This window comes from Panthera pardus, unplaced genomic scaffold (genome assembly GCF_024362965.1).
Source record: "Panthera pardus isolate Hobbes unplaced genomic scaffold, ASM2436296v1 HiC_scaffold_20, whole genome shotgun sequence".
NCBI lineage: Eukaryota > Metazoa > Chordata > Mammalia > Carnivora > Felidae > Panthera > Panthera pardus.
This window is the reverse complement of record NW_026526766.1, coordinates 47,845,892-48,134,249: the sequence shown is the minus strand read 5'-3', so window position 1 is coordinate 48,134,249 and position 288,358 is coordinate 47,845,892. Positions and strand designations below refer to the sequence as shown.

General features: G+C 35.9%; 1 protein-coding gene and 1 pseudogene across 1 annotated transcript; one reads left to right on the top strand and one right to left on the bottom strand.

Annotated features, from left to right (window-relative positions):
• Positions 1–48,918: 48,918 nt before the first annotated feature.
• Positions 48,919–179,542, bottom strand: LOC109255829 (heterogeneous nuclear ribonucleoprotein A3-like; annotated as a pseudogene).
• Positions 179,543–200,073: 20,531 nt separating this feature from the next.
• Positions 200,074–202,938, top strand: IZUMO3 (IZUMO family member 3). The gene is made up of 7 exons (XM_019430691.2): positions 200,074–200,517; positions 200,654–200,728; positions 200,878–200,967; positions 201,183–201,200; positions 201,667–201,747; positions 202,109–202,199; positions 202,525–202,938. The coding sequence occupies exons 1-7, from the start codon at positions 200,286–200,288 to the stop codon at positions 202,628–202,630; spliced, it is 693 nt and encodes a 230-aa protein (XP_019286236.1). The 5' UTR covers positions 200,074–200,285; the 3' UTR covers positions 202,631–202,938.
• Positions 202,939–288,358: the final 85,420 nt, after the last annotated feature.

Below are 288,358 nucleotides of genomic sequence, written 5' to 3'. Positions count from 1 at the left end.
TTACATTATGGCTGCTTTTTAAAATTTTTCTTCATGGGTGTGGAAACATCTAGATCTCTAATATCCCAATATTTTAATATTTAATATTCTAATTTTTTAATGTTTTATTTTTTTATATTTGAGAGAGAGAAAGACAGAGTGCAAGCAGGGGAGGGGCAAAGAGACAGACAGAATCCGAAGCAGGCTCCAGGCTCCGAGCTGTCAGCACAGAGCCTAATGCAGGGCTCAAACCCACAGACCGTAAGATCATGACGTGAGCTGAAGTTGGTGTTTAACCGACTGAGCCACCCAGGTGCCCCTTAATATTCAGTATTTTAATATTTTAAGCCCAAGCCCCTTGGACACTACAGCTCTCCTCAGTTTTTGCTTATACACAATTCATCTTTTACAACTAATTAAGCTGAAGAAGCCTGGGAGTAAAGTTTGGGACAATGTTAATAAGGTTATTTGCCTAGTAAACAAACAAAAAAATGAAACATTAAAATATAAAAAGGGAGAAAACAAAAATTATTCGGCCATTAGATTTGCATTCTGACTGGGAATGTCATAAAACAAATTTCATTGCATTTGAGAAAAGCGCTGTGCTGGGGAAGACCTTTTTGTTTTTGGAACACACTACTAGCATGGTGAGCCTCATGGAGTCTTTGCTTACGAACGTATAAATATGCTTATAGGTCAATGGCGTCATACCAGAATACACTGCAATAGAAGCACATCTTTCCTCGTATAAAAAGGATAGGTATCTGTGCATAGTTTTCTAATGTTCTGATATAACCAAGCTATGTCATCATGAAACTGATGGCTGGCACAACCTTCAGCCAATCATTCATGTTTCAGTCAGGATAGGTCAGATTATAATGCACTAACAAAGAATCTGTACATTACAATCACTGAAAATAACATTCATTCATTCATCTTACCCATGCTACGTATCAGACATGCCTGGTGTGGTATACACTACCATCTGGATGATCACCATGGCACGAAGAAGGGAGCATGGCAATACATATATTGACTCTTAAGCGCTGTTCCCTTGACATAATACATCTCACCCATTTCTTTGACCTAAGCAAGCAATAAGACTACAACTAAGTTGAAGATAATGATGCTCAAGAAGGTGCTGAGAGAAACTATAAGTGAGATAATATTTTCCAATGAAGAGTTGGAACACATTAGGGCCTGTGACTGAATACTTCCCGTAGATTTTAAGGAAAAAGTCAAAAAAAAAAAAAAATCAGTAATGATAGTAATAGAGGCCTCAAAGTTCTGAGCCAGATTGTATGGCTGCACTACTTTTGGCCTGTGACTTTTTGTTAGATAGGTGATAACAAAAGTCCACCTAATCTACAGAAAAGTCTCAATAAAGTACAGCAAAGGAACTCCCAGGATGCCTGTTTTAATAAATGAGTGACAAAACTTATGGCAAGATGACTAAATGAGGAATCTCATAGAATGGGCCTATTAGGTATAATTCTTTTAGAAGCTGTGTGATATATACGCAACATGATGATTTCAATATAAAAATTGATTTAAAGTCCTTTTTTTTCTGGTCGTAGTTAGACAGCATGGCCAGAATTACCTCATAATCAACACAAATGAGATTTAGTCAATAAGTCAATAATACTTCTATCACTGTGTTCATAAATTCAAGCACACATGTGTGCACAGGCGTTGAACACACAAACACACACACACATACACATTTCTCAAAGAGAATGCACTTTCTATAAAGGCATATTTTCATTGAGCACGTGCTAGATGCCAAATACTGGTTACCTGCACCTCATGTGGGAATATGATTCTCACTTTTGAGCAACCCAATGACTTACACAAGACTGAATATCACGAGGTCCAACCTGGGATTTCAATTTAAGCCTAACTTTAAAGCCTCCATTTATTTCTTCATACCTAGGTTAGATCTTGGCATATTACCTCAATAGAACAACTATTAGCAAATATACTAATTAAGGTCATGTTGACAACTACTTTCAACTAAAACATCTATTAATTTATACAGAGGTCTCCTTGGTTTAAACCAACTGGTCACTCCTGCCTCTCAATGAGGGATAATATGCTTGGGTTCTACAAGTACTCCAAGTATGAATTGAAAAGATTAACATTTCTTGCCAATGGGCACTCTCTGTCCATATTTTTACACAATAATTATCAGAAGGCACAGGGTCTTAAGATAATAAATGATCATTCCTTACAATGGATCTATAAACAGATCAGGATTAATGAACCTGCTGGCAGCTATTGGTTTTAATTAGCCCAAGTTCAACGGCACCAGAATCTTAACTGTCCAAAGATTTGGATTGTGTTAATACAGATCCCAAACAACTGCTTCTGTCAATTTAATAAAAGAAGTGGTTAGATTCTAATTTTAAAGCCAGCAGTACAAGTAACTTGGCAAAAAAGTAAATAAATAAAATAAAACCAACAACAAACTTTAATTTTTTTCTCTCTCTTCTCTTTACCTGGCTGCAGGTAATCAAATCTTTTCACCTTACATGCCTGCCTTTTTAACTACTTTCAGTGCTATCTCATCTATCTTGTCCCTTTATGCATCCCTTCTCTTGTATGTTTACTTTTTTAGACATGCCTGAAATTTCCTTCCTTTCTTTCTTATACTGCACAATTATAATCAATTCTCAGCTTGATTCCTGATCTTGGATGTCACCTCCTCTAGGAAACTCTCTTAAACTCACACTAGCTTCTAACCTCTAATAATATTTTCTGAGTATATTTTTAAAAACTTTCTCATACTGGGCTGGAGTTGTAAGCCTGTCCATTATTTTTCATAACTAGACTCTGAACCACCAGAAAAATGAATAGAACTTGCAATCAAAGTATGTCTGTTTAATAGCCCACACTTAATCAAGTATTAGCAGACTAGCACTCGGATTAAAAGTCCTCCTATCCTTCAGCAATCGTCTGTTCTTCAGCCGAGACACATAATACCTGCACCAATGAAAAAAGTTCCTCTGCTACTTGTGTACTATTTTCCAATAGCCAGTCTGTGCTGATCCCACGCACCCATAATAAATTCTCCTCAGTTCTCAAACTTGCCCCCCTAGGCTGAAGAATTAAACACCCAGATATTTAGCAGGAATCAAGAAGGGTTCCTGGAGAAGTATTTGCTCCCCTGGGGCAATTGTCCCCAAAATCACTAAATGAGGGGCTAGATTCCATGTATTCTGAGAAAGGGAGTTTTAAAAACCAGATCAGAGATGAGTTCCAGAGAACTGAGAAGTTCTGGGTAGGAGTTTAGTGTAACGAGCAAAGCTGCACCAGATGAAAATCTTTCACCAGTGCACAGTGAGAGCTTTTTTTCAGTTCTGGACTTGACAACATGTTATGAGTGGAAACCTTTCTTGTGTTAAGGTGAGAAGTCCCAGGGGTTAATGGAGGAAGGGTGGGAAAGGTGTGTTACATTTGGGCAACAACTGGATCCAATCGCTTAGAAAAGATGATTGGAAGTGGACCCTGAGATTCTGAGATCTGGCTCTCTTTGTGTTCCTCAAACCCCATGTCTAGCTCTTGCAATATATGGCCAACACTAAAGAAAAAGAGATTCCAGGGGCACCTGGGTGGCTCAGCCAGTTAAGCGTCTGACTTCAGCTCAGGTCATGAGCTCTCGGTCCGTGAGTTTGAGCCCCGGGTCAGGCTGTGTGCTGACAGCTCGGAGCCTGGAGCCTGCTTCAGATTTTGTGTCTCCCTCTCTTTCTGCCCCTCCCCCACTCATGCTCTGTCTCTCTCTCTCTCTCTCTCTGCCTCAAAAATAAACATTAAAAATTATTTAAAGAAGAAAAAGAAATACACTCTTTCCTGGATTGTTGGTCCCTAACCACATTACAGTCCTCATGCTAAGGAGCTCCAATCTGCTGAGTAGTTTATATTTTTACTAATGCTTTTTTGTCTGTTTTTGAATCAACATTGCCAATGCTTTGACACTTAGTCCTGCCATTTCATCTATGACCTTAATTCCCTTTCCTGGCCACAATTTGGATTTTCTAGCCTACTCTACTGCCTAACAACGGAACTCAGAACAATCCTTGTGGGAACTGGCTCAGCCCGAGAGACCCTGGTAAGGAAAGTCATAACTATGTTTCTTTATTGTTGTTCTTGCTGTTTTCTTTTGGTTTTGTATTTCCTCTTTAACAGATTGAAATGTTATTGAAATGCAAATGTTAGGTAAATTCAAGTCCATACTTATTAAAACCTATTGACTTCCTACCAGTTTTAGAATCTATAGTAGGCATGAAAACAAAAATAAGTTAATTTGTGACAGATCAAGGATACTAATGTGTATGTTTCTGACACCAAATCTTTTTCTCTGTCTTTCCCCAACCTTATTATACAAGATTACACCTTGAATTTCAATGGCCCCTCATATCTCAAATGTAATTTTTTGTTCACTTGTTATAGTCCTCAAATTAGTCTTTGTTATAGTTATTACTTAATATAATCGTATCTTTTTTTGTATTATTCATGTGTCTACCAGTTGCTTTGTGTATTAGTCTGTTTTCTTCTAGCATTTTCTAGTTCTTTTAAATGTGGGTCTGTGAAAGGTAATTTTGCTGAATATAGATATGTAAGTTGACAGTTATTTTTCACCATCATTTTGAGGCTATTTTTCTGAATTCTTCTAGCCTCCATTGTTGCCCTTGAGAAGTCATTTATTCTTGTGGGTAATGACTCATTTTATTCTGTTTATTTTCCACAGACCTTCTCTGTTCAGTTGCACTATGTGTGTCTAGATGTATATTGTTACCAACCCAATTCACATCTCATTTTGCTTCTTCAGTGTGAATACTCATATATTTCTATTATGAAAAATTCTCTGCCACAAATTTCATATATTGCCTCTCCCCAAATCAAAATATTCTCCATTGAAAATCCTATTCAACATTATGTTGGAACTTCTCGTTTGTCTTAGAAAATTCTCAATTTCTTAAATTTCTTAAACACTTTTCCATATATTTCCATACTTTATATGTATTTATAGACCTATAAATCTGTACACACATGGACACATTTTTATATTTATATTTCGCTGTATTCTGGGGAATTTTCCCCAAGTTGATTTTCTGAAACAATGGTTCTTGCTTCAGGGATAACGTGTGGCTTAGCATACTTATTATTATTTTAATCACTTTTTTTAATAGATTTTCTTTTGTTCTTATTTTTTAACTGTATTTTCCTTTTATCATAGTACCATTTTATTCCATTATGTATTTTATAACAGCTTAAGATATAATTCATATACCTTAAAATCTCATACCTTTTAAAGCATACAATTCAGTGTTTTTCAATATATTCATAGTGTGCAGCCATCGCCACTGAGTTTAGAATATCTTATCACTCCAAAAAGAAACCCAATACTCATTAGCAGTATCTTCCCATTTCATCCAACTCTCAGCCCCTAGCAACCCTTAATCTACTTTCTGTCCCCATAGATTTTCCTATTGTAGACATTTTATATAATCAGAATCACAAAATATGTGATCTTTTGTGACTGGCATCTTTCACTTACCATGCTTTCAAGGTCTGTCCATGTTGTAGTATGTGTCACTACTTTATTAACTTTTACTGACCAATAATATACTAGTGTAGAGAGACCACATTTTGTTTATTCACTTGTACTGATGGACATTTGAGTTGCTTCTACTTTTTGACTAGTATGAACAATGCTATTACGAATATGGATTTGCAAATTTTTGACTGGACAGTGTTTTCATTTCTTTTGGATATATATCTAGGAATGGAATTGCTGGGTCACATGGTAACTGTGTATCTATTTAACATTTTGAGAAACTACCAAACTGTGTGCCAAAGTAGTTGCACTATTTTTCATACCCATCAGGAGTGAATGAAGGTTAAATGCCTCCACGTCACTGTCTACACTTGTTATTGTCTTATTTATTAACGTGCATTCCAGTAGATGCAAAGCTGTATCTCATTGTAGTTTTGACTGAGTTCTCTTAAGACTAAGGATGTTGATCATCTTTCATGTGCTAATTGGTTATTTATATATTTTCATAGAAATACTTATTCAAATCCTTTGCCCCAATTTTAATTCGTCTTTTCATTGTTGAACTAATTATTTATATCTGGATACTAGTCCCTTATTGGATATATAATTTATAAATATTTATCTCATCTTTTGTGTTTGTTTTCTTTTGTTTCCTTCTATATGTTGCTCTTTGGTGCACAAATGCTTTGAACTTTGATCAAGTCTAATTTACCTATTGTTTTCTTTTGTCAGTGGTGCTTTGGGGTCATATCTAAGAATTAATCACTATGTGAAGATTTATCTTATGTTTTCTTCTTTTATTGGTTCAACTCTTACATTTAAATTATTGATATATTTGTGTTAACTTTTTTATATGTGAGATGGGGTCCACATTCATTCTTTTGTATGTGTGTATACGTTTGTTTAAACAATTGTATTCCCCACAATCGAATTGTCTTGATACCCTTATAAATTATCAATTCACCACAAATATAAGAGTTTATTTCTGGACTCTATTCCATGGATATATGGGATATCAAAACTTCATATGCTATGTCTGTGTGTTGTATCTGCTTACTCACTAATAGTTGATTGTTGCTCTATTTTTTTGTAGTTTCAGAATGGGTGTTCACCTCTTACCTGTGATAATTCTATGTGTTCTAGGTTGAGGTTTTTATACTTTTATTTTTTCTGTCTGCCAAGTTTTCATGGAATGTCATCAACTCATCATCAATTCCCATCTTTATTTCTCCATTTGAAGTGTACTGAGTATGCAAATCATATAAATTCAAAACTACAGAAATATGTGTGACGAGGACTACTGTTATAAATTCTCAGAAGAGTCATTTTCCTACCTAGAACCCGGTCAGGAAGACAGACTTCTATGGTGTTTTCTAGTCAGTGTAACTTTTCTAACTTTTAAATCCATTTCACACTGAGATTAATTCCTTTCAGTGCCCTAGCTGTAATTCAAGTTTTCCATTCCAGCACTCCTTGTGAGAGACTAAACCTCAATCTTCTACACCTACAATAGGACTTAAAAGCAAAGCCATTTCTTACTCAGATTGGAGATCTCCACACTTATACCATCCCAGAACAGCTAATTTATGTATTAAACATTCTTACTATTTTGGTTTCCAGATGTTTTCATGTTTATGGCATATGTAGATCTTCTTTGAGCTCAATATTTGTTATTTAGCCTATATTACTAGGTGTAAATAGTGAGAGAGTTTTCATGTTATTTAGTCCATTGCTTTTCAATAGAAACTTTGGAATGATAAAAATTTACTTCTACAATGAAAATATGTCAAATATGTTCACTGCTGGTCACATGAGGTTTCTGAGTACTTTAAATATGAATAGCATGTCTTAGGAACTGAGTTCTAAATGTTAATCAGTTTTAATAAATTTGAATTTATTTTTTTAATGTGTGTTTATTTACACAGGGAGAGAGAGCGTGAGCAGCCAAGGGGCAGAGAGAGAGAGGGAGAGATAGAGTACCAAGCAGGCTCTGTGCTATCACTGCAGAGCCCAACACAGGGCTTGAACTCACAAACTGTGAGATCATGACCTTAGGCAAAATCAAGAGTCAAAGGCTTAACCCACCTAGACACGCAGGCCCCCCCCCCCAATAAATTTTTTTTTAATTTAATGTTTATTTTTGAGAGAAAGAGCATGAGCAGGGGAGGGTAAGAGAACAAGGGAGACCCAGAATCCAAAGCAGGCTCCAGGCTCTGAGCTGTCAGCACAGAGCCCGAAGTAGGGCTGGAACCCACAGACCAAGATATATCATAGCCTGAGCCCAAAGTCAGATGCTTAACTGACTGAACCACCCAGATGCCCCTAAATTTAAATTTAAATTTAAATTTAAATAGCCATGAGTGGCTGGGAGCTACTGTACTGAATAGTTTTGAATACAACTGTTCTATTGAAAGGAATCAAGGCTTTACATTCACAAGTTTTAAGTGAAATCCTTAAAACTGCAAAATCATTAAGTTTTAGAATATTATCTGAAAAAAAAAGTCCAAAAGTGGTGTTTTTGTTTTTAGGGGAAGAATTTAGATTCTGAACTATACTTCACACTTAAGGTCACTGAAAAATAAGAGTGCCCTTGGTATTGACCAAATCTTAGCCTGTACCATTGAGCTATAATCCCAGGGGCTGGGACTTCTTGTGGGTTGTGCCCAAACATAAAAAAATAAAAGGACATGTATCTTGTATATACAAGAATCTCCCTCTCCCTCTCTATATAACTAATATAACAAATTGGAGAATGTGCCCTCTCCCCTGATTTCAGAATATATGGAATTCATTGCCTCAAGTAATCGGAAACATTCTCTGGGTTCTTATTGTCTCTTGTACTTCTTGCTGGCTAACATGCTCTGTGGTCTAGACTAATTTTTTCACATCTTTAAGTGTGAGTTAAGAGAGTAAAAATTTGAGGGAAACATCTAAGCTAAGAAAGGTCTATCTTAGGCAAAAGGAGTTCTCCTAGGGGTTAACTTCTGTTCACAGGATTTAATATCATTTTTTATACCTAAGTACAATAGTGGTAATGAAAGGTCATTTAACATCGTTTTCTCTGCAGGGTTCCCTGAGGGAAAGCGGTTATGACAGATTTGGATTTCTGATTCTTGTTATGTGTTTATTGTTATCTTACCTCTAAATATATTTCAACCTGTTTCAGAATGCCTGTAGTCAATATTTGTGTTTGGATATATAATATCCATCCTGCTATCTTTGATTGTCCATTGGACAATATCCCTTCCCCTACTTTTAGTCCAGGTTATTCAGTATAGCTGCTGAACCTAGTCCCGGAGAGTGCCTATAACATAGACCAGGATATCAAAACTCAATTTCCAATTTTAGTTGGAAACTCACATATATTAGATTTCTAGCTGTAAGTATTATGTTTTATGAATTTTTGAAGGACGTAGGTAAAAGAGAATAATGCCGAGTTGAGAAATGAGAGAAATGCTGAATATTTGGAGTCCCTTATCCTGCCATTCCTAAATCCAGCTACATCCATAGACTTTTCAGTTGTATAAGCAATAAATTCCCTTTTGTGGTTAGGAAAGTTGGGTTTCTAACACCGGGAAAAAAAAATTCCTGACAAACAGAATTGTATATATTCTCCATTGTATTGCCTTTGTTCCCTTGTCAAAGATCAGTTGACTGTATTTATGTGGGCCTATTTCTGGTCTCTCTATTTAGTTCCAATGATCTATTTATCTATTCTTTCAACAATCCCACACTATTTTTTCAACAAACTCTTGTTATTCATTTTGACTAGTCCCTCCAAAAATTACCATTTTTTCTCTTGAATTAATATTTGTCAACTTTGTAACTGAACTAGACCATAAATATGCATCCCATGAGCTCTTTCTACTTCTATAGAAAGATCAATTTGCATATATTACATATAAAAAGTCATTCTCTTATTCAGGGAGACAAACACAGAACAAAACATGTAGTCTACAGATCATTTCAACAGTCCTGAAATTCATTCTTCCTCATTGGTCTAATATACTTTTTATGAATTCTCTAAAGATGCTTCTTGTAAATTCCAAGGGCACAGAGACTCTTTAAAGTTCCGATTCACCAAGTACCAGTTAAGATTATAGGAAGCGTCATTTCATCTCACTACTCTCAAACTCTTCCTTCCTATTTTTAGTTTAAGATGTTAGAAACTGAACAAAGTAATTAATACTCTCAAAGTGTCAACTCATCCCTTTAAGAAGTATGTACTATCCTGTGTTTTAGTAACAAACTGTACAACAAATCATCTCAAAACATTAAACAACAGGTATTTATAACTGCTAATAATTCTTAGGTTGACTGGACAGGTTTTCTGATTTGGGCCAGCTTTGAGAGCATGGGACGTTTTAAGAGAACCTCACTTACATTTTTGGAAGTTGTCAGCTGGTTGGTAGGTTCATCTAGGATGGCTTATCTCTACTCTACATGATCTTTCATTCTCCAATAAGATGGTCTAGGCTTCTTTACTGTCTCAGGGTTCAATCAATGAACACAAGCTGTCTCAGGGTTCAATCAATGAATAGAGGCAGATGCCAACCTGTACACATCCCATTAACACAACAATTCACAGCCAACTTAAGTTTCAAGGGATGGAGAAAAAGATTCTGTATGTTGTTGGGAATAACAACACCACATCCCAATAGGGTGTGAATTCAGGAATGCAAGGCATTTGTGATTTTTTTTTTTTTTTTTTTTGCAGTTATACTTTAGCTTGACATATCACAATGCATAATAATTCACTAGTTTCTCTTTCTTATTTTCTGAACATTTATTTTTTGGACTCCTGGTAGTAATACAGTCTCAGGGAAGGTAAAACAAAGGATTTATGATAGGCATAGTAGAATGGATAAAATGTGGAAGAATGAAATGGTGAGTGGTAAAATCCCAGCTTACCAAATTTCTATGATATATTTGAAATCAAATACATAATAAAAATTCATAACTTGCACTTTAGTAGAAAATAACAATAATGGTGTGTATTTGTAAAGTCCTTTATAATTCCCACATTTTCACATCGGTCATATCTCATTGTACACAGAAAAATCTCATCGCCAAAACGTGGAAAAGGCGAAGGAAAAAATCAATCAATGACTGATTAGAAGAGCACATGCGTACACCCATCTATGGCAATATTTTGATTCATGGTAAGTAACTTAGAGATAACAATGTTTTTAATATAATAAACAAATCAATCATAAGGTATGAAATATATATCCATCATCAGGTTAGAATAGAGGGATTCTCACGTGTTATCAGTAGTTACATGAAAGGCTCAGATTAACCAATAGGTAACTAATTTTGGGACCAGAAGAATTACAAGATATGTTTTACTAGTGTTTTTACTGAAAATGTAATTATATTATGCCGTTCTTAGGAACTTGTCTGTGTTTCAAAATGGGAATTAAAGGTTTATCCCCAAAAAAGTTGAAAATGCATCTTACGCTTTCCTTCAATATGTAATATATTTCATATTATAAAGGCTGAGCTATAAAATTTTGTCTTCTATTATAAATTATATAAATAATTTGCACTCCACTTTACTCTCACCTTTGAGTCGTATGTTAAAGCACAAAACTAACATGTATGCAGAAATACAAGATGTCAGAAACACTTGTTTATGATGCTGTTCAGGCAATGGTATCACAGATCCCTCTCCACATCCCTTTTAATTCTAGGTAAGAAAATTAAGAATGAACCTAATTTCAAGATACTAATGGGGTTACTACAGCCTGAGCTAAGTAGTGTACAATGCAATCAGTAAAAATTCCAGGTTATCTTGATCTTGTACAGGACTTAAAAGTTGTGAGGACTTTTCACATGAACAGTTCCCTTTCAATCACTAACCTTTCTTTCAAAGGCTTCTTAAAGAAGCCAGATGAACTCCTAATAACAGAAGGGTCAATCACTTTGGTTTGGAAAAGTAATCCTGAAGACAATGAGGATCTTCTCAAACTCCCATCAGAATGCACCCGTTTCAGGGGTGCCTGGGTGGCTCAGTCAGTTAAGTGTCAGACTTATGATGTCATGAGCTTACAGTTGGTGAGATGGAGCCCTGCATGGAGCCCTGAATCAGCTTGGAGTTCACTTGGCATTGTCTGTCTCCTTTCTCTCTCTCTCTCTCTCTCTCTCTCTCTCTCCCTCCCTCCCTCTCTCCCCCTTCCCCTATGCTCATTTGATGTGTGCACGTGCGAACATGCTTGCTCTCTCTCTCTCTCAAAATAAATAGACACTAAAAAAAAAAAAAAACTTGTCATTTACAAGTCTGACTTTCCTATGTTCTTCTCTTGACTTCTTCTATAATCTATCCTAACACCTCATATTTGGTTCTGGCTTTACTCCTATATTGCAGACTGGTTTTCAGTTCTGATGGTTGTTACCTCAGCTACCCGAGCTCAGTCTAGTTTTATTTTTAGTTTACAACACATGAGCTATATTGAACTCTTTTATTCCTGCCAACTTTTCTTTGGTTATTCTTATGTTCAAATAAGATTTTTATCTTTCCTTGAAATATTGATTAACAGTTTCAAACATAGCTAACCCTGAATGAAAACATCTTTGGGAAATCTCTTAAGGGTTTTATTATAAGCTACAGAGAACATAAAAACAAAACAAGACCTCTATAGGCAAGTATCTACACCTATGACACAAGGCAAATATGGAAGAAGAGAAGGAACTAAAATGATAATTAATTGAATGTGTCAGTCAACTTAATTGGGCTAAAAGATGCCCAGAATCATCATTTCTGGGTGTCTGTGAGGGTGTTTCTGGAAGAGATGAGCATTTGAATTGGTAAGCTGAGTAAAAAAGATCTCCCTCACCAACGAGAGTGGGCATTATCCAGTCCCTTGTGGGTCTGAATGGGGAGAAAAATAAAGATGAAGGAAGGGCAAATTTACTCCTTTATTGAACCAGAATATGTATCTTCTCTATGTCATGTATCTTTGCCTTTGGAAATCAGTGCTCCTGGTTCTCAGAGTCAGACTAGAATTTACAACATTAACTGTCCTGCCCATGATTTTCAGGTCTTTAAACTAAGACTGGGACTTACACCACTAGTCTCCTGGATCTTAGGCTTTAGGACTGAATTACACCACTAGTTTTCCTAGTTTTCCAGCTTGCAGATAACAAACAGATCATGGAACTTCACGGCTTCCATAATAGCATAAGGCAGTTCCTGTAACTAATTAATATGTGTGTGTGTGTGTGTGTGTGTGTGTGTGTGTGTGTGTATAAATAGATTTGTATATTTGTATGTATTCTTATTTATATTTGTATTTATTTTGTATCTGTATTTATGTCTGTATATAAATACATTTATATTTTTATACAGACACATATATATCTATATATACAAATATATATGTGTGTGTGGTGTGGTGTGTGTATACCACACCACACCACACACACCACACACACACCCTCTTAGTGCTGTTTCTCTGGAGAGTCCTAACCAATATACCAAACTTCTCAGAATGCTTGAGTTGGATAGGTAGTATATTATCTCAGTTAATGCTTGTATTAGACTGATGGGTTTTATATTATTTGTATTTTAAAGATAAGAAAGCAGATTCAAGAAGGTTAAATATTCTTGCCCAGGATTGTGTTATTAGTAAATGGTGGCTCTGACTTTGAATTCAAGTTTTTTTGACCTCATGCCTATGTTTTTATCACTGAACCATGCCATATTTATTTTGTAAGAACACCTAGACTTGTAATGTCTTCTTAGACAATACATTATAGGAAAGAATCATTGAAGGATTATCTGGGCAGAAACATAGCAATAGTAAGGGGGTTGCAAAGCAGATAGGTTCCAAAGAATACTAGACCATCTCACATGAAAATCATGGAAGATCAAATGCCAACATTTATCACACAATATCTCTTCTAAAAATAATTGACTTTCATTTCTAAAAAGTCCTAGAGTTCTATATTACAATCATAGTCTATTAATTTTAAAAAGCTCATGAAAACCACATATTCTATAATCAGAAATTTTATTAAAATAGAATTTTGGTGAATTACAAAAATGCAAATATTTCAGAGAAAGTATTATAGCAAAAGATAGGATAAAATAGACAGAGGGAAAAGTTAGGACCTGAGATCCCTGGGTGGGGAAAACACAGATTTTAAAACAAAGCTGGGAGCATCTGACCACAGCAAACTCCCTCAGGCATAAGGTTCCTCTTAAGAATGTAACAGACACCACCTACTCCCCCTCACGTTCCCCTTAGGAATCTGACAATCAAAATACCTAACTAAAATAAGTCAACCATAAAACTTAAGTTCTATGAGGTACAGTGTGACCATAGTCTGACTCTTCACACAATGGAATCGAACCAGTCAGGAATGGATAACCCAACACCCAAAGCCAATAAGGGTAGAACCTGAGAAAGAACAAGGGGGGAAGGGAAGTGGGGGGGTGACCAAAATCTTAGAAAACAAGGTCCCTTGCCAACAGTCAGGAGTATTCACTTTTGAATGCCTCCTCTCTGTAAAGAGAGCTTTCATACTATTCTTTCTTTCTGATCTTACACTTACAAAACTTTTGCCTGCTGCTCATTTTATTTTGTGTCCACCTCTTCCTTCTTTGAAGCAGCAAGACACCAAATCCAGGGTACTGAGGTATAAAATACTCCAACAAAAGTGCCCTTCCTCTGTGAAGTAGACAATGGCTATTATGGGTAAGTGCTCTCACAAATTCCGTTTTATCTGAAATATGTTGATGAGAAGACCAAACCTTAAAATCAAAGTCAGCAATTTGAAGTTCTCTTAGAAGAAAAGAGTTCCCACTATAGACAATTGAAAACTAGTAATAGGCACTTTTACTATATGTATATCTTTTCTACAATGTAAAGCCTGAGACTTGGTTAACTAATGTATTTGTTCCTGAGTAAAAACCAGACTTGAACTTACATCTGTAACAGGGTAACAGCTATTAAATAGTAATTATGATCACTGTTTTATGATCAAATATGATCTTTTTTCAAGTAAGTTCTTTTTAGTTATGTCAATTATTCCTCTCAGTATCTTGTACTTATATTTCTGAAGTATGAAATGTTACATATCAGCTAATGCCACATTTTACAAAGAAAGGATCCGAAGGAGGTAATATTGTCATAAAATTGCATTTATCACCAAGGCAGAGGTCTTAAGTTTAGAAGTGATTTTTGTTTGCTATGAATTTGCAAATTTGTATTCCAATGAATAATTGTGCAAATAGCTATTAGCAAATGATTGGTACTTTGAAAGACAGATACTTAGTATATAATGGATCAATAGGCTTTGTGTATACTACCCTCAGATCTGAAAAGGAAATTTATGGAAAAAAATTATAAAGAAATACAAAGGCAAAGACATATTAAGACATTATATTTAATAAATTATCTTTGTGTCACTTTGGTGTATATTCACAGCCTTAATCAGAACCTAATTAAACATAACTACAATTTGTAAGAAATGGAGACTGTAAGAAAGCAGCTACATTTTTTTTAATGTTTATTTATCTTTTGAGAGAGAGAGAGAGAGAGAGAGAGAGACAGAGCATGGGGGGGGGGCAGATAGAGAGGGAGAAACAGAATCTTAAGCAGACTCTAGGCTCTGAGCTGTCAGCACAGAGCCCAACGTGGGTCTCAAACCCATGAACCATGAGATCATGACCTGAGCCAAAGTCAGATGCTTAACCAACTGAGCCACCCAAGTACCCCAGCAGCTACAATTTCTGGTAATCTCATATAGATGTCTCTTTTGAACGGCTACTCCCAAATCTTGTCATTATAACATATCTTGGTTTTTACTCATATTATTTGGAAAAAATACATGTTTCCTTGAAAAAAGCGTATGTCCCAATCTACAATTTGAAAATAAATGCATTTTGCAAATGGGTATGTAATATTTATAAATATCTTCCTGATGTATTTAATGCATGTGAATGCATTTGAGATCTCAGGGTTAAAAAAAGGAACCCTACCCAATTTGAATAAGAACCATTCTGCAGTAGAGGCAGAAATGTATTTCCTAATCCTGTTTAGGGCAGAAAATTCCATTCATATCTCACTTTAATAGATTTTGGACCTCTCAGAGGGAAATCCACCCAATACAATGCCATTTTAGGGAAGGTATGCTTTAATTTAAGAAGGTATAAAAAGAATTACAGTGTTTTCAGAACAAACAAACAGAACTTGGTTTCATGACTGCCCTTGAATAACTAAAAATGCAGGCGCAGACAAAAATCCCTTTGATAATACCCATGAAAATAGCAATGTAAACTCTGATTTTCATCAAAATCACAGATCAACTCTACATTGAGTATACTCTTGTTCCACTGACAATTCAAATAGAAAAATATACTTAACTTGTTGCTGAGTTGGAGAATTACAAATGTTATTGCAAAGGTACACATTTCTTATTTACTATAAATGTTATCAATTTTTGAGTATCTGCTTAAAAATATCAGATTAAAAGACATAGATATCCCAAGCCAATGGATAATCTTGCCAATAAATTATATTTATGAAATTCAATCTATGTTTATATTTGCAGCATATTTTCTTAATGTATTTTACTTAGACAACTATATATAGAGTCTAGGTTCTACCTCTAATTTTGTCACTAAGAAGCTGTATTGTACTTAACTCATATTGCCTTGCTTATAAACAATAAGATTTGTTCACACGAGATCAAATGAGTATTATACAAAACTGAAGTCAGGTATCTTAAGGAATTCCGAAAGGGTCTGTTGTACAAAACCACCTCAGGGACACTGAGACTGGGTTTGGGACCCACCAGCGTTCCCAGAATTTCCACTTATGTATTAACAGAACTCATAGAACCTCACAGATTCTATTTATTCACTTTTCTTCGTTCATGACGTTTTATTAAGCCTTTTTCATATTCCAGGAATTCTTCTAGGCATTTGAGTTCACAGTAATGAGCACTTAACAAAGCTTTACCTTCAAGTAACTTATATTATCGTGAATAGAGATATAATAGGTGTGTGCATGTGTTATGGTAAGTACTCTTTTAAAACAGAAATCTGAGGAGGGGGCTAGAGAGTAGTGCACTGGGGACAATGGTGATGCCAGTGGCTTCTTATTGAACATATGGTGATTAGGGACAGGCTATATGAAAATGTAGCATTTGAGCATAAACCTGAAAGAAGTGAGGGAATAAACCATGATGCTATTTGAAAAAGAGCATTCCTAGCAAAGGGAACAGCAAGAATAAAATCCTTTGCGTTGTGAGGCTCTTTGTTGTCTTTTTCTATCCCCACAATCGAGATCCCCGCTCTCTACGGGTAATCTCTATGTGATCTACTTACTTTAGTTATTGTTTCTCATTATTTTTACATGTTCATAATGAGATGCGACTTTTACTTTACTGCATTATCCCCTCTCAATGCATCCTTTGAGCTTCAACTCCCATTGTTAAACTATGTGACTGTTTTGTCCATACTCTTCAATTCATATTGTAAAAAGCAAAAATCTTGTTAGTATAGTTTCTCAGACACATATGATCCTTGGCCAATTTATAAAATGGGTAGGAGAATTGAGAGTTGGGTCATGTAATACCGAATAGCAAGGATATGTATATCAAGGATAAGCTTCATTAGGAGGTGTAGTTAAACATTTGTCCTTAAAAAGAGCTAAGATCATAGAATTCAAATATTCAATAAAGTTATCTATCTTTGCTTCATATTCAACATCTATCAAATAAGTAATTGAATTTTGAGGCTTAACAATTTCCTATTCTCAATGTATCTACAGCTCATTAAAAAGCAGATGTATTTCGATTTTGGACCAGTTTCCTCAGATGACAAAAATGCTAAGGTAGTCAATTGAATAGTGGCCCCCAAGTATATGCCCATGCAAAATCTTAGAATGTGACCTTATTTGGAATAACAGTATTTGCAGATATAAGTTAAAGATGAATGTTGTGATGAAATCAACTTGGATTTAGGGTCCACTCTAAGTCTCATGACTGGTGCCCTAATAAGAAAACAGAGGGAGATGTGAAACACAGACATGGAGAAACAGAAGGAAAATCATGTGAACACGGAGGTAGAGATTGGAGTGATGCATTTATAAGCCAAACACTATCAAGGATTGTTAAAACCATCAGAAGCTAGAAGAGGGGCATGGAAAGGCTCATCCCTCAGAGACTTGTGAAGAAACCAACCTACCAAACGCCTTAATTTCAGTCCTCTAGTCTTCTGAAATGTGAGGTAATAAATTGTGTTGTTTTAAGTCACTAAGTTTGTGTTAATTTGTTAAGGCAGAACTAGGAAGCAAATACATCTACAGATGTCCTTAGGATATCTAAATCAATGCAGATATCCAAATTAACATATTCATAAAATAAACAGAAAATTCAACACATAGCAAGAATAGATTTGTTTTCAGACTTTCATTGCACACATGGACTACTTCCAAGTAGCCATTCTTCATCTCTTTGGTTTATTTTGCTTGCTTAATTTTGGTTAAGCATAAGAGGCTACTCTCTTTTATAGTATATATAAGCACATATGCCTTATATTAAAACAGTGTCTTGTTTCTAAAAATAATTTCAAATAGCTGAGAGAAATATATATGAAATGTAACTATATCATAAAATAAAAATGGAGTTAAATTATAAGAACAAAGGAAAGAGAGTAGGGCACAGTAGAGATTAAAACGTATCTAATGATAAATATGAGGATTTATACACTTACATTGACAATTACCATCTATCTATTCTGCCATCCTGACCATTTTCATTATAAATATGATGCACACACATAAATGATTATTATCAGAAACAATTTTTTTAAATTTTTTAATGTTTTATTTATTTTTGAGAGAGAGAGAGACAAAGAGAATCTGAAGCAGGCACGGGACTCTGAGCTGTCAGCACAGAGCCCAAGGTGGGTCTCCAACTCAGGAACTGGGAGATCATGACCTGAGCTGAAGTCGGATGCTCAACCAACTGAGCCACCAAGGCTCCCCAGAAAGAATTTTTTTTAAGTTTGTTTATTTATTTTGAGAGAGGGGGTGAGGGAGGGAGGAAGGGAGGCAGGCAGAGACACTGAGACCAAGGAGGGGGAGGGACAAGGGCAGATAGAGAGAGAGAGAGAGAGAGAGAGAGAGAGAGAGAGAGAGAATAAATCCCCAAGCAGGTTCCACACTGTCAGCACCAGAGCCCTATGTGGGCCTAGTCTCACAAACTGTGAGATCATAACCTGAGCTGAAACCAAGGGCCAGATGCTTAAATGACTGAGCCACCCTGGCACTCCAAAAAGGAATTTTGTGGGGCGCTTGGGTGGCTCAGTTGGTTAAGCATCTGATTTTAGCTCAGGTCATGATCTCATGGTTTCTGAGTTCGAGCCGCATATCGGGTTCTGTGCTAACACCACAGAGCCCTCTGGGGATCCTCTCACCCTCTCTCTCTTCCCCTCCACCATACTCTCCCTCTCCCTCTCTCTCAACAAATAAACACTTAAAAAAAGAATTTTGGGGTGTATATACACAAAGACAAGTCTATGACAAAAGGGACTGCATAATTTTTAATACTGTTACAGTGGATTAAATAATAAGGTTTATGATTTTTTTGTAAAATCATAAAAATGGAAACCACAGCAAAGACTACTATTTAAAGGAGTACAAGATAGTCTAAGAGAAATACAAGATGGTTTAACAATCCCATTTTCTAAATGATCAGATTATATACATACTTAGAACAGATTAGAATTTTAATAAAAAAAAACTCAGAGCATTTTACAGCTCTGAGTTCTATTAACTCCAGCTGTAATGTAAGATATCTATCCTTTATTAAGTGAAAAACAATGTTATTAAGTGAGGTATATTGTTTTAGGAAATTGTTACTTTAAATGTCATTTAATAATGGGAGAAAGGTGGTGAGTCCACCAATCACAATCCCACTTTTAGGATGGCTTATATTTAGTTCTTCTTTATGGTTTTAGTTACCTTATACAGTCAACTGACTATTCAAATTATAAAAACATGTAAATGCACATAAATAATATTTCTTTTTCTAAACTAAATGGGAAGTATAAACTTATTTGTTTCTAAAATGTAGTATCAAGTCATTCAGAAAAATAGAATTTAAAAGAAGATTCCTGTAGCAGGCATTACAAGGGACCCACCCACATCTCTTCTGCATTCACCTGCACCCTCCAAAGGCTACTTACTGCGAATGCTTAAAACCCTCTGCATAAGGGATTTATGCTACTTCTGAGAGCAAGGCACAAAAAGCAATGTACCTGGAAGTATTCCTTGATAATGAGACCCCTGAACAAGATATATGCATAGGGAGAAAATGGTGAAAAAAGCAAAGTAACAATTAGTAGCCAGCATACTATTTTGAAAAGCATCCCCCTAAGATTCATATCTACATGGAATCTCAGAATGTGACCTTATTTGGAAATTGCAGATTCTGCAAATGTAATTTGCAGACGAGGTCATGCTGGATTAGAGTGGGTCCCAAATCTAATGACTGACTGCTTTATGAAAAGACACACAGGTGAAGACACAAAGTAAAGAAAGCCATGAAAAAAACAAAGGCCGTATGAGGAGTAGTGAAGCTATAGCCAAGGAACCACAGAATCCCTGGGAGTCACCAGATGTTAGAAAGTGAGGAAGAGGCAAGGAAGAACTCTTCCTTAGAAACTTTAGAAGAGGGATGGGCCTGACTATACCTTGATTTTGGACTTGGAGTCTCCAGAAGTGAGAAAATAAATTTCTGTTGTTTTAGGCCACCCAGTTTGTGGGACTTTGTTACAGCAGGTCCTAGAATATAAAACATCAGGTTAACCCAGAAAATCATGACTCAAGTCTCTAACTTCAGGCTGTAACTTAGAGTCTCCTCAACTGTCACCTCCATCAGCACATCTACTCTTACCCGCTTCCCTGCTCAAATCTGAATTCTGGCACCTTCCATAGCCCAGAAGTCTGCATGGAAGTAAGAGCAAAAGAGCAAGCTTTGGAAAAAGGTGGCCTACACCAGCCTATAAAGCAGATACTGGGGGGCGCCTGGGTGGCTCAGTCGGTTAAGCGTCCGACTTCAGCTCAGGTCACGATCTCGCAGTCCGTGAGTTCGAGCCCCGCGTCGGGCTCTGGGCTGATGGCTCAGAGCCTGGAGCCTGCTTCCGATTCTGTGTCTCCCTCTCTCTCTGCCCCTCCCCCGTTCATGCTCGGTCTCTCTCTGTCTCAAAAATAAACGTTAAAAAATAAAAAAAAAGAATAAAGCAGATACTGGATCTGTTAATTTGAATGGAAGAAAAAAGAAAAGCCACATCCAATTTTAGACTTTGCATGCACATTAATGTTTTTTACAGGTGAATTGTACTCATCAGTGTTTTGGGATTTTTAGCTGGTTAAATTGGTAACTTTTCCACTAAGGAGGGGCACAAAGAAAGAGCGAAGGGTAAGTATTTCCTTTGACAGTGCTGTCCAATCAGAAGCTAATTTTTACCTATTCTATTCTCTTTAATGTAGATGTTGAGCCTCCTATTCAAACCTTTGGTTAACCAGAGCATAACCACACTATACACGCCAATAGGAGAAACTTGAAATATTAGAACTGTCCTAATCTTGCTTTTCACTGCTTTCCACAGTGTCTATCTTTCACCAAATGACTAACCCTTTGAGGAGATCCTCTATCATGTTGCTCTCAAACTCTTTAAAAATTGGTCATGACAGTATATTATTTAATCGATACTTCAAATCATACTGTCAAAGAAATCACCCCTATTTAGCTCCCATAACAAAATATGTCCAACGGCTGTTAATGAGATCCAAACTAATCGTAGACTCTTGATTGATTCTGTGAGAGTCAAGATGCCCCCCACAAATTATGAAGATAATTTCATTCAGGGTCCTTCACAGTCCTGAGAAAAATATAGCCCATAGACAAAAAAAAAAAAAAAAAAAAAAAAAAAAAAAAAAAACAAACAGAAAAAACAAAAAACAATATCCAAATCTCCAAATTAAAAAAAATAACTATGACCAAGTTTTCTCTTTCTTCTTTGACATGTTCCTTATGAATGAATGCTATCTCTATTGCAATAGTTTGAATAAATGCATCTCTTGATTATAGGGGCCAATTTGTCTTTCACAGAATCCATCAAGAGGCCACATTGAATTTAAATCCCATTAACAGGGCTGCCTGGGTGGCTCAGTTGGTTAAGTGTCCAACTCTTCATTTTGGCTTAGGTCATGATCTCATGGTTACTGAGTTCAAGCCCCCCGTCAGGCTCCATGATAAGACTGTGGAACCTGCTTGGGATTCTCTCTCTCTCTCTGCCTCTCCCCCACCTTGTGCTCATGCTCTCTCTCAAACTAAATAATCTTTCAAAATAAATAAATAAAACCCATTAATAGGAGGGGTAACCTCAGACATCTCCACCAGATCTGCTGTTGCTGATTCAACACCTTGACTGTGGGATCAACCACCAGTGATTAATAAGTCTTCTCATGGGTTCCTATTTCTAATTTTTCAGTGGTCACTAGGATTTATAAGAATATCATGGAAACAGTTCCACTGACACAAAATGCAAGAAACACAGGCAAGTCCTCTGACACTAGAATAGTTTATATCCTAAGTATGAATTCCCTTAACAAACTCACCAAAAATCATGTTTTCTGAATTTAACAGGTATCTCAATCCCTACCCATCAAGTTACCAAATCTAGGATCCCAGTCTATTAATGGACTAGGAAAGTTAATAGTTTTGTTTCTTAACAAAATAGTTTTGTTTCTTAACCTTAAAATAGGTTTGTTTGTTTTTTTGTTTTTGTTTTTGTTTTGTTTTTTTTCTTTGATAGGGTTCAAAAAAAGGAGACTGATATAGGTCAACTAGAATTCAAGTCTGCACAACCTTTTTTAGTTATCCCCCCAGTGACTCATTCCTGTAATCTCTCCTCATTTCTATATTTAAAGATCAGTAGCAGTTTTCCCATGAAACTTTTATTTTAGCCAAGTCTTTTTCAAGGCAATAAAAGTTATCATTACCTTTGTATTTTGAGAAACCACTTTCAATCTTCATATGGAATAACTATAACCTCAGTAAACTTTTATTATTTATCTATTAATTTATTTGGCTATTTGATCATACTCATCAAATTTAGCATTAAAAATGTGAGAGCCACATTTCTTTTGACATTTTAGAGTTAAAGCTGGTTTAAGTTTAAGTTAACTAAAATCCCCAGGTATGGGAGGAAAAGAAAAACTCTGAGGCTCTTAGATAATAAGAAACAGACAAATACTGAAATCAAGTCAATTCATATTATTCTCTTTGCCCTTTGACTTTGCTATATAAATAATGTATGTAAGAAGTATCTGGGAGGGAGTTAAGACCTGATTGAAATGAGGGAAATGACACTCTATATGATTTTTAAAAAGATGATAAGCATAAACACATTAACAGAAATATAGTCTATAGTATTGGCTCCAAAGCACAGATGTGAATAAAATTTCCCCCATGTTTATCCCACATTATTAATAAACATCAAGTGCTTGAGTCCATAAATCCATTTCTAAAAAATCTTATTAGTAGATATATCTACCTCTAAAATTTTCCCTAGAGAAGATATCATACCATTTTCCATTAATTGTGACACCAACCTTTATATTCAAGACTATGTCAATAATTACATCCACTTTGGAATATTTAAAATAAAGTTTAAAATAGATTGTGATGATGGTTTCCCAGTATATTCTTATCTCTGAACTCTTCATGTTGTATACATTACATATGTACAGTATTTTGTATGTCAATCATACCTCAACAGACTGGTTTTAAAAAAAAACTTCAACACAAAAATATCCAAAAATTCCATGTATAGGTTGCTGTTATTCAACAGCTATTTAATTGGTAACTTTTTTTAAAAAGTTTATTTACTTATTTTGAGAGAGACAGAGACAGCATGAGTGGGGGAGAGGCAGAATCCCAAGCAGGCTCTGTGCTGCCAGCACAAAGCCTGACATGGGGCTTGAACTCATGAAAGCATGAGATCATGACCTGAGCCAAAACCAAAAGTTGGAGGCTTAACTGATTGAGCCATCCAGGCGCCCCTAATTGATACCTTCTATGTGTCAGATCCTCTTATGTGCTAGCGTATGTTTAATAAATCATAATACAATTGTTGGGGAACAGTATCAAACTGTTTAACCATGAAAAAGAGTTTGGTACATGTTAGGTAGATCAAATAGATAGACCATAAGATTGTTTGCATGTATTTATATGTATTCATATGTATTCAGGTTTTAAATTCATAACCATAATCTTATATTCATGTATATAACATAAATACATGACTATGTTTGCAGAGATATATATGAACCTAAGAGTATGCATGTGCATGTATGATGAACAATTTCAGTGACAGTCATAACTACTACTAAAGTGAGAAATTCGCCAAAGTACCCTGTAAATTGCAATCCAAGACAAATTATAGGCCTATTCCTCTTACTAAAGATGTGTACATTTGAAGTTAAGAAGTAAGTAACAATGGGTAAAATGAGTAATTGTGCCCTTATGCATTCCTTCTAATTTATTTTGAATTGGACATCAGTCATGTAGCTCCACAAAGTTAGAAATAATCACTTTAGTTTATAGTCAACAAATTTATTCTCAGCAATTTCTATATCCTAGGCATTTGATTATTGAACATTATCACTGACATTAATTAGGGAAACATACAGAGAACTACAGTGTCTTCCCTGCTCCAAAATTATAGCTTGTTCCAGTTCCCATAGAGTTGTAAAATAAGTCACTCAGGTTACATGTGTTCTACACAAATATTAATATTGTGTCTTTGTGAAAACAAATGATAAAGTGAGAAACTTTCACCAATAGATGGAATAAAGATATAGATGATGAACTTCAGTTATTCTAATGAAAACTTTCCAAGATGGCCACTAGGATCATATGTAATTGCTTCCCACTTTTTAAAATTTGTTTTTCTCTTTTTTCTCATTCTTAACATACACAAATTAGAGAATGAGAAAAAACACAAATGGACAAAACCCTTTGAAAGAGGACAAAAAAATGTTAATATCTTTACTATTTTCTTGATTTTTGTTCAAATCCGTATGGAAGCAGGGATGGAAGAGAGCATAGACCAGAAAGAGAAGTCTAGCAAAATCAAATGATATTACTGTACAACAGACACACAAAAAAAATGAAGGGTCAGGGCTCAGTGAATACAGGGAGGAGCAAATAGAGCTCAGGTGGAAAACAGAACCCTGAAACTAGATGACTGGTCATTTCTAGAAGGTGTGTGTTACTACTAGAAATAGTGAAAAAATAGGAAAATGTATTTTTTTTCCAACTATGGAAGATTTATTTATATTTTTGCTGGGTTTTATGACATCTGCTAGTGGTGGGGAGGTCTTCTAGACCCTTAAGTATTGAAAGACATAAGATGCCAAGGTAGCAATCCTAGTGAAAACATCATCATCTTATTATCACTACCACCATTTATAAATTTATTTCACAGATGCTGTCCTAAGGACCTCAATTCTTTCAATTATTCACTGAAGATATTGTTCAATTCTTACATACTATTGTCTTCATTTGATAGCTAAAAAAAAAAAAAAAAAATAGGTTCATCAACTTGCTGTAGTTCATATACCTAACAAATGGAAGAACCGGTCTGTTAAGGTCTGAATTCAAAAGCTCAGCTCTTCAACTTTACGATAGCATCCTTTTACTTGACATTTTTAGGAGTATGGCCAGGTAACATCTGTACCCATATACATAAAACGTGTTCCTCCATCAGGTCAAAATAGTAAGGTTATATTTGGTGCTATCTCCATGACCATGGCCCTTAAAACAGAGGTCCAACCTAAGGGTTCACATTGGTAAGGGTCCACTAAAGTACATTGGTTTTTGGAAGAAATGTGCTACATTTTTCAAAGCTTTAAGCAAAACAAGCAAAGCATACTTTAGGCAAAGCATACTTTCATCCAAATTAGAGTTGCCCAGACTAAAACACCAAATTTTTGTTTTCAGATACAGTTTAATCAACTAGATATAATAATATTGTTGGGCTCATGGTGATGAAAAATAATAAGGGACTAAGACATTACGGTGTCTACAGTTCTTTAATAAAAATTGGAAGCAACCTTGCCTTAATCCTTTCGTGTTTTAGATATGAAGCACCCAGCCTCCAACCTGACCAAGCTTATAGAAGAAAAATTCATAAAATTTGATCTCTAGGGAAATAATCAAAAGACATCACGTTTTAAACGGACTCATTCACTTATTCTTTCCCCGAAAATGTACTGAGTGTCATTCACACATTATGAACTGATTTCATCTCTGAAAAAATAAAGCAGTGAATGAGACAAAGTCCGTGTTTTCATGGAGCTTGTAATACACAAATACTAAACACCATATAATGTCAGGTAGATATAAGTGTTACAGGAAAAAAAATAGAGTAGAACAAGTTATAGAGAGTAACAGAGCTTGTGATTTGGATACAATGGTCAGTGAAGGATTTGTGGAAGAGGGGGTCTTTGAACACAGACACAAAGAAAGTGGCAAGCAAGCCCTCTACATATCCTAGATAAGAGTGTTTTAGACAGAGGGAATACCAACTTCAAAGTCATTGAGGCAGGAGTATTTTTGGCTTTCCAGAGTTAAAGTCAAAGTCTAATGAAAGAGATAACTAATAAAAGAGATAAAGGGACAGCAAGAGCAGAGACACTCATGTTAGGCCTTATGTGGTGATAGCAACCCAAAGGAGGATCTTAAGCAAGAAGTGACATGATTAGCTCTACATTTTGCAGAATCACTATGTCTCTTGGGTTGAGCACTGAGTGTGGAAACAGGAAGGCCACTGCAATACTATTGCAGTAGTTCAATAGAGAGACCACAGCGAGTGGACAAACTGTGGGGAAGGTAACTGTCATAGTGGTGAGAAGTGTGCAGATTTGTCACTTTTTTTTTTTTGAGAGAGAGAGAGACAGTGTGAGTTGAGGAGGGCCAGAGGGAGAGAGGGGAGAGAGGGGAGGGAGAGAGTCAGAGAGAGAGAGGATTTTAAGCAGGCTTCACACTCAGAGCAGAGCCCAATGTTGGGCTCAATCCCATGACCCTCGGCTCATGACCTAAGCCAAAATCAAGAGTTGGACATTCAACCCACTGAGCCACCCAAGTGTCCCCTCAACATATTTTAAAGACATAGCCTGAGAAATGGGATATAACATATGTGAGAAAGAAGAGAAATGATAATGCTAAAGTTTTTGACAGTAGCAACTGGAAGAATGGAGCTATCTTTTACTGAAGTACAAGAGAGAGAGGAGGAGCAGGTGTTGACAAGTTTGGAGACCACAACCTTAAAATGGCACTCTTCTGACATGTCACATAAGTAAAACAATTCCTCAGAAAGATGATGTTATTGAGCAACTTATCTAACTATAAAACAAGGGAATAATTGTAATAGTAATAGCAATAAAATATTTGTTGACTACTTAATAGTTCTAATAATACTAATAACAAAAATAAGTTTCTAACTTTCATATCCATAATAATTAATTAGCATTAATAATGACCTACATGTACATAGGCCTTCACTATTGAGTCAGAGATTGTACATATACTATTTTGCTACTTGTTTTCATCACAATTTGCTGAGGTGGACACATATTATTATTGTCCCCATTTTCCAAATGACCCAATGAGATCAATTCACTTCATAAAAATAATACAAAATGATTTTTCTAATTTCTAGACGAAGCTCTTTTCACCCTATCATATTGCCCCCTATATACAAGCAGTTGAATCTTCCTTATTTTATGCCATGGAGTAGATCCTCTATGTTCCTATAAGCCTCCATTATAATGACCACATTAACACTCTTCAGTATTGGCTGGTTAAGTTTTTAGGCTGTTCGAACTTAAAGAATTAAATTTCTATATTACAAATATCTCTCAGAGCATCCCACATTATACTGGTGAGATCAATTGTGTTGAAGAAATATTTGTTTCAAAGCAAAGACTGGAAGAGGGATGAAGGCGAAAAATACAATACTGGGGAATATTATAATAATATATAATAAATAACCTCATAAGGAATAAGAAGATGCCATGTTAAAGAAGTACATTTGTATCCTTATTTTTACATCTACACATGAATCGATAAAACACTAAATTCACATTTTTGGCAGATCTTCTGTATCCTCAGTTATGCTGAATGTAGTGTCCCAGTTGTTTTAGTCACATTTAAAGTTTTAATTAGTTTTCATCGTTTATTCTGGCATAGCATATTCTTTTGAGGACATGCTATGGTATGTGGAACTGTTGTTACTTTTCCAGGCAATGTGAGGATGAATTCACAGTGACGATAGTGACAATGGAGTGCCAAAGAGGAGTAAATAAAACTCTTCTTAGTGGCATAAAAGAAATGTCATCCAGCATGAAAATGTTCAAAATGTATCCAGAAAAACATTAAAGAGCAGTCAGTGTGCTTCACTGCAAGCAAAGGAAAAATAAATTCTAGTTAACTAAGCAGAAAGACTATTTTTGCCCAAATACTGGAGAGTTCCAGTAAATCAAAGACAAACCAGTAAACCAGGCTCATAATTCAGACAGGAACCAAGATAATCTAAGAAGCTATGAATATAACCATAGGGAGAGTCTGGCTATGGGAAAGATGTTTTGGGGTCTGCCACTATTAAATATCATGTCTAATATGTTGCTGGAATCTCAACTCCAACATCACCTTCACCATTCCCAGTGGGCACTGGACTGTGCATATTAAAACCTGGGTAAATGCCAAAGGTCCCAAGAGGAGCCATCCAATTGACCAAGTCTTAATCATCTGCCTTCTGACCAAGCAGCCTTAACATTGCCCTAAGTATGACTCAAACTTTAGACAGGTTTCTTCCAGACTGTAGTCCTCTGACATCCCTTTTCTTAGAGCATTTACTTAAGAAAACTTGCAATTGTAAATTCTTTCTCCGTCCCTTTGAGATGTAAATCTCCTTTCAGCCTCTTGCCAGTTCCACAACTCAGAAATGTCTTTTTCAAGGACCTGAGAGCCATCCCTTTGAAATGTAATCATCAAAGAAGATAGCACCCCCATCTCCCAGTCTCTGTGGAAAGGTAGAAGTTTAATTTTGATGAGATAAGTGCCAATTAGCAAACACAAATGGTCTAATTATGTTTGCTAATTGGCCCACCTCCCCTGTAACATTCTCCAGTACTTTTCCACTGGCTCATTCCAGCATTTAAAAACATCTCTACCTTTCATTTCAAGAAACTTGAATTTAATCTCTTTCCTTTATTTTAATAGTTTTGAATAAAATCATCCTTGTCTATTTAACTTGTCTGGTCCAATTTTTCTTTGATGCACTCAAACTTCTCTAAGTCTGAAAGAACAAATATCTGACCTTATACAATTTGTATGGGTAGAGACAGAATCCCACCTCTCAAGATTAAGACTACAAATAATTTCCCAAACACAAGAAGATGTTTATGCTGGACTAATGTCCACTATTTCCCTACAGTATAATGTCTAAAAAAGATTCTTCTCTATTACACACATTGAATACTCTTAGGCTCATAAAAAATCATCTTTAAGATTATTTCACCGTTAGAGTAAATTTCTTTTTTTTTAATGTTTATTTATTTTTGAAAGAAAGAGAGAATGCGCTGCCATGACGGGGAGGGGCAGAGAGAAAGAGGGACAGAGGATCCAAAGAGGGCCCAGTGATAACAGCAGCGAGCCCAATGCAGGGCTTCTCTAATTCAGGAACCATGACATCAAATGACCTGAGTTGAAGTTGGGTGGTCAACTGACTGAGACACCCAGGCACCCCAGTAGATTTCTTGAAGATCCTTGTCATTAGCTAGACTCCAAGACCTGACCTTTACTGCTCGCCTGCTTGTACCAACAAATCTATGTCTCACATTTTTCCTTAAGCTCTTCTTTTCCAGTTCATCTCTTAAATCAGGCAAAAGACCCAAGGGGCATAGCATCTGTGATGAAAACTGAAACTAGTCCTCAAACAATGACAACTGCGCAAAGAGTTCCTGCCAGCCTAAACAAACCAGTTTGAACTTAACCCCTGACTCACACCTGTGCAGATGAACCACAGAGGGATTTAAGGCATGACAGTTACCTTTACCTCATTATAATACTAAAATCCTGGCCCAAGGAGGAACACAAGCTTCATTTACATAACACATTGTAAGCATGCAGCACCTTAGGCCAGCCTCTACCTAAACCTACAAGACTCCTCTATCTAAATATTCATCCTAATTCTAAATAAAACGAACTATCCACTCTTCTGTAGGTAGTCAGGGCTTTGGAAGTTATCCCCCATGATCTCCTTATTCACTGCAAATAAAGTTTACTCTGTGGTACAATTTTACCTGGAGTTTCTCTCTTTGACTTATCAACATGCAAATTCAAGTTTAAGTTCCTTGGTTCAGTTACAGGTTCTGTGACAGCACACAGCTTCTAAAACTATGTTGGCTAGCTTGAGTTCATCTGTATGGTTGGGAGGGGTGTCTCCTATCACAATCATAATTAACATTTGCTAAGTGTTTGTCAGGCACTCAGAATTTTTTAAAATGAACAGTTTTAAAGTTTAAAACTTATTAAAATGTTATTTCATCAAGCCTAAAAATCAACCATGAAAGGAAAAACCCATCAATTACCAGCACCTCACAGGTTGCAAATTGACTCCACATCTACACTTGTAGTCTGCATTCTAATGCAGAAATAATTCAAACATCTAAACTAAAATTACAATGTACATCAAAACAGTGTATGGATTTGAACTGGGGTCTGCGTAACTCCCAAATCCTCACTTTGGCTACAGTACTAAAACTTCTCTTGAAAACAAGAACAAGTAAACAGCCACCTATTAGGACTGCAGTGTTTTCCCTTCCTAGGGAGTTTTAGTGGTTATCTTTCTTACTCTAAAGAAAGGAACACAGATAATATTCCTGGCTGAATACGTTTCTTAGTCCAAATTTAGTTCAATGCATACAGCTCACGTATAAGAAGGCTTTGAATGAGAAATATACTGCAAGCAATCTTTTCTCCAAGAAATATAGCTTTTCGTGACCCAACAACTCTACCTTTTTACAGCCAGACCCTTTAATATAGCTGTCTATGCTGTCTGTCTCTTCTCTTTTGAAACCCTTTGAACCATCCCCTTTTGAACTCACTCCAATTACAATTTGTTAATACCACTCCAACCAAAATCACTATTCGCAACACCAAATTTTAATCATTTATTTGATCTTTTGAGGATATTTACTAACCTTTCCTTTTTCTTGATTTGTGGACAGTTTTTCCTCAACTGGTTCTCATCTCTCTGACTTCCCCCTTTTGGGGTTCTTTTGCTGGTTACTTCTCACTTTCCTGAATTCTAAATTAAGTGAATATCTCAGGGTTTAGTTTTTTGTTATCTTCTAACCTTTATTTACATTACTTTAATTCCATCCCACCCAAGTCCTCTGAATATTATCTAAATTCTGATAACCCTTCCATTGGCTTGTAGTCCAGCCCTCTTCACTAAACTCTAGATTTATATATTCAAATGTCTACCCAACATCTCCGTGTCAAGGCAGATGAAGTTGGATACAATTAAAAATAGACACTATTTTCAAAAAGATAAAAAATGTATATTATGTTCGCTTCAAAATTTATGCATGAATTAGCTCTTACCCAATCTGCTAATGATCGTGCCTAATCTCAATTAGTCTTAGTGTCTTCTTTCTCATTGTGCTAAACAGTTACATCCACTATGGTGTAAAGAGGTTAAAGTCAAAGCCTTTCCATTCATCCCCATGTTATGAGCCACCAAGTGGCTAATTTATGTGTTGTTTTCATATCTTTGTTAAGGAGGATTCTGAGAAGTATTTCATAGTGTTAAAATAATGACCTGTGAAACACAACAGTGGATGTAATTGTAGTAAAAAAAAAAAGTATAGAAATGTACTTATCCATTTAAGAAATTGATCTTGAAGTGATTTGTGGCTAGATCTGAAGTAAATTTGATTTATCTACTTCATGTATTTTTCTTTCAGATTGCACAACCAGGCAGCATTTGAAATAATTCCTCATACCATGGTTGTCTTCCGTTTTCTGGTCCCTCGAGAAATACCAGTAGTCAAGTCATATATTGGTTTGATGAGGGTTTTTATCTTTATTAAAAACTACATGAAAGAGCCTGAATTCTTAATATGCTGCATAACAATTCTAGTGTACCTATTTCCATTCTTGTCATAATTTTTTTTTAATTTGGAACTCTACTCCTGTATTAAAAAAAAAAAGGCATAGCAGAGCTAACTTGTGGATGATTATTTGGAAAACTATTAGAAAATGAATATAACAAAAAAACACAAGTGTTTTTGGTAATTCATTTTTCAGTTCTGGCATAACAATAGAATTTATTAGCTATCAGGATATCTGGGTCACTTAGTCAATTAAGCGCCTGACTCACAGTTTCGGCTCATGTCATAATCTCGTGTTTTCATGAGTTGGAGCCCCGCATTGGGCTCTGTGCTGACAGTGCGGAGACTGCTTGGGATTCTCTCTCTCTCTCTCTCTCTCTCTCTCTCTCTCTCTCCCTCTCTCTCTCTCTCTCTCTCTCTCTTTTCTCTCTCTCTCTCTCTCTCTCTGCCCCTCCCCTACTTATGCTATCTCTCAAAATAAATAAACTTAAAAATTAAAAAAAAGAATTTATTAGCTATCAAATCATTACAGAAAGCATTATACAACTTTGATTTTGTGAATTAAAAGAATCTTATCCAATGATCATTCATAGCTCTCAAAATCTTCCAGATACCCAGTCTCCAAATCCCTCATTTCCTAGGGTTAGAATGCTAGGCTCTGACCTTTGGACTAAGTCTGACCCCAGAATGTGGAACCCACTTGTCAGGGGGGACTCAAGGAACTTCATTTCAATACACAGGAGTTTTGGGATCAATATTGTTTTCTGATAATCCCACTGGGAACCAGAGTTTTAGACCTAAGGGCAAAATATTTTTCTCCCATATTCCTGTGACCAAAATTCTGATTTTGCTTAAATTCTGGTAACCGGATTTCTATTTTGTTCCCTTATGTTTGAGCTCAGTCTTAATAATCTGTTTGCTAAGTTCTGCTTTCTATTACTGAAGTTCCTCAATGCCTTTCCCAATCCTTCTCTTTTCACCAAGGTATTGAGTTCTAAGCCCCAATTCAGGCAAAAACTTATTATCTGCAGATTTCCCAGACCATAACTACCTTTTTGCCTACCTAACTGGGTCATAATCAATTTATCTGATTAAAAACGATGACTGTTTTTACAATGACTGTGCCAGGGTTTTGTGTGATTTAGGCAGCTTGATCCTGTGCTCCAAGAACCTTCATGAAATTAATTCAATATTGGATCAGAGTTCTTTAAAGAGGTTAACAGTGCTCACTTCGTGCCATAATAAGTGATTAGCAGAAAGTGCCATAGCATAATGAATAGACCGTGAACATAGTATAAGAATCCAAACCTAGTTGTCAGGTCAAGTACTTCACAGCCTTTGTGAGAGGTGATACTGGAAGAGATTTTTTTCCCCATGCTTGTTTACTGAAGAGTGCCAGGTCATGATACAGCTGAGTATTTTAAATACCTTCATAGAGACTCCCAACTAAAGTTTTCAGGTAACAACTGTCCTAGAATCCATAGCATTTTTGAACACACACCAAAAAAACAATACACAATTTAAATTTAAAAGCATTTTTATTACGTCCACAGTGCAAACAGTTCAACTTTTGTGGAGGCCAGTTTTCTCAATATTCTGTCTCAAAAAACTGTTCATAATAAAAACAAAATTTTAAGTGGAGCCAATGAGAGAGACGCCTGGGTGGCTCAGTCAGTTAAGCTTCCAACTTTGGCCCAGGTCATGATCTTGCAGTCATGATCTTGCAGTCCATGAGTTCGAGCCTCATGTTGGGCTCTGTGTTGATAGCTCAGAGCCTGGAGCCTACTTTGGATTCTGTGTCTCCCTCTCTCTCTGTCCCTTCCCTGCTCATTATCTCTCTCTCTCTCTCTCTCTCTCTCTCAAAATAAATAAAGATTAAAAAAAAATTTAAAGAGGAGCCAATGAGAGAGGACCCAAATAGGCAAAATTACAAATCAAAGAGGAAAAATAACAACCAACACCACACAATACAAATAATTCTGAGAGTATTATGAAAAATTATATGATAATAATATGGACAACCTAGAAGAAATGGATAAATTCCTAGAAACATTACCAAACCTAAAGCAGGCAAAAATAGAAAATTTGAACTGACCAATTACCGGTGATGAAATTGAATAATTAAAAAAAAAAAAAAAAAAGAAACTCCCAACAAAAAAAAGTCCAAGACCAGATGGTTTCACAGGTGAATTCTATCAAATATTTAAAGAAGACTTAATACCTAGTCTTCTCAAACTATTCCAAAAATTAGAAGAGGAAGTAAAGCTTCCAAATTCATTCTATGAAGCCAGTATCACCCTGACACCAAGACCAGATAAAGAAACCACACACACAAAAAGAACTACAAGCCATTATCTCTGATGAACATAGTTTGAAATATCCTCAACAAAACACTAGCAAACTGAATCCAACAATACATTTAAGTAATCATTGACCAAAATCAAGTGATATTGATTCCCAGGATGTAAGGGTGATTCCATATTCACAAATCATTCAACATGACACAACACATCCATAAGAAAAAGGACAAAAACCCTATGATCATTTCAATAGATGCAGAAAAAGCATTTGACAAATTACCACATCCTTTCATGATGAAAACCTTCAACCAGGTAGATCTAGAGGGAACATATTTCAACATAATAAGGGCCGTATATGAAAAACCCACAGTGAACATCATATATAATAAAGGAAAAATTTTCCCCTCAGCTCAAGAATAGGACATGGATGTCCACTCTCACTGCTTTTATTAAACTTTGTACTCGAAGTCCTCATCACAGCAATCAGACAACAAAAAGAAATAAAAGATATCCAAATTGGTAAGGAAGAAATAAACCATTCACTATTTGCAGATGACATGATACTAAGTATAGAAAACCCAAAAGACTCCACCAAAAACTACGAGAACTGATAAATGAATTTAATAAAGTCGCAGGATACAAAATCGATGTGCAGAAATTGATTGCATTCCTATACACTATTAACGAAGCAGCAGAAGGAGAAATTAGAAGAGTCCCATTTACAATTACATCAAAAATAATGAAACACCTAGGAATAAACTTCTTAATCAAAAAGGTGAAAGAAACATCTCTGAAAACTGCAGAACATTGATGAAAGAAACTGAAGATGACACAAAGAAATGGGAATATAGCCCATGATCATTGATTGGAAAAACAAATACTGCCAAAATGTCCATCCTACCAAAACAATCCATATGTTTAATGTAATCCCTATCAAAATACCAATAGCATTTTTCACAGAACTACAAGAAACAATCCTAAAATTTGTATGGAACCACAAAAGAACCCAAATAGCCAAAGAAATCTTGAGAAAGAAAAACAAAACTGGAGGTATCACAATTCCAGACTTCAAGTTCTATTACAAATCTCTAGTAATCAGAATACTATGGTACTAGGACAAAATTAGATACATAGATCAATGGAACAGAATAGAGAACCCAGAAATAAACCTATGATTACATGGTCAATTAATCTTCCAAAAAGGAGGAAAACATATGCAATAATAAAAATATAGTCTAGATGCAAAAGAATGAAACTCGACCACTTTCTTCCACCATACACAAACTCAAATGGATTAAAGATCTAAATGTGAGACCTGAAACCATAAAACTTTTAGAGGAGATCACAAGCAGTAATTTCTCTGATATTGGCCATAGAAACATTTTTCTAGGTATGTCTCCTGAGGCAAGGGAAATGAAAGCAAATATAAACTATTGGGACTACATCAAAATAAAAAGCTTCTGCATAGCATAGGAAACCATCAACAAAACTTAAGGCAACTGATGGAATGGGAGAAGATATTCACAAATGACATATTTGATAAAGAGTTAGTATCCAAAATATATAAAGAACTTATGTGACAACACCAAAAACTCAAAATAATCCAATTTAAAAATGGGCAGAAGACATGAAAAGACATTTCTTCAAAGAAGACATACAAATGGCCAACAGACACATGAAAAGGAGCTCAACATCACTAATCATCAGGGAAATGCAAATCAAAACCACTATGAAAGATCATCTTTTAGCTGTCAGAAAGGGTAAAATCAAAAATACAGGAAAAAATAAGAGCTGGCAAGGATGTGGAGAGAAACGAACTTTGGTGCACTGTTGGTGGGAATGTAAATTGGTGCAGCCACTGTGGAAATCCTTATGGAGGTTCCTCAAAAATAGAACTACCTATGATCCAGTATTGCACTATTGGATATTTACCCAAAAAGTACAAAAACACTAATTTGAAGGAATACACGTACCCCTAAGTTTAATGCCGTATTATTTACAATAGCCTAATTATGGATAGATGTCCATCAATGGATGGATAAAGATGTGGTATACATACACAATGGAATATTATTCAGTCATGAAAAAAAGAATGAAGTCTTGCCATTTGCAACAACATGTACGGAGCTAAAGAGTATGATGCTAGGCAAAATAAGTCAGAGAAAGACAAATATCTTTTGATTTAACTCACATGTGGAATTTAAAAAACAAAACATTAGCAAAGAAAAAAAGAGAGAGAGAGAGACAAACTAAGAAACAGAATCTTAACTATAGAGAACAGATAGTGACCAGAGGGGAGGGGAGTGGAAGGATGGGTGAGGTAGGTGAAGGGGATTAGAGAGGAAACTTACCATGATGAGCTCTGTGTAATGTACAGCATTGGAAAAACAAACAAACAAAATTTTGGATAAGGTTATGGCAATAAAAGAGACACTCTTCCAAGAAAGGAATGAGAAGTACTTTATATTTGGAGCATTTCTATCATTAAAATTTTACCTACAAATGAAAGAGCTAGAAGGTCCTTTAAGAGACTGTGCTATCAAGACCATCTTCATGGCATGGTTACAATACTTCAACTAGCTGTAATTGGTACTCATTCCCCCCCAAATTTGTTAATAACAGTATGTGAAAATCTAGATTCCTGCCCTCAAAAAATCTTTCTCTTTCAGTTTTCTTTCATTTTCAAATCTCTCCATGATCTACCAAGTCACCTTTTACTTCTTCCTTTCCCTCATTTTCCCACCTCTTTCAAGTTTTCTCCATTGCACCCTTCAATGTACTGCAGAGAGAATTCATCTCTGACACAAGAGTAAAACACTCTCCAAATGATTCTAAAAATGTATTAATATATGACCTTCCAAGGTGCTAGAAAGACACTGGTTTCCAGAAATATCTGGCCATACTTCATGGATATAATTCACGAGAAACAACTTGAGACTCAAATAAGAGAATGTGAACTAATGGTTCATTGTTACAGATCTGAACACACGTAAGAGTAAATCAATAATCTCGAGATGAACAGAGTATGGAAAAATAGGCAGGTAAAGGCACTTTGGAAAACGCATAAATGGAGAGTCAGTAAGATGTACTACATTTGAGATCAAACTCAAAGAGATGAGAAGAACCACAGGTGAGAAGCTAGATTCTGAGATCTCTCCTCTTTACATGCCATATTGTAATGTGTCTACTGTGCATAGAGTGAAGCCAATTGTACAAACTCAAATCAGAATTTTCTAAAACTAAAAGCCCTAACCTTCCAAACAAGTCATTTATTTGTTAATCCAAATTAAATACCAAGATTTCTTTGCCATCATTTTACAGAAGGTATCTATCTTCCACCTTAAACACTCCTCTAAATTCCCATAGTTCCATGTATAAGAGGTTAAAATAGGTATGAAGAAGTTAAACTGCATATAAGCTGAGCCTGTTATGCTGTGAATGAAATACAATTTTATTAAATCTCTACATATATTCTCTTGTAAGGTAATGATTGACTAATTTCTAATCAGTGAATTTGACCTCAGTGTATCTTTGATCACACTTGTTGACCTCCAAATGTCAACATGAGATTTTCTTCTTCCTGACCCAAACTAAGAGGGTTTGGTCTTTTTGACCTACATTTAGGTCTGATACTGGTCTAATAATTAGACTCAGAGTTCTTTTATTTTACCTATTAATCTTGAATTTTCCTCAATTGTGATTAATCCTATGACAGTTCTTCAGTATAAATTATATACTGACATATATAAATTATATATATATATATGTCCAGCCAGTACAATGAACATAAATGTTTTTACTGATTTAAACCAAAGGAGTATTTGCAAATATTTTGATAGAATGAAATATTTCATTTCTCACCAATGTACCAGAGCTAAAATAAAAAGTGTAGGACATGGGTGCTGCTTTCATGAATATAGAGAGATTACATATAAAACTACATAACTTTTCTATAGTTTAATGTCTTACCATAGCCAATTACTTTATAATGGTATAAAAGAGAAAACACTGCAACCTGAGATTCAACGCAATCTCTTTTCACATGAGAGTTCTGTTGAAGAAATATTTGCAAAGACAATTCACAGTTTAGGCAAAAAGCTACATTTTTCTCAAAAGGTTCATTTCCTCATTCGAAAAGATTTTCATGGAAAGAGAGCTATGATGGTGAGACTTTCCCACTTTAATTATATTTTAGTCTTTATCACACTGTATTTTCATTAAAAAGTGGCATTTACTGATTTTGAGATTTTTTTTTTTTTTTTTTTTTTTTTTTTTTTTTTTTGCACTATGACTTGAACTTTTAGAAATTATGAGGGCTTCTAACTTATCTAGGATAGTCTGCACTAGTGAAGGCAACGGATATGTGTTTCCTTAGGAACCATTCCCATTATAAAATCTATTACTAAATACTTCTGTATTTGCTTCTTTATTTGATCAGATTATTGAATCTTTTCCTTTTAATCACTTGGAACAATTTCCCATTGTAGGATTTTTCTATCAGTCTCCATTGAAAGTGCTACATCTGCTGGCTTTATATTTGCTATTCCACAAGAGTGTCAAAAGCAATCCAAAGGCCAGCGAATGATGAAGTCCACTGTGTGTAGTTATGAGCTCTTCGTTTTCCATCCTGCCAAGTCTCTGCTTAGTTGTTTTGCATTCTCTTACTGTCTTCCTAGTATTTTCAGTTTTATTTCAGTTTATTCCTCTATGGATCTTTTTAAAAGAGTTAGGCATTAAATTAAATGTTTTATATTTCATTCCACATATAGTTCATCTCATTTTTTAGCTGTCCTTTCACATTTTAAGCTTCATTTTAAATATATATACGTACATATATGTACGTATATATATTTAACCAGATCTAACTAGAGCTAGATCAGCAATTCGAAATGTTTTATTTTTGTAAAATACTTTTAAATGTTTTAATTATTGTTTGTATTTTTTAACTTTTTTTCTCAGAATAAAGTCCTACTTTAAGCTCTCTTTTTATAAAATGTGAAAATTGAGTTGGTAGTTTGTGAGTCTTTTGCACTAGGTAACCTCACCTCTATGGAGATAACATTAAAGCCATGATAATGCCCTGTTCATTTCATTCCATTCCTACTTGCTCTTTAAAAGCGTCAAACTCTCTAATAAATCTTCCAAAAAATTCTAGTCCTCTCAAGTGAATTACTTTAGGTTGATTTGTGAAGCGGTCTTTTTGGCTACCATGTGTCATCTCACACAAATAGTCCAGAACACTGCTGACCTATTGGCTGATATTTCATAAATAATCCAATACTAATTTAGATTCAGCTTAAAATTTCAAGTTGAGGTCACTTGGAAATAATAAATAAGTGAAATAATCTGTGTGTTTTTCAAAGAGAGTGTGGTAATTTCAGATCCATTTCCAGAATTATGTTTAACATTGCCTCTTTTAGACTGGTGGGAAAATATCTACACAAAGAGGCAATAAATTTCTTAAGGTCCTGTCTCCAAAAGATAAATATTTTATAAAATCACTTCCACTGATTTGCCTGGGAAGATTCCCATTAGCGCAAACATCAAGCTGTGTTGTGATAGTTTGCTCCTTCATTTAATAGCGCTAAATATACATTCTACCCCCAATGACTACTGAGCCAAAGCACAGACCAGTCAAAATCAGCAAGGCATTCAAAATAAGATCATGTAAGCAGATTCATCCTAAATTGGGCATAAAATTATTACATTTTAGGAATATTAGATACTGCTAAAGCATCCTTTGGGAATGAGAGTGGACACCAAAGACCAAAACATATATGTTGATGGTTATTTTGTTTTTAGAATCTTGATTTTCAGCTCAATTTATTCCTTCACATTATATAAGGCTTGATTTCCTAGGGGAGTTGGCAATCACTAGACTGCCAAATAATATTCCTTAATAAGCCTTGGCATTTGTGTTTCTAAATATAGCATGTATAAATAAATGTTCACCCTTTCAAGGAATATCTAAGATCTTTTTTTTAAAAAAAATTCAGACTGTCTATAAAACTGTCCAGAGAATGTGTGAATTTTATTGTTTTGTATTTTTCTTACCTTTTCAAGTTTTTATTTAAACATCAGTTAACATACAGTGTAATAATAGTTTCAGGTGTATAATGTAGTAATTCAACACTTCCATACAATACCCGGTACTCATCACAACAAGTGTACTCCTTAATCCCCAACACCTATTTAACTCATCCACCCACCCATTTAGCCTCTTGTAACCATCAGTTTGTTCTCTACAGTTAGTAAGCTCAATTTCATTGTTCTGGATGAAAGTCCTCTGAAGATTTAATAAATTACACCAAACAAACAAAAAAGAGTTTAGACTCTCATTTTTTTTCAGACTCTCATTTTTAAGTGTCGAACATTCTTTGTTTCCTATGGAAAGTAAAAGGACGAGATATTATCCTAATTGTACAGTGGCCTTCACTTTCTTATAATAGTCTGAATCTGTATTGAAAATCCAGAAAGACTGATTGTCTCTCTTTTTCAAACCTTCCTAAAAAAAAATTCAAATTTGTTTTTGTAGGCTGGGCTTAGAGTTGAAGCTAAATGGCCTATAAATATTGCTGTCTTGGTTTTATGGGAGTATAGACTGTCCAGAAACAATGGTTTTCTAGCCATCAATTTATAGGCTCTTGAATTGGAAGGGATAGCCTACATTCTTTTGATATATGGTGAACCTGAGGTCCTAAAACAACAGGTACTTCTGCTAGGACCTTGGCAGGGCAATATGGAGAAGTGAGTTTAAGTTCTGTCTTCACTCAATTCTGTTAGATTTTGGGAGGCTGTCATATCTACTGGCATTAGTTTTCCTTCATTTATAAAATGATTAAAAAATGAAGGAAAACTGAGGCTAATAAATATTAAGTAGCCTCCTTCTTTAGTGTTATTTTAATAAAATGTAAGTTAAAACTTATATAAGCAACTCATTATACAATATATTTTAAAACGCTATTATTGATTTCTGTGTTCCAAGCATGGATATTACGAGAATTGAGTGATGAATTATTTTCTCCCTACGCCCTCAAAACTAAATATCCCACAATATACTCACCATCTCTATGCAAATTCCCTGAAAGAAGCTCTTCTACAATGTGAGCCAAAAAGAGCATAGAGATTTCTCTTTAGGGGGGAAATACAGATCCTACCCAGTAACCCAAATTTCAATAGAAGATAATTCAAGCTTTTAATTTCTCAAGCCAGAAACTACAGCAGAGATCTGTTGGGTTAACCTCTTGAATATCTCTATAATTGGTACCATTTCTCTCTTTACAGCCATGATCCTATGTACATCAACTGCATTTATTACTTGAATTACTATCCCAATCACTAATAGGTATTCCTATCCTCAGTTTTGCCCATTTTAACCCATTCTATAAAATATGGCCTGTATGTGCTTTTTAAAATGCAAATCTGATGGCTTCACTCACCTGCTTGAAATGGTAAAATGGGTCATTTTCTTTAAATAAAATCCAATAGATAATAGTTACATAATGGTATGGACTTAATGTTTGTGTGCCTCCCTCACCAAATTCACATGTTGAAGCCCTAACCCCTAATGTGATAGTATTAGAAGGTAGGGTTTTTTGGAGGGAAAGGGAATTAGATTCAAATGAGGTCATTAGGGTAGAGCCCCCATTATAACATTAGTATCCTTAGAAGAAGACTAAGAACATTAGAGCTTCCTCTGTCTGCCTTGCGAGGACACAGAGAGAAGACAGCAGTCCACAAACCACAAAGAGGGCTCTGACCAGGATCTCAATCTGCAAATCTTGATAATGGATCTCCTCACTCCAGAATTGTGACAAATAAATGTCTACTGCTTAAGCCATGTAGTGTGTGGTCTATTGTTAAAGCAGCCCTTGATAACCAAGACAGTAAATAGCACCACGAAGTGGACCTGTTGTAATGAATACCTAAAAATGTGAATGTGGTTTTGGAGCTAGGTAATGGGTAGAGGCTGGAAGAGTGCTGTCTGAACATCCCCTCATCCCAAGGCATGAGTGCAAAGAAGCATTCCAACATCAAGTAAATTGACATGTAAGAGATCAAATTAGCCCTGAAGTCACAAGTAAACTGCATACATCAATGAATCAGATTTCATAGCATCTACCCCTCCTAAACTACTTCTCAAATTCCATCCATGGCCTCATGGGGAGTACCTTATGTCCAGGTGACTAAGAAAGAAATATTTTGGGCTCAGTTTTGTGGACAAACTGCATGATATGTGGGAACTCTGCACAGCTACAGCACCATAATCTCAGTCTTGGGTGACCTAGGAGGACAATGGAGAAAGGAAATGCTCCCATAGAATAGAACTTCAAGCAGAGTACTTGGTTTTTCATTTTTTTACCTGAAAAGAGAGAAGACCAAAGGCACAGATCTTCATTGATTTACAGGTGGTGGCTAAAGCTAAGCTGGATGTTTGGGGATTGGGAATGAACATGATTGGAAGTTGGTGACAAAAAGGCCATACGTTGCCCACACAGATTACTAACACAACCTTCTAAGTGGTCTTCCTATTTCCAGTTTCATCATGCTCTAATCCAGTGTCTAAAAATTAGCCTGAAAAGGCTTTTAAAATCTTTATCTGATTATTTCACTGCACTGCTTGAAATACTAAAAAACACTTCCCATTTCTCTTAAATTCCAAACTGTTTAACATATTGTAACCACTTACTATCTGACTCCAGTTTCTCTCTCCAGTCTTACATATTATTACTTTCCACGGGGCAGAGCAGGGGGACTGGGAAACCATAGTCTCCATTTATTCATGATTTTCCTTTCTTCCTGGAATTCCCTTTATACATACCATCTTTAAATCATTTAAATACAAGTTCAGACGTGATTTCTTCTGGGAAGATCTTTTGACCCATCTTCCCATCTTCAGATAGTTACCCTTTTTACATGTATTTATAGTATAGACTATATTTCTATATAAATCTTCCAGGGGTAGCTCAACACTGTACCCAGAACCATTCAAGTCTGATTCATACTTCAGATTCTAGGCTCAGTTCTGCAAGCAATAAAAAAAGGACAGAGATATTTATCCCTATAGTCACTTCTCCCTGTTTCTTCTGCCTACAATTAACTTCTTTCCAGAACAACTCAGAATAGTAGTGACAATTTTTTTCCAGAGTAGACTGCTACAAAGTAAGCCTCATTATTTGGTTCTAACAAGGTAATCATTAAACAGTCCAACATCAGAACATTTCGCAAAAGTGAGTAAATTATGGGAATCTATCGTCACCTTATTGCAGATACATACTCCATTTGTAAGTGCATGTGTGCATGTGAGTATATATTATAGATACCATAAAATTCTAAAGCTGAAATAGACCTCAAAATACACTTAGATCTATTCTTAACTTCAACAAAATGCCTTCCAAGTGATTGTGCATTTATGCCTTAACACCCCCAATCACTGAAAGCTCAATACCTCACTAAGACAATTCATTCCTATATTAATTATTTCTGACACAGAAGAATCAATTGCATATCAAGACAAAATTTCCCTACCTATAGTTTTAACCTAGTTTTATTCAGTAAAGGCTGTATTTCCCAAGTTTAATCCCTCTTACAAGAGTACTTTCAATATTTAAGGGCAATAATACAAGTTCCCAAAATATCAGCTCTCTCTTTTAAATATGTGTCTTCATATTGCACATAAAAAACAATATTGTTGCTTTGTATAAATAAAGGAAGGGGGAAAGGGAGAAGGAGAGGCTGTAGGGAGGAAGAAAGAGAGATATGAAATAAGAGAGATGGGTATTTATTTGAAAGAGGAGGTTAGACTATGTATGAAAAAAAAAGTCTAAGGTATTCTCTGTTTAAATCATCCCAATAAAAAGACATTATGGCCTATACAATTAATGATGCAGAAATTTTCCTTGAGAAGTTTGTTAAATAAATAGCTACATATAAACTGGAAATCATTTACTTTTCTCAGGAATAAAAAAACATATTCTCAGATGAACAAATCTCTTTATATAAGTAATTTTTTTTTTACCATTGGTTTTGGTTTTCTTCTATAATTTCCTTTACAAGCAACTGCTATTAAATCTCCTTGACATACAACAGTGGCAAAATTTAGAAAAGTAAAATCCAACAGCTTTTGGATATGTTCACCTTTCATTTTTGGAATTTGTTTGGGTGACTAAGGCAGGCAGATGCTTCTTTACATCATGTAAAGACTGAAGCAGATTTCAAGCTCAGTGCAAATGGCCCTGCATATTCATCATACTCCCTATTTATAAATGGCAAAGGCAACAGTGATCATGTTGATTAGCAATAGGCATCTGGTACTCAGGATCATTAAGAGGTTATGAGAATGTTCTAGGTGTCCTTGAGTCAAGAAAAGTAAGAGATGGTTAAAACAGACATAAACTGTCTATCAACAAAAAAATTCAGCATCCACTTTCATCTTACTCTCCTCCCATATACATTTAGCAGAGGTGATATAAATCAGCACATTCACTATGAAGTAACCAATGGTTGTTAACCTATTTTGGCAATATTATCATGAAACAAATGCTCCCCTGTTGTCAGATCAGCCAATGAAAGCTTAGCATGATTCATATAGATTACTGTGCTACGATGTCAAATGGTGATGTCCCAAGAGCAAGCCATGGAAGTAATCACCATCAAAACACATATTTCTGGCATCCCAATCAGACAGTGGGACTACATAGATACTCTCTGTAACTTTCATACTACAACTAGATAAGGAACCAAGAATGGATACCATTACTGCTTACCCCAGAAGTCTTGGTTTATCATCAAGAAACCTTTCCAAGATTATTAAAATGGAGGGAGATCTCAAGGAAAACTAAAATGTTCTTTTATTTGAGAAAAACAAGAAATGTCGTGCATAAAAGTGACCAAATCCACCATGGAATATAGACACGTAAATGGAGGGGATTTGTGATGGAACCGGTATCTAGATATGAGACTTCGCTCTTATGCATCCACTTTTGAAAGTTAGTAACTGAGACCAGAGCTGAATCAGTTTTGAATGTTTTTACAGTTGTTGGTCAAAGAGAAAACACAATCACGTTAATTAGGTACCCTGAGAAGAGTGAATACTCCTCTTACAGCCACTAATCCAAACACTGACCATTTGTGATGCAGTCTTTTAAAGAGAAAGATATATATGCCTCCACTTTATCAAAAAATTATAAATTCTAAATTTCTCTGCTTCTTATTTGATGAAATAGAAGATGTTTCTCCACTTATTAATGAAACTAAAAGTAGCATAAATATATAGAATGGGCGAAAAAGATCTGTAGGCCAAAGTCAGCTCTTTTCAGAGAATCTCAGGCTAGACCATAATTTCAGGGGTCTGGCAGCTCTGTTTCTCTCCGCCCATATTAAATTTTGGTGACCCACTTAAACAGTTACCTAATTCTGATATTGACTCCGACTCCATTTCATGTCTCATGTTCTCAATACCCTGAAGATACTCATTTCCTTTACATTCCATGAAAATGTGAAGAATTATGTTACTGCATGTGCCAAGCACTGTGCATACATGGTTTTATATCATCTTTACAACATCCCTGTGAGACAGGTATCATCAACCCTTTTTCCATAGTAAGAACAAAAACTCAGAGATATTAAATAACTTAATATCTTACAAATTGTAAACAGTAGGGCCTGGATCCAAACATGGTACAGTAACATGTTTGTTTGTGTTTTCAACACAAAGATTAAAATATTTACTCTATGTCCCTTTATGGAAAAATTTTGCTTACTCTTGATATAAGATATATACCTTGGACCTGGTAAAAAAAAGTAGGTCTTTGATACTTTCAACTTTGTGGGGCAGATGATCTTTGTGACCATTACCAACATTGTTGTTACAGCATAAAAGCAGCCATAAACAAATGAATATGGCTATGTTTCTTTAAAACACAATTTATAAGAATTATCAGTGGGCCAGAGTTGGCCTATGGGATGTAGTTTCATGAACCTTGTCTCATACTATTTCATAAAATGTTCAACTTGATAAACAATCAGCCAAAAATTATTTCATACAATAGAGTTTTCGTACAGAACACTATGTGTGTTTTATTCAGAACATACTCTACATAACTGATATAAGAGTTTTCATTCATAATATCATATAAGCATAGTCAACATCTGGAGTCAGCCTGAAGGTCTCAATGCCTTTTGTAGAACCAAGTCTCAAACATAAGTCAGAAACCCACACTCTTAGTATAGATGGGGTCATAGGGCAGAAGCCATCCTGAGTGTATCTGAGAATAGTCTGGGAACCATTAACAGGCTTTCTCTTTAATGGTATATCCACGCCTCCTTATCTATTACAGCATGCTCTCTTAAAATTAAACTTCTATATATTAAAAAGTCAAAATAGGATAAGTAACATGATAGCATTTGGTCTATGCTAAGAGAGAAAGACAAATGCATGGATTATATATATATAGATATTTTGAAGAAAGAAAATATGTGGCTTCTAACAGTTGAATAAAAAAATTCATTTAAGAATTTTTTTTAATTTTTTAAATATTTTTTAATTTATTTTTGAGACAGAGAGAGACAGAGTATGAGCAGGGGAGGGGCAGAAAAGAGAGTGAGACACAGAATCCGAAGCAGGCTCCAGGCTCTGAGCTGTCAGCACAGAGCCCGACGCGGGGCTCAAACCCATGGACTGTGAGATCATGACCTGAGCCAAAGTCAGATGCTTAACTGACTGAGCCACCCAGGCGTCCCAAGAATTTAAGAATTCTTAGGATACATTCCTCATGATTGTGTAAAGTCTTATATATGTGTGCGTGTGTGTGTGTGTATGTGTATGCATGTGCGTGTCTGTATGCAATCCCACAGAAAGTTTCCATTGTTCTTCTTTCTTTCATGTTTTTACACCATTCTGTTAAGATTTTTGACACACTGTTACCTAATGAAACATGACATGTTTAATTAACTGTTTAATATTATTCTTCCATGATAGATTAGAAAATCCACGAAGGTAGGACCCATATTTTTCCTGTTCCTGTTATGTTCTAAGACACAAGTACAATGTCTGAGGCATAGTATCCACTTAATAAATAATTGTTGACATAATAAATTGAATGATCTGTTTTTATTTAGATGAAGCATAAATAAGAAAAACTATGCCCCAAACACTTTTTTACACAAATAATCTTCAATGAGTAACATCTGCAACAAATTTATGATCTCATTTCATTTTTGAGACTAATTTTTTACATTTTTTTTTTTCCTGGAGGGGCTGATAATCCATCCTTACAGGCATGCAGCAGAGAAGAAAGAATGCATTCATCTGGATCCTGCACTTTGTCAAATTGGAGAATCAGTCTTCAGCTGCTGTCAGCTTAGATGGTTGAACCGAAACTGCTCAATTAAGCCTCTGATGGAGTATCAAGTAGATTGCCACTTTGGGCTACTGGATCGATAATAATAATTCCTTGTATTTGTATAGCAAGCACTTACACTTCCAAAAAGTACTTTCACATTTATTGTCTAACTTTATCCTTACAAGAACGGGGTCAAATGTAAGAGTCAGATTACCTTTTCCGTTTTACAAATGAGGACAGTTGACAACCAGCAACGGTAACTGGCACCGTCAGCAGAGAAAGAACCAAGTATAAGACCCTAGGTTTCCCACATCTGAGGTAACTGCTTTGTTCACTAGATAATCCTGCCCCATGACATAATCACCTTCTATGATGGACATGTAGCTTTATTCAAGTGTAGTAACAGAACCACAGTTAACCATTTATCTACCAGTTCTAAGAAGACAAAAATGATGAGGATCAAGCACAGTTGTTTCATGATCTGCTACCAGATCAGAGAAAGCATTGCAGGGGAGACAGTGTGGCGCAGTGCAACGATTATAGGCCCTGAGGCCAGACAAATGTGGTTTCTATTCCCAGCATTGGGACATATCAAGTTCCCAGACACATCTGAAAATAAGCCTATAAGGTATGGCTACTAGGTTTGTTTTGTTTAGATTGGAGGATTAAATGTGATCATGTGTGAGGGAGTAGGCATGTCAGCAGAATTTTTATTTATCTTGTCTAAGATTACTAGATGCCTTCCCAATGTCCACTGGTCTCTTCCATATCATCCATCTCAATAAAAAAATCCAATTTGATAGTGGTGGCATTTTATTCAATAAAACTCTTGTTTCCCAGAATCCAGATAAATAAGGAGTAAGTGACCTGGCTTTGTCCAATGACAAGTAAAAGCAAGTTGTCTGGTAGGATTTATATGGCTGAGAGACACAGCATATGCCTTTTTTCTGTGCCCTGCCACTTCCTGCCCAGCATCTGAACATAAAGGTGGAGAAGACACCTGTGACCACAAGGAGGCATAACTACATCCTAAGGATGGCTGACAGGATTTTACAAAGACTCTGAGACCCTGATTGCATCATGGAGCCACAGCTACCCCTAAATACCCTACATTCAAATCTTCATCCTGTGACAGAAAATAAAGATACTAATTGTTTAAGTCACTCTTTGGGGGAATATCTGTCACAGCCACACAAAATTTTCATGTGATATAACTAATTTTCTTTTAGTCAATTTTTAAAGGATTTCATAATCCAAATGGCATGGCACTAATTGGTATAAATTTTTTTAAATAAAAATAAATAGATAATATGCTGATGTGCTCTGGGTCAGCTACTGACCCAGAACATGACTTAGTAACAAAATTCATTACAGATGAAGTCAGAGATCAAATTCAGGTAGGTGTATCAGACCCAGAGCATGAGCTTTCCCCATGATTTAGGGTCCAGTATAAGTTGTGTTTTTTTGACTTGCCAGCTACATACGTCGTCAGACATATATCTGAGTGCTTGATATGATGCTCCATAATTAAATCCTTACAACACCTCTATGAAGATACGGGTGACTATTATTACATTTTTCAGATGAGGAAAGCAAATTTTAGAGATGATGAGAATTTTATGAAGAGATGAACAGAAGAATTTCAGAGATGATGAACTTCCCAGGAGAGCACTTCTAGGGAGGAACAGAGTTACAGAGACTCAAATGCAGCAGAATTTGATTCTAAATCCACATTTCTAATGACTATAATATGCCGCCTATCCACCTACAGAATGTCAATGTCCCAATTTCTGTTAAGAGAAATTTGAGTACCCAAAGCAGAAAACTTCTTCGAGAAAGTCTAGAAGTTTGTTTGTACTAGTTGGAGAAGAGGCCACACCACATCAAGATTTCACTTTTATTCAAAGCTGTGTTTTAGGGGGTTCCATGCTGACTAAATCCATAAAATACAATATATTCTTCCATTAAGTCACTAATAATGTGATAGATTTCATACAGCTGAAGGAGTCAAAGACATTCCTCAGCATATTCGGAGTAGTGTTCTTGGTGGCTGATATCTACATTTGTTGAAAAATCCCATTGTTAACCTTTCAACCCCTAGGGATAGAGATAAATCAGTCTCCACTGCCTAGTAGAAAATTATCAGATTTCTTGTTTCATTTTCAAAAAGTTCTGTCATGTGAAGCCAGACAGCAGCCTTTCTGTTTTCTTCCCCCTAGCATCTGGAATACCCATGATCTAGGATATATTTCTGTGGATTTGGAGCCTAAAATGTCACCACATGCTGCTGCTAATAATAACACATAATAATAACTGCTGTGAAAGTTCTTTAGCTGTCAGCTCTATTTTTATTTCATTTAAAAAATAATAATTTCAATGTCCATTGCTGTGCCTGAGTTCATTTACAAATCAAAAACATATTTCGCATTAAAAAAAAAAAAAGAAAAAAAAACCCAGCATCCAATTCATTCAAATCTTAAGCTGCAGGCAAAGGAATTGCCTAGGCTGCTAGCAAAGAAAGGTGGTGATTTTTTAAGTGGCTAGGAATTGAACTAGAGCACCAAAATAGTTAAACAGGTTCCATTTATAGAATCAAAGAAGTGGATTATCTTTGAATTTTTCTGGTTCAACTTACATCTATTGTATTAATATTTCCTACTTCATGACCCCACACAAAATGCATAAAATATGCCCCATGCAATGATTCTTTACCCTGGTATTTCCTTTTATGGGATATTTATTCTGAGCCACTCAATTCCATTTTAAGAGTCTGAACGTCAATGGCAAGGTGTTCCTGTCTGTTTTGTTCCTGTTTATGTTCAGAGTAAGCTGTCCTCCCTGAAGCTTTTACTCAGTAACTCTGATTCTGAGCTGTACGACCAAGAGATTCTTGAACACATCATGTTCCAATTATTTAAGATGGCAAGCATTTAAGTCCCAAGACTTTTTGTGACGTGAAACATCCTATATATAAAATTTTATTTTCTCTTTTAGGTTAAAAATTCCTTAATTTTTTATTCCTGGTATAGCTACCACAATTTACAGGACAATGAGATGTCATGAAAAGATGTAACAAAAAGAAAAAGGAAAAGCTACATCAGGAACGCACATCTAATTGGCATCACACTGCACTAATTCATAGTTGCACTTTTTGCAGAATGTGGCTAGTACAGTCCTGGACAAGAAGGGATTCCTGTTTAAGGTACAGTCACTTCTCTGAGTATGTGGATCATTATTCCTCCTGTGGCAGATTTCTACAGTTCCTCTAATGCACTGGGGACGACTATCTCCAAGTCACCAGCAGCTTTCCTGACAACTCTTAACTCTCTCTCCTGCTGAGAACTGTAACACTTTTCTTCTGAGATTTTTTTTTTTTTTTTGCTGGTTTGTTTGTATGTTTGTTTGTTTGTTTGTTTGAAGAACCTTCTGCAACTATAGCCACCATTTCCACCGCCAGACCCATAACCACCACCACAGGGACTGCGGGAACTTCTCCGCAACTGCCCCCCTTCACAAGTCCATAATTGGATTGCTGTTGTCTACTATAATTCCCCAAAGCATTATAGTTCCCACGACCACCGTAGTTACCTCCAAATTCTCCTCCTCCGTTGCCATCGCTATATCCTCTGCCCACCGCCACCATATCTGCCACCTTGGTTTCCATATCCTGGTCCACCCCCATCATAGCCTTCTCTACTACTGTAACCAAGACCACTGCCATAGTTGCCACCACCACCTCCTCCGTAACTACCTCGCCTGCCACCACCTCCACCACCATAGTCTCCTCTTCCACCAGAGTCACCACCACCTCCAAAGTGGTCTCCATGACCCCTAAAGTTGCCAGACCCACGTCCTCGACCTCTTTGCGATCCGGCCGACTACATTTCTTATTTAGAAAGGGCCTTTTTTACTTCACGATGACGCTCATTAATAGGGTGGTATTTCTAAATGACAATTTTACCCATGGTATCATGATCATCAAACATTACAACAGCAAATCCTCTCTTTTTTCCACTCTGCCTGGCTTCTGTAACTTCTACAGTTTCACTACTTGTTATATGTTTTCAAAGTAGTCTCTCAAAATATATTGTTCTGTATCTTCTTTAATCCCACCAACGAAAATTTTCTTCACTGTTAGATGGATACCAGGCTTTACAGAGTCCTCTCTAGAAACAGTTATCTTTGGTTCCACTACATGTCCAACAACCTCGTGTGGCCCAGCACACATTGCTGCGTCCACCTCCTCCACACAAGAGTAAGTCACAAAACCAAAATCCCTAGGGTGTCTGGGTTGTTCAGTTGGGTAAGCATCTGACTCTTGATTTTGGCTCAGGTCATGAGGTCGAGTGCCTCATTAGGCTCTGCACTGGCAGCACAGAGCCTGCTCGGAATTCTCTCTCCCTCTCTCTCACAAAATAAATAAATAAACATTTAAAAAAAAAAATGGAGTATTCTCCTCTTTATAAAAAATAAGAAACAAAAAAAGCAAAAAAAAAAAAAAAAGCCTGGAACATTTTTGGGGGGTGGGGGGGTCTCATCACCACACAATCTCTAAGTGTGCCCCATTTTCAAAATATTCTCTCCAGCTATCATGTGTAGCTCAAGTCACCAACAAAGAGTTTTTCAACTGCTCCCGTTTCTTTGGATCATGGCCCTCCTTTCCCCACCTACAGCAGTGATGCCCAAAGTTGGGCTGGGGTGACTTTACCTCCATTTTGAGATCACCTATATATAAAGTTTTAAATAACTCTACAACATCTAAGATAGAACTTACTCAGTTGACTTTATAGAAAAGAACCCATGTTCAAAACTAGCAGAATCCTAGATGTGGTCTAAGGACATATATAACACAAAGTGAAAGGGACAATAATCTTTCCCATGAAACCTTTCCATAAAAATGATGTGAGGATGGTCCAGATTCCTTCAACACCCTTGTTTTCAACAGCAATCGTCACATAAATGCTCCATCTAATCTGACAGTATAGTAGGTGTCCTCCACCCCTGTGCCACACCCAGCCCCACTTTAACCCTATCCCTCTTCCTTACTTCTTGTCTCTTCCCTGGAGTTGCAATCAGTAGACCACTACTACCTACCTTTGGCATCAGCCCTTTCCTTTATGGAATACTCTTAACTAATCTTCCTTCAAATAACAGCTCATTCACTACTTCCCTAACCACCCAAGTCAAATATCATGCTATAAAACCTCAAAAGGACATAGATCTCTGCATCCACAACTTGTAAAAGGCATCAAGCAGTGTGATTTTACATTTATTCAATAACCATCTGTCTATCCTTTTAGATTATAACTGCCAAGGGGAAGACAGACTGGTTCTGGTTTTGCTTATGTGTATCTTCAGCACTGGGCTCAAATCTTAGTTCACAGTGGATGATCAGTAAATGTTTGCTGAATTAAAGACTGAATGAGTAAAAGAAAAAAGAAATAAACATAATTTTTGGAGAGAGAAAGCAGATAGATTAGTGGCAATAGTTTTAGTACAATAAATGGACTGAACCCTAACTGCCTGTGTGTGTGTATGTGCACATATACACCTGTATGTCTGCATATGTTCATGAATTAAAAGGAGGTGGCAGAATGAGAATGTAGATAAGCAATAAGAAATAGGCTGAATCTCAGTGCATCAGCCAGTATCTGGAGTGGAGGGATCAGTAGAATCTCTGAATTAGATGCTCTTAGGTTCTTGGTCTCCTCCATGGCACAAGCAGTGAGGCTACTGTCCTTCCTCCATCCCTGGAGAAAGTGGAGGTTTTATTCTCTGAAGAGCTGAACCAAAGTCCAGATTTAGAGACATGAGGCAGTATTGGTAGTGATAATTAGGATGGATGTAACATGAAATGGAGAGAGAGAGATAAAATGAGTATCTGTGACACTGCCCGCACCTCTCGTAGAGATACACTATTAGGATTTTGCCACTTGGGTTGGAAATTAGAATATTCCTGTGTTCAGTCCTCAGAGAATAAATTAGGTGGGATTGTATGTGTAGGAGATTGAATGGGCAAAGGACTATAGAGACTAGAGGGGAGAAAGGAAGAGGAAGCAAGGGAGCCTTTAGGCCACTTGTAGGTGAGGGAGAGAGAAGGGGATGGAGAGAAGGGGATGGAGAGAAGGGGATGGAGAGGAGGAGGAGGAGGAGGAGGAGGAGGAGGAGGAGGAGGAGGAGGAAGAGAACAAGGAGGAGAAGGAGAAAGAACAGGAAGAGGGGAAGAGGAGAAGGAAGATGAAAAGGAGGAGGAGTATGAAGAAGAAAAGGATGGAGGAGGAGGAAAAAGAAGAGGAAGAAGAGGAGGGAGAAGGAGGGGGGAGGAAAAAGGGAGGAAGGGAAGAAAAAGGTGATGATTATCTGGCACCATGGTATAATTCCCCAAAAGCATTATAGTTCCCCAAAAGCATTATAGCATGGTAATACCACGAGCTCCAAGAGCTCCCTCCAAGAGCTTGCACAAAACTCAACATCCATCTTTTGTTCCATCTCTTTATACTGAACTGTGGAAACATCCATGTATTTTAAAATTAAATATTATTTTTCATTTCCATTTTCTGAAATCAGATACTGAGTCCTCCATGTTTTGTTCACCCCTTATTGGGTCTTCTACGCATACATTTACCAAATCCCTGACACTCAGGTAACTCTGAAACAGCTTGTAAGAAAAAAAAACAAAGACTGGTTTTGAGAAGAGCTATTTTATTTTTAAATGTCTGTTTGTTTGTTTGTTTATTTATTTATTTTATTTAGAGAGAGAAGGAGACGAGCAGAGAGAGAAAGGGAGACAGAGAATCCCAAGCAGGCTTCTCATTGCCAGCACAGAGCCTGATGTGGGGCTTGAACCCATAAACTGTGAAACCATGACCTGAGCCGAAATCAAGAGTTGGACGCTTAACTGACTGAGCCACCCAGGCGCCCTTAGAGAAGTGCTATTTTACATGATGGCTGAAAGAGCTATGCTTCAAATGTGTTAAGTGCCTGCAGAGTAAAGTGAATAACCTTTCTGTCAGTCTGCTCTTAAGCAAGAGAGAGAAAGTTGCCATTTATGTAGAGGATGTGAATATATATTTTTTAAATCTAAATTTATTCCTACAGCATCCTCCCAGGGTAACACTAGTTATTAAATCTCTGGTTACATTTGCAATTGAGCAAGCCTTGAAATGAATGAGCCCAAGGATCAGGAATTATAACTCCTTTCATTCTGAAAATGTAATTGCCTCCAGTGTGCCATGCTCTTCACACTTGAACTGTACGTGGAGCATCTACTGGGTGTGTGTCAAACTTTTAGCTTAATATTGTTTCATTCATTTTTACTATCGATACATGTTTCTATTCGTAGTCATTTGCCAAAGTTTAAATTATAGCTGAATCAATCTTTCACATCACATATTTCACAAAATATTTCTATCATAAAGTCATCAAGGTGATGCTAAATGTGTCTGGGAGGAGGGATGGGTGGACTGGGAGGAGGTGTGTGTGTGAGAAAATCCTGTCTTCTACATTCTCTGTCCAGAAGTTTCTATCACAGCAATACTAAAGGTAACAAAATATTTTAAAAACGTGTTTTGGATTCTTCACTGTTCCCTCTCTGTTTGACTAACACTAGAATATAAGCCCTGAACACCAAAATCAATGCCCCACATGTAAGAAAACTTGTTTAATAAAATATTTCAAAAATAGTATCTCTTAAGAATATATCACTTCTCAACATGGGAACCCTTGTTCCTTATGAATTTTAGACAATGTTTTGTTTTTGTTTTTTAATGGAAATTTAGAGCTTCCCATATTGGAAAGTCTGATAGCAATTCTTACTTCCCTACACTCTGTCCTCTGTCTTCCTCCATGGTCCAGTCCAGAGTTGGTTATATTTTTTTTATTTCTTCATCATTTTTCCACATGCCACTTTGTTATCTTAACCACTGACTAGAAAGGGAAAGCTGTTGCTATCTCTTTTTCTGAGACACCTGGAAATATGAAAATCCTATCATATGCACCTTTTCTTTTTTGATGAAAATTTTCAGTAGACTCTATTAGGATGACAGGAGTCCTTAATAGGTTTCAAAGAAAAAAAACTGTTATGTGTCATCAGCTAAGTAGTATGACTGCGTAGTGTGCATGCTACTGGAGAGAAAGCATATTGGGTGGCTCACTTAACACTGATAATATCCAAGTTTACCAATTCCTCTCTCCATGCCTCAAAAAATGGTGTGAAGGAAAAACATCTAAATACACGTTCCAAATTAAATCCATAGTTTGTATGTGAAGAAAAAAAAAAAACAAAATATGTGAATTTTCTCAAGGTTTTACAAGAAAAAAAATATTTGTTAACATCAGTGGAGACAGAAATCTTGATTATTTCCAACATTGACATTGGGTAGCATACATCAATACAGAAGATGAGAAATTTTTTAACTTTCCGCAATTCATACATGATAAATACTTTGAATAGCTACATAAATATCTATTAAGCAAATGCATAATATTTAACTATTATGTGCTTTTCTCATTGTTAAATTTGCTTTCCTCATAGCTCAGAAATTTTGGTGAAATTCTAAAGGACACTAAGGGTATTATATTCCAATATGGTAGCAGCCAGTAGAAGAGGGGGGAAAAATGAAAAAAAAAAAAAAAAAAAAAAGCAAAACCAAATATAATTCTAAACAATATAGTTGATAAGTTTTTCTTTGAAAATAAGAAAAGGTATTATGTTATAGTTTTTTGGCTTTTATTAGCATTAAAATTCAACAAATAGGCGCCTGGGTGGTGCAGTCGGTTAAGCGTCCGACTTCAGCCAGGTCACGATCTCGCGGTCCGTGAGTTCGAGCCCCGCGTCAGGCTCTGGGCTGATGGCTCGGAGCCTGGAGCCTGTTTCTGATTCTGTCTCCCCCTCTCTCTCTGCCCCTCCCCCGTTCATGCTCTGTCTCTCTCTGTCCCAAAAATAAAATAAAAAATTAAAAAAAAAAAAATTCAACAAATATTTTAAAGCTCCTATTGTGTTACCAAGAAACAAGAGCAAAACATTTCTATTTAGAAAAATATGTATGTAAGTCCTGGCTAGCCAGTATGAAATAAATTTTAAAAATGACCTTTTCTTTGGTTGGTTCAGTATACATTCTAATCAAAAGAGCTATTCATTTATCTTCAAAATCTCAATTTGGAATCCTTATTCTGAATTTATTTCTTCAATTAGTTTGATGCTGAGGGTCATTAGGATTTCATCCCCCACACACACCCAAAGTTGGTTCCTTTTAGTTTTTGTGAGCCTACATAAAAAAAAACAAAAAAACAAAACAAAAAACTAAAACAAAAGACTCAAAATTCAGTCAAGTTGTTTCCCATCTTAGTCATGTGCCTCCAAGTTTTGGCTGGAGAAAGATCCCCTGTCACCCTGGGTAGAAGAGAAATGTTCTTATCTAAGTTAACTCTGAGTTTACATTTTATAGACGAGCACCACTGTAGACCATAGGCCAGTTATCATAAAATGTCAAAACAGGAAAAAAAAAAAAAGTCTGACCTTCATTAGACAGGAGAATCCTTACTATATTTATAGAGAATTTGTCATGACATCCATGTTTCTAGACAATGGAGGATATATTCAGCCATATTTCACCCTGAAAAACTCATCATGAAAATTTATCCAGAACTTGCAAACAGGAAGAGAGATTATTGGGAATATTTTGAATATAGTATTGGGAGTAGCTCACCCTTTCTGAGGACTATCTGATTTTCTAGGGTGTATAGCTTTGTTTGATCACAAATGTAATAATCAGAATATTTCACAACTGTAAAGTATTAGGGATGAATTTTTACAAAACTGATAGTCATGCATATGATTCTTGTCTAAGAGAGTTGCAAATGATTCTTCAACAATAGCAATTCAAATGGTTTCTGGTCAGGAGGAAAAGTAATCCAAAGGTTACTGTTTTTTGTCTAGTAGACATTAACCATTATTCAGTCATGGACTAATTAGCAAATTTATCTCTACATTTCTTTAACTGAAAAACTATGAAAATCCCAATTCCTCAAATTTTTCTTCAAACCAGGTTTATTATCTTGCTGGTTCTTTCATTAGAGTTGAGTAAAAATTGACATATTCAGTTTATATTGTTATGAGAGTCATGTTTTTAAATTTTTGAAAATTATACTTTAATACTCTAACAAAAGTCTTCAACTAATAAAATAGCCCTCCAGTGATGAGAGCAGAACAAAAGGCAGATCACAGGAACACAGAATAAGCTGGCAGGCAGATAGAAAATACTCAAATTAGAAAGCAAGTTAAAAAAGGGTACAGAATTAAATAGGACGTGAGGGAATCCAGTGTCTTAGGGCAATGCAAGAGTCCTGGAGCACCATGTCACCAAAATGGTGAGTAAGACAGGCTTCTCACAGAGGACACTGACCAAGAGCAGCAAGGTAGCTTACTATCTACCTGCAAGTGATGTTTCAAAAACAGACATAAAAAAAGAAGAGCATGATGAGGACCATAAAAGAATTATTTGAAAGTAAATGTGAATTATTCCCAGGAAATAGCATATTAAGAGTTGGAAAGCACTGGCTGCTGTGTTGTAAAGAACTGAGTTCTAATCCTAGGCTCATTTACCAGATTGTTTTACAAAATTTAGGCAATATATTTAAATCCTCTATGCCCGCATTTATTCCCAAAGAGAGGATAATGACACTGCCTGCTTCTTAGATTTGAGATATGAAATTTGAAAGTGCACATAGCATTTAGCACAGTGTCATGCACATACTAAAATAACTTGATAAATGTTAGCCCTTATTATTTTTCATGACTTGGGAAAATTTGGACAGCAATAATCTACAGTGCATTGAAGAAGCCATCATACTTTCATTATTAATTGTACGTAGAGTCTGGTGGACCCTGGAGATAATTGTGTTGCATGAATGCTAAGATAGATATAAATGCTGGATACTTAGTCTGCCCTGAATAAGGGTATTCAATAAAGAGTAATTATGATCCAGATACGAGACTGCAATGCTCTAATGCAATCCAGACTGGACAAGAATCGTGTGAGACATGTATTAAAGCAGATCTAGAAAAATCTAGCCAGGTCAAATATGTAAAATTGAGTAAGACCAAAAGTGAAGTATCAGGTTGATTAAGGATACTTCCTCTACCCTTCATAAATTGTAACCTTATATCTCAATCTTTTTAAACATTAAAGTTTATGACCTACAGGTGTCAGGTTCACTGTACAAGAAGAAATGTGTCTTGTTATCATGCCACTATATGTTCATGCTTTTAAAATTTTTTTAAAGATTTTCAAGTAATCTCTATACCCCACATGGGGCTCACACTCATGACCCTGAGATCAAGAGTCACACACTCCACCTAGTCAGTCAGCCAGGTGCCCCGCATTCGTTTATTTCTAATTGTTAATATTGTCCTTCAAAAATACCATTCTCCATATAACCTGCTCTTGCAGTGGGAAGATCCATGAAAAGAACCCATTTCAGAGAGGTGTGAGATCAACCGGGGGGGGGGGGGGGGTCACATAACTGCCAATCTTGTTATCATTGCAGTAGGGCTGCAGAATCGAGCTGTCTGTTCTCACCATACATTCCCTCATTTTATAGATCATAAAATGGCAATGTTGGAAGGGCCACATCTATCCCTCTCATCTCAACTGAAATCTAAGCTCAGGAACAACTGAAGATCAACTGTTTATTTGTAACAGAATGAGATTTAAGATAAAAGAAACGGTAAAATCCTCTGAAGATTCTTCCTCTTGGCCTGACGTCATTAGAATGCTCTAAGTCCGTATTGTGCCAAAAACTCAGCTCCACAAAATATACATATTTGAGCGCAGTGCACCAAAGAAATACAACACACAACTCACTGTTGCTCTTTAGTCCTCTCTCTGTTCATAACCAGAGGAAACACCCAGAATCTTAGCTTGGATCCTCTTCCTAATCTCTTCCTTATTCTGCTTCAGAGAAAGCAGGGGAAAAAAAAAAAAAAACAAAAAACAACATGTTAATCTTGGAGTTACGTGGGTTTTAGGCTGAGAAAAGAACTGCCCTCCATTGTAGCCAATGCACTGAGTCTATAATAATCAACATTCCTGTAAACCAAGTGGCATGACAGGATCTGCACGAAACAAAAGGAGAATTTCTATGGAATAATCTAAGGGATATCCTTCCCCAGTCTTTTAGCTTACTTAGAGGAATATAAAACATTCCCCTGTCTTTCTCATTTTTGAATATTTCTAAGTGTCTTTAATATTTTAGATACATCCTATTTTCCAATAGTCTCTTCTTTAGGTATTTTAAATATTTCTATGTTAAAAGGAGAGCAAAAAGGTTACTGAGTATGTGTGTGGAAAAATAAAGAGATGTATAACGATTATGAAACAAACTCATTTCACCCTTAATAGTAGAAACTCTCAAAGGATATAATAAAAGTCATAGGTTGTAATCCACACTGAATAACACATTTGGAAAACCAGCAATTGTGATATCAGTAACATTTAAAGGATATACATAAGCAAATCAAACTTTCACAAGAAAGAAAATTAATAGCCATAAAATTAAACTGGTAGGAGAAATTACCCTGAATTTGGTGACTATTTTTAAAAAGATTCTCCACTTTATTTAAATATGTTCCTTCCCTTCCTGACAGTAAAGGGAGGAAGGACTAAAATAATCTAATTTAAAAAATGTTCCTATTCTCAAAGGGTTGACTTTGGAGTAACTTTCAGAATACACTTTTTAAAAGATAAATAAATCCCCCAAATATAACTGACCAGGAAAAGAGACATAATATGCTTTCTTGCCATTTAACTACATCATATTTTTGACTATCAGTTCTGAAAGTAATATAATTGGGTAAAAATATTTGAGTATATTGTTCACACACAGCCATCCTTGCACATCGCTTAAACAGCAACATTCTCTGATGTTAGCAAGTAGATAAGGTTTTCTTTTGCTCTCTTAATGTACCTATTGAGTTTCCTTTACAGGGTAAAAAGAAAAAAAAAAAGAAAAACAACACGGATTCAAGGGGGTGGGGAGACTAATATCCAGACAGCAGCTGCAGAAGATAATGGATGGGCTAACTTTTTTCATTTTTAATCACATGGACTAGATAAATAATTTAAAAACCTTAAATATATAATGCTCTCAAAGAAGGGAAATGGACCAGGTTCCCAAAGATATTGACTTCCAAAGTGCTATATGGAGTGGCAAAGTATTAAATTTTTAAATATTCTGATCCTAATCTTTACATTACGGACTATCTGTGTATTGATTGGAGCAGTGTGTTTTCTTTCTTCTACCAAAGGCCATTTACAGATATCACTGGCTGTCATTCTGGGAAATGCATTATTGCACCATTATTATCTCCTCACATAATCAAAGTAAGTTTTTTTTTTTTAATACATAAAGCTTGCTATATGGTTCTAATTTTCATAAAGCAAAGTTTCCTGTATACTCATTTTTCATTAGAGTTCATTAAGTATTTGGAGGTCGGTTCAACTCTGAATCTGAAGAGTGAAACTGGAAATCTGTTATTTATAAAACTTCTTTAAGAGTACAATGCAATATCTGTTAACTTTTATAAGGACAGAGCAATGACTCTAAATCATTAGATCAGCTCCTAAATGAAAAAGAGATGAGCAAATTTGTCACAAGCACTCTCTCTCTGCGGTGCTATTAGAAAGTGAGGATTTACTATGAAAGCATTTATTGATTCACATGATAAACAGTGCATACACATATGCCTTCAATTACCCAGAAACTTCATTCTTTAAGAAAGATTCCAATTAATGTATCTCTGACTGTTTATAGTGTTGATGACCACATCAGGTGTAAGCCTCCTCTGCCAGGCCTACAAAGAGCAAAGTCAATTGATCCACTTCTGTTTTTACCTTTGCAGCAAATACAGGCACCATGGAAAATGTCACGAAAAGGCTGATCACATAATCATCAATGTAAAATAGGAGCATTACTTCATCCTTGGCTAGTACTAAAATAAGTCGTGTTTCAGGGATTATCAACCTTTCAACATGCTAAAAAATAGTAATAATTCAAGGAAAAGAAACAAAAGGGAGAAGAGCAACTTTTGAATTATTAGGCACATTGAAATATACCCATAAACTGTGTTTAGGGCTAGAAAGATCACAAGATTCTATTTTTGAAACAGATTGGTCTTTTATTAAACCACATCATTATCAACCAAGATATTCCTCTTCCTTGTGCCAGTCCTGACTCTAGCCTCCTCCTATCTTTAATTCTGCCTCTCAGCTCTCAGCATTATTATTATCCTTGTTCTTTACTAGGTAATATGCAGCCCCCAGCTCCATGTAATTGTTCATGATGGTATTCACCGTAGTTTCAAGGTCATGTTTACTTCTGTCATTCTTTTATTATTGTCTGCCTCACTCACTAGACCGTAAGCTAAATGAGGTCACCTCCCCCACCTCCTCCTACCTCACCCTCCCTTGTCATTGAGTCTCAGGAACTAAGCACAGCACTTGACAAGAGTCAAATAAATCTTGTTGGGGAAATCAACAAATGAAGGAATTAGTAAAGAAATGAAACTGTGAATCTCAAAGACAGATAATGAGCAATTAAATTTTTCTGCAGGTCTTATCAAGATAGAATAACATAACAGCTCAGATGAACCTCAACTCTTGGCTAGTCTGTAATTTTACACATTGGGAAACTGAGACCTAGAAGGCTTAAACAAATGGCCAGTGGCAAAAATTCCTTCCACATCTCCCTAAGCATTGCTACCAGTTTATTATTTAAGAAACTCACATTTTACAACAAAAGGATTTATTAATTATTGCCATAAACATTATGTGCAAAGTGTCCTCAATTACTCAAAAGGACTTCATTATTTAAGAAGTTCTCCAATTAAGGGGCGCCTGGGTGGCTCAGTCAGTCAAACGTCTGACTTCAGCTCAGGTCATGATCTCACAGTCCGTGAGTTCAAGCCCTGCATCAGGCTCTGTGCTGACAGCTCAGAGCCTGGGGCCTGCTTTGTATTCTGTGTCACCCTCTCTCTCTGCCCCTCCCCTGCTCATGCTCTGTCTCTGTCTCAAAAATAAATAAAAACATTAAAAAAAATTAAAAAAAAGGAAGTGCTCCAATTAAGACATCTCCCGAATGGTTATAAGTGTTGATAAAATGAGATGTAAACACATTCTACCTTAAAGTGTGCATACAAAGTAGTGGTAAACATACTTTTAATACTGTCTAATTTTTATCTGATGCAAATAAACTTGTTTGTTCATTGAAGCCCTAAATGCCTGAAAGTTGTATAATCTTTGCAATCTTCTTTCCTATATGCCACTATGACACTTAAAAAAGAACAGAGCACCCCGCTGACAGATCTAAAAATTCCATATATTTTAATATATTCTGCTACCTGATGATGTGCCATCTGATACATTTTAAATAAATGTTTCATCTTCTCTCTCTGCTAGGAGGTGATTTTACCCTGAAGGGCACCGTTTTATGAATTCAATAGCAAATACTACAGTAGGCCTAGAAGGGGCCTTGGGGGCTTTTCTTGATCTATTCTTGAATCTTCAAACAGGAGGATATCTTAACCATTACATAAACAAGTATTGGCCCCTGTGCCGACACCGTAATGAATTCAGGACAGAACTAATGAGAAGTAAGCAGTGAACGTTAAAGTCTAATCATCTCTAACTCTTTACCTCAGTTCCCTTCATTCTGATTTTGCTGTGGATGCTGAGTGCGACAGAATGCTAACACACAGGTTGAGCTGATTTAGAGATACAGGGAGTGATATAAAGACATATGAAAAGTTGTGATAGGAGCCTGGCAGTTCAGCGACTGCCCTTTACCTGGGGAAGAGCAGAATGCTTGCAGGCCTTCTGTGGAAGTCATTGCCTACTCCAGTATTCAAGCTTCAGAATTAAAAAACAGAGAGATACCAGTGACGTACAGACATCAGCTGAATGCCTAATCAGAATCTCATATTGCATTGTAAGGCCATTTCCCTGTCTGTTCTTTATCTGCATTTCCTGAATATTTTAACGTCTATATTGATTTCTCTAATTTATGTGATGTTGCATCAAACTGTGACAATGCATTTTAAGGCATTTCAGGCTATCTGCTTATTTATTTTGGCTCTTTCTTTTTTATATGTTATAATTCTTAGTTTAAGAAAAACCACATAAATCCTGTCTCAGCTACAGACATCTTAATGATACAGCTCAGCATTACATAATTTTTTCTACTATTAAACAAATATTTTAAAAAATTCTTCATCCAAATGTTAATTCAGTTCCCTCTCTCTATATTTGACTACAAACCTGGGGAACATGAAAGAATTTCCTTATCGTCCACACTAAAAACAAACAAAAAACAACTCTGTAAATGGACTAAGTTAGCTACGTGAGCTGGTCCTTGCTGGCTACTTGGCAGATAAATTAAAATGAAAATAAAGTCATAAGTATGTTATAAAATATAACCGGGCTGGCTACATGATTTGTGATATCCAGTACAAAATGAAAACATGGGTCCTTTTATTCAAAAATTACAAATTTCCAGATAGTAGGGGCCAACTATTAAACCAAGCATGGGACCCTTAGGTCACTGTGTGATGGCATAGCTCGTATACCCATGTAGCTGGCCCAAAATATAACTATCATTTTATTCTAATTACTAAGAATGATTTTGTTAATACATGTTCTTTGAAGCAGCAGGGTATTAATGACTCTAAAGGAAGTTCTTCTTTTGGTTGATATCTGTTTGATATTTAAACTTTTCAGATGATGCAAGCGGCTTTAAGATATGTGATCACTAGACTGATTAATTGAAATGGGCACAAGCAGAAAAAAAAAAAAAAACTTTTCATAAATAATACGTTTACGTTACTTCTCAGAGAAAGCAACAAAAATACCGGAGAAGTTTTTTAAGGCTTCACCGCATTTAGAGATGTTTCACACTGATGGACTAAGAATGTTCAAACAATTAGTAGATGATAATAGTATAAATTAAGCTTTAATCTGAACCTTAGTAACGAATTTCATGAGCGCTAAGGTGTTGCTTTGAAAATCGTGTGTTGTTAACTGTCGGGTGGAAGCCGGTGGCTGAGGGAGGGGGGCTGTTAGGTTACAGAGAAAAGTTGGAAGTGACATGACAAAGCATACTTAAAAGTGGCGTTTCTTCCCCCCCCCCCGCCCCCCCCCCCCCGCCTCTGTTCTTGCTGGGCTATTTTGTGTTTTACAATTAAATGAGAATTTTGAGCCTAGGAGATTGGTTGCTTAATTAAACATAACAGTGATTTGATGATATTGAATGATATGGCCCTTTGTCTCCTGTTTAATGGTGACATTAATGAACCTACACTACAAATCAAACAGTGGCAGACTTCAGAAGGGAACAAGTGTTATTTCCAAAGTTAAAATTATGTCCCAGATTTTTCCTGAAAGCAGGATCTCAAGTAAAGTCATACAATTATTACAATAATACAGCTCACTGAGCAACTTAGAATAACAATGAAGAGTGAAGTGTCTTAGAACTCTGGCAGGTCTGGTCTTAAAGCCTGTTAATTCATTTAGGATTCTGAAAAAAATCATTGTACATGATAGATTTGACTCTCGATCAGCATTTCAGAAACAAACACAAGGGAAGATGCCTTCTTGGTTCTAAAGGAGTCCATGGTTATGGAACAAGTATAGAACATGCCCAGGAGAAGGGCTGAATCAATTTATTTAATCTATTTCTGGAAAAACCATGCTTGGAGATGTGGGAAGAGGAAAGGAGACTTATGAATTCTGACTCCTGGAAACCACTGAAAATGGTCAGAAGTAATTGTATCTAATGGAAGTTAAAAAAAATATCAGGGCTCCATCTTCAAAATTGCAAACTTATGGTAGTCAGAAGATCCATTTCTTAATTACTGCCCTCTTTCGACTTACTTATTTGACCAAGAAACTGAAGTTAAATTTATCAATAATGTTCACCCACCTAATTGCTTGTGTTGCCCAAGGTTACTGTACTTGGGAAGGAGCATTTTAATTAAAAAAACAAAAACAGAAACAAAAGCTAATTCATTCAAATAAAATATAAGATTGTATAAGCACCAGATTTTTGCATTCGAAGCTGTTGGTTATCTTTCATCTAAGAAGTATGAGATTCTTTAATGAAGCTTCTCTTTGAACACAATTTTCCTGAGCCATTATTTTTCCTTTACAAGAGCAACCCTGTGTTGGGAGATAACTCTCCACTGGACTCCCACATTTTTGCACACCTTGCAAATGAAGACCTTGATTTTCTATGTTCCAGATTATCTTGTAAAGGATATTTGTAGCGCAGTGAATGGCCTTGGAAGATAGAAACAATGTCTTCTTTCAGAAGACAGGTCAGGTTTCCTTATAGCCTTCAGACCAAGGGAAGGCATGCTTGCCCCCATTTGTTAACCCACGTTTCCTCTGTTATACAACACAACTCATGCATATGCAGACATCACTCGGTCCTCTTTGTGTCATCCTTTGGGAAATAAGACTGAGAGAACCAGCACAAGACAATATGCTGATACTTTCTCCACTGCTATTATTTTGAGTCATATAGGCCTTTGACCCTGACTAAATAATCTTGTGGCTCCTGCCGATATCCATGAAACAGTGTGTGCAAGGCTAACTTGTTAACTTGGAAGTAGGGTCCATTTATCTCTCAGGCTACCATAAAAAAACAAAACAAAACAAAAAAAACACAAAAAACAAAAACAAGACTTAGGAGCTTAAACGACATAAATACATTTTCTCACAGTTCTGGAAGCCAGAAGTCTAAGATCAGGATGCCAGGGGGATTGGTTTTGGTGAAGCCTCTCTCCTTGGCTTCCAGACAGTCACCTTCTTGCTATGTCTTTCCATGGCTTTACTCTGTCCGTGTGCACTGTTGGTATCTCTTCCTCTTCTTCTAGGGATACGAGTCTTATTGAATTACAGCCCTACCCTGATGACCCCATTTAGCTTTAATTAGCTCCTCAGAGTCCCTGCCTCCTAATATGGTCACATTAGGGGGACAGGGCTTCAACATATGAAGCGGGGGCCAGGGGCGCAATTCAGTTTAACATTTCATCATTCTTGACACCATGTGAGTATTTCAAAACATCCTGGTATTGTTTGATACTTCTCTCCATTTGCATTAGGTATGTTCATGACGTGTGTTCTACAGATAATTTATATATTGACAGTGATTCCACCACACTAGAGACTGTTGCATCAAAAATATTTTGGAAAGTGGAAATGATGAATTACAAATTAAATAATTACAGTAAAATGACACATTAGTCTTAATTTTATCAACAATTCAAATTAATTACAATGTTTACACTGAGAGTCACAACCCACATGTCATGATTAAGATATATGATGTACCTTCCTCTACTCTATGGATCTTACTAGTTACAATATTTATAATTTGAATTCTTGGGGGGGGTGCTTTAGAAGAATCATAGAGGCGAAATGTAGGGAATCACTGATATTGAGGCTGAGATTATATAATTTTCACAAGTTCATGTAAGAATGCACTAGTAAGTTTCTAAATTAAAACTTCATATACTGTTCGCTAGTTTAGCAATTTATTCATTAAACCACTCACTACTGGATACAATAATCTCCTGCCAACGTTAGATCAATTCCCCAACTGTAATAGAAACAGTCTTAGAACTTAAATGGATAGCATAACTTTTCAATGGTTACTATTACTGTGTGCTGACTGAAAGATCCAGCCCAGCCCACATTCTGCCTCTCTCAACTTGCTTTAGCCATTTTATTCCTCTACCTCCAGCTTCTTTGTATTCTAGGGCCTTTGCATTTGCTGTTAACTCCGCCTCAAATGCTTTTCTCTGGGCTGTTCGGTGCTTGCCTTTCACTAGTCACTTTTAATCCGAGTCATCTTCTCAGAAAAGGTTCATTTGATCAACCCATCTAAAACATACTTCTCTAAAGCAATGACCCTTTATCCTAATTACCTTTTATCTATCACTCATCATATCTTGATCATTTTAATCTGTGATTACCTTATTTGTGTATTTGTTGGCTGATTTATTAACTTTCTTGTTAAGGTCAGGAAACTTGTTTTGTGCACTCTTATATAACTAGGGCACTGTTATAAATAGGACCATGTATTTCTTGGCATATATGTCTTGAATAAATGAATGAATGTTTTCATTAAATCCTAACAACCACCTTCAAATACGTATTGATACTCTTTATTTTTAGATAAAGAAAATGAGATTCAAAGAAGTTAAGTAAGCTGTTCAAGGTCACGTAAACAGTAAATGCCAGAGGAGTAGTTAAAAGCCGTATCAGATTAAGCTTTAGAGGCTTCAGAGTTAACTTCTATGCTTTCAAAAGCTTCCCTCCTGTAAATCAGAACTCAGCTCCTTTTCTTGTTCCCTAGAAAGAATCCACTTTCATCTCGTACCAGTATTGAAAACTCGCTCAATCCAATAGCAAACTTTTTCTCACACATCCCGGAGCAAACTAACTAAAAATTCTCACAGGCTATTGTCTCCTTTCTTCTTCACTTGATAAAATGTCTCCTCCTCCACCTCCTCCACCCCCATTGTTTCTATTGTTTAAAATTACTATTACTATTATTATTATTATTACTATTATTCACAGTAATTTGGACCTTTCTAGCTTCTCCCTCCAAATTGACACAAATATCCACTGCAGCGATCAGCAAGGAACACTCCTAACATCAGGTTTTCTTCTCCCAATTCAAATCCATGTGAGGATTATAATGAAAAAAACTATGTTTTCCTTCAGGTATGTCTTGCCTTGGTACCTTAAACCTCACTTTAAGTAAATTAAAGCTCTTCATCGTAGTATTCCCTTTCCAGAGAATGTTGACTGAAAAGACAGAAGAGAAAAGGAGTGCTACTTTGGATAAGTCCATAAATATAAAAGCCAAGGGCAATACAAAGTTTGATGAGGTAATATCTTCTCTATCCATGATAGAAATTCTAGATATACTGGGAGGTTTTATGCTGAATATATCCTAGGGTCTGCATATTTTTGACATTTAAATGGCACAATCAGGCTTTTAATGAAATAGTTTAATATGGGCCCCAGGAAAAGGCACAGTACTCGATGATCACACTATAGATGATTCCACAATACTTTCTCTTGGATAGTATAGGTTACACATTTTGCCCTTGTTTTTCACTACCCAAAGAAGAGTGCCCATTGTGTGGCTGAAGCTATTTTGAATTAATAGTCGTGGTTCTGAATCTTGCCTCCACATAGAAACACTACAAAGTAAGATGCGTTTTAGAGAAAATGAAACTCATAAGAAAAAAAAAAGAAAACAAGACCAACAAAATGGTACATATATTTATAACTGCACAACCAGGCTTATGGCATATAATGCATTACAGTTTCACAAACAATCGATACAAATTATTGGATATAAAATTACTTTTTGATGACCACTGTGAAAATACAAGCTGTTCAAGTCATTCCTCACACTATTATTGATTTTACTCTACTTTTTCTATTGCATTTTTAAAGCACTTGATGTCAATTTTTAAGTCTCTAGTCTATAGTGAAATACTAAGCAAATTCATGTAGACTGGTTTTTTTTAAGGGATATCAAGGAAGAGGGGATTCTTGAGAAAACTTTTGCTTTGAATTTCTCATTCCAACAAGGATCCTTTTTTTTAGATACAAAAAAGTCTTCAAGTCATATTTCCAACAAACAGTTGAGATTATCCCAACATTTTAAGACTAGCAGTAATTTCATTTTATCATTTTTTCGATAGATTTTTACTACTGGGTAGCACTTGCTGACTGAATGGCCCCCATGAAGATGATACTGTTATCTGTCAAACGTGAAATCACACCTAATTGTCAAGCAGACAATGCAGAATTTTATCTTAAAACTCTTGTTTAACCATTAGCATTTAATATTAACATAGGATCATTAGAATTAGATGTAGTTGCCTCTGTGAGCAGATTTTGATGATGTTACTAACTTTCCAGAAAGACGTTTTAGGCCAGGTTTCCGGGGAAGCAGATTCTGAAATTGAGATATGCATGCACAAATTTTGTTAGGGCATGGGCCTTGGTTCAAACATCTGGGAAGGAGTGAAAGACACAGGATTGGACCAAGGGATAATTTGTTATGGAGATACAGTAGCGACCTCAAATGAGCCCAGTGATTGTTCCGAAGCTCAGAAGACTCTTTGGACATGGTTCAAATTTAGGAAAGGGAGAGCCCATGAAGTTGTATCATGGCAGAAACCACTCTTTAGAGGCAGGCCAACACAGGAAACAGGGGAGCATGACCTCAGGCAAGGCAGCTCCTTTCAGCCCAAGCCAATTTTCCAGAATGACAGGGGAAGGAATGAGTGCTTCCATCCTGAAAGTATGTAGATACTGTTCTTCAGTATGCACTGTAAGTAGTATAGGGGTATTTTTGAATCAAGAGAACTTGCTGCCTAGAATTATCTACATATGAGAGCTTGCCAACTTCCCAACAACTCGTATCTTGCCTCTCTCCTGATGCCCACTGCTTTGACCGCAATTTCTCCTTAGCTTTCTCACTCTGCCCATTTTCTCCCCCACCCCGAGTTTTTGTTTCTATATGAACTTCTGTTTGTTTTTCTACCTATTTCAGCATTACAATTTGATTCCCACAGATCCAGTAAAACTAAATAACCCATCAAGCGAAACAGTGGTTGTTGAACTTTGTACTTGGGTAACACCAAAAGAATTTTCAAAATTACCACGGGCCCTTACACATTTTTGGACTGATTATATCGTCTACTTTCTTTATAGCCTGCCTCCCTTCCTTTCTTCTTTCCTTCTTTCCTTCCTTCCTTCCTTCCCTCCCTTTCATTCTATCTTTTTCTTCTGTCATGAATTAATCCAAGACACTCAAAGCTGTGTTAGATGCCTCTCTTCGTGTCCTTCAGCACCCTGTATGTTCTTCTGTCATGGCTCTTATCACACACCTTGTCATTATGTCTCTGTACCCCATGTCAAATGTCAAGGTCTCTCAAGTTAAGGGCCATCTAATCTATTCACTGTTATTCACCCAGCAACTAGCACACTGCCTGGTAAACAGCTCAAGCATCACAAAATATTTACTGACCAAATTGAATCATGAAATTAAGAAAGGTTGCACATGAGAGGAGACAAACTTTACTTTTAAGGGGCATGTGGGAAATGAACGGGAAGAGAAGAGGGAGGAAGGAATTTCTGGGTTTCATTTTTTGAAAGATGAGTATAGGCCTGTTTCTCCAGAAATACATCCTAAACCAACCACAGTATTAGCAGAACAATATCAAGTCATGATTGCCTGACAAATTTAAAGAACTTATCATTACCGACAAAATATGAAGATTACATCCATTTATCCCATTCTCCTTACTCCCTGAAGTGGTGAACTTTCAAATGAGGGAATCAAGTTTGGCTTCTGAGAGTTAAAACCTAATAGATCAGGGTGGTGATTAGCAAACCCAGTACTAACTGAGCACTCTCTCTGTTACAACTCAGCTTGTTTCAGACATTTAGAGCACTTAACCCTGTGGTTAAAAAAAGAAATCTAAATTTGCTACATCATTTGGGTTGTGTCTATAAAATGTAAATACATCCGGTTGATTGAAGCGTCCAGATGTTTTAGTGTGATATAAAGATATCCTTGGACTACCAAGTACTTCACAGTAATAATTGTACTTTAAATAGCTGATAGAATTATTTTATTGTTGACAGCTCTTGAACCTAATTTGGGTGGAATATTGTTTCCTTGGTATAAAACTATCTGCAGATTCATTTTTCTTGCAGAATACAATAAAATACACTCATGCCTCCAGCTGCTTCTTATTGAAACTCTGTTTGTAAGGTCTACAGATATAAAACTTTCATATACACCCTGGCTATGAGGCTACCAGATGTCTTTTTTTATCTCTGCCACTGACCAGTTGAGCGACCCTGAACAAATCATTCTATGACTCTGGCCTCAGTTCTTTCACCTATAAAATTCAGACACTGGTGAGATGATCACCAAGGCCCTTTCAGCTCTAATATTCCATGACCTCATAATTTTAAACCCCATCTAAAAAGAGGTATTGTGACATTCTTAACTGAGCAAAACATTTGCTTGTGGCATAGATTTTGATTCTCCCAAAGATGAAGGAAGGCACCACTGGTCCGCTTTCAACCTCCTCTGGGCCTCTGCAGCACAACATAATCTGTTCTAGGGCATACAGACTTTGCTTCTCATCCTCAGTAGCTTCTTAAATTTGATTAAGTTAAAGGTAAATAGGGAATTATCATTCATATCCTTTATTCTTTCCTATGTGCCTCTCCTTACCCATTTTAATTCCAGCATACATCATTTTCTTATAAGCATAATTGGTAAGCAAGAATATTGTCACTCAAAGACACCTATCTCAGCTATCATGATGGCAACAATAATAACTGCTAGCATTTATGAAGCACAGATTATGTGTCAGATACTGGTAATATAACAACCCTGTGAAATATAAATTATCATCTCCATTTTTGCTGATGAACAATCTAAGTCCCAGAGGAACATGTAAATGCTGCTAAGTAACAGGTCAGAATGAGAAACTATTTGGAGACTTTTAATGTCTCTGTAAGACTGTTTCTAAAGGGAGAGCAGAATATAGGGTTAATGAACAAGAGTTTTTCTGCATAAACTTCATTCAAACCTCATCTGGCTCTGTAGTAGAAGTCAAGAGTAGAATCCAGCAAGAAACAAAATCCTCCTATGAACGAACTACTTCTTTGTTATTGTCCACATACGTTTTGCTAGTGCTCTGCCTTTGTATCAGTGACACTACATCTATTATTTATGGTGTTAACACCTCTTCCTACTTGGAACAGCAAGAGAAAAAAGGGGAAGAGGATCACGGAATGTAGGAGTTGCAGCATTACTATCAATAAAGTGGCCAGAAAATTTCATCGTGAATCACTAGCAACCATTTTAAGAATGTAGCTTAATTTTCTGAAGCAAAATTTATTGATGTATCCAAAAGTGTACCATCACTTTTGTGTACTTCCTTTTGTGTACTTCCTTAGAGTAGTTTATTTTAGAATGAAGCTCATTTATAGTAAAGCAATGTGTGGGAGTCTGTATTTGGTAGGAATCTCAAAACAAGGCATCATAGGGGGTGACAAGGAATGGACTGGTTCTAGATTAGGGCAGGTTTTCTAAAGTATTATTAAAGTTAATGGTAACAGAGCACTGAGCCAGTCCTCAGGTAAGGTCAGCAAACCTTTTTTATTGGAATATTATTTGTCTGACTTCTGGAGGAGAAAGTGAAACATATCTATGTGAGTAAAGCACAACTTTGTTTTCATGAAATCTCTCTACTGAAAGAGAACCAGGGACAAGATGAAGGCTGATTTCTTAGTAAGCCTCTACTTAAGTGGGAAAAATGAAAAAGATTTATCACACATTACAGAGAGACTTGAGGACTATCCTTTATTTTTGCAAGATTCTTTAGTCACAGTTTACTTTTCTTTCAAGTATCCTTTTCTGATGACATATTAAGATTTTCTGTATGTTTTTATCTGGTTTGAGGACAAGTTCTGAATAGAGTCTATGATATCTTCATAGATCACTTTTGACTGAACACAGTTTAGCACAATCAATCAAGTCAAACAAATCACTTGGCCATAGACTAAGTCTGTGTGGTAAGAATAACCGGTTCTTGATATGGACAATTCTGGAGGTTTAGTCCACAAAATACAGTTGACTAAGACAATCTTGAGATCATGGCTACAATAATCAGTGAAAGCCAGTTATTACATAGAAGTTAAAGTGAACATGGAATTTTGGTATGATGGCCTTTATACCACATTTTATGATTAATATTATGGCTCAGCCATTTTGTAACCTTGTATATGCTGATGTATCAAAAAATTGTTGAACTTCCCTCTTTTTTTTTGTAATGAACTTAATAATGTTCAGAATATATGAGGTATGGCATCAGTATAAGGAAATTGTTCTGTGAAAAGATCCCAAAAGGTTAATAACGGAGTAAAGCTTGAGGTAACAGCTAGATGAGAGTGTCAGGGATGGACACAGAGCATCTTATGCACATCACTGCACCATGAAAAAAAAAAACACAGGGGATTAGACACTTAGAGATCTATAACCATTCAGACTATGTCAAACAAGTCCCAATAAAATACACCAATTCAAGGTAAAGAATGATCTCTGGAATCAGAAGGTATGTTTAAGTCCTATGCCTACTGGTTTTAATATGTGAGATTCTACATAAGCCACATAAGCTCTCTAAACTTCAGTTTCCTCATCTGAAAAATAGAATAATATCTACCTTGAAAGGGGAACTTATTTTAAGGATTAAACATGGTATTTGTAAAGCATAAAGCATGATGACTGGCATCAAGCAAATCCCCAATTAAAGTACATATTCGATGGGAGATGTATAATAAATAGCTTCAATGACATGATTATCTTGCATTACTGAAAAAAAGAATGTAACGCTATGACAGGATCCCTTCTAAGATTACACTACAACTGGGAGGAATCAAGAAGGGGTAACATAGGGGCGCCTGGGTGGCTCAGTCGGTTGAGCATCCAACTTCCACTCAGGTCATGATCTCGCAGTTCGTGAGTTCGAGCCCCACGTCAGGCTCTGTGCTGACAGCTCAGAGCCTGGAGCCTACTTCAGATTCTGTGTCCCCTTCTCTCTCTGCCCCACACCTGTTTGTGCTCTGTCTCTTTCAAAAATGGATAAACATAACAAAAAGAAGGGGAAACATTTGGTCAGTTGGACTGTTATAGAATGGCTTTATACTAATCAATCTGTTTGCCTAGATTATGCTGGAAATACTAGTGTAATATGGAAAATTCATTTGGGGGGGTCAAAATCTGAAATTTAAGCCATGGAAGAATTTTTATGATGATAGTGGTAGCAGTGGTAATAGTGGTGGTAATGATGAGACTTATGAAAATAGTACCTTTTATTTATTAACTACTTACTATGTTCCAGTTCTTTTTCTAAATGTATGATGTGAATTAGCTCATTAATCATCACAAGAAACCGAAGTGTGAGATATCAAAATTATTCCTTATCCACATACGAGGAAAGCGAAGTTCTGAGAAGTTTCATTACTTTTTCAAGTTCTCACGGCTAGGAAGTGTTAGCATTAGCACTTAAACCCATTAGTTCCATAACAGAGCTTACATTCTGAAAGATGACACATGTGCTGCCTCCTAGACTCATCCTCAAGTCATCTGCTCTTTATCCTTTTCCATCATCTACATATTTAACCATAAACAAATCTTGGTAGTTTTAATTTGTATTTTCAGCTGAAATCTGAGGTTACTGTGGTATACAAGACTTCTGAAATTGCCTCCTATCAATAGCCTGACCTCTTTTCTTGTTTCCTAAAAGAAGAATGTTCATAACTAACATCATAACTAATAATTAGTTATCAAGGTGAGTCAGAGGAAGAACAATCTCCTCTCAGGCAAACTCCAGTCAGAAATTTCACTATAAACTTAGATATGACACTGATCAAAGTTTTATTAAGGAATGCTGGGGTTGAGGAAGTGTAATCAAATGAAGATAATTATTCCTTTGAAAGCATTGTTTTCTTCTAACCTCTTCTCCATCATTCTCAACTGACTACTTTATTCTACATACTCTTCCTTGATTCTGTCAAGATTATACTGAAGGAAAGAAAACGTTAGAGATTAAGAGGTACAGTGACACATAACTGGTATGGTTCTAATCTGTTATTAGAGCCTTCTTGATGTCAATAGACAGCTGCCATCACTTTACTCTAGTGGAACATTTTTATCCTTCAGGAGAGATCTTCTACTGAAGTTCCCTCAGTGCAGAGCACACCCTCTTCTCCGAATGGTCATGTATGATTCTTCTTTAGGCTCAAGATTGTAATGTTCCACCACTCTTTGGAGTACTCTTTGCCTTTTCAAACAGTTATCTTTAGCAAAGTTCATTCTAGGATAGCCGAAGCTTAGATGCCTTTTGTGTGGTCCAAATTTGGTATAAGTGGAGCTTTCCCTTGATAAAATTTCCATAATGTGTCTTTAGTCCACCAGAGAGGTGCTCTTTTTAATAGTTACCTGTAAAATATCAATGACTATGTCTTTCAAACTTAGAAGCATTTCAGAAGTTCTATAATTTACCTCCTCAAGGTCAAACATAGCTTGAGGTGAAGTGGATGCAACCTCTTCCAACTAAACCATTGTGAGAACCCAAAATAAACACAGCACAAAAATACATCTCCTTCGAAAGGCTCTTCTCAACTGGCTTCTTCAGCCTCCTCCTTGTATGGCCTTTAGTTATCTCTATGTGTAGTGGACTAAGTTGCCAAAGGCAAGAAACTGTGTATTTTGCACAATGTGGACAAGGATCTTCTAAACCAGTAAGCAAACTATGCACTAGGAATATATAAAAGATGCAACCATGGTCACTTGCTATTTTACATGAATTTAGCTGGGTCTATAAACTCTAATCTCAATGCCTACTCCCAGTGGAGTTCAGCCCTATCACTTAGTCCCTGTTTTTGACTTTCTCTACTAAATTTTCACTAACATAAATTCCATCTCCCCACTTGCTTTCTTGATTTGGGAAAAAAAAAAAAACATATGTTCGAAAGAATATAGATTCAGAGTTTAACAATTTGGTGATATCATTCTTTCTTTGGAAAAGTTACTCTACTTCTCTTAGATTTAGAACCTATCGATTGAAGCCTGCAATGCTGATATTCTCTCTCTAGATTCTAGTTGCCCTTTTCTCTAACTCCATTTCAGGTATTTTTCTCAAGTCAAAAGCAAAAATATTACAGGATACCAACACAATTATTCTTACATGCCCAAACTTCAGTATTAAGAGTCTCAGAAGGGGCCAGAAATGACAGCAGTTTTAGATGATAGAATATATGTGTTTTATCCAAAATTACGAAAAATTGACTCATGGCCATCAACAATATAAAGGGGTGGAACCTAGAAACAAACAAAAGAGAAAACATTCACATAATTTTGACTGCCCACCTATTACTTAACTAACTTCTTGAATGAAAATCTTCTTTGAAAATACCAAAACACCATTTCTATAAATGTCCATTTCAGTGACATTACATTAAAATGTAGCATACATTTTATTCCAAGTTGAAATTTATTTACCATCTTGCAGATAAATACTTTGCATAGAAATATTGGGGGCACTAAATTTTACTTGTTAAACTACATACTCTAAATAATTTTTTTAATTTATATAAGTAAAGCAATATGCAATTGGCGTTGAGACTTCATTTTGTATTTATCAACAACCATACATCTCTCTGAGATTTCATTAGTGTTGTTACTTACAGTCACAGATTACCGAACCAAGCAAATAACTGAAAGGCATGCCTTTTCATTTAGCTAGCTAGAGCATTTAAATACTTTAATATAAGCCCACCTCCTTTACTTCTATAAAGTGCAAAGATCCTTCTTTCCTGTTTTTTGCTACCTGTTTCATTTCATACAGAGGTTTCATGTTTGCATCCTAATTTTCTAACCTTGAGTGCTGGGGTCTTCCATATATTTAATGAAGTTGGCTAATAAATCTCAGTTCTCCTCGAGTAAGCAATCCTGCTGCAGACTCAGCTCTCTCTCCCTTGACTTTCCTGGAGCCCAAATAAGATTTGTGCTCTGACAGGGTGAGCATTTACTTTATCAGAAAGCATATTAGGGTGGGCATGTCTCAGCATAATGGGCACCAGAATCAGAGAGGATGACTAATTTGTTCTGCTATTAAGCGGATAATAAAATGATTTAGGCATGTAGATATGAAACAGCCAGCACTTTAGGAATTATATGTAGCATATTTCATCCTAAATCTGACCAAGTCCAAGAATCTTTTATGTATTAAGTGACATTTACAGGAAAGGCAAGGCTTTATCCAGAACTTAGAAATGTTTACCTAAGATGAGTTAAGAAGATACTAAGAATTATTTAAAGGTAGTGTCAGTTATATGCATTTCGTAAATTTTGTTTTATACTAGCCTAGCTTTAGTCAATTTCTTCCATGCTTAAAGGTATTTAAAAACAGCACAATGTCAGGGAACCTATGTAATATAAGCAATTTAAGAATATTTATTAGAATTCTATTTTAAATAGTAACTTACTGATCACCAAGATAATTATTAATGTGTAGGCATGTATGTGGGTTTATATATACACAGAAAATACTAACTATCCCTAAATATCTGGCTTCCACTTATGAGACATATAGTCTGTGCTAGGACTGTAAATTGGTGCAATCTCTTGAAATAATTTGAAAATATATATCAAGGGCCGTAAAATAGCAGACATTTTTTGAAGAGGCAATTCTGTTTTGGAAGTCCAAGTAAATACCCTGAAAAATAATCAATGACCTTTAGGCTAAGATGTTTATCACAGCATAATTTATAGTTAGAATTCTGAAAATATTCAAAATATTTAACAAAGGAAGCATAATTAAATTTAGCTTTTATAATATCATGCTATCATTAACAATTTTATTTTCAAAGCTTTAATTGCATACAGAAAAATACATACACTAGCTAAATGAAAAGTCAGATAAGTTGTAGATATGTATATTTTGTGTATATATATATACATGCATGTATATACATACATGTATATGTATATTTGTATATGTGTACGTGTGTGTGTGTGTGTGTATCCTATGGAAGCAATATGAAAACCAATCTTTTAAAAATGATTACTTTGTTTATCTCTGGATGAGAAAGTTTTATTCTCTTCTTTAAAGATTTTAGTATTTTATAAGTTATGATGAAAATGTGTCTCTTTTGCAATTAAAAAAACAGTAAAAATAACAATTATGTGGGTTAATTATAATGGACAAAAACACTTTACTAATCATATTAAATCAAAATATTTACTAATACTTTCAAAAACCTTTCTGAAAAATGACCAGTTATGCAAACAAGAAGAGTCATAATTCTAGAAAAATGGTTTGAAAATTGTAATAATTTTCGAGACATAACAAAATCTAATTTATTGCTTTTGCTACTTATAAGAATTTTTATAAAGAGCTAACATTTAATGTTTCAAGAACAAAATAGGTATACTTTTAAAGTTTTCCATGATTTTTTTTTCTTTAGTTTTCAGATGTTCGTTACTGTGAATGTAATCATCATCTTTGTGTATTAAGTATGGTGGTTTCAAAGCAGTCAGCAGGGTCAAAAAGGAATCAACATTCATTCATAGCTCTTTTGTGAATTATAACTGCGGAAGAAGTAAAATCATGACTTTTGTACAAATATATACATTTCATAATTTTTTAATTTTATTTAAATCAAATTTAGTTAACATAATGTTATATGGTAGCTCTAATTTTTTATTTTTTTCATTTTACTTAAAGACTTTTGTACAAATATAAAAAGAACCATGTCAAATATTTTCTTCAACTTATTAATTAATAAGAGAAGTAATAATAGCCTGTTAAGACTGGTTCAAATGAGAATTTGACTTGGGGATTAATACTCTGTCCTGGACAGAACTCATTTTAATTTCTATGGTCAGGAATCATGTGCAGTGTGATCATTTTTCCACAGCTTACCCTCTAATGCCCAAATAGTTTAAAATAGACTAGACAACAGAAATTCATTCAAAGAATTCAATAATACCCTGTAGTCTCGTTTGGCCATTTTCAAGTCCCCAACAATTCTTCCCAATAGTCTCAAGTGTTATTTCTAATTAATTTAGGTGAGAACATTAAATTTTTCAGATAACCAAAAAAAAATGTACTTTATATAGAACCAACATTTATCTTCCCCACATAGGTATTTGGGCTCCATCTTCCATAGATCATATACCTGTTCATCACAAGCCTGTCTCCAGGTTACTGCCTCCAACTTTTTCCCTTCTCTGTAGTTCAAAGTATATCGCAGCTGATTTAAATAATTGCCGGAGGAATTTGCAGAAATCCTCCATAAGGGTCTAAAATAAAAGCATAGATTGTGTGTATGGAACCAAGTAAGACCCCAAATAGCCAAAGCAATTCTGAAAAGGAACAAAACTGGAAGTCTCACAATCCCAGATAACAAGACATACGATAGGGCACTAGTGATCAAAGCAGTATGATAGTGACCCCAAAACAGACACATAGATCAATGGAACAGAATGGAAGATAGAAATAAACCCACATCTATACAGTCAATTAGTCTATGAACAAGGAAGCCAGAACGTACAATGGGGAAAAGACAGTCTTTTCAATACATGGTGCTGTTAATACTGGACAGCTACATGCAGAAGAATGAAAATGGACTACTTTCTAACACCATTAACAAAAGTAAACTCCAAATGGATTAAAGACCTAAACATGAAACATAAAACCATACATCCTAGAAGAGAACACAGTAATTTCTCTGACATCAGCCACAGCAGCATTTTTTTCTAGGTATATCTCCACAGGCAAGAGAAATAAAAACAAAAATAAAATATTGGGACTATATCAAAATAGAAAGCTTTTGCACAAGGGAAGAAAACTATTAAGAAAACAAAAGCCTACTGAAGAGGAGAAGATGCTTGCAAATGATATATCTGATAAGGGGTTAACATCCAAAATATATAAGGAACTTGTATTACTCAAAACCAAACCAAACCAAAACAAAACACCAAAAACACAAAAAACAAACAAACAAAAAACCCACCAACCAACCACAAAAAACCTGATTTAAAAATGGGCAGAGGACCTGAAGACATTTTTCCAGAGAAGACACACAAATGGCCAACAGACACATGAAAAGATGCTCAACATCACCCATCATCAGGGAAATGCACATCAAAACCACAATGAGCTATCACCTCACACCTGTCTGAATGGCCAAAACCAAAAACACAAGAAACAACAAGAGTTGATGAGGATGTGGAGGAAAAGAAACACTGAGCACTGTTTATGGGAATGTAAAGTGGTGCAGCCACTATGGAAAAAAAGTATGGAGTTTTCTCAAAAACTTAAAAATAGAAATACCATACGATCTAATAATTCCACTATTGGGTATTTACCGAGACAAAACACTAAACTGAAAAGATATATGCACCCCCGTGATTAGTGCAGCATTATTTACAATAACCAAGACACTGAAGCAACCTAAGTGTCCATCAATAGAGGAATGGATAAAGAAGATATGGTATATATATGGGAATGCCACACAACGGAATATTGCACAGCCATAAAAAAGAATGAGATGTACCAGTTGAGACAACATGGATGGACCTGAAAGGTATTACGCTAAATGAAATAAATCAGACTGAGAAAGAAAAATACCATACGATTCCACTCATAAATGGAATCTAAAAAAAATGCGTAAATAAACAAAAGGCAGAAAGAGAGCGATACACAGAACAAAGTCATGGTTGCCAGAGGTGGTGGGGAGGAAGTTGGAAAAAATGGGTGAGGGGAGGAGGGAGATATAGGCCTCCAGTTATGGACAAAGTCATGAGAATAAAAAACAGAGCATAAGGAATACAATGATATTGCAATAGTAATGTAATGGGACAGATGGGAGCTATACTTATGGTGCAGGCAGCATAATGTATAAACTTGTCAAATCACTGCATTGTACACCTGAAAGTAATGTAACGTTGTGCATCAACTATACTCAAATGAAAATTTAAAAAACAGGATAAAAAAGCATAATATAAGAATAAAATCACTTGATTCATGCACACTCACCGCCCCCCCCCCCCCACACAAGCAGCACAAATTGTGGTTCTGAGGGTATCTGTTATAGTGGCTGGCATATAGTATAGCACATGCCAAATAAACATTTAGGATATGAAAAACAGAAGACCCTTTCTATGAGGATACCTTGATCCTTTAGGGGATAGTGTAGAATTGGAAACTGAGAATAAAGTTCTTTACCTTTGTTGGTGAGGATAATACTATTCCAAGACCCTATTCAATTGTTGCAAAAGGTGCCACTTAGAAAAGAGAAAGGATACTCTAATATGAAGGAGAACCAAAGAAGAGGAAACTTATTTCAAGTAAACTTTTTTTTTTTTTTTTTTTTTACCAAAAAAAATCTTGTTATAGGACAAGTTCCCACTAAATCCAACCTTTCCCATTTAAGCTCTGAACAATTAAGAGGAACTTTCTCAAAAAAGCAAACACTAGAAATAATATAGCATGGGAGGTTGACGAGGGAGCTGGTTAAAGTGTGTACCTCACTCTGTGAGGTAACAATATCTAGAATGAGAGGGGTGTCTAGGGGGCTCAATCCTTTAAGCGTCTGACTTTTGATTTTCCCTCAAATTGTGATCTCATGGTTCCTGAATTCGAAGCCTGCTTTGGTCTGCGCTGACAGTGTGGAGCCTGATGTGGGATTCTCTCTCTCCTTCTCTCTCTGCCCCTCTCCCTCTCTCTCTCTCTCAAAATAAATTAACATTTTTAAAAAAGGAATGTCATTTAAAAAGGAATGACAGAAAGTGCTAGAAGAAACACCTTCCTTGTCTTCAGGAGCAGAAAGAGCTGTGGTGCATTGTTAGTGAATGTGTGGTCAACGTAGGACAGAGATAGGGTTCATTAGTGTAACATCAAACAGCATTACTATAATAGTGGTCATTAATAGTGATATGGGTATATTACCATACCAGGAGTAAGGGAGATCAGCAGCAAAACCAGCAGCATTGATACTGAGAAACCATGGAAAAGTGGTCTACTTCTTCTTCCAAGCATTCCAAACAAAATTGTGAATACAAACCTGGACATGTGGAAGTTTCTGGTCTACAGTGAAGCAACTAGTCAAGTGACTTCTAATGGTACGGATCCTAGTCAAAAATCTCTATGATTAGGTCCAAATTCTAATTTTCCCAGTGTGTAGGAGTATCTAAGGATATAAGAGCTATGAGCATCTTCTTAGATGCTCTCCCTGGCCTACTCAGTTAAAATGACTGGACATGAGGATTTATGGTGACAAGAGCAAAAACGCACAGCAAACCAATGCAGCTGGGCCACAGATGCTTTACAGACAGTTGCCTGAGAGCCTTAAATGCTTATGGTGGTTTCTATCGCAACAGAAAACTAGCCATCATCCCAGGGTCACTAAGCCTCTAAAGCTGTAGGAGAAGGAAATCAGACTGGAACCCTAGAAAACTGCTCATTAAAATCAAATCATGTTAATAGTGCATGAATAAATTCATGTGTTGACTGTCGAGTGCTTTAAATGCCAACTCATATTCCCTTATTTTCATGGAGACATTTTGAATTTCCAGTGGCTATGGTTACACACTCTCCCTGCATTAACTGCCTAACACTAGCTTCGTTTATCTTACATTTAAAAAACATACACTGGTAAAGAACTATAAACCAGGATCATTTTTATTATCCACCAGATGTTGTGGCAAAAAATATCCGTCTGAAATACTTGCTAATATCATCAGCTTTGTTCCCCCTCGAGCACACATAAGCTGCTTCTCCACAGAGTAAAATCGCTGCTAAATGCAAAGACTTCTTAACATTATAGGATTTTCACAAATTCCCAATAAATTGAAAATCACAATGTTATCTTTCAGTAGGAATATGCATCATTTCCTAAACATACATGTACAAAGCCAATCAAATCAATCCTAGTATGTTTGATATTTTTAAATCCAGTATTTAACAAATCTCTTCAAATATCCTTTCAAAATCCTTTATATTTATCATTAGGAAATGCCAGTTCAGCAATTGTCTTCTAATCATGCCACTATCTTTAGGGTCCTCCAGGAAATTCTTGGCAAAACTCTGTATATCATGACTTGCCTCATGCATCTAATCCTGTATGCTCTCACTGTGAATCCATACTGCTTCTTTCATACTTAAAAAAACAAAACAAACAAAGAAACAAAACCCCCCAAAAAACTGCATTAACAGATCTTAGAGGAAGCAGAGTGACCAATCTCATCCTGTTCTGACATACATTCTGTTTTCTCAGCACTGCTCTATAAAGGATTTACTAACATGCCTTTGTTTATAGATTGCCTTAGAATAGTTCTGTAAGTCACTTCACTCTAATAACAGTTCTTCAGTGAGTACATTTTTAGAGTTCTTAATGAATTTGAGGAAGAAAGAGGGGGAATAAGAGAGGTAGAAAAGGAAAAGAGAAAATAAAGAACTCATTCGCTCTTTTTATGTCCACAGAAGCCAAAACACCAATGGCATTATTTTTTCAAAACTCCCAACACGTAGCACAGATGTGGCCAGAAGGCTTATTTTGGTTACCATGAGTAATGCTGCGATGAACATTCATGTATAAGTTTTTGTGTGGCGATACATCTTCATTTTTTGGGGGTACATGACTAGGAATAGAATTGCTGTCATAAAGCAACTCGGTGTTTAACGTTTTGAGGAACAGCTGGACTGTTTTCCAAAGTGGTTGTATCATTTTAGGTGCCCGTCAGAAATGTATGAGGATTCCAACTTCTTCATATTCTTGCCAACACTTGTTATTATTTATCTTTTTTTATTAAAACTATTGCTTGGGAAGTTGTATCTCATTATGGTTTTGATTTGCATTTTCCTGGTAGCTGATGATATGGATCCGTTTTTGTTTTTTTTTTCCCGTGGGCTTATTGGATATTTGTATATCTTCTTTAGGGAAACATCTAGTCAGAAAATTTGACCGTTAACATAATGGGTTATGTTATTAAACTGGAAGTGCTCTTGATGCATTTTGGATACAAATCCTTTATCAGATATATGATTTGCAAATATTTTCTCCTATTCTGCAAGTTGGCTTTTCACATTCTTTATGGTACCCTTTGAAGCATAAAGGTTTTAAATTTTGATGTTCAATTTACCAATTTCATTTCTTTGATCGCTTATACTTTTGACGTCATCTCTAAAAAGGCTCTGCCTAATCCAAGGTCATTACTCCTATGGTTTCCTTTGAAAATTTTATAGTTTATCAGTTACATATGATTTTTAAAGTATCAGGTTTTGAAAATACTATTCTTTTCTCCATTCAACTATCTTGATGACAACCTTGTCAAAAATCAATTGACTGTAAGGCTCTGACAGGAAAATGGTGGAGTAGGAAGCTCCAAAACTCCATCCCACTAATAAAGCAGTGAACAAGCTTGCAAAAACTGTCAAAATCAATTTTTTTTCCAAACTCTACTGGAGTCCACATCCAATGCCCTGGAGAGGTGCGCACTCACCTTATGATGGCAGTGGTTTTAGTGTCTCTTTGACTATCCCATTTTCAGATGTTTCTGTTAAGCTGCCTCTGTTGCTATCACAGGGAACTCTGAGCCTCCACTGAGTGATGGCTGATTACTCTGGTTATTTTCTGACAATACCTTGGAGCATAAATTGCTCTATAGTCTGATCCTATTAAATTTGTGTCTCTATCAAATTTGTTTGAGGCCATTCTTAGAGGTTTGTTACTATGCCAGGAGGGCTCTTCCTAGCTTATTTTATCCTGGTTCTCTCTGGTAAACTTTTAGGTCAACTAAGGGTTACTTAATTGCTCTTATGGAGTAACTTTCCTCTTAACTCCTTAGTACCCAAATCCCCATTGTTGTTTTTTTTTTTCAACGAAGCTCTTAAACTTGAACCTCCTCACACTCTCTTCTAAATAATGTCAGTTCCATTAGGAAAAACTTCATAGGTCTCTGTTCTTAAGGCTGTCTCTGTCCTTTTGCCAAAACCTCTGCCACTGTTCCTGAGCTAGAGACAGGAAGTGTGGTCTGCTTCTCTTGTAGTGATACCTCTTTTCTATCTGCATGGCACAGAGTTAAGAGCAGTAGCGTTTAGTCCCCTCCACTTGATTCTCCAGATGTAGAAACTCCACCCTACAAATGAGCTTGGGAGTAGATGATTGCCATCTTAGCATTTTTGGCAGTGGCCCCTTGCACAGAACTTACACCTGCAAGTGAAAGTTGAGTGAAGGAAGAGAGCCCCACACCTCTCAGCAGCTTCTCTCTGGTATAGAGCTTCTGAAGCATGCAACTGTGAGAATGAACAAAGTGTCAGCAGTCTACCTTTCATAGGGAGATTCCACAGTCCTCAACTTAGAATTAGGAAGAGAGGGAATACTGTGTTCTTGACTGCATCCACCAAGGATGAGCTTCCATTTTGCTGAATTGGGCAGGAGAGGAATGGAGGGTGGTTAGGAAAGAGAGTCCTGGCTCAGCAGCCATAGACTCTCACTGCCTTTATTAATATTTATTTAATTTCCTGGGATAAATGTTTCTTATTTAATGTCCTTTAGACAATTTCCAGAGACTTTAAATTGCTTTTGTAAAAATTTTCACCAACATGGTTATATTGGGGAGAGGGTCCATGAAGTTTCTCAGACTTCCATTCATGAATATGTGTCCATACAAATGTTTTTTTATCTAATTGGCTTACAGTAAGTTGGATGTTGACTAATCAATTATGCTTAAACAGAATGTGGAAATCACAGTCAATGTGAAAGGCTATGCTTTTTCCACAGAATAGTAGCACCATTGGAGTTTGAAGCCCCTACTTTTAACCCATTCATTCATTTGACCATTTTTTTTTTTTTTTTTTTGGATATAACATCTATGAAAGTAATGGGATTTGCATGCTGAAGTGGGATGAATAGAAATGATCATGTCTTTGGGAGAATTTACACTCTGATACTCGAGATAAGAATGGAAACAAATAAAAAGAAGGAAGTGGCTCCAGATAAACAAACAAACAAAAAAAGTATAGTACACAGAGGAGGAGTTTAGGATTGGTTGGAATCATCTAGAAAATGTCCTGGGCCTGAAAGAATCAGAGGAGTTTGAAAAGAGACTAGAGGAATATGGTAATTATATAGGAAGACTGATTTTTTAACATAATTTATTGTCAAGTTAGCTAATATACAGTGTATACAACGTGCTCTTAGTTTTGGGGTACATGCTGGTGAGTCATCACTTGCATACAACACTGAGTGCTCATCCCAACAGGTGCCCTTCTCAATGCCCATCACCCATTTGCCCCTCTCCTCCAACCCCCACATCAACCCTCAGTTTGTTCTCTGTATCCAAGAGTCTCGTATGGTTTGTCTTCCTGTTTGAAACTATTTTTTCCCCTTCCTTTCCCCCATGTCTTCTGTTAAGTATCTGAAGTTCCACATATGAGTGAAAACATATAATATTTTTCTTTGACTGACTTATTTCACTTACCATAATACCCTCCAGTTCCATCCACATTGTTTCAAATGGCAGGATTTCATTCTTTCTCATTGCCAAGTAGTATTCCATTGTATATATAAACCACATCTTCTTTATCCATTCATCAGTTGATGGACATTTAGGCTCTTTCCATAATTTGGCTATTGTTGACAGTGCTGCTATAAACATTGGGGTACAAGTGCCCCTATGCATCAGCACTCCTGTATCCTTTGGATAAATTCCTAGTAGTGCTATTCCTGGGTCAAAGGGTAGTTCTATTTTTAATTTTTTGAAGAACCTCCACAATGTTTTCCAGAGTGGCTGCACCAGTTTGCATTCCCACCAACAGTGCAAGAGGGTTCCTGTTTCTCCACATCCTCACCAACATTGGTGTTTCCTGAGTTGTTAATTTTAGCCAGTCTATCCTAAGACTGATTTTAAAGAATGATTTTATGTTGTCAATAAAAATGAAGGTTTGAGAGCAATCCCCTTCAGAAAAGGTTTTGTTGAATTAGGTTATTTGACTCCAAACATGCCTAAGAGCTTTCAACCAGGATTGAGGAAATCTGGCAGTTGGGTTTACATATGCTAGTGGCCAATGATGAAAGAAAAGAATGATGTCACCTCCAGGAATAAAGAGTGTAGTTCTGGTTAAAAATTTTGAATGAATAAACCATGAAGTTTAGGCAGGTTAGGGCATCAACTGAAGCCAGAATCAGACACGAATTAGCAGAGTGGAATTTGATTGCTGAGTAACAAAAAACCACAACAAAAATATTGCTTAAGGGGCACCTGGGTGGCTCAGTCAGTTAAGCACCTGACTCTTGATTTTTGGCTCAGGTCATGATCTCTGGTTCATGGGTTTGAGCCTCATGTGGGACTCTGCACTGACAGCATGGAGCCTGCTTGGGATTCTCTCTCTTGCTCTCTGCTCCTCCTCTATTCACTTGCTCTCTTTCTCTCTCAAAATAAATAAATAAATATTTTAAAAACTATATTGACTAAGTTCCAAAGAAATGAGGTATATTTTAGGAATGGCAATTAAAAAAAAAATAAAAGGAAAAGGAAAAAAGAAAACTCTGGGCACCTCCCATTATTATTTCTTATCCTATAAAGTAGGCATTATTTTAGCTATTATAAAACAGTAATATAAAAGCCTATGCTTTTACATGAAAAGACTTGATTAGGTATTTTGGGAATGGGAGAGACAACACTGAATTTTAAATAACACTGATTTAAATAATTTTAAATTTTACCATGGTTGTAAGGTAAGTAATGATTAAATTCATTGAAATTGAATTTTTGTAAACGCAGTGGCTGCAAAAGGAATTGTTAGGAAAATAGGGTAGCTGAGATCTTCTGTAGCTCTGTTCCTCTCTAACCTTGACTATGAACTCAGGTGATTACCAGAGATGACAAAATGGATGAGGATATTATTACAGATAACAAGTCAGAAGTCTGAAAGGAAGACACTGGAGGTTGGCAAGGTTGAGTGGAGTGCATCAATTAACAGTAAAGATTGAGTATAGGGAAGAAATAGAGAAGATGCTAGGATATGGTGATCAGAGAAACGCTAGGGAAAACCACCTAATGGAATAAAGCACAAGATTCAGATTAAAAACATACAAATTCACATCTTGGTTCCATTACCCATTACTACAATCTAACTCAGTAATTTCGCGCATGATAGTAATTTCTCTGAACCTCATTGGTGCTTGGAACTACCCTGTGGAGGATTTGGGAAACTTAATAATATAAATACGTGTCAGTTATATTTCTAAGAAAGAAATTTCTACATAAGCAGAGTATTTTTGTTATAATAACTGAAAATGTTTGTAATATTTTCCTCAGAAAAAAAATTTCTTTAAGATTAAATTTGTCCAATTTATCCAATTCATTTTGTCATTTGCCCAAATTAATATATATATAATAAGCAAAAAAATCTGTTCATTAAAATTGCAGACTTCACCTCCTCACCACCCATTATTCTGATTCAAGACATTTAGAGTTCAGTTCAGGAATGTATTTATTAAGTTCTGGTGTGATTCTGATGTAAGAAGTCTGAGAACTATACCTTGAGAAATATTTCTTAATGCCTTGATTTGGAAATCTAATTGCACATTAGATTCATGTGGAAAACAAAAAAATACTGAAGTCTGGGCCCACATCATAACCTGAGGGTTCTTACTTAAATACACTGGAGTATGGCTTGGGTATTGGAGTTCCAAAATGTCCCCAAGTGGTTCTAATGGGCAGCCAAGGTTGAGACCCACCTGATTTTTAAAGGATGCTCCTGGAGTCTGTTAATTTTTTTTTTCAAAACTTAATAGGACAGCTTTTCAGTAATATTTAACAATCCTTGGAACTTAGCATTAAACAGTCCTCAAGTTTTTAGAATGATATGGACTGTGGAAAATATAACTCATTTTTACCCTTTAAATTAGAAACTTGCTGAGAAAAGCATCTTTGAACAGTCTTATTTGATATTCCTTCCTTCCTGTAATCATGTCTCTTATGGTTGCAATTTACTATCTATTTTCTCTCATCTATTCATTTTCTATAGTTTCATTCTGTATCCCTCACTTCCTTTACTGTCCCACATGCATTATTTGGCATTAATATTCATTAGTTTAATCCCAAAAGACTCCATTGAACTTCCTCCATTTGCCAATTCTTCCTATTCCCTAGTTTTTACAAGCCTATTGTGGTGGCAGTGGTAAACTATTTTTAGGCTATTATTTAAGAAAACAAAATAAAAATAACTTTGTTTTTCCAAAATACACTCTTCAGAAATCATCCTCTAACCTCACTCCAACTAGTCAAGTGCAATTTCGAACTTTATAAAACCAATATGAAAAACAGCTCCTGTATTAATAATACCCAACCATGCACAAAGTCAACAACTGCATTACTCCAAAAGCTTTCCTCCCAGCAAGCTCTTAGAAGTTAACAGTTCTACATTGCCAAGTATACACAATCACATAGAATGAGCTGTCATGCTCTCATTGGCACCACCAATCAAATGGTTTGCTTTGGATCCACCTTGTTAACTTTCAAGATTTCCGGCAAATCACAGAAAATGACGAGCTAAGAAGCAAGTGTCTAGGTTCCATCACAAAGGAAATGGTCCAGCCATGGGTTTTTTCATATTTGTGAATCTAGTCATTAGTACCACCTCATTAATAGAAATGCATAACCCCCAAGTTATGAATACATACCCAAACATACATGTACACATAAAATATTCTCTTAAAAGACCATTCTTCTAACCTGCAAGTTTTAAAAAGAAATGGCTCCTGCAGTCTCTAAGTTTCCACTAATGTCATTTCAACCATTCTGACTAATGTGTATAAGAATAGTTTTGAATTGAGCTTTTAAAAAAACCAATGAGCCCATTTTTTTGGTAAATGGTTATATTTTTATGCATACAGGTGTATTAGCAATTAAGAAATTAATTTGCTTTAGGGCACCTAGGTGGCTCAGTCGGTTGTACGTCCGACTTCGGTTCAGGTCATGATCTAGTGGTTCTTGAGTTCTAGCCTTACATCAGGCTCTTTGCTGACAGCTCGGAGCCCAGAACCTGCTTCAGATGCTGTGTCTCCCTCTCTCTCTGGCCCTCCCCCACTTGTGCTCTTTCTCTGTCTCTCAAAAATGGATAAATGTAAGAAAAAATTTTTTTAAGAAATTTGCTTCTAAAAAACTCTAAGAGTATCAACAAAAATCTGAACTGATGTTTTCTGCAGCTAATTGAATAAATGATCATTTCTTAAAATGTTTTTTTTTTAATTTAAATTCCAGTTAGTTAACATACAGTGTTATATCAGTTTGAGGTGTACAATATAGTGACTCAACACTTCCCTACAATACCTGGTGCTCATCACAGTAAGTACACTCCTTAATCCCCATCACCTATTTCACCCCTCCTCTCACCCATCTCCCGTCTGGTGACCATCCGTTTGTTCCCCATAGTTAAGATTCTGTTTCTTGGCTTGCCACTCTCTCTTTTTGTTCCTTTTGCTCGCTTGTTTTGTTTCTTAAATTCAACTTATGAGTGAAAATCATATGATATTTGCCTTTCTCTGACATATTTTGCCTAGTATAATACTCTAGTTCCATCCATATTGTTGCAAATGGCACAATTTCGTTCTTTTTTAACTGAGTATTATTCCATTGTATATACATACCACATCTTATCTGTTCATCAGTCAGTGGATAATTGGAAAACAAAGTATAATAAAGATTAAAAATACAGTCCAAACTACCTATAATTCTATATTATTATATAGAAAAATATATTATTGTCTAAAGAAAAAAATTTATTCTTTATTCCTACCGATTCCACATTCTTAACAATATGAATTATACTGGTAGGAATACTGGCAATGAAAAATGATTTTATACATAATCGCAAATATTTATATATAATATATAAAATATCTATCACTGTATATTTAGATTTTCTATGTATTTGCAATATATATTTATAAAAATATAAAATTTTCACTTAGAATTTATTTTTATTGAATTATCTTTCTAGGAACACCAAGCATGGTCTTTTAAGATTCTGTACTTTTATAAAAATAATGTATTAAAATTACTTCTAAGTTAAATTTCAGTAATATCTATATGGCCATTTCATTTATTTTAATTCTAATCAACAATGATTAATGAGAATAGTTCTGAAGATCAATCTGAAGATCAGATTACTGAAGTCATTTCTAATCATTTTTATAACATTTTTATAACTTAATTACAGGTGAGAGGCAAAAATCTTTATTTAAAAAAATTTTTTTTAAGTTTATTTGTTTTGAGAGAGACAGAGATAGGGTGAGCAGGGGAGGGGCAGAGAGAGAGAGGGAGACAGAGAGAATTCCAAGCAGTCTCCACACTGTCAGTGCATAGCCTGACGTTGGGTTTGAATCCACAAAACCATGAGATCATGACGCAAACCAAAACCAAGAGTTGGTCACTTAACCAACTGAGCCACCTATGCATCCCGAGAGACAAAATCTTTAAGCAAATGAGGAGAACAGGGTTAAAACAAAAACAGCTTTTTTCCCCCCTAATTCTAGAATTTATGATTTTATCACTTATTTGTAAGTAATCAAGATTTTTGCAATATCACACCAACCATTAACGGTGAATCTACCGTGCTTTTTTGTTGTTGTTCTGATTTGTTTTGTTTTCTTGTATGGCATTTGACTATTGAGCGATCATGGTCTATTGTGTGAAGACAGTGAAGTAGGCATGTAGTTTATGATGTTAAGTAACAGACCCAGACGGCTTCTTGTTAAAATTTAGCAATTAGGAAAAATTCACAGACACAGTCAATTTTATGCATAGTAAGATAATCTGATCATGTAGTTTAATCTTGCCTTCAAAAAAAAATTCATGGTTCTAGATACTAAAGTCTCTCATCTTGATTGAGTTCAGCATCCTGATAATTTTCTGAACAGTGACTCTTTGTTGGTTATCATACCACTGGTCAGAATGCTGTTAGTGAGTAAAGACAATCCAAAGACAATCCAATAACTTACATTTGCTTTCTATTTTATGTCTGCTTATACTGTACCAATCTTATTTTAAAAATGCATACAAGTAGAGGAGCCTGGGTGGCTCAGTCGGTGTCCAACTTCGGCTCAAGTCATGATCTCAAGGTTTGTGAGTTCGAGCCCCACGTCAGGCTCTGTACTGACAGCCCTGAGCCTGGATCCTGCTTCGGATTCTGTGTTCCTTCTCTCTCTGCCCCTCCCCCACTTGCGCTCTATATGTATCTCTCAAAAGTAAACATGAAAAAAAAATTTAAAAATGCATACAACTAAAATTACTACTGATGTTTTAAAAGTGTTGCTTATCTTCCCACTAATGAACATAGTGATCTAACTTGCAATAGATTTATGAATGTATATTAAGTAATGCCTTGTTATAAATAATGATTGTCTTCTCATATATAATTTTTGAATTACTGAATGATTTATTGCAAAATCTTGTAAGAAGGTATATAGATTCTTAACCACATGATCATAAAGTAAGGAAAAAGTTAAAATGAGGAAAACTTTTAGACATTAAATAAATCTTTTGAAGGATTCACATTAGACCTCCCGTATGGTTGGAAAACATGAAAAGATGTAGTGGTTCATTTTCCTATGACATACAATATACATAGTCAATAAATCACCTGGAAATTGAATCCATGTATATGTAAGACCAACATTTGCATGAATATTTTCAGCCAAGGTTCTCCAATTCATTTTCAAAATATCATAAAGGGATAAAAAATGGTCTAATGTAGCTTTAGAGCATATATTTACTACACGGTAAAAATGATTATGATGTATTAATGTTGAGTATAAAGAAATAATACTAACTTCAGTTACAGAATATACAATCATGTTTACTTGAACAAATACAATCTTAATTATGGACACTTAAAATTATTAAAGAAAAATGGTACAAAATTACTTGAACTATTGACCTCATTTATAATTATAGAGAATAATGGCAATAAAATATTTAAATTATAATGTTTGGTCCTGCAAGATGCATTTTATTCCCCGTAAGAGAAAATCCAGCCTGGACTGTCTTACACACAAGAAGAAATTCACTGACTTATGAAACTGAAGAGTCAAAAAGCAGCCTTGTTTCAGAGGCGAATTCTGGGTTAAACACGATCAGAGTATCCATTTCATGATTTTGTTTGTTCTGTGTCACCTTCAGTCTCAAGCTGATTGACACCATGATGGCAAGATACCAATAGAAGTTTCAAGGCTCACATCATCACAGCACTAGGCACATTCAAATCAAGAATCTTGAGTTTATTCTGTTCTGAGTTTAACAAGCTGAAATCAGTCATTGCTCTCATGGACTGTGCTCAGCTCAGAATTATGCTGGTCTAGGTTAGGTCCTCCTTCCAGAACCAGAGGGACCAGAAAGATGGGCTATGCTTCTACGCAATACAATTAGACATGAGGATCAACTAAAATAATGATTTATATATGTTTTATTGCCACACAACAAAATCTCAAGTAAAAGGAAACAACATAGACATGTTTTTCTTACAGGTTGCCTACTCACTCTTCCAACACTGAATATACTGTAAGATTTATTATTCAAAGATTTAAATGCAAAAGTATCACAAGTGTAAGTTTAGATATGTATCTCTTTTCTTTCTTTCTTTCTTTCTTTTTTTGTCATTTTGATCTGACAAGTATAATCTTTCTCAGTTTAGGAAATTGTAGTTGATTATTTCATTTACTACTTCGCCTGCACCTGCTCTGTTCTCAGTTTACATACAGCTGCCTCCATGCCTTTATCTTTTTTATTTATTGTATCCATCTCTTCATCATATCTTCCATTCTGAGAGAATTTCTTGAGCAAATGTTTTCTTTTTTAACACTTAGTATTCTATAATATCATAATAATTGTTAGCAACTTCATTTTAAAAATTTAACAACTCTCTGTCTTAACTGAAAGTAGCCTTTACAAGGTTCACGATGTCTCCTTTACTTGGACTCAATATCCTTTGAAATCTTACGTAAATTGTAAATAATTATACATGCGTTCAAGGAGGTATGTGTGTCATTTTTTAAAATCATACAATAAAATGGCCTCTGCCTTTTTGGTACAGTTATATATGAATACATGGAGATATTCATGTTTCCACTACTGAGGTCAAGTTCCCAAACCATTGTATCACTCCAGGAAACTTCTTCCTGTTACTCCTTTATAGTCATCCTACTCCAATCACTACTCCCAGCTCTACTCAACTGTTTACATCACTACAATACTGTCTTCTCTAGAATGGAAGCATTAAGTATGCAAACTTTTGAGACTGGCATTTATCACTCTGAAGAAAGATCAGGAGATCCATCCATATTGTTGCATGTGTATCAATAGTTTGTTCCTTTTTATTGTATGGATGTACTACAGTTTATCCATTCACCTGCTGAAGGTAATTCCATTTTTGGCAAGTTCCCATTAGGAGGTTTTATACAAAGCTGTTGAATACTGCTGTAATACCAAATACTGCTACCTACACCATGTGTAATGTGATGTGTAAGTTTTAATTTCCCTTGGGTAAATACACAGGCGTGAGATTGCTGAGTCCTTCTGTAGGAGATCAGGGGGGAGAAACTACTGTGTACCTGAAAGCATGTTGCTTTAACGCCAACAAAAGAGTTATGTTTGCTCCATATTTTCATCTGCCTTTAGTATTGCATTTTTTTCATTTTATCCATTCTAAAAGGTGTGCAGTGGTATCTCATTATGGTTTTCATTTGCTTTTTTCTAATGGCTAATGATGTCACCTTTTCATGTACTTACATGCCATCTTTATATACTCTCTCATCAAGTGCCCAACGTTTTAACCACTTTTGTGTTTTGTTGTTGAGATTTAAGAGTTTTGGTATTCTGAAATTATAGCCTTTTGCTGAATTTTTGATTTGCAAATACACTGCCCAGTCTGTAACTTGTTTCTTCATTCCCTTAATAGTGCCTTTCACAGAGAAAAAACTTAAATTTGATGATACCCAATTATTTTTTCCTTTTATGGATTGTACTTTTGTTGTCATACCTAAAAACTCTGCCTAACATCAGATTTTTTTCTCCAATATGTCCTTCTAAATGTTTTATAAGTTTTATGTTTTACTTTTATATCTGATCCATTTCGAGTAAATTTGTGTATAACGTCAAATGTTTAGGTTCAGTTTGTTTTTCTTTTTTTAACTTTCTCTTTCCTTTTTTATTTTACACAAGGATGACCAATTGTTTCAACACCATCTCTCCTTTTTCCATGGGATTTTTTCGGCAACTTTGTCAAAGATCAAATGGCTGTATATGTGTGAATGTGTTACTAGATTCTATTCTTTTCTCCCGATCTATGTGTCTATACCTTTACCAAAACACTTTCTTAATTATAATTTTATATTAAAACTGTGTAGTATGAGCCCTCCAACTTGACGTTTCATTTATTTTTTCATTTCTTTGCACTTTGATACAACTTTAAGAATCATATTGTCTGTATCTACAAAATCTCTGTTGGGTTTTTTATTGATATTGCATTAAATCTATTTATCAATTCAGGGAGAATTAACATTTTAATGTTTATTTATTTTTGAGAGAATGCATGAGTTGGGCAGGGGCAGAGAATGAGGGGGACAGAGGATCCGAAGAGGGCTCTTTGATGACGGCAGAAAGCAAAATGCAGGGCTTAAACTCATGAGCCATGAGGTTATGACCTGAGCTGAAGTAGGACGTTCAACTGACTGAGCCACTCAAGCACCGGAAGACTTAACATTTTTTATGTTGAGTCTTCCAATCTCAGAAACTAAGTCTTCCCATTTCATTAGGTCTTCCTTTATATCTTTTATCAGCATTTCGTAGTCTTTAGCAGAGACATCCTGAAATTTTATTAAATTTATACTCAAATATTTAATTTTTGCTTGTGCTATTATAAACAGTATTGTATTTTTAACTCGTTTTCCAGTTTTTTGTTGCTATTATATAGAAATTTGTGTGTTGACTTGTATCTTCTAAATTTGAAAAATTCACTTATTAGCTCTGGGAATTTTGGTATTTTCAGTCTTTTTTTTTTTTAATTTTAGATTCCTTACGCTTTTCTACACACTGTGTTGTCTATGAATAGGTATAGTTTTATTTCTTCCCCTTCTATTACATATGCCTTTAAATGAAAATGTTTTCTTCCTTCACTGCCTTGACTAAATTTTCTAGCACCGGCGAAGTGAGAATGGGTATTAGTGCCTTATTTCCAATCTTAGCGGAGTGAACTTCATATATATGGTTTTAACAATTTTCATTGCCCTCTCGGTTTTGTAGTTTTACTTCCTTTAAGGTGTTTATGGGATGATGAACACTCTGACTTTTCACATAACCCCCCTTCCTTTAAGGAATCAAATGAATTTATCTGTTTGTTATCCTGAGAGAACAAGATTGCTGCCTGAGGTCACGGGGGCCCATGTAAAAAAGTTTTAGTCCCAGACAAATGCTAGGAGGGAGAAGGTGTGTTTTCCTGTGGAGGTTACACTGCTGTTTATTGCTATGGCAGACCGAAATTAGCACAAGGCAGCCCCAGTTATCTAAGTTGACTCACAAATAAGTGTTTGATCCCAGTGTCCCAAACAAAATAGCCACTGGAAAGATACTAGGAAGAACTATGTCAAATTCGACCCATACTTTTTATAACTATATTAGAATATATATCAAAAACTACATCCGAGAGACATTTCCTTTGGTATCTTATCAGGGACTGGAATTCAAATAGAGTGTTGATATGAAAATTAAGAAACAAAACAAAGAAAAAAAAAAAAAAAAGACCAAAAGTAAAGACAAAAAAAAAAAACCAAACCAACCAAAGACCAAAAACAAACAAACCAACAACACTGAGACTCTTAAATACAGAGAACAAACTGGTGGTTGCCAGAGGGGAAGGATGGGCAGGGGGGGATGGGTGAAAAAGGAAAGGAGGTTAACAGTACACTTAGAAGGATGAACACTGAGAAATGTATAGAATTGTTGAATGATTATATTGCACCCTGAAACTATTATAACACTATATGTTATTTCTACCTCATTTAATATAAAAAGAGAGCTATGCTATTTTGTAAAAATATTTAGATTGAGTGTACACCATTAATGATCTGGTGAAAGTAAAATTGATTTTCCTCATTGAAGATTCTTTATACTTAGATAAAACAAGATATAACATCTATACACAGAGAGATTTATTTTTCCTTTTCATTTGGTGGTACATAAACTTTTTTCTTTATAAGTTAAAGGAAGTGGGTTGAAACTTAATTCTCCTACAAATTATATGCTCAATAGTTTTAGAAGATCCCTGTATAATTCATAGCTGGACAAGGCCATGGGGAAATTATTAGTTTGTGTTATTTTTCTTCAATGGTCGGCTTATCACTGGTCAATTAATTTTTACAGAGGTCTTACAAGAAATAAGAAAGATACACTGAGAATTTTTTTAGTATTTCTCCTGAGTCTTGGAGGTACTATATATTTATATTTCATATATTTGATCATATATTTATATTACCAGTATATACTTTAAAATACATATTAAATTAAATAGACAAAATGGCAACTGATTTTTATAACCATGTGTTAAGTACATAAAGTTGATTATCCAATTCTCCTTAGTTTTGTGTATATTTCATAATTTTCACCATAAAAATTATAATGTTCATGAAATCTCATAATCCTTAGAAAATCTTTCTATAAATATGAGATTTTTAAAAATTCTAAGATCCTTGTGTAACTGAAAAAATAAAATGACCTAAGAAATAATTAAGGCCTCATACAAACCAAAATTGAAACTAAGAAACTTCTATGTACCCTGAAAGATCTGGCTTAAAAATGAAACAGATGGAATATTGTCCCCCAGAAGAATAAGGTAAAGTATAAATAAGATTGGTATTAAAAAAAATAATTAAAATAGTGAGCCAAATAATATTTTTAAATATAAGCAATATAGGAGTTGTAGTATTTTAAAGCCAGTTATTTTATAATTCTATGGCATTCATTTCCCTTATAAAGTTGTTTTTGTATATTGAATAGTAAGGCCTAAGCTAATTGACTTAAAATGGCTAAATTGTATTTTTCCTTCATAAAAAGAGCTAATTACTGAACGATCTATTATACTATTTGTCAAATTTCACTTTTAACTAACCACTTTATTGGCATAATTCAGAGTAACTACCAATTTGCTTATAAGGGGATAGGGCATACTAATTGGTGATCAACCTCCAAATAACCAGTCGAATGGACAATACAGATCACTGTTTATGCTTAGAGTAACTGCCTGGTAATAACAATTAAAATGAATTGAATACTTGATCTGAGCCAGGAGCTCAACTACATGACAGGGGCAAAAATTCCATTTAATCCTCACCACAAAACTATAAGTAGTACTACCATTATCCTTCATTACATAAATGAAGAAACCATGGTTTAGTTATCTTGCCTTCCGTGTAGTTTTAGAAGCTTACGTATGTTTAAATATGGAAATCAAAGTACAGAAGACTGACAAATGAATGTAATGATAGTTTAACACTTACTGGTAAAAACACTAACATTTTCTCATTCCTAAATTATACTGTAATCTTTGAAAGCATCATAGTAAAAATGAAAACCCTAAGGAAGTTATTAAAAATTTAGCACTCTCTGCTCATGTGGGAGTATAGATTCCACTTTCTGAAGAGATTATTATAGATATGCCTGGAATAAAATGCAGATATCACACAGAGTGGGCTGGATATCTCAGCTGGATTTCCCTAAAACTTATTACCTCAAAAATTTAAATACAAGAATAAATGTATACCCAAGCAAATGCACGACTCTAAAGGAACATCTTAATGCAAGTTAGCAGATTTATGAAAGTAAATAAGTAGCTGGATATGGAAAGTCAAACAGAGATGTGCGTGAGGTGGTGCAAAGAGGAATATAAAAGAATGGAGCAAGGATAAGTAACAAAGCTGGAAAATGACAAGATTTATGTGGAAAATGCTAACGTCACTCATTCAAAAGAAAACAGATTTCTTTCCATTTGAAATTATATTTTATATGCAAGAATTGATCATCACTAATTACCCCCCAAACCTACCTTAATTCAAAACCTATTTTGAGGGGCACCTGGGTGGTTCAGTTGGCTATGCGTCTGACTCCTGATTTTGACTCAGGTCATGATCTCATGGTTAGTGAGTTCGAGCCCCACATGGGGCTCTGGGCTGATAGCATGGAGCCTGCTTGGGATTCTCTCTCTCCCCCTCTGTCTCTGTTCCTCCCCAGACTGTGCTCACTCTCCCTCTCAAAATAAATTAATAAACTTAAAAAAAAAAAAGTTTGATTTAAGAAATTCTATGCAGCTAAGAGTATGCCATACCTGGCACTCTTTTTAACCACAGTTTTTTTCTAGAATTCTAACTCAGAGAATAATTTCAAAGACAAATATTAATGACACAAATCAATGACCTAAGAATAGCAACATAAGTGATGATGTGCACTTATATAACATCTTTTATTAAAATATTTTCATTTTCATTATTTCACTTCCTATGGTTATTTATTAGTTCAGAAAGGATTACATAGAAATCATGCAAATATTCCAATCAGTAACTACACTACAATCTAAGTTCCTTTGGTATCTGGAAATGTGTATTTTAGCTCTGCATTTTCTTTTCTAGCACAGCGCCTGGCACCAGAACCACTCTGAGACCTAGGCAAGAGGGGATGTGGATCTGAGCCCAGGGCTTTGGAGGAACTCTGGTCCTCACCTCCCCAGCTGTGCTCCCTTCTACACATGAGTCAGAGTCGTTAGTGTAACCAGGATTTACTCACTTGAGCCCACATTCTCCAGCTGCTGCTTGGGGTTTTCTGGTCTCCCCCACTTCCTCAGCAAGTGGCTTAGAACCCCCAACTGAAGCCTGAGTGAGCCCTTTCCTGGGTCTTCCTTTCCAGAGAGAAATGCAAACCCTGAGTGGGTATCCCTAGGTGTCCCTCATCTTGTCAGACCCAGGGCAGAGCAAGAAAACATAAGGTGGGCTGCAGACTAGGCCAGGTTGCTCCCAAGTACTGTGTAGGATTTAGAAGTGTCCAAAAACTCTAAATTGGAAGTAGGTCTTCCGTGAAGTTCAGAGGGTACGTGTTATGTGCTTGTTAGGCACAATTATACTCGTTTCATAGAGATAGTAATAAAATTAATGAAAACAGAAGTCAACTATCAGTCCCCGTTGTAATTAGAATGGACAGTAAGAACATCCCTGAAATCTCAGAGGTTTAATACTTGCTCCGCGGGACCCAAGTCCAACAGGGGTCGCCAGGAGCAGCAAGTTCCTATTATTTGCAGGACCCGTGGCAAGAGTATAAATGGAGCTCACATACTTTCTATGTAAATATTCAGAAATATAAATTAAGATAATAAATAGTCGACAGTTTTTCTTCCTATCTTGATAAACTTTCATAATAATAAAATTGAAAACTACAGGTAAATGTGGAGTTTTATTTGACAAGGCTGGTCTAAACATTTAAGAAAATTTATCATTATTCTCATCTGGGGGATTTACTGATGAGCCTGTGATGTTTGTACGAGAAATACAATAAAATATAAATATAATAAAGTCATATGTTGATTGATAAGAGCCTGCATTTTAGTAAAATCACTAATACTGACATTACTATCAAGAATTTCACATAATTTCACATTTTTACCTAATTAGGTAAAATTTTTGTGTAATTGTCAATATTAATTTATGTCTTAGTTTTTTTTTTCTTAGTTTTAAAGAAAATTTACCCAGCTGAGAGAATGGCAACTTGAAACATTAAAAATTTAAAGCAATTTCAGATCAAGAATTTTACATAGAATATCCAAACATTATAGAACATATATAAATTATTCACAGAAAATATTAAAAATATTTTAATGTTACCAATAAAAAAATCACTATCAATTATATTATGGTTTTTACTGACTCTTGAAGAAATCTAGTGTGTGCAAATAGTATGCCTTAGGTTTTCTTCCCCATCTTTTGATGCTGAAGTATAAAAAAAACTGAAAATAGCAGTATATCATGCAATTTATTTAAAAGGTCTTCTCAATTTAAACTATACCTGCAATCTACAGTGGACAGAAATAGAATTATGATTTTTAATGTCTTTTCCTGGATATTCTCCCTAATTATACAAACCTTTTTGTTCATGGTTATAATTTCCTTATATAAAATAAATATCCTATTTTATATTTTATATTAAATGTTTTCACTTAACAAGTTTCTTTAAAATTTATGTGTATAAGCATTTACTCCTTTCAAAAGTGAAATAACGAAACTATTTTTTTTACCGTTGTTTGAAAGGTTTTAACAATAGCATTAATTATAAGTAACAATTCATACCAAGTAAGTACATACAGAGCAAATTAAAAATTCTGTTTTTCTGTCAAATAACAGGATTTCATGTTTTAAATTTTTTTCTGTTGTTTTCTTAGTTCTTCTAGTTTATTTATAAAGTCTAATATAAATCTATTCTGAAACCATCGTGTCTCTTAGTAAAAATTTAAATAATGCTCTATAATAAGGCATAAAAGTCTTAAAATTGGGGGGGGGGGGAACTGTGTCTTATAAATTCTTTTCTTCACCATCCTTATAATCTCCATAGACTTGTCCTTGACAATCTCTCAAATCAGTACTTCAAATAAAAATTATTTTTGGTGTTCGTGTTAGTCTAAGCCTATACTTTAAAAACAAGTGAAACCAATAAAGCACTCATTAATTTTGACTTTTTTGTTTAATGCTTAGTTAATTATAAGGGTGGTAAAAAAATTTTCCAAAGCATTTTTTACCTGTGGCACATTATAGCTGCAAGATTTCTGTCTTTAGTACAATCCAGTTAAAGTAGGACTTATTTACTTTTTATGTATAGTTTCTTTTCTTACTTTATTACCTATTAAATTAATAAGTTTACTTTGAATGTGTCACATTTGGTAGTGATTATTATTTCTATTTTTATATGTCAAGTTACTAAATCATATCTATAAATTTGAAATGCTTTGCTGTGAGCACCATGAATGTGAAAAGATTTTCGGTGAATACTAAGCACACAACATCATTCTATCAAAAAATTATGCTCAAGTCCTGCCATTATTTACTTGTTTTTACTTATTGCATATTGTTTGCTACTTATTCAGTCTTTTTTTCAGATCCTGTAATTAATTGCATGAGTCCTTTATTCTGTACAAGAATTAGTATTACACTTTGCACACTACCTCTATTCCTATAAAAACACAAATCAATAAATAATATGAACTTTTTAATATTGCAAAATGTTCTTTAGCTCTCCAGAAAAACTACTGCCAATTTTGTGCTGATTCATAAGTAGGTCGAGAATCATGAATAAACAGAAATACAGAAAAAAACCAGAAAAATGGATACATATCAATACTGGAAAATGATACTTCGGAATGCAATCTTAAGGAAGAGGCACTTTGAAGCATTCTTCTCCAACATAGCATAGCAGTATAAACTACAACCTACATGATATTTTAATGCAATTGTCTTTTGTTTTGAGGACATGGAACAAACGAGGCAAAGCAGCATTGTACTAGTACCTGAGTACTATTAGCTTCAGTAGTAGAAAATGTAGGCTATGGATGCAGTTCTGTCATTATGAGTGTTGGATCCTTAATGATGGAAGTGTCCCAGATGTTATTTAATCAATTTCTTTTGTATTTCTAATATCTAGGGTATCCTAGTGCTTGCTTTATCGACCCACATATTATTTAGAATTGTGTTTCCAAGTATCTGGAAAATTTCCTACTGACTTCTACTTCAATTCCACTGTGGTCAAAGAAAATACTTCCTACAACTTGAATCCTTTTGAATTCACTGATTCTTGTTTTATAGGCCAGAATATGTTCTGTCTTAGCAAATGTTCCATGTGATCTTGCAAAGAATGTATATTCTGTTACATTTGGCTGAAGTGGTCTCTAAATATCAATGAGATCAAGTTACTACTTGATAGTGTTCTTCGAATATTCCATTCTCTTACTGATTTTGTAATTATTTTCTCAATTATTGGCAGCAGAATGTTAAAGCATTCAACCTAAACTGTGGATTTGTCTACTTCTCCTTAAAACTTTTTTTTTTTTTTTGATAAATATACTGAAAGCTCTGTTGTCAAGTTAATAAATGTTTACCGTTATTTCCTATTGATGAACTAAACTTCTTTGCTCCTGTTGAATATGCTTATCTTTGGTAATATTCTTTGCTGCAAAATGTACGTTGCATAGGGCTTCAAAATTTTTTAATTAGTATTAGCATTTTATATATCCTTGTCCATCATTTTACTTGTAATCCATTGAAGTCTTCATTTAGAGTGTTTCTTATAGTCAGTATGCAGTTGTCTTGCTTTTTATCCATTCTCACAACAATCTGCATTTCAATTTAATTCCCTGTTGCATTTAATGTGATTATGGATATATTTTGATTTGTTTCTATTTTCCTTACTCCATGTTTTATATTTGTTGCTTTTTTTTGTTGATCCCTTTTCCCTTTTTTTTTTCGATTCTTGTATGATTCCATACCATCTATTTTGTTAGCTAATTCTTTTTATTGTTTGCTATTTGTTTTCTTATTGATTTTTATGGTGTACATTTCTTTTTTTTACTTACCCCGGCCCATATTTAAGCTCTAGTGATTCACTTTACTTACATTTCTCCCCTCCCAACATTTATGCTTGAATTGCCATTCAATATGTGACATATACCTATGTAATAAATCCACAATATGTTTCTATTATTTTATGTTTAAATAATTATCTCTTAGGGAGTTTTAACTAAGCAAAAAAAAAAAAATGACTTTGTTGTGGCTTTGTAATACAAAACAATAAAGAATAAAATAAACCTAGTCACCTACTGGAATGACATATTTGCATGACAAAGCAGTAAATCTATTTTTGAAACTGAGTTAACTTTTAATTATTAAAATAAAGTTCTGGGGCTCCTGGGTGGCTCATTCAGTTGAGCGTCCAACTCTTGTTTTCAGCTCAGGTTATAATCCTAGGTTTATGGGATAGAGCCCTGTGTTGGGCTGAGCACTGAGTGTGGAGGCTACTTGGCCTTCTCTTTCTCTCTGCCCCTTTCCCCGTTCATGCTCTAAATTTAAAAAAAAAAAAAAAAAATCCTGTGTTTCCCTCTTTTTCTGCCCTTCCCCTACTCTCACTCTGTCTCTCTCTCTCAAAAATAAACATTCAATATTTTTAATTAAAAAAAATCTTTTTTAAAAAAATAAAAAAATAAAATTCATTTTTTGCTTCCTGGAATCAGAATTTCCTGCATATTAATATTTTAATAAAATTTTACATTTCCATTTATCTCTGATTTTCAATAGCTTGATCCCCTAAATTTATGCTTTTATTTTCAAGCTGTCAAAAGGTCACACCTCCAGATTTAATATTTAATTTTCTTCAACAGCTTTTCTAAATTTGACAACTATGCAAACTGGAAAAAGAAGAATTCATCCATATGCTCTAAATTTAATTGTGTGATTATGCTCTAATTTTAATTGTGTGAATGGGTTAGTTAATACAGATTTTCCATTCATTTATTTTGATGTTTCCTGCCAGATTCTCAGTAACTCTGAAATCGTTAACACACCCGGATCAAGAACATAATATGGGATAAACTACTTATTTTCAAAAAACTGCAACAAAGATTTGTTGTCACCATTCCAGATACACATTTCATTTTTAAATGGCTATCATACAGTACAAATTTTAACTCAAGATAAGTGAAGTCTCAACTCAGCTACAGTTACAGCTTTGAGGAAATAAAAAAAAAAAAAACTTTTTATTTCAATTCCTTCTAGCCAATATAAAGATTTATTTAATGATCTCAATAAATTAAGATGTCAAATTATTCTTTATAGCCAGAAGCCAAGCCTCTATCAGAAAATGTTAAAACTTTGAACTACAAAAAGTACGTATTAATATAACCTATTTTCTAAAATAAGAAAAAAGGATAACAAAACCCCAAAGTAAGGTATTACCAACAAAGGATGCAGAATTTTAAAATTTGTTTAAAAAAAACTTTTTTTAAAAATTTTAATTACAGTATAGTTAACATACAGTGTTGTATTAATTTCAGATATAAAACATGGTGATTCAACAATTCTATACATTCCTCAGTACTAATTGTGATAAGTGTACGCTTTACTCCCCCTCTGCCAATTTCACCTGTCCCTCCACCCATCTCCCCTCTGGTAACTACTAGCTTGTTCTCTATAGGTAATAGTCTGGTTTTCAGTCTCTTCTATCTTGATCATTTGTTGTTGTTTTCCCTCAAATTCCACATATGTGTGAAATTATATGCTATTTGTCTTTCTCAGACAGACTTATTTCCCTTAGCATTACACTCTCTAGCTCTATCCATGCTATTGTAAATGGCAAGATTTCATTCTTTACGGCTGAGTAATATTCCATTGTACATATATACCACTTCTCTTCTTTGTCCATTCATCTATCAACAGACACTTGGGATGCTTCCATAGTTTGGCTATTATAAATAATACTGCAATAAACATAGGGGCTCATATGTCTTTTTGAATTAATGTTTTTTTTATTATTTGGGAATACAAAGGATTGGAATTACTGGATCATATGGTAATTGTACTGTTAACTCTTTGAGAAACCTTCATTCTGTTTTCCACAGTAGCTACATTCATTTACATTCCTATCAACAGTTCCTGAGTTTTTTCCTCTACATCTTTGCCAAAAAATTTTAAAATTTGTATATCACAGTGATGTATGTGTGTATTTATATACTTATATATGCATTATATAATTTTCTGAATTTTTTTGTTTGAGGTAAAATATAAAAAAACAGAAAAACATTGTTTTATGTTAAGAAAAATATTGTTGGGCATCCAAAAAACAAGTATTCTCATCATAAAGCCCTCTGCTCTTTTAGACTCATCATCAGGAGATTGAAGGTTTCCTTTTTGAAAATTTACCTTTGCTTTAGTGAAACACTTCTTTTGTTATAGGATATGGAATATTAATCATCTGGGTCTCATGATAATGAAAATACTCATCAAAAATAATCAAAAGTTCAGGGCACCTAGGTGGCTCAGTCGGTTAACCGTCCGACTTTGGCTCAGGTCATGATCCCAGATAATGATCTCGTAGTTTGTGAGTTCAAGCCCTGTGTCTGGCTCTGTGCTGACAGCTCAGAGCTTGGAACCTGCCTCAGATTCTGTGTCTCCCCCTTACTCTGCCATCCCCTGCTTGCACTCTCTCTCTCAAAAAAATAAATTAAAAAACATTAAAAAAAGTTTTTAAGTTCAATAGCAGCAACCTAACTGCTAAAGTAGATCCTACCCCATAAGAGAAGGTATGGGATAGTTGAGCCAGAGGAAGTGGGTTGTACTTTTTCCATTCAACCTCCAAGTCACACAGAGAAAAGTACATATACTCTGGTGAGTATGCTCAGCTCTCAGTATGATTCCCTAAGTAGCTGTCCCCAGGGTCCCAGTAATGCTCTTTCTTTTTTTTTTTAAAAAAATTTTTTTTTTAACGTTTATTTATTTTTGAGACAGAGAGAGACAGAGCATGAACGGGGGAGGGGCAGAGAGAGAGGGAGACACAGAATCGGAAGCAGGCTCCAGGCTCTGAGCCATCGGCCCAGAGCCCGACGCGGGGCTCGAACTCACGGAGTGTGAGATCATGACCTGAGCTGAAGTCGGACGCTCAACCGACTGAGCCACCCAGGCGCCCCCCAGTAATGCTCTTTCAGTCAAACTATCTTCCCACCCAGTTTGTTCCTTGATTCCACCTAATATTTTAGGTATAGTGTTTCTAGGATTATATTCTGTAACTGTGGCAAAAAGGAAAGTCTTGTTTGTTATGGATGCAAGTGTTTAACGGTTAACCCTTGCAGAGACTTAGCTATGGGAGAAGATGTACTGATTTTCCAACACTTTTCAAACAGGATATTTTGAGACACTACCACTGCATGATTTTGTAATGAGAAATAAAAACACTGTGATACACTTGTTTAGGACTACAGTTTTATGCAACATATTTACACATTTTTATTCACTTTATCTTGGAAACAGGAATATGAGGTTGAAAGGAAGCAATTCACTTTTTTTTCTTATTTTGCAAAAGAGTAACCTATAATGTAGAGAGGTTAAAGAGTTTAGTTGAGCACAATTCACAAAAGAACTTGAATATGAAAATTTTGGCTCACTGACAGAGGTGCAGATGATACAATCTAGAAAATACAGGACAGGTGGTGTTGCTGAGCTCTTAGAAGCAAAGTGGGTCCAGATACCATAAATAAGTAGCAAGGTTTGAGTGATACCCATGGAAGCCTGATCCACAGAGATCTATGAAGATAATTTTGAGAACTCAGTGCTCTTAAGGGCAAGATTGATGTGCAACCAGTAAGGTACTGATCATTCTATACAACCAAAAGAAATCAAGGACAGGCAGTCAAGAGAGGAAGGCAGCAATCCCAATACATATACAATCCTTGAGAAGTTTCTGGACCTGCGCCAGAACCCACTGATTAAAGTAGAGGACAGTCCACACAACGAACAACACTACAGCACCTCAGCAGATACATATGAGAGAGATCCACATTCCTTTTCCGGAAGCACCTATGGCCATTTACTTGCTTGAACATACACTCAGTAAAGGGGAATAGACAGGCATTCTGAATGAGTACATACCTAATTCAAGGAAACTTGGAAAGGCAATCTTAGTTCCTCTTCACCCTGGGGAATCATAACTACATGTTTCAACCGTTTTGCAATTCAACTCTCTTCACCTAGATCTACTTAATCTCTTATTTCTGTGGGCACCTCCCAGTAAAATTCCCACATGCAAGTCTGTTTCCCAAGGAATTCCACTTAAGACAGATGTTAAACTTAGGCATCATTTGAATAAATTAGCTAAAATACCAAAGAGCTACTGTTTGTATTTATCAGATTGGCAAGGTTAAAAGATTCATCTGATCCAGTGTTGTTAAGGATATGAAAACAGCCATTCAGAAACTTAAGGAGCATTTAAATTGACACTGACTTCTAGGGGGCGTTCAGAAAAATATATTCAAAGTCCATAAGCATGGATTCTAGCAATTCTTCTTTTAGAAAGAGAAAATTATGAAAAAGTGTGCAGATATTATATATGCAAGTTTGTCACTCCAGCATTGGTCATGACAATATGTTGAAATTCTTTAGGAAAAAAATTCAAGTTTTCTTATATCCATATGCTTATATTATATAGCAAGGATTACACAGCTAAATGATATATGTGTATATAGATATTTGTATGTCTATTTAAACAGCATAAGCATATCTGAAGTAATTGCTAAAATATTAAGTATTTGGCAAAATAAGTAAAAATATTTGGATAAATTACTATGAATCCGAGTATAATGCAGAAAACAATAGTATTTTATGCATGTTATAGGATCATTTCAGGTTTATAGCATGATTTCAGGTTTATGTGTTCTTAATGAAAATTAAGAATAAAGTTATTTTATTATTATTTTTTTAAAAAAGAAAATGATGGGGGCGCCTGGGTGGCGCAGTCGGTTAAGCGTCCGACTTCAGCCAGGTCACGATCTCGCCGTCCGTGAGTTCGAGCCCCGCGTCAGGCTCTGGGCTGATGGCTCGGAGCCTGGAGCCTGTTTCCGATTCTGTGTCTCCCTCTCTCTCTGCCCCTCCCCCGTTCATGCTCTGTCTCTCTCTGTCCCAAAAATAAATAAAAAAAAAAAAACGTTGAAAAAAAAAAAAAAATTTAAAAAAAAAAAAAAAAAAAAAGAAAATGATGACCAATTTGGGGTATTTGTTTTAGACTCTTCTATCTAGGTGGTCAATTTAAAAATTCACCGTAAATTGTCTTATGTGATATAATTTCTTAGCTCTCATTCGAACAGATGAGAAAAGCATGGTGTATGTAAGTACCTTATTCTTAGAACAATAAATTAAAATGTTTCTTCTACTGTGTCTTCATCTAAAATTTTACCTCCAGATTAGATTTTATAATTTACAGATAACATAAGAAGTACCAAATGAGACTCATTTCTCCTTTTTCACAACGTTTCCCTTGTTTTACTCTTCTCCCTTTAATTTTCTTCTTTTCAGTTTTTTTTTCTTCAATTTCAATTTGGACTTTTGCCTATCATTACCAGATCAAAGCTCTTACACTGATAAAATGAGATAATTACCACAGCATAGTGGCTGTTACATAGCAAAGTAGTAATATATATTAATCATGTGGATTATTAGCAATCACTGGAATTGTTTAACCTGGTTGATGGGAAATAGGATGATCTTTTTGTCAGTAAAGTTTCCACGTTTCTGTCCAATAATTCTCTCTGAAATAGAAGTGCAATACAGGGGCTTGATGTTCTCAGAATAATGCGCTCTTAAATCTTCCTGGCACTAACAGCATAAGTACTTACTATAAAAACCCAAGTCCCTGCCCACAGCAGTCCAGCAAGAAAATTGCTTATTGTATATATCCTTTGTGTATGTTGCTTGCCATGACAGACGGCAACAAGAAAGAAAGGGAGTTTCAACTACATCAAATTACGGCAGATATTGATAGAGTAGAAGACACACACGTAGTTGGGGTGATGAAGAAAAAAAAATCCCTCAGCATTTTCACAAGGAAATCTACCCTCAGTCAGACAAGCAGAGGGAGAACAGGAGCCCCCAGAGGTTTTGAGGCCAGAGAAGAGATGGATAGTTTAAAGAGAAAAGTGAAGTGACATAAGAAATCAAAGAATATTTTACCCGCAGAAAGAAAATCAATGAAAATGATGAACTGCTATTCAAAGGAAATAAACTGATTATTCCAGATTCCACAAGAAGGGAGGTGCTGCAGGCAATCCATCAGGATGAGCAGGATGTTGGAAGGTGAGGGAGGAAGCCTCCATGTGATAGTCTATCTTTCATATTCTAGCCCCAGAATGAAAATATTAGATGTGGGAAACACAATTTACAATGAATTCCCTTAGTGCAATAAAGCCCACTGGCATGTATATATTTTCTAATTCTTTTCTATGTTTTTCCTTTTATACTTCCTAAATGAGATTCCCCAAAAATATTAAAGACACAATAATGTGCACATGAAAAACAATAAACAATAAAATGAATCTTCACGTACTTACCAAGCAACTTAAATAGGACTTTATCCCTATCTTACAAGCTCTGTGGATTTTCCTCATGATGTCCCCCCGCCTTCTTTACCCCAGCAGAAGATAAACCACCCCTCTGATTTCTGATGTTATCATGTATTTGGTTTTGTTTATAGCTGTCAACTGTGTATGTATATATACACACATATACACACAACATATCAATTTTTTTTTTGAGAGACAGACAGAGTGTGAGCAGGGGAGGGACAGAGAGAGACAGAGACACAGAATCTGAAACAGGCTCCAGGCTCGGAGTGGTCACCACAGAGCCCGATGCAAGTCTCGAACCCATAAACTGTGAGATCATGACCCGAGCTGAAGTCAGACACTCAACTGACTGAGCCACCAAGGTGCCCCTGTTCTCTTTTTAATGTTATTATAAATGTAATTAACTATCCATTTACTTACTAGTTTCATTTAGTTTTATGGTTTTGAGATCTACACACGTTTACTGTATAAGTATATTGTAGGATAGACCAATTATTCATTCAGTTGATTGTTGAAAGGTGGTTGGGTTGTTTGCACTGTTGCTATTATCAACAATGACATCATCTATCACAGAGACCTAGAGTATGTATATGTTCAAATCTATTTCACAATAAAATTGGTTTTTTTACAGACATTTTTATTGATTTTGGACCCCACAGCACTGTATCAGAATTCCCTTTTTCTCCATCCTTAACAAGATTTGGTATTGTTCTATTTTCAAATTTTTGTCACTTAAGCATTCCCTGCTGTTTTCATTTATACTTGCCTGATTATTATCAAGTTTGAACATTTTCTCATTAGCGTATTCAGTATTTATATTTGCTCTTCTGTAGACTTCTTGTTCATGACTTTTGCTACTATTTTGGTGGGGTGTTTCCCTTTTAGTAACCGTTTTGAACAAGTCTTTCATATATTCTGGATACTAAAACCTGATCAGCCCTAAGTTGCTCTAACTTCTTGAGATTGTAACTTTTTTTTTTAATGTTTATTTATTTTTGAGACAGAGACAGAGCATGAACAGGGGAGGGGCAGAGAGAGAGGGAGACACAGAATCCAAAACAGGCTCCAGGCTCCGAGCTATCAGCACAGAGCCCGACTCGGGGCTCGAACCCACGAACCGTGAGATCATGACCTGAGCTGAAGTGGGACGCTTAACCAACTGAGCCACCCAGGCGCCCCTTGAGACTGTAACTTCTTACTCTTTTCTGATATTATTATATACACAGATATCATTAAACTTATCAAATGTTTCCTATATGATTCGTATTTGCTCACCTTGTTTTTAAAAGAAATTAAAAAAAAACACTTATACCACAAGCTGAAAATAAGATATTCTCTAATATTAACTTCTAAAAGTTTTAGATTTTTTCCTTTCCTACCATATTGAAGTGGTGATGTTTGCACAACACTGTGAATATAATTAATGCCACAGATAGTATGTTTAAAGATGGCTAAATTTTGTTATGTGTATCTTACTAAAATAATACATAAAATATCTATAGAAAGATTCATTCACTGCTTGAAGAGGTCCAAAATTCTTCATTCTTTTTCAAAGAGCCTAAATCAAGATTTCCAAACAAGTAACAAAGAAGATTAATGCCAATTTTTGAGGTGGATAGGATTTTTATCAATTTCCCTCTTTTGGAGATAGACTTTACTTTCAGTCAGCTTCACTAATATTGGTATTCACGGGGAGAAATGTGGGCTTAAATGAGTATTTAAAAGTTCTTCCCTAAACTTTTCATAAAACTACTCCAGTTTAAGGAAGATCTCCTAACATGAACTCGGTTGGCAAGTATCACAGCTACAAGTCCAGAGCAGATTTTGATTCCAGTCTATACAAAAAATACACACATTTGACAAATTCATGGTCTCTCACTGTTGATGGTAGGAGAAGAACGCAGTATTGACTCATTGTCTATTTTGGGCAAGATACACTGACTCCTTTACCAAAACCATCTTACTTAATCCTCGTGACAGCATTTTAGAGGTGAGGAACCTAAGGCTTAGAGGTTAAATATCTCATTAATAAAGCAGAAATTAGAACTCAAGCTTGCCTTACTCAAAACAAAAAACAAACAAACAAACAAACAAACAAAAAACCCTGGGTGCTGTTTCCATTTTCCAACCTGTTATCTCAGAAACACCTGTAAACGTGAGAAGGGTAATTGGCATTTGTTAAATGGGCCAGGTGCTTCACTACTCTTACTTCATATTCACAACCATTATACTAAGAAGCTGGTATTAGTCAAATTAAAGAGATGAAAAAAAACAAGGTTCTGTAAGTTAATTGTCCATGTGTATGTCAATGACACAATTTAAATTATTCTTTGTCTGGCTTTAAATCCTGTGCATTCGTTCCCTATATTCCCACAAAACTATTTGGTATGATAATGTATTGAGATATTCATTTTTCTTGTTTTTTTTTCCTTGTATGGCATATGTCTCACCACTGAGTCTTTTTATAGTCAAATCTTTTTCTTCTTCTTGCCTTAGGAATGCATTTCTTAAAGTGAGAACACTGAACCAGCTGTATTAGCTTCATCTAGGACCTTTCTAGAAATGCAAATTCTCAACCCCCACCTAACATCAAAAAACTGGTGGTAGGGCCCAGCAATCTGTGTTTTATCAAATTCTCAAGTGATTCGGATACACGCCCAGGCTTGTGGGACCACTGATGTAGGGGAAAGTTCATTGTGGGTTATATCAAAGAGAATTTACTTCTAAACAAACTCCCCTCCTGATTTTCAATTTCTAGAAGTCTGGGCTTCTTGCTAGAATAGAAACAGTCTCAATGCTAGAAAATGCATGAAGTTCTGAAGTTCTGCTCACTATGGAAATCCATGACTCTTTGCCCCTGAGAGAAGTGGAGAATCCCTTTTTGGTGCATGTTTACTATAATAATTCAACTTCCCTTCCCAGGCTCCACAAAGATTACCAAATGTATCACAGAAGTAGAACAGCTACTAAACTTTAGACACCCATATGGGCTTGGCCAGTGCTATTATCCTGAGCAATCTGTCCAAATGTAAAAGGTCATAATGTAGGGGGTCAGGGAGATTCCTTAGGAATGAAACGTAACGGCATTGAAAATGATGGTAGGATTCATTGGAATTAAACAAAGTAATCCAGGGTGAAAAAAAGCTTACACTTACTGTAAAACAAATTCTACAAAGTACCCTGAAAGACACAAAATCTCAATACATTATAAGGAGAATGCTTACAAACAGCATATTTGTGTCTCCCTGTAATTCTTATGTTGAAATCTAACCTACAATGGATGGTATTAACAGGTGTGGACCTTGGGAGGTAATTAAATTTAGGTAAGTCCAGGGCACAGAGACCCCCTGATAGTATTAATGCCCTCAGAAGAAGAGGAAGAGAGTAGGGCTCATTATCTACTCTATATGAGCATTTAAGAAGATATCCTGTTGCAAACCAGGATCAGTGCTCCCACCAACACTAGCTCTGCCAGAGTCTTGATCTTGAACTTCCCAGTCTTCAAAAACTCTGACAAATTGTTGTTTAAGCCCCCTCTCAATGGAACTCTGTTATAGCAGACTGAAGTGAATAGGACAATTTTTAAAACGGCCTCTGCATCTTTCCTCTTACACGCAAATACACTTTTGCAGAAATGAGAAGGAACATAATGCTTCTTCCTTTCTTCACTTAAAAAAATTAGCTAGCACTCCTAGTTAAATTATGAATACAGAAAATATCACCTACAGAAAGCAAAGTGAAGATCTACTCTTTTAGTTACATACATATTCATTTATTTTAGAAGGAATAAAAAAAATAAAAAAAAATATTCAGCTTTGAAAAGCTTATAGATTGGTTGCTGCTTTTTGAAAGAAACCCCAGCATTTCAGGATTATGTTCAGAAAATGTCTTGGATCTGAAAGTACCTTGCATGTGCAGAATTAAAAAACCTAAATCATTTGTTGTATTTCTTTCCATAAGATAGGTTTTAGGCACATATTTTATAGAGTAGGTATCTGGGGTGAAAAGAACCTCTGAGTTTTGTCCAATACTGTAACTTTGGTAAGTATCACACTTGCTGTCCATTCAATTTAATTCCCCAATTAATAATAATAGCAATAATCACAATATAACTAAATTTTTTAGCACTTTCTATGTGTCAGGCATTATTTTCAGTGTTTTACATTTATTAGCAGACTTAATCCTTAATCCTTCTTTGTTACTGACATCAAATATTTCTGAAGTTTAAAAATGCACATAAATAATATTTAAGAATTGCCGTTTCTACATTCCTAAGTGAATTATTTACTTGTTTCTTCAACCTATAACACGTATATGTTGAAGGCTAGGAAGTAATTAAGAACTCAAAATTAGATATGAAACAAACTTAGATATAAATTTAGAACTTTAGAAATAAGCATTAAACTACTTTGAGCATAACTTAAATGTAAGTAAAAATATTCACATTTTCAGCCATTATGAGAATCATGAGAGAGCTGACAAAAAATGTAAGATTCAGTGTCCCCAAGTCTCCAGTTATCAGACGTGGCCTTGTTTGTAGCAAAGACCCTAACCCACTGATCCTATGTATTTGGTGACTATGATTTACAGACATAATTACTATGTTTTCTAAAACCAAAGGTTGAGGAAACTGGTAGAGTAAATAATTTCCTTTTCTGATTTGTTGGTTTCCTTGTATTTAATGGATAAGAATACAATAATAGATATAACCTAATTATTTGATTTCTTTAGCAAAATCTCCTAAATTATTCTAAAAACTAGAGGTGTATAGTTAATGTGATTATAAATCATGTTACTGAAACACAGTAACTTGGAATAAATCTTTGATTTTATTAACTTTGCTGCAATCATTAAAAGTCACACTATAGAAGGAAATTTGGGTGTGGGTGTGGGTGTGGGTGTGGGGGGAGGAGCCAGATGGGGTGGTGTTATTTGATCATTACAGAGTTTGTTAGGCAAGATGAAAAAAGTTCTAGAGATTAGTTGCACACCAATATGAATGTAGTTAACACTACTTAATTGTGCACTTACAAATGGTTAAGATGGGAAATTTTATGTTATGTGTATTTGACCACCATTTATTTAAAGGAGCAAAATAAAATAGAAAGGAAAAATTTACCTTTTTCCTACAATGCTAGTAGGAGCTAAAATCTTTACCCAAGTGTCTATAAGCAAACATGAAAGAGGAGGATAGAAGTGGGGAAATTAAATCAACATTTGTTGACTATTCACAGCTAGCTGTTTTAAGTATTATTAGCTTCTCATTTTTAAATATAAATTTAAAGTCAATATAACATGTGTTCAATCTAATGTTAACCAGGAAGTGTTACAATTGATATGCAAACATAATTTTGGAAGGATCCAAACTCTCGCTCTTATACTAGAGTACTTTTCAAAATATCACACCAAATGCAACTCTATCAGACCAAAAAAGGATTATACTGAGTAGGTGCTCAAAAAGAAAATAATGAGTATCACCTAGTTGAGAATTCAATGAACTTCAAATAGCATCGATCTTACTGACACTAATTACAATTCTCATGAAGTTAAAATCTATCAAGAGCTTAGATATATAAGCAGCCTCCCTTTATTCTCCAGGTTAGCAATTTAATGCAGTTAATCTAATAAAAATATATCCCTACATCAAGAGGTAAAAAACTCATCATCACAAATTTAAACCTTCATGTTAGTGTTTGACAGTAACTGAGATGATAGGTTTAAAATCAAAGATTACTCTTCTCTGGGATGGCTGGTTGCATCTCAACGCTAGACAGAGCATGGACTAGACTTGGGTCCCCTTGCTTCTGAGAGGGAAACCCAGTGTTCCCGGATAATGGAAACCCTATGCCTTTTGAGTAGCATATCTTGTAGGAATTCCTGACTCTACGAGGAGACCAGCAAAGACCTAACCAAACCAATCTGCATTAAGGTGGACCCCAGTGCTACCCTTTCACCCACATTTTCCCCTCATTATAATACTAAAAATTACACCGAGGGGTGGAGATTTAACATGCTAATTAGATATGCAATGCATGAAAAAGCATGTTCTATCCACTGTACTGTGTGCCCAACTTTCTGTGCCTCTCCCCTCCTCCGCATGTTTAGACATCACTCCTTTTGCATCTTTACATCTTTGAAAACTTTCCCTGGTCTTTGGTCAAGGTGCCTGCCTGAAGAACCTTTTTTTTGTGTGTTGTCTCCCTTGTGCTGAAGCATAAGTCCCAATAAAAGCCTTGCCTCAAACTCCCATCTGACCTCTGGTCATTTTCTGTTGTTTAGAGAGCCCAAGAAGCCAAATGGATAACATAAGTGCATTTAGCATTGTGAGTAAGAGCAGAGACAACTGTCATAATACTTGCAATGGACTAAAATAAGAACAAAAATATAAAGGAAGGATTACATATGTGTATGTATAAAATATATATATATACATTTATATATATATACATTTATATACATTTATATATATATACATTTATATACATATATATATATATATATATATATAGAGCACCATGTTCCTTGTATAGCTGAATCAAAGCCTGGCCAGAGAGAAGGACTGCAGTGACCTCTATCTTTTAAAGTTTTCCATGAGGAGAACAGTGAATAGTAAGGCAACCTCGAATTGAGGTAAAATTGCAATGGAGAAGCCAGTCTTTATCCTGTCTCAGAATGGAGCTAAAGGAGTAGACATGTGACTGATAAAGTAAAGAGTTAACTTGCTCATGGAAACCAGTAAGCTCTGATGCTCTGATAAATTTTCCTGAAACAGTGACTTCCATTTGTACTGTGCCTGAATGACCACGAGCTGAGTGTTAAGAGTAGAAGTATTCAGCTGAGTGACATCATTGTTTCTACATTATGTACCTCCGGTCACCAGTTACAGTACTGATGCTTGCAAATGACCTCAGTGTAAAAAAAAATTATCAGGCTCTAGGCTATTTGAATAATTCAAGTCCACAAACATCTTACTTGACTAGCGAAGCTGAGTTTGCAGCTGGTAAGCTGGCATGATGCACCCATAACAGTATTTACTGCACGTGAACCTCAAGGACGAATGTCCTCAAGGAACATTTCTTTCTTGGGAAGAATGACCTATGAGCTGCGATACGCCAGACTTTCTCACATTCTCATGGGAAAAGAATTTCCTGATGACAATGAAGAATCCCTTCTAAAAAACTTTTTGGATTATGAATACATGTATTCTAGCCATAAAGTTGCATGTTACACACACACACACACATATTTATATTAAAACCGCATATGAAAAATACTGTTGATACAAATAGTTACATATGATTTCGATAACACTTAAGTTAATCTAAAAGTAGTTAAAATTAAAAATCAAGACTAGCAGAAATAAGGTCACAATTTTAAACAAAACTGAGTATAAATTCATGAAATGCCTTTGAAATTTAACATAGCACTCAAGCCCACCATGGAAAGGTGTTCTGGAAAAGGGGAAAACATATATTTAGGAATGTGTTTGTGTGTATGTTTGTTTAGAAAATTTCAGAAAATATGAATTTCTATATGTGGATTTATACTGGGGTATAGAGTATCCGCTTATTAATAAATCAGCAACATCAAAACAGATGATGGAAGAGAGTATGCTGAAGAAACTGTTTTTGAAAATGTGGTGGGGGGTGGGCGTGGAACTAGGTAAAATAGCCTTGAAGCTAGCAACGACAGAAGAGGACCAGATATCAGGGCCCACCAGTACCTACAGGTACAGGAGAGAAAATACCCCAGAGGAATTGTCCATATTGGTAGAGAAAAAGAGCGGAAACAGAGTCAATGACAAATTGCAGCCTAGGCAAGGAGGAAGTCAGGGGAAACACACCATGACTTCTCCATCCTTCCTCTCTCCTACCTTTGATGTGCTTCCCACTCGCCAGCTGAAAGCCAGATGGCAACGGAGTCCTGCTGGAGTGGTCCATAGGGTTCGGCTCCTCAGGCACCAAGCAGGGTGGAAATGGCAGATTATGAAACTGGAGGGGAAAAAAGACAACGCTCAGCACAATTTATATAGGACTTTGTAGATTTTCAACAACCATTCACACAAATCTATTTAACTCAAATAGCCTTGAAAGAGAAGTAGAGAGAAAGAAATGTGAAGTTCAAGATTTTGAGTTTCCCAACACTGCCCATTTAATGTGTAATAGAGCCAATAATTAAGCTGTCTTCTAATTCCATCCCCAGAATTTTTCAGGCTAGTTGGGAATGATGTTAGAAAATCTAAATAGCTTAAAGAAATGCTATGGAACCCTTTCTCTTCTCTAATGCTGGGTCTTAAAAATAGTAATGTAGAAATGAAGTATGTAATGTGAATATGGGGTTCAAATAAACCTTCACTAGCCATGTGTCCATTTTTACAGCAGCCTCAAAGAGTCACAGAGTCTCTGGGAGTCCTGCACCAATCCTCTGAGAGAACCATTACTGAAGTGCATGTTGGAACATATGGTAAAGAATACAGCAAAAAATCTAAGACCCTAAAACCCTCCACAAGGAAATAACTTGAGCTCCACTAGAATGGCAAAACCTACATTTTGTTCTGTTAATGAGAAGTGACTGAAGAAATTTATAGGAGATCTCAAAACCAGAAAATAAGCCCTCTGTTTATTCAGAGCGAGGATTCTAGCTATCCTTTTATAATACTTGTGCCCTTACAAGGTCTAGAAAGGTCCTCAATTCAAAAGAAGTCATACTACTTAGAGAAAGGTGGTAAAATTAACAGATCACTGTGAATCGAAACAGTAGGTACTGTTAAATTAGGCTGTGCTGTGTGTCTTTAGAGCAGCATTTAGAGGAAGAAATGGTAATCGCAGAAAGGTAACATAGCTCAAATTAAACAGGCCCTTCAAAAAAGTTCTGATTTGTTTTGATGGAGAATGGTGTGTGTGATGTATAGTGTTTTGAGGTGTGCAGTTGAGGCACAAAGTGTGAGGAGTTTGAGGCCCATCAACAAAGTTAGAGAGCTTGAATGATACACCAAGGCTAGTTCATAAATAATGGGAAATGAAAATTACCCCCCTCCTCATATATTCTAGAACTGAATCCTAGAGTAAATCTCTTCGGAGACAGTTCTGCAGGCATTTTGCAACCTTAGAAACACTGAGTAGCATATCCATTGCGTTAACTGAGGTAGAGAATTGCTGTTTTTTAACACTACAAGCTGCATGCCATAAAGATGCTGTATCATTCATATGATTTGTAATAAATCTTTTGTATTCTTTCCTCACAATAATTTATCTGAAATAGAAGCCAACACCTTCCAGGTTACTAAGCCTAGCTATTGAATTAATTCATGAGCTGGACTGAAAAAAATGGGCCATTCTTCACCACCAGGATCATGAATATTTTAATGTCTGAATAAAGTTAAAGCAACTCCACTTTGTGGAGATGCCACCAAGAGAAAAATAGAGAATTAGATGCTATAGTGGACACTCTAATTTATTTCAACATAATTGAGATAATTACAAAATTAAACTGATTGTTGCAGGTGAAACCCAACACTAGCTTAAACACCCATGATTGTTAATTCATGGAAAATTGGAGACTTACTATCCTCTCATGGTTTTGGCCATCCTAAGGAGACACCAAACCTTTCTGTACTGTAGAAAGAGGGGTGTGATTTCATTATGTGTTGAAACTTAACATCTGCACCAACATGCCCATAATTCCACCAATTCAGTAACAAAAATATGTTGACCACAATTCCCCAGAATAGGCTTCCTTAATCCAAAGGACCAGAACTGGGTGTGTGAAGACATATGTGAATAATCCCAGATAAAACAATGACTTTTTGAAAAATTTTCTGCCAACCCTAACAACCTGACAACGCAAAACAGAACTGAAGAGTCGGGAGCATAATTTTTCTCTGTTCTCCAACAACTTTGTCAGCTTATTCTTACCAAAATCAGAAAGGATAAAAGAAACATCCACAAAAGACTGATGAGATATTTGAAAATATATGTAGTATTTTAATGAACTATTGCTTCTATCATGGTTTTCCTTGATCGGTGGAACAACTGGGCAAGGGTATGTAACCTACCCTATCCTCAACCACATGTAGGGACTCCTCGTTTCCAACAAATAGTATCCACAAATCCTCCGCCCTACCACTACCACCACCAGCAGCAGCTCAGTGGTTAAGTTAATCATCTAACTCAATGCTTCTCAACACTGGCAGCATACTGGAATTACTGAAGGGAGTTTGAATCAGAATTTCTAGGGGTAGGAATGGACTATCAGCTTTTTTTTTTTTTAAAGATCCATGTAGGATTCTAATGTACAGTTAGGACAGAGGACTGTTGCTATCCCGTACAAAGATACTGAAAGTGAACATGAATTTATTTGCATTACTTTCAGGACTTGAAAATCACTGCTTTTAACTAAATTTCCTATCTTCTTTCATTACGAGTACAATGCCCTTCAACTCATAGGTATTTGGTGAGAATTCTTTAATTAAAATGAATATTAAATGAAAACTTTACCATGTTATCTTCTAGTAAATTTTTATTACTGTATGACCTTAAGCATACTAATTCTTATCACTTATTTACACATTTGTAAAGTGGGGATAATTGTGTTTACTTTCTGGCATTATCCTGCAACAAAATGGGTTAATATATCAGCAAGTATTATAAAATGTTTGCTTATAATAGATGTTATATAGTAGCTGTCAACAAATAATTATAAATTGTAATTTTGAATGTGTCATTGTAGTCATAATTGCAGTGTTCATAACTTTTGACTCAAAATTTATGCAACAAATATTTATTAAGATTTACCATGGGTAGGCAATGTCCTGTAGGCTGACATCTAGCAAAACAGACTAAAATCCCTTTTCTTCATTGAATTTCATTTTCAGGGATACTGATGATAAACTATATAAGAAAAAGGACTGAGGAGGACAAGGGGGTTGGGAGTGGGAAACAGTGGCTTGGTGGGGAAGCAGTAATGTTAGATGGGATAACAAGGGAAGTACTTATTGAGACAGCTGCAATTTGAGTGAATGCCTGAGGGAAGTACGTAAGTAAATATCCCAGGAAGATATTTGGGAGAAGGTATTTCAGAGTAAGGTAACAGTAAGAACATGCCTGGGGTGTTCAGGTAGCAGTGAGGAAGCTATTTTGTCAGTAGTAAAATCAACTAAGAGCAAAGTATCAGGAGGTTAAGATAAGACAATTAATGCAGTTGGAGGTGAGGCCACCTATAAAGCCTTTGTGGATTGTGATTTTGCCCCTCTTGTGTACTCTTTCAGGTAAAGTTCTATTTCCTGCCCCCGCGTTGCAGTGCAACAATTAAAACAAGTTATGAACAAAGAGTTGTGATCAAAATATGGTATGTGATTCTCGTAGACTAGTGAATATAATTGCCTCAGCATGGTGATAAGCATTTTTGAGATGGTAACTGCTCTGCAGTCCTGCTCCCTGGATGTTTGTGAAGGACATGACTCACAGCCACCAAAAAACAAAACAAAAAAAACAAAACAAACAAAAAACCCACCCACAGCAGAAGGTAGAAATGAACTTTGGTTGTTTAACTCATTAAGATTCTGAGTTGTTTGTTACTGCCTATAATTTACCCTGACTCAAACACACCTCATACTAAGGACTTCCACTTTTATTGTGAATAAAATGGAAAATTTGTGGGCATGTCTAAGACAGGTATGAAATAATTTGACTTATGCTAGACATTATCATTCTACTTTGTTGAGAATAAGATAAAAGCCCTAGGCAAGAATAGAAGCTCTTGGGCCAAAGTAACTGTTGAGAATGTGATTGCTTGGTGAAGTGGGGACCACATGCAGCTCTTTAATCAGAATAGAGGTGAAGTAACTCACATATCCAGCCTTAGTACCTACATTGCTTCTGCCAGCTTAATTTCTGTCTTTGGCCCCAGCCATTAATTGGGATGCTTTCATTTTTGTTTTTCCCTAAGTTAGGTTGCCTGTAATTTAATTCTTATGCAAATATTAATTATAAATAAAAATAATTGATCAATTTAGAAATGCAATAATGTATATTCAGGATCTACCATGTGACAGGCTGTAGACATTTAGACAGATACAAAATCTTTTTCCTTGCCCTTGACCCTCCATCTAGTTGGAGCCTCTAGAAACATACAATGAGTTGCCCATAATAGTAAAAGTGCCAATTTGTTTTTTTTAAGAATATCAGTGTTAGAATTCATTTAGGAAAGAGTTAAATCAGATCATTACTGTTAACTTTATAGAACAGGTACAATGTGAGCTTTCAGGGGGAAGATAAGACTTTCATAAGCAAAGAGTTGGGAAGGCATTTTAGTAACTTCAGTGAGTCAATCATTTTCAGATAAAATATGTAGACCATTTCTAAAGAAATATAAAGCTTATTAAAAAAAAAAAAGCACATTTGAAGAAAAAAGAAAGCAGCAAATTTTATAAAGGGCCCTGAACAACAGAATAGAGAAAATACAGGCTAGCCAAAGAAAAATTTTTTGGAGGTATTATAGTTTCAACATGACCAAAGGATGTTTATAATTTTAATATGCAAAGATGAAATGGGTCACTTAAAACATGACTGTGACAACATACCTGATTCAACTGTCTATATAATTTTGTCCCTACTTTAAAAAGAAACACTAGCTGGACTGTTTCATTACACACTATTTTATCTCAAATCTAAATCCAGGAATTATAGTGAATGCCTAAGGTAATAAAAGAAGATAAAATAAGTTAATATATATTTCCTAGCTAGGGAGAAAAAGAAGAAACAATTGTACTGAGAGCTAACAAAAATAAATTACTTTTTAAAGAAATCTCACAAATAATTCTGCAAGAACATTGTATTATTTATTTTCATAAAAATATTGCTTGTATAAGGAAAGAACTTGTGAATATTTGCTAATATACCACTATCTTAAAGCAAATTTCTGAAGTCTTAGATCAAATCTTATCATTTCCATTGGCATAATGTTCAGTTATAAGTCCAGTCTTCTGTAAAGGTCAAAAGGATTTCTTACAGGAGGAAAAAAAAATGATAGATTTGATCTGGTAAACAATTATTCAAAGATAAATTAAATTAGAGGATATTCTAGAAAGGAGTTGATAGGACCTAGCAGGGCACAAAGGATGTGCAAAAAGAATGTGCCCTTCGGGATCGGTTACATTGCCATTCTGAAATATAAAATATTATAATTGTGTTAGTGTAGCCATCAATGAAAGACAATGTGGAATACTGAGATTCTTACCAGCATTCAGGTTTCAGCCTGACCAACGACACTATAGGTTTTTAAATTGCTTATATTTAAGGGTGTTTCATTCTGATGAAAAAGCAATGGGTTTAATTACTTTAAGCATTAAAAAAATGTAGTTACTAATGATAACATTTCAAGCCTCAAGATAAAGAGTGTAACACCAACTAAAGCCTTCTTTAAAGATGGGATGTGATTTCAGGTTCACATATAAGTTCCTTAAAATATGATTATTTTACCATAAAAAGTAAATAATGTTGCTCTGAGAATTCAAAATTTTTATTTTTGGATATGAGTTCCAATTAGCAAACATTATTTTAGAAAAAAGAAGGCGCTGAAAAAAAGGATACTATGTGTTTATCATCAAAGGCTTCATAGTACAAAGTTATTTGATTCTTTAAAGAAACATAGAGGAGATAGACAAGAAGGGTAGGTAAGATAAGAGAATAGAAAACATGGAACAGTGCTGATCATCACAGGACAAAGTCTACCATGATAATTAACCAGATCTCTAGATGGCACAGAGGACATATAAAATGGCTCAAACAAACAAAAAAATCGAGTACCTTGATTTGTGAATGTTGCTTTGTCAATATTTATAGTTGGCACTTGGTTTAGAATGTCAGAGTTGCTGTTACTTTTATACAATTCATCCAACGCTACTACCTTGTACTCGAATAATCCATACCCTCAGATTGGTGATTTTATTTTCTACTATAAATTCTTACCATAGGCCAGTCTGTCTTCCTCTATCATATACTATCTAGTGGCTTATCTTTATCTTTCTGGGTGAGGGCATCTCACCTACAGAAATGCAGCATCCTTAGGGACTGTGGAGAAGTAAAAGTATCCACCAATCCCCAGAATATATTCATTCACATTCGATTCACGTTTTGTACAAGTATAGTAAGTTTTCTCTTTCCTCACGTACATTCAAGGGATTGTGTTCAAATTTTCTTCTCTCTTCTACATCAAGTCATAGGATTTATATTAAGCACATAATACGCAGCACAATTTATCTTTTTTAAAAATTTAGACTTCTGTGTTTGCTTGGTTTTCCCCTGCTCTTTCACTAAGTGAGGTAACTGGAGGCCACACACAGCTTTAAGTTCAATTGACTCTTGTACAATATGAGTTTGAAATGAGGGGGTCAACTAATATGTAGACTTTTTAAAATAAATACAGGATAGCATGTAAATGTATTTTCTCTTATTTTCTTAATATTTTTTCTCTAGTTTACCTTATTGTAACAATATAGTATCTAATACATACAAATATGTGTCAATTGACTGTTTACGTTATTGGTAAAACTTCTGGTCAACAGTTGGCTATTTGTAGTTAAGTTTTGGGGGGGCCAAGTTACCCGACGGATTTTTGACTGTGCAAGGGACCAACGGCCCCAAGCTCCATGTTGTTCAAAGGTAAACTATACGTTGTCAGTGGTAAAACCCTTATTCCACTATTGGTGACCTTAATTTTGAAGCCTGTGTGTGTCATTATAAGTTAGAGGTCAACACACTTTTTCTGTAAAGGGTCATATATGAAATATTTTAAGCTTCCAGGCTACATAGGTCTCTGTCTCATATTCTTCTTTGTTTCCTTTAAGAACACTTTAAACTGTAATAAATATTCTGAGCTTGTAGCCATTGAGAAGTAGATAGTGGGATGGATTTGGCCTTTCAGCAGTAGTTTGACAACTCCTGTTCCACATTATTGAAGCTCACTTAACATAGTTTTCTTCATTTATGTGACTGTGTGAGAACTGAGTGAGATATATAAAAGCCTAGACCTCAGGAAGTGTTTAAAAAGTGTTGACTATTATTGATGGCAATTTTATCATTAGGATACTTGTAAGTAATAGAGGCAGTTAGAAAAGAATAATGTATTTATTGCCATTTGAAGGATTTGAATCATGATAGACATGCTGATAACAGATATTCTGAGAAAGGATTAGAAGCACAACATAAGTCTATCGTTTGCCTTAAGTGAAATGCAAATCAAAACCACATGATACCACTTCATACCCACGAGGGCTGCTATGGTAAAAAAGATAACTAATCATAATAACTCTAATAATAAGTGCTGATGAAGATGTAGATAAACTATAAAAGAGCAAATTAAATCTAAAGTAACCAGAAGAAAGAAAATGATAAAGATCAGAGTGAAAAATCAATAAATAGAGAAAAAAAGAGAAAGAAATTATATCAAAAACTGGTTGAGAATTTCAAAAATCAATAAACCTCTAGCTGGAATAGTCAGGAAATAAAAAAGATATAAATTATAAAAACGAGTAATGCAAGAGGTGATACCACTGGAGATACTATAGATATTGAAAGGATAATAACAGAATATTATCAACAAGTTTGTGCCAATAATTTAAACACCATAGAGGAAATGAAAAAATGCACTGAATTACGAAAACTGCCAGAGCTCACTTAAGAAGAAACAGATCAATTGAAGAACCTCATGTCTTTTTGAAAAATTTGAATTTGCACTTGAAAACCTCACAAGAAAAAAATATATATTTCAGGCCTACATGGCTTCACTGGTGAATTCTAGCAAGTTTTTTGTGTTTGTTTAAGTTTATTTATTTGATAGAGAGCAAGCCTGAGCACATGCACAAGTGGGAGAGGGGCAGAGAGAGAATTTCCAAGCAGGCTCCACACTGTCAACACAGAGCCCCATGTGGGGCTTAATCTCACGCCTGTGAGATCATGACCTGAGCCGAAATCAAAAGTCAGACACTTAAGTGGCTGAAGCACCCAGAAGCCCCAAATTCTAGCAAGCTTTCAAGGAAAAAAGTATCAATTCTGTACAGACTCTTTCTGTAAAATTAAGGGAATGGAATAATTCCTGACTCGTTCAATGAGGCAAAACTTATCCTGATACCAAAATCACACAAAGATATTCCAAGAAAGAAAATTACAGGCCAATATCCATGAATAAAGACACAAATATTCCAGATAAAATTCAGCAAACAGAAACCATCAATAAATATATAATTTGCAATTCACCATGTCAAACTAAAAAAGAAAAATCATACAATCTTTCCAATAAATGGAGGAAAAAATTTGACATTGTCCAATATCCATTTCAGATAAAAAAAAAAAAATCAGAAAACAGGGAGTAGAAATCAAATAAATCTGATAAAAGACAACTATGAAAAAAAAATCTCATATTATACTTAATGGAAAAAGTTGAACTGCTTTCCCTTTAAGATCAGGAAAAAAACAACAATGTCCCCTATCCCCACTCCTATGCAACATCATTGTGAACATCCTAGCCAGTGCAACAATGCAAGAAATTTTTTAAAAGTTCAGATTTTAGGGGAAGAATTAGAACTGTCTTTATTCATGGACAATACAACTATATGTCTATATGGAAAATCCAATGGAATCTACAAACAAAAAACTGATCCATAAGTGTTATAAAGTCTGTTATATTTCTGTTACTAGTAATAAGCAATTAGAACCATTATTTTCTAAAATACCATGTATAGTAATATGGAGATATAACATATTTAGGAATAAATCTGCCAGATCTGAAAACTTAAAAATATCACTTAGAATTTTTTTCAAGATCTAAATAAATGTAGTAACATCATGAATTCATTAATTGGAAGACTTGGTGTTGTTTAGATGTCAGTTCTCCCCAAAATGATCTGTAGCTTAAACACATATCAAAATACCAGTAATTTTTTGTAGGAATTGACAAGGTTATTATAAAATTTATATGAAAATCAAAAGATCTAGAATAGCCGAAACAACTTTGAAAACAGAACTAAGTTGGAAGACTTAACCTGACCAATTCAAGATTTATTTTAAAGCTACAAAGGTCAATATAACATGGTTGGCATCAAGACAGACAAACAGATCAATGGAACATAATAGAATCTAGAAATAGACGCACATGTATATGGTCAATTGATTTTTACCCAATTGTAAAGTGCAAGTGGTTGAAATGTTTATCTTTTCAACAAATGCCACTGGAACAGTTGGCTACCTACTTGGGAAAATAATAGCTTTGATCTATAACTCACAAAATACAATAACAAAAAACAAAAAACACAAAAACTCAAAATAGATCATAGTTCAAAATTTAAAATCAAAATTCAAAAAAAAATTTTAAACAAGACATAGGAGAAAATCTTTGTGATCTATGTCAAAGAATTCTTAAATAGGACTCCTGACCCATGCTCCATCGAAAAATGATAAAGACCTCAGAAAATGTAATCATATCTGCCCTTCAAGGACATTATTAAAAGAAGGAAAAGACAAGACACAGTAAAAATACTTGCATCATACATCTGATAAAAGGCTTATATCCAGAGTATCTAAAGACTTGCAAAACTCAGTAAGAAAACAAACAACTCAATCTGAAAAATTAGCCACAAACTGATATTTTAGCCTAGGAAACTCAGATTAATTTTGTAGATAAATCTGGATTTGAAACTCAGGTATTAAAGCTACTTTTCATACTTGCCTTATAACCTGTTATTTTTTTTTTCATTTTCCCCCTACCCACAATCTTCTAAAACCTGTGCCAGGATAGATAAAAGTTAAAGCCAAACAATGAAATTTTATGATATATTCATTTACTTTATTATATCTGTAAATGTACTTAGGTACATATGTTTCCATAAGTTGCTTATGTTTTCTCGTAATATACTATATTTGGGCTCACCATACTAAATGAAAAGATAACATTTATGTGCCTATTGTTTGGTATATGAAAATCAGAGATTTTTAATTCTGAAAGAATTTTATTTAAGAGAGAAGTACATTCAAGTGGAAAATGAAAAGATAAATTTGAGAACATACAAGGTATAACACTTGATAGAAGATTATTACTTTGCATATGGATGCATCCATCTTCTAGTTTTCACTGGGTATGGCATCATATATGCAGAGGAAAATTATAAATATAACCAAATTATTCTTTCTTCTGAGGAGCCTAGGTTATTCACTGAAAAATAAAATGTCTCTGTATACACATAAACCACTACTTTTGTGTTCCTGTTGTCATTTTCCTTTTCTTTACCAAAGTAATGTTAGGAAAAAGTAACTTTTTGGGGCAAAGGAGATCGAGGTTCATATTTAAGACTTAATCATTTTTAATAAGAGGTAAGATTCTTCATCTGTAAAAGTCTTCTTTACATGTAGCATAGGGATATTAATCCCTAAGGTGTTCACTAAAATTAGTGTATGTAAAGCATCCATGCTCAGTAAATGTTAATTTCCCACTTCCACTTGCTGCTTTAATTCTGTTGTTGATGTCTACAATATGTGTGTTGAGAAACCAATATAAAAGAAGTGAAAGCCCAGTAATAATTATAAAAATCCTTTCTAAAGGTGTTCTTCTTTGTCTTGTTAGTCAGTCAACAATTAGGACTTGAAATGCTAAGGACACCTAATACTCTTTCCAAAGAATTTGACTCCTTCCTTGAGTATTTATTTTTAACATAGTCATTTGAACCACTCTCAAAGATTTTATGGTAAAAGTGAAAAGGGAGGGTGATTTCTAATCATTCAATTATTTGGAAAAAGTAGAAAAGCAAATCGCTCAAATAAAGATATAAATTATTTATGGGGCCCCTGGGTGGCTCAGTCGGTTAAGCGCCCAACTTCAGCTCAGGTCATGATCTCACGGTTCGTGAGTCCGAGCCCCATGTCAGGCTCTGTGTGACAGCTCAGAGCCTGAAACCTACTTCAGATTTTCTCTCTCTCTCTCTCTCTGCCTCTACACCACTCGTGCTCTGTCTCTGTCAAAAATAAACATTAAAAAAAAGATATAAATTATTTGCAATATGTAAGAAATGGGAGCACTACTAATTAAAAATAACTTATTTCTAATCTATCAGGCTTTTGTTGATGTCATTCTATTCACCCTAACCAATACATTTGTTAAAGATTTTATTTTTAAATAATCTCTACATCAACATGGGGCTCAAATTTATAACCTTAAGACCAAGAGTCGCCTGCTCTACAGACTGAGCCAGTCAGGAGCCCCACCCCAACCAGTATTTTAATTCTGTGCTGGCTCAAGCAAATTAAAATATATAGCGCAGCCTGAAATAAAAATAGGGGGAACAGGCTAAGGAAATCAGCATTTTCTACGTTCTCAGGGCCACATCTGAGATGTAACAAATCTTTAAATATATAAAAATATATTCAACAAGGTAGATGTGTGTATAGATACATAGGAGGAAAAAGAAGGACGAAGGAACGAAGGAAGGAATGCAGGCAGGAAAAGGAAGGAAGGAAGGAGGGAGGGAAGGGAGAGGGAAAGAGGAGAGAAAAAAGAAGGGAGGGAGAGAGAAAGAAGAAAAAGTTCCTTTATTTTCTTCACATAACATCAACCCGGGCCTCATATTGTGAGACTTAGTATTTGTGAATTTTCTGTGTGTCATTATAAAAATTACTTCAAGCTGAGTAAAACTAGGTACCATGTTAGTCCACGTCGTCAGAGTAAAGGTGCTCTTTAAAAACAGCTCTGGAAGATGGTTATTTCTCCTTCTCCCCTCCGTTTACTAACAAGTATGGATTAGCAGACTACACAGTACAGCCTACTTCCAGCTCGCTCTCAAGCGCTGTAAACCAGTAACAGTTACCGACAGACTAGCAATTACAGCCTACACAATTCATTACCTCTTTTAACAGGGTTCTTTTGTTTCGTAGCATAAAGGAAAGAGAAACCCTGAATTGATACCCAGTCCTGTGTGGTTAAAGCTATAAATTCTGTAGAATTATGTCCCAAACTACCATTTGGTGCTACTACTTGAGGGCTCTGTTTATTTGTTTGCTGCTCTGTTTTGACTAAGGGAATAAGGAGTCTTCCAGAGAAACAGCTTGCCTGCTTCCCCCTGAAGCTGACTTCATTCTTTGAAACCACAGACTTATTTTTGTTTGGTCATGTTTTAAAAACCATGTCAAATCTGACTTTAAATTTGGAACTAAACATGAATTTTCAGGTCTTTTTTCTTTCTCTTTATTCTTGGAGAAATAAAATGTTCTGTCTCAAAGAAAAATACAAATATAAGAGTCTCTCCCAATATCTAATTTTTAAAACATTTAAATAAATCAATACCATATGGATTTTCTTTCTCTTACAATATATGTTTTAAGAAACCTATAGAAAAAAAATGTCTCACATTTTTACCTAAAACAAAATCTGTCAAGAAACATCCTCAGCTGCTCAATACGGTGCATTTACTCTGCTCTGCAGGTGTCCAATAGCTCTTTTTTGCCCTGCTATAAATCATCTATTAAGGACGGTTGACTCTCTACTCCAAATTAGGGGACCTGGCAGCTGTGAGAATAAGGAGCCTAGAACTACCAATTACTTTGTCTGGATAAAGTTTCTGAAATACTACAGAGAGGACACTTGGGTAAAAATCAATAGTTCCTACACTATGGTTTGAAGTTTTGAAAGAATGGAAAAATGCTTTCATCCAGCATGCTTAAGAGTTCATCATAATTTAAACATGATGCAAAGCCAGGGAAGTAGCACTGGAGTGAATCGGCCTTTTGAGAAACGTTTCTAGATAGAGTGGCACTAAGATATCTTCATAAAGTTCATCTATACTCTATTTCTCTGTCAGCAGTGTAGAAAACGACCAAGAATCACACTGGCCGTATTTGTGCACTGTACTTACAGTATTTTATTCATTGCATCTTCTATTAGTTCAAAAAAAAAAAAAAGGTAGGAAAACATTTTTCTATACCAGAAAGAGCTACTGTGCATAATTGGGTGGTGGTGGGGGGAGGGGGTGATGAAAAGTTTAAAAAGTGTCTCATCCTAGCCCTCCCAGCCTTGTTCTATGCTTTACCATGGGCACTAAATGATCCCTAACCTTATTTAAGATTTAAACCAGATAATTCATGAAAATTCCTTAGCACAATGTCTGGTGCACAATGACCATTCACTATCATTAAATGATAGCTACTTGTTATTGTTGTTATTGTTCATTTGTATTGGTTGATTTTTAAAGATTATTCTGGCTACAAAATTGCTCTCATAAAGTGAAATATATAGAGAGCGCCTAACATCCACTAAAAGTATCAACATAGTGGTATGATAGAATATTACATTAGGAAAAAAGCCATCAAGAACATCTGGTGCCATTTGGTTATTTTATACCTAAGGCAGCTAAGAATCAGAGGGCTGGAGCTGTTGACGAACATCCCTCATACGTAGTTCAAAACAGGGACACTCTACATGAAAGTATGGTATGCATGCGTTTTCTTTTGCTTTATGCCACCCAAGGCTGCAGAATGCTAAGAGTCAGGAAGTTTTCCTGGCTCCTCAGAGAGAGAACACCTGGTATTCTGAGCACTCCAATTTGAGGGAACGCAATGTGTTTTCTTCAATGCTCTCTCTCTCACACACACACACACACACACACACACACACACACACACGGTAACAACACCAACAAAACCATAGTTCTACCTCATTAGGACCCCTCCAAAGTGGCTGCACTTAAAGTCTGAGAATATCATCTGCTGCCATAGATACATTCTTCAGGAGGGCAGATGGGAGGAGCAGAGCAATTGGTCTTGAACGTATCATAGGTTTCCTCAAGTCCTTCAGATCCTAATTCTGCTCTGCTTTTTGTACCTACTATACTAAGTGTGTAGCTACATTTTCTGTGTCACAACAGCCTGAGGGAAAATATAAAAGTTAGAATTGTAAAGCAGAATTTATGACCCCAAATACCTCCTCTGTGAGAATTCCCAAGTCTTTCTCATCTGTGGATTAGTCTTCTGGAGCACCTCTTGAAATTCATTTTCCTCCTCTCTTCCTCCAGCTGCTAATTCTTACTCGAAGTTCCATTTCCACTGCTACCACTCAGCAGAAATAAGTACAGCATCTGTTGGCCATCAGTGGTTCCGTAACACCGGCTGCACTCAACTGGGTGAAGTCTCCTCTCAGTGCAGGTGCACTGGTTCCTCAGAACTTTAAGCTTCTTATACCAAAGAGCTCATTAGTGAAAATACAGGAAACTACCAATATCTGGCCATTTATGACAAGTTAAGAATGATTCTACCTAACAGCTTTACTGGCTCTGGGGTTCAGAAGTGAGACCATGGATGCTGGGCCATATTACAATTTGAATGAAGACTTGAGCTCATAAATCACCTGTTCCTCCAGCTCTGACCCATTATGTAAAGAGCCCTTAGTCCCTTCCCTTAGGAAGAATTCTTTCCCAGAATACCTCATGCTTCCCCATATGGGCCATGTGCATCTAATACCCCTAGACATATTTAAATAAAATCTAATTATAGTTGAAGATTAAGAGTTGTCTTTTGCTACACATAGGATTTCTGTGATGGCTTACTGCACAAAAATGACAGTGCCTGAGCCACTCTTGATACAAGAGAGTCAGAATTCAGCCATAACAAATTATTTCCCCCAACATTATCGATGCTACCACCACTACCAAAGGAATATTATCACAAGTAACTGTTTAAATATGTCCCACATTTTAAATCTGGACCTTCCTTACAGACAGAATTCCAACTCACATCTCTCCACTCTGACTCCTCTAAAACCTTCCACCTTTTCTTCTTCTCTTCCCTGGTGTCACTGGCACCCCCCAATTTAGTAAACGCGTGAATTTAATTAATGAACTTCTCATTCTTCCTTCCAGATCATTAACAAAGGCATCAAATAAAAACAATCCTAACACCTAAGCCTACATCTTCTCACTGGCTACCTCCTTCCCACTGTACACACTCCTGTACATTATCACCAGTAATTTAAAATTCTTTAGCCAAAAGTAGTCGTAGCTGGGTCCAATGGTGTAAAGTAAGCCGACAGTAAATGCATTAGTAAACTTCCCATCATTTTGGTCTATCATCCTATGATAAAGTATAAAACTGGAGAAAATATGTCTTATACACAATGACCATATGTAAATTATAAATCAGTCTCCTCATTAAAAACCTAAGAAAAATTATCAAAGAAAGTCTGTCTTCTACTTGACCTTTTTTGTTGAATCTTAATCCGGAACTCTGCTTCTCCCCTCCCTTCGGCACCCTGTACTGGCAGGCTCTAGTACTTTCTGATTCAAAATTCAGTCCTGGGAAAAGATTTTTTTTTTTTAATTCACTCAAATTTTTCATCCCTACCATGTGCCTGGCACTGTTCAAGGCGTTGGACATATAAAAGTGAACTAAAGAGTCAAAATACCTCTAGTAAATAAACTTATGCTCTAGAAATTAGCTACTAAGTCAATATGTAGTATGTCAGATCTTAGTAAGTCCTACATAGAAAACTAAAGCAGGTTAAGAAATAAATGAAGGCACTGAGAAGGGTACTTGTTGGGATGAGCCCTGAGTGCCGTTACGTAAGCAATGAATCATGGGAATCTACTCCCGAAGCCAAGAGCACACTGTATACACTGTATGTTAGCTATCTTGACAATAAATTGTATTAAAAAAAAAAAAGCAAGAAAAAATGAAGTGTCAGGTTAAGGAGGGGAAACTGTTATTAGCTATTGTTAGTAAAAGGGTTTTCACTGATACAGTTGACTTTTGGCAGAGTGCCAAAGGAAGTGAGCACATAAGCCACATTGTTACTGGGGAAAAATGCACTCCAGGCTGTGAAAAAGCAAAATCATAGTGGGCTCAGAGCATAGTGGGTTCAAGAAAGGAGATCAATGCAGCAGGAGGGCAGTAAATCAGCAGATGTGCGGGAGGAAACAAAGTCAGAGGGTTTAACAGGAGGCCAGATCACACAGAACTTTCTAAACCTGGTAAAAATTTAGGGTTTTATCCATACCAAGATGGAACTCCATTTTGAGTAAAGGAATAATATTATGTGATTGAAATGTAAAAGGAATACTCTTCATCAGTGTTTCTGTGACATGTATAGAACAATCACCTTGGAATCCTATAAATATGCAGATTTTGATTCACTGGGTGTGAGTGAAGTCCAAAATTCTCTATTTCTGACAGGCTCCTCAGTCATAGTGATATTGTTGGTCAGTGGGCCATACCTGGAGAAGGAAAGTTCTACAGGTTCTCAAGGGATGGTCCCTAGACCATTAGCATTCAATCACCCAGAAACTTGGTAGAAGTGCAAATTCACTAATTGAATCACAAGCTCTGGGAATGGAGCCCAGCAATCTATATTTTAATAAGACTTTCAGGTAATTCTGCTTTGTGGCGAAGGGTGAGAACCATAATTCTGTATGACAACTACAAATATACCATAAGGTAGCAAGGGTGGAAACAAGAAGAACCATTAGGAACTGTTGGGATAGGATGAGACAACAGTAGCTTGAGTCAGGATGTTCTACTTGATGTGATGAGAAGGGACTGAACTGTGGAGGTATTTTGAAGGTACAGCCAACAGGATTTGTGAAGTATAGGAGACAAAGAAATAGAGGGTGATCTTGAGGCTTTTGTTTCAATAATTTGAAGAATGGAATTGCCATTTACAGACCAAAAAGATGGATGGAACAAACCAAATGCAGGAGTCAGGAATATGGTTTTGAACTTCTTAAGTTTGATACGTACTAAGTATATTCAAGTTTGGATGTTGAGTAGGTATTGGAAATATGATTCCCTATGTCAGGGTAAAAGCATAGGCAAGAAATCCAAAATCGACAGCTGTATTTCAAAGTTCAAGGCATTATAGCCACTGCAATGAATGAGACCACCTAGGTAGTCAATGCAAAATGAAAAAAGGTCCAAGTACTGTGATCTCTGGAGCATTCCAGTTTTAGAGGTCTGATATACAGAAACCAGCAAAGGAGCCTCACAAAGAGCAACAGACAATGTAAGAGAAACCAGGAAAAATAAATGAGGGCAGCGCCCAAGATGGGAGCTATTCCCCTCTAAGGAAGACAAAAGGTTTGTGACTCAAGGTGGTGTTTTTCAGGTTGTATATTTCAGGTGGAGAGGTATGGGGGCTCGGAACAGTGGACAAAGGTCCTGAAGCGATTATCACATAGGTCACTGCATGACTACAGTCAGCATCACCCTCTCTTTTGATCATTTCTTTTAGATGTTATAATTGATGAAGAGGACGAGAACCACTGCTTATAAGTTACATCATCCATTTGAAGGACTTTCAGTCCCAAGCTTCCTTTCAAGGTACTAATTAAGAAACTTAATGTTAGGATATGCCAGGTCAAGAGAGTCATAATTAATATATTTATATTATACAGATTTACCAGATATACCCTCCCCACTGTATACATGCCCTTCACCATGTGTGAGCTCTCTAGTCATTGACTAGCTCAATAAATATGTTTTTAAATGCTGAATTAATGAAATAAAAGGCAAGCCCCCATAAACTCTTTATCTCTGTCCTTAGCAATACATTTTTATAATAGTTTTTCTTTCACAACTATATAACTTCTATTTTAAAAATGTTTTAAAATAATAAAGCTATTTCCCATAGATTGTCCCACTTAGCCGTCAAACATCTCTGATATAGCTAGGTAGATAACATTATCACTACCTGATAGCTAAGAAAAGTAAGTTTCAAGGTCAGACATGTAAGTTAATGAGAAAACTAAGGTTAGAATCTAGGGTCCCTCAGGTCCTAGGCCAGGAAATACCCATACTTGATCATATTCTGCTGGGGTTTTTCTCTTTCTTTTTTAATTTCTTATTTTACAAGGATAATTTTTTTTTATTTATTTTGAGAGAGAGAGCATGCAGGTAGGAGAGAGGGAGAGAGGGAGAGAGGGAGAGAGGGATAGAGAGAGAGAATGGAAATATCCCAAGCAGGTTCTGCACTGTCCATACAGAGCCCAATGTAGGGCTTGAATTCACAAATCACAAGATCATGATCAGAGATGAAGTCAGTTGCCTAACTGGCTGAGCCACCTAGCTGCCCCATACTCTGCTATTTCAAACATGCTCCATGCACAAATGGGAAAACCAAAGCCCAACTCTGATTTCCTCTTAAAGCATCAACAGACATGATTTTAAATCTGTTCTCATTTTACAACATCATTTTTTCATCAAATGAGTATGATGTGATTTACATTAGAAGCTACAAATTTAAGAAGTAAAATACAACTGTGTTTTTAATATATATATACATGATTATAATTAATTATATCAGAATGGCGGAACTGTTCTAGCCAATTTGTCACCTCACAGGGGTGTTGTAAAGATTAATTAGAATTAATCAGTTGAGTTATTTGGAGGCAAAAGCATTATAAAAGTGTTAAGCATGGTTATTTCTCTTTAAGATCAGTTTGACTTAAAAGAAGTCCTTGATCAGTAAAATATTCTTGAAAAGATTCACTTTACAGATAGTTGTAGTTCTGATTTGTTCTTGAAGAAGACTCCAAGCAGTGATCTCTTCGGTTTTGATCTAATACAATGAAGGCAAACAAATTTGATAAGAAAATAGAAGTACTTGACAGTTTTACTTGACTGAAGGAAATATTTGCATGCTATTTGTTTCAATATTCTCTTTCTTCATCTCCAGTATACAAGCATTTAATTATTATGCTTAGTATTTTTTTCATAATATACCAAAAATGTCAACTGACAAAATCCTGTAAGAGAAACAGAATATCTATTCACCAATTAGGCAGCATTTAAAATGATTAAGCGTTTTTCTTAAGTGTGGTTTTGTTAAAACAGCTTTCATTTTAAAATGTCAAAACTTATCAAAAAGCATTTAGCATGACTATAGACATTCCACCTAGAGATAAGGAAAGTTGCCTTTATATAACACATTTCTTAATTCATGTTGGTACCGTTTAAGACCACTCTATATAACTATTTTCACACATCTTCTCTCCTTTGGCTAACCTCATCTTCAACTTTACTTGTCTTACTTACCTGTGAGAATTCATTTTAAACATGTATATGAACAAAAACAGATCCATGTTAGTGACTAAGATACTGACAACAGCAAACTTTGAGGTAAATTTTTATTAGTATCAGGGCTCTAAGAGAATATTCAGTAATTTCAAATATAAATTTTAAAAGTTTAATCCCATTCACACCTGATACGGAAGGCATAATGAATTTCACTGGGTATAGTAAATTAAACAAATTATAATCGAGAACTTTCATGAGCAAAGAAGAGTTGTGCATTTCTCTGATGTCAGAAGCCTGGTTCATCCACCAACTCATCATGCTGCATGAGAAACTAATCAATGGTGAGTTAATTTGTTTAATAGATTTTGAATAAATGGTCTGCTGACTGATACCATTGCTCCTCTGATTCCTTCTAAAAGGCAAAGCAGAGCAGTTTTTGTGGAATATTAAATATATTTTCTAATGTCCTTCTTAAAAAGAAAAACAGCTTAAGAAGGAGATTTCTGGAAAAGGCAGCACCAATAGTGTTTTGTTTTGTTTTTTATATAGAGATAAAATCAATTCTTAAGTTGGAGAAGTTATCTGGTATTTCTTATATATATTTATCAATTCAATCCTTCCTTTTTTTTCAATCTTTACTTTCTACAGTATTTAAAATCATCCCCTACCATTGCCCTGTTCTAGAACAAAGCAAAGCTCAAAAATTGAAAATCTTGCTTGTGTGTATTAGTTTCTATTAACTGCTATTACAAAAAAATGGGAAAATACAGTGACGATTCGCAAATAAATGTCACTCTATGGTATGTAATTAATTGATGTAGAACAGGACCATTTCTCCCCCCACCTTTTTCTTTTTTTTAATCTTCCATGTATAGCAAGCACAAACCAATGGGAAGACTACAGACAGACCATGGAATCGTTCAAACCAATCATCAACATTGACTTCTGTTTCCTTCTGATTTTGTACTTTTGAATATTAATGTGCAGAGCTTCAGTTTCTAGGGCTTTAAAGGACAATAACAAAGCTCACAGAGTTGATTTGAAGATTAGTTAATATGTGCAAAGCTCCTACTAAAGCATGGCACTAGGTAGGCACTTAGTACACAATAGTCAGTACTCTTATTATCCTCTTGAAATGGGAGGGGATATGGACTCAAGTTTCACTTAACCCAAAAGCACACAAACCTTTCTCAAACACACCATTTATAGTAAGTGTCACTGATTATTGAATTGAATATAAATACAGAAGTTTCAGGCAAAAGTGAATAGGTTAACAGGAATAGGGAATTACAGTAAATGAAACAAGCAAATGCTTAACAGGAAATGCACTGTTTCCTATAATGTTGTCAGCCTGCTTCAAATAGATCACAGGATTTTTAAGTTCTGGATGAATCATTATTCAACGCCTCTTTTCTTGATTAATGTATTTATAACCTTAATGCAGTATTCGTTGGCATGAGTCCATAGAGAAGTTTAAACCTCTCCAGACACTAACTTTCTCCAATTCTGCCCGTTTCTTTGTGGGACAACTGCAATTTCAGCCTCGTGGATCCCTCACCATATGCTCTATCTAAAATATTTAATATGCAGGTATTTTTTAAATTTACTTGTCGATTTCAAAAACAGGACTTCTGGGAGCAAAATTACAGTTTGCATTGTCAGCACCTTGTTCCACTGCTGCATTTAATGAAGTAATTGGATGCCTACCCGTCAAAGATGAAGTCATCCCTAGTCCCATCCCTCTCCCAGGAGCTGTATACAGCATGGTGACTCCAACATCTCTATCTTTTCTGAGGCTTTTTTTTTTTTTTTTTTTTTTTTTTTTGGTATGCTCCAGACTTACTTCTACCTTCCACTGGAAAAATCAAGTTGGATGAATTCCAAGTATTTCCCAGCCAACTGTCCAAAAGTGAATTCCTTACCTTTATGCTAACAATTCCTCTTCCTGACTTTTTTTTGTCAAATCATACCACTGTGTAACCAGTCACTTCAGCCAGATCTGGTATATGGTACTCTTTCCTCTGCATGTAATGGTCACTTAAGCAGATGAATTCCACATACTACTCTGGGTATCTGTTGAATCTATCCTATTCTGTGGCCTTATTTCAGGTCCTCATCGTCTCTCACCTGGATGATTTCAAGTTCCTCTAATCATTTTCCTCATCATCCTTTCAAATTGGTACAGTAAATCCCTTTATATTATGGCTTTAGGGGCTCCTGGGTGCCTCAGTCGGTTAGGCGTCCGACCCTTGATTTCAGCTCAGGTCATGACCTCAGAGTTCGGAGTTCGAGCCTCACGTTGGTTCTGGGATGGCAGCATGGAACCTGCTTGGGATTGTCTCTCTCTTACTCTCTCTCTGCCCCTTCCCCTCTCGTGCTCTATCTCTCTCAAAATAAATAAATAAACTTAAAAAAAGTACTGGGGCTTTGGGTATGTCCTTAAAAAAGTGTTCTCGCTATTTTGAGTGATCCTGTATAAAGGTAAGTTTTCTGACCAAATGACTACGGAGAGAACTTTAGTTAAGTAACTGGGCTTTCTGTTAGGCTTGCCATGGCATTTAACAGGCTAATGTCAATGCTTAAGAGAGTTTTAAGCAAAGAGCTAATATGTGTGTATTTGTGCACACATTTATAATTTAGGGATGGCAGGGAAACGGACAAGATTAAGTTCAATGAAACATGCTTTTGAACGTTTTGAAAAATATAGTCTCTACCATACTAATTATACATCATGATGGTCTGACACTGTGTTTTTTACTTTTTGCCTTCATCTCTTTATCATAGCATATCATTCTGAAAGTGGCTCTCTAACCCTAGAATGAGATCAAGCCTCCTATGGCTTACCTAGGGTTTTTAAAGTTTTAACAAAATTACCTTCCTTGGAAGCAGATAGCTGCCCCAACAGAAAGTTTAATTTAATTACACCTAAAATAGGGGGGGAGGTCGGGGTTTAAAGATCCCTGGCATCCAAAACGAATTTACAGAAATATTCCTTTAAAATGTAAGCATACTTAAAAATAAGTTGTTTTTTTTTTTACAGACCTCACTTGAAAAACTAAATGGTAAATGTAAATCTTAAATAATTAAGATCTTCTGTGTACTGAAGATAAACAAAAATAAATATGAAGAATTATACCCAACTGCTAACAAAGTGAAGTCAATGTAGAAAAAAAAAGAATTGAGTTCAATGTACAAGTATTCAAACTACGTATACTATGTTAGCAACTGATTTCAAGTATTGAGACAACCTAAAATTTAAATCGCTATTTCCCCGGATTTCCTTAATTTTATTCCAACATCTATTTTGTGAGCACTGAAAAGGAAAGCTGATGAAGTCAGTGGTGCATTTGTAATTCCACCATAAAGCAGAGGGAAAATGCCAAGCCTCTATGGCCAGAGAGATGTAGCCTTAAATATCTGTCATGCCAGTTCCTAAATTAGTGGACCTTTTTGAGTTCCATTTTCCTTATAACTAAGGAGACCACAATACTAAGTTTACCTGTGCTTAAACCAGACCAAGAAGGAAAAGCACACCAGCACAGTTATTGGTACCTAACAGATGCTCAAAAATGTTCTCCCTCTTTCTCTGAATCTTCTGGTATTTCTATCATATCAATAAATAAATTAAAGAGAAAAGGGATAGGATAGCAAAAATTCTAAAAACATGTATTTTACAATACTTCCTACATTTCACACTACCCAAAAGCAAGTTAGTCTCTTGCTTAGTGTTGGACATTTTTAAAAAGCCATTCTCAATTTTTTAATAAAAGCAATGACCCACTCTTTTTTAATTATTAGACTGTTTATAAGCTACGTGATTATATTTATGTCTTGAATATAACATTAATACTACAAGTCTAATCTTGAAGGAGAAAAACTCAATTACCTTTGAAACTATTACATTTGTGCCATAATATTTATTGCAAGGGAAACACTGTATTTGATTTTTCAGAGGAGAAAAAAATTATTTTCCCTCATTCTTAAAACCAATAGTATCAAAGAGAATTAAGGGCACTAAAGTCTGTTATTCTGCTGATCAAAGTAAAAAATTATCAGGTGCCACATAATTAACATTTACCCTATTAACATTAGTTAAAAAAATTAAACATCAAAGCATATTAAATAATTAAGGGCAAAACAACAAAGCAGTTGGCTTAGAAGACACTGAAGTTCATAGTGATTTGGTGGTAAGAACACAGATTTTAGCTGTAGAGAGCGCTGGTCTAATTTCTGGTTCTACCACCGGCTACCTACGAGAGCCGCACTAAGGCTTTCCAGCATCGGCTTTCTCAGCTACGAATTGCTGATGAGAAGACATTGCTTTGTAGATGGGAGCCACTTAATTACTATACCCCAAAAAAGAAAGAAAGTATGAAATATACCTCTCAATACTTCAATGAAAGTAACAATTTTTATGTTTCATTGACTTTTCACAGATCCCCCAAATCCATGTTACTACTTAAAACACTTTGGTATTTAGTTCTAAAATACTAAACGTGGTGTTTCCATTCTGTCATTCCCGCATCCCAAAGCCAAGACACTGCTGCCATCTGAGATAATAAGAATCGAGCTCCCTGCCCCTAAGACAAAGTTGACAAGTGGCTTGTTTTCACCCAGCTGATTAAGTTCAATACTTGACCTTTTTGGCTAGAAATATGATTGACTCCTGGTTTGATATTCCTTGTGTATGTGGACTCTAACTCTGTCTTCAGGCCTGAGGGAGTCCAGCTATATCATTTTACAGACTGAATAAGAGTAAGACAGGGTCTAGGACTCCCCAGTGAGCCTACTGGCCAATAGTCTAGTTACATATCAGTGCCATCTGCAGGCACAGCTGGCACATGCCCTGCTCATTAACAGGGCTGCGTGCAGTCTTTCTATGTTGTAAACATATAGTCTGGGACGTGGTTTTTTCCCTATCTTTCATCTCTCTTCACTTTTATATCTTTCTTTCAAGGGTAAGAACAACCTCCTAAATAAGTTTTATGTAATATGGTAAATACTATGGTTGTCTTATAGAAGTGATTTTATTTTTATTTTTTACTTTATTCCTTAAGTTTTTACATTTAAAAATGCTCTTTTAGTATGAAAGTTGCGCTCGTATTGCCCGGGTAGTAACCAATTTATAGAGGCAAACATTTTACCTTGCAAATCCTAAGATCATATAAATAGCAAGAGAAATGGCTCCTTCCTGAATATTCCACACGGCACCCTTGCTCTGAGTACTTGTATTTGTGAGGAATCTTCTGTTGATGAAGTAAATATAAATATCCCACCATGTTGTGAAGAACAAGATGACTGTTACGTTTCTTTACGGAAAGTCAGTGCCTTGGTTAGTTGATTAGACAGCTTTCCTTAAGATACAGAGTTTTGTCTCTTCAACTTGATATTCTACATTAAGAAGTGTTTACAATGATGTTTCTTTTTCTTTGCCAAATGCCAAGGTAGAAGATATTTGATTGAGGGGCACCTGGGTAGCTTAGTAAGTTCAGCGTCTGACTCTTGATTTCGGCTCAGGTCATGATCTCACAATTCGTGGGATCAAGCCCTGCTTTGGGCTCTGCACTGGATGTGGAACCCGTTTAAGATTCTCTCTCTCTTTCTCTCTCCCTCAGCCCCTCTCCTCTCCTGGTGTGTTCTCTCTCTCTCTCAAAATAAATAAATGAAAATTTTAAAAGAAGATATTTGATTGAAGCCATCAAAAGTTAACTCAATAGAGCTTGTTTTGAAAGAGTGAGAAAAAATTATGCAAAAATGTGTATATATGTAATGTTTGTTTGGAAGCAGGTAATACTGACAATATTTTCAAGGGCTAAAAGTTGCCCGATTTAATGCAAAATATTTCATCTACTGAATGTTTCCATCAACCAACTTAGTATCTCTAGCTTGGTCATCTGTCTCCCTGCCTTGAAAGGCATGACAGGCCCTTTCTCAGACGGAGTTAGCCAAGCGACCCCATTTTGGGGAAGCATAAACATTCGAGGTATCCTGATGTTTTCAAATTCCCTTTGCTAAGGCCCTAATATGAAGCTGCATGTTCTCAGCCTCTTGATCTTGCTTCTTCTGGAAGCATGGAAGGAGCTCTGATACCAAAGGGAGCAGTAAGTCAATGGGGCTTGCATCATTTACTAAAAGCACCAGGTGCCCCTCAGGGTTCTCTCGAGTTTTCATTACTTACTGCAGAATGACATTTACACATGAGAAAGGGGGCTCCTTTCAAATAAAGAGAGACAACTTGGATTTTCCACTTCCTCAGGCAATGGCTCTCCTCTGTTATGGTGTTTTGGTCATTGTAAAAAGTCAGCTCTGTTTTGTATAACCACCAAGTCTAGGTTAGCAATGTTCCCAACAGTGCTATGCCTCCACTTTTTTTTTCTCAAGTTAAATACTATAATTTGAAATCTCTTAATTTTTTGCCTATTGTATGCAATAGGAGTGACTATAGCTTGCTCATATATACCAAATGGAAGACGAAATGCTCAAAAATTAAAAAAGATACCAAATAGCTATTCAAATCAGTTTTCTCCATACACAAGTACACTGATATATTAAGGGTAGATTTTAGAAAGCTAATATGTATCCTCTAAATTTCCAATTCTAGAATTTTCTATCATCTATCTCACCATCCGCTTTATTCTAATTATTTCTCCCAGTCACATGCTACCGTAAAAAAACCATTTGCTTTGGAGCATTCCTAACGAATGATAATGATGATATTCCTAAGGGATTATTCCTAAATCACTTCAAATTATTTGATAAACATCCTTTGATAAACTCTTGACATGCCCTAAATTTCAACATAATATTCTTTATTTGTACACATTTTTCATTGAAATTAATCGTTTGTAATTTCAGTAAGTTTTGCTTCCACAAGTCAATTCAGTGTCTCTAGTATGTTTGGATTTTATCATTTATAATGCACTTCAATTTCTTTAACCCATTAGAGAGTGTTCAAAAGAACACTCAGTTCCCAACTCAGGGCACAAACACAAGAGTACTTTGCAGCCAGCCCTTGTTGAACAGAAACACAGGAAAGAGCAGAGATTTGTTAGCTCATGTCATTTTAAGGAAGAAGTCTTTCTGTGGATTTCCGGCCACATGAGGGAGAAGCACAGTTTCAAACAAGCCGACCTAGCAGGGGATAGTTCACCCCCCTTCCCTGCTGGTCCAGTGGATGGATAACAGGTAAATAACCCAGTGTTACATTTTCCACTGGGATGTCTCCTTGCCATCCATTTTAATTCATATTTGTTATAATAAGAGAGATGGTCACCAGCACATGATAGTACTTTGTTCAAAGACATAGTCACCACATTGATATCCCAACAAAATCTCACTAGGAGAAGGGGGAGATACCCAGCTGACTATTAGGCTGAAGAAAGAAAAAGTCAATCAAGGAATTTTGTAATTTTGGCAAGATTCTTTTCCCTATTAAAACACTTGACAAGATTTTCCTTGTGCCTTTGTCCCAGCAAAGAGAAATTCTGCTTTTTATTTATTTTTATTTTCCAGGATTTTTTGGTGCGTGTTTTTGTTTTTTGTTGTTGTTTGTTTGTTTTTAAGGTTTCTTCTTGCACACCAATGAATTCTTTTCTGGGATAGGTAAGACACAAATTTTTTTTTTTTTTTTTACCTACTTTATGGAGTTATTTTTATTCCCACATAAGTGCCAGGTATCTGAAAGAGACTTTGAAATGAATTCCATTTACTAACCTCCCAAGGGTGAACATACAAGTTTACCTTCTGTATTTTCTGTAGTAGTGCAGCTGAAACTAGAATTCTTCTCTCTCTTGCCCTCTAGTGCAGCTTGTCAATATAACATTGCTTATCCCTCCTGACTCCTTCAGCAAGTTTACCTATTTGATGCGACTACTGTGCCTTTTGTTAGGGCTCATTATTTATACTCCACATGGCAGACAAGCACCCAGAAGATAACGAAGTGATATAGGAAAAGAAGAAGGGAGATTGTATGGAGTCAAGGTGCTGAAAGTTCAGGGGGAGAAAAAATTCTGGTTGAAAAAAAAATTTTTTTGTGCTACTCTTTGTCCTATAAACACTGCTGCCTACTTAGGAAATAATAAAACCGACACAAATCAAGAAACGTCTGCCTGAGTCCACTTGTAAGGATGAAGAGATAAAGGAGTATAAACTTGCAGGGAAACAAGACTTTATCCCCTCTTTTTGCTCCATGTCCCGCCACACCTACAACAGGCAAATTTCAATTGCGAAGTGTTATTTTTTCCTCTTTATGAGGATTAAACAGCTAATTTGATACACAACTATTTTAAACAGTGGGGTTTTTTTTGAATAAAGGTAGATAAGTATCACATATTCTTCTGCTTTTCTTTGATTTTGCATGTTATCTCTCTTCTGTTTAAAGTCTGCAATCTCCAGCACATTTTTTCAAAATATATGGGTATTCAATGACAACATGAAGGTAGTTTTTATCTGCCTTAAAAGAAAACACCCTATTGTCAACTAGGATGGCACCAGGTCTTTGTGTCATCTACGTTCCAACCTAAGTCATTAATCTGTACTAATGACCACATTCCAAATATGAATTAATATGAATAGAATATATGAGCTTATACAATAAATACTATACTCTTAAAACTAATGTTAGTAAAGAAAGTTGTGCTAAAGTAATTATGCTTTTAGCCATCCACTGCATCATTGATTCTCCATAAGCCCTCTCGTTTCCTGAAAATAGCTAAGTCGAAAGGTGGTGCAAAACGCAGACCACAGAATAACTAATTCAGGTCAATGAGAGTTTCAATTCTTAACTACTCGGCCAATTTGATCAGGAAACAATTATAATTCAGATGCTTTATGTCTTAAATGACTGGAAATTTTGAGGCATTTCTACTATGTTATATTAAGGGCAGAAGTCATTTCCTTTAGCCTAAGACCCAGGCAAGCATAACAGAAAGGATAGTAAGGCCATTTGGTATAGACACTTCCTAGCTTAAATTCGTGGAATCTGAAGGAGTTCATTTAAATTACAACTTGTCTTTCAAGACAGCAGCTTGACTCAGAGTAATTGAAATCAGGGTTTCTCAATCTAAGCACTATTGAAACTCTGGGCCAAATACTTGTTAGGAAAGACTGTCCTATGCATTGCAAGATATTTGGTAGCACTCTAGGCTCCACATACTAAATTCCAGTAGCATCCTCACTCAACTTGTGACCTCCAAAAATGTCTCCAGATATTAACAAACATCCCTCAGGGCACTGGTGTATTAAAAAAAAAAAGAAAAGAAAAGAAAAAGAGAACAAACGAGATCAAAAACCTCCCAAACTTCCCCTGGCTGAGAACCACTGATCTAAACCAGTATTTTCCTTTTTGCTAGTATCAGAAAAAAAGAACACTGATAAAAGGAGTGAATCTTGAATGAATAGGATACAGCAATACTACAGTGGGCATTCTGCTTTTATTACCTCTAATCCTCAACATGACCCCATGTGAGGTCTTTATGCTATTTTATAGATAAGCAACCTCGAGTAGGAGAAACTGTTTCAGTATCAAACAAGTAACTGGAAAAGCCAAAATTTCAATCTAAGTCAGATAGATTCCAAAGCCAGTATTTTTCCACTACTGACTTTATAATAGTTAATGCTTATCAATCCTCTACTACCAAACATTATGATGCCCTCCAACGCTCAATAATAAATCAATGCCTAGTATTATCACTGTTATTCTGAACAAGGATCGAATCAATTTCAAATGACATATCCAAAGTCATAAAATAACAGAAAAGTGTAATTATATCCAAGTAGATCAACAATTACCCAAGGATTTGAGGTATAACATTAATCGAGAGGCACAGAGTGCTTCTTCCTTCACTGATCCCATTCACTGCACTAGTACCCAAATCCAGAAGCTAATGTAGGACATACTTACACTGCAAATAAAATGATCAGCCTAAGAAGCTGAAAATAAAACATGATTCCAACATTTTTATGTAAAAATATTCCATCACCTCTGCTTCATGACCCAGAATTTGTGATGTAAATAATTTACAATAATATAGGTGAGATATCACCTGGTTGTGTGGACCAGAGATAAATTTAGGTTCAAAAATGAGTGGCAAAACCTATAATGAGTTGCAGAGGAGAAAGGTTATCATAAACAAAGAACGGTACATTCAATTCCTAACTTTTTTCTTTGACATTGTCTCCTCCCTACCCCCAGTAAATGACAACATTTGACTGATATTAGTGTACAGGAAACAGCCCTCTTTTTAATAATAGGCTTTTTTTATTTTTAGTTGTTGCAATCACATATAATATAAAACAGCATATGCAAATGCACATTTGTTCACTGTATTATGTTATAAACAATTCCTAATAGAAATTTATCTTTATGTAGCAATCACCTTATCTTTTGTATTGGCCCAAGTATTATTATTATTATTATTATTATTATTTCACTTATTTATATGCATCAAAGACTTCCTGAGCATCAACTATGCCTTAAGAAATTTGTTAAGTGATCAGGCTTAGAGAACGAGGCCAAGGTTCCCACCCACAAACAAGCTATTGTATCCATTCCAGGCTTTGTCTTTCTCAGATACTTTCTCTGTGTAATTGCCCCCGTCTTCACAGCAACCACAAGTGAGAAAGTCAGGAATAGGATGAGTTATTGTGCAGAGATATATGGTAATGAGTATATTTCCTATCACATTAGCCTCTCTTTCCACTGTATACAGCAAACATCTTTATTTGACTACTGACCCAGAAATAAGGATCTGCTCCCAGAAAATGTCTGATATGAACAGGGACACAGATGACACAAAGGCCAAGTGTCACTATAATTAATATTATGCTTTCATTCTTTTTTCTAAGTCTGATAAAAACAATCTTTATGTTTCTACTGAGCAACTATCCATCTGCACTGACCTGAGGACTGTGGACTATAAATACCCAGGCATGAAGATGACAAACATGAAATCAAAGGAAAGCACATGACCCATCATTCACGTGGGTTTTAGCGATTCTTCCTGCTATATAAATGACTGCTTCTTCAAAACATAGACACACAGGTGACACACATCTTAAACATGCACATGTATGCGTGCGCACACACACGCACCTTTAATGCAAAGGAGTTTACTGATTTTCATCCCTGTATGGTCTATTATTCAAATCAACTGCAGAACAAGAAAGAGCAGAGAAATTGTTTCTAAATGCCAGGTTTCATTCACTCAGTACATTTGAATTAGTTCGTATTAAATAGGAGGCATGCTAATACACATATCTTAGGATTTCTCACTAAACGGAAAACCTTAGCAATTATGCAGTCTAATTGTTTTGGATAATTTAAGCTATGTGACATGTAGGCACAATTGCTCAAAGGAAATGTTACATGAAACAAACATGACAACAATACCAAAATTGCTCTGAGCATAAGCGGATCCCCTATCTACCTTCTCCCTTTACCCCCAACCCACCATCTGCAAGAAGGGGTGAGCAGAACTCCTAATCTTCAAGGAAGCACTGTCTGAATACTACTGATTCTAGTCCTGATCTCTCACTGTATAAGGAAAGACAGTGATGCTCAGAAAAGTGTTGAGACTTACCTACCCAAGGTCATTCATTAGCTATCGGCAGACCAGGACCTAAATCAACCTCTCTTTAAGTTAGGAATAAGAATAATGTTGATTTATTTGCTCCTCTGTAAGCCTGCTATTGGGAATTACATGTCTACCAGATAACTTAGCAGAATACCTCACATCTCACCAGAGACCAAATGAAAATGGTCAAAATCATGACAAAGTTCCATTTTCCTTCACATCCAAGTTCGTGTGCCCCGGGTCCAGATATACCCTTTTATGTTGTTGCTTCAAAGTGTAAGCACCCAATAGGGGATCCAGGAGCAGTAATAATATCAGAAGGATCTCAGAATATGGTTGCATTTCCTTATGTCATCTCTTACATCTGCTAAAACTTGTCTTATTATTTTAGAGTTGGTTTAACCAACTGACATAAATATCAAAGTCACTCTAACCAGTGACGATACATTACTGCAGAGGAAAAGACATCCACCTAGTGAAAGAAAGGACACATGCCTGCACACACAGAACACACAAACAGCCAACCAAGACACAATTTAAACATACATTCCACACTTTGGAGGTATTTGTTTTAACCCCCTCATTGCTTTTTGATTGCTTGTAGGCAAACCTCCAAAACTGAAAATAGATGTGCAGGAAATAAATAAGAAATTCACGATACTTGCTACAGCGTTTTCTTAGTGGAAGAGAAAAAAAATGCCTGCTAGGAGGTTACATTACGACACACTAAAAAATTGGTACGTTACCGATTGTTAATAACAAACTAAGTCGTGGAGTGAGAATAATTCTTTTTACTGCTACAAGATATTGTGAGTCACTGCCATTGTGCAAAAAAGAAAGCCTTGTGCCTGTGTGTCCGTGTGAAGCTTACATGTTTTCCCAATTAATCAAAGTTCTCTTCTGCAGGTTTATTCAATCAGCAGTTAGATATACATTTTCTTTCCCAAAACTAATGTTAAGCAAAGTGTTTTAAAGCCCTCTGAAAGCATAATTTCTCATTAAAGCTAGGAGATCAAACTCTGACCAAATTCCATACAAGCCAAGAAATATAGCTGTTTTAGACCCAGCACTAAACTAGGTAGAGAAACACAAGCCCAATTGTTTCCTTATACCCAAGAGGAACAAAATATATATGAGAGAAAAAGCGAGAGAAAGAGAGAAAGAGGTGGGGAGAGGGAAAGAGAGGGTGGAAGGGGGAGGGAGAGGGAAAAAAGGCAATTAAGCTAATGCAAGTTAGGTGTCACAAGGTTATAGATATTTCAAGAGCTGAGCAATTTACCGTCTGGAAAAGGAGAAGAGCTCTTGCATAAAATGTCCCCCAGTTCAGATTTATTATGCTTTTAGTTGTGTTATATGTGATACAATTAGCAGGAGGTGCCAATAAGGCGTTCTCTCAAGGACGTGGTCATCCCGTGCCATCTGTTATTAATTGCATTGTCCTTTCCACATCCAGCTAGAGGGGAAAAAGTTCTCCGAGAAACACCTGCAAATTCTCACTGCACAATGACTAGAATTTAAAAATACTTAAACAAAGAAGGAAGACTAGGTCACATCTCTAAAAACTGCCCACCCTGAGTTGAAAAAGAAAGAAAAATGTCCAACGGATCCTGACGCAATAGAATTCTGTTCCTGGGATGGTTTTTCTGTCATTGGATTCTACCACCTTAACAGCTTTTCAGGTAACATAATGCACCACATAAATGAAAATGAGTGGTTAGAACAGTCTCCTAGAAATACAGCCATCCTGTACAGGGTTTAGTGAAGATCCAGATCTTTAAACAGATTTTTTTTATATAAAATCAGAAAACAAAGATAATCAAAACTGGGAGTTTTTGTTTGTGTTTTTAGATATTGGCATTGGGGTGATTCATAGCAGCCTTAAGAATCCAGTTCCGCAAATTAATATCCCTATAAATATGCAAGTACTTTCTCAATTTGGCACCTATTTTCATAGATAGAATGTCAAAAGACGAACCACTGAAGGATGCTATTAAAATATAAATAGCTATTAAAACAATTTAAGCTAATTTCAGAAACACTAACTTACTTTTAACCATCTGTGCTGCCTGTTCTTTTTTTCTGATTTCCACTTGACTTGAATCTTTTGGAGCACGCGACTGCTACAGCCAGTCTTGTTTTCCGTTCTCTTGTTTCAACAGGAATGAATCCTCCCGATGCTACAGGGTGAAGCTCTAAAGCACTTCACTGGAATGTTTGAAAACTATCTTATGACCAGTATTTCAAAATATTTTTCACCAACAGCATTGAAATTCATTAGAGGGGATAAGGTGAGGAAGTATTTTGAAGGGAATGAATGCTTTTTAAATGATACTTTCCCGGAAGAAAAACAAAAAGTGCTATGTAGTCTATCTCCAGTTTGCTTGACAGTTAAATTACCCACCTCGTCTTATATAACTAGTTTTATCAAATTCAACTAAATTCTGCTTACTGAGACTTGAGAAAGAAAAACAAAACCTTCCTCAAAAAAATGTCCTAAGTTATGGCTAATACAAAACATAAAAAGAGGGAAACATTTTTTTTTTACATAAGGTTTCAAATACTAAATTAGAAAAGTCCTCCATGTTGGGAACATATTGTTATATTAAAAATCTGCAGTAAAATTAATTTCATGCATCAAAAAATCAAATATTACTAGATTATTTAGAAATTTAGTTACAATTGATTCATTTCATTGAAAGAGCACCAGCATTCTCTGAAACTGCTCACTTTTGTGTGCTGAGCATACTTGTCTCTGAGCATATTGATTATCTTCTCTTATTTATTGGTTCTTTTAGGATATGCTTCACTTTACTCTCAGTGTAAAAAGTATCCTTTGGGCTGAAAGACTTCTCATCATTTATGTCACTATTTTAACTTTTAAAGCATGTGATGTTATATTATTAATTTAAAGATCTGGAATAATCATCTCCCTCCCAATGAATACGACAGGTGTAAAAGCTCCCATTCTCATGACCTACGTTTGAGATAGGTTTAAGCAAGCTTCATGCCCAGACTGCTGTATATTGTCATTTTCTTTCAGAAGAATACGTCCCTTCCTTATTAAAAAATAAAGAATATCAAAATAAAATATGGCATGATGAACACATTGCTTGAGTCACTAACCACAGTAACGCTGTCCAAATAATGACTTTTATTGGCATGAACCCTACAACTATCAATCAAAATATCAAACCACTGAATTTCCTTCCTTTCCTTTTCCTTGCTTTCATACTTGCATCGTTTGCCTTTCAGCCCTAATATTTCGCTGATAGCAGAACCAGTCAAGTAACTTTAGGGTCCCAGAAGTGCATTAGTATAGACTGAATGTGAATCTCTAATTGGAGAAGATTCACATGAAAGCAAAGATCTAATAAATTGTTCTCTTAAGAACCTAGCCTTTATGTCCTTAATTGCTGGGGTACCAAATCTTAGAATGCCCATTGAATAGTTCATCAGAAAAAGATGTATGATTTAGTCAGCACAACTCAGTATGAAATAACAATACACTATGACTGTCAAAAATGCTAATGCAATCTAAAAGAGTATTCACAAAGGTGGAGCAGACCCTTGACATATGCATATACAATATCTTTGCATTAGCAATTCATGTGTATGACCAGGGAGGTACATGATATGTATTACTTTAAATAGCAATAACAACAACTACTTCATAACTAAGAGTTAAATGAAATGACAATATTTAAAGCCCCACTCTGGATTGAGATTCTATTTGGTACAGGGAAGCCTTAATCAACCACCCAAATTCTACACCTGTGGGAGATTTTTTTTTTTTAACTTTCGGTGAATTTTTAGCCATATCTTTCAAGAATACCACGGTTTATATCATGGTGTCCAGGAAAAGGCAGAAATTATAGCAGGGAAGTAGAGAGGTGAAAACTCTATTGTTCCTGTCAGGAAAGACAAAGGTTTCAGATGCAACTCTCCCAGCAACGAGATGCAAGTCCTTAGGCTAGTGATAGAAAAAGGCTCTACCTCTGTTTCTAAATAGAAGAAATGACAGTAATGAAATCTGCCGTATGAGGGTTCTGGAAAAAAGCAGAACTAAATCATCTACAGCCTTACTACAGCGCCTAACACGTACCAAGTGATAAATTCTTGTTAGCTGGGGTGATAATAAAGTCAGTCACTATTAATAATCCATCTGGGCACAAGTCAGAGCTTTCTGGAGTCTCTGTTATGGCCTGGTCATGGTATGTGCAAGGAGACATTTAAAAATCAGAATGATTGAGCAATTATTCCAAGAAAATCAAGTCAACTGAGAATAAAAATGAATGTTTTACCCAGATAGAAGTCTAAACAAAGCAGTGGTATTTCCTGTACTCCAAGGCATAGTGTTATTAACGGTACAATGTAGAACACCTCTGAGGCTCCAGGGGTTAAAGTTAGCACCAATAGGCAAAAGCTAAGTGTACTCCCATTTCATTTTAACTTAAGGAAAATGTTTTGCAGGACAGTATAAATCCATGCGCACAAATTAGAGGACTGCCTTAGTAGGTAAGAGACTACACTCAGTAACTTCTAATTCAAAATTTGAATACTTTCCTTGAATCGTATTCTTCCAAAAATGCTGTGGACATTTTCTTCGTTCATTCATTCATTTATTGAGTGTATACTAAGAAAAGGCCCAAAGCTAGCTAGGAATTATATAAGATTAATACTTCTAATATTAAACATTATTTATTGTGCACTATCAGGTATGTCTAAATGTAGTACCTCATTAATTATCACAATATCCCTATTTATCAATGTTTAACTTTTTAAAATTTTAGATGGAGACAAAGCAGGGGAGGGGTCGGGGGTGGCGGTAGAGAGAATCTCAAGGAAGTTCCATGCTCAGCACAGAGCCTGATGCAAGGCTCTATCCCATGAGCCTGGGATCACGACCTGAGCTCAAGTACAAATCAAGAGTTGTACACTCAAATGACTGAGCCACCCAGGCATCCCACGATATCCATTTTAAAGGTGTGGAATCTTATGTACAACAAGTTTAAGTAGTACTCTTTGCCCAAGCTACATTTTGGCAGAGATATTTTACTGAAACAAACAAAATATCCTTGTCTAAGAGTTGACAGTAATCTGGACAGATCATAACCAAAAAAAAACCATTTTTCCTAGCCTCAACCTCCATAGAATGCTCACAGCCTATTTCCATATTCTTCTGATTTAGTTTTGTTTTCCAACTCATCCATAGACAGATGTGTACTACAGAAATATTTTTTGGTGTTAACTGACACTTTTAATATAAAACCATCTTATTTAAAAAACAAGTCGTTTTAGAAAAAAAATCTTCCAAAAAAAAAAAAAAGAAAAGAAATCTTCCAAGGTGTGATAAAATTCTAGTTTTCTGCCTTATTGCACAGAATGTCTTGATCCTTTTGGTTCATGGCTTCAGGGACTTCATTACAAACATGAAACAAGCAATGTATATTAGACCCTCGGATGTTTCTGAGAAATGTTTCTGAGTTTTCAAGGTTTTGGTGATTTTCAACTTGATTTTTCAGTTGAAGCAAAATGGACGTAAAATGGATTTAATTCAACATGTGTTCATTACACTGTTCTTTGCTTTTCCAGGTGATCTGTTTTCTGAATCTTTGTGGTTATTTCCCTTCACTACTGCCCCTTTTGTTGCAATAAGATTATAAAACTTTCTTACTCCCTTTGTATTAGCTGCATGCAAATTCTACTTTCCTTCATCCGCACCCTCCTTAAAACTTGAACCCATATTAAATCCCCTAGCGAACGAGAATAAAAGCAGTTTCTATGCCTGAAAACTTTCAAGAACTTTATGATACTTATTTTCTTTTTGGCTTACAGTTTTGATTCACAAATATTCCAGACATTTTGGGGGATAAATCTGTATTTTTACTTTTCCCTCCAAAAACTAAAATGCCTTTTGATGTGGTTTCATGATCAAGATTGGTTTTGGTATCTGTAAAAGGGTGACATAAAAATTAACCCTGACTTTACATTAGTGCAAGTATCTACATGTGACTTTTTTCAAAAATGGAACATCAACAAATAAAATGCCTCTGTCCCAGATGGAAAGACTGTTTAAGGACAAGGTAAGCACTCACACAGAAGAAAAGGAGATCAATCAGTCCATTAACATAGAAGGAGCAAGTGAAATAATGTGCCACAGTGAACGTGCCACAAGGGGACAGAGGGGAAGACCTCCCTGTTAACACAGAACAGAGCAAGCAGCTTGACACCAGAAATACACTGAGATGAACAGAAATGAAATAGATCATGTCCCTATTCCTAACCTTAACCATACACAAAACCCTAATCATAACTCCTTACACAATAACCCCTCATTCTAACCTCGACAGAAATGTCAGCTTCCTGAATTGGAACACTGATTTCCCAAACAGATGTCAGACATTAGCCACTGGCCTTAGCTGCCATCAATATTAATCAGCTAATCTTAACATTAGCACAACATATGCATCTTAAGGTTGAACTTGTGCTAGTATTATGTGGAGGACAATTATTAGCAAATTCAAATAATCAGGATAATGTCAGTACATATACTGTTAGAGTACCTTAAAAAAAAAAAAAAACAGATGTCTCTCCTTGTTTTATTCAAGACATTATTGCGCCTTAGAATTGTTATGCTTGAATTTCCCAAATACATGTTAAAAACATGTGAAATATTTCTCTCCCTCCATCAGTAAGACTGGAAACTTCCTTAAGCTACTATCTTTTAGTTTCAAGAGGCTCTTAATTACTAATTTACTAATAGTTATTCTTTATGTATAGAGATGTAGAAAAACTATGGCAAGAAAGTTTGTATGCATAAAATTCGCTGAGCATCTGGGCATTGGTTGTTTTTTTCTATAATTTTGTTAATAGCTATTCAACTATTACACATAATAACTATTCATAAAAGTTGTTCTCAACACTTTTAAATAAAATGACCTTATTTAGGAAAAATCAAATCATTCTGTAGCATAAAAATAGAAATTTTCATATTTCTGGATTTTGCCATCAAAATGGACCAAATTCTGCCTTCCACCTGGTGTAGCTTGTCCCAGTCTACATCAGATGGGTCTGTCAAAACCTCTGAATTTTGTGCCTTTCCTACTCTTCACACACCACCACATAGATCTCCACAGACAATTAAGCATTTACAACCTCTTTTGTGATGATTGCTGCTAAGGGCAATGATGAACACAGTAAATTATTTCCTCTTCATGATGCAACATGAGTCAGATCCTGGTGCAATTCTCAGACACACCCATTCGTAGCTGGACTAAAGCAACAGTTCTGGTTATTTGGAAGTTCAAAATTAATGGAATCACAGTTACAATCATTCACACAACAAACATGCCTACCATGTGCCATATGCTGCACTAGGCTATGAGGATACATCATTTATTGGGATAAACAAAGCTTCTGCCCTCAAGGTATTAGTCTATAGACAGAGCACAACTTAAAATTCATGTATCCCTGATATCTACCATTCAGAATGTCAGCTCTACATACTTCAGGATAGGTCTCTATTAGGAATCATGTAAGGAAAATGTAGGTAGGAGGTGTGTGAACAAAGCTTCCATCGTGGAAAGCAAAAAAGAAAGGGTCTAATAGCTCAGATGGAAAAAAATATATACGAAGAATATGATAAATTAATGTGTATTATGAGAACTTTTCCAGGCACTGAGGAATGTGATCAAATCAGAACAAGGTTCTGAAATAAAAAGAAGGTCAAATTATAAAGAAAGGGCAGAGTGAGGAGGCTTTGAGGTTCTCTGCAATGGTGAAGTTTTGGGCCTCCCATGGTTTTCACTTATGCTAAAAATGCAGCCTCAATTACCAGAGTGATAATTGAGAATTGGTTTTATCCATAAACATTGCAAGAGTCATTAAGAATGGCCATAGTCACAGGATGGTAGCAATACTAATTTTGGTCCTCTGAATACAGCAAAAGCTAATGGGCTATCTATAGAGTGCGTCACCAACATCTGTGTACTAAGCAGAATTTTTAGAAGTAGACACATCATGGCTGTGGCACTGCTTTAATTCTGTTTCCTTCATATAAAGAATTTAATTTCAAATTAGCATACATAGATAAGAGGGAACCGTGGGATTCTCCAGGAAATAAGAGAGCGCAGGCTTATGTAGCATTATACTGATTCATTAACTATATTCATTTGTAAACAGATATAGTATTTCAACATATTTTCACCTCCCAAACTAGTAACTTTACCCAGAGGGAATACTCAGGAAGAGTATGATGTCTCTGAAGAATTTTTGCCTGCTCTTATAAATGTTTTGATATATTGAACATATACTAAAAAGCACATATTTATAAAGGTAGATTTTATAAGTCATGCTGGGTTGGATGGACATTAGCCAAAAGGCCTAAATCAAATTAGAATTCCCAAGTTCTTTAAAAGCAATAGAGAATAAAGTAATCTAACTTATTCTGATAAGTGCACATCCATCATGCCAATGTTGTCATAAAAGTGCCAGATTAAAGATGCTAAGAAATTCTCATCTTTTGAGAGGGTCTAGAGAAATATTCAGACCTGTTTCTGCTTTCTACATCCTTGATCAAAGTATTTCAGGATCAACCTGTGTAGGTTTTTCAAGACTGCAAGAATACAGAGTTACCGGACAGATTTGTTCAAATAAAAAATGGCTATCTTCTAAGAATTAGAGCAGACCAGCTTTTACAAAGCCAGGGTGTATGGAAGGTGACTTCTTTAATTCACCATGACACATTTAAAAATCCCAAGTAAGAAAAATATGCTTTTGACTTTCTATTTTTTCAGGATAAAGAGAAAGAATCACTTGATAGTACTTACAAGCGGCACAGGAATGTGATCCTGATACCCTAGGAGTAAACAAAGAAGTACGCTCGGGAAAGAATTAAATGTTCACAGCCTTTCAAATCTGGTAATGTGCACTAAGAGACAAATGGTACTGAAGTTTTAAATAGCAACTGTCCGTCTGTCTATGCCACCCGGCCAGATCAGAAAAAGAGTCTGACGTCCTTTCCACCTTACTTCTGCATTTCCCTTCTTTTTTACTGGACATAAACTCTGTTAAACAGGCATCTAAATATTGCAAAGGTGTTTCTTTTTGAAACAGTCATTCGAGGATTTGACACATATTTACTGAGTACTAGGTACTAGGGCTAGACCATGGGTATGGAAATGTGAATAACAAAGTCACATGTCCACTCTTCATAGGGTTATAGTCTACTTAGCACAATGTTTCTATGCCTACATGAATTTACTTCATCTGTCTTCCCAGGCTCCACCAAAGTATGGTAAATTATTATAAACCCAAGGATAGAAAATAAGAGAACAGCAAACAGCAGACAAGTTATTTCTACTGGTTGCAAGGAAGAAAGCATATGGAGAAGTGATAACTGGCTTAAAAGAGCAGAAGAAATAATCATATAAATGCCTAGGGGAAAAGCGAAGCCAAGGGACCCACCTTCTCCCCCTGGAGAATATTGATCTGGAGAGGCTCCAGACCCATGGTCATTAGCCCAGTTGAGGGGAGATCTTAAAAACAGGGCTGAAAACAAAAATGAGCTTAAAAAGCTACTTTTTAAACTGCAGCCTTTTAGTTGGTCTTTTCCTAACCTCCTTTCTGAATCTTGGCAGCCAGGTGTAATTCCTCCTTACCAAAACCTGATCCAACCTCACCACACAACCAACACATATCCAAGAGGTGGACTGGAAGACTACTTGACAATAAAACAAAATGGCACTTGGAAAACAAAAGGGCAAGAACAGCCTCATACTGAAATTTGAGTGCCCCTAATAAAAAGGCTGGCTCAGCAATCTCTCATTCTACCAAATGTGTTTTTTGTTTGTTTGTTTAGGGAAACTAAACTGTTTTTTTATGAATCTTATTCACCTCCCTTTAATGTGCAGTACATGCACTTTGACAATAGAAAACTGAGTTATCAAATTTCAAATGCAAACACTGACTTATCAGGTTAAATACGTTTCTTAATCACTATGTATGTATATATTCTTCCACTCTCCTATTGTCTACTTAAAGTTCTGAGATGCTATCTGCCTTCTGGCACGTTTCTTTTAAGCAGGCTCTGCAGCACAGAAGAGCATCTCAAAGGTCATATCTTCTCACTCAAGGTAAATAGTCAAGATTTTATTCATCTTTGAAAATGCTGTGCTGGGTTTCATAGAATGGCTAGTGGATTTTGGAATAACTGGAAGGATAATCAACATCACTTGGAAACTATGGACTCAGAAAATTCATTTCATGTCAGCAACTTTGGATGTAGTTTCTGGAAGTTACCATCACATGCCTCCTTTTGGAAAAGGAGTAAAAGTGTAGGTGTCTGTTTTAGTCACCTTAGGCAGGGGCATCTTTGGAACTGAGGAGTCTGTATGTTTGTTTCAGGTAAAGAATGGAATGAGTAAATTAGCACAATCATTCTGAAAGCCATTTTTCTTAAGTGGGTTTAAAAAGTCAGTTCAGCATCGACTACTTAGGTTGGATAAATGCACACTCTGTGGCCAATCCTACTCTTCCAAATATATCCAAGAAAAAATCCATACTGAGACATTATGAAAACATTCATAGCAGCATTATTTGTGATAGTTCCAAAACAGAAACAACTAATGCCCATCAATGTTAAAATAAAGACGTGACAGTATCTTCATACAATATAATAATGTAATGAAAATGAATTATAGTGCTTCAAAACAAAAAAATATCATGTAAAATAAATCAGACAAGAGGAAACATTCTAATGATTCCATTTGTATATTCTTTGAAACCAGACAAAACTGTAATAGTATGTGTAGATACAGGCTTTAGTGGTACAATTTTGAGGAAAATCAAGTAACTTCTTTTCACAAAAGTCAGGATAGAGATTACCTTTTAGAGAAGAATGAACAGATAAGGAGAGGCACAATGGAGGCACTAAAGATGTTTTATTTCTTGACTTAGAGTTTCTCCAGCTGTTCACTTAGTGATAATGCATTAATCTATACTTGGGGGGGGGGCATTTTTCTGTAACTGTGTTATATTTCATACCAAAAAAAATTTGAAAATATAATTCCATATACTTTTTTCTTCTGTTTCATATGAAAATTTTTAAAGTTTAATAAAAATTTATTCATGATTCTTAATGGGAATGCCTGAAGGACTGTATTTCAATCAGAAAAACAAATGAATATCAACTCTGGTTACTTCTCTGTCATTTTGCGAGGCTTAGTCTCATCAATATATTTTATTCCATTGTGTAACTACCACCAGTGATTATTTCAAGATACATGGGTGTACTCATTATGATTCCTCTGAATGGTAAAAATACCTAAATGATTGCTCCCATGTAAGTCTATGCTACCTTTCCCTTGTTCACAGCATATACAATTGTCAAACAGAGATATTTTTGGACTATATGATGCACCAAACAAGGGCGTAATTTTTTTCATAAAAATATTGCCTTAATATTTAATATTATGGACCACCAATACAATGGTGCTCATTTTGCATAGAATGAAAAGAACCAAAATCTATTTCTTAAGGGACAGTTAAGAAAGTATGTCCTATATTAACTTTCTGATATAGTCATACTACTATTTTTATTCACTTCTAATGAAGGCAAAAATGCATATGTGTATACATTCTATTAAATATAAAGATGTAGTTTTTTTTAGTCAGGAATATAGATATCAGGTTGTTTTTTTTTTTTAATTTCTTACCAGTTTATTTTTTAATGTTTATTTATTTTTGAGAGAGAGAGAGCAAGCAAGAGAGAGCACAAGTGGGAGAAGGACAGAGAGAGAGAGAGGGAGACACAGAATCTGAAGTAGGCTCCAGGCTCCAAGCTATCAGCACAGAGCCCAATGTGGGGCTCGAACCCACTAACCACAAGATCATGACCTGAGCCTAAGTCAGACCTTTAACTGACACTTAACTGACTGAGCCACCCAGGTGCCCCATCTTAACTGTTAATTTTAAATTCCAAAGGGAAAATATATTCAAACTGTTTTTCAAATACTGACTATAGAAATATAAGTTATTATGAGAGTTATTTCTAGATTTCTCAAAGTATTTTAAACATGTTTTAAAAGATGTGACAGGTTTGCAATAAATGTTTTCTTATTAAAATATAATAAGCCCCACAAATAACTGCAAACTTGGTAAAAGTATAGTTTGTCATTGGAAAAATATGAACTTAGGCATTTTGAAAGATTACAGACTTAGCATTTAAGTCAACTCATGTAGACATTGACAATAATAACAAACTAAAATGTATTATTCGTATTTAAGTACAGGCTTATAAATGCAGAAAACTGTACCCTTAGGATGAACATGTCTCCAACAATAGGAAATTTCAGGTTAATTTTAAGCCAACCTATAAATAGGCAAATGCTTATATGAAATATGAATTATTGGTGTTTGAAATAATATTTTGCCTCATCAAGGAATGTATTCCTCATCACCACAGGATTTTGTTACAATCTATATCTAGTATAAAAAAAAACCACAATGCATAAAAATGTTTTACTTTGAGCCAGTAATGTAATTATTAAGTACTTAACCAACAGACATTTATGGATGGTAATTATTTCTGTTTAAATACACACAGCCTTTGGTAAATAAACACACACATGTTTAACTGTATATATAAACTGTAAGCTAAAAATGGTAAGAAGTTTGCCTGATTAAAGTTAATATCCCTAACTAGAAATAATTCATTGAAAATTAACTTTTTTTTTATTAAGTTAGGAATAAAACCCCCAACAAAGTGATGAATATTTTCTTGACTAGAATTATTTTTCTTGGTAATGAGCAGTGTTCTATGAAAATGAGGATTTAATATGTAACCAATTAGCAAAAAAATTAAGCCAATTACCAAACACAATTTTCCATGTTAAACATTAATTAAATTCTGTAGCATTTTTAATAAATGCAATGTAGAAAAAGTGAATTAAAAGAAAAATTCAATTTAACCTATTAATCAAAATAGTATTTATCATTTCATATCAATATATTTTTATCAGGAAAGTGTTATATGTGACAAATTACTTATGCATTATTTTAAGGACTAATTTACTATTTGGAATTCTAATCATATTTTATGCAGCGGAGAAATGGATGTGTTTTTTTTTTTGTAATTAACGTCTAGTTGACACAGACTAAGTATCATATGGAATAATATGGTAGAAAGGAGAGATTCAAGATCATTCATTCAGGTTAGTGAAAACTATGATAGAATTATAGAAATCAGAGTAAGCACCAAAAATTAAGTTTTTGTGACAACATATATGAATGTGGCCATACACATACGTGTTCATAATATGAATATAGAAAATCACATATACACACAGAAAGTAGCCTATGAAAATAGGTATAAGAAAACTAAGATCAAAATCAGTGGTTCTCGATTCTGACCAATAGAAACAATTCAAAAGTTTAAATGGTATGGGCCTCATCCCAATATTTCTGCTTCAGCTGACCTCTAGGAGGGCCTAGTGTATTGGTATGTTTGAGAAGCCCCATCTCGCATTTCCTCATTCACAGAATAGAGCGTTATTCATTGTTCATCAGTTGCTTGTCTCTAGTCCAATACGCTGGAATGTAGGACAGCTTCTCTTTCAGCTGCCCACTCATCAGGGGTTGAGAGAGAAAGGGTATAGGTAACGCAGACATGAGGATACCCGCTACAGTATGGGGAAAAAAAGTCATTTTACCTATGTGTGAAGTAAATGTGTACAAGGAAACATAAGGGAAACACAGACTTGGTTGGTAACAGCTCAAGTGAACGAGAAGAATAAACCTATACACCATGCCTGCTTTTAACATAAGTAGACAGGTGCCCTGCAAGCAATCCCTACATAGCCTCAGAGCCTTCATGTAGAAAACGGGGCTCAAGTGACTGAGAAGATGATGGCCACCTGAGTATCCCATTGATTCTATAATCCTAGTGCAGAGAAAGATAGAAATGTGACCAAGCTGATGACTTTTGACAAGGAGGAAACTGAAGCTCTGTGGCTACACAAGTGCAAAACAAAGTGACTTCTGTCAACTTGTTTTTCTACAACTTAATAAATGCGGCATAATAGGAATGAAAGAACAGTATTTTGGAGGAGAGAGGCTTTGATTTGGGGAGCATACACGTTTCATTTTATAGCTCAATGATCTAAATCTTCTGTCGAACCTTAATGTTGTGTATCTGTCAATTTTAATTTAATTCCTAGTACTGAGTTGGCTTTCAGATCTGAGCCACTTTTAAAATTAGTAGCTTCTACAAGGAGATGAATGACAACTGTGTTGTTCTTTCATAAAACTAAATTAATATGGAAAATGACTGGTTTCATTCAAATAAGAAAAAAAAAATCAAAAACTGGATTGATTTAATACACAATGGGATTGTCAGTGAAGATATTCTTTTAGAAGCTAATCAGCAGCATTCAAATGCCATGCAATACTTTGCTAATTAAAAACTTTAGGGAAAGGAATCAAAATAAGGTAAGATCTACCCATAGCGGGCAGAGGGAGCATTAGAGGTGGGTAGGAGTAGGTGGAGGAAGGGGCTGACTAGAAACCTTTGGATCTGTTAGGACTAAGTATGTAAATCCTACTAAAGTGCTAGTGTTTTGGAATAGTAAATAAAGATTTGTTTATTGAATAATAGATAATGAATACATGTACAAAAGAATGACAACTTGAGAACTTAATTTTTGGAATTTAAGAACTAAGTAATTGAGGTAAGAGAGGAGTTGGTCAAGTATTGTCAAGATCACATTGGTAATTTCCTTGAGTGTGAGATAAATACAGAATGGAATTTATTGAAAATTTCAATATATAGGCAGAAATGGGAATGAGTCAAGTATAAGCAACAAAAGACCACCTTTTAATGTTTTTTTCTTTGAAACTTTACACTATACTATTTTTCATATCTGTATTTATATGAACCATAAACTAAGGTATTTACATTAAATATGCCTAGATTTTTCTGAGGCTAGTAAAATTTATTTTATCTTTTATTTGTGTTGAACTTTCTGGATTATGTATTTTTAGATGGCTGTACTTGTTTATATTTTAAGGAAACAAAAATTAATTCAAGTTTGAGTTTCATTTATATTTTAATAGACATATTTGTAAATTAGGTGAATTTTTCTCCTGCAGTTAGAGGTAAAACATAGATTTTGGTATTCAAATGTAATTAAGACTAAGACTAAATCTTGTTGATATGTATCTTACCAAAGGAATTAAAACGTTATGCCAATTTGCACTATAGAAATCCTGAGGCACCTACATATGGCATATGATCAGGGAAACGCCTTTTAAATAGAACCTGATTTAATTTTCTTTCCAAAAATTTTAATGGAGTTAATTAATGGAGTCTAATTAGGAGCAAATCACTTGCTGAGCAACATACTCTTATAGCTCTTATTTCAAAAAACTGAGAGAAAAAATGTAATTGACCACTCTCATCTATATACAAACAGACTTTGAAGACTATGGCCAGCCAGTGGCTTATTGGGTAGGTATTATTTGTCTGAAAGTTTATCCTGTCAACAAATTATCACCAGGACAGGAAAGCCAGGTTAATCTAGTGAGGAATTAAGTACAGCAGGCAAATGACTTGCTGGTGTAGAACGATGGCTTTCGCTATTCCAAAGTCATGAGCATATTATCCTCTAATACCTTCTAAAAGATTTAAATTTAAAAACTACCTGGATTTTGTACTTGGTATTGGATTTCACTATTTTTATGTAGAAATGCCAGTGCCCTACATACTTTTATTAAAAAGATTAACCTTCCCCCACTGTTTAGCAGTGCCAACTTTCTAACTAAATATCCTCAAAAATATGGGTTTTTCACTGGACTTTTATTTCTTTTGATCTATTTTCCAGTTCCTGTGACAATATCAGTGTCTTAATTACAGTAATAATACAGTAAGTTAACAGCTGAGAGAACAAGTCCTTCCTACCTATTCTTCTATTATCTATGCTATTCGGGGACCTTTTATTTCTATGTAAATCTTATAATCATCACTACCACCCGCCCCTCACCCCCCCCAAAAAAAAACTATTAGGATTTGGATTGGGATAATTCAGACCTTTTCAATACTGAACCTTCTGATCTATGAATATGCATTTTCTTCTATTTATTTAGGCCTTCTTTCAATTTTTTTAATGTTTATTTTTGAAAGAGCATGCACACGCACAATATGGGAAAGGGCAGAGAGAGAGGGAGACACAGCATCCAAAGCAGGCCCCAGGCTCAGAGCTGTTAGCACAGAGCCCAACGTGGGGTTTGAACCCACTAAGTGAGAGATCATGATCTGAGGTGAGGTCGGACACCCAACCAACTGAGCTACCCAGGAGCCCCTATTTAGGCCTTCTTGATACTATTTTTACAGTTTTCTGTATAGAAGACTTACATAGGTTTCCCTGTATTTATTCCAGTATTTTTCACATTATTTATGCAACTAAAATGATTCCTTTTTCTTTCCTTTTCCAAATTCTTACTGTTACCATCCGGAAATATGCTTGCTAAACTCATTTGTTAATTCTAATTGTTTAGATTCTTTGGGGTTTTCTCTGTACATAATCATATTAACTGCAGATGATTACAATTTCATAGTTTCCTTCCTAATATCTGCATTTTTTTTCTTTTTTGCATCTTAATACACTATGTAGACTTCCAAGTAATGTCAAGTAAGACAGGAGACAGTGGACATGTGCTCAGATCCAAAAAGAAAAGCTTTTAATAATTCTTCATTACCATGTTATTTGCTGAACATTTTTGGAGATACCCTTTATCAGATTAAGGAAATTTCTTTTTATTTTACTTTACTAATAGTTTCCTTTTAATGAATGAATATTGACCTTATTGAAAGCTATTCTTCTGTGTCTTTTTAGCAGGTTGTGTGATATTTCTCCTTAATTCTGTTAATGTGTTGAGTTCTAATTTTCTTTAGAAAATTTGTTTCATGGTTTATGATTGAGCTGTACTTAATTATATTATCTGACTTCACTGTCAAGTTTATGCTGATCTCATAAAACAGGTTGAAAAGTGTTCCATCTTTTAGTAAAATTCATTCACTTGATATAAGTTTGTGTATTTGTGTAAGGGCATAAAGTTAACGGTATATTAAAGTTCATCAGAAATTATTTAGATTTTGCATTTTTATGTTAGTTTTTACAATTTTAGTTCACTAAAAATTTGTTCATTTCTTATCATTTTTCATAAAGTTGCTCATAGTATCTTCTTGCTACCTTTCTCATGTCCTGATCTGTAGTAATGTTCCCTTTTATATTTAGGGCACTTGTGTCTTCTCCCCTTTAATTTATTTTGGGGTTTACCAATTCCACTAATTTTTAAAAATATTCTAATTTGCTAATCGTCTCCATTGTTTTACTATTCTATTAGTTTCTACTCTTTTATATCCTTCATTTGACTTTCTTTAGATATAATTATTAATTTTTTCTAATTTCTTAAGGAAACTTCTCAACCTTTTTCCCCCTTAATATGTACATTTAAGTTTATAAATAACCCTCTAAGCATGACTTTTCCTGCATCATACAAGTTTTGATTTGTAGTATTTTTACCATCTTTTAGTACAAAATATTTTCTAATATCCAATGAAATTTGTTATTTGACCCATGAGCCATGAAGCTTTGGGTTTGTAAGATGTAATGGTTTTAAGAATATTAGTAAGTTTTCAAACATTTCTGCATATCTGACTTTTGCCACATTTCTTCTTTTTCAGACTCCAATTACATACAGCATACATATATATATGAACTTTATACTATATTCTCCATATGTCATATCTATTTTTGTTTTTCATCTTTAACTTTCAGCTTCATTTTAGTAATTCACTTATTCATGTTATCTGTATCTACTGGTTGATAAACTCAACTTCTAAATACTTTAATTACTTTTTTATTATTTCATATTTTTAATATCCTTTTTATAGGTTTTAGTTATTTGCTAAAATTTTGGTCTTGATTTTTTTTTACATATTTTATTTATTTTTATTTTTTATTTATTTTGAGAGAGACAGAGAGTGTGAGCAGGGGAGGGGCAGAGAAAGAGGGAGACGGAGAACCCCAGGCAGCCTCTGCATTGTCAGTGGGGTGCCCGATGTGGAACTGGAACTTACAAACCCAACTGTGAGGTCATGACCTGAGCCAAGTCAAGAGTCAGACGTTTAACCACTTAACCCACTGAACCACCCAGGCCCCCAGTGGTCTTGATTTGTTGTTGTTGTTTTTTTCTTTTTGAATACTGTATAGTATTTCAGTCTGTATCAAACACATCCATTAACTGAAGGTCTTTTTCTTTGTTGCTTCTTCTTGTTATCATTCAGGTTGTTTTGTCTACTCATCTGCCTTTCCTTTTTTGTTTTATCTCAGACACTGTATCCAAAAAAATCATCTGTTGAAATAATGTAAGAACTAGAATAATGTTATCTTCCTCCAGAGAGAATTTACATTTGCACTTGCCAGGTTCCTAGGGACACTATTAATCTAAGATCACCTTAGTCGAATTGGAAGCTCTGAAATTATTTAATGCTAGACTTTAGATTCTGTGAGGGCTTGTCTGCTTATCACCAAGACTGACTTCTGTGGTGAAGCTCTTAGAACCTCCACCTCAAAGCACACAAGTGTTAGTGGGACCACATCAGGCCCCGAATTCCAACTTTGTGCCCATATACTCAAGAGCCTCTCAAAAGCACTTTCCAGATTTTCAAAGAGCACTACCTCTTGCCCAAATCTCAATGCATTACCAGGGTAAATTCCAGGTTCCTCTCTCTGGATTTCTGTCTCCTCCCCAATCTTTGCTCTGTAAATCTTCAAAATATTGTTAGAAGTGTGTATGTTGTTCATGTCTTCCAGCTATCTTCTGTGAGAGGAACCTTCTGAATTCTCAAAAACCGCAATCATTAAACCATTTCCGACGAGTCCTGTGTGCCAGGCTCAAAGAACTAAAGTTAATCCTCTAGGCAGTGAGAAGCCACAATATGGCCTGTCATTTTTTTGAAAAATTTATACAGATAAAGTATATATATTTAAAAAAAAAATGGTTTCAGAAAAGGACCAAAGGCAGCAACTGTATGTTGTAATCATCAACAGCGGTCGAGGTGGTGGGTATAAAAGAGATCTTTGCAATAAACACTCCAGAATGAGACACTACAGATTTTGGAAATAGATGGAATGAAATGAAACAAATTTTGATTCTTTGTGACCAAGAGAATGGAAAATCTAGATAAGTAATAAGTGTGTGGAGAATTGGCACTTTAAAATTACAAACAACTATATTTGTAATATTTTATGTTTACAATACTAGTATTAAATTATCTAGCGATATGTCAGCAAGCAATTGAAAAAGAGAATGTGGAGATCTGGAAATTCTTTCTTCCCTTAGAGATAAGAGCTGAAATCATGGGAGTAGACAAGAAACTAGCTTTAGCCCCAGCTCTGCTACTGAACATTCATAGAACAACTTATCTGCAATAATGAAATCCATTTTAAAAGTGGACTACATTTTTTCTAATTCCTACTAATCTTACCTATAAAACAAAATTTACAACTTTGATCCATAAATAATATGTTTTCTTTAGCATACCTGAGAAAATAAAAATCAATATTCCTACTGGGCAGATCATAATAGGAAACATTTCTACTTCAAACCTTACCATCAATTTAGTGTTGTGAGACTATGCAGATTTGGCATCATAGTCTATCATGCCCTATCATGTCTTTTTCATCTGCATTTGGCTTTATACCTGCAACAACATTCATCAAACAAGAAATCTCTCTTTCCTCCAAAGAGCTTCTCTCATAGAATGGCCGCTATTTCGATGAAACTGTGTTTTTAAACAAGGCAACGGCATTTCACAGTGGTTAAGAGACCTGTTCAGTGTCATTAATTGATGCGAATTTCAGTCCCTTGACATATAAGTTTATGTACTTTCTACAATATGATCCTAAGAGTGATGAGAGGGTAGTAAACATGAATCGAACAATTAAGATTTGCTTGGGACTTGGTGCATCTTATCCATTCTATCTTTTAAAATAATAAAATGAGGTAGCTGTGATTAGCTTCTTTATCTCTAAAGAAAATAAACTTTAAAAACACTAACAAAAGAGATTAAGTAACTTGCTCAAGTTTATTTATTAAGAAATAAGGAGACAAATTAGCATGCAAATCAGGAGCTGAATGATTGAAAGGCTTAAGCTTCTCTAATGATTTATGTTAATAAAAAAGTCAACTGATAAAAGTAATGGAAGAGAGTCTACAAATTTATAAAAACTGTATAATTGAGGGGGGGTTAACATTTTGAGATTGTATATGCTGTTTCTATGCATTAATAGATGCATGCTATATATGGTATATATCACATAAATTTTATCTTCAGCAGCACAATTACACCTCTGAGTATACATACATATCCCTGGGCCAGTTGAGTGACACAGTACAAAGATCAAATATAAAAATTTCACCATAACAAAATTCCAGCTGGAAATATTCAGCTGGAACACTGAATTTTGTATTGAAATTTAATCTAATTCAACTAGCAGCTTTGAAAGATTTTCCTTGTGCCAGACGCTGGACTGAGCAAGGAGGAAATAAAGATAAATAAGAACTTACACGTCGGCAGATAAGAGGTATATATACAATGTGATAAGTGCCACTTAAAATGCTCTGGGAGCACAGAAGTCCCGGAAGAACAAAAGCTTTGGGGTGGGGAGGGATGAGATTTGAGCCACATTTTAAAGCTGCCAAGAGGTTTCCCATATAGAGTATATGGAGCAGGCATCTCAACAAAAAAAGACATGAGACAAGTCATGGATGCCGGCACATGCACAGCATCCTATAGGGGGTGATCAAGGGTCTAAGCTCATCCAACATGGAAGAGAGAAGCTTGCAGGACCTTTCTTATCGCCTGGCTTAAACTGTGGCATGAAATATATGATAATAAAAACCTTGAAAACATGCTTAGATTAAAAGAGCAGGAGGAAAACATGGATCTACTTTAACTATCCACTTCTTTCAGCCTTCCTAAATTTCAAATTCAACCTTTCCTAACATGGCCAGTGAAAGGCAAGAAGGAGCCAACCAATTATCTAATTTTCCATTTTCACCTCACAGAATTAGCGGGTTGGTGATTCTGATTCCTAAATTCTCTTCTCTTCCTAACATTTGATAGCAACTTAATGTCCTTTCTCAAAAGCTGATAATAAATTCGAGTGCTCATCTGTTTACTTAAGACCCCCAACCCATCTTTGAATTGCAGGATGCTCAGTCAATACACTTTTCCTAGCCCTCCTTCTCACAGTTTCAACCCTCCACTCTTCAGATAGATCTGCAATGGTTTGGAGACCTGTTTCTCTTTCCTTTATCCTCTGAGTTTACTTTGGAGGATAAATCAGTTTCTCATGCCTTATGGCAGTGTGTCATTATAAAATATTTCATACCTGATGACCTTTGAGCATTTCTTATTCAAAGATTCATGAACGCTTAGCATGAGGTACGTCTAATGATCCCTGTGTAAACACACTGAAAGTTCCCTCCTACAAAGGCACAGGCAGGTGGAAGACATATTTTCGACACTCTGTCTTCAATCTAAGCGTCACTGGCAGTGCCTGACAGGTCTCATTTGCTAAATAAAGCACAATGTGTCAATTTGAAATAAATGTAAATTATCACCTTTCTTCCTTGTTAATTAAGGTCTGATTAATGCAATACAAGCGGTTGTTGAGAGTACAGTAAGAGAATGGCTTTTGTTGCAAAAACAAAACAAAACCCCTCAGATATAAATAATGGTCTGTCTCAGCCATTGAACTTGGGTTAGAAAGGTTACTTACAATGATTTGTTCAGTTGGAACATGGACAGATGTTCATATCTCAGCCTCTTAATAAATGAATCCCCAAATGTGGATAGCAAATGGCACTTACTTTAGAGGTAAGACCTAACTGTGGAATGACCCACACTTTTCATAAATCATAAAGGGCAAAATTCTAGGTTCTGTTTTGCAAAGAAATATCCAAGAAATCTACCTCGAGACATAGGCTTGTTATTTAAGGAATGTTTTGGTATTTTAACGAGGTGAATTTTCAAGGTGAAGGTTTAAGAAATGATGTATGTACGAGTGAAGGTAAAACAGTCACAGTACAGAAAATAGGAGGCTAAATATAGAAGGAATATCAGATGAGAAAAGTCAGTTCATTTCAACCTAGAACCCTATTTGATTAGTTGCATAATCCTAAAGTAGCTAACAAGCATACAAAATATGTTGAATCAGGGAATTTTTAGAAGTAAAAGGAATGTGGACATTTTATGGCACAATTATTTGAGATTACAAGAAATAGCAGTTATTTTCATTAAAGGACACAACTAGTTAATGGCACAGTCCAGGTATAGCCTCACAATAGATTAGAATATACTTTCTAATTTATTCCTAATTTGGCTATCTCCCTTTTTTATAAACTTTCTCCATATCCGTTGATTTTTAAAAATAACACAGTTGAAGAACTGTGGAAAATTTTTACCCTTCACTAAAATATATCCATATGTGACTCTATCAGACCATTTTCTTAAACATGAGATTTTTTAAATTTTTTGTTTATGTTTGTTCATTTTTGAGAGAGAGCGATAGGGAAAGAGAACGATTAGGGGAGGGGCAGACAGAGAGGGAGACAGGATCCTAGCAGGCCCCAGGCTCCGAGCCATCAGCACAGATCCAGATGCAGAACCCATGAACTGGGAGATCGTGACCTGAGCCGAAGTCAGATGCCCAACCAACTGAGCCATGCAGGCACCCCTCAACATGAAGTTTTAAAACACAAGTTAAAGTGTTCCTTATTTGTTAATATGGTTTTCCTGGATGAAAATGTGTGAATTTTTTTTTTAAGATTTTATTTATTTTGAGGGAGAGGGTGGGGGGAGGGAGAGGGTGGGGGGAGAGGGAGGGAGGGAGGATGAGAGCCAAATAGAGGGAGACAGAGAATCCCTATCTGCTCGATGCTGTCAGCACACAATCTCAGAAACCATCAGAGTATGACTTGAGCCAAAAACCAAGAGTCAGTTGCTTAACTGACCTAGCCACTCAGGTGCCCCATTTTTGATATTTTTACACCAAAACACTATTATCTTATATCACATTAACTAGGTTTGCTTGCTAATTTTTTTCCTCTGTGTTTCATGTAATTCCTGGGAATTATGATTATATAATTATCATCATGGAAGAAGCAGAGCCAGGTTTTAAGATTCAGATCTGTTTGAATTCAAAGCTGGTACAACAAATGGCCTCACTTCAATTAGAATGGATTGTACTTTTGAACAAGGAGAAGAACTTTATTCATTCATTCATTCAACAAAGTGTAAGAAGCACTGATGATGTACTGGCTCAAAATCCACTTCTACTGTTCATAAACTAGGTCCTCAAAAAAAATTTCCTATATAGGAGGAAACTAATCAGAAGATGCCTGGGACTTTGCATTTATTACAATTTTTAATGCTCTAAAACACCTTGTGAGGCTGGTAGTGTTATTCAGATTTTAATAACACTACTGAAGTTCAAATGGAGTTTAACAAAACCACAGTTGAGGGATTTGGGAAGAAAGATCCTAACAGTTCAGGGCATACATCTTCTGGGAAAATTATTTACTATAACTGCCTTTACAAAAGACAGACAATACTATATAACTCTAAAGATTGTCATAGGACTAAATTTTAAAAATGCAAATGTCAATGATAAATGTTCACATTGTTCTTCTCTTCCTCAGCTTACATTCAAATCCACTTACCTTGAAATTATGTACATTCCGGTGATCATTTTATGTCAAGTGAATAGTTTGTCCCTAAGGACAGAATGTATGAACTGAAGAGTTAAGGAAGAGAGAGTATCATGCTAGGAATTGTCAAGATATTAAGGCAAGAGGTAGGAAAAACAAAGAAATGTTTCATAGTAGTTGATATTTTTAGTATGGTTCAAAAATTCTGTCCTGAGGAGCTAAAACACAGGGGTCTGCAATAGTCTCTTGGACAAAGAACAAAAAACGAGTCAGGTCGTTTTTATGTAATATCCTGGGCTTCTTTTCAAATACACATTTCACATTTTCAATTTATTAATAAAGAACTAACAGTGGCTTAGTATGTACCAACCATGTGGGAAATATTTTTTAAAAGAGTAAAGAGACATGTCTATTTGCCAAAAAGTTTGTATTGCAAGCATGAAACCAAGTCAGTCAATATGAATCTGCAAAGAGACACAGAGTTTGAATTCTGCTACGATGAAATATATTGGATGTTTACTCCCACCAACTATAAAAATGAACACAATATATGAAGCACCTCTTTTTGGGTACTGTAAATCAAACAGAACACAATGATGACCCTTCCCAGAGAAAAAAACAAACAAAAAAACAAAAACAAACAAACAAAAAACATGTATCCTACATTTCTCACTGGGAGTACCTTCTCTACCATAGAAGAAGGTGAAGCCCAAGAAGAATCCTAGAGTCATTCAGCTAAGGAAGAAATTATTAAACCTGCTGGAATTTGAGCAAAATAGTAGAGAAGAGAAAGTTGGCAGGAGTATGAAAAACTTCACAGGGGTTAGCTGCATGTCATTTGCCAGTGTCTCGGTTGCAAAAGTCTAGGTCAAAACTCTACCGACATGATCCTAGGAAAACTCTTTCAGAGATGGAAACTGAAATAAGATATAAGTCTCACAGTGCCAGGGGATACTCTGCCTGAGTAAAGAGACCCCTATGAACACCTTGTGCATTCAGCTGAGACCTCAGAATGTCAGAACTTAGAAGCAAGGATTATGTCCTAGAGTATGAAATGAATTAGGACTAAAGACAAAAGCAAAATATACTCACTCTTTTAAAGAGTAAAACCAAGCCTGTCAGGATAATAAAAGCTCTCAGGGTTTTCATTTCTTTTCAGAAAAAAAATCCAAAACTTTTAAAGGAAGATAACATAATTCAGACTACCTATAATATGCCATTAGCAAAGGCCATCATAATAATTTCTGCACATGTGAAGAAGTAGAGGAAAGAAACCCAAAATCAAGAAAAAAAAAGCATTTGATAAAAAGAGAGAACAGAAAAGAGCTTTGAAGCAATCAATGTAAATCTGTTCTAGGGCCTCAGCTAAAAACAACTCGTTGTGTATAAATGTATAGAATTGGTTCCTTTTATATATTTTTATGCTTATGTGTTTATTAACAAGTGAAACTTTAGAAAGTCATCGCCAACAGAAAAACATTGGATAAAGAGTCATTGCAGGCTGAAAAAAGTAAAATCCAGATAAAAATGTGAATTTACAGAAAAATAAACTAATTAGCAATTATAATTAATTAAAATGTTGCTGCTTAAAACAAAAAATATCAACATATTTTACAATTTATAACACAGAAGATAATACAAAAATAATAACACAAAGGTTAGGTGGTTAATGGAATTACACTGCTGTAAGTTCTTTAAATTTTACAAAAAGTATGGATACAAATTGTAAGTAGAAAGTTATAAGCTTGCATATTATAATGCCAAGGGTAATTTCTCTCTCTTTCCCCCTCCCTCCCTCTCCCTCTCCCTCTCCCTCTCTCTCTCTCTCTCTCTCTCTCTCACACACACACACACACACACACACACACACCACACACACACACACAGAGTCATGGTTTTAAAACAAAAAGCAGAGTAATCCAAATGGAGTACTGCAAGAGAAAAATAATTAATCCAGAAAGAGAGGAAGAAATAATAGAAATAAAGCAAAAGCAAATAGTCTGATGGTCAATATAAACACAAATACATAAAAAATTATTATAAATTTGAATTATCCACATACTCCAGTTAAAGCTAGATTATAAGATATGTAATAGAGAGACATTGAACTGTACACTGACTGTAAGAGATTTACTTCAAGTATAAAGACAAAGATGTAAAGGGAGAGAAAAAGTTATGCCATGCACACATAAAACATAAAAAATCTAGAGAGATTATAATAATATCAGGCAAAGTAGACTTTTCAAGAGATAGAGAAAAAATTTCACAATCCTAAAGGGATCAATTATTCAGGAAGACATGAAAATGAAAAATGTATATGTGCTATAAACAAGGTGTCAAAATAAACAAAGCAAAATCTGACAGAACTAAATGGAGAAATAGACAAATCTTTAAACATATGAAGAGGCTTTAGCAATTTTCTCTTAGTTATTAGAAAAACTAGCAAGAAGTGCTGCAAGATTGTAGAAGGTTTGAACAATACTATCAATTAATTTGAACAGCCATTAATAGAACAATACCCTTATAACAGCCAAACACATGTCAGCTTCAAGTGCACAATGGACATTTACCAGAATAGGCCATATCCTGAATTATCAACAACTCTCAGTAAATTTAAAAGAACTGAGTCCTTACACTTGTGTTCTCTGAACCTCTAATTTTATGGAAGTAATTACAAAACAATAAAAAGACAAAGAAAATTCTCAACTATTTGGAAATTAAGCAGAATGTTTCTAAATAAACAATGAGTTAAACAAGAAACCACAAAGAAAATTAGAAAATATTTCAAACTGTGATAGTTAAAACAAGACTTAGAGGAAATTTTATTATAATTAAGATGTTTATGTTAGAAAAAGGACACTTATATAATCTAATTTTCCATGTCCATTGATTTTAAAAACGGAAAGCAAATCAAACTAAGTAGGGAAAAGGAAACAATAAATACAAATCAGTGATCAATAAAACACAAAAAGCACAGAGATAAAGCAACAAAGTGAAATTGTTTCTTTGAAAAGATTAATAGATAAACCGTGATCAAGCAAAACAAAAAGAAAACACACATTTACAAACTGAAGATTGAGACAGATTACTACTACAGAGTCTAAAAACATTAAAAAGATAAAGCAGTATTATGAACAACTTTATACCAATAAATTTGATAATTGAGATGAAATGGATAATTATTTGAAAAATAGAACAGCAAAACTGACATAAGAAGAAATGAAAAATATTAATGTTTTATACCTACTTTTCAAATTTAATTTGTAATCAAATCTTTCCCATAAGGAAAAAACTAAGCCCAGTCGTTTTCACAGGTGAATTCTTCCCAACACTTAAAGAATTAAAAAGCAGCAGATTTTCACTAATTCTTTAAAAATAGTGGACAGACTATATTTTATGTCTGCTTTTATGAGCTAATCATAATTCTGATACTGAAAACTGGAATAGAAAATATCAGAAAAACAATTATAGCTTGACCTCACTCTTGAAAACAGATGTAAAAATCACAAAATTATCAAAAAATTGTACCTACCAATGTACACATGGGATCTAGTAATATATGAAGTGAAGATTATTCCAGGTATATAAGGTTGGAGTAACATTCAAAAATCACTTTTTTTTCCTATTTTTTAACAGAATAAATAAGAAGAGATATGATCATTGGAACAGGTGTCTACAGCCAACATTATACTTACTGGTGAAAATGTGAATGCATCTCTCTTTAAAATCAGAACAGGCAAGAATTTCTGCTCTTTGCCATTTCCAATCAATATTGCATTGGAAGTCCTAACCAGGTACATAGAGCAAGATAAAGAAGTAAAAGATAAGCAGATTTGAAAGAAAGAATGAAAATAGTCTCTATTTGCAGATAACATGATGACCTACATGAAACATCCTAAGGAATCTATAGAACAAATATCAAAACTAGTAAGTTAAGCGAGAGTGTCGTATTTATTACTTGTAACCTGGTTACATATTATCAGCAAACAACTGGATAATAAAATTTTAAATGGGGAGAGCGCCTGGGTGCCTCAGTCGGTTGAGTGTCTGACTTCAGCTCAGGTCATGGTCTCTCAGTTCCTGAGTTCGAGCCCCGCATCAGGCTCTGTGCTAACAAACAGCTCAGAGCCTGGAGCCTGCTTCAGATTCTGTATCTCTCTCTTCCCCTCCCCTGTTCATGCTCTGCCTCTCTTTGTCTCTCAAAAATAAATAAATGTTAAAAAAAAATTTAATAACATTTTAAATGGCATTTCCAATAAAATATTTGAACCATTTAGAGATAATAAGACCTTTATCTAAAAACTACAAAGCTAAATATATGGAGAGATTTGTCCTGTTCATTGATTAGAAGACTCAATATTATTAAAATTTCAATTCTCCCAAAGTTGATTTAAAGATTTAATGCATTCCAAATTAATATTACAAAGGATATTTTGTAGAAATGGGCTAACAGATTCTACAAATTAACATGGAAATGAAAAGATAATGAGAGAGTCAACACACTGAAAAATGAACAAAGTTGGAGAACTCGCATTATCATATTTCAAGACTCCATGTAAAGCAACATTTATCAAAACAGTCTTGTACTGATTTAAAAGTAGACCAACAGATCAATGGAATGTAACAGGAAATCCAGAGATTATTCTCACATACATAAGGCTAAACAATTTCCCTCATTTCCAAGGTAGGTCACTGGTAAAGAAATCTTTTAAACAAATGGTGCTGAAACACCAGGATATATAAATCAAAAGTAACCAATTCTCACCCCTAGCAAACATCAAACCCAAAAATATATTTGAGGTGAATCAGAAACTAAACATAAAGCTAACAATACAGCTTCTTAAAAAAAACCCTAGACTATCTTGATGATCACAAAGTAGGCAAATACCTCTTAAACAGGTTAGGAAAAGCATCTGCAAGTGATGGGTTGGGTTCCATGAATATTAAAAGCTGTCATTAATAAAATACGAGCATTTGGGAAATAGAAAAGGTGGTATACATGGAAAAAGTATTAACAGTGTGTACTTTTGACAAAGGGTTTTTATCCAAATTGTTTTTTTTTAATCTGACAGTTCAATAATAAAAGACAAACAATTCAATATGAAAACATATTAACATGAAGAAAAGAAACATGATTTGTAAAGATGCTGAACAAAAAAAGAGACATATGAAAAAACAGTGAGGACAAAAAGAGGTATTTGGCATCATGAGTTTCAGGGAAATGCAAGCAAAATCACAGTGAGATACCACTTTACACGAGAGTGGCTAAAATTCCAGAGACTGTCCATACCTATACTAGAGTAGTTAAGGATTTGAGGCAAATAGCATGCATCCCTCACGGGATATAAAATTATACCAAAACTTTAGAAAACACTTTGCAGCTGTTGTCACGAATCTACCCCATGATCCAGCAATTCACTCTTCAAAATATATCCAAGAGTAATAAAAACATGTATCCATAAAAATACATATCCAAAAATATTCCTATCAGCTTCATTTATAATCACCACAAACCGGAAACCATCCAAATGTCCAATAGAATGGATACTCAGTGTGAGGTAGAGTCACACAACTAAACACTACTCAGACATATGCAACAACATCATTGCATAAAAGACATATGCAACAACATCATGTATGAATCTCAAACACTATGTTCAGCAAAAGAAACTAGAGACAAATGAGCACATAATCTGTGTTTTTAAAGTTCGGTAACAGGAAAAACTCACCTATGGTGATAGAAATCACAGTAGTGGCTGCCTTGGTGTGGGAGTGGCGTACTGAATGCAAAGGGAACAAAGGAACTTTCCAAAGAAATGCAAATATTCCATATTTCGACTGAAGTGTAGTTGACATGTACCCGTAAGACATCTGCGTAGACAGGCACACTGAAGAAGTGTACACATAAGATCTGAACCTTTTCAAACTCCATGTCCAGTGAGGTCATTTTGGTAGCTTAAAATTGGCCATAAGAGAGGTATTTACACATGGAAATCTAGAAATTCCACAAATATAGTTTTCTTTTCATCAAACCACTGCCAAGATCCCTCTCTCTCTGGGTGATTGATGTCATAACAACTACAAGTCTGAGACTATTGACATCCAGCTACCATATGGACGGAGCAAAAGAAAAATCCTGTCTAAAGCAAATGAGAAAAAGAGAAATGAGAGAGATATTCAAAGAGAACCACAGGTAAGAGACTGAACAAGATATCCAACAACATTGGAAAAAGGATAGCACCACCTACACAAAGATCAAGAGCAGGGATTCCAGTGCAATGACTGGTCTTTTGTAACTCAGTAAAATACCTCTGAAGACCCAGTAAAAGATGAATTCCACAAGACTGAAAACAATGCTGGCAGAGCAAAGCTATCAAATGCCATTACCTCTAAGACCAAAGATGCTAATTTTATTTTGATCATTGTCTTCATAGCAGCTATCATTATCTGGTGCAATGCCATGTATTTTTGTTGTTGTTGTTAATTTTACTGCTGTTAACCCAGCAATAGAATTGGTTGTATCTTTGTCACACTTTTAACTAAAATAATGCCAGAACCTAAACAGTATCCAGGGCATTGTGCGTGGACAATAAATATTAGTACAGTGAATCAATAAATGACAGGGAAAACAAACAGTATTCTTACATGGAAGATGAGGTTTTAAACGTTCTGTATCCAACAGGTCACTGACTACAGAAGAAGGAAGTTGGGTCTTTGATAATGCATTCAATTTCTTTTCTCGACTTCGAGATACAGATAGGATAAACCTGTTGGGAGATGCACAGATGACAGTCGACTCTAAGTTAGACTTTTCAGGGATGGACATGTACATCTGCAGAATAGTTGATGGTTGTTCTCCGAAAGGGCATTGTAATTTTACTTGCTCTTGTATCCTTAAAGGGAGCTTTGGTAGACCCATATCCACCCAAGCCTAAGTTTTTTGTCTTGTTTAATTAAAAGAGAAAACATTTTGAGCATACAGTGATGTGAGAAAATAGCTATCGAGTGATTCACGGAAGAATATTTCTAACAACAAAAGAGCAAGCATATAGACTCGTGGAATTACTCATTTTCAGTGAACTCTGGAGAAAACAGATTACAAGAGAGTTAGTTGCTGGTGCTGCAAATTTGACCTGATGCCAAAAGTGGTGAGATCCTGTTTTAAAGTAGCCTAGCATTTTCTTTAGCCCCAAGCGAGATTGTTAACACTCACTTCAGCCATAACTACACTACCTGACAAAGAGAGAGTCAAAACATGAGAAAAAGTTAAGTTCCCCAACTTCCCAACAATGTGGATCAAGCGATAGTTCAGTCTCTCCTGTCCCTCACTTCCTATGCAATAATCTCCATTGTAAACACACACCCCCCAAAAAAAAAAACTTCTACCAAAACAAAACAAAAAGGTTGACTTTATTAACCACAAGCTATGTTTTTGTTATTTTTAGGAAAGATATTAAAATTTCTCCTTGAAGGAAAAAAAAAAAAACATGCCTCAAAAAATTAGAAAACAAGAATTTAGAATGGGATCTCTTCATCTGGAATAATCCTAAATTGAAAATACTAGAACTTTCCTGGGAAATATGCAGTTTTTATTATTTAAAGGTAGACCTATACTTTTCATTTGTGAACTCAACATAATGGAGTGGGAAGTAAATCTAAGGTCCCCTCCCCACTCCCTGAATTTACAACAGTGACTACAGAAAGGAAAATCAGATCCCGTGTATCGTTTTTCCTTATCCCACTCAGTAGGATAGGGTCATAATGAATGGACATGACCCACCATATTCAATCAACTTCCAAGCAAGTTTCACCTATGAGAGCTCCTTCAATCCTCACGGTAATGATATGAGGTAGTTCTCAGAGATCATGCCAAAGAGGTGGTATACACTGATATATTTTCTACAAAGGGAGACAGCATAAACCCAGGAGCACTGAAACAGTTTGTTCCACAAGCAGCTACCGCTACAGCTGCCACTGGGGAAACAAACATCCAAGGGAGTGAATAGTACAACAGTATGTTATTTCCAGCTGGACTTTGGCTCCACATGGGTTCCAGGATATTCTTTGGGGTAACCTAAACTAGCACCATGTAGAAAGGCATTCTGCCTAGACTAGAGGCAGAGAAAGAACAAGCCAGAAATCCTGGATCTTAACTGCATTCCTCCAGCATTTTGGAGTTGTGTCAGGCCCCCTCATCGATGTATTTAAAAACACACAAAAAAGCAGTCAAAGATGTCTGTGCTTCTATCCAGGAAGAACTGGGCACTTTCCTGGCTCAACCCTCCACCCTCTCAGAAGGAAGAAGAACCACAGAGAGGATAATGACGGTGCCCTTTTTTTTTTTTTTTTTTTAAGTTTATTTATTTTGAGAGAGGGAGAGAAAGAGAGAAAAAGTGCATGTGTCAGCCAGGGAGGGTCAGAGAGAGGGAGAGGAAGAATCCCAAGCGGGCTCCATGCTATCAGTGCAGAGCCCCGTCAGGGGCTCAAACTCACAGAGTGAGATCATGACCTGAGCCGAAATCAAGACCTGGACACTTAACCAACTGAGCCACACAGGCGCATCTGCTGTGCCACTTCTAAGCAAGACTTTTTATCTCTAGCTTCAAAAATACGAGGATTAGAAGAGTGACACTTCTATATGAGTTAAACTTTAATTCTTTCCATGAACCGATAATGATGAATAAAATGATTTCAAATTTAGTTTAGCTAAATATTTTGGATTGTTCTTACTATAAGCAACAGAATTGCTAGAATGCTGAAATTAAGAGAAGAAGATTTATGAATTCATTGGAAGGATATCCCAGTATCACAAACACACGTAGCCAAGACTCATGGAAAGATGGAACTTAGGTGGTTTCCCAAGAACCTACTACTACACAAGGCCTTTCATGTAAGATTTTCCCATGTTCACACTTTAACATTTTTTCCCCAAATACATAGAATTTTTTGTACCACTCCAAATGTTAATTATATATTTCCAGACATTGTCCTAACCCTTTTCCTTCCCTCCCCTACATTTTCTGTCTTTCCTAATCCCTATTCATCTTTCAAGCATCAAGACTCAGACTGTGTCGCTTATTCAGAACATCTTCTGTGACACTCCACCTCCCATGTCCTTTCCCTTCTTCATGTATCACCATGTGTATGCCTCTATTATATAAGAAACACCAATACGAGCAATTATGCAGGCTAACCTATAATATGCCAGACGTTGTCAGGGTTTATTGAATCGTTTTCTCTCATCTTCACATTATCTTTGTGTTTCAGTTACTAATGGCATCACCATAGGTGTTGAATCACTATCTAAGGCTTGCTAGCCTTAAGTGCCAGAATTTGGACTCCCATATCCAGTTCTATCATCAGATTCCCAAGCTCAGACTGCTAACTACTATGCTATATTCCCATTCATCACTATTTATTTTAACATTATTTTTCTGTCTCTCTCCACTAAATTTTAATCAATTTAAATGCATTAACTGTATCTTGGGTATTTGGATTCCCCAAACTTTTACTCTTACCTTGTCCAATAGGCAGTCATTAAAATGTGAAATAAAGAAGTACATGAATAAATAATGCTTTATTTCTTGAGATACCTATTGCTTCAACTATTCCATTACTGAGTGCTAGAGGGAAATGGTGAGAATAAAAGTGAAATCATTCAGGCAAAGGCAGAAAGATCCAGCATCAAGACTCATATGGAGAAGATCAGCATTAAAACCTCCTTTGTTCTCATCACTCCGCAATCGTTTGCTGGCACACCGGGACACTCAAGCGTCCTAACACTGGACATAGGCTGACAGTCCTCACCCCTGATTCCTTCCCATCCCCCATTCACAACTGTTTAATAGAACGATTGTTAAAGAAATAAAAACCTTATCAGACCTAATGGCATGCAATGGATCCTACCATACTGGCTTCAAGCTACTACATGACATAAAACAGGACCTTAACCACAACTATTTCTGGAGTAGCAGCAGGAAAATCTCTCTAGTAAAAGAGCATTTTCCAGAATTTACCACTACTTTGTGACCACCTTAAAGATGCAAAACAACCATAAATATATTCCCACCTAAATATATTCCCACCACCATGTGAGATGTTTCAATTGCACCCACAAAATTATATAAGAATCACACAAATGTAAAAATTTGATGATTTTCTATGTAATTTTTCTGTGCAATTCTCAGAATTGCACAAAATGTAGACAGAATTACTCCTGGGCCAGTTGTTGGGTAATTCTTTTAAACTTCCCAAGTTGAATTCAATAGAATCATTGACAAGAGTGTGCACATTTCACCCACTGTGTAATCCCAGATAAGTAACTTCACTCATTTATGCACATAGAGGTCTATGCATATATTCTCTCTCTCACTAGAAAGTAAGTTTCTTGAGGGCTTGGATTGGCGGGGGGGAGGGTATGTTCACTGCCATTACCTAGTATTTAGAACAATGACTAGAACCTCAGTAGGACAAAAGGACAAAAGGCAGCTCACCTGCCAGGAAATGAGCAGGTATGAAACAAATAAATAACCAGCTGAAGGATAGGAGCTACTGAGGGCCAATAGGGGTGACAGCCAGAGTCAGTGTTAACATTGGTTCCAAAACCAGGACCTATCAACAGAGAAACTCAAAATTGGGAACTTAAGGAGAAGACAAGAAATTAGAGCAGACATACATTCCTATATAGGGAATTAGGGTAATCTATTTCTGGTGAAGAGCATCTTGACAAAAGCAGATGTTCGAACGTGGCAGATGTGTTTGCCTGGTCTCCCTGCAGGCTATATGAAGCGATCAGCAGCTGACCAAGCTGATAATATAAAACCAATATTTGAGTTTTGTCTTTTCAGTATGGACACTTTGATAACTTTGCTTTTTTAAATTGTCAATTCCTAATTGACATTACAATATGTGGCCTGCTCCCTTACAGAATCAATTTGAGGTTTTCTACAGTATCTTCAAAAATCCTCAGGGTTCTTCATTTCCCATCCCTACAAATAACAATTCTATTTTCTCTTCTCCTTTCAGTTAAACTTTTGAAAGCATTCTCTTTTTTTACTTAGTTTTCATTTCAATTCATTACACTCTGACATCTGACCCTATAATGCCACACAACAACCCTTCCCTTGACCTTATATTAGGATCCCCCATGTAATTAAATTCGAGAGCCATCTTTCAGTTTTTTGCCTCCTATGATTTACATCAGACAAGAATAATCATTCTTTCCTTTTTGCACATGCATTTTTTTCTTGATACATTTGATAAAAGGTGGGTTTTTTTGTTTTTCTTCATTGTCTGTTTGGTTAATTTTCTTCAGTCTCTTTAAAAGGCCCATCTTCAGGGCGCCTGGGTGGCTGTGAATTAAGCATCCGACTTCTGTTCAGGTCATCATCTCACAGTTCATGAGTTCGAGCCCCACATCAGGCTCTGTGTGTTGACAGCCTGGAGCCTGCTTCAGATTCTGTGTCTCCTCCTTTCTCAGCCCTCTCCCACAAGCTCCCCTTCTCTGTGTGTGTGTCTCTCTCAAAAATAAACAAACATTTAAAAAATTTAAAAACTATTAAAAAAATATAAGGCCCATCTTCTACATGACCATTAAAGGAGACTATCTCTCCAAGTTAAGTCTTAACGTCCTTTTCTGTTTCACTCTGTTTTTTCTCAGGAGCCAATTTCATCCATTCCCATTATTTCAGTCGCCACCTACCCAGTACAGACTCCTAAGTCTTTCCTGCAACTCTAGACCCATACATCTAAAAGCTTACTTAACATCTCTATTCAGCTGTTTAAAAGGACCTAAAGTTTAACACATCCAAAATGACTCATACTAATAATAGTAATTTATTAAGCTCTTGCTCTGTGCCACATAATGCACTCAGTAAGTTAGGTAGCATCATGATAATCCTCATTTCATAGATAAGGAAAATGAGGCATAAAGAATATAATTGCCCAAGTCCATAAAACTAACCAGTTCCAGACCCAAGAATTAAACCCTGGCTTCCTGGGTGCAGACATCAATTTCTTAACCACTGTACTATACTGCTTCCAAATCCTCCTGTGCAAACCTGGTCTTTCAGTATTGTCCATCTCTGTGAACGGCCCTTTACTGGTAACCTATCCTCGGGTACAAGAGAAACAACTTCAGAGTTCCTCTACCTCATCTGACTGCCAGGTCAGCTATGTTCTATACAGTTTTCTCTTTGCTCCTTGGGAAAAATCGTCAGTATACTCTGTATTTTATTTGCTCAGTCAAGACTCCCTAAAAATTCTCTAATTTTACTAGGTACTGAGGCTCATGTAATAGTTACAAAAACCAAAATCCATTTCATCTACTTTTACGGCTTCCACTTCTACACCCATGGCCCAATTTAAATATTTTCTTTCATCTTGACTATTGTTCAATAGTTTCCTCCTTTCCCTCCATACACTCTGGTCCCTTTGGACTTTTCCTAACTAAAGCTTGAGTGATCTCTCAAACATAAATCTGATCAGATCAGCTTCTGCTTAAACTACATCAATGGCTACTCCCTTCTCTGAGGCCAGAACCAAAATCTTTAACCTGCCCAGTAGGCCCTCTGTGTACTCTGGACTTTACTCTTTCTGCATATTCATCACATTACTCTCTGCCTTGATCCAATCAGACTTTTTTCAGTTCCTTGAATTAATTATACTCTTCTTGCTTCTGGGCCTTTGCACAGACTTCCTCTCTAACTGGAACATTCTCTCAAAATTCTTTACCTTAGTTAACTCCCATTCATCTTTCAGATCTCAGCTTAAATTAATTTCTATCAGGAGAAAACTGCCTTTAGCAGCCATTTTAAGTCAAGTTCCTTTGCTCTTCTAAAACAAGGTTCTTGTCCTTCAGGACCTTTACAATTGTTTTACCCTTCCATTTCCTTGTGTCCTTATGCTGTGACAGGGACTTTGTGTATTTCCCTCCATGATACATCCCAGCACCTAACTCAATGCTCGCTCACTTTATAGAAAGTAGATGAATGTTAGTCCAGTGAGTAATTTAACTATGGTAATATGCTTTTTAAGCTATAAAGCCTATTAGTATAATATCCAATTTATTAAAAAATTATGTCCTTCAAATGATACTCAGCATTGTGTTAATTAGAAAGATTAAAAATCATTACGTATTTCCATAAATACACTTAAGAAAAATATGAGTGTACAAGTTATATTTTTGCAAGCTCATAATCTTTGGTAAGATGGACTGATTCTTTTAGGTCATAAAATCTTAATAATCCCCACCTGGATCAGTCAGCATCATTCTTCCATGACCTCAGATCACACCATCTGTCCCACAAACACATGGCCTGGACCATAGGGAAGACAGAGTGATTTACTTTAAATGGATTAGGACAAAATTAATTTCCATAACTTAAAAAAATCACTGGTTAGCGTTAAATTACATCACATTATGTAAAATATAATAATGTTGCTCTAGTCTGCAGAGAGGTAATGAGATGACAGTAGAGGACAGTGAAAAGAACATGGGTGCATGGATCAGACAGATCTGGATTTGAATCATGCTTCTGCCAAGGACCAAGTATACAGCCATGAGAAAGCACCTTCACATTCGTAAATCTAGCAATCCACCTGCAAAACCGGAAAGTATAAATATCTTCTTCGTAGAATTATAAAGATTGAACAGGATATAAGACTTCATGTTAGATAACTGAGTTTTCCAGCAACTTAAAAATTATTGATAGATTAATCCTGAATCAACCAATGTTTACATGTAAGACTGGTTTTATTTCAACCCCTCAGTTTTCCCCATACTGATAATTTTCTTTTTTTTTTTTAATTTTTTTTTTAACGTTTTTATTTATTTTTGAGACAGAGAGAGACAGAGCATGAACGGGGAGGGGCAGAGAGAGAGGGAGACACAGAATTGGAAGCAGGCTCCAGGCTCTGAGCCATCAGCCCAGAGCCCGATGCGGGGCTCGAACTCACAGACCGCAAGATAGTGACCTGAGCTGAAGTTGGACGCTTAACCGACTGAGCCACCCAGGCGCCCCAAATACTGATAATTTTCCAGGTACACCTTCAGCAATCAACCTTTATTCTTCTATCTAACAATTCCAAAGAGTTTTTGGTTATATTCTGACAGTTGCTTCTTTTCTTTAAGTAATTGGACATCTCTCTCTTTTTGCAATACACTACCGATTGCTAACACAAATTACAAGTAGTTTATATACAATATTCTCACCAACAGAGTATAGGAATACCGTATGTTTGTATTTGATCAAGCAATGGTGGAGATCCTCACTCATTTGGAAATCAAAATTTAAATAAATCATTTGGCTTCTGTGGAGCTATTTTGTTGTCCTTTCTGTCTGAGGTGTTTTGCATCCTGAAATGAGGCAACTATTTGAAATGCTTTAATGCTTTAAGTATACAAAGTAAAATATGTACCTGGGGACTAGACAGGTCAGTTATTCGCATGCCAATCTGACTTTTATATATTTCTTATTATGACTTGGTATAAAATCAGCAGTTTCCAATGGTAAATAATTACCTCCCAAGGAAGAGTTATCCTCCAATTTAGAAGAAAACCAATTTTTTAACTCAAACGTAGGCATCAATTTTCACTTGAAGTTCACTTATTTTCTTCGTTCAGAATGACTTCAAATCAGAAGATTATTTGTCAAATTGAATATTTACAAAGGGACTCTTATTTCTCAGTATAACTTAGATATATGAGAACCCAAACACTAAAGCAAGTGCAAGAGTAAGAATATGACTTAAAATACGTGAACTTAAAGCAAAAAGTAATCCCCTTTACACCCTAGGATTACCTCTTCTTTCCTTCAGAAAACTTACTATTTACACATAATTAATTCTAAATAAATATTTCATGGAGAAGGTGAATGAGGAAGAGGAAGATGCTATAAATTAAATGCCAGAATGGTCCTTGCTATAACTAAATCAGGCTGGATTTACTTAGTTTGTCCTCTCAGGTTACTTATTTCTTTCAAAAGCCTATAGCCAAGAATTGTGACAAATATTCTAACAATGTCTGATACTATAGCTCAGTTACTTCTTTATCAATATCTAGGGGAAAAATTGGGGTTGAATACAGCTTGATAAAGTTTATACAATATATTTTGACAATCACTAACTATTAAGTTATCAAGCCCCTTTGGGAAATTTCATTTTAAGGTCTAGGACTAGGCTATAGATAGGGATTTTAGATGTCAAAGTCACAGGAGTAGCAGAGATTAAGCAGAGCTAGTAGGGTGTTGAGGGAAGCCCTGTGGAACACTTACAATTAAGGGGTCAAGAAAGAAACTATATTCCACAAAGGCAAGTAAAAAGAGCTGGTCAGACAGGAAAAGAGATAAAGAAAATTGAGAAATGTAAATTATGCTATTTAAGCAAAAGGTAGTGACCTTATCTGCCAAGTACTACAGAGGCCAAAAAGATGTCAAACATCATTCCTCAATTGAAATTTTATCAAGTACTTTTATATTCATTGTTCAGTTTAATTCTCAAAACATAGCATGCAAGGTTAGCACAGTAGTTTATTATAACAACTTTCACAAATGAATAACAAGATTTAGACCCAATGATTTGTGCAAGATCTTACAGCTACTAAACGAGAAAGACAGGAAAAACAGTTTTATTTGTAATAACAGTAACAACATTAAATAAATGTTTACATTTAATAAGTATGAAGTACTGTTATTAGCTCATTATCATCTCATTTATTCCTCTCAATGACCTTATGCAGTATATTTATTATCCCCATGTCACAGATGCAGAACCTTTGACCGTTAAGTATTAACTGACTTGCCCAAGGTCACACAACTCTTATTTTAAAGGATATGTAAAGAAAGTACTAGTTTGTAGGCCAATTGTCCTTTCCCAGATTCATGTCTTTCTCAGTCAGCTGCCAGGCACTGGGAGATGTAAGCAGTTGATGATTTCATTCTCATAAATAAAACCTACCTATTTATCTTATCCCACATGTTTAAACATCATGTGAGTCTGATCACATTTGGTCTTTTTTCTATCCTATCAGTAGTTTCCAAATGGAAATCCAGGTCAGAGAACAAGCTTTCAGATTCATGTTAAGCACTGTTATTAAACGTTTTATAACTTAACTTGGACACGCATGAGAATTAATTCAACAGTCCCAGTGGCTTGCCCTCTGTTTCATATCCTCCATCGTCAACAAAAAATACTTTTCCCCTTTTCCCTGCATCCTTCTTAAATCCATTTATCCTTTTGATTTGGTTAGGATTAAGTACACATAAGGTATTTGGTCAATGTGATCTAATTCAGCTAAGTGTGAACATTTGAGTTAGACCCAACGCTTGCCCCTCACAGGACACATAGGCTTTGATAAGTAATTTTTCCTTTGGAGATCCAGTTTCTTTACTTAATAAGTTGAAAATATCAAACCTTTGTCCATGGAGCTGCCATGCAAATAAAATGACATACTACTTCTGAAAGTGTCTGACACATATCAGAACTTCATTAAATACTTAACACCTAACTCCCTTGCTAATATTGTCAATAAATTCACAAGAAAAATTTGTGTACCAAAATTTGCTTTCAAAAGTGGACCAGTGTTTCTCTATTAGTAATTTATTTGTTGCATCATAGCTTAAGTATAGTTTATTTCTTCCTTTGAGTAAATTGCTTACTAAAACTATGATAGAAGTTATTTATTCATTGTTAAGAATCACTAAAATTTTTATTTTAATATTTATTTATTTTTGAGAGAGAGAGAGACAGAGAGAGAGGGAGACCCAGAATCTGAAGCAGGCTCCAGGCTCTGAGCTGTCAGCACGGAGCCCGATGCAGGGCTTGAACTCACAAGCTCTGAGATCATGACCTGAGGCAAAGTCAGAAGCTTAACCAACTGAGCCACCCAGGTGCCCCACTAAAATTTTTATTTTAATCTCAGCACAATTAAGTGACTCCACTGTTTCCTTGTCTTACTAAAAGAGAAAGCTAATTTGATCAGTTACTGTGGGTTTTCTTTCCCTTCAGTTTTAGCTCTTACACTCACTACCTAGATGACTTGTAACTAGTGTAGAACCAAAGATGCGGCTTTGCAAATTTTGCTGGTGTAATACTTAGTAAATACATGTTCCAAGTTTTAGTCAAGTAGATCTGATAATTGGAGTCAGTACCCAGGTCAATACCACATTTTGTTTAATTACCTAACCTTTACCTCTGCCGGCAACACATGTCTTCAACAATTAAACTGTCTTTTCCAAATTATCAAACCCTTTGACCTTCTGCCCACCAGATATACCTCGCAAAGAAGAGTTATATATTCAAATTTGTCAACCCCCCCCCTTAAGATTCTCAGTACACATACTCCCTTTTTCTGAAGCTTCAACTGGCATCTATCTCATGGACTCCAATTGGTCTACATACCCATACCTGTTGCAATTTCTAGGGAATTTAAAAAAATACTAATTGGCTTAAGCTAGTCCAGGGTTCACTCTTTGATCTGTGCACCATACCACCCAAATGCTCATCTGGATAGAACTGAGTGAAAATCCCATTCAGAAACAAGAGGACTGCTAATTAAACAAACAAACAAGCAAAGAAGCATAAGAAGAAACCAAAAAATTGCCACTAGAGCACATAGAAGAAAAACCATTTAGACTCAATGATCAGCTAGTTTGTGCTACTTGATTGTGAGCTCTACAAAACTAGAAGCATTTCTGTACTCGCCTTCCTGTTGACTGATAGTCCTGACAAACGCTCAATAAATACTTGTTGAATGACAGTGAAGTAACTAGGCACTCAAATATTTTTGACTGGATCAATTTAAAAAGTCCCCATCTTTAAATAACTTACTTCCTAGCTTCTCCTTAAAATTCTCCTTGGATTTTGACACTTGGACCTGTATCAGTAACAATAGTTTTGTAGACAGTCATGTTAGAGTAATTTACACCCTCCAAAATGATCCAAAGCCATTATATTAAATTCTAGTCTGTCAGTTATGCAGAGGTACCTGTATTATTTTTCTGGTTTTTACTGAGAACTGACCCATTTTCATGCACCAAACAATGTTGTTAAAATGAAAGAACCTGTTTTAAGATGGTAATAGGCATTTCACTTACTGCATCATCCAACAAATGGAGCATACAGTACAACTGTACAGTGGTCGGCCGTACATGGTATTGGGGAAAACGAAGATCAAACAGATCAAGAACCATCTGTGTTCATCCATGGGCACTGCTTCCACACCAGCAGGGCATTATTGATTAATTTAAAGGCTTTTATATATTTGGGGGGACATCTGAAGTAAGTTGTAAGTAGCAAACAAACATCTTTTTTATTTCCTCTGCATATAGCATTTTTGCAAATGTTAAAATAGCTACTCAATTGTTTTCTCCCTAGTGTCCTATGTATTCTGTGGACTATTTGGAGATTAATAGCAGCCTGCAATAATCTGTTGTCCTTTGTGGAAAAAACTAGGCTGCTGTTTCTGGAAAGAAATAATTGGTACGTAGCTTATAGAGTCAACGTCTGAATTTAATGGAGCATAAAGGGGTGGTATTTCTCATGAAGGAAGCATATTATCCGTTTAAACAGCTTTCAGTCTTGCACATAAATTAGGCCTTCAACAAGCTTTGGAAAAAGAGAAACCACACAGTAATGAATTAACATGCTTGCATATTCCTAACAAAGAAACCACTTCTTTTGAAAAGAAGAGAAAGCTCCAGTGTCTCTGCTACATTGGGAAATCTGAAATTAATTATTGACTTTTCCATATTGTTTGCAGCCACTTTGTTTGCCCATTTATTGTAAAATGTATATATGGTAATTGTTTTACAGGAGCTCATAAAACTCAGACTGCAAATGAGATAATGTATGAGCAATTTATCACATATGCCCTTCAGACATAGAGCTAAACCTGGCATAAATGAAAAGTGGTCAATGCACACTTTGTCAAGGTCTTTTCTTATGGCACCAAGGAAAGAAAATAGAAATGGTGAAATTCTCAAATAGCTACAACTCAAAAACATTATATTTTTTCTAAAATATTCCCCATACCCCTTGAAAACCGATTTGGGATGGTTTCTGGAATCTATTTTGGTGAATCTGTTTCTGTTAAAAATGCCAATCATTTACAGAATATAGAACTTTACTAACTCTTTTCCCATCTAGTATATGTAATACCACAATTTCTATTTTTTGTAAAAGAAATTGAACATACATCTGTTGTTAAATTTAAGGAATTAAGGAAATTTAAGGAAAAAATAATATGAAATATAGTTTCCAAGTTATGATTCTCTGTGTAATAGAGCAGCTGGGTCAGCTAGGAGGAACCCCACTCAATAAAGCCCAAACCCCTAGGCAAGACTGCCCAACACTGACAGAGTTGACCAAAAATCTCCTCCAGGAATAGATTTCACACCATGTTAATAGTTCGTTCTAATAATTAATGTCAATAACGCATTCCACTAAAATCTTTCCTCCATTGAATTGAAACCATCCTGTTTTGGAGTAGACTTTTGCAGTTTCCTCTTATGTCACTATGTGGTAAATAGGGAGATAATACATTTTGTTGAGACCCTTTTACACAACACCCTGAAAGATATAATGAAATTTGCTCAATCTCCAAACGAACTGACAGTAACCAAATATAGCTGTAGGGCTTAAAGGTGATTCTATTTAAGCAAAAAATATTTACCTAGCATAGTAGAGAAAATCAGGAAGAAACTCCGTCATTTCAGGGCAAGATCACAGAGAATTCTCCAAATAGAGAAAGCTCCAACTGTGAAATTTTGTATTAATGAAAGGTAGTATAATGCAAAGAAATTATTACCAACAAGATCATTTATTAAAGGGTAGTGACCATGAAGTTCAAATTCAACTAAGTTTCTTCCATGACTTGATACTTTGAAGAGAAATCTGTTCCTACAAGGACCAGAATTAAAACTGGATGTAATGCCATATAGTATACTCACCCACTAAGTGTAATTTTTTCAGAAACATGGCAATTCATTATGCATAGGAGCAGGGCCTTTTTTTAAATGGATGAAAGACCTAAATGTGAGACAGGAAAAATTCAAAATCCTACAGGAAATCACGGGCAGCTACCTCTTTGACCTTGGCCACAGCAACTCCTTACTAGACATGTCTCCAGAGGCAAGGGAAATAAAAGCAAAAATGAACTATTGGGATTCATCAAGATAAAAAGCTTCTGCACAGCAAAGGACACAATCAACAAAACTAAAAGACAACCGATGGAATGGGAGAAGATATTTACAAATAACATCTCTGATAAAGGGTTAGTACCCAAAATCTAGAAAGAACTTATCAAACCCAACACCCCAAAAATAAGTAATCCAGTTAAGAAATGGACAGAAGACATGAATAGACATTTTTCTAAAAGACATCCAGATGGTTTACTGACACATGAAAAAATGCTCAGTTTCACTCATCATCAGGGAAATACAAAATGAAACCATGATGAGATTCCACTTCACACCTGTCAGAATGGCTAAAGTTAACGCAAGAAAAAACAGATGTTGGCGAAGAAGCAGAGAAAGGGGAATCCTCTTACATTGTTGATGGGAATGCAAACTGGTGAAACAGTATGTAGCTTCCTCAAAAAGTTAAAAATACTACCACCGGGGCGCCTGGGTGGCTCAGTCGGTTGAGCGTCCAACTTCAGCTCAGGTCACGATCTCACGGACCGTGAGTTCGAGCCCCGCGTCGGGCTCTGGGCTGATGGCTCAGAGCCTGGAGCCTGCTTCCAGTTCTGTGTCTCCCTCTCTCTCTGCCCCTCCCCCGTTCATGCTCTGTCTCTCTCTGTCTCAAAAATAAATAAACGTTAAATAAATACTACCACCCTACGACCCAGCAATTGCACTACTAGGTACTTAGCCAAAGGATACAAAAATACAGATTTGAAGAGGCACAGGCACCCAAAGTTTACAGCAACATTATCAACAATACCCGAACTATGGAAAAAGCCCAAATGTCTATCGACTTATGAATGGATAAAAAAAGGTGTAGAGGGTACACAATGGAGTATCACTCAGCCATCAAAAATGGTGAAATCTTACCATTTGCAATGATGTGGATGGAGCTAGAGTGTACTATGCTAAGCAAAATACGTCAGAGAAAGGCAAATACCCTATCATTTTACTCACATGTGGAATTTAATAAACAAAACAGATGAGCATAGGGGAAAGGCGATAAGGAGAGAGAGAGAGAGAGAGAGAGAGAGAGAGAGAGAGAGAGAAACAAATCAAAAGAGACTCTTCACTATAGAGAACAAACTAAAGGTTGACGGAGAGAGGTGGGCAGGTGATGGCCTAAATGGCTGATGTTTATTAAGGAGGGCACTGTGGTAAGCACTGAGTATTGTGTGTAAATAACCACTCACTAAATTCCACACCTGAAACCAATTTTACCATTTTTGTAAACTATAGTAAATAAGAACCTGAAATAAAAATAAACACATAAATTTTTTTTTCTCGCCCCTAAAAAGGGGCGAGAGAGAGAGCTTAGTGGTTAAAAGAATGTACATAAGGGATCAGTCAAAATGAGGTTAAGAATGCAAACTGAACCATCTGAGAGCTCTGTGCTCTGCTGAAAGATACTCACCTACTCAGTCCCAGTTCTCTCATCTCTAAATGGCAAGGAGGGTACCAACCTTTCAGCATGAGGATTTTCTAAGATCATGCATGTCATGAATATAAAAGACTATTTAATCACAGACTAAGTACTTAATGATGTTACTTGCTATTGGCTATTGTGTTCTTAGAGGGGTTTTTTTTCTTGTTGTATTTTAATCTCCTTTGAAAGAAGGAAAGAATTCTGTATTTGCCTAGTATGTATTTAAGGCAAACTAGATTAACATCTGTGCCTTTTTATATACTGTATTAAAGAAAATTAAGTTCTGCAACTGGCAGGCAAACAGGCTGCAGTAGAATATAACTATTCTTTAAATCCTCTATACAAGTAATTAAAGAGGAGGGGTAAAAAAAAGAATTGAGGGTGGGATAACTATAAAAGTTCATTAGGATTATAAATTCCACTTGCTTAAAAAGTAAACTAATGGGAAAAAACAAACCATTTTTCTTTTCTCGCAAAAAGTAATTTCCTTGAGGAAATTCTTCCTAACCTGAGACAATGATGATTGTACCTTGGATTAACTCTACCGAAGAAACATTTTGGGGAGCACCTGAGTGGTTCAGTCGGTTGAGCACCTGACTGTCGATTTTGGCCCAAGTCATGATCTCACAGTTAGTGAGATCAAGCCCTGTGTTGGGCTCCGCACTGACAGCATGGAGCCTGTTTGGGATTCTGTCTCTCTCTGTCTCTCTCTCTCTCTTTCTGCTCCTTACCCGCTCCCTCTCCTCCTACGCCCTCTCAAAATAAACAAACATTAAAAAATGAAACATCTTGCTGTTTTGGAAACATACAACTATGAAAGCAGACAAATTTGTGTTACTGCACATCTTTCCCTTAGTAAGTGTGTGAACTTGGACACTTCCCTTAGTACCTCTGAACATCAGGCCCCTGTCTTGTAAAGGGGAAATAGTAATGCAAACTTGTCTTGAGAATCGAGTATTATGGTGTTTATGCTTCAAGGTCACACATTTATTTATACTACTCAGAGATAGACTAAGGAGACTGCTTCTTCATAATCTATAACTGGCCTGAGCTTCCTCTGGACACCTCACTTCTCACCTCACAGGGTGAGCAAGAAAAAAAAAAGCAGTATCAGCACAATATGATAAATTTAATCCCACCCAATATTTAAACACTCTTTTTTGGAACCAAGTACCTTTTGGAAAAATCATTCTTTCATATTTTCTTCCCATTCCCTGCTTCTTTCCAAAATGGGATATAGGAATGGGAAGGTGCGGGGCCTTTGTTAATTCATAGGTCCTCCCGCGGTTGAAGGGGCCCTTGGATATATAGCACATAGAGGAAAGCTTTCCACTGATAGCAGTGCTTGCCCAGGAGATAGGACAAGGGTTAGGTTACTCCAACTGGCCCTAACCTCCTATAATTGATCAGGAACCATGAACATTGGTAACTCTGGAATACTAGACCTCTCTTGGGCTTAAGAAAACACTGTCCTAATCACTGAAAAAGCAGGCTTGTTTTAACTACCAGTCCATCTTACCTAGCATACTAAAATGGTAGTAAGTACAATCACTTACTGAACTCTCTTTTAGCATTTAAAACCCGTCTTCTCCTCTTCAGTGAATTATGTAGTGCATTTCTTCACTAATGTGTGTTCCCTTGAATGACATACTTTTTTAACTTTGAGGGTATTTGTTTTATTCTTTGCCAATGTGTTGGTATCTTCTAAGGCAAGATTGGTACCACCCCACCTCTGAGTCTTCTTGTGGTATTTTCTGGGAAACTCTGCATGTGGGGCACTTTGGGCTTGTTCTCTATTTCCTCAGGGTTTGGCAGTTTTCCCTGACAATTTGGCCCCATCGAGGTGCTGGAGCTTGCTGCAAATGCCTTTTCCTTTCCTGATCTAGTGGTTTGCTATCCATCTTTCAGACAGGACCCCACTCCCTGAAGCCTTGATGAAACACAGTGTCAAGCTTTCCAGTCAGATCCTGAGTTCACTTGCACATCCTTCCCTGGCAACCAGGGGAAGCGCATTGGTCCTTCCACAGCACAGGGTAACTAGCACGGTCTCAGGAGTGCCTTCTGTTAGCCAATCATGTCATGCTACTATTTTTCCTGAGGTACAGTTGTCACATGCATGTAACTGGTGTAGTCTTTGGAGCTCCTCAAGGATGCAGGGCAAGCTCCTCTTGTCTTTAGTATTCCCTTTAACCCACCAAATGTAATCTCCCCTTCTGGGACCCCAGCCTAGAGACAAGAGGTTATGACACAAATCTTTTGTCATTACTTGTCTCCCCTGTTCTTCCCACAATCCCTACTGATGGGATCAGCTTTTCTTTTAGTTTAATTTCCTTCCAGATGGAGATTCCCTCAAAGTCTTCCAAGCTCCAGGACACCTGGGTGGCTCAGTCGGTTAAACGTCAGACCACGGCTCAGATCATGATCTCACAGTTTGTGGATTCGAGCCCCACATCAGGCTCTGTGCTCACAGCTCAGAGCCTGGAGCCTGCTTCGGATTCTGTGTGTGTGTGTGTGTGTGTGTGTGTGTGTGTGTGTGTGTGTGTCTGTCCCTCACCCACTTGTGCTCTGTGTCTCTCAAAATAAATGTTTAAAAGAAAGTCTTCCAAGCTCCAACCTTAGGACTTCTTCTAAAGAACGAGTGGAACATGGTGGGGGGCGGGGGGAGGGTGGAATTTGGCTTAATAACAATGGAGTATAAATGGATAAGTGGACAGGCAGACCAGAAAATATTAAAATCACTTTACATGTGAAGGATCTGGAATACAGTAATTATTTCAACATTTATAATTATGGTTATTATGCTGCCTAGACAGATGGCTTATAACTTGACCAAATGCCAAGCACTGGCTCCCTAGTCTCAGATCACACAGTCAGGAAGAAATTGAATCTCACTTGACTATGAAAGGTATCTGGATTATTTGCCAAACTTCTAGGGAATCCTGTGAAGTGACAGAGATAGGCAGCAATGCAGGAGGGCTCAGCTGGGACAAATAATCCTCAAGAAAAGAAGCTCTAAGAAGCTTGAGCCACAGTGATTCCCTATTTTTATTTTTTTGTATGGATCTGGAAACAAGATTTACTATGGATTGAAGGAAATTCTTTTAAGAAGCTTCTTGCTCTTCTTTATGAAACTTTTCAGATTTTATTTATTTATTTATTTTAGATTTTAAACCTCATGATTTGTAACAAAGGCCACATGCTACAAAACAACGGACTCTAGCCTTTAAAAGGGACTATTAGGACTAATGGTTTTGGAGGAAAAGAACATATACAATATGTAATATATCTCACCTGTGAATAACCCATGAATCTTATCTAAGATTGGCAAATGAATAAATGTCTATTTGGTAAAATATTACAAATGCATGTGCTACTATGTATCTCTTATTTAAAGCAAATAAAGGGTTTGGTTAGCTATTCTACACATTCACACTGACTACAAATCATATCCCCTCTGTGCCAATCCAAACCAAATATTAGCATAATCAATGAAGGATTTAGGTATTAGCCTTTTGCCTCCTAGACACAAGTATCATTATTTTAATTAAGTAATGTGATCATTATATCATCAGTCAATGTCCAGACAGCTCTTCCTTTCCCCAGTTCAAATATTTTACATTTACGGAATTTGAAGAACTAGCCCAGGATAATTGTAGTTATTTTCTTCTGTGTCATACACTCCATCATCAGTACCTTCAGGATGCTTCTCCTAAAGCATCTTGAATATTTCTGGGTTCTCACTCACCACCATATATTCATTAATTGTTGTTTCTACTCTCCTAGATCCAGCCTCTCTATAAAAATTCCTCCAGATTTAGTGCTGCTCTGTCTTCTTATAGATCTGTGTGCACCTCTGCCTCTATTATCAGCTAATTCTGTTATTATCTGTTTGCTGTTTGCTCCATGGTAGTGCTAGTCCCTCCATTATTTTTTAACTTTTTTTTTTTCCTTTGGGACAGAGACAGACAGAGCATGAACGGGGGAGGGGCAGAGAGAGAGGGAGACACAGAATCGGAAGCAGGCTCCAGGCTCTGAGCCATCAGCCCAGAGCCTGACGCGGGGCTCGAACTCACGGACTGCGAGATCGTGACCTGAGCTGAAGTCGGACGCATAACCGACTGAGTCACCCAGGCACCCCCCTGCATTATTTTTTATATGTCCCTTTCAATTACAAGTCCCGTCTTTTTAGAAAGTGGCTTGCTTTTTTTCAGTCTTCCCAAGACTATACAGAAGTTGAATATTTTTTTCTCTCATCCTAAAAATCCTGGATTGCCAATTAAGCTGGGAGAATGAGGATAATAAAACTGGTCAATTGGGCACATGGTCTGGATCAAGGTAATGTGACACTGAACAGTAGACTTAATCACTAAAATGGCAAAGCGTTCTCTTTAAGTGTCCAATCTGAAAGTAGAAGTATGAGTTGTTAACTGGAAAATATCTATAATGTGTGTTTCTCTTCAAGAATGTTTTTTCCTCAAATCTGGCTACCTTCATGCCAAGGGTCTTAGCCCCTTTTAGTCTCCAATTTGGTTTTCAGAGTTCATTTAATCCCATAACCTCAAATGCCTTCAGATCTCAACATGGGGAAATCCTTTGGAAGATCATCTAAAGATGAGATCATCTAGCCAAGGGAAAATAAGATCAGAACAAAGAGGTGTGGATTTGGAGCAAAGGATTTGAATTGCCCCTCTTGCAATCTTCTGATTTATCAAGTTCCAATAAATCATTTTCTGCATTGTCCCAAAAAATGTTGAGAGGCAGTGATTAAAGTATATAGAATTTAGAGTCAGACAGGCATGAGTTAAAACCCTGATCCCATAGCTACCAAATTATTTTGCCGAAAGGATTGTTTCACATTTCCTAACCTCAGAGTCTTATCTGTAAAATTGGGATAATCTTTCAAAGTATTGCTGTGCCATCAGGACTTGCAAATCATCTATCAGAACTGTTTAGTACATACCTAGCAGTGCATGGTAGGCATATAACTAGTGGTAGATTTTTGGATTTCCCTCACAGCTTTTCACTCCATGACTTTACCATACCTTAGCTCTAAATTCTACCACTAATCTTTTACGATTTCAGGGTTTCCTGGTTCCCAGGAGGACACAGCCATACAAGCAATGTAACAGAGAAGAGGTAACTGGTATCCTGAAAAATCTGCAAAGCAATCTTCATTTCTTCAAAAAACGAAGAACATTCTTATTCAAGAGCCCTAAACTGAAATGCTTACTTGGGTTCCTTCCATGGTGGCCTGAGAGGGCAGCCCATGATGACTGTGGTTATTTTCTTACATGCCTCACATTTCAGCATTAGTACTTTTAAGATGTGTCCACTAAAGGACCCTGGGTGTTACTGGATTCTCACCCATCACCATATATTCCTCAACTGATGTCTCCTGTCTCCTTGCTCCAGACTCTTTATTAAAAGAATGATATAAAAAATTATATGTCACGCCTGAAAATCATCCTACCAATTTTTGAGAAATTACCAATTATATAAAAATTACTATCAATGACATCAATTACATCTGGACATCTATTGCTAATTTTCAACAATACTTCTACCATTAGGGACTGAGACCCCAAGCAATTCAATATTCCAGGGCTTTATTACCTCCTCTATAGAAGTAGAATTTTGGTTAAGCAGCTCTAAGGTCCTATGAGATCTCTTTCTTGAGACACCACTCCCATGATCAGGAGGGATGTGGGAATTTACTGAGGACACAAGAATAGGAGAAACCTGAAGAAAAACCTTTTCTGAGATATATCTCTGCACAGAACTCTGCTTGTGTGAGCTCAAGATTTCTCTCTCTGTGTTCTATGCTCAGAACTCAGGTATCTGCTTCCCAACTGGCAGTTCTCCCTCTCTGGCATGAAGGATAAATGTCAGAAAACAACTGAAGATCCTTAAGCAAATGAGATTGCCTAGAAGTGGGATGGAAATGGAGGGGAAGGTGGAGTCAGACTATCCAGGACAAGGCTCTTATTCCTGGATTTTTGAAGAAAAGGGAACTAGGTGAACTAGTTGCCAGGACAACCATCTGTTGGGGGAAGGAAATGGGAGACCTGTGGTTGCTCCTACTCTTGCCCCTGTCCTTGGCAGCCTTCCATGGGGTCAAAGCCTGCTTGGAATGTGACCCCAAATTCAAAGAGGATATTAGGTCCTTGATAACAAAGCTGGTACCCTCAGAAGTCCCTGGCCGAACTCATCTGCTTGAATGGCAGATTAAGGAGATGATCCATTTAAGCTTCAAGGTCTCCCACGGGGACAAGATGCTTCGGGTGTTGGGTGAGGGAAGCTTGAGTCACTCAGAGTTTTGTGGGTTAAAAGGAAAAGGGAGGCACGGAAGAGTGCACGTGGGTCCACATAAGTTTTTCCATGGATGTAATTATTCCTCTGTATGTATCTTTAACCCCCTCTCTAGCTGTTCATAAGGCTGTCAAGTTGAGAATATGGCTGAAGAATGAACTTTATAAACTGGGCAATGAAACATGGAAAGGTGAGGGATTGTTTCAATGTTAAAAGATTGTACTGCCCAAGCAAGTATAGGCAAAGTTCATTGGGAAAAACAAGGCAAAAACAATTGGGATTAAATTCTGAAGGGAAGAACCACCCCTAGTTTCTGATGTCCCTTCCACCTCCTCTTAGGTGCCTTTATCCTTCAAGGCAAGCTTCTCGATGTCCGCCAAAACCTGGAATCGAAACTGAAAGAGATATTAAAGAACTTCTCTGAAGTTGGTAATAAAAGATGTCTATCTAACAACAGTGAACTTATGTGAAAGTAATAGGAAATGAGGGTGAGAGGAGGAAGGTAGTTTCATATTAGAGTTATTTAGAATGGATGGAGGGGTGGCTGGAACCTCATTTTGTAACCAAATAAAGACTATTGGGTATAAATATGGCAAACTCTACGTTGATCATAAGCTCACTAGAACTTTCTAATTCTCTTTTAGCTTGTTCTGAAGATTGTGGTGAGTACAGTACATGGGACACCTTAAGGATTCAACCTCTATTTCCCCATCTCATTTGTTCTATATGGCCATATCTTTCCCACCTGTCACACTCAGAACTCACTTCCTAGAGATTTGATTGTGGGGGTGGGAATGTCAACAGTATCTGACAACAAAATGTGTCTCAAATCTCAAACACACAGATTTTGGAGGTGCTCAGAGGCCTTCAAAAGTATGGTTTATAACCCATAGGGCCAATATAAGCTGAGGCATCATTTTTCCCACTTCTTCCCCAGAGATCTGACTTAAGTTTCGGAAGCTTTTGACTCATCAAGAAACTTGATTACTAGGGAAAGAAAGAATTCACAGCAATGTAAACTTAAGAGTCCTGGAAATGCCTGAGATTTAATCCATCAGACTTGATGTATGAAATAAGAAAACTCCATGCCATGGCCCCCCCTTCTGTTAAATTTCTTCTCTTTATCAGTTGTGACTGAAGGTCCTATCTTGGATTGTTGGACCTGTCTTCGCATCACCACCCAGTGCTTCAGAGGAGAGTATTGTGGAGGTAACAAAGATAGTGGTGTGGCATTTTGAGGGACCAGGTATCACAGCTGTTTATTGATTTATTTTACAAATATTTGGTGAGCACCTTCTAGGCACATCATGCTAATGTTACAAATCAGAGCTAAAATATTGGGCAAAATTTGTACCAGTATGAATGAATAAATTACTGGGCACCAGATCAATTGAAGGGCTGAGAAATGAAAAGGTTGGATTAAATGAAGATAGAGAGAAAACAGCAATAGAAGTAGTGGACAAAGCAAATTATTTGAGGTTAGTAAGAGTCATCTATTATGGATCAAGTTCTCAAGTTAGTATTTTTCTTCTCCCCAACCCACTTTCTTTTTTTCCCTTTCTCCCTCCAGAAGAGGATTCAAGGACAGCTGAGAATCGAGAGATTGGACTATTTCTGATATTGCTAACAGAAGTTGTGATATTGGGAAGTGCTTGGTTACTGTGAGTTTTTCTCCCTCGAAGTCAAGCATTCCTTTGGCAAAGAGACTGCCCAATCCTCCCCCTCCTTACAAAGGCAATAAGGAGAAAAAAGTCATTTCAAATTTGGGATAGAATACCAACAGGGATAAAATGGATAGAAGTCTATGGGATAAAAACTGGAACATAGGAAATGGAGGAGGTACAATAAAGTATGAGGCAAACTTCTAGAGCACTATACGGAAACACACACACACACACACACACACACACACACACACACACACATAATTATCTTAAAGAGTTGGCCTGCTAATATTGAAATCAGGATTATGTTTCTCTACTCTAGATTCCATATCTGTGTGTCTCATTGGAGGAAAATGAAGGCAATACGAAGGTCATTAAAGAAATATTTGGAGAAGAAACTTGAAGAATTAATAGGGATGACAGATTAGAAAGAGAAGGATGATTCTGGAATCAGAAAATACATAAACACAGACAGGAGGTCTTTCACAATTCTGTTAACTGTTGACTCAGAAAAATCAGAATTAAGCTCTTTTGTGGTCATAAAGTCATATTTTTTAAAACTGAAATCGAACTTAAAGTTTCTCTAGTCAAGATCCTTATGGTATCCTGAGGCAATGGAAGCAATGAGAGGGCAAATGATATACCCAGAGTTGTACAGAATGTAATGCTGATATGTTGCAATGTACATAAAGATGATACACTGCATTGATAATAAATAATGATTGGTAACTCTCAATGACTGCCATTAGAATATTTCAATTTCTAAGGATGCTTCTTATTTCTATCTTTTCATTTTGTTACTATTTCCATATTTATCCTTCAGTTCAATGTGAACAATTTCTTTGATAATACATAACATTACCTCTTAATCATGGCATCGCACACACCCAAAATATTAGTTCTAAGTAGTTGAGGATTACCTTGTTTTCCTCTAAATCTATGTTCCATGACTTAATTACATATTATGTTCCTTTGAGTTGTTTCTACTGAATACTTCTTATATAGATGGCATCCTAGTAAGTGCTTTATGTTTGTTATCTAACTGAATTCTCACAATAATCTTAAGACTTGGATGAAGTGGATACTTTTAATACAAGTACAAACACCAATACTGACATAGGAAGAAAAAAATAACCACAAATTGATAATGTTAAATTTAAATGGTGTAAGCACAACTATTGGGGGAAAAAAGTCATGGTTAAGGAAAAGCCTAGAATGAAATACAACATAGTGACTTTGGTGTTAACCTGGAATGAGAAACTATGATACTTTCCCAAATTAAGTGTCAGGTCCTTGGTTATATCCTTTTCTAAAGTAGGAAATACAGGAGGACAAGTAAATTTGATGGAAAAGGCCCAAGTGCAGTTTTGAAAATACTAAGTATTAATTCTGTTACACTATCAAAAATAGATATCTGTTCTGTGTTTGGATTTACATATATTAATATAGCAAGAAGATCAAAGCTAATGAAATGTATTTCAAAGCACTGGAACAAAGTCAGTAGTGAACCAGAAAATATGACTGAGATCATTCAGGTATAAATTAGAAAAGTAGTGATGAAGACCAATGATAGAATACTATAAATCCCCACATGATGGTAAAATTAAAATATAACTGTATCATCTTATTGCTTTGAAAGTCTTTGAGATTCTGACCTTGGGCTGAATTCCCATCTGCTCTGGACTATGTATTTCAAATGTATGATCCTTCTATCTGCAGAATTTACTATACTTGCTTATTATTTATAATATAAATCCAGATCCTGCTCTTCATCATTTCTAAAATCACAAGTATGAGGAGGGACTGGTTATTTTGTGTTTTATTTGTCTATAACACAATAAAATGAAGATAATCTAACTAAACTATGTGTTCAGCTACTAACAAAGGTCATATGGTACTTGTTTTCAAATGTAAACATGATACAAAATTAATTACTTACAATCCTAATTAAGCTTGAGCTAACAGTTAACATTTAAAAAAGCTATGTAAAACTATTTTCCAACAAGCGAATGCTCAAATAAAAACTCATTTATAGTGGTAGTGAAACAATACAAATCATTTTATTACTGGAACAATTTATTTTAAGAGCTAACACCTACTCCAATGTCCTGCATAAAGTTTATCTTTAATATTTCTGTAGGATATACAAATCATTAGGGGAACATATTTCTCTGATATTCTGAGACACTAGCACAGATAATGTAATTTTTGTGACCTTGTCATTCTTGGGGCTACTTTATTAAGAATCAGTATTTTCTAACGTTCTTTTTTCAGGGAGAAGAAAGGACAGAGGTGTGGTTTCACTTAGCTTTTACTAAATTAAAATTTAATAATTCATTTTATGTAGAGAGAACATTAAAAGGTACTAGCCAATCTAATTAAGGTACTCGAAATCTAAGCTATTAGAACACAAAAAAATAAAAGCTAAATAACAGGATAAAACAACTGTGTTAATTCTGGAAGCTTCCTACTTTCCAATTATTGATTGTCTTTCCAACTTTACTCCACCTTCTGACTCAAAGGGAAGTTATGCCTTTTCCATCTCAGGCAAATGCATTCTTTTGTAACATATTTCCTGAGCTGCAGCCTCTTCTAGAACATTCCTTTATTATTTACCTTCCATCACTTATCTCCCTCTGCTTCCTCAATGCTAGATCTTTGCTCTCAGTGTCTATTAATTAAGCCTTCTTTCTTTTTTTTTAATGTTTATTTTATTTTAGAGAGAGAAAATGAGTCGGGGAGGGGCAGAGAGAGAGGGACAGAGGATCCAAAGCGGGATCCGCGCTGACAGCAGAGAGCTCCATGTGGGGCTGGAATTCACGAAGTGTGAGATCATAACCTGAGCCCAAGTTGGATGCTTATCCAACTGAGTCATCCAGGCACCCAAGGCCTCTTTTCTTTATCTTTATCCATTTCTACCTACCACCCCAACTCGCCACGCCAAATTTCTTTAAAAAAAAAAAAAAAAGTATTCTGCATCTCCTGACTATTTATTCATTTCTGCTCCTTCCTCAATTAACCGCCATATGCATTCAGCTCCCCACCACCATAAGGAGATTGCTCTAAGGTTGTCAGTGATCTCTTAATTGTTATAGTCAAAGAGTTCTCCCTTTTCCTCAAGTTACTTGTCAGTCCTAAGACCTGTCAGAGTGCTACAGACTTCCTTCTTAAAGTTCACCTCTCATACTAGGCAGGTTTTGTTATGTTTGTTCCCATTTTCAAGGTTTTGTTCTTATTTCTGAAACCATGTTTTAGTTGCTTTTGGGAGGCTCTTCCTTCTCTGTCTACTTATTTACATACCGAGCACCAGAGATTTCACTTTGAATCTTTTCTTTCTTATACCGGGTGGACTCTCATACAGTCAAGTGATTTCAATTATCACCTAATAATTACATCTCCAAATTCTTGGGCTTTTATTTGCACCCCATTCCCAAGTCCTCGAGCTCTGTTTCTGAATACATACAAGATATATCCATCTAGACTACAATATGAACTTCAAACTCAGCATGCTTAAAACTGAACTTACTATCTTAAACCATTTCTGATTCTGTACAATTTACCCTAATCCTGAGTGTTTGGTCCTCAAGAAGAAAATAGAGGCTGAATGTAGACCATAGTCTTGCCCATAGACAAGCAGGATCCATGAGCCCAACGAGGTGCTCAATCTCACAACCATGAGATCATGACCCGAGCTGAAATCAAGAGTTGGTCACTCAACTCACTGAGCCACTCAAGTGCCTCTAACCCCCACAAAATTATTTTAAGCCATTTTTATGTAGAAAAATGAGGCTCAGCTAGCTGAAGTGTTAGAGCCAGGATTCAAACCTCAAATCTTAAGCCTTTCTACTACCTGACAATGGTTCTGTGGATTCCATAAATTACCCAGAAGGTAGAAATCTCCACATATTCTGGAATTCTCTCTCTCCATCTATCCTAGCCAGTCAGTCCTCAATTAGCATTGATTTTTACTCCTAAATAGCTTTTAAATCTTCCTGGCCACTGCCATAGCTAAAGTTCTTCCCTCCTCTCTTAGGGCCTATTGCAATGACCTTCGAATCAGTCTCCCCGAATCCAGCCTTTCCATAAGGCAAATCCATCCTTCCTTTTGCACTCAGAATGATTAGTCTACAAACACCAGTCGATTTCAAACTCCTAATTAAAATACTCTAATGGCTCCTCCACTCCTAAAAGAGAAGTATAAACTCTTTTATACAGTATTTCACATGCCTTAAATTTTACCATCCCACTCCATACACAATCTCACCTTTGGCCAATTGCCTTTCTAGGCCTTCCCTTCTACTTAGGGTTTGCCAAACATACTAGACTTTTTCTTACTCCAACCATTACTTGCTATATGATTTCCTGTCTTGATTGTTTGGTAATACTCCTTAGGCTTCAAAATGATTGTGCTTCAAAAACCCACACTTAAAGCACTTTAACCTCATAAAGCCTTTCCTGAGATGGTCAGACAGAATTACCCACAACCTTTGGGATCCACTGTAATTCATATGCTTCTATAGAACACTTCTCATAGAGGATTCTTACTGGTTTGCATGTCTCTTTCCTAGACATGAACTCTTCAAGGACAGGGACTATGCTTATCATCATATTTCCAACATCTAGCAATGTATCATTAAACTTTCCATCATTTTAAATATCACTTACTCAAGGAAGACTTTCCTGACTCCCACCTTATGTTAGCATTTCCAACTACACTTAATCACTGCCCCCCCCCCCATTTTTTCTTTGTAGGAATTAAGGGATTACATAAATATGAATTATGTAATCCATAGCAAACTATTATTTGCTATGTAAGAATTAAGGGAATTACATAACTATGAATTAAGTCTGATTCCAAGAGGTCAGAAATCATATCTGCTCTTCGTGCATTGTCATACCTGACACAGAAACAATGATTATTTCTTGAATAAAAATATGAATATGTAAATGAAGCATTGATGAATGCTATTATTTGGCATTGAGTATACCCCAGATATTCTTCCTATTACCACATATACTGTGTCTGCCAGATGGTTTCCTATTGCCTCAGTCTTCATCTTTGAAATCCTTTGCAGCTTGATGTTCACCACTGCCATGAAATAAGGGCTACCTTAACATTGTTTGGAGCTAACACATTCCATGGAGTTTTAGATCAGAAGTAGAATCAATACCAAGTTCTCAAATCAAGCACACAGTTTCCTAGTGAGAAACCTAGTTCATGGACAATGGGAAGTTCTCAGCACCTTCACTTGTGCATCAGGGGAGCTTGCCCACCAGCCTGCCTTACCACCAACTGGACCAGAAACTTGAAGAAATACTAAACTAAGAGCTCTCAGGACTTTTGACACTGATCTAAATCCAGAAATGATCTCAGCAATCAAGAGACTGCAACATATTCCCCTCTGAGTTACCCTGATTATGGGTATAAAGTGGAAGGTGAATAAGGGACAGTGGAGATGTTGGCATTTAGGTACCTGATGGTCTTACAAGAAATAAGCATGGGAGGTTCTGGGACATTACACTGAGCCTTTGCTTTTCCTGACTTCAAGATGCAGTTTTTTTTTTTTATTATTTTTCAACTCACCTAAAACTAGGTGGAATAGCAAGATTGAGTAAAAGGACAGTAGCTAAAATAAAGCCAGAGGCTGGAAGTAAATAGCTCAAGAATAGCCGAAGGGCATTTGGCACTCTGCTACATCTCAAGGAGCTTGCCTAACTTCAAGTCCTTGGGTTTGAATTTTCAGATCTTACACTGCTAAAATTGCCAAGTGATTTCATACTTGCATGTACATCTTTGTCTTAAAGAGGAAACAAATACAAACTCCTTCCAATCAAAAGGCAGCAATGACAAGTAGGCATGTTTGTCTAGCATCCACTTTGGACTGCTACAGGGCTTTCTGTGATGTATTACTCTCAGAACACTTCTTTACCTAAATGAAGCTTCATCTATCTGCCTGATGAGGTGGCCCTTCATGATTTCTGCTGAAAGTACTAATAAGCACAGGCTCTTCAGGATTCAGAATTCATGTTTTCTCTTTCATCCACACTCTCTTTAACTTACTAATAGTGTCAGAAAATGTTCAATGAGATTTTCTAGTGAATAAAACACTTTCTGGTTGTATCTTGGTCACTTTGGAAATCTATGTGAATAATACTTTCAAGCCAACAAGACATCATTTATTAAGTTGTTGTTTCTCTAATGCATAACCTCAGTCTGGGCTATGAAACAGTCCAAAGAGAGTTCAAAGAAAAGGGTAAACAGTATTAAATACAGACTTTGTGATGCAGTGCTTATTAAGACATACCAAACCCTGCCTAAACCCAACTGTATCCCCTTGAAAGAAAACGCAAGGGAAATTTATAGTCATTATCTCTGGGTGGTGTAGGTTACAAGTGATTATTATTTTCTCCATTTCACTTTTTAGTGTTTCTGATTTTTCTATAGTGAACTTGAAACTGACTTATGTGGGGAGAAAGGCTATTTGACTTCAACGTGAGGGCCATAGGACTTCCACGGCAAATACAACATAATACAATTTGTTCCAAACTGTCCAATGGATTAATTTAATCCAGTAGTTTATGGAATAGATTTTGCATAACAAAGTGATCTATGGTACTGCTTCATAAGATTTCTACCCTTGGAAGTGAAATTTAACATTCTTTTTTCCTACTCTAGAATTCTGGTGTCTTTTGTTTGAAAGGTTTATTGTGGGAAAATCCTTTCAATGCCTCTATGTAACACCCTCAATACCATGTGTAAGGCTAAAAGGAGATGGAAATGGACTAACACTTTCTAAAATCAAAACTAGTAATGATTAAAATTATTACTATTAAAGCAGCAACATATTTGTCATTGACTGTAAGGCACAAAAGGCTTACAAGTCATGTTTTCAAACTGAAGCCCTTAAACCAGTCCAGACATTACACACTAGTCATCTACCAACACAGTAAGGTCAGCGAAGGGTCTGCTTCTCTTCTATTTGCTACTGACTCTTAACTACCTGCCATGTCATCAGTGCCTCACTGATGACTTGTTGTCATATCCCGTTTACAATCTTCGTATCTCATGGTTATTCCTATGTTTTTTCCTCTTTTTTAGACAACACTAATAGAAATACCATGCGAACCACAGATAGGATTCTAAATTTTCTAGTAGCTACATTAAGAAAAAACTTTAAAAACGGGTGAAATCAAATTTAATACATTCATTTCAATCCAAATACCATCCCAATATGTGATCTATGTGAAATTATTAGTGAGATATTTTATTTATTTATTTTGGTACTAAGTCTTCAAAATCTGGCTTGTATTTTATTCTTTCTGCATAGCTCACTTTGACATTTTTAATGAGAAATGCTTGATCTGTATGTATGCATCCTAAAATGTATAGCTGAAAAAGTAAATCCAGAATTTTTTCAAACCTGCCTAAAAGTTTTCCACTCACCTAATCCTGTGTCAGTTTTTAAATTTACTTTAAAGTTAAAAAAAAATTAAAAGTTCAGTTTCTCAGTCATACTAGCTATATATGAGGCACTCCATAGCTACAGGTTGCCAGTGACTACCATATTGGACAGTACAGATTTAGAATCTGCAAGCTTTTTCTGCTTCAGACTCTTTAAAAATTGGTGTGTTGTGTTTTTTTTCCACATTCTTGGGGATTAACCCTCCAATCTGGCCCACACATCAAAGTCTAGTTGTGGCTCTTACAGACCTTACACAGGAACCATTTTCAGATGACAATCACCCCAACACACACACATGCACACACAAACATTTCAGGGTACATCCCCATCTGATGGTGACTCCTGGTAGATAATGGCCCCGTCTCAGGGAACAATCACTGTACTCTGAATTTACATAATTACATAATTACATAATTCCTGAAAGAGGCACAATATTTTAAAAATATAAACGAAGGACTCATCTCAGAAAAGGAAAGTAAAAGCATAAACGGCTTACTTTGCAATATCTGTGAGCTCTTTCAGGTGCTAACGACTGATGTATTAAGTTATCAATCCAAAGGCAGACTAAAGTAGTACCGCAAAACAATAAATCCTAGAGTCACCTACTGTATTGCTCTTGCTCATGGCTGCACTGGGGGCTTTCCCTGCCTTGTCTAATCCCAATATCGGCAAATATAGACTTGAAAAAATAAAAGAAATAGATGGTTTATATGGCCTTTGGTGGCCAAAACTGTTTTCTTTTGTCTTATGTTTTCAAGGGGGTGGAGGAACTTGGGCCAAGATTCTTCTATTTTTTGATTTGTATTGATTCCATTTAAAATTCTTCTGTGAGAAAATAAATTTTCCATAAACTTTCAGACTATCTGGGGGGAAGAGGGTCCTTTGTAATCTCAATGACTACATTAATATGGCTGCAGAGATCACAGGCAGGATCTACCCTTCAGATAAGAAACGTAACCTGGGGTGGGTGGCTCAGTTGGTTAAGCATCTGACTTGGGCTCAGGTCATGATCTCGTGGTCTGTGCATTTGAGCCCTGCGTTGGGCTCTGTGTTAACAGCTCAGAGGCTGGAGCCTGCTTCAGGTTCTCTGTCTCCCTCTCTCTCTCTGCCCCTCCCCATTCACACTCCATCTCTCTCTTTCTCAAAAATAAAGATTAAAAAAACCTTTTTTAGAAATATAACTAAATGGATATTTTGTGTTTTAGATTTTGCAGTGTTCTCTTTCCATACCTATGTAATGGTAGTCTAATTATAATTACACCTATGTAATTGTAGTCTATTTTTCTTGTGCCTTTTTCTAATGCATGATATACTTTGAATTATATGGTTTATATACAATATTTTACACACAACTTAAACGTTTTATGGTCAGAATGTGAGCTATTTTAATGTATTTCTGAAGAGGTCAAGTTTTTTTTGTTGTTGTTGTTGTTCAGAATTTTATTTCCTGTATCATTAGTTTACTTCCTAGATCCCATTGAACATCACTATCCAATAGATATTAATGTAAGGCATAAATGCAAATCACATATGCAATTTTAATTTTCTATTCTTTAAAAAAAGTAAATATATATATGTATATATACATACATATATAATAAACATGTAACTGATGCATTTCATTAAACCTTAAATATCCAAATGAGATATTTTACCTTTTTTAAAATTAAGTCATTGAAATTGGTGTGTATTTTATACTGACAGCCCATATCAATTCACACTAGCCACACTTCAAGCACTCTGTAGCTTCCCGTGGCTAGTGGCTGCATGTGGGATGGCTTATGCAAAGACAATATTCACAATGAAACCTGGTCTAAGTTGCTGAATGTTTTATTTTGTCAAACAAGTTGGAAACACAAGACCAGGTGAAAATTACATTTAACAACCATTTAAATGTTAAATTTACATATTTACCAAAACAAAATTAAAAGAAACCTATCGTCATTTTCTGTAAAAAGTACTGCCTGGCCTATATAAAGTAGCATTTTTTTAATTCTTTCCTATTTGTGCTATCAGCAATTTTTCAGAGTGGGCTCACTAGATCCATACAGCACAGATAATTAAATATCCTTGATCATGGTTCAAACTGATCTTTGAAATCAGTTCACATAATTACCTGTCAGTGGAATATGTCATTGGTTTTCCTTTTTCCAAAACATTTTTTTTAATCTAACATCCTAAGAGCTCCCTTAGAAAATTCAATGAAATATTAGAACGACACACTGAGTGAAAAATGTTAATTTCTATCTCACTCTTTCTTCTATTCAAATGTATGCTTTCTTTTTCCCAGTGTTGAAAAATCTGCAGCATTAATCTCTGTGACTTAAAGAATAACCTTATTTTACAGCATAATTCAGTAAGACACCGGATATGCTGCAGACATATTTACAAAAAGAATATATCCACAAGCTATTACATTGTCATACACTGGTGCACTTGTCTGCCTATGTGATATTTTCTCCAAGTTCAGTGGTGCATATCAAGTTAACAACCACAATTTATTATCTAATGTATTGTGTGATTAATGGGATAGCTCATATTTTAGTCAGCCATAGATTTCTTCTCAATGAGGTCCACTTGCCTTAAGCACAATATAGTCATAGAGTCTTAACTTTTTACAGTTTTTCTTCTCCTTTCCTATTTATTTTTAACAAAAGAGATTTCATGTGAATGCTGTTAATAGGTTTAATAAATCATTTCGTGATTCCCTTATATTTTAAAAGACCTATTTGTTTATCTCTGCAAGAGTGCTTTGGATGTGGAGTTAGCAATAAGTGTAAGCAGATATTATTCTTAAAATGGGATTTTTTGCCTATTTGATTTTGCCTACCATGATTTTATCTTTTACGATAGTATCTTGTGACTAGCCATTGTACCTCCTGCTTGATTATAAGCTACTTAATAAAAGGACTGACGTTCTATTTTCCTGTTTTATAAAAACCAACAGAGTAACTTACAGACATTTTTTATAGAAATAGGTGGACTCTATATATGATTCTCTGTAAGGCTGTGACCTCACTAACGGTATAACAAATGAGTTAACCAGTCCAAACCAAAAGATAAGAGTCCTAACAGCTTTATTAGCTATTATATATCATACTATAATAGGAATATTCAACAGTTACTGTGTTCTAGGTATTATATACATTAGCTACAATGTTTTAATTATCATATAGGCACTATGAAAAGCCCAACTGCCAAAACAAGGAAACTGAGGTTCTGGAAGAAGAAAGTACTTCAGAGCACAGTGACTGGGTTAGGGTTCAAATATACACGTGCCTGAGTTCAACATTCGAGTTCTAACTGAACATTAACACTGCCTCTTGAGGTCTCTGGTTCTGAGAATCTTAGATGGCAAGATCAGAAAACAACTGAGTTCCTAATTCTGAGGATGCTTCCACTGAATGGTAGGCATTAGATACATCAAGCAAATACAAAATAAATATATCATTCATAAGTGGAAGAATGTTTGAGACCAAATTACTGAAATATTATCTTCACTTGTAACTCAGTCACTGATATTTGGTAACTTTGTTATTATTTTTTTCTCAGTAGGTTTTATGTAGCTACTATGAAACATCCTAATTCTCTTTGAGGTTCTGATTCCTGTCCCCACCCACCCCCCAGATTCTGACATGTTTGCGTTAGACTGAAAGGATTTCTGATCTTTGAGAATGTGTTTAAGTTTGCTGGTTTATAACTATACTCAAATTTGGAGTGGCCACTATTGATTTTTAAACTTGACGGGACAATTGAATTTTCTCACTGACCAGAGGCTATTAAGAGTTTATTTGATTAGAGTTACTTGTTTTATTTTTGTTCTGGGTTGAAATAACATTTACTATCAGCCAACATCACTTGAAACATGTTCCTGAGGAAACAACAAAGAGACCAAACAAGTAAAAATACACATGCATGCACGCGCATGTACACACACACACACACACACACACAAAGTAATCCTATACTTTCATTCTCAAATATTTCTTAAACTTGTTTCCTCAAGAAATTGCAAAGTGCCCTTTTAGTTTTATATTTATGTAACTAGCATGTATTTATGTATCTTATTGTTTTAATTTGTTTATTTTGAGAGAGAGGCAGAGAGGGAGAGACCAAGAATCCCAAGCAGTGTCTACACTGCCAGCGAGAAGCCTGGAGCAAGGTTCAAACTCACGAATTGTGAGATCATGACCTGAGCCAAAGTCCAACATTCAACTGACTGAGCAACCCAGGCACCACTGTATTTATATATTTTAAATACTTTTAATACATATTTAAATCAACTTTATGTTATGTAATTATATTAATATATTTTATCTTTAAATATAGATTTAATATGTAACATGAATCTATATATTTACACTACACAAACATATCAGAACATAAATTAAAAGTTAAGGATCATAGCAGAAGCATTCCCTACATATCCCAATAATGTCTGGTCATCATACGGCAAGTTCCAATGATTTGTTCTAGGGATCCCAAAAGCATGATTGTTTTAAATGCCTCCATCTAAGTTAAGGAAAATTAGAACTGTCTTTTTCTACATCCATTTCCTTTGTCCCTCTGCATCCCTTGCCAGTTCCAAATTGAGCAATACACTGGAGTTCTGGAATCAAAGAGGTTCTTAATTCCCAAGTACGTTGGTTTCCTTTCCGTAATATAGAGATAGAACTGAATATGGAAACACAGTGGCAGCTTTCTGCCTTAATCTGCTTCCACAAACTGAATGGGCAAAGGGTTGTAATCGAGTAAGTATTTTCAAGTGATCAGAAAGTAGTTTGCTTGCGAAAGTTCCAATTTCTGTCAAATAGGAATCTTATATCAATTATTACCCACACTCTTCAATAGGCCTACAAAAAAAAAAAAAAAGGAAAGAAGGGAAGGAGGGAGGGGATGTGTGATTTCTGATTAGAAAATTTTGAAATCTCCCCTTAAGTAATCATGTTTTTAGTATGCAAGTGAAATGACAGATGAAGGCATCTTAGGTCCAGGGGACAAGGAGTTTCCTGAGAACAATTATTTTACCAAAAATGTCATCTTCTCATTCTCTGGAAAGACTTTCAGCAGGGCCCATGAATTAGCCCAGCTACACACCCCTATTTCCTATCTAATGCAAAGTGGTCTCAGTTTGACTGAATTGCTCAGCACTTCAGAAGCCCTAATTGTTTCCTGTTCAGAGTTTCATATTTTTAAAACACTGCATTTATTTTTCTTTCCCACTGTTTATCCCTCTTATCAGACATCATTAGCAACTTCAGTGCTGCGGTATAAAGAATTCCTGGGGGCAACACCCCGTATATATTCATTTCAGTCATCTTCTGGGCAGTTTTCTGCTCCACTGACCCTCTTTTATTGTATAGCCCTCCGGAATAGCCACTCTTATTACATGATCACTGGGAAGAGCTCTTGGCCAGCTATGTTCCATGCATTATTGCACAGCTCTACCAAAAATGTGTACCACAGACTTGGGTGTGGCTCCCATTATCCAAGTGAGAGCTAGGGTGCACACAGTACCTAGTTCAAGATCATGAAGTTCATGATACTGAAAGGGGTTAAACTTCAGTCAAATGTATGACTCATATTAATGGAGGCATATCCTCTACCCCACTTATAATCAGAGACAGAAAGAGAGCTGACTGTTCTCGTCTCTGGACACTCTTCATTGTTTTAGACTGAGGCCCCTGCACTGGTGTGTTGGAATGTAACACTGTTGGAAACACTTTTCAGCATCACTCTGCAACTGCTGACTTTAGAAAGTATCTCAGAAACATGACCCACCCCCCCACATTCAGTTTATGCTGCCCCATCTTGCACACCAGACAGTACAGTGAACCATAAATGATTTGTCCCATTTCCTCAAGGTGAGATTAATTTGAGCCGAGACAAAAAGGAATCCTCAAGGAGAAAAAATAATAACCACCGCAACAAACCAAGACACTTAATCTGAATTCAGAGGTTCTGGCTAGTTCAAACAACTAATAAAGAAAATGGGGAAAATACAATTTGCAGCAATTTTGCAGAAGAGAAAAAAAAACCTTACTTTACAAATAGCTCCGGCTTCGTATCTAGCCAAGCAAGCAGCAAGGCAGAGGCAGATAATAATGTGATTACTCTGGTAATGATATGCATTAGATACATTATGGGAAACAATAATGCTCCCCACTGAATGCAGTCAGTCCAGTTATTGATTTTTCTTAATGTTAAAAGCGCTACTCTAAAACTGAAAAGAGATATCCTTTATTTATTCTCTTTCCTTTTCGGTTTCCAAGTCCATAGATCCTTTGATGCAGAGTAGTATACCAAGATAATGGAGTAATGTATATCTAATCTGACACCTACTGGGCCAGGCTAATGTTTCAGATAAAAACTGCTAGAATACTGCTGCTCGTGGAAAAAGCAATGTATGATGGGCAGGGGGCAGGGGGTGGTGTACGAACTTTCATTTCATTTTTGTTTGGTTTTCTTTTCTAAAATATCCTTGCAGATGAAGCATGTTTTCCTTTCAAATCATAATGGTAACATATTGATGAGCCCATAGATTAGAGTCCGCTGATGAGTCATTAACATGTTCTTCTCTCCAGAATCTATGTTTCACCTACTTCAGCTTTCAATGTATTATCATTGCATAGAAAACACATACATGTGCACCTCGATATAGTTCCCTTTTTCCATCTTCTACAACCACAGTTTAAATCAATTTCCCCTGCACATACACTCACACCCGTATCTTGCCCTGATTCCACATTTTTTGCCTCCTCTTAAGAAATACTCAGTACCTGAGCAACGTATTTCTAACAAACATCAGAACAAGTGTTTCAAGAAATAAAAGACAATATGGCAAGGTCCTGAATTTCTTTTTCACTTAACAAAATAGAGGATTTAAAAAAAAAAAATCTTTACTAAATGTTATTTCACAGTCATTGTCAAGTGAGTAATTAAGTAAAATAATAAACTCAAGTCAAAAGTTCCTTGTATGACTGATCTATTGCATCAGAAAAATCAAACAATGTATTTGTACCAACACTTTGCCTGATGCCTGATACTTCTTTTCCTCATTCATCTCATGTCTCCACCACCTTTTTTTTTTAAACTCTAGAGGAGAATAAAAAGCATTTCTTCTTGTCATTTTCACTTGGCCAATTTCATTTAAACTGGCCCCAGAGGATCTGAAACAGCATGTCCAAGGCGACAGACCTAAGATCAGTAACACAGAAACTAAAAAGCGTCTCAATACCTCCCTCAATTTAATCAATGGAAATCATATGTGCATTTCTAATGAACCTTTCCATACATTTTAAGAGTGGAGAGTCAAAATTGAAAGGCAACTCAATTTTATCAATGTACCTAAAAGGAGATCTACTCTGGGTCTCTTAAAATTAATTATTAAGATGAGAAAATTGCTTAATTTTTGAAGATCTTTCCACATGACAAACTTTTCATTTAGCATATTGCTTGCTTGGCCTGAAGCCATTTAGATGAATCAAATAAAATATTTTGGCCTGGTATAGGAAAACAAACAACAACAGGAATTAATTATTCGGTTTTTCTAAATGGCTGTAAGCCCAGTTAAGATTACTTTTTCCAAATTTTAATAAGGAGATACAAAGTGTAAAGCACTGAGAAACAGTTTCTTTTTCCTTAGTTCACTAAGACCACTATTTTCCCCTTGCTACCCAATAAGCTCTTGTGAAACTAATTCAGCCATCTTGTCATTTAAACGGTTTTCTGTAGAAAATCTTTTCTCATGTTTTCTCTCCCACTTTACATTTGAAAATTCTCTGTTAGACTTCTTTGACTTCTTCTGCTCAAAGAATTTCAAGACCTCTTATATGTGTACCTCGATTGGCCAAAAAGGCTTGGCTATAAACAAAGCATTCTCCATCTAGCTTCTTGACCATTCGCCAAAACTTGTGCTACAGACATTAGAAGGCCTTTAAGCTATTACAAGAAGCCTGTACATCAATATGTCTACCAAAGGTCTTGGTACCCTGAACATCGTATATGTCCTATGCATTCATTTAAAAGAATGCTAAAGTGCATAAACTGGAAATTTCAAAGCACTATCAAAATAATAGTGATAATTGCTTCTAGTTTCTCCTTTGCCAAAAAAAGTTAAGTGGGTCTGGAAAAAATTTCTATTACACAAGTCTGAAATGTTCAGGGAATTACCACTCTCAAGTTATAACAGATGTCTATAAAAAAAAATGGAAACCATAAACCTTTCAGCAGATAGTACCAGTGGTAATATATCCAAATGAATTATTTTTGTTTTACGTATTCCTTATCCATGCTTAAAGTTATCATAAAAATAGAGAAACTAACCTAACTATATACTATTTTCATCTAGCAAACCATGTCACCAGCCAGACCCCAAGACCTGTCCTTTATTGCCCACCTGCTTATACTCACTCACCTTTGTCTTGCATTTGACCCCAAGATCTTTTTCCTGGCTTTATTCCTAACGAATGAAAAATTTAGGTGATGGTGACTGCCCTGACGAGAACGCCCACTTACCCTGATCGCCCAGACCACCCAGCCCCATTGCGCTAATCCCCGGACTGGCGCCTGCACAGAGGGACCATGGAGTGACCTCTGGAATGATCAACTATGGCACTAAAATCTCCACCCAAGGAGGAGCCTCAGTCTCATTTATATTACAAGGTATGTATAGGCATGTTTCCTGAAGGGGCATGTACTACCTTATGTCTGCCTCTACATACCACGACAGGGCTTCCCTATGTAAATATCCATCCTGACCCTAAACAAAAGGAACCCATTCTCATTCTCTCTCATTCTCTCTCTCTCTGAGTCACAGCTTTGGAAATCATTCCCTGTGACCTCCTTATTTGCTACGAATACAAGTTTTCTTTGTGCCACAACCCAAACTGTTGTAGTTTCTGAGTCACCAAGGTACAAACTCACATTGGTTTGGTTACAAGTATAGGACGGTTTTAATAAAAATAGCTATTCATTCATTTCTTTGCTAGTTTATTATAAACATAGCATCCCTTATTAAAAAGACTTTTATGTCCAGAATACTTATTTCACACATTTTTATTATATTAGATTTTACAAGTCACCAACTGTTTTAGCTCTGGTTTCTTTATCTGTGAAATGGGAATACTAATATCCATTTATCAAGTTGATATGGGGCTTTGATATTTTACTTGCAGCAGTGCATGCCCAATAGTAGGTACACATAAATAAGTCTCCTGTTTTTATTAAAATTCCCAACAACTGAGCAAAAAAAAATAAAAATTGGCATCAGCACTTGCAGGGAGAAAAATGAAATGCAGAAATAATGGACAGGTTTTCCATGTTCATATAGTGAGCAAAGACTGGAATCCAGGTATTCTGCTCCTAGCCTAATATATTCCCTCATTTACATCCATATACTACAGCTTCTGGGGATGAGACAATAAACAAAAGACACAAGGTTCTTGCTCTCATGGAGCTTGTGCTTTAATGGGAAAAAAATAAGCAATCAAGAAGGCACGTGATAGTAAAGCAAAATAAAGCAGGGATGAAAATCGCCATGGTTGAGAATGGTGGGTCATTTATGCCGGGTCATGAGAAAGAGCTTCTGCAATGAAGTCCATTTGAACAGACTTCCAAAGGGAAGTGAAGGAATGAGGCATGTAGGTGTCTGCAAGATCATTCCAATGATGAGCGTTCCAGAGACAGCAAGAAAAGTCTGAGTAGAAAGCAGATACTTTAGTGCAGTGTTCTTACCACTGCTGTCCTGCGCTTCCATGGATCAGTATAGTTTTTACTTTGTGGTAAGGAAGTCTTCTAATACTCCTCTTCTCTGCCAATCTATCAATTGATTATTGATAATAATCAATACTATTATTGATTAGGAGGCTTCCTCAATGCCTCAGTGATGATGACATAAAATTGGAAGTTTACAATGCTTCTCCAAGTATACTACTCGTCAGTCATCACAGGAAAAGTGCTGTCAATCCTATTTCATGGATGAGGAAATAGGGACACTGAATCACTGGCTTGTTTTACCAGAGCCACAGCGCCAGAAAGCAATAAGCGTAACTTTGACACCACAATCCCACAGTACAATGCAGCTTCTAATCCACCATTCTACTTCTTGATATACTCTTAGAAGAAAAGCTCCACATAGAGGCTACTGCGACAGTAGGAAGGATGTCGTTCATCCTTAGTTCAGAAGGATGTCGTATCTCAAAATCACCCAATTCAGTGAAATGTAATCTATGTGAGATATTACACAAGATGCTGAGAAGAATAGGATTCGCTCAGATGAGAAATTAAACTCTACTAGAGCTAGGTCTTCAATAGAAAACCATCAAGGGTTGAGGTCTTAATAGAAAGGTACCTCATTATATGGAACTGGTTCTTTTTTTAGGTTTACTTTAGATTACAAATCCTAATTTTGTACACACAAAGTGACAGAAAAATAAATTCCACTAAAAAATAAGACCTCCATCTAATTTTCATACATCAAGTTTGTGTAAAATCAAACAGCTTTATAAACACACTTTATAAAACCTCTCCAGTAACCCTGACCATACAGTACCATCACACTTTTCTGATTTACCATGACATGAGGCACATAATAACAGCAAGGCAGCAAATCTCATTTGTTCTTCAACTCTAACATCTAAAGTTAGAAAAGTTGGGCGAGTGACATAAATTAACAGGAACTTCCACAAATATTTTATCCTTAGCCAGAAAACATCCACGTTTTGTCTACAGCAGGAATAATCTACATGCTGGCCAGCCATCAAACTTAATTAAATTTGTAAGGGTCACATCAGAGGTAAAGAATATTATCCACATGGGTAATGCAACAGGAATACTAATTCACTCAAAGGGGCCTCAGTTGCCCTTTCAGCTTCACCCTTTCTTATAGAAATTCTTGTTGTCAGAATAAAAATATCAAGCTAAGCAGATCTACTAACTCATACCCTTGTTTAAGCCCAATTTGAATGTCTCATAAAATCATCCATTACTATGGGCAATAAGTATTTATATTGAGGCTTCATCCATCTGTTCTCATTCAAATAAAGGAGGATATTGTTTGTATACAGGGAAAAAATTGTATCCCGAGGAAACGTGTCTTTGCCATTTGCTCACCACAATACTCGGAGTACAGTAATTTTAGGATGCTTCCTATCTGCAGGGCATGAGCTCCTAATTCAAATATTACAATTAGCAACTCTAAAAGCCTGTATCAAAATTCACCACCATACTCTGTTCATACCTCTGTGCCTTCACCCTGCTACTACAGACAAGCTGATTCTTGATGTTTAAAGCTCAGGTTCTACCATCAACCAACTGATGATGATTTTCTAATGAATAGATGAAGCTCATGTGTATCCTTTAACTGTCAACATTTGCCAATAGATTGTTAACGTGCTAGCATTCTTCTGAAATGCTTGTTTTCTTAAGCAGAAAGTCAATGAGAAAGAGCACAGAACTCTATAAAGGAGTAGACCTCAATTAAAATCCAGAATTTTACTAATTGTGTGAAATCAGGCAGGTTGCTTAATCTCACTGAGCCTCAGTTTCCTCAATGGTAAAATGCTGATAATATTCTCTACATCATAGAGTTGTTTTGGCTCAAACCAGACAATGTACATAGAATATTCAATGAGTGTGATTATAAGTATATAAGTATATATATTATAAGTATATAATACTTATTTAATAAATGTTATTATATATGTGTGTGTGTATGTGTTCACCCTTCTATTTCCCTTGAGTATGTGTCTTCTGTAAATGCTACACAAAAATAACCTCAGGCCCAAAAACTCCAAATGATTTGATTTAGTATAATCCTAAATCATTATTCTAAGTCAAATCAGTGGGCTGAAAAACTTCCTCTGTCAGCTACCCTATCATTAAGTACCACATGCATTATAAAATTTAGTTAAGTTTGGTTCCTTATCTTCAACTTGTATCATTCATAATGCTGACTCCCATCCCCTACCATCCACAAAAAATACATTTCCTAAGTTAATTTAACTTAACAAATATAAATTGAGAATTTTATAAATGACAGTGCTAAGTGAAGAATAGAGAAAAATTAAGAAAACATTTCCTGCTAAACGAGAAGTTACTGTACTTTGGAACTGTTGTGTATTCGTTCTACTATTTCTTATCACTAATATCAAAGAATTATGCACACAGACAAATGCTTATCAAAATGCATCAGCCAAGCTCCTCCATATTGATTTCAAAGCAGTGAGTCAAAATGAAACAATCAACAGTATCATCTACCGGGATAGGGGAATGAACAGTACCTTGACACAGAATAATTCTTTGGAAAATGCTAAGTTTGGAGTATAACTTATTTACCTATAATTATTTCCCCCTAATTCAAATATTTCTCTAATTAAAAATATTAGCTCTAGGCTAGCTAAATGTTGGAATATCTCAACCAAATATGTTGACTAGTTGTGATGTTTCCTGGATAATATTTTTTTTTCTGGAAGTAATCATACAGCTACTTTTATTATAAAATTAATGAAAATGCATTAAAACATAAGGAAATCAACTAAAATTAAAAACAAAGGCAATGTAAGATTTTTTCCAGAAAAATATTCAAGTTAAATATGTTGAAGTATTTCCTATCCAAGTACGTTAGGAAACATGCTCACACACTTTTTTTTCTACATGTTTATAATCATAATTTCTTTACACAAAAGATTGTTTAAAGTTCACTTTGTGATGATCCTCACATGGAGAGTTAGAATGGAAAACATCTGATGGGAATTTACTTGGTCAGAATATATTCAGGATAAAAAAACACTGAGCACATTTTAAATGTAAATAAATCATTTTACGGGAGTTTGATTTCCATTGCCGTTCAGATAAAAGGTGTGCTAGCATTTCTTTTTCATTTTCAGTTTAGAAAAGACAATACGAAATCCTAGTACAAAATTTAAGGTAAACCTGGCCAACACTGACTTCTATTTAAAACTACATTCTTCCCCAACTGTCAAATGTACCAAACACACACACAGACACATATGCCTCAGAACTGAGAGAGTGACAGAGAGCACGTGTGTGTGTGTGTGTGTGTGTGTGTGTGTGTGTGTGTGTGTAGTCCATATGTGTGTTTAGCTGGTGGTTGATATAAAGAAAAGATAAAACTGCCAGGAAAAAAGTCCTCACTCATAAGCTTTGGGTAAAGAGAATGACTATTTCATTTTACTTGCAATTGTCATTTCAAAGCCCTGTCTCTAGTTTCTTAAGGCTCTGCTGGCTCTGTGATAGAACTAGATGGAGATCATTCTACTGTGACCAAGTTACATCTCAATACAGAACCCTCATTTTTCATGTCTCCTGCATAAAAACAAACAGCGAGCCCCAGAAAAAGACATGCAGTTAGCTGATATGAACTTACACTAGAACAGTGGCATTTTCAGAAATGAAATGAACAATGCTCAAAGGATTCGCATCTTAAATGTTTATCTGCAAAGGGCTTTCGAAAATCTTGCTCTTTGAGATATGAACTAGTTTTTTATCTCCCAAGGCAGGTCAGCACTAAGCTGCTTGTGATATTGGTTTCATGGCAATGTAGGGGGCAAGAATTATTTTCTTCTCAATTTCTCACCTATAAGCCAAATTTCTTGTCTCTCACATGAGTATTTGTGCTTAAAATTTTTGTGTTCAAGTAAAACTTCAGAAGCTATAAATTATATAAGCTAATAATTCAGATGTAACTAAAACTCTGACAAAGAATGACATATGAGGTATAATCAAATTTTAATTTTATTTTTTGCCTCCTAACATGCACTTAAAACTTTTTCCAGTGGAAAAAGCAATTCCCTTTATATTTGGTAACAGATGTTTCTACGATAACTTTAAGTTACAAAGCCGTGTCTTCATTCGGTAATTAAATATGTCCAATTTATGATATCAACACTTGAATCTTTTTTTAGTTTATTTTCTTTCTCTATGGGTAAGACCTATAGTTGGTAACCTGCCTGCCTTCAGGTAGAGGATGTAATTGACTCCTGTTTTTTCTCTTTTCAGCTTTCTACCTCTTCCCCAAATCCACTGCTGCCTTTTCCAATCTGCTAGCATCAAAGAGTGTGGGGAAAAAAGAAGTCAGAACATGAAGTCCTCACTTGCTTGTTCTCTGAACCAGGGAGATGTCTGAGCATGCACGTGTCTTCCGGGGACTCCCCAGTGGTCTCTCTCTGACTGCAGCCTCCTGGACAGTCCTCCACTCAGACCTGATTCTACACTTGTCCACAACTTACACTACTGGAGTCCTGTAACCCTCCCAGCAGTGTCCCACTGGGCAACACAAAATTCCAGTTCACATTGTCCTCTATGGTGTTTTGTGTACACGTGGTTCCTTCCAGACAGCAGCCTCCTACTTTCACACTTTGCCCCATCAAATTTGGCTTTAGCTTTCTCCAGTATAGTCAGGCATCATACAGGCTCCTCCAACCACAGGAAATGCCTATCAAGCCTCCAAGAAGTCCAGTTGAAGCTTCATTTCATTCAAGACAGAGATGGTATGTCCCTAACCCCTTACAACGTAGGAAGAAATCTCCCCAGAGCTGTGCAAACAATCCACATATATCTCATTTGATGACTTCTCTAAGGTAGCCTCACACTTACTTGGGGATCGGAAAGGTTTGTTTTTTCAGTGCCTCAGGTGAACTATTATTTTGTTATAGATGTAAAATTCATCTGACATATAGGATATGACATAGTATCTGACACATAACATGTACTTAATGGAAGTTGCACTATTATCACTACTATCAACATAATACTTATCATTAGGGAGAAGTGTATTCTACCTATGTCTTTACTGTTCACTATACACCAATGCTTATAACAGCTTTATTTTTCAAAGTCAAGAACTGGAAATAGTCCAAATGTCCATTAACAGATAACTGGATAAATAAGATCATGGCATATTCCTGGATTGCAATACTACTCAGCAATCAAAAAAAAAAAAAAAAAAAAAAAAAGAATGAACTACTGGTATACACAGATAAATGTCAATATAATTATGATGATGGAAGCCATATTTAAAAAATCCATAGTATATGATTGATGTCATTTATATAAGATTCTAGAAAATAAAAACGAATCTGTAGTGACAGAAAACAGATCAGTAATTGCTTGGGGGAAGTAGGTGATGGCAGAATAGGAAGGGCGGGAAGCATTATAAAAGGCATGGAAACTTTTGGGTTTGATGAATGTGTTTTTAGTATCTTGACTGCGGTGATGGTTTTATTGGTGTATTGGAAAACATAAAACTATACACTTTAAATATGTTCAGCTCACTCCAAGTTAATTATACATCAATAATGTGGTGGGTTGTTTTTTTTTTTTTTAAAGAATGTAGACAGAAAAAGAGTGGGACATCCACTAAAAGATATCAAAATACTATTGTATTTTCATTAAAGTCTTCTCAGTCTTTTTATGATAACTTATTCTAATATTTAATATCAGGAACATGGTCTTTCCATTGATCCAGACAGTCAAGATTCATGTCCTGTAAAAGATTTGTTTATTTCTTGGGGCGCCTGGGTGGCTCAGTCGGTTAAGCGTCGGACTTCAGCTCAGGTCACGATCTCGCGGTCCGTGAGTTCGAGCCCTGCGTCGAGCCCTGCGTCGGGCTCTGGGCTGATGGCTCAGAGCCTGTGTGGAGTCCTGCGTCGAGCTCTGGGCTGATGGCTCAGAGCCTGGAGTCGAGCTCTGGGCTGATGGCTCAGAGCCTGGAGCCTGCTTCCGATTCTGTGTCTCCCCCTCTCTCTGCCCTCCCCCCCCCCCCCGTTCATGCTCTGTCTCTCTCTGTCTCAAAAATAAATAAACGTTAAAAAAAATTTAAAAAAAAGATTTGTTTATTTCTTATTCAGTTTATTTCAGCCTTTTAAATATATTTTATTGCTAATCTGAATGTAATATTTTTCTAAAGATATTTCTATGTGATTTATGTATAGTATTACTCGTGTATTTTTTTTAATTTGCCACTTTGTTAGAAATTTACATAAATTCTAGTAGCTTTTCAGTTAACCCTTGGTTTTCATGGTAAGCTATTTGGAATTTTTACTTTCTTTTATCAGGATTTTCATTGAAATATGGAAAGAGGTATGCCTGTCATCACTGTACTGCTAAACTTTAGCCAAAAATCCTTTGCTGTGTTTTTAACATCATACTTATATTCTTATAGATAAGCCATTACAAGAAAAGAATTTGTCCCATATGATAAATATATATGCTGCCACCTACTATTTTTAAGACCAAGTGTCTTACTTCTCTATTTGTACCTTACTTCCCTGTTGGATGGAAATTATAAAGATCTTCCTTGCAGAAAAACTGTGAAATTTGCAATGCTGTTTTTAGAAGCTCTGCATTTAAAAAATTTTAAGTAACTTTTCTGTTTTTAATTTAGTTTTCAGATTAGAGCCCATTGTGTCAAACAAAATGTTTGGTTAGACTTTTTAAAGAGACTTTATGTTTTAAAGTCTTAGGGCGCTGTAAAACTGAGAAGATACAAAGATTTCCCATATGCCTCCTGCCCTAACACATGCAGAGCCTCCCCAAATATCAACATCCCCCACCAGAGTGGTACATTTGTTGACAATCGATGAACCTACATTGACATCATTACCCCAAATCCACAGCATCATATAGAGTAGTTGCACTGCCCTAAAAACCTTCTTTAGGATAATTAGGTGGCTAATTATCCCTTGCTCACCCATCCCAACCTGTGGTAACCACTGATCTTTGTACGTCTCCATAGTTTTGCCTTGTTAACAATCAAATATTAAGGAACTTTAAGGAAAAAAAAACATTTTTTGGATAGTGTTAAAGTGTCAAAGCACTTTCACATAAATTGAAAATTTTCTCCACAGAATATCCCTCTTTTATGAATCAAAGTTAACAAAATTTAAAACCACAGTTACTAAAATGCTGAACTTAACAATTCTGAGTTTCACCCTTTTTTCCCCACTAATCTCTGGAAGTGCAGGTGGTGCTTTAGTTAAACATATGCCCTGGAGTCGGACTGCCTAAATCTTAAACCCACTCTTGGATCTGTAACCTTGAGCAAGTATTCTTATTTGATCAACCTATGTCTTTATCATCTTTGAAATAAGCATAACAATAGTATCTTCCTCATTGGAGAGTCAAGAGGATGAAATGAGATAATGTACAAAAAGTTCCTAGCATAAACTCAGAACACAGCACATGCCCAGCAATTTTTAGATGTTTTACTATTGTATTTTAAATGTATGGACAGTACTAATTATTGTGTAAACTCTGGGTCAAAGATGAGAAAAATGCAATGATAAGTGTATTCATTAACTGTCCACGTATGATTATGGTCTATTTTTCTACTGATCTTGGTTAGAAAGCAAGCAATTTTTTTTTTGCAAGCAAGTGATTTTCAAATGGAATCATTTGATCTCATAATAAATTTACTACAGGATGAAGATTACTAGATAGTATGAAACAGAATTTTTGTCGCACAAAGCTTGTTATTTTCTGTGATAAATTATTCAGCATTCCACTACACCAGAATGCATTATTTGAACAGCAAGATTTCAGCATTTCAATAAAAAACTTTAAAAAGTTGAACAATATTATCATATATTAAGAGAGGTACTATCATTGTGCCCCTAAAAGCCTGTGTAAGCTATGATGTAATTATGACATCCAGACATACAGACGTATTCCCCCACATAGATAATGAAGGCACCGGAAAATCAATTATGCACTTGATGTTTGAAATTTAATAACTCAGATAAAACTTCTAAATGCTACATATGGACCAAGGCTAGCCAACTCAGCCTTGATTACATCATTTGTAAAGTAAGAATAATATTACCTACATTACTTACAGTACATATCCCTACCCACTTCCTTCCTAACCATCCTAAAGGCTCTGGCTCTGTGCCTGCCTGTTCATCAGGTAAAAGCAACTGGTGCAACACATCTAGCATATTCCTGGCCAAAACTCAAAGTCCTACAAAAATTTGTCATCATTTATGCAGAAGATAATGTATTTCTTATATAGACAGATAAAGAAAGCAACCTCACATTTTACTTGTAAGCAAACTAGACAAAAACTCTTGAAAAAATGTTCATAATACTGGTCTGGTAACTCCACACCTTGGCATAAAATTCAAAACCATCAACATCATGACATGCCAGACCTTGCTGGAACAGTGGGTGGGCCAATCAGAAGACTTGAAGAGTGAGACCCTGTGACTGAGTGAGAGAAACCTGTGCCCTGTCTTACTCCCTCATGTATTACTTCCTAACAGGAAGATCATCTTTCAATCAGAAGTTACCTCTCAATCTTGACATCCTATCTAAAAGTTATTCTCTTCTCTCCCTAATGTGTTGTCATCCTTATCATTATCAATTTTACTTATTTAAGTTCTTTGTCCACTCCTACTAAAATAGGAGTTCTATTGAAAGCATGGATCTGATGCTTTGTTCACTACCACCCACAACAACACCTGATAAACAGAAGCTGTTTGATTTTTGTTCAATTAGAAATGAATCAAAATAGGAGGGTGAACGTGAGGTTGCTGAGGAAAGGACCGATGAGGTTATATTCGTGCTCATTCACAGGCTTCTGTGTCTGGCTACTGACTAAAAAAGAAAAATCAAATGTTGACACTTCCAGCAAAGCTGACATTGGATGCTATTTCCAAAACAAACATGCATTTGTTCCTAGATGAAAAACCATGCACTTCACCAAGTCTTAATCCTGATGCCAGCCCCTTTGCTTTGGGCAAATCACAAACTCAAACTCAAACTCAAACTCAGGAACTCCCCAACTGATCTACTTCTGAGTATTGCCTGATAATGGACTGTTCGAAGTTCTGCATTGCACTGGTTTAATACCAAGCCAGTCGTTCATTAATACCATTTTTTTGTTCTTTGTAAGAAGATATTTAAGGCTTCTAATACTTAAAGCCACTAAGGTTTGGGACTGGCAGTGTCTAACTGTAAGATTGGAATGTCGTTTTCTCTTATCTCTGAAAATGATATTTTAATGCTGTGGCTTTCAATCAACTTTGGACTTAGATTTCCTCAGTCTTCATCCTAGATCTGGTATTAATTAGTCTTGTAACTTTAGGCTAATTATTTAGTATTTCCAAGCCTTAGTTCTCTAACCTCTGTAATTGGAATGATAACAGTATCCCCCTCATAGAAATGACCATTAGTGTAAAATGAGGTCATGTTTATGAGACTCACTATGATTGACAACTGTGTGTATTCAAAAAGTATTGGATATTGTTGTCATCAAATTTTAAATGCACGAAAGATAATTTATATTTTCTTCAGACTATGTCAACAATAAAAGGAACGCAGTGAAAAATGTATGCATTAACTGCCCAACTCCGATTGCTGGCAGTCTCCTGATAATCTTGGTCAGCAAGCCTATAGTTTAAAAATGGAATAATTTGAACTGATGTTAAATTCACTGTAAGTTAAAGGAGTCTTGAGACAATGTGAAGTTTATTTTTTAATGCCCTTTCTTGAAATTTATGCGTACATGTGAAATCATTTTCTTCTTCCTTTCCTCTAACTCCCAGGTGTGAAGACTAAGGTAGGCAAAGCCAGAGAGTAACCAGGGAATGATGGCATTGATCAGTGGAGACCTCCCTGAGAAGGGCATACCATGCTGAATTCTCTATAAAGAATAATGGCCATCTACTTGAGTGCACATAGAACATTCTCCAGAATAGGTCTCATACAGGGTCACAAATTAGCCCTCAACATGCAGAAAAAGATCAAGATAATACCTTGCAGATTTTCAGAACACAACGCTATGAAATTCTAAATCAACCACAAGAAAAAAATTGGAAAGAGCCTCATTATTTGGATATTTAAGGACATCCTATTAAAGAATGAATGGGTTAACCAGGAAATTAAAGAGAAAATTTAAAAGTACATGGAAACCAATGGAAACCAATGAAAACACGAGAGCCCAAAACTTCTGGGATACAGCAAAAGCAGTCAGAAGTATATAGCAATCCAGACCTTCCTTAAGAAGGAAGAAAATCTCAAATACACAACCTAATCTTACACCTAAAAGAGCTGGAAAAAGAGCAGCAAATAAAGCCCAAAACCAGCAGAAGAAGGGAAATAATAAAAATTAGAGCAGAAATCAATGATATCAGGGGGAAAAAAAAAAACAAAACAGATCAATGAAACCAGGAGCTGATTCTTCAAAAGAATTAACAAAATTGATAAACCTCTTGCCAGTTTGATCAAAAAGAAAAAGGAAAGGACCCAAACAAATAAAATCATGAATGCAAGAGGAGAGAGCACAACCAACACCACAGAAATACAAATAATAATAAGAGAATATTATGAGCAATTATATGCAACAAATTGGGCAGTCTGGGAGAAATGGAAAACTTCCTAGAAATATATAAAATACCAAAACTGAAACAGGAAGAAATAGAAAATTTGAAGAGACCCATAACCAGTAAAGAAATTTAATCAGTAATCAAAAATCTCCCAATAAACAGCAGTCCAGGGAAGGATGACTTCCCTGGGAAATTCTACCAAACATTTAAGCAAGAGTTAACACCTATTATTTTGGAGCTGTTCCAAAAAAAAAAAAAAAAAAAAAAAAAAAAAAAAAAGAAATGGAAGGAACACTTCCAAACTCATTTTACGAGGCCAGCATTTCCTTGATTCCAAAACCAGACAAAGATCCCACTAAAAAGGAGAACTACGGACCAATTTCCCTATCAACATGGATGCAAAAATTCTCAACAAGATACTAGCCAACCATATCCAACAATACGTTAAAAAAAATTATTCACCATGATCAAGTGGGATTTATTCCTGGGATGCAAGGCTGGTTCAGTATCCACAGATCAATATGATACATCACATTAATAAAAGAAAGGATAAGAAGCACAGGGTCCTCTCAATAGATGCTGAGAAAGCATTTGACAAAATACAGCATCCTTTCTTGATAAAAACCCTCAAAAAAGTAGGAAAAGAGGGATCATACCTCAAGATCATAAAGGACATATATGAAAGACCCACTGCTAATTTTATCCTCAATGGAGAAAAACTGACAGCTTTCTCCCTAAGGTCAGGAACACAACAAGGATGTCCACTCTCATCAATGTTATTCAACATACTGTTGGAAGTCCTAGCCACAGCATCAGACAACACGAAGAAATAAAAGACATCCAAGTCAGCAAGGAGGAAATCAAACTTTCACTCTTCACAGATGACATGATAGTCTATGTGGAAACCCACCATAACTCCACCAAATAACTGCTAGAACTGATGCATGAATTCAGCAAAGTCATAGGATATAAAATCAATGTAAAGAAAGCTGTTGCATTTCTATACACCAATAATGAAGCAACATAAAGAGAAATCAAGGAATTGATCCCATTCACAATTGCACTAAAACCATAAAATACCTAGGAATAAACCTAACCAAAGACATGAAAAATCTATACAATGAAAACTATAGAAGGTTTATGAAAGAAATTGAAGACACAAAAAAATGGAAAAATATCCCATGCTCAAGGATTCTAAGAACAAATATTGCTAAAATGTCCACACTATCCAAAGCAAGCTATGTATTCAATGCAATCCCTATCAAAATAACACAAACATTCTTCACAGAGCTAGAAGAAACTATCCTAAAATTTGTATGGAACCAGAAAGACCCCAAATATCCAAAACAATCCTGATAAAGAGAGCCAAAGTTGGAGGCATCACAATTCCAGACTTCAAGCTGTATCACAAAGCTATAACCATCAAGACAGTATGGTCTTGGCACAAAAATAGACACATAGATCAATGGAACACAGTAGAGAACCCAGAAATGGATCACAAACGTATGGCCAACTAATCTTTGGCAAAGCAGGAAAGAATATCCAATGGAATAAAGATGGTCTCTCTAGCAAATGGTGCTGGGAAAACTGGAGAGTGACATGAAGAATGAACCTGAGCCAATTTCTTACACCGTACACAAAAAAAACTCAAAATGGATCAAAAACCTAAATGTAAGACAGCAAGCAATCAAAATCCTAGAAGAGAAAACAGGCAACACCCTCTTTCACCTCGGCTGCAGCAACTTCTTGACATGTCTCCAAAGGTAAGGGACATAAAAGCAAAAATGAACTGTTGGGACCTCATCAAGATAAAAAACTTCTGCACAGTGAAGGAAACAAACAATAAAACTAAAAGGCAACAAACAGAATGGGAGAAGATATTTGCAAATGACATATCAGACAAAGGGTTAGTATCCAAAATCTGTAAAGAACATATCAAACTCAATACCTAAAAGACAAATAATCCAGTGAAGAAATGACATGAATAGACACTTTTCCAAAGAAGACATCCAGATTGTCAAGGCACATGAAAAGATGCTCAACATCACTCATCATCAGGGAAATACAAATCAAAACCACTGTGAGATACCACCTCACACCTGTGAGAATGGCTAACATGAACAACTCAGGCAACAACAGATGTTTGTGAGGATGCAGACAAAGAGGAACCCATTTGCACTGCTGGTGGGAATGCAAACTGGTGCAGCCACTCTGGAAAACAGTATAGAGGTTCCTCAAAAAATTAAAAATAAAACTACCCAATGACCCAGCAATTTCACTACTAGGTATTTTTCCTAGGGATACAGGTGTGCTGTTTTGAAGGGGCACATGCACCCCAATGTTTATAGCAGCACTATCGACAATAGCCAAAGTATAGGAAGAGCCCAAATGTCCATCAACGGATGAATGGATAAAGAAGATGTAGTATGCATACACAATAGAATATTACTCAGTGATGAAAAAGAATTTTCAACAACGTGGTTGGAACTAGAGTGTATTATGCTAAGGGAAATAAGTCAGAGAAAGAGAAGTATCATATATTTTCACTCCTATGTGGAATTTAAGATACAAAACAGGTAAACTTAAGGGAAGGGAAGCAAAAAGAATATTAAAACAGAGCAGGAGACAAACCATAAGAGACTGTTACATACAAAGAACAAACTGAAGTTTGCTGGCAGGTGTTGGGTAGGGGGGGAAGTCTAAAGGAGTGAGCATTAAGGAGGACACTAGTTGGGATAAACACTGTGTGTTATACGTAAGTGATGAATTACTAAATTCTATGTATCTATATATCCATATCTCTCTCTCTCTATATATATATCTATATCTATATACATTGATTTTATAATATAAAATCTATATTGATTTTAAAAAAAGAATGATGGTTACATCCAAATTGGGGAAAAGGAAGCTAGGATAGGGAATGGGCAAAGGAGTAGAGGTTAAAATCTCTCAAGGATCCCCAAAGCAGTATTGTTCCTGAGCTCAGTTGGATAGTAGCAAAATCTTTCCTGCCATTCTTCAATCATGTGAATTATTCTGCAGTCAAATGCTCTACCCCTGAGCTATACCCCCAATCACGTGAATTATTCTGAAACCATTTGTTGCCTTTGTCTGATAGGACAATGAACTGTTGATGGATTTCCATATTCAAGGCTCCATCCCTCAAAGTCATGCTATATTGGTTAGATGAGAGAAAGATGTCACCTCTATCACTTTGTAAAATGGCATTCTATTCTTTGAAAAAGAAAAGAGGTTACCCATTTCCATAATCAATGTCCTCCACATAAGCCAATGGTAAACATTTAGCATCAAGGTCTTTCCCTCTAAAGCCTCTGGAGTTCTCATCATTCCATGTACAACAGTAGCCCCCTTTCCCACAACCCGTATTCCCACTAGCCTGCTTTCTATTCCTTCATGGCACTTAACACCACCAGGCATATTATATGATAATTTGGTTTTATTTATTTTCCACCTTCCCACGCTAAAATGTAAACTTCCTAACAATATGATTTTATCTATTTGTTCACTGTCCCCCTTCCAGTACCTAGAAGTGTACCTGGTACACAATAAGCATTCGATAGACTCATGGATATGAGTGAAGAATTTCATGCAATTGGAGAAAATTTCTTCAATCTTTCTTTTAATAAGGAAATAATCTATATGCTGTCTCAATGTTTTATCTAAAGCTAGTTGTATCAAAGAATTATTCTAGTATAAACTAAAATAAAGCCAAGAGTAATAAAAATGCTTAGGAAATCTGTTTAAATAATCAAAAATTCTAAGCTAGAATATGTGGCTCCTTACCATTCCATTGCATCCAAATTACATGTGGATGGAATTTAAAATTTCAAAAGGATTGAAAAAGATCTCATCTTGTTTGCTTTCTTGTAAGAACCAGAATACCCAGATATTTTGAAACATCTGGAGTTTATCGAATCTCTAATTTTTAGATTAGATTGTTCAGAGGCAATGACTAGAACAACTCTTATAATCCATTTTATACTTTGAAAAATACATTTTTCTAAAATCAGTTATAGCAGTAAATCAACACCAAGCCAAACACCTATCATTTTCTACATTTTTTTTCTTTCCCAAGAAACACCAGGGGGGGAAAAAAAGCCAATTTGCCTTGTGAAAGGCTCTGGGTTTGCAAAAGGATCAGTTATTTTAGCAAGATCAATCCCAACTTGCTTTCCACAAAAGGGTCACACTCAACACTTGAATGTGTCCTTTGTTAGTGTAGTGGGATTTAACATGCACAAGTCCATTAGCATTAATGGTTGTCATGCACACATCAATCCCCTGGCTGGCAGTGACTGAGCAGACCCGAGGAGACACTTGTTGAACAGTGGAGAGGATCATGCGAAAGTTATCCTCTACAGCATGATTGATATCCTTTCATTTTTTTTTTTCCTTTTGTGCTCAGAAAGTCAATGGATACAATAGAATGTTATTGCAACGAACATAGAGCAATGGGATCTGAACCCATCCAACCTCTCCCAAGACACATCTTCCAGAACACGAGGAAGAGCTCTGTTAGTACTTTTACAAACAATATGCTCCCAAATTGTTTAACTGTTTGGCTACTTAGAGCTGAATAATGGACTTTTTCAAAGGAGACCCCAAGACCCAGACTCATCTTTGGTATCCTCTTTGTTTCATAAATATTAAATATTACCATCACAGATTTTACCTTAGTCCCTTTATTCAAAGAAACAAACAAAAAATGCCACCTGCCACTCAGGAGAGCTACATCTCATAGAGATCATATATGGAAAAGAACTAAATCCTATTTTCCAAAAGCTACCGACAATAGTAAGAAAACCAAAACAAGGTCTTAAAATTATGTTTCTATTATACATCTTTTCAGGCTAAAATTAAAATATGAATGTGAACCATATAGAAGAGACCCACTCTAAGAGATGTATACTAAAGAAAACAAGCATGTCTGATTTCTACCTTGTCCAAGAAAACCTGACTTTAACATTGCCTACATTAGAAATCTGCCAAACAAAAAAAATTCATTACAGAAATGTTCAGCATGCAAAATTTGAGCATATGCATACATCATATTCATTGTGTAGCACATACTGAAATGTATTCCAAACATTTACCTTGAGATATATATTCAACAAGAGAAGGTATGTGACAGTATTCAAAGACTTATGATGTAGGTTAAAATTCCTGGCTCTGTCATTTACGAGCTTTATAACCTTGGAAAATTACCTAACCTCTCTGAATCAGCTTTCTAACTAATAAAATGGAGATAATAATATTATCAAAACTGCAAGTTCCAGTGGCTGTCAGAGAGGGCATTCCACATGAGAGGCTTTTGCAATATTTGGTCTTCATTAACGTCATTATAAATAAAATATAAGTGTTTTAGAGAGACCAATACATAAACAAATGGTGTGTTTATACATATATATCTATATGTATGCAACATAAAGATGTGTGTGTACATATACAAAGATATACATAAGCATGTAGCATGAGAAACAGTTTTTAAAATGGTAAGGTTGCATTATGTTTATAGGACCTAGATTATGAAATAAAATATGAAATTATAGGTATGTAAGTAAAAACCTCAAACTAGGACTCCTCCAAATACTAATCAAAATACTGAAAACTTTTAAAAATTAAATACCTTTTACAGTAATTTGGAATAGTTTTTCATTCCACAACCCACAACTAGCAAAATCACTTAGAGTCATTAATTATATTTCTTATCCACATTTATTTCTATTCATCCTAAGAGATTTCAAATTTGTTTTCTAGCAGCAAGTTTCAAGGGTGTGGAGAGTTTCTACTAAAACACCATACCAGGTAATTTCTCACTTTGTAAGTCAGCCAATGAGCTCTTCATAATTCTTTGCCCTCAAACTGTTTTCCCCACCTCATCCCCCATCCTGTTCCCAGAACCGATTTCCCAGAAAGCAATCTCATGAAAACCATGAATCCCCAGTGTGGCTTCATGTCTGTGTGCCAAAGTGCAAAACATAGTGGTGCATTTAAGCCCCATGACTGAAGCCTACAATCCTGACTATGATACTAGCCACCCTTCTGTAATTAACTCAGTGTTGGTTGATTTCCTGTGTTTGTCTTTCAACAGAAGGGGATATAATGCAATAGCTTGAAAAATGAAAGACCTTCTCATTTGCACATGAAAAACCATCTTATGTGGTAGCTCCATGGGGCTGTCTGCAGAGCTCTGTGTATACATTGCATTTAAGGGCTTAGATCTCACTGCACCTGCTGTGTCACTACAGACCCCCACTAGTTTGAAGCCTGTTAGAGCAGGAGACTTTTCAGGCTGTGTCTACAGGACGCCAATACAGCTGGTCAACTCAATTTATTTGATGAGAAAAAAAAAAAATCAGTCACTCCAGTAGTGGAAAGTTCATCAAGCCATTTCTTTGGTGTTGTGTAGACAAACGGGTTACCTTCAGTTTCCATTTTGCCACCTGTCCTGTGGGGCTGTAGAGACCCAGCTCCAGGCTCATCATTTGTTTTAATCACACTAAATGCAGCACTGAATCAAGTTTCCAATCTGAAAGCCGCCATCTGCTCAACTCCAGAGAAAAGATTTAGAAGATGCTACCCAGTCGCAGCCCCACAAAGGCCTGAGGCAGCTTTTTCCAATGAAAAATGCAATATCAGTTACTGTTTCTGTAAGACTGCCCTTAAGAGACAAAGTATTTTGTGTATTACTATATAAAGAGATTTATGTCACTGACCAGTTGTTTATAATGGGGATGTAGTGTTACTAAGCTGATAAAAGGACAGTAACCATTATCCAGTTAATAGAGTTATTAACTAGAGCCAAATTGGTTCAGTAATCTGAAAGCAACAGGGAGTAGCTCAGAAATTCTTTGACCACCCACACACAGTGAAGGACTTTAAGGGTAGTCACAAAAATGGTGTACAGAAAAGCAGAGAACATTAATAATACAACACACAGCTTATTTACATCTTATGCATTACTGGTCTATGAGCCACTTGAAGAACATATCTCTGATATTTCTTCTCAGCAGCCTCATTACTGGTATCAGCTCCTGGGAGTCGGGAATTTATCCCTGGGTGCCCACACTTTAACAAAAGCGTGATATTATTTTTAATGAAGAATAAATATGTGTTATTACCTATGCTTCATAAATTAGTGGTATTACACAGAGGTACTTAATATTTGTGTGACACAAGTAGGTATTTTTACTTTGTTTCTCAATTTTCTATTAATCTTATTTTCTGTAAGAACTTGTATTCAAGATCTAACCTTTGTTTTCAGTAAACCAGATCTTATAAGCATCCCTTAATATGCTATTGTTTATCATTATGTAAGAGAAGGAATAAATCAATTCTAAATGTCATTTATTTTAAAAAGTCATCTATCATTAAACTTACAATTTGATTGAATGGTTAATAATATAGTCCCATGGTCATGGCAATGAACCAAAACAGGAATTTCCAGGAAAGTATGTAGTCTATTCCCAAGGGTAGAAGGCTAAGCTAATACGACATTCAAGGTCAGTAAAGATCAAATTCTCTTCACATTTACAAGATTCAAAGGGCCGTTATGCTGCACAATTTCCACATCAGAAGACCAGAGTTGGCTAAAGTTGTGACTTTGAAATTATAGTCTCCGTTATTTTGTTTTCAAGATACCTTGCTACGTTAAGACAAAAATTTGTTTTCACCTTTAATTTGGAGCAACCTAGAAAAAAGAGAGGGTGAAAGGGAGAGAAAGAGAGAGAACATCGCCCAGCTGATATAACAAAGCATCAGAAAGAAGAAAATGAACTTAAATAGCAATTTAAGGGACTTAACTGAGACAAGAAGGAATTCATAGTAGTGGGGAATTGTTATGAGTTAAAATGGGTCACTTAGGAAAGAATAAATTTTCTTGTAAAACATAGATTTTAATTTGTCTAGAATATTTAAGTACAATCCTGCCGGAAGGTAAGGGGATGAATTCTCAGGGTCTTGCCTGGTAATTAACAATTTGCTTTAGCAAAAATAGCAGAAACTCTGTACAATAAATACTATTTACCAAACGTGAGGTATCCTGTATTTTATAAATAGCTAATCTAAAAATGGGGTCCCTGCTTTCACTAAGTATGTACCTTTTAAATACAGGGGGGGGAAGGGGGGAGAGACGAAGGAAATGATGTTACAACATTAGTGTTTTGTGCCAGTTGAAAACAGTGACTACTTAAACAAAACGAATGAATGCTTTATAAGATAAAAGCATTCTAACAGTTTGGTAGGCAGAAAGATCCCAGCTCAACACCAAATAGAGATAAAGTATTCAGGAGGCAAGAACTAAAGAACTAAACCAAATATAGGAACCAAGGTCCTTTGGTGGGCATTGAACTGAGCCATATATGCTGATATCAGTTGGCAGTGCAGGAGTGAATGGAGGAAACAAGTGGGTAAGATTAACGATGGCCAGTTTATTCAGCCGTCCATTTTTCTAGGGACCTATCAATAATCCCTCCCAATCTTTTCAATAAAACCGTGGCAGCTCTCCACAATACTACATTCCAACAACATCAATTCCCTGAGAAATCCATCAATTCTTTTGTTTCCAAGAGATTCTCCTTCCCATTGCCCTCTGGTATCCTGGATGGATCCCTCTCTGTGTGAGCTGCACACTTCTGCTGGAATGAATGTCCTCTTTCATGTATTTACTACAGCTCATCTTTTCTCAATCTAATCTGCTATTCTTGCTTAATCCCCAACTGAGGTAGATCCTATGCACAGAATTTTTCTAAGAAATGATATATAGAAAGTACAGTTTTTTAAATCACGTACGTTTAGAAATGTCTTTATTCTAGCCTCACATTGTTTGAAAGCTTGGCTGCCTATAGAACTATTCATGGAAAATGTTCTCTTCCAAATTTTAAAGAATCATCATGCAGTCTCCAGCGTTGCTACTGAAAAGTCCTATGCCAGTCTGATTGAGATGCATTACATATAAACCACTTTTTTTTCCCATTTAAGTTTTTACTTAAATTCCTGTTAGTTAACCTACAGTGTAGTATCAGTTTCAAGTTTACAATATAGTGATTTAACACTTCCATACAACACCTGGTGCAACCCATTTTTCCAAGAAATCTAGATCCTTCTCTATTTTTGACACTTGGACATGTTAAACTGCCTTGGAGTGAGTCTTTTCTCAACCATGTTGCTGAGAGCATCATGAGTTCTTTCATTATAGGAGCTTATACCCTCCACCCTACTAAAAAAGTCTTCTCTTATTTCTCTGATATTTACCAACACCCAATTCTTTGTTCCTTTTTCTCTGTCTTTTTGTTCTACCATATAGATTATGCCAATTTTTCTTTTTCTTCTTTATTTTAGAGAGAACATGCAAGCGGGGGAGAGAGGGGAGAGAGAGAGAAAGAGGGAGGGAGAATCTTAAGCAGTTTACACACATAGCACCAAGTCTGATGTGGGGGTCAATCCCATGCCCCTGGGATCATGACCTCTACCTGAGCCAAAATCAAGAGTTGGGTCCTAGACTGATTGAGCCACCTAGGTGCCCCATACCAATTTTTTCTTTTAACACCTCAACTTAACTATTTTATTTTTAATTTCAAAGAACTTTCTTCCTTGTCTTTTTTTAATATCATACTGTTTGAGAAGTACAATGTTTTCTCTTAGCTCTTTGATGTATGATGTATGTACGTATTTTATGAATTGGAATTCTCCAATTCACTGCATAGACTCTGTTTTCACTGAATTTCTCTTTTTTTTTTTTTTGTCTTTTTGCCTCATGTTGACATTTTTACCCAAATTTCATAGAGTAAGAAATTTAAAAACTAATATAGAACTCTGTGTATGGGCTGGGATCATGATTTCATGGGCTTCCCTTTAAGTTAATAGGGTTTCAAACCAGATTTTTTAAGGAGGTCCTCAAATGTTTGATTCTGGCAATGACACGGATTCCATTATAGGAGTTAGACCAAGTAAAGTGATGGCGATCATTCTCATCATTAGATATACAGATACTTGCGTAAGCCCCCTTTTTCCAGAAAAGAAGCTCATCATTTCTCTGCTTTGCCTGGGATTCCCCATTCAAAATCCCTTCCAGGTCAGCTTGTCTCAACATAGACTTAATTTCTCCTTGAAAGCTAGGAAAGCAGTAGCTGCCTGGCTGTCAGAGGTGGGAGAAGGCATCTGATATTTCTAATTGCTTCTTTTTACAAAAATAAACCAATGCTTTTGGTATTGTCTCCCCCAGATTTTGCCTTTCACAGAGAACCCAGTACTTCTACTGTCTTAGAACCTGAGGGACTTTTCAAGGTCCAGTGGGTATAAAATTAACTCCTCTTGGGTATCCTTCTCTACAGGTACCTGGGTTTCCACGTCTGCTCTGCCCAATCATTCATTACATATCCATCTGCTTTCCACCTGAAGTTTGATATCATCTCTCAGCTGCTGTTGTCTTTGCTCTTGTTTGTCCCTGTAGCCTTTTACCCTTCTTATCCCTTTCTGATATTTTACCTGGGTTTCAGGAGGCAGCACATGCTTTCAATGCACCAAATTTAACCAGACTTCATCTCTGTTTGCTCAACTGTAAAATGAAGAGAGATGATGTCTACAGACTTTCAGATGCCAAAATATAAATCTCAGAGGTAAGAGAACTTTATATGTATGGAAAGCCTGAGTAGTAGTTACAGATGGAAACTGACAGAGGTGGGGGTGGGAAACCTACAGAAACGATCACAGTTGTCCTACTACTCTAAGAAAGGAGTAGCCAAAGTCAAAGAAGTTTGACCTCCAGGAACGTAAGGTACTCACACAGAGGCAAAGTGCCAGCAGGGAGAAAGCAAGGGGAAAGATTCAAAGAAAGCCAAGAAGACAACACTGAATGCATTAGCATTTACAGTGTTCTGTCTAGCCCAGATTCAAGGACAAGGGGAGATCTAGGAGCAGAGGAAACACATGATCTGACTAAAGAAAATAATATAAATGAAGAGGTCAGGCGCAGAAGTGGTTTGCAGAAATAGTTGTGGCAGGGAACTGGGACTCTGAGAAAAAAAAAACATAAAAACAAACAAAACTAAAGGAAACATCAATAAAGATCAGGAACAATCAATTCTAACCAGGTTAAAGCCCAGAGGTTACAGAGGTGGCCATTCAATTTTTAAGAGAAAGTGAAAGGATATTTTTTATTCCAGAATCTAAACAGCTAGTGAGAAGTAGATTTGACAATACTCCAAGGGTCTGCATTGGAAGAGTTCCATGTACTTATTTTAATTTTATTTTCTTTTATTTTACATTATGAAGCATGCTCAATTTTGAAAACTCTAGCTGGAAGCATAAAATATTTCATGTAGTCCATTTCTTTGGCAATGCAAATAATTAACAAAACTCTGGAGAGGCAGCATTGTGTCATAAAATAGTTATTGCTGCAGATTTGGGACCATTTTATTTCCTGATACCTTCATTTGAGCACACAACTACTATTTCTCACTGCCTACTATGCGCCAGGTACTAGAGATTAAAATATTAACAGAAAAAATTCCAAAGAACTCACCTTAACTTTCATAGTAAGAGGCAAAAAAACAAACAATACACCCCACAACAGTAAGGTATTCCATGAAATGAGTAGTTAATTTCAAGGAAACCTACAACTTGGAATATAACATTTCTTGTACCTAAAAATCAGCTATTGCCATCAAAATCCTTATAGCACAGCTATAGTAGGTTCTTTATAAGGATGCATTTTTCAGGAATCCTTTGCAAACATTTTCAAAATGCATACAATGGACACTCATGCATTTGAAAAGAGCCATGATTTTAGCAGATCCAACACAGACACAAGTTTATACAATAGCAAACCGAAAAAAAGAGAAACAGGTGGAGAAAAACAAACTCAAGAGATAAAACTATGTATCAAATCAAAAAGCTCTGAGCTTCAAAAATGGATGATCTGGCAATTGCAAACAGACAGAATGACTTTTTAATTAGTGCTTTAGCTCTGATACAGAAAGTGACCAGCACCTAGCCTAGTGAATACCCAGATCCAATATTTGTTGGGTGAATAAATTAATTAAATACCTATGCGGTAGAAATCTGTGTGGACCACTATGGGATAAAGAAACACATTAAGTAATACTACAAATCCATAAACATAAAAGATCACAGGGGCTTTCATAGCCAGTTTTCTCTAATTTATTACCATGACCTGGTGGCCAACATTATTTATAGTTGCTTCATCTGTAGTTATGCTTAACTAACTATATAAATAATATATGTGTTCCATAGTGTGAGTTCCCTTCTTTTGATAAATTCTCTTGTCATTTTTATAAATATCCAAGTTAAAAATACTGTTTCAGTTAATGTTAAGAGGGGCCATTTAAATGGGTAGGGTTGCAGGAATTTGCAGTCAGGACTAGAAATTTTGATTCAATTTGATTGTGATGGAGTCTAGAAATGTGCCCTTTACAAGAAAGGAAGCCTGAGGAGCAAATCTTCAGGATAATGCCGTATAACAGAGGCAATCCATTCCAGTGACCCTCCTTTTACAAACTCCCCAAAATTTTTGGTCAACACTGGCTCGGCCAGAATACAAATAAAATGATTTCAAGAATGAATTTACTTTTGAGTTATGTGTATATGAACACAGAGGTACAATTAGTAGACAGGTCAAATACCAGCCAGTAAGATCTGATTGCTGGTTGAATCAGAGCAGCATTTAATCTTAAGGGTGCAAAAGGAATTTAGCATCACTCGTCCATAGGTCATGTGATGTCCTCCCTGCCTCTTTGTAGAGAGAGGGTTGAGGCACTCCTGGTGAGAAGGCACACAAGGAAATAGGAGGTAATAGTTCCAGCATAGGCTTTGACACCCATGTGTTTCCAGTCTTGCCCTTCTGCCCAATGAAACCTCATTTTTCTTCTCCACCAATAAGGTATAGTGTGAGTTAAATGAGTATGTATGTAAAATATTTAGCAGAGGGCTAATACCAGGGTAGCTGAAAGTATTTCATCTACTATGTACTTTTATTAGTAGTAGCAGCAGTATGGTTTCTTCTCTAAGTCACATGGCAATTAATTTGTGAGAAAGAGGAAAACAAGGCCAGTCTGTAAACTCCTATTAGCCAAGCAGCATCAGCATAGAATGTGAAGGCAAATGGGCCTTCCTGAAATCAAATCATTAAAGAGACAAATGAACAAAGGGCCAAAAAATAGATTAGATTGGGTGATGAAGACTTAGCTTTTTTTTTTTTTTTTTTTTTTTTTTTTTTTTTTTTTTTTTGCTAAGAGATAAATATAATGCTGATATAGCCAAACGGTGTCAAGAACCCTGCTAATCTTACTTTAGAAATCCCACAGAGTGCAGCCCAGTAGGGGGGCAAAAGTACCAGTTTATCAAAATAACCCAAACTACTGCATTCCCATAATATGACACCTCACTGCTGACCCAATCCCTACAAATATTAAATCAGGCTTCATTCATTCACTGATTTTTTCCCCTAAAATCTTGCCTATCTGCAATTCCCAAGCATTCTGCTGTTAACCGGGGATACAGTGAAGAAACACATCTCTGCTTTCCTGGGAGTCTAATTCTAGCAAGCAATTACACATGGTTATCAAAATATTGCAAATTACAACAAGTAGAAACAGAAGTATCTAGGATGGTGAGAAAAGATACTAATGGCTGGAGGTGCAGAGTGAGGATGAACAAAGAAGTCCTCCCCGAGAAAATGTTTTTGGAGTTCAGAACTCAGTAAGGAGAACTTACCAGATACATTAAGAATAAGGGGAAGAGAGCATTCCATGACAAGGTCCATAGGCTGGAAATGTCAAGGACAAAAGAAAGCCCTAGTGGTTGGACTATAATGAGGGAGAAGGAAAGTGATCATGAGTTGTGGTCTAGGTAAGCTAGAGTTTGGAATGGGGCCACACAGTTCATATTACACCATTTGGATTTTATTCCAAAAGCAAAACAAAGCCATTAAGTGATACTGACAGGTGTATGTGTTGTGTGGTGGTGGTGGTTACAATCTTATTAACCTTCTGGAATAAAATCACTAACTGCTGTAGGGTGATGAACAGGAGGAGTGCACTAGAAGAAGCAGCAAGACAAGCTGGAAGCTTCCTGAATTAGTTCAGATGAGACATCATTGTTTAAACCTAAGTAGAAGGGTAGAGATCAATATAAATAGATTCAAGATAAATACCAGCGATAGAATGAATAAAATTTTTTGTTGAGCTGTATCAGGAAAGCTAGGAACAAGGAATCATCAAGAATACTTCCTTTAAGTTTGGTTTCATCAGGTAAATTGTGTTGATGTTCACTGACAAGTAAAAGACTGGGAAAAAATTTTTTGTGGGGAGATAGTAATCAAACACTATTTTGGACCCATAAAATTTTAAGTGCCTATAAATGGAAGTATCAAATTAAAAGTGATATATGGGAGTGTGGATCTCAGGGGAAAGCTCTAAGGGTTAGAGTTATACAATTAAGGTTCATGATGGTGTAGATAGTATTTAAAGCCATGTGAATGGTTTAAATCTGCTAGTGAGCAAAAGTAGGGAGGACAAAGAAACCAAGAGAGACTGGGGGCAAGACAGTCTTTAGAGGATGTGCAGAGGAGGAATAGCCATGAAAGAAAGGGACCAGAAATGGTCTGTGCAGGCAAAAAAAAAAAAATTAAAAAAAAAAAAAATATATATATATATATACATACACACCTGTATATACACATATATATACACACACACATATATATACATATATATACACATACATGTGCGCACACACACACACACACACACACACACACACACACACACACAACAAAACAAACAAAACCTCACAAAATACCAGAAGAGAGTAGCATTCGTTTTGTGACTATGGATCTTCCCTGAGACTTTCCATAGCTTTTTTTTGCTCTTTCAAGTTCTTTACTTCCATTCTCACTATTTCAAATATAGTCTGTTAGATGGAAAAAGTATGAATTTTAATTGAGTTTTAAGACTGCACTAGAAAAAGGCACTTAACTACTGGGCCTCCTTTTCACTGTGACTGTCTTTTAGCAGTCTACTTAAATTCTCTGCAGTCCAGGTCTTCATCTATAAATGAAGGGGAAAAAAAATGGTTGGCTGTGAGGATCAAAGTGGAAAATATATGAAAACCACTTAAGGCAGTGCTTGGAATATGACAAGCACTCAGTAAATAATATTGTTATGTGAATTTCTATTATTTCTCGAAGTATCTCTCCTGCACTCCTTACCATAACTAATCTGAATTTGTCACAGAAAAAAAAAACTGATGTGATCACAAGATAAAATTATCTGCTGAAATAAAGAAGCAAGAAGTGCACATGAGAGAGGTATACATAAAGGTCATGTCAAAGAATATGGAGGGGCACTTACTTATGGCCTCGTGCATAAACCTATTTAAATGTTTCCAAAACAAAATAAAGGGGAAAAAACGGTAGGAGGAGGAAATATACCAACTTTTCAGGGGAATTGGAACTAGGTCTCAAAAAACTTAGAAAACTTTTCTCTGATTTGTTCTGCAATAAATAACAAGCTAAGTATGAATTTTCAAAATATATACAAATTCTACTTTTGAAACTCTAGGTAGAAAAAAATGTTTAAGGTATAGTATAAATCAGTGGTAATCTAAGTCCAGCAAGACTGAAGATGGTACTCAAGGAATAGGACCCTTAGTGGCACAAAAGAATTTATCACAAAATTTCAAGTCTTTCTTAAAGGAAGATTTTGGCAACAGTTACCAGTGCAATTCTATTTAAAAAAAAAAATAGCTCAATGACACAGGGCCTATTGATTATTGTGTTTAAGAAAGAGCAGGGCAGGACTTCAGAAATTGAAAGCTCTTAACACTATTGAATTCAGACCATAAAATATTTGTGGTGTTTTATTGCAGTGTAAATGGTTATATCCACCAGAAAAAAATATGTGGTATCCAAATCTGTGCAATAAAAAGAAAATGGCTAAATGTCTACTCTCTTCCATAGAATTAGAACTCATTAAAAGGGTAAGATGGTCCATTACCTACAACTCTACATTAGGAAAATGCTTCTAACTAAAGCCAACATCCTGTACATTCAGTGATAATATACATAAATGGATAGCCATTCAAATGTGTCAGAAATATGAGAATAATATACAGCAATGTAATCAGTAATCTAATAGATAGGGATGGAATTAGCAGGAAATAAATATCAGCATGCCTGTGGCATATACAAATGCATGGATGTAGGCTTTAACAGTACACACTGGCAACAAAGATGAGCCTAACGTCTGATGCTGCGTCATCTTTACGTGATTACAGAATGCCACGGAAAAAGACATCAAAACATTCAAACCCGTGATAGGAATTTGGTTGCCACTATCCTCTCTGCATTGTAGAAACTTTCAATACTTTCCGTTGCTTATTCCAAGGTGGATTCATAACCATTAGTCACGTTTTTAAATGCCCATAAGAATACCAAGGATCATCCCTGGCCTATAGCATAAGTTCTAATGTTTTCTTACAGTCAAAAATACCTGGGAAATTATAGTATCCTCTCTACATCTCTGAATGAGACAGACAAGCCTCAGAGGTCTTTTCAAACTTGGAACTTTATCAATTGAGTTAAGGAGCCCCAAACATAGATTCCAGGACAGGACGCAAGGGAACACTAGCAGGCCCCAGGTTCCTACAACACACCTGAACCCAGAGAAGAAAATTTAACAATAAAGCCTCTCAGCCCACCTCACTTCTAAGGCAAACAACTAGAATCTATTTGACAAATGGTTATCAGACATTTTATGCACATTATACGTTTTGCTTGAGAAACACAGTGAACAGTTGTTGTCTATAGCTTAGTTCTAGTTTTAGGAAGTAAATGGACACAATGACATAAATGGACACCAAGTAAATGGACACCATTCTCAATGCAATGTGAAATGTTCCATGATCTAGGTGGTCAGGGAGTGCCTTGGGTGCACAGAGGAAAAGTCCTAGACCCAGTTTTGAGGGTAAGAGAAGGATTTTCTTGTGCAAAAAATTACCTAGGTTAGAAACAAAATGTTAAGGAGTGAAGCAGACAATCTTGAAGCAAAGAAAAGAGTATTCCAGGCAGAGACAGTAGCATGTGCAAAGACCCAGAAGTGAGGAAGAGTAAGGTATATAAAGAGAACTGTAATTAGTTCAGTATCGCTTAGGCCTAGCCTCAGAGGGGAGGTCAAGTAACCTGAACACTATGAGGAGTCGTGAAGAATCTCAGAATTCAAGTGAGAAATAATGATTTTATAAATATAAATACACATACACATGTGTACCTATTCTGAAAATATGCCTTCTGCTTCCAAATATCTATCGCTTCCCAATATTTTGAAGTTGTCATATAAACTCGAAATATCATGACCTAGAGGCAAGCATGGTATTAGGCTGAAAAAGTATTTTTAAGTTCAATTTATTAAGCCATGCCTAAGACTGTTCCATCAAGTAAATGATTTTAAAATCTTTTTTGGATACCCATACCAACTATTAAGTATCATATATGTTTTGAGCCTATTTTTAGGGTTTATGACATTCAATTTAGTAGGTTTACTGACCATTTGATATGGCACAGTTGCAGCATAGGAGAGGAAGGATACCTGCAAACATGAGGAAGTTTGAATGGTTTACCCTTGTTCACAACAGTGTAGACAATGGTTAGAATTAGAGTCATAGGTGACAGGTTCAAAAGACAGACACAAAAAGTATACCCTGAAGATTCAAAGGAGGGGTATATCTCATGGAACTTAGCAAAGATTCATGAAAGAAAGAACATTAGAAATGAACCAAAAAGGTGCACCTGGGTGGCTCAGTCGGTTGAGTGTGTGACTTTGGCTCAGGTCATGATCTCACAGTCTGTGAGTTCGAGCCCCGCGTTGGGCTCTGTGCTGACAGAGCGGAGCCTGGAGCCTGTTTCGGATTCTGTGTCTCCCTCTCTTCTGTCCCTCCCCAACTCATGCTCTGTCTCTCGCCCTGTCTCAAAAATAAATAAACATTAAAAAAAAATGAAATGAACCAAAGGAAGAACAGATTTCGGCAGTTTTAAAAGTTATTTAACTTGTAGGGTGACCAACTAACTGTCCGTGTTTCATGTTTTATTTATTTTTGTCTTTACATCAGAAATTCTTAAAGTTGTTAGTATAGTAGTATGTACCATGAAGCTCCTAGATGAAGTCATAGCTTGAATCGGTCATGAAATCATAGATGCTTTCTCTCTTTCCTAATAATTTATGAAGCTACCATTTGGTAAATTTGCTTTAGAGCTTTGTGTCTTCAAGTAAGGTTCATAGTCCAAATGCTTGCATCGTGAGTGCTAGTTAGAAATTCAGAATCATAGGTCTAATCCAACACATACTAAATTATTAAACTTTCAAAAGGTCTAGAGGAGGAGTCAGCAAGCTTTTTTTACAGAGCACCAGTATTTGGTGGCTTTGCAGGCCACACAATCTCTGTTCCAACTACTCAGTTCTGTCATTTTAGCATGAAAGCAACAAAGACAATATGTAAATAAGTGGAACTGGCTAGGTTACAATAAAATTTTATTAATAGAAACAGGTGTAAGCACAGATTTGGCCCTAGGTAATTTGGCAACCCTGTGTTTAAAGCACAGGATATGTGCAATTGCAAAATAAGGGACAGAAATGACAAATCTATGAGTAATCTATTAAAGAAGCCATAGGAAGCCGGAGCATGACCAATATCTCTCATGTTGAAGCAGTTAGGAGAGAAAGATGCTAGAAATGGGGTGCCAACTTGAAGACCGTTGTAGTCACATGGGTGTCAAGGATCACAGTTCTAAATAAGAGTCATGGCAGTGACAGTGTAAAGATGTAAATAGACAAGAAATACTACAGTCAAATATGATTGGATATAGAGTTAATTCAAAGTTTTTGCATGCAAGAGGTCAAAGTTATTTTTTAGCATGTGAAAATAGGAGTGCCACTCCCAAGGACAAATGATAGTACTATAGGGAGTAAATGATGTTTTATGTATTGACTATAATTTGCTGATATACCATCTAAGGAAAGATGTCTGAGAGGTAGTTTGAAAGCCTAGTCAAGAAACATGTCAAATAGAGCTGGAGGGGTATGTGGGTGGCTCAGTCAGTTAACCCTCCAACTTCAGTTCAGGTCATGATCTCGTGGTTCATGGGTTCCAGCCCCACACTGGGCTCTGTGCTGAGAGCTCAGAGCCTGGAGCCTGCTTTGGATTCTGTGTCTCCCTCTCTCTCTCTCTCTCTGCCTTCTCCCCCACTCATTCTTTCTCAAAAATAAACAAACATTAAAAAAATTTAAATAGAGCTGGAAGTTATTCACGTAAAAAAAGAAAATGTCTACTGAACAAGACAAGATCTACAAAAGAGCTTGGGGTCAGGGGAAGGGAGGGTAAAGGACACTTAAATAAGGAACCTTAGGAAAGGCCTACATTTAGAAGATGACCAAGAAGGCAGACAAGTAGATGTGGCTCAGGAGGAGTACACAAGCCACCAGAGAAGCTAAATTCAAGAACAGGATAAATAAATATAGAAGATAATGTAAAATCCTAAGGTTCTTACGTACATTTAAAATACTGAAAAATAAGTGTTATCATGGTTTTCCTATATATTGCTATAGGAGTAAACTTTCTAACACGATATCCCAAAGCAAGGGCCAGAAAACAATGCCTTTATTTTTCTGGAAAAACAAAAAGCCATCACTCTCATGGACTCACAATGCACTGACTTTACTAAATCCTTGCCATTCATTGTCTATTTCCTCTTATTTTACCAACACAATTCAGATTGTTGAAAGGGGGAAAAGTGGAGCAAGGACTAGAGATAGTATACTGGGATGGGATACTGGCAGGAACAGCTTAGATCAATTTAGGAACAAGCTATAAACATTGCTGAGTAACTTCTAGGAACCCCTTCCTACCTCTAGGACCAACATGTTTCCCCTCGGCAACAGGATCTGCGAATTCAAAAGAACCGGAATAAAGATGATCTTTGCTGTATTTTCTATTTCAGTTTATAATGAAAATGTGCATTTTAATCAGTTGAGATAACAAACATCAATTTATAAATGACACAGTCATTTTTTTTCGTTAAATACTTCTATTTCTTTCTTAGACATAACAGATTGTACATATTAACTAGTAAGCTGTGGCTAATCAATACTAAGTTACTCAAGTCTTTCCTTGGGATTTTCAATAGGATATCATTAATAGCTGAATTCACCTTTACTTTTTACATTAAGATATTATATCTAGTTGACGACTGTATCTTAACTTTACCATATCAACAGCAAAGGGAGTATAGTAATAACAGCTAACGTTAATTAAGAGCTCATAATGTGGTAGCAGTTCTTAGAAGTGCTCTATGAATATTAACTCATTTAAACCTTATTAGTTTTGCAGACAGCAATTATTATCTGGAAGGAATCTTAAAAATCTCCCAAACTCTCACTCACTCAATTTTTGTTTTCCATGCTGTAACTGGCACTGTTAAGTAGATTCAGCCCAAGTAGTTTGAGATCAGAGGCACGGCATTTGCTCAAGGGGTCTGACCAGCAATCTAAACGTCCTGTTGTATAGATGTTGATCAACTCAAGTCCACGAAGCACATGTGTATTTAGCCAGATCAGCTTAAGAAGTAATCGGTTCGTTCAACTAGTCTAGCTTGATTCAGGGGCAGCACCTGCACTTTTTGCATGTATGGAAAGATACCCAGAAATAGCCAAGTCAATGGTAGTGAATGCATAGAATTGAGGGGTTTGTTTTTCTTACGTGTGCTCAGTTAACTGTATTAATAAGTGAGAATAAGCTTTAGAAATCTGTACAATGGAAAGTTACTCTGAGAAGTAGAGCTGAGATTAACAAAGATGGCTACCACTGCTTGTGGATGGAATTTTAAAAAACTATTAGCGAAGCATGCATCATTACTTTAAAATAATTGAAAAGATTTATTCTGTTTGCACTTTATGTAACTAGTCCCTATCAAACCCTTTTTGGGGTTTTTCTTGCTAAGATCATAGAGTGAGCTTTTCTGCCTCTGTTCCTGCATCAAATAGTGCACATACCACAGACACTGGATTCCTTTGCTTCCTTTTGCACATACATCAGAACCCATAGTTGACAGAAACAGACTTTTGAAAAACATCACTGGTCCCAAAATAAAACGCAGGTGATTTCTGCCCTATATGATCCATTACATCTGTGATCTATAATTTCCCAGGTGCCAGTAACTGCATAGAGAAAAATAAAAACATTAAATGATGCCTTTCAGACTTAATTAATTCATAGTGGCAAGTAAAAAATATCTGGTTAAAGATCACTTTCAATTTATATAGAACTTTGCTTTTCAACCATATTAAAGACACAAAAACAAAAACAAATGGCCTATGTATAATAAATGCAGTTTTGATCCTCCTAGATACTCAACTGTCAGGCAAATTTAATTTGCTCCATAAATCATGACACAGTATGTAATACATATAATTTCTTGTTTTCTTTAAAGATTAAAAGCCAGGAAGCCAGCATCAAAATGCTGGGTGCTACACTAGGGGTATTTGCATATATTAGTTCACTTAATGCTCACATAAACCTTTGAAGGTTGGCATTATAATCCCTAATTTACAAATGAGGAGAGCGCGTTTCAAAGAAGTGAAATAACGTGCTCAAAAACCATCAGGTTGGAAAACTGCATAGAGAGAATTTGACCCTCCATCTTCTGGTTTCATCTTTCTCTTTTGCCACTCTTCCTGTAGGAAACCACGCTCTCTGTCCTGTCCTTGAGCATGTCAGGAAAAGGTGGAAGAGGGGACAGTGGCAACAGGTTAGACAGAAGTAGAGAGGAGAAAGAGGTGAAAGGGGGAATTGTGCCCTTGAACAAACAATGGCTTCATTTTCCATTTTCTGCACTATTTAAAAACAAACTCATCTCACTGGTTTCATGGGCAAAATTTAGTTTGGATGGTTACAAAAATGTTTCTGTGGGGACTGAGTGGGACAGCTGCTTTAATTCCAGACTCTTTCCTACTGCATCTACTTGGTGGCAGAGATTAGAGAAAAGTTAAGTATACAGCAGTCACTGACTCCAAATTAAGTGGTAATGAATGCAGATTTCCATGAAGATGCCACGAGTTAGTAATTACAGTTTTATTGCAATTTGAAATGGTGAAATAAACTCAGTCTCCACTGTCCCATACATGTAATTGATGAGTTAATTTGTCTCCAGCACTCTCGCTGTTCTAATATTTCTCCATCGATGCCATGAAAATTAATAGGATGCAAAATGTATAAAATTACACCCACTAAAAAAAACCATTGTGCAGTACCAGAGCGGCATATTTATTTCATCTGTGGATGGTACAGGGTCACTATCTTTTTCTTCCCCTTTCCTAGTGACATTTTCAGATTTGACATTCTGTGACATTTTCAGTTTAATATTGCTAATACCCTGGCTGCAGAATTAAAAGTACACCCCTAGGAAGGGTTGAATGCAACACATCATCAGAGTATAACTGTTTTCCCCCCTCTAACAAATGTTTATATGTCAACAACATACACATTAAGAAGCACAGAACAATTCTCCTCGATTTTTGTCTATGCAGGGGGGTCAGGGAGACTAGTTTGCCAGTTCTGGGTTCCCAGGGGTTGACGCTTCATTGGAATCTTGATGTGCAATAAACCAACGTGAGATCCTACCTGCATGTTACCCAGGGACTATATGATAAATGTCTGAAGTAGAGATTGAATGAAAGGTGCTCGACATACAGCAGGTGAGACATCCTTACCTAAGAACAGCTGAAGAAAGGTCTCTAGTATTATGATTCAGGAGCCACAGGAGTCCTGACACTATATATCTCTAACTGATGAATAAGTCACAATGTTAATTGAATGTTGATGCTCACTGACATTTATATAGGGTTCTGTTTGATGAATGAAAGGTTAGATTCATTTTTTTTAAGTATAGTTGATAAGCTCCACCTGACTGTCCCTTGGCAATACCTGTGGATTCCCATTACGTTCCAAACATGCTACTCCTCTCCTCTCTAGCCCAGTCACTGCTTACTTCCCTTTGTTCATTAGCAGTGCAATTTTTCACTGGGAGGGCAATATCCTTACAAGATTCAGCCATTACTATCGAGTAAAAGAAATATGGGCAATATCTGACTATGGCATTTTGTTCTGTTTATCGTCCTCCAAAGCCAAGTAAGATACTCCTCTTCAACTGACCCAGTCTTCCTTTTCCTCCACTATCACTAGCCCATGATCTGTTTCAAGAGATGAACCCCACCACGCCAACCTCTAAATATGAATATTTAATGTTTGAACTTAGATGGAGACGAAGGACCCAGGGTGAACACAGAGGATAACTGAATCTTCCAGATCAAGTGCCAAATGACAGCTTGTTTTGTTTTGTCCTTTTTCAGCTTTACTGAGGTAGAATTGACAAAATCATAAATATTAAAAGTATACCACATGATGATTTGATATATGCATGCCTTGTGAAATTATCACAATCAAGCTAGATAATACAGGCATTACCTCACATAGTAGTGTGTGTGTGTGTGTGTGTGTGTGTGTGTGTGTGTGTGTGTGGTGAGAATGCTTAAGATCCACAGTCTTAGAAAATTTCAAATATATAATACAGTATTAATAACTGTAGTCACCATGCTCTACATTAGAGCCACAGAATTTATTTGCCTTATAACTGAAAGTTTGCATCCTTTAACCAATTTGGGAAATAAGAGCTTGTACCTAATCTACTCTGACTTTCACTCTAGGCATCCCTGGCTTGCCTGAGTGGCTCTGCTTTTGTGTTTTCAAACCACACCTTGGTGCAGACATAGGTCCTCTCAGGTAAAGTCAACCTATGCCAAATGCTAAGCACTATGTCACAGAACTTCTGAGAGGCAAACAGTACCACAGAAAGACTGCAGCCCTGGAGGACTAGAGCCTGTTGTTGAATTCATTCTGCTGAAGTTTCACATTATGAGAGTCATATAAACAAAGTAGTGACCTTTCAGTCTGCTAGAGAACATGCCCTATTGGTCTTGATGTTGTAACCAAGGATTTGTGGAGAAGGGCTGCTCAGGGACAGATGAGAGTATGCGGCTACTTGCCACTGTTGGTCATCTTATGTTTAGCATTACAAATAGAAGTTTTTAATAAGTAGTATCAGAATTAATAGTTTTTAATAAATATAAAAGGTTTGAAAAGTTCTCATTTCCTACACCATTTTTCCCAGCATCCAAAAGTAAATGACAGCTGGATTTTTCCTCCTCACTTTTCCTAGGTGCTCTGATATGCAAGAGTCAACTGGTAGATTTGTATGTAAAAGTTAGAAGAACCATTAGGCTATAATATCCTTCTCCTTTTTGTCCCACATTGTGACACAGAGGTGGCTGCTATGTCGACTTACCTCAATTTACACTACAGTCATATTATTACAATACGCTTGTGGGCTCATATGAAGGAAATGCATATTTATTAAACATAAGCACCATATTGCCATTGATACAGTGGGTATAAGAATTAACAGTTACCTAAGCCAGGGAAGGATGTTCTATCAAGTTAGTAAACTGTGGACATTTTTTCATGACCTGTTTTAAACACAAAAACGTGTTCTTTTTGTTTACATTACAGAGAAAAGCTATAAGAAAGAAAGTAACTTTTGTTGAAATAGATTAGGTAGACATGACACCTAGAGTATATATTGGGCAAATAAATGAGAGGAATGTTATGGAGTGTCTTCTATACAACAAAGGGCTATGTTTGGCCCTCTTACATACATTATGCACTGAAATTACATGTTTGTTTTTCTTTAAGCACCTTGATACACTGAAGACAGTGAGATATTTGCAGCAGACAAATATATAGGAGCTTTGTAAACCTAAAAGACATGTATTTGTAGCTTTCAATAATACATACATAAATGCACACATAGGTGTTTTATAAACTTACTATACACACACACACACACACACACATACATACACACATACATATGATAGGATGTCTTAAATACTAAAATTAAGTTGGCATGGACATGTGGGTTTCCAGGACGTCCGCTTCCAAGCATTTTCCTTACTCTTCTTTTAGGTCATCTGGCTCTAGTTGGGCATTTTGTATATTTCAAAGGGTTTATTATTATGAGGCACTGGGGAATAATAGATGCATAAAATGCATCACCCTGAGAAACTTAATTTAGAGGGAATACCAAAGTAGGACAATTTACAGTGTGTATACAGAGTCATAAACACAAAATTAAGGAAACTTAAGGAAGGAATGATTCAGAAGACACATGGTGTGAGGGGATAAGCTTAGGAATCCCCTGGGCTTGCACCAATGGGTTAACAAGGCATAAAGAAATACAAAGTCATAAAAAGCTCACACCTGAGTTTGGATAAACCATATTGGCACCCCAAGAATAGGAGGATGCAAAGACACCCCGAGAATATGGAGGCACGAAGGTTCCGGGAATAGGGAGGTGCAAAGGCACCCCAAAACAGAAAGGGGGTGCAGAATAGAGAGGGAGAGGCAAAAGCCTAAAATAGGAATGGTGCAAAGGTGCCCAATACATAGGTAAATGTAATAAACAAGATTAGATATTCAGGGTGGAAGCACCCCCAATTTAATACTATAGCAGAAAAGCTGCTTTCACAGGACAAAAGGGCAAGGTTAGGTAAACTGGTGAATTGGACTATGGACTGCTGTGCTGCAGGCAAAGCAGCCCAGAGTGGAGATGGTTAACAAAAGAAAAGGTGTCTTGTTAACCCTCAGGTTATTTCCCCTATCTGCCTTATCCCCTAGGCTAGCTAAGATAAACAGAGGTGCTGCCTTGTGTCTGCTGTTAACAACCATCTACCCATCTGCCCGGTGCCAGGATTTTGTTTTATATTGACCCAAACCCCAAACGCTATCTATCTTCAAAACCCCCTTTTTCCCTCATGTCCTCAAGTTAATGTTAATGTGATGTTCACACCCATCACGTTTGTAAGCCTTCTGATCTGAATAAACATGGGGCAAGGACCTTTATTCAGGGCTCTTGTCTTTTCCCTGGACATTAGCCATCTCTCACTTTAATCCTGCATCCGTCCTTTTGCTGGCCAAAAGAGAACTTTAGACTTAGAGTCTATGACAACATGGCATATGATAACAATGATTAATATTTCTGTAGGTAGAAGTGACGTCAAGAAAAAAGAAAAACAATGGATGCCAAATAGTCTCTAATTGATGAGGTAAGTAACTCCTTTGTAAGCTGTCTCCCCATTTTTTGGAAATAAGTATCATATAAATCAAAACAAAGGAATAAAATGTAAAGGATGACCACAAACTAAATTTGGCCATGGATTTGGGAAACAGGAGAATACCAAGGTTTTCCTGGAGGCAAGAACAAAAACTCAATGAAGTAGGTAGCAAACACAAACAGGAAGAAATTGGTGTAAGTAAAAGGTGGTAGACAAGTGGTAAAAGAAAGGAAGAACATACACCTAACACAGCACACATTGCAACAATCTTAGTATCTTTGCATTGTCTCCTCTCCTCTCCTCCTGTGCTTTGGAAATAACATAGTTCTAAAATTTATTCTATCAGCAAAATCTCTAATTAAAAAATATATCCCAAAGAGAGAAATATAGGCCAAGAAATTATAGAAGTAATGGAAATAAGTAAATAACTGTGTCTTAGGATTAAAGAGAAATCATCACAAAAAAAAAAAAAAAAAAAACCTCCCGCTAGCATACGTTGGTTCAAAAAATAACAAAAATTAGAAAATATTTTCAAATTAATACATTTTAACATTCTACACATTAAAACTTATGGGATGTAAGTAAAATATTTTTAGAAAGAATCTTACAATTTTAAGTGCATATTTTAGAAAAGCTAACTAAAAATCAGCTATGTAAATATCTGAGTAGAAAAATGAGAAAAGGAACATCAAATTAAACCCAAAGACAGTTAAGAAAAAGAAAGGAAACATGAACTAACTAGATAAAACTACATACAATACAAAGGATCAAATAAGATTATTATTATACTAAAATTGGAAAATGTAGATGAAATGGACAAAGTTCAAGCAAAGTACCACTCAGTAGATCAGACATACAACAAAAAAACATGAATATCCCTCTGCTTTCAAAATATATTTAATCCAAAATTAAGAATCACAGGGTGCCTGAGTGGCTCAGTAGGTTAAGTGTTCGACTCTTAGTTTTGGCTCAGGTCATGATCTCACAGTTTGTGGGTTTAAGCCCCACTATGGATTCTGCACTAACAGTGCAGAGCCTGCTTGGGATTTATTCTCTCTCTCACTCTTGCTCTCAAATAAATAAAAATAAACTAAAAAAAAAAAAAAAAAGTAGGAATCACCCCAGAAAACAAAACAAAGTCTCAGCCCAAAATGGCTTTCCTAGTATATTCTACCAAATACCTATGGGGAAAAAATCATGTCAATATTTCAGAAACTCTACCAGAGAAAAAGAAGGTTAACTTGCCCAAGTGATTTTATGAAAGCAGCATGATTTTGACATAAAAATACAATTAGAAGGAGAAATCTGTAAGCAAGTCTCTCATATACATAAATGCCAAAATGTTCAACATTAAAAATTCAAGCCAATAACATGAACAGCTCAAATGTCATGAACAATTTGTGTTCCAGAAATGTAAAATGGATTAATTTTTCAAAAAAAATCAATCAGTGTCATTTACCACATCAACAGAATGAAGGGAAAAGTAGCATATGATCATCATAACAGAGGCTGCAAAGACCTTTGGTAAGATTCAACATCAATTTCTGACTGAAGAAAAATGTTTACTGGCAAAGATGTGAAGAAATTAGAACCCCTGTGCTCTATAGACAGGAACGTAAAAATGGTGCCACCACCATGGAAAACACTACGGTGGTTCCTCAAAAAATTAAAAATAAAATTACCACATGATCCAGCAATCCCACTTCTGGGTATTGATGCAAAAGAACTGAAAGCGGGGTCAGAAACAGATGTTTGTATACCCATGTTCATAGCAGCATTATTCTCAATAGCTAAGAGACAGAAGCAGTAATGTTCAGCCTTAGCAAGGAAGAAAATTCTGACATATGTTACAACATGGGTGAACCTGGAGGACAATGTGCTAAGTGGAATAAACCAGTCACAAAAGGACAAATGCTCCACTTTTATGAGGTCCTAGAGTAGTCAAATTCATGGACACCTGTATTAGAAAGATGGTTACCAGAGGTTTGGGGAAAGGGGGCATGGGGAGTTACTGTTTAATCAGTACAGAGTTTTGGTTTTAAAAGATGAAGGGTTCTACAACGATACCGATAAACTTAACGGTACACCTAACGTAGGTATGATAGTCAATTTTACGTATTTTACAAAATTTTAAAAAGTGTATTTACAGTATTTTACAATAAAAAAATCTGATGAACAAAAAATTTTTCAGCCAACAAAATTCAAGGAATTTGCCTCAATTTGATAAAGGGTATACAAAATACGAGAATTTTATATTTAACAGTGAAGTGTTGAATGTTTCACGAAGAAAAACCAATCAAGGTATTGTCTGAATTGGAAAGGGGAAAAAAAAGTAACTCTTGTTCACATGTAACTTAACTCTGTTTAAAGAAAAACATGCAGGAGGAACTGGGTGACTCAGGCATGGCTCAGGTCATGATCTCACGGTTCATGGGCTCAAGCTCCCGGTTGGGCTCTGCAATGACAGCATGGAGCTTGCTTGGGATTCTTTCTCTCTGCCCCTTCCATGTTCACGCTCTCTCTCTCTCTTGCTCAAAATAAATAAACTATAAAAAAAAGCATGAAAATTCTACAACTAAATTACTAGCATAAATTACTGTTTATAAAAATGGCATAATACAATGTCAATATATGTAAATGGATTGTATTTCTATGTATCAACATCAAATATTAAAACATAAAAAGGTCATTTATAATAAAATTCAAGTAACTAGGTATTATTCTATAAAAAGATATGTGGTACCTCTACCAGAATTATAAAACATTATTGAAAATTAAGACCTACTAAACAGAACGATGAACCACTGCAAAAATTCAGTACTGCAAAGATATAATATCTCCTGCTAGCCTGTAGATTCGATCCCAAAATCTCTATAGGTTGCATATGTGCATCAAGTTTATATATTGGCAAGTGGATTCTAAAACGTATTTGGAAATACCATTGCCCAGAATACCCAAGATAATCTCTAAAAAGTTACCTACTGCACTAGAAGTTACAACTTCTTTTCGAGCCACAGCATTAAGAAAGTGTAATGGGAAGAGATTTACAAGTGGAAAAAGAAGAGTAGAGAGCAGAAAAACAAATCCATGAAAACACAGCTAACCGCTGGGAATAGTGAAAACTGGTACAACCACTTTGGAAAATGGTTTGATCCCCTCTAATAAAATTGAAGATATACAGACTATCGCCCAGCGGTTTTACACCTGGTTACACATCCCAGAGAAATCTGCACTATTGCGTAAGTACCTCAGGACACGAACAAGAACGTTCGTGGCTGCATTGTTTTTAAGAGTCCGAAACAAGAAATATTACCAACGCTCATCCAACAGTACAAGTGGTTTTCTAAGTGTGGTATAATCCTATTAAAGAACACTACACCTCAATGACAGTAACAGCTACATACTACATCACAATCTCCCAAAGATAACCTATCACAAAATGGGGTAGACATAAAAGAGTACATACTGTATGAATCCATTTAAATTAAGTTTGAAAAATAGGTGAGGGTAAACTCTAGTGTTCAGCAGTGTGTCCTTAGATTATGAAATCATAAGCCAAAGTAAGAAAGCAGTTATTATTGAGGAGGAGACATGAGCTAATGATGGGAGAAAGTTCTGCTATCTTGGCAGTGTTTTATTACTGAGCAATGTTCACGTAAAAGGTGATGGCTTTGTGTCAAACAGGCAGCTATACATTTGTGTAATTAATTTCTCTCTATGTTACTGTAAAATGGGCAAAAAAATAAATGTAGGAAAATATCGGTTATTCAAGTTAAATGAATGTCAAAAGGATGCTTAAAATGTGTCTAAATAATATAGGGAGATGTTGGCTTCTTTTACTAAAACCTTTTGTTAGGTTTTATTACTGATCCTGCTAGCTATTAGAGAGGCTGGGAGACACTAGCAGAAATTTATTGATACCTGAAAAACACTAAAGTCCTAAAATGCCATCAATTTTGCTCCAGGAATGGAGTTAGATTTCACAGTAAATGACTGGGAAGGAAGATTTAAATGTCCGCTGCTGCTTCCTTTTCAACTTCTTAATTATAGACACACCTTCTTATTTCAAGGTCCAAACAGGTAATTTTGACACCTCCTGACTCCTCTTGAGTATGAAGTGACGTTTATCCCTGGAGCCAAGTGAGGTTGGGCACCCCTTTCTTGGTTTGCAGAGGAGCTGACAGGTATGAGAGGTGCACAGAGTAGGGAACTTAGCTTACACAGAAGCATAAAAGTTCCACACGTTAGTAACAGGGGATGGGACAAAGCTGTAAGTAGCAGAAAAGTAGTCGGAAATATAGAGCATTACACCATGTATCCACTTTATCACACACCTCCCCTGCCAATGTAAAAAAAAAAAAAAAATCTATTATAGAGCACATATCCTGCCCCACTATCCCTCCTCTGGCCTCATCCCTTCTGATACAGCACATGTGAGTCATGCTCTGTTTAGCTCAAGACCAGAGACTTAACGGCACTTATCCTTCACATCACAAATCTGCTAAAATACATGTTCAGAGATCATCATGCTTCTCTCCAGATGACAACAGGCCAAACACTATGCACGAACCCACCGGGCGCCTCCAACACAGATGTGCTGATGCTGTCCTCAGCTATGAAGAGAAATAGGGATGGAAACCATAGCTTTGAGATGATTAAAGTTAATAAAAACAAAAGAAATGTGTTCACGTGTGCAGGTGCTCTGCGATCTGATGTGCGGTATGGTGTGGAGAAAGCACGAGAATGGAAGTTAATCGCAGGTAAGCAATCATGTGGAAGCCAGCGGGTTATGATAACAGAAATCATTTGAGACAAAGTAGAATGACGTGTGACTAAAATTTACAAACCCCTAGGTATACACTGTATTCTGAAACAATAAGAGAGTAAAGTCAAGTTAAGAATGCCTTCATTTGTTTAACAACCAGCAGTATGTTCCTTTCTTCGTGGCAACCCTATGGAGGGTTAAGCTGATGGGCCAGGCTGAGCAGACAGAGGGTGGCTCACCAACAGCATCTGCTGGGGACTGGAGAAAGCTGTTCTCCCTTAATAGATAACATTTTCCATTTTTATTTCTTCAGGCATGTAAACTGCTCAAGAAATGATGCATTGCATGGAAATTCATCCACAGCTGAGAGTGCAAATAAGAGAAAAAAACAAAATCATAAAAGACATTAAAAGGTACATTTCAGAAAGCAAGTTTACTCAGTTTCTTAGGCAATGAAGCATTCATGTTTTCAATTTTCAAAGAGAGGCAGAAAAAAAAATTTTTTTAAGTGATTCCCAGGGAAAAGATATGCTTAATATGGCTGAGAAAAGTTGGTTATTTTTAATCTTTTCCCCTGAAAAAGGTCGGGGGGAGGGGTGTAGCTGTGGATTTTGGTTATCTCCTGAGACTCAGCATTCTTGCAGTCTATGTTTAGCAAACCTTTCCTAAACTATTGGGAAAGAAAATGCATATACAATAAAGTAGCAGGAAGCGTGTGTTGTATTTAGTATCCTAGAGGTGTGAACACCTTGTCACACTGCAGTACTTCCACTGTCATGAATTGGCCGACAATGGTAAACTGTATTTGGAGAAACCAGTGGCTATGGTTCAAAATTAATTCTCTGAAACCCAGAACATGCTGCTGAAAATGCACACTTTTTTAACGTTTGTATACATTTAGATGTCTGATATGTAATTACAGCATGGTGGTCTCAAGAACACTCAGCTAAGCAATTCCTTTTTCACCAGAGGACTAAGGTTGATGAAATTTCCAGACATTAAAGCATTTTCTCTGCACATACTAACTGATGGATAATGATTTGGAATTCATTGATCTCAGCAAAGCTTAAACATAAAATGAAGAATGGTAAAATATCTCCTTCAATCTTTGGTGGCAATCTTTCATTTCAAGGTACATTGGTGACTTTTCTCCTGACTAAAAGCACTTCTGAAACACACATTTGTGCCTTAAAGAACTAACCAGAAGTCAGTGATCTTCAAACTGGTTTCACTTATATTAGATCTAAATATATAGAAATAGACACCAAGGCAAATGTTCACTGAATGTAGCTTTTACAAAAATTGTGTTTTCTAAAGAAATAATTTTCTAAGAAATACTAGTTTCCTAGTATAACAAAGTGTATTGTTTTTATTAGGTGATTAGTAATATCTTACTTATCAAACTTTGTTGGATCTGATTTCCTTGATTTGTGCACTTAGGTCAACGGAGTTAATGGGGTCCTATATCACGTATGAAAGCAGCATGTATCTAAGTAATAATAATAGCTATTAATGATAGCTTCTGTTTATTGAAAGCTTATTTTGTAGCAGATACTGTGCTAGTATCTCTCTCTCAAAATAAATAAACGTTAAAAAAGAAAAGCTTGCGGCCCCTGGGTGGCTCAGTCGTTTGAGCTTCCGACTTCGGCTCAGGTCATGATCTTACGCTTGTGAGTTCGAGTCCCGCATCGGGTTCTGTGCTCACAGCTCAGAGCCTGGAGCCTGATTTGGATTCTGTGTCTCCTCCCCTCTCTCTGCCTCTCCCATGCTCATTCTCTATCTCTCAATAATAAATAAATGTTTAAAAAAAAATTTTTAAGTTTAAATTTCCAAAGTCAGCATAGAGATAGAAAATGGGATTTGAGCCTACATTAGATTTATAGAGGTTTTGTTCTTAAATTATACTTGCTATTGATACTAAGTTAAGAGAATAGAGCTCTCATCAGGACAAAACCTTGCCTACATCATGAAAAGATTGTGTACTAGGGGTGAGTGGACCCAAGTGCTAATGTGACTAAAGCCAGCATCATGTCAGTCAGACCACTTAAGATCATGGAGAGCAATCTCTGCTTCAGGAGAGGCGGCCAGGAACATTTACAGTGAGGGTATACATCTGTCTTCAATGACTATTTATTTGGGAAAAAAAAAAAAAGAATGTTTATTCTTCCAATAACTAGAACAAGTGCCAAAGAGGAGAGATTTTACTCAGGGATTTGGTAAATGGTCCCAACAACGTCTGGTCTTGGCAAAGATTATAAAATACTTGGAGCTTCAGTAATACTCTGATTTCTCACTAGACACTTGAGTAAAATCTCAACAGAACTAATTCCAAATTACCAGGGCGATCTGATATCCCTCCTACTCTCAAAGAAGACCGCGGTAGGGAATCAAATGGATATTAGAGATACATGTTTGACCTAATGCTCCATATACTCTGCATCCTCTCCTTTTATAGTGTTTTTCAAAGAAAGATTTCACATGTCCAAATTAACACTATATTATTTCTGTATTTTGTACTTAAAGGCAAGTAAAATAACCCATCTTAGAAAACAAGCCAATTACAAGAGCTGTACAGATTTTGTGTGTGTGTATCGATTATTATCAGACACCTCTTTATAAACAGTATTTAAGTCAGCCAGAACATCTCCTTTCCAACAAATGATGGTTTTAGGTTAAACTTTTTACCAAAAAAATTACAGAAAAGTGTATGATAATAAATAACAGTTCAATGAATAATCACAAAGGAATATATCCATGTAACTAATGCATAGGTCAAGAAATAGTACACCACTAATATTTTGGAGCCACTTCCAAGCCAATTTGTTATTTTCACTCCTCAGATTATTTTTGGTTACTTGTAAAATTTCATATCAGCAGACTCATATACCATGTATTTATTTACTCTGATTTTCTAGCTTAATATTGTGGGATAATTCAATGTGGTGTTGCATGTTGTTCATTTTTATTGCCTTATGTTATTTCACTCCCATGAATATAGCAAAATCCTTATCCATTCTAGTGTTGACTGAATTTGAGTGCTTTCCAATTTGGGGCTTTTACAAATAATGCTGACATAAATGTTATTGTCCATGTCTGTGGTGAACAAGCATACCACTTAAGGTGTATGTACAAGAAAACAAAACTACGGGCCCATGGGATAATTGTTCTTTCGTCTTTAGTAGATAATGACAAACCATTTTTAAATATTCTTGTACCAGTTAATACTCCCCACCAGAATTTCATGAAAGTTCCAGTTGTTTTCTCATTTCACACTGTTGTCTTTTTAATGGAGTTTAAAATTTAGACTCTTTTTAAATGAGCATAGACAAAAACATAAATTTAGTATTTGCAATTTAATGTATGAATTTAGAGAGGCCATCACTATGATAAAAAATAAACCCAAGGGCTTAGAAGTATAGATTTGACAGTCTAATGCTGTTTGACCCCTATCCCTGCTGCTTTCCTCTCTTTGTGATGGTCAACACATTTCTTTGTCTTTCTGATCCTCAGTTTCCTTATCTGAAATAGCGAGAGTAATACCTAAAAGGGTTACTATGGATTAAAATAGTCAAGCTTGCCATAGAACCAGGAAAATAGAAACCATTCCAGAAGCTTTCTGATGTTGCTACCTAAGAGCTTTATGATATTGGCTGCAACCACCAAGAAACCATAATATGGCCTTTAACCACCATATCCTCTGTGATTTAAAAACAAAATTGGAATTCAAAATCTTTTTGTCTTCCTGTACTCATGATTTATAAAATCAGAGTCATGTAGAATCTAAAAAGACCTTAACAGACCTTTCCTGTTGTATTTCCTTGTCTTCAAGTAGACAAATGTCACTTAAGACAGGTTTTTATTTCCCTCATAATGCTATGTATAAATGTACCTTTTCCTCCACTAGATTATAACTTTCTTATTCCATCTAGCATGCAGACCTTAAAGAATCTTCCATATAAAAAGCAATCAAGTGTTAATCGAATTCCATTCATTTGTTTATGTCACAAAGCCCCAAAAGTATAAAACAATATGGTTAAGTTTAAAACATGGTTAAGTTTTAAAAGCAGGAGGGGACGACAAACAAGCCCTAAAGTATAACCACTGTATTACATAATTTTGAAGCACAAGGTACAGAATTCTCTGTAAATGCCAGTGAGAAGTATAGAGGTAACAATAACAATCCAAATAGCATTCAAGAACCACAAGATTGCTGAGTCTTTTATAAATCTCTCATAGTTTTCCAAACTCCTTTATTTTCCTAAAAACTTGGAAATTATGTTTTGCCTATGACAAGCCAACATATTCGGGTCTGTTTCAAAATTCTGTACACATGAATTCTAAGCAGCTCAAAACTGACAGAACACAAGAGTGTCTGATGCATCACTCCTGCTCAATGAATGAAGATCCAAATAATCAAAGGAGAGACTTATGCTTTGCATAGAAGCAGAATGGGGAAGAAATCAACACAAAGAAGTTCCTTTTTCTTCACTTTTATTCCTACCCTTCTCTCTATAATGAATACTTTTTACACAACTACTACATTATTCATGCTTTCAACAAGTAGTAAGCATCTATTCTGTCCAAGGTACTGAGCCAAGTAAGTATTGGAAGGATGGTTCAAATGTCTGTGCAGACAAAAAAAAAAAAAAAAGGAGGGGGGTAGATAAGACATTTAAATCTAAGACAAAAATATAATGTATGGCAGGTAATCATAGGTTACATGCTATGACAAATCAGAGAGATCACCTTTCACTGAGGGGACAAAGAAAGATTACTTGGAGAAGAAAACATTCATTTTAGGTCAAGAAATTGAGAAAAGCTTTTGCTTTCATACTATCCTCCGTAGCAATGTGGAAGACTCTCAGCTTTTCCATCCCAGTAAGTAAGTCAACATTTTGATTTTCCAGCAGCGATCCTAAGTGATGCTATGATTTGTGTGGGATTTTCATTTGACCCTGATGCCCACTTTCCCAAGAAATGTTTATTTCACTGAATAACTAGGCTTGTGTTTGGTGACTCTGGTCACGCACACTAAATGCACAAATGAGTATTTGGAACAAGACTATATTTGTGGAAAAATTACTTACTTAGCAATTAATGAGCCTATATTCATTGATGCCTGAGGCCCTTGAAAAAAATAACAGGAATAAATTAAGGCAATTTATTTAGAAAATGCAAAATTGTTCACATGGATAGTATTGCTATCTTACCTTTTACAATGAGACTCTCTCAACATACTTCAGAATATAGTGGAAAAGACAATATTTACACAATGAAAACATCATAAAAGACTCAGGAAGAATTATTTTTTAAAAAGCCCACCATCTGACCTAATACTGAAAACCCAGAAGCTGTGATTTGGTATGTATTAAAAAAAAAGTGTCCTGTGTGTGGTATAATGTAATGAAGAAGGGAATGGAAAGATATGAGAGAATTTGTAGAGAAAGGTTTTCTCTACACAAAATGTATAATATACAGCGGAGAAAAAAGAACATAGAACAAAAATATTTTTTAAAACTTTCTTTTAAGTTTATTTTTATTTTGAGAGACAGTGAGAGACAGAGACAAGAGACAGAGACAGAGAGAGAGAGAGAGAGAGAGAGAAACAAGCAGAGAGAGAGGTAGACAAAATCCCAAGCAATCCACGCTGTCAGCACAGAGCCCGATGTGGGTCTAGAACTCACCAGCTGTGAGATCATGGCCTGAGCCAAAATCAAGAGTCAGACACTTAACTGACTGAGCCACCCAGGTGCCCCACCCAGAACAAAAATATTCTTAATAGGGCTGAGTCCATTGCCTCACAAATTCTAGTAATTTTTACATACATTTCAAAAATAAAAATAACAGAATCATTCCTGTTAGCTAATCTAAAATCTAATACATATTTTTTATTCCTTTTAAGGCCAGCGTATTCTTTCCAGAAGTTGTCATGAGGTAGTAAATTATACAATCCAGCTTGTCAGGATTGAGTCATGGCTTTTCATGGTTATGGGGTTGTTTGTTTTGATATGTTAAACAAGAAAAAAAAAAAAACCCTTTTTACATCCCAAGTTGAAGTCAAAAGTTGAGGCTGAAGTATCCTCACCAAACTCCAGGTATCGAAATTGATTGCTACAGCAGAGGGGAAAAAGCCCATTCCCAGATATTAGCCAGATATTTTACAGAATACATGTCAAAAAAATATTCATTTCTTTAGAATCACATAATGATTTAATTTCAAGCACTGCATCTATCTGGGCTCTCAGAAACCTGAACACAAATAACTAAAGCTCCAAATATAGAGTAGAAAAAAATCTCTTAAATTTGAAATACTACAAGGAGAGTATTTTAGAGTTCTGGCTCTGATTCAAGAAACCGATTGTTTCAACATGGATTACCAAAAACGCAGATAAGTTTCAAACACAGAAGGGGATCAATACACAAACCCCAAAACTAGAATACTAAAAGCAGAGAATTAAGATAAGAATATTGAACTGACACTAGCTAGACACATTTCTGTTTGTTACTTCCAGATAAGAGTTTTACCAATTTCTAGGACATGCTGGTAAAACATCAGTATCGTACTGTTAACATATTGATATGTGAATTTTAATTCATTTAATATGCATGGATACATGTTTAAAGATACATTCAACAGACAGTGGTTTAGAAAGGTGATATCTTAGGTCCATTTTCAAGACTCTCAAACACTATGTCATTGCAGTAATTATTGGGGGGGGCGCGGAATGTGATTCATGGGTGTCTGGTTTATTTGCAGGAAAAATGTAAGAATAAGCGTTTTCCACCTATATAGGCAAATACCTTTGCAAGTTCTTAGTCCCATTTGGTTGATGTTGACATATTTAAACCTCTATTTTGTTATCAAGTTTCAAATTATTGTGTGTCAACACATGGTTCTCAAAGTCCAAGATTCCTAGAAATTTATCTTCTAGACACAATTACAAGTCTATTGCTCTCATTTATGCAAGAGCTTTAGTGTTTCAGGAGTTACAATGCACAGTGATATTTACAGATCTGTATATTTACAAATGTTTAAAGGATGTATTGTTAAAAACCTTCAAGAACAGTCAGAGTCCTATGAGGTGGTTAAAGGTGTACGAAATGTAAAATTACACTTGTAGTCAAGATTCTAGTGACTAGAGCTGGCTGACTAGGTGGGCAAAAACCTTTACAGGGGTGTGGCTAACCCGGGCTCATTTTTGAAATATTATTCATTATATTTTACTCAGATCTAAAATAGTCTGGAACATCTTGAACCCAACCACTTAGCAGCCAAAACAAGGAATGTGTGTCATTTCTTCCCTTACTATTCTTTGTGTCTAGAAGTCTGGCACAGATAATTTTCCCCATGCTATGACCTCACAACTCCCTGCAAGACGAGCCTACTTCTGGATAACAATCAGGCAACGCAGTGATACCATAGCTGAAAGACAGCCTATATGCATTAATACACATATTTGAATTTTTAGAACCAGAAACAAATGATATAGTGGAAGCACCAAGGCAAGAAACGTAGACTCTCCAACAGCTGTAGAATTTAATGGTCCATTTGAATTTTCCCCACAAGGTTTTCATCCAAGCTTTTCATTGTGAGGAGATTGAACAAAACAGTTTAGTTAAATTCTATTTAATTTAGAAGTATTAGTTCTAAAATGTGGGCAATATTTATTATATTTGGCTGGCACTACTTGCCTTTTCATGTACAGCTCTTCTTTTCTTTTATTCACTTGATCTGTTAGGAAAAAGAGGATGTTTAGGGGCATGTGTATGTTCCCCTGCATCAAGAACTGATCATGTACTTTTCACTGGTGGCAAAAGAGGGTCCTGGCAGGGCCACTGAGAAGGACAGTGTGTTTGTATCAATCCCCCTCCACTAATGGAGATAGGAAACATGGTTGGCACACGATGGGTTTCCACTCAATTCCAACAATCTGGCTGGTATGGAAATTGTTGATAAGCAATCAATGTACTATAATTTGGTAATATGCCTGCTGAGACTCCACAGTTATGATCCCTGTTAGGCAATATCTGGTGTCATGAAACACAGGTCTCTAAAAGGTTTCAAAAAAAAAAAAAAAAAACAACTGCCTATTGATTTCTCATTACAAATGCAGACTCAAACATACTTAAAATATGTTTGCCTTATTTTTCTTCCTCGCTGTAACTACAACATCTGTTTTCAAAAACATCCTTTTTCTTTTCAGTAGCATTTGGTTCTGAAGGTGTTATCAAGGAATTCCCTCCAAGCTTATATCCTAGCTGTCAACATCACCCAGAAGACCTGACATCTAGGTGCATGTGAACAGCTGAAATAGCAAGCATCTGGTTTACTGCTCAGATTCTTTCTCCTAACATCTAAACAAATCAGAACTCCAATAGGTAATTCAAAGGAGCTTTAGGTTGCTCAAAGGAGCAACCATCATAATAGATAGTTTTGACTAATTAGTTTCCATATATCTCCAGTAAGATTCAAGAGGGAAAAAGACACAAAAGTTTAGATCCCCACAATTTTATTTCAATATTTATCCCATCGTTTTTCAAAATTACAAAGGAAATCATATCTGAATTCATTTGTCAAGGCTCAGAAAATTTCTGTGTATCCAGATGTATCTGTGAAAAACTCCAGTCTCTTGTCCGTATGCAGTCTAACTTTCATTTCTATTTGTGAGATAATCAGCCTTACAAAAAGTAGACACATGATGAATTTTTTCCATACTAAACATACAGTCTTATGTTCAGTACAAAGAAAGCTGTTGTCATATTTAAGCAAGAATTAACTAAATCAAAAATCAAAAAAATTTTATTTTAATCCATTACCTAGACTACTTAATTTACAAAATATGATAGAGACTTCTAAGTGTTTATGAACATATTCATGCAAGAAGATATTTGATAGATTCTAGGAAAACCTAGATTTGTCTGATAGTGTTTCCAATTAAACCATCTACAGTATGAAAGAAAACAGCTTGTAAAAAAATGCTTGCTTCAAATGCATAATAATCCAGTTTACCAAGATAAACTGAGTGTCTAAGAACGGTCAGTGCATTTATTCTCTTTCACCTGAAAACACTTACAAATAATTATAGTTTAAGTTTACAATCACACTTATATTAATTTACTTTACCAAAAAAAAAAACAAAAATAAAGACACAGCTGAGTTATTTGTCAATCCTTATAGCATTTCTATGTGATAGGTGGTAAGTAACTATTTACTTTCTAACTGACAAAGAACTTTCAGAAATATATGTACAAAGATGTCCTCAGAGTATGGTTGAAGATTAAAATTTCCCTTAGATGAATACAATTACAGGGTGTTGTGAAGAATAAAATCCAGTCATGTTTCAGGCAAGATAGTCAACAAGATATGCAAAGAAACAATCGCCCTGAAACATAACAAATAATTCTGGTTGCACATGGGAAACATTTTTCTACAGTAGGGATACACAAAGGATAAACAAATGGAAAATATAAGGCCCAAAATTATAAATCTTGATTCTATATATAAAGAAGTTGATTCTATATGAATAAGCAATTACCGAAGATAATATTTGCCCTAAAGGCATCTGGCAATTGCCTGTGACCTAAAATTTGACCTTTGGCTGGCCACAGTCATACAGGCTTAAGAGACAAAGTCTGACTGCAGTTAAAAAAAAATATGTTTATGTATTTGAATATCTAATAGCTGAGAATTTTCCAAAATTGTTGAAAGATACCAATCCTCTGATTCAGGAAAACCAAAAATTATAATCAGGTCTCAATTCAAAAACAAAACCTAAACAACTTATATAATGAGCAAAGGTCTATCATCCTCCTTATATAAAGAACTCCTTCAATTCAATAAAACACAAGCAATCCAACAGAGAAGTGGGCACGAGGTATTTCACAGAAGAGGAAACAAACACAAAGAATCTATAAACATATGGAAAATATTTAATCTACTTAGGAACAAAGGATATTCTAAAAGAAACAAATGTAAGTCACTGATATTTTACTTTGGAAGTTAAAAAAACAAAGTCTTCTATCCTCTTTTGAAAAGGTGGAGTTAAAGGAACCCTTACACTTTCTGACAAAGGTACAAACCGGCTCAGTCACAGTTTGGCATTATCTAGACATGCTGGATATAACGTAGATCTAACAATTTAACTCCTAGATATTCTTAGAGAATTATTTTACACATGTGCATTCAAAAATATGTGCGTAATCATTCACAACAGAATTGGTCTTAACAGCAAAATCTAGAAACAACTTAAATATTCTACCACATACAGCATGATATATTCATATAATGGAATACTATATGGGCAGCAAAAATGAATACAACACAACTACAGGAATCAATATGGGTAAATAGCAAACAGGTTATATTGAATGAAAGGAGCAAATTACAAAGAAAAAAAGTGTTATGAAACTACCTAAAATTTTTAAAATAGAAAAATTGAACATATCGCTTATGGATATATGCATATGTGATTAATTTACAAAGAAAAACAATTAAATCATTATTATAACATTAAGGAAGTTATTGTTTCTACTAACTAGGGAGGAGGGACTAGGATTACAAAGTTCATACGGGATACCAAATTTCTTATTATTTTTTATCTTAAGGTGCAAGTACACAGATGTTTGTTATATATTAAATTATATGTGTTATATATAATTTATGTTTATTATTATAAATTAATTGTTAAACATTATAATATTTGGTTTTAGTCGCCCATGTCTTTCCATTCCTTTTTATTTGGGAGTTGAAAATTGTGATACAGGGGCGCCTGGGTGGCTTGGTCGGTTGAGCGTCCGACTTCGGCTCAGGTCACGATCTCACGGTCGGTGAGTTCAAGCCCCGCGTCCGGCTCTGTGCTGACAGCTCAGAGCCTGGAGCCTGTTTCAGATTCTGTGTCTCCCTCTCTCTCTGCCCCTCCCCTGTTCATGCTCTGTCTCTCTCTGTCTCAAAAATAAATAAATGTTAAAAAAAAAAAATTTAAAAAAAAAAAAATTAAAAAAAATAAAAAAATAAAAAAAATAAAAAAAAGAAAATTGTGATACAGCATCTAAAAATAGATATTTTACATTACTTCTCAGTTATCTTGGCATTATGCATTTTTCACTTAAATTCAAAGGTCAATATTTAAAATAGAGAGCACTTGAAATTTTGCTGCACATTGAGCTATACTGCACTGTTAATGATGAACTATGCTCTGATATATGTAATTCTACATTTCCAATTCTAATACTTTGGCAATTACATATACTAATGCACCATATACTTTTCCAGCACAAAAGCTCTACACATTAGAATGTATTTTTTTTTGCTGAAATTAAATATGAAGATTTGTAAAAATTCTTCTAGAATCATACATAGCCCAAAGCATATTTCATAAAACTACCAACCCTGAATTCTTCTCTTACAGTCTGGACTTTTCTGTTTTCCTTGACCATAATCTTAGAAAAATTATCATCATTCCTTTACTTGGTGCTCTTAGCACATAAAATTATTTCAACAAAGAGGATTTTATTTTACTTTTTAACGTTTATTTTATTCACTTTGAGAGAGAGAGAGAGAGAGAGAGAGAGAGAGAGAGAGAGAGAGAGAGAGAGAATTCTCAGGGATGGGCAGAGAGGGAGGAGAGAGATAATCTCAAATGGGCTCCGCATTGTCAGCACAGTCTGATGTGGGGCTTGAACTCATGGACTGTGAGATCATGACATGATTTTAACCGACTGAGCCACCCAGATGTCCCAACAAAGAGGATTTTAATGATGACGGAGAATCCACTAACCACCCAACAAGATTTTGATATTCAGGTCTAAACACATGGAAATTGTTGAAGCGACATTTTTGTGTTTCTGTGTATATGCACCCATGTGTATGTGCATATGTCCATGTATGCAGGTATACTTTATTTTAAACTATAAGGATCAAGACCAGAGCTTGACTTTTTCTGTAAAAAGACATTTTAGGCTTTGGGGCAATGTATTATCCGTCATGACTACTCAGCTTTGCTGTTGTAGCACAAGATCAACCATAAAGAACAATAATTGAATGAGCATGGCTGTCTTATAACAAAGCTTTATTTACAAAAAGAGCCCAAATTTGACCTGCAGGCCATATTTTGCCCACACCGTGATCATCATAATTGTAGATAATTCTAGATAATTATCTAGATCTAGGTAATTCTAAACTTCTCACTTCGCAGAAAATATAAATTTCTTACATGTGAATTATGCATTGATTGGCTCCTAAAAAATTTCAATTAAACTTTCTTGGGTTAGTTCAGCCCCTCACTAACTCTGCTGCAACAAGGCTGGCCTTTTTAAATTTCTCAAACACAACTAGTTCTTGCCTGATTCCTAGTTGTCATTCACAGACTCTAATTGTGCTTTCTAATAGACTATCCTTCTCCTAACTTAGTATCCAATTAATTCTGGATACTAGCTCTCAAGGTTTTGACTGAATACCACTTAGTTGGAGGGCATTATAGCATTCATTCAATCTTCTGTGTGTGTACATCACACAGGTCACATCAAAAATACTAGGAAATTAACTGTAGATGAATCACGAAAGGGAGAGACACACAAGCATGGGGAAAGATGAGGAACAGACCCCATACAAGGCACTTCAGACAAGGGGGACTTGCACTGGTAAGATGAAGCTCCCCAACATTTGACTTTGAAAGTTACAAGGGCCTAATTTGGCAAGTTTTCACAATCAGTGGGGCTTAACACCAATAACTTTAAAAATCAGTGTGCTTAGCTCTGGGAGAGCTGGAGGGTAATAGGAAACTGAGTCCCCCACCCTTAAAGAGACAGCATAACAACCCCTCCAAGTTATAGCTTAGAAGCAGTTTGAAAAGTGCCTGGGGAATATGGAAAGGGGATTTATATACTGATCTCAGAATGTAAACTGGAGGAACAGGGATCTTTAGGAGACTTCTCCAAGAACAAAAGAGCTGGTGGGCATTGTTTCCCAGCCCCAACCCACAGCCAGAGGGGACCAACTCAAACATTTTCCACCTACCTTGCTAACTCCATTTGCCCTGACGCTATGTTCTCTTGTCCCCTCCATCCAACCCATCCACTAGGCAGAAATCCCTCCAAAGTAGCTCCAGGTCCTATCCTACAAGCAGACCAGTGGGTACCTTGCTAATACTGTGGGCTCTGTCCCTGTGTTCTCCTACAGACTCCCCCATCTGAGCCACCCCATTTAGCAGGAGTTGCTTCAAGGCGTGCCTGACGTTATCTCATTCTGCAAGCAGCCCCTAAGTGACCAATACCACTCCACAGTGACCCTTTCCCTTAAGAGAGGAAGATAACTGCACACACGAGTTCAACTGAAATCCCAAATGGGGGCAGACATCTTATCTAAGCACTGGCACTGCCCACCAACAAAAACCTCACAGCAAACAGCAAATAGCAAATCGAGCTGGGTAGTCTGGGGTCACTGCATACCCAACAAAGAGATTGAGGACAAACATCTGATTGGACTGTAGGCTACCAATGAAAACCCTGCAGGGAACAATGCAAGGAGAGCTCCCTGCAGCTCAGTGCAAGCACAGTTCTTGAGAATGGACTGAGGGTAGGCATGTAGTCTGACCCAGTTCAACTCCAAGGCAGCCCCTTAACAACACAGAAACCAAACCCTGCCCACAACTGGCAAAAAGAGCCATTGCAGAGGACTGAAGGAAAGCGTACCTCAACCCCAATAGTAGTGTGCATGTACCACACATAAGAGACACCCCTGAAGCACCAGGTCCCAGTAAACAGGGGACAGACATTGCACTGTCCCCTGTGTCCCCTGTGCAGGGCACAATAGGACCTCTTCTTCATAAGGCCACTACTTCCAACATCAGGAGACATAGGTGACTTTCCTAACACATAGAAACAGAGAAAGTTAGACAAAATGAAGAGACAGAGAAATATGTCCCAAATGAAAGAATAGGACAACATAGCAAAAGAATTAAAAGAAATGGAGATAAACAATATGACTGATAGAAAATTCAAAGTAATGGTCATAGAGATATGACCATTTCACTGGATTTGAGAAAAGCATGGAGGATCTCAGTGAGACTTCAAGCAAGGCAACAGAAAATATAAAAAAGAACCAGTTATAGATGAAGGACTTAATAACTGAAATTAAAAATGCACTAGAATGGGGGTGCCTGGGTGGCTCAGTTGGTTAAGCATCTGACTTAGGCTCAGGTCATGATCTCGTGGTTCATGAGTTCGAGCCCCATGTTGGGGTCTGTGCTGACAGCACAGAGCCTTGGAGCCTTCTTTGGATTGTGTTTCTCCCTCTCTCTCTGCCCCTTCCCTGATTGCACTCTCTCTCTCCCTCAAAATAAACAAACATTAAAAAAAGGTATACAAAAAATGCACAGAATGAATAAATAGTAGACTAGAGAAAGCAGAATAACTGATCAGCAAGCTTGGAGACAAGTGTTGGAAGCAACTGAAAAAACAGTGATAATAATAAATGAAAATAGTTTAAGTTAACTCAGTGACATCATCAAGCATAATAACACTCACATTATAGGGATCCCAGAGGGAAAAGAGAAAAACAAGGGGGAAGAAAATTTCAAGAAATTATAGCTGAAAACATCCCTAATCTGGGGAAGGAAACAGAAATCCAGATCCAAGTGGCACACAGAGCTCCCAGTAAAATCAACCCAAGGAGGTGCACACCAAGACATAATAATTAAAATGGCAAAATTAGTGATTAACAGAGAATTTTAAAAGCAGCAAGAGAAAAGAAGACCATAATAAACAAGAGAAACTCCCTAAGACTATCACTGAATTTTCATCAGAAACTTTGCAGACCAGCAGGCAGTAGCATGATATATTCAAAGTACTAAAGAAAAAAACCTGTAATCAGAATACTTTATGCAGCAAGTCTGTCATTCAGAATAGAAGGAGAGATAAACTCCCAAACAAAATTTGAAGGAATTCAACACCACTATACCAGCTTTACAAGCAATATTAATGGGAATTCTTTGAGTGATAAGGAAAGGCCATAATCAGGAGTAAGAAAATTAAGAAAGCAAAAATTTTCACAGACACCTAAAACATAATGAAAGTGATAGATTAACCCCTTATAACCCAGTATGGAGGTTAAAGCACAAAAGCAGTAAAATCAATTGTATCTATAAATTCAGTCAAGGAATTCACAAAAATACAATGTAAAGTACGATACCAAAATTAAGAAAACAATACTATTTACAATCATACCCAAAATAGTAAAATACGTAACAATAAACTTAACCAAGGAGGTAAAAGACCTGTACTCTGAAAACTAAAAAACACTGATGAAAGAAATCGAAGATAACACAAACAAATGCAAAGATACTCCATGCTCCTGAATTGGGAGAACCAATAATGTTGAAATGTCCATAGTACCCAAAGCAGTCTACATCCCTATCCAAAGTACCAACAGCATTTTCACAGAACTATAGTAATACCAAAATTTGTATGGAACCACAAAAGACCCCAAATAGCCAAGGAAATCTTGAAAAAGAACAAAACTGGAAGTATCCTAATCCCAGATTTCAAGATATATTACAAAGCTGTAGTAATCAAAAGAGTAAGGTACTGGCACAGAAATAGACACATGGATCAACAGAACAGATTAGAGATCCCAGAAATAAACCCTTGATTATATAGCCAATCAATTTATGACAAAGGAGGCGAGAATATATAATGAGCAAAGGTCTTTTCAACAAATGATGTTGGTAAAACTGGACAACTACATGCAAAAGAATAAAACTGGACTACCTTCTTGTACCATGTACAAAAACAATTCAAAATAGATTCAAGACTTAAATGTGAGATCTTAAACCATAGAGTTTCTAGTAGAAAACATAGGCAGTAATCTCCTTGACATCAGCCATAGAAACATTTTTCTAGGTATGTCTCCTTTGGCAAGGAATACAAAAGCAAAATTAAACTATTGGGATGATATCAAAATACAAAATTTCTGCACAGTGAAATAAACAAAAAGACAAGCTACTGAATGGGAGAAGATATCCGTAAATGACATATCTGGTGAAAGGTTAATATCCAAAATATATCAAGAACTTATACAACTCAAAGCCTAAAATACAAATAAGTACTCTAATTTAAAAATAGGCAGAAGGGGTGCCTGGATGTCTCAGTCGGTTAAGTGCCCAACTCTTGATTTCGGCTCAGGTCATGATCTCACGATTCGTGAACTCAAACCCCATGTGGGGCTCCATGCTGACAGTACAGAGCCTCCTTGGGATTCTCTCTCTCCCTCTCTTTCTGCCCTTCCCCCCACCTCAACATTGTCTCTGTCTCCCTCAAAGTAAATAAACTTAAAAAAAAAACACCGTTAAAAAATAGGCAGAAGACATGAACAGACATTTCTCCAAAGATGACATACAGATAGATGGCCAACAGACACATGAAAAGATGCTCAACATTACTCATCATCAGGAAAGTGCAAATCAAAATCACAAAGAGAGATCATCTCATACCTGTCAGAATGGCTAAAATCAAAAACAAAAGAAACCTCAAGTGTTGGCAAGAATGTGGAGGGAAAAAACCTTCATGCACTGTTGGGAATGGAAACTGGTGCAGCCACTATGGAAAACAGTATAGGTATTCCTCAAAAAAATTAAAAATAGAATTACCATATGATCCAGTATTTAACCAAAGAAAATTTGAAAATATTTATGGACTCTTATGTTTATTGCAGCATTAGTTACAACTGCCAAGATGGAAGCAACCCAAGTGTCCACCCACAGAGGAATGGATAAAGAAGTGAGCCTATGTATGTGATGGAATATTACTCAGCCATAAAAAAGAAGGAAACCTTGCTATTTGCAAAATATAGATGAATCTAGAAAATATAAAGCTAGGTGAATTAAGTCCCTCAGAGAATGACAAATACTGTATGATTTCATTCATCTGTGGAATTTAAGAAACAAACAAAGAAAAAGAAGACAAAAAAACCAGACTCTTAAACATAGAGAACTGGTGGTTGGGGGATGGGGTGGGCAGGGAAAGGAGTGAAATAGGTAAAGAAGATTGAGAGTACAGTTGTGTAAGTTCCTTAGTATGGAAAGACAAATCTCTGACAACTGCTCACCTCATGTCTTGAAACAATAGTCTCTTCATTTCCCAGCCTTCAGCCCACACTACTTCAAGTGTGCAAATGCAAATTATAGAACAGAGTTCCAAAAATTTCACAATGCAAAAAACTGAACTTTTTGCCCCTTCTACAAGCTACAGTCATATATCCACTTTCTCCAATTTCCCAAATTTTCTTCCTATACTCCTGACAAAAACTTACAAAAACTCTCCATCACAACTGAATTCCAAGAAGAGTTCTCTTATATAAGTAAGTGATCCACTGCCCAGACCCCACTATACAATTTCCCACTCTCCCCTCCAGAATCGCTTCCGAAATGGTCACGGGTTGTTCTGACCATTGTTACTGCTCTGATCATTGTTGTTCTGTTAATGCGGACCATACTCTATGTTCTTCAGGGGATTCAGACCTTCATTCACTAATTCTGTGTAGCCCCAGCACATGCATGCTACCTATCATACATATAAAAGGAAAATTTGTCCCAAACCTCTCTTAAGGAAGAAGTTAGCATTCCTTAAGCAATTTTTTAATAAACTTAATGGAATTTTAAGACTTGTTCTAGGAAACTAATTATCCACCTGGCCCAGTCAACTATAAGCCAAAAGTTTAATCATCTTTGGCCAAACATACCCTTTTGTATTTATCTGAAATATTACTATGTAATACTCTCTTTTCTCAAAAAATGTTTCTACTGAGAACAAATCTTTGAATTGTCCCACCAGAGGCCTTGATCCCTGCAGCAAGGTTATAATGATGTGATTTTAGTATGTACGCATAACTATAGTTCCTGAAGAGTTCCTTTGTAGGAAATCTTGGTAGGATCTCAGTAAGTATTTGTTGGACAAATGAGTAATATCCTTCTCACAAGTAGTGCTATTCTGAAGTTACACATGTTCTCCCTGACGAAAACCTCAAAGACACATACAGCAATGCAGAAACTCTGCTACCAGAATATTCCTTCAGGATGATGAGAGGCTCTTCCTCATAAGAGATAAAGTAATCATTTCAAACTGACGGATGCTCAACAGACTAAAACACTGCTCAAACACTGACAAAACTGGATGTTCGGCTTAAATTCAAAAAAGCACACCAACTCCTATTACTCTATTAACTTCCTCACCTTGTGAAATTATTCTTATCAATATTTTAATTTCACTACGTGTGAATGAGAGAGAAATATGACTGCTGAAGCAGATGGCTGTCACAGACTGCGTTCCACAATTAAGACTTCGTACACAAGTGGAAGCAGCTCGATACACCATAAACAGTTCTTGAATACCAATACCCCCTAAGCTTAGCCTTAAGGAATACACAGACAGGTTGGGGAAATAGTAGGGTTGGCCATTTTTAATTGTCACCTGAAAACCTTGCCTAAGTAAACCAATGTGGAGGATTCCAGATAGGAGGAAACTATTTGCTTTCTTTGATTTCAAGTTTTGCCCATCTGTGCTGCCTATGCTGTCACTGGCTGTGTAACAGTGTAGGGGCCCCCAAGGGTTGCCAAATGTTCCAGCATATGCAGTGATGGGTATATCCAAGGAAGGGCATTCCATTGACACAGCATGGGCTCCAATCAATACAGACAAGGTGCCCATAGGATACCCCTGAGCTAAACTGTAATCTACACGAAGTACATTTTCTACATCACCTGAGTCACTATTCCTCCCTCCTAACCTTCCTTTAAAGGGTAAAACCTCTGCCAATATGTCCCTTCTCCCTTTTAATGTGTTTATAGGAAAAAACCTCAAACCAGGCCTTAAAAATCTCAGCCTTGTTGTCATCTCCATCAGAGGTCTTTGTGTTTGAACCTTTTCTCTAAAGAGTAGAATGAAAGAAAATTCCTCTGTGAACCTATGGTAGGATTATTTAAAGAATAGAAGGATTTTTTGTGATACCCCTGAAATATTATTCTGTCTCATTCACTGAGAACGAATGCTAGATTTTATTCTAGAATTTATTTAAGATTGAAGTTTAAAAGGCTCTGAGACACTCTACTTTTCTTTAGGATGAGTTACACAAATTTCTTACAACAGTTGTGTTACACAGTGAAAAAAAAATTGTTGTTTTTTGGCTTTGCTTTGGGGCTTTTTCTTTCTTTTGGCTGGAAAAGAACTGGAAAGATTTGAATATACAGTTGCCCTTTTCTGGGGTCCCAGTTTACTCACCTATAAAATGGGGGGAAAAAAAACTACCTACCCTAATTGTTTTACAGGGTGGTATGGTAATGCTGCAAGACAGAAAATTCATGGGAGTCAATTCTGAAATGGAGAAATTACTAAGTACGTGTGAGCTGTCATTATCACAGTGTCACCTTTTAGGAAGAAGTGAAAAATCAACTTTGAAATGAAGTGGTCATGCCTCTGCTCTCACTCCCATCTTTCTATCAAGTGAAGTTTTCTTAAAAACTGAACTGAAAATCTTTCTTTTTTCTTATTATCTAGTAGGATCTCTGCTGTTGGGGTGGTGGTGGGGGGGGCGTGTATTTTCCTTGCTGTGACCTCATGTCATTACACTCACCTCAGAACATAGCAACATGCCATTAGGAACATCTCACGCAAGTGAGAGGTGGTGAAAGTCTTTTGGCCCTTAACAAAATGCTAGTCTCTGTCACAGGGTTGGTGATGAGAGGTTCTTCCTTCTAGCTAGCTGTACCATTTTTAACCCTGTTAAGGATCTGAGCAAGTAAGGTGGGTTTAGGTGACAAATGGAGATAGAGAAAAAGTTGCCAAGGAAGTACACTCTCTAGAAATAGAAAAGAGATTTTGAGATTATAGGTTCAATAAACTGATAACCTTCAGACACGGGCTGGCTGTACAGGCTTGAGCTTCTCCATTGATTATTACAATGGAGCCCAACATGTAAATTTTGAATTCCCGAAAGAAAATTTTAACTTATAGAATTAGAGGACCTAGCACAAAGGACACTGACAGGACATTCTATTTATTTATTCTCCTAGACAGGAGAATTTGGTATTTCATTTCCATGATTTTTCATAGGGGTATAGGATGGGGGGCAGCGAGAGTTTGGGAGGGAGAATCTTACTTTATTACAAAACATGAGTCCCACAGACCAGGTAATCATTTGCTAAAGCCTCTCTCTGCAGGAGATGCTATTCACAAAACTGCCTAGGCTCTCTTATCCAAATATTCGCTCTGATAGACAGCATTATCATTGTTATTTAGCATATATATTGCTCTTCACAATCATATATTGCCTAATCTTAGCAACACATCCCCAGTGAGCATTATCATCTCTATTTGCAGATGAAAAGAATACAGCACACAAAGGTTAAGTGACTTACCCGTCGTGAAACAACCATTCAGTGCTGAACAAGAAACCGAGCTGAGGACCGGACTATAAAACAACAGGCACCCCATCTACTAAATTGTAAACAGAGGGCTCACTTCTTGAACATATGAGGAGGGGCTTAAGTTCGCTGTGTTTAACGCCTTGTCTCAAAGGGAGAATTAAATCATTAAATCTTGGCTTATCCTTTCTGGTTTTTCAAGATCTCTCTTTTTATCTCAGCCTGAGGAGTAGAGCAGTAATACTTTCAAGTCGGCCACAAAGAGTCACCTGCAGGTTTAGATCAGACCTGATTCTAAAGGCAAGGCAAAGTTTTTCTCCATTCCCTGCGAACCCATCACTCATGCCCTCCCTGTAAGGCAAAGTATTCTCCTTTCAGCCTTTACTCTGCTAAGTCGTAACTGAATGACACCAACCACAAAAAATCGCTTCAGAACCCAAACATCCTTCTTTAGAACTTCCGTGAATTTACTTGCATTTTTGTGTATCCTTGGGGAAGGAGGATAAGAGTCTCTTTGCTCTAACTTAACTCAACCCTCTATATAAGACCATACAATTAGAAAAAAATAGAAATTATACTTCCAATTATACTAAATCTTTTTTTCCAAAACAAAACAAAACTACAGGTATGTACGTTAAAGTTTCTATTTTTATTCAAGTTATTCTGAGTACTTAGTTTGGCATTTCTCTTTCAATAGTCTTTAAGTAACATCACTAAAATTCAAACTCAGTAACTAAGGCCACCATATTTGATGGGTTTGAATTGGCCTGATACGTTTGACAAATAACAACTTCTAGCTGTTTCCATCGTTTGGAAAAGAGATTCTCTAGAATTGTGAGGTGAATGGAAATTCAAGGGTCACCTAAGTGTATCTGACTTGATTAAGGCAATATACAGACGAACTGCGTTACTTTTAGTTTATTGCTGGTTTGGCATAAATTTTACTCTCACAGCAAATAGCCTCCAATCTCCCTAATAATCTCCATTAAAGGAAATGGTCATTTAGTATGTCTAGACATATATAGGTCAATACATTTCACAGTATGCATTTGTGGTCTCTATTTGTAACATTCAACCAACAGTTGCTGTGATACATTACATTAGTTTTCTAAATGTTTCCACAAATGTATGGCTTTGTGATTTTCCATCAAACAGCGATAGTGATGCTGGTATCCTTTTGACAGAGAGCCTTACTCTAAATCCCAGACTCCATATACATGCTTTTAAGTGGTCCCATTAGATACTAAGTATAATTTCCCATGAGAAATGGCTGTTTCAATATCTGTCTATCTCTGAGTTTCAGGTAACAGGAACAGAATGCTACATTAGAAAAAAGGTATTGCTTTTCTTTTACTTTTTTTTTTTTTTTTAATCGAGAGGCTCTTGAGTTTTCAATAGCAATTGCACAGTACTATCCCTCTGATAATATCAAGGAAACAATTTTAGTTTGTACCTATTGATGGAGTCAAGAATCAAGAAAAGTGCAAAATAAACATTTTAGGACCTGCCATTAATATAACAAGGCCACAATGTATACCTCAAGGTAATAAAACCTTCAGCATGAAACACAAGTGATCCTCTTTATGCCTCAGTCTATCATATTTAATAACAGCCGATTTACCTGATTTCAATATTTCAGCTACATCCTGATGAGCCTGAGAGGTGGTTTTGTGAAAAGACCCTTTTTCCTCGGCTAAAGAGCAGACATACACAAATGGAGATTGGCCAGCAGACAGAAATGATCTGTTAAGTCTTACTGGCAATGCTTTCCCTACTCTTTAATTTCATAAAGGTCAGAGCCACTACCTTAAACACAGGCGTATTAAAATTCTGAAGGATGGAGGAGTCTACTCTTCTCAAATACCTAGGTGGTAGGTGAGAGAGGGGAAAGAAAAAAAAAATCCCACCACTCCATCCAAGGTTAGATTAGGCCCTGTGTACATATAACTATCTGAGGGAAGAGCGAGCCCTGAAGATTTTAATTTCAGTGAAGTCATACAGAGCTAATGGAGCCACTGGCGATCAATAGCTCCCACTCTCTATGAGAAGGAGAGATTTATTGAGCTCTTCCCACTGATCCTGCATCAAGTAGAGCCAGCAATGCTGATCACTGCACCCATCCCCCAATTCCTGCAGTGTGCAAATGACAGACTCCATCCCAAGTAACCGCTCAGCTTTCACGGCCAGCATAGAGTTCTCTGATAATCTCTTAATATGCCCATCAGAATCATATCTTTATTACATTTAGGCTGAGAGATAAGAGAACCAATAAATCACTTACTTCTCTCTCTCCAAGTTCAGAACCAATTCAGGAAAAGATACAAGAGTTCGGATAATGGCAATCTATGTAGCAGCTTTATTGCTGCTAACCTAAACCTGCTGGCTCGCTGTCCCTTCTCTAGTCCCTTGGATCCTACTCTACAGTAAGATTTGGTCTGCAGCACAGATACTCCTCTAGTTGCCTCATACTCAAAAAGAAAATGTGCAACAATGGCTGTTGGACCTTCACCTCTCCCATCAGATAAAGCACTGTTCTCCAAGTAAGACTGGCAAGAAAAACTAAAAGCATTTCTCCAACACTACTCTCTTAATAGTCAAAATTCTCACATAAGGTTCTCCCAAATACTGAAATCAAACCTGCAGGTTTCATTTTATTGGGTACTTTGGGGATATTTCTATTTTGAATCACTTATTAAATGATAAATATTACTTAGAAGCACTAGAGAAAATAATAAGACTCACTCCTGGCCAGTTCATTGAATGGTGATTACTTGTGCTGGTAATAAACCCAACTCTTATTTTATCCATTGCTTCCAAAATCAGGAATTCCCTACTGTCATCCACAGAGCTTAGCTTTACATGCCGGCAGATAATTCAAGCGGTGGTTAGCATGTGTTACACACAGTTCACAGGTAACCTGGGCAGTTTGCTGCTCTTCACAAATGAAGTCATCTTGGGTATTCGCCACCCCCAAATAAATCAGATAACCGTTTTCAAGAGTGAAGCTGGAATTTGACAGTCTCTGACTTAAAATACTGCTGCAACTGATGTCCATTGAGCCACCAGAGGAAGGCAATGGAAGTGTCAGTCAGCAACCAGATGGCTTCCAGATCCAAATACATTCACTTTATCTGTTTTTCTTTGCTATCCTCTTTCCCACTGCTTCTGAAGTCCTAGGTTTAATACTATATAATCAACTAAGTCAGACTTTCCAAGAAAACTATTTATTAGCAAATTTCATTTCGGTTTTTGGGCATCTACAATGCTTACTTAACTTGAACTTATTAAAACCAGTATTCCTAATATTCTCAGAATCACGGATCTCTGAAACAAACGAAATAAATAAATTCTTGGATTACATTCAAAATGACTACTTTTGTTTCTTTTTTATTTTTGCATTTATTAAATTCACAAGTTCAAATTGATATTTTAAAAGATCAAAAAAGAAAAAGATCAGTAGTCACCTTGTGCTGTTCCCAGCAATTAAACACATTAGATCAATGTGCCATCTAGTCCTGAAATGAATCCTCAGATCAAGGGCAAGTTCACTGATCACAGGACTCACCACATCCTCACTGTGACAGCCTACAAAGAACATGTATAATCAGGTATATGAACTGTGTCTTTTTTTATTGTTTAATTTACAGATAAATACAGGGAAAAAAAGCCATGAATTTGCTAATAAAGCATAAAACAACAGACTTAATTCCCAATCCACTAAACAAAATAGAGTTTCAATATAAACTCTTATCACTTAAGAGTGACTGTGTTATATATTAGACACTGAGGTAGGTATTATAATCTCTATTTTGTGTATTAGGAAATTTACATCCAAAGACATTATATAACCTGCCATAATAGCAAGTAAGTGAAGAGCCAAGATTTAATGCCACATTCTTTGATTTCTAAGCCTGTGTTATATTGACCATTATATAAGACTGGCCAGTATCCAGCTGCTATATGGCTCACTAAGTCAAATTCCTGTTCTGTTTAATTATTCCAAAAGACAAATAAGTTAAACACTCTCCAAAGTGGTATAGACTTTGACGATTAAGACATATTTTTAAATATACAGCTATGCATATTGAAATATATAGTTAGATGTACTTAAATAATTTACAGAAGCAGCTTTATTTTTTTTAATATGTATTAAGTCATGTAGTGTTAAATCAAGGTCACAGAAAAAAAAAACAGTCCACAGATGGAAATTTATTGAACACTGACTATGTCCCAGGAGCTTAACATCCATTATCTTATTTAATTCTCATTCAACTTTATGCTACAATGCCTAATTCTTATTTTGAAAATAGACTCAATGATTTAAATTCCTTGACTAAAAAAGGGTTAAGGGAGAAAAAAAAACGTATTTAAATCTAGCCATTGACTCCAACTCTTAACCTTTATTCACTCCAACATGCCAACTCTTAATAAGTACCAAATGAAATAAAACACAAGCATATATGTGCTTGTGATGCAATACCACCATTGGTTTAAAGCTAAAGATATTTTTGTGGCAAACAGCCAACTTAAAAATCTCTTACAATAAGTACCTTCTGAAATAGTTAAGATTTTTTTCTAAATCATTTTAATGATATAAATGATAATTAAAACTATAATATAATGTCTCTGCCATTTGTAAGAAAAGAATTAAGAATTACATTTCATTTCCAAAGTGTAATAGCTGCCAAGGAAATAAGAATAGACAATATATGATTAATTATTAATAAGTGGCATAGACCCGCATTACCCAAATTATAGTATCTACACAAGTCAGGGCAATAAAATTTATGCAAGGTGGTATAAATATAAACAATGTTTTTGTATACGTTATGTTTTTATCTTGTTATGTTCTAATTATGATCAGTGATATTAATTTTCCTTTGATTAAAGTATTTAAGTTTCTTTTTAAAAGAAATTTCTCCTTGATTAATCATTTTGGAATACTATTTAATAGTGTTTACCAAATGTGAACGTAAGTATGAAAATCTTTGGACCTAGCAATTATATTCCTACATATATACCCAACAGAAAGGTATACAGATGTACACCAAAATATCAGAATATATTCAGTGTAGCATTATCTGCCATAGTCCAAGGCTAGAAATTAACCAAATGGCTATAAACAGCTGAATAAGTTAATAAATTTTGATATGTTCACACACAGAGATATCCAGTAACAAAAATGACTCTACAAAACATAGATCAATCTCACAAATATTGAGAGAAAGCAGCCAGCCATAATACCAAATGTAATGTAAAGCTCCTAGAAAATAATAGGCATTCAGTGTATGTTAGTTTGGTTTTTGAGTAGTAATAGTGGTAGTATTGCTATTATTTTTATTCATTCTCTCCGTGTTTATGGCCAAATGCTTCTTTTATTTGGAAGTGGCAAAATATTATCCCCTTAGGACACTTCACTATAGTTTTCTACAAGTGGGGTTGCTTCTGTGCTAATGATTGTTTTATGATTACCAGATGTTGTATTCAGTGGATTGACTAAGTTAAATTAGCACATATACCACTAAAGATCCCATTAGACTGGAAAGTTAGGTCTTCTGCAGTCCTTACATTAGGGAAGTATAATTCAAGGTACAAATAAAAATCACAAATGATAAAACAGTTAATCCAAAGTAAACGGGAAAAAAATAGTCATAAAGAGTATAAAAGTGACAAACGAGAAAAAGTTAACAAAGCCAAACATTTGTTCTTCAGAAATTAGCAAGATTAACTAATAGGAAGGCAAGTCAAGAAAACAAACAAAAATGACCAACTCAAAATATTAGAGGAGCTATCATTATAAACCTACAGATATTTTAAAATAAGGCATTATCAGATTTATGCAATAATTCAAAAACACAAAATCAACAAATCATTTAAATCATATCTTACCAAATTCATAAAAGAAACTGAAAATCTGTTTAGCTCTATATCCATTAATGGAATTAAATTCATCATCAACATCTGTACAGAGAAAACACCAGACAGACACAAACTGTTTCACTCAGGAAATCAAACACTTAAAAAATGAAATACAAATTCTACACAAAACCAGGAAGTTAAATAGAAATAAATACTCCCAAACTATTTTTTTTTTAAACAGGAAAATGATGACACAAAAACCTGGCAAAGACATTATGAGAAAGAAAATTACAAACTAATACCTTTCATGCACCTAGACTGACTCATACTTAATAGTAAACAAATTCAGCCAAAGTATTAAAAGTGTAATACATCATCTCCAAGTGACATTTATTCCAAGAATGCAAGGTTGGTTTAACATTAAAAAAAAAAAAAAAAAAAAAAAACTCAATCTATATGGCTCGCCATAGCAACGAAATCAAGTAGAAAACCCTTATAAGTTCAGTGATAAAAAAAAAAAAATCATTTGACAAAATTCAACTCCTATTCATAATAAAACTCTCAGAAAACTAGGAATGGAAGAAAATGTCCATCATTTGAAAAACGATTTCTATGAAAAATAATGAAAGACAGGGTATTTTCTACCTAAGATTAGAAACAAGGCAAAAACACACTCTTATCACTTGTATTTATTATATTGATGTCCCAATTTGTGCAATAGGAGGAGAAAATAAAGGCATGAACCTTGGGAAGGAAGAAATAAACTACTGTACAAAGAAGATATAATAGTTTACATAGAAAATCCTAAAGATTGTACAAAACAATTACAGGAATAAATGAATTCATGAAGATCATGGGATACATGATCAACACACAAAACCCAATTGTACTTCTACATAGCAGTAGCAAACAATTGAAAAATAATGATTTTTTAATCCCTCATTTGTAACAGTGTTAAACATAGAATACTTAAAATTAAGTTAAAAATATACAAATGAAAGATTTTAAAGGTGAAAACTGCACATTACTGAAATCAATTAAAGACCTAAATAAAC

What these genes read in the sequence shown, in the direction of transcription:
- IZUMO3 (XM_019430691.2), top strand. Translation starts at nt 200,286, where the DNA reads ATGGGAGACCTGTGGTTGCTCCTACTCTTGCCCCTGTCCTTGGCAGCC. An exon ending in CAGAGGAGAGTATTGTGGAG is followed by an intron (nt 201,748 to 202,108) that starts GTAACAAAGATA and finishes TTCTCCCTCCAG; the next exon opens with AAGAGGATTCAAGGACAGCT. An exon ending in TTGGGAAGTGCTTGGTTACT is followed by an intron (nt 202,200 to 202,524) that starts GTGAGTTTTTCT and finishes TCTCTACTCTAG; the next exon opens with ATTCCATATCTGTGTGTCTC.